This window comes from Spinacia oleracea, chromosome 4, assembly GCF_020520425.1.
Source record: "Spinacia oleracea cultivar Varoflay chromosome 4, BTI_SOV_V1, whole genome shotgun sequence".
Classification (NCBI taxonomy): domain Eukaryota; kingdom Viridiplantae; phylum Streptophyta; class Magnoliopsida; order Caryophyllales; family Amaranthaceae; genus Spinacia; species Spinacia oleracea.
Genome location: NC_079490.1, coordinates 5,694,881 through 5,978,903, shown reverse-complemented (window position 1 = coordinate 5,978,903; position 284,023 = coordinate 5,694,881). Strand labels below are relative to the sequence as shown.

General features: G+C 36.7%; 22 protein-coding genes, 2 long non-coding RNA genes and 2 pseudogenes across 30 annotated transcripts; 12 read left to right on the top strand and 14 right to left on the bottom strand.

The window, feature by feature from the left end:
- Positions 1-28,965: 28,965 nt before the first annotated feature.
- LOC110796747 (uncharacterized) lies at positions 28,966-29,436 on the bottom strand. Its single transcript, XM_022001833.2, has one exon. It carries the CDS (start codon positions 29,434-29,436, stop codon positions 28,966-28,968), a length of 471 nt encoding a protein of 156 aa, XP_021857525.2.
- A 20,281-nt stretch (positions 29,437-49,717) lies between these two features.
- LOC110796736 (transcription factor bHLH149-like) lies at positions 49,718-51,110 on the bottom strand. The gene is made up of 3 exons (XM_022001822.2): positions 50,921-51,110; positions 50,773-50,827; positions 49,718-50,670 (listed from the first exon to the last, which is right to left on the bottom strand). The coding sequence occupies exon 3, from the start codon at positions 50,538-50,540 to the stop codon at positions 49,881-49,883; it is 660 nt and encodes a 219-aa protein (XP_021857514.2). The 5' UTR covers positions 50,541-50,670; positions 50,773-50,827; positions 50,921-51,110; the 3' UTR covers positions 49,718-49,880.
- Positions 51,111-73,148: 22,038 nt separating this feature from the next.
- On the bottom strand, positions 73,149-92,724 carry LOC110796729 (protein SUPPRESSOR OF QUENCHING 1, chloroplastic). Its single transcript, XM_022001816.2, has 28 exons — positions 92,319-92,724; positions 90,606-90,706; positions 90,422-90,478; positions 90,249-90,343; positions 89,764-89,863; positions 89,237-89,295; positions 88,899-89,023; positions 88,541-88,601; positions 87,488-87,575; positions 87,235-87,313; positions 86,252-86,312; positions 86,042-86,117; positions 85,066-85,176; positions 84,468-84,563; positions 83,464-83,586; positions 80,992-81,189; positions 80,348-80,452; positions 80,122-80,186; positions 79,442-79,535; positions 79,165-79,322; positions 78,500-78,549; positions 78,280-78,401; positions 78,021-78,128; positions 77,119-77,211; positions 76,606-76,642; positions 75,922-76,169; positions 75,622-75,771; positions 73,149-73,569 (listed from the first exon to the last, which is right to left on the bottom strand). The coding sequence occupies exons 1-28, from the start codon at positions 92,677-92,679 to the stop codon at positions 73,411-73,413; spliced, it is 3,180 nt and encodes a 1,059-aa protein (XP_021857508.2). The 5' UTR covers positions 92,680-92,724; the 3' UTR covers positions 73,149-73,410.
- Positions 92,725-99,863: 7,139 nt separating this feature from the next.
- On the top strand, positions 99,864-104,770 carry LOC110796734 (probable pectinesterase 29). Its single transcript, XM_022001821.2, has 5 exons — positions 99,864-100,180; positions 101,508-101,673; positions 101,795-101,989; positions 102,992-103,245; positions 103,986-104,770. Exons 1-5 carry the CDS (start codon positions 99,960-99,962, stop codon positions 104,278-104,280), a joined length of 1,131 nt encoding a protein of 376 aa, XP_021857513.1. The 5' UTR covers positions 99,864-99,959; the 3' UTR covers positions 104,281-104,770.
- A 1,071-nt stretch (positions 104,771-105,841) lies between these two features.
- LOC130459724 (probable pectinesterase 55) lies at positions 105,842-108,920 on the top strand. Its single transcript, XM_056827236.1, has 5 exons — positions 105,842-106,103; positions 106,206-106,365; positions 107,522-107,734; positions 107,854-108,080; positions 108,687-108,920. The coding sequence occupies exons 1-5, from the start codon at positions 105,892-105,894 to the stop codon at positions 108,844-108,846; spliced, it is 972 nt and encodes a 323-aa protein (XP_056683214.1). The 5' UTR covers positions 105,842-105,891; the 3' UTR covers positions 108,847-108,920.
- A 1,332-nt stretch (positions 108,921-110,252) lies between these two features.
- On the top strand, positions 110,253-112,955 carry LOC110796746 (probable pectinesterase 66). The gene is made up of 6 exons (XM_022001832.2): positions 110,253-110,485; positions 111,230-111,386; positions 111,636-111,863; positions 111,982-112,208; positions 112,645-112,677; positions 112,796-112,955. Exons 1-6 carry the CDS (start codon positions 110,253-110,255, stop codon positions 112,953-112,955), a joined length of 1,038 nt encoding a protein of 345 aa, XP_021857524.2.
- A 7,266-nt stretch (positions 112,956-120,221) lies between these two features.
- On the top strand, positions 120,222-122,289 carry LOC130459448 (uncharacterized). Its single transcript, XR_008918845.1, has 3 exons — positions 120,222-120,616; positions 121,378-121,451; positions 122,003-122,289. It is a non-coding gene; the product is annotated as an uncharacterized lncRNA (long non-coding RNA).
- Positions 122,290-134,153: 11,864 nt separating this feature from the next.
- Positions 134,154-137,927, bottom strand: LOC110796728 (probable LRR receptor-like serine/threonine-protein kinase At4g36180). The gene has a single exon (XM_022001815.2). It carries the CDS (start codon positions 137,694-137,696, stop codon positions 134,397-134,399), a length of 3,300 nt encoding a protein of 1,099 aa, XP_021857507.2. The 5' UTR covers positions 137,697-137,927; the 3' UTR covers positions 134,154-134,396.
- Positions 137,928-142,093: 4,166 nt separating this feature from the next.
- On the top strand, positions 142,094-144,656 carry LOC110796733 (uncharacterized). The gene is made up of 2 exons (XM_022001820.2): positions 142,094-142,301; positions 144,068-144,656. Exon 2 carries the CDS (start codon positions 144,150-144,152, stop codon positions 144,516-144,518), a length of 369 nt encoding a protein of 122 aa, XP_021857512.1. The 5' UTR covers positions 142,094-142,301; positions 144,068-144,149; the 3' UTR covers positions 144,519-144,656.
- Positions 144,657-145,814: 1,158 nt separating this feature from the next.
- LOC110796732 (uncharacterized) lies at positions 145,815-146,554 on the bottom strand. The gene has a single exon (XM_022001819.2). The coding sequence runs from the start codon at positions 146,451-146,453 to the stop codon at positions 145,977-145,979; it is 477 nt and encodes a 158-aa protein (XP_021857511.2). The 5' UTR covers positions 146,454-146,554; the 3' UTR covers positions 145,815-145,976.
- A 2,032-nt stretch (positions 146,555-148,586) lies between these two features.
- LOC110796727 (solute carrier family 40 member 3, chloroplastic) lies at positions 148,587-156,477 on the top strand. Its single transcript, XM_022001813.2, has 14 exons — positions 148,587-149,297; positions 151,491-151,764; positions 151,858-151,921; positions 152,432-152,556; positions 152,642-152,731; positions 152,819-152,995; positions 153,089-153,163; positions 153,376-153,477; positions 153,576-153,693; positions 153,797-153,943; positions 154,450-154,556; positions 154,635-154,748; positions 155,202-155,502; positions 156,056-156,477. Exons 1-13 carry the CDS (start codon positions 149,104-149,106, stop codon positions 155,487-155,489), a joined length of 1,875 nt encoding a protein of 624 aa, XP_021857505.1. The 5' UTR covers positions 148,587-149,103; the 3' UTR covers positions 155,490-155,502; positions 156,056-156,477.
- Positions 156,478-164,897: 8,420 nt separating this feature from the next.
- Positions 164,898-170,255, top strand: LOC110796731 (uncharacterized). The gene is made up of 7 exons (XM_022001818.2): positions 164,898-165,292; positions 166,215-166,748; positions 166,871-166,936; positions 167,791-167,957; positions 168,524-169,112; positions 169,211-169,315; positions 169,884-170,255. The coding sequence occupies exons 1-7, from the start codon at positions 165,155-165,157 to the stop codon at positions 170,187-170,189; spliced, it is 1,905 nt and encodes a 634-aa protein (XP_021857510.1). The 5' UTR covers positions 164,898-165,154; the 3' UTR covers positions 170,190-170,255.
- A 1,278-nt stretch (positions 170,256-171,533) lies between these two features.
- On the bottom strand, positions 171,534-175,124 carry LOC130459962 (zinc finger BED domain-containing protein RICESLEEPER 2-like). The gene is made up of 5 exons (XM_056827602.1): positions 174,711-175,124; positions 173,953-174,043; positions 171,891-173,843; positions 171,691-171,793; positions 171,534-171,595 (listed from the first exon to the last, which is right to left on the bottom strand). The coding sequence occupies exons 3-5, from the start codon at positions 173,841-173,843 to the stop codon at positions 171,534-171,536; spliced, it is 2,118 nt and encodes a 705-aa protein (XP_056683580.1). The 5' UTR covers positions 173,953-174,043; positions 174,711-175,124.
- A 126-nt stretch (positions 175,125-175,250) lies between these two features.
- Positions 175,251-178,909, top strand: LOC130459959 (zinc finger BED domain-containing protein RICESLEEPER 2-like). The gene is made up of 5 exons (XM_056827599.1): positions 175,251-175,732; positions 176,400-176,490; positions 176,600-178,552; positions 178,650-178,752; positions 178,848-178,909. Exons 3-5 carry the CDS (start codon positions 176,600-176,602, stop codon positions 178,907-178,909), a joined length of 2,118 nt encoding a protein of 705 aa, XP_056683577.1. The 5' UTR covers positions 175,251-175,732; positions 176,400-176,490.
- Positions 178,910-179,393: 484 nt separating this feature from the next.
- LOC130471426 (sugar transport protein 1-like) lies at positions 179,394-180,187 on the bottom strand. The gene is made up of 2 exons (XM_056841545.1): positions 179,973-180,187; positions 179,394-179,791 (listed from the first exon to the last, which is right to left on the bottom strand). Exons 1-2 carry the CDS (start codon positions 180,106-180,108, stop codon positions 179,394-179,396), a joined length of 534 nt encoding a protein of 177 aa, XP_056697523.1. The 5' UTR covers positions 180,109-180,187.
- Positions 180,188-189,969: 9,782 nt separating this feature from the next.
- On the top strand, positions 189,970-193,327 carry LOC110796738 (pentatricopeptide repeat-containing protein At3g22470, mitochondrial-like; annotated as a pseudogene).
- Positions 193,328-197,027: 3,700 nt separating this feature from the next.
- LOC110796716 (uncharacterized) lies at positions 197,028-200,847 on the top strand. Its single transcript, XR_002535661.2, has 2 exons — positions 197,028-197,794; positions 200,515-200,847. It is a non-coding gene; the product is annotated as an uncharacterized lncRNA (long non-coding RNA).
- A 2,647-nt stretch (positions 200,848-203,494) lies between these two features.
- Positions 203,495-207,615, top strand: LOC110796712 (vesicle-associated membrane protein 721). The gene is made up of 5 exons (XM_022001801.2): positions 203,495-203,904; positions 206,231-206,372; positions 206,450-206,570; positions 206,914-206,976; positions 207,189-207,615. Exons 1-5 carry the CDS (start codon positions 203,715-203,717, stop codon positions 207,336-207,338), a joined length of 666 nt encoding a protein of 221 aa, XP_021857493.1. The 5' UTR covers positions 203,495-203,714; the 3' UTR covers positions 207,339-207,615.
- A 2,056-nt stretch (positions 207,616-209,671) lies between these two features.
- LOC110780660 (scopoletin glucosyltransferase-like) lies at positions 209,672-213,070 on the bottom strand (annotated as a pseudogene).
- A 5,596-nt stretch (positions 213,071-218,666) lies between these two features.
- On the bottom strand, positions 218,667-219,427 carry LOC110796714 (cell wall / vacuolar inhibitor of fructosidase 2). The gene has a single exon (XM_022001802.2). The coding sequence runs from the start codon at positions 219,402-219,404 to the stop codon at positions 218,790-218,792; it is 615 nt and encodes a 204-aa protein (XP_021857494.1). The 5' UTR covers positions 219,405-219,427; the 3' UTR covers positions 218,667-218,789.
- A 2,514-nt stretch (positions 219,428-221,941) lies between these two features.
- Positions 221,942-222,637, bottom strand: LOC110796715 (small ubiquitin-related modifier 1). The gene has a single exon (XM_022001803.2). It carries the CDS (start codon positions 222,526-222,528, stop codon positions 222,208-222,210), a length of 321 nt encoding a protein of 106 aa, XP_021857495.1. The 5' UTR covers positions 222,529-222,637; the 3' UTR covers positions 221,942-222,207.
- A 1,383-nt stretch (positions 222,638-224,020) lies between these two features.
- LOC110796711 (chloroplastic lipocalin) lies at positions 224,021-227,600 on the bottom strand. Its single transcript, XM_022001798.2, has 5 exons — positions 227,324-227,600; positions 226,405-226,528; positions 226,007-226,246; positions 225,252-225,542; positions 224,021-224,424 (listed from the first exon to the last, which is right to left on the bottom strand). Exons 1-5 carry the CDS (start codon positions 227,377-227,379, stop codon positions 224,143-224,145), a joined length of 993 nt encoding a protein of 330 aa, XP_021857490.1. The 5' UTR covers positions 227,380-227,600; the 3' UTR covers positions 224,021-224,142.
- A 1,151-nt stretch (positions 227,601-228,751) lies between these two features.
- LOC110796708 (putative pentatricopeptide repeat-containing protein At1g12700, mitochondrial) lies at positions 228,752-234,745 on the bottom strand. Of its 6 annotated transcripts, XM_056843860.1 has the most exons (7): positions 232,326-234,745; positions 232,071-232,204; positions 230,821-230,910; positions 230,538-230,723; positions 229,367-229,452; positions 228,954-229,131; positions 228,752-228,825 (listed from the first exon to the last, which is right to left on the bottom strand). In XM_056843860.1, the coding sequence occupies exon 1, from the start codon at positions 234,601-234,603 to the stop codon at positions 232,438-232,440; it is 2,166 nt and encodes a 721-aa protein (XP_056699838.1). In that variant the 5' UTR covers positions 234,604-234,745; the 3' UTR covers positions 228,752-228,825; positions 228,954-229,131; positions 229,367-229,452; positions 230,538-230,723; positions 230,821-230,910; positions 232,071-232,204; positions 232,326-232,437. The 6 variants fall into 6 exon arrangements, with proteins under 6 accessions (XP_056699838.1, XP_021857484.1, XP_056699837.1 ...); XM_022001792.2 differs by having other exon boundaries at positions 228,752-229,131; XM_056843859.1 differs by having other exon boundaries at positions 228,752-229,131; positions 232,071-232,164.
- Positions 234,746-235,252: 507 nt separating this feature from the next.
- On the top strand, positions 235,253-240,979 carry LOC110790584 (uncharacterized). The gene has a single exon (XM_021995369.2). It carries the CDS (start codon positions 235,253-235,255, stop codon positions 240,977-240,979), a length of 5,727 nt encoding a protein of 1,908 aa, XP_021851061.2.
- Positions 240,980-248,948: 7,969 nt separating this feature from the next.
- LOC110796710 (uncharacterized) lies at positions 248,949-254,029 on the bottom strand. The gene is made up of 9 exons (XM_022001797.2): positions 253,865-254,029; positions 253,548-253,699; positions 253,322-253,434; positions 252,614-252,692; positions 252,247-252,275; positions 251,998-252,091; positions 250,661-250,750; positions 250,355-250,544; positions 248,949-249,522 (listed from the first exon to the last, which is right to left on the bottom strand). Exons 2-9 carry the CDS (start codon positions 253,689-253,691, stop codon positions 249,116-249,118), a joined length of 1,146 nt encoding a protein of 381 aa, XP_021857489.2. The 5' UTR covers positions 253,692-253,699; positions 253,865-254,029; the 3' UTR covers positions 248,949-249,115.
- A 5,378-nt stretch (positions 254,030-259,407) lies between these two features.
- On the bottom strand, positions 259,408-277,707 carry LOC110796705 (lon protease homolog 1, mitochondrial). Of its 2 annotated transcripts, XM_022001789.2 has the most exons (21): positions 277,198-277,707; positions 274,170-274,235; positions 273,261-273,428; positions 273,094-273,159; positions 272,834-272,875; positions 272,593-272,715; positions 271,492-271,590; positions 271,316-271,381; positions 271,140-271,226; positions 270,861-270,900; positions 270,390-270,561; positions 267,255-267,379; positions 266,309-266,439; positions 266,107-266,211; positions 265,608-265,721; positions 263,324-263,491; positions 262,896-262,997; positions 262,565-262,804; positions 261,188-261,697; positions 259,902-260,093; positions 259,408-259,820 (listed from the first exon to the last, which is right to left on the bottom strand). In XM_022001789.2, exons 1-20 carry the CDS (start codon positions 277,516-277,518, stop codon positions 259,923-259,925), a joined length of 2,916 nt encoding a protein of 971 aa, XP_021857481.2. In that variant the 5' UTR covers positions 277,519-277,707; the 3' UTR covers positions 259,408-259,820; positions 259,902-259,922. The 2 variants fall into 2 exon arrangements, with proteins under 2 accessions (XP_021857481.2, XP_021857480.2); XM_022001788.2 differs by having other exon boundaries at positions 259,408-260,093.
- Positions 277,708-284,023: the final 6,316 nt, after the last annotated feature.

Here is a 284,023-nt window from a genome sequence, read left to right as displayed (position 1 = left end):
TTGACTTGGCTTTGTTTACAACGCCAAACCACACATAGCGTGCCAAAGCCTTTTTTAGTGAGTTCCTTGAAGACTGATTTGCTGGGGAGGTAAACTATTGGAGGCGACCTTAAGAACCTGTAAAACTTGACATACAAGGAAAGAAGTAGAAGAGTAGTAACGACACGAGCCGGTTGCAAAGAGCCTGAGATTTGCTCACAAGCTATAAGAATCACCAAAAGTGACTCGGAAAGCATGCTATGAACCCCCGTAGAACGGGGAGCAGCGTTGAAATAAAAGTTTTTGAAAGCGATAAACAAAGTCATCGCTAACCTAAATTGAGAATTAACATTAGTTAATCTCAACAACGAACAGACAACCATGACCCATGAATACCAAAACCCCCTCCCACACATACCTTCTTCCCTCAACTTACATCCCAACCCCTCTCCTCCACATATGACTTCCAATCTGTGAAGGAGGAAACAACATCTATTATCACTGCCTCCAACAACCTATTAACTAATCCCAACTTTTCTCCATCAATCTTCCAACAAAGGCTATCCCACATAGGACACCTTAATACAACCCACACAACCAAAAACATGTGTTTAACAACAAATGCAACAACCTCATATAGGAACACATCCAACGAAAATAAAGAGAACCAACACACTACAACCCACCAAAACCAACAAGAACTAAAGATAAACAAACTCAAAAACGAATCAACCCTGTCGAAAACCAAGCAACACATGGAGAAAGCCATGCACATCCCTAAACCAATTAGGAACAACTAGGATTTCAAGAAAAACGACTACAACTAATACCAATACAACCTAAATCTTTACCTTTACCGTCAAGATCGGGTTACTCCGACACCACAAGACGGCGGCGACAAGGTTAAATCCAGTAAAGTAGTCAATCCAAAATCAGATCAAATAAGCCTCTAAACTAGCAAAATCCTAACCCAAACAAGAAACCCTAACCCTAAAATTTTACCTTTACCGGCGAGATTATCGTCGGCGGCGCTTGGGTTAGCTTTGGAGATAGGACGCCGAGGTTGTGAACTTTGATCCGATCAATAATTCCTTATTTGAACACAGCAACTCCACACTTGAACACGACAGAGATGACTAATTCTGAACAAGAAATCCGGCGAGATCAACGAACTAAGAGGATGGGGAAACCGCGAGACGGTGGCGGCTTGGTTCCTCTTTCACTTCTCGGCCGGAAAACTACACGATCTACAAAGATTATTAGATCTTAAATTCTTAATAAATAAAACCATTCATAAATTCCAAACCATGCCATATAATGCTGTGAAACGCGCGATTGAAGAAAAGGAACGAGACTAGCAATGAAAAAACTGGAATAAAAGAAACTACTTAAGGGAAGACAAGAGCTTAGCAGCAATTGCTAAAAATAAGAACTAAAAATAAGGTGATATAGGAACTTTTTTGAATTTATATGAACTAAAAATAAGGTCATATAGTTGAAGAGAACAAGGCCTAAACGGGTAACTTTTTTTGGAACACCGATATGGCGATATGATTGTATCTAATTAATAGACAGTCGGAGGGAAGAAATTTAGGTCACATGACTCCACTTGTCAAAAAGTTACCTCATTTTAATTAATTTTTCATTAATATTTTTTTTAAAAATATTTAATTTCATTAAAATTTTCACTAATTAAGTAGTGACTCCACTACCTATAATTTTTGGATTCACCACTACTAATAGATTATACTAGTATTCTATGCACGCGATGCATGCCGATATTTTCAAAAATCTGATTTGATATATAGGCAAGAAATGTTCCAACGTTTTATAAAAAATTGAACAATTTTTGTAAGGGTATTAAAAAAAATTGTTTTTTACTTGTTTATTTTTTTTGCGCTTTTTGCCGCAATGTATAACCATATAAAATTAGGGTTTGATCAAGAGTAAGACTAAGTTTAATTTTGTAATTAAAAAAATGCGAGATTGAACAGAAGGATTCTATTTTTCTTTGTAACTGCCTTAAAACTTGTTTTCATGTTTGTTAGAGGAATTCATTCAAATTGTTGTTGACTTTTGGGTAGTCACATGCATTTGAATTTCCTTTTTGCAACATGACATTAAATAATCGGGTTTTAGAATTATTACATTTCAGTTTAAAGTTAAATTAAATTATAAACATATTAAAGATATCTATATATTATTAAATCTCCAAGGCAATCATGCCATCACTCCATGTGTCGCAATGACTTGGCAAGTGACATGGCATCGCTGCGCCATGTCATACACACACATAATTTTTTATTGCGTCCCCACAAAAAAATGTCATTATCCATTATTGAACTCATGACCTTTGATATTTGAATGCAAAACTTATCCATCACTCCAACGATACAACTTATGACTCTTAAATAATTAAAAAAGAGAAAAGTCGTTCTTATAAACACTCAAATTTATGTATTCGAGTTACAATTTATGGTAACAAACTTTTTCTTAATTTTTATTCATTTACTAATCAAATCATATACTTCAAACATAAAACTATAAATGTAAAACATAAAACATAAAACTATAAAATTTTATTTATAGAAGTATCTTTTCTAGAAATTTATTTACATCAAACATAAAACTATAAAAATAACAGAGAAACGAATAGGAATATAATGTTATGCTTTCTTTTAGCTAATTAAATGTGTAGTTTTTCCTCTAAAATGCATTTTGGCTTTGTAAATTAGTTTTTTTTGAAGTATATAAGTTATAAGTAAAGTATTACAAAAAATAAAGTTTTACACACTACAAGAACTTGTATCTTTAACGACAACCTAATTACGACGGGTCAAAAATCCCGTCGCAAAAGCCTTTTGCGACGGGGCTAACAACCAAACAATAACGGGAATAACTGTCACAAATGTCTTTTACGACGGGTTTACGATGGATTTACGACGGGATTTTCTATTAACGACGACCCCCTTTTATGACGGTTTCGCGACAGGAAATCCCGTCGTTAATCAACGATTATTGGCCTTTCGCGACGGGATTTCCCGTCGTTAATAGTACAATTTCTTGTAGTGACATAAAGAAAATTACTCAAAATCTTGGTACCAATTTTATTCTTAAACTGCATATAGAATGTAATTCATATTATTCTCAAATATAATAAATTTTACAAGCAAATTGAAATGAATAAAAAAAAATCAAACTATATTTAACACCACGGGGCTTCGTCCGGCCACTAACTAGTTATAGTCTGTTTTATAGAGGGACACCAAAAAGTCATTTGGTAAAATAATCTCAAAAGTTCCGTTATAAAATAAAGATAAATAATCTAGAGTATCACAAGTTACGTAACTAATGCACCATAAAATTGAAATGGTGATACACTATAATATGCTTCGCATACAATATACAAAGATATCAATATTACCTTTATATTGGATTCTCCAAATTATATTATTTAACATTATTAGACTATTTTTTCCATAAGATAACAAAGGCTATAGATAATTTTGATCCTTTACCTTATAAAAAGAGTAAAATAAATAAATTAAATTAACAAAATCTACTAAGAGACTAAGATTCTATAGGATTATAGAGGGGAGGAAATCATTTCTGGTTTTATCAAATATCATTGTACTTATGTTAGTATTATTTTATTGAAAGAAAAAGCATATGAAAACAGAAATAATTTTATTTGCGTATCAAAGATATTTAGGATCATCGTATTTATGTTATTGTTTTATAAATTCGAAATCATTTATTGACTTATAAATGATCATTGTAAAATATGAAATTATTTGTTGACTTATCAATGATCATTGCATTACATAATTTTTTTCGATATAAATACAATGCTAGCTAAACCCATTATGTACTTTCAAGTATAACCTATACATTACTTTTGTTCTCGTAAAAAATATCTACATTTTTGTTCATCAATTCCTAGCAATGGCAACAAACCGCACCATTTTGTTTGTTTTCATCGTTTGTTCTCTTCTTATCATGGCAAATTGTAAGTTACTTATTACGTACTCCGTAATTTTCTTTGTTTTGCATCTTTTACGATACTAACTTTTGTATAAGGGGCCGCTGATAAATTTATTACTTCTATTTATTTATACTAACTAGTTTTTAGGCCCGGGCGATGCCCCGGGTTACTACATTAATAACATTAACGTTTACTTATATATAACTTTTTGTAATGATAACATGAAACATGTAATAGCTTAGTGGTAAAAGCTTTATTGTTTAAACTCAAGGTCATAAGTTCAAACCTTACACAAACCATGTTTGCCATTTTTTTTAATGTAGATGAATATTACATGGAGAGAACGACCCATAAGCAGAGCGCCACGTGTCACGTATACTTTCTTGTAAACGCCTTTTAATATATAGTATAGATATATTAAAAGGCATTCAGAAAAATGTGTATGTGTCACGTAGTACTTTTCCCTTTGTGCCACATCATTGACTCAACAAATGAATGTCATATCATCAAAAACCAAAAATCAATACGTACAACGATGTTCGAACTCTAAACCTCAAGTTTGGATGATAATCCTCATTACCATCTGAACCAAGAACTAATTGTGGTTTATCTCTTCATATCAATATATAAATGAATGTTACCATGAAGTCTAAAACAACTAAATTTTTATGTATCATTTTTTTCTATTGACTATTTTAGAAAAATAATACGAAGTAATAATTAAAGAATTAGGACAACCATGAATAAACATGGTGTCATAAGTCTCATAAGTATCAACTACATAAATGTTTTGCATGGCTGCATATATTAAATTTGGTGTTTATTAATTTGAATCACTTCGTTCCACTAGAAAACAAATTATACAAATTATAAGATGATGTAATTGAAAATAAATAAATTCTCATGATAAACGATATAGTGTGTTTGTGTAGCTGGCGAACTAGATAAATGCTTTTCACTTTATAATATACATGTATTTTATCAAATATTGAGCTCAAAAAAAATCTAATTAACTATTCAGTGTAGCAATCGTGGCATCGCTCGTGCCACACACTAGTTTATAATTAAAAGACGATCTATTGATCGATTTTCTATTTATATGTCTTTATTGTTCTCTTTTGATAATGAAAAACTGTTTACGTTTGTTTTTCCCCAACTCTTAAAACTAGGTGTCTAGGTGTCGGGGATCATTTCGTATAAAATGACGATCTATTGGGTTCTTATGTGTTAAATCATGTATTATATTACTCGGTAGTTAAGGATTTGAACATGGTTATTTCTAACAAAATAGACACCAGAAATAATACATGTTTTTTTTGGTGAATATTTTGTTGGTCAAAATATTATTTCCTTTTTATTTATTTATTTCAATAATCTTTTATTAAAACAGATTTAGTATATTTGACTAAAATTTAATCATTTCCTATTTATTGGATATTCAATATAAACTTTCGGTTGTAATATTATTTTGTAAAATCATGAAATATATCCTAACTCTATTAATCTTTTGAAAACATGTCAAGATCTTTACCACTTTATATTTGAACAATTCTTTTGTTACTTAAATAATTAAAAAAAATTGCCATATAATTAATAATTTCATAATACTAATTAATCTAGTATACGGTATACCATAATATTTGAAACTCCTTTGCTCTATAATCAAATTTAATTTATATTTATAGTATGTAACTATAATAAGTGTAAGGCGGTCTGATGGATTCGTACTTGTTTGGCTAGCTATGAAATAGCTTACTCCATATAAATTGAGTAGACAAATTACTTATTTGCTTATATTTCCTTGCAAATGCATGTAGGTGACAACGTCGAAAGGCAGGGAAGAACAAAGATGATGGATCAAAGAAAACATCTGTCGAAGAAAATAACACTCCTAACTTGCCAGAAGGTTCAATGTGGAAATTTATTTTCTCCAAAGGCATGTTATTGTTGTTTAGATAACCAGTGTTTTGATACTAAAGATCGGTGTCTCAAAGTATGTCCTCATCCTCTCCATTGATTTAAATATCGATTTGGACAAAATATCGATTGAGGATGTACGTACGTACTACTACGTTTACGTTTAATTGCAGTAATATTAATTAAAATTCTAGCATCTATCATATTTACTTATATTGAGTTTATAAGTTTATTATATATTCCGGTGTTGTAAAGATGGAAACAATGGGCTTCGAATGAAGGCCCTTTCGTATGTGTTGAAGATCTTGCTTGCTTGAATGAGTCGAGTCCGAATTCACCTGCACAAGAGCAAAGTCACTAGCCTCGGGGGTGTTTCCGAGGAAAGCCCCTCCGATGTCTAAGTAAGAACGATGCTCGGATTCTAGAGAGAAGTTCTCTAGAAGAGTAGTCTTAAGGCGATAAAAATGGACGTACCTTGAAGTGTGAGCCTTGGTGGCCTATTTATAGTGTTTGCATAATAAATGCCCATAGGTCATTTATTGCTATTGGGCCTTGGGCCTTAATGGATGGCTGAATAGCCATAGTGGTAAGGTTTGATGCTGTTGTTTAGAGCCATTGGGCTTTGGACTTAGTGGCCCAATTGAATATCAATTGGGAGCCTAAACAACATGCCCCCCAGACCCGGTCCATTTAGAATTAAATGGGTGGGTTTCCAGTTTGTCCTCCTCTTTCTTCCCTCGTTTTACTGACTCGTTTTTGTGCTTTGTTTTTGCAGAGTACGGCTTTAGCTGCCTTGATCCTGCGATTTTGGGCATCTCTTTGGATCTGAAGACTATTCACGACTCGGCTCCTGATTACAAGTTCGGGAAAGAGAATCCTCGTAATCCTCGCTTGAAGGATTACGTGTTGTCTCCTTCGGGTGTTGCCCGGATATCCGAAGTTCGAGCTGATCCGTGGGATTCTGCCTCTTCTCCCGAAGCTGTTCCAGTGAAGGTCGTGCTTCCTGTTTTGAGGACAACTTCAGATCCGGTGAGTGTTTCTATAGGCTCGGTTTTTGTTTGTCTTTTCTTTCTCTTTGGTTGGCCGTCGGCTAACGTCTTGGTCCTGGACCATCTTTTTAGGGTCCTGGGACTGACGCTGTGCCGCGTGCTGTTCCTTCGGTTTCATCTCCGGCTCGGATAGATATCTCTTTATCTAGGAACCGGGTACTTCACCTTTTTTCTTTATTTCCTCTTTTGTCTTCCTCTAAATTTATTGACCCTTGGTCTCCCTTTTTAGGATCAAAGGAAAAGGAAGGGTAGCACTCTTCTGAGGTCTTCCGCGCATCCGAAGAAGGCGAAGGTTTCTCAGTCCTCGGAGAAGGTATTTGCTGTGACTTGGGGGTTTTCTTGTAGTCCGTCTTTCCCTTTTTCGAAGCTGATCTTTGAACGTTTGTTTTGTAGGAAACGGTTTCGGAAGACATGCCTCCTCCCAAGAATCTTCTTCACTTCATGCCCTTGCTAGGGCAGAAGTTAACGAGTGTGGTGGTTGCGGAACCGCCGCCCGTGGATCAACCGTTGGCCGAGGAAGATACCATCCCCTCTCCGCTGAAGCCGTCTACTGCTTTAGGGATCGAGATCCAGGATATCACCAAGGTGATGGAGGCGATTGAAGCCGACTTTGTTCCTGGCTCGGATGTCCCTATCGTGGCCGAGGAGAAGAAGGAATCTGCTGACGTTTCCCAATGTTGAGGTTCCCGAGGCTGAGAAGGATGTTCCCTCTGCTGAGGAGGAGCAGCCCGAACAGGGTCTGACGAGGAAGAGGCGTCACTCGACTTTGGGTTCTACTTCGACCTCGGCCCTGGATAGATTGATCCATGCTGACCCTTGCTCGGATGTTCCGCTGAAACGGATCCCCGAGGAAGTAAGGGAGGCGATGGCTCGATATGCTAGGGCTCCGGTTTTGGGAGAGAATCCCATGGCTCACGTGGGATCTTTGGTGGGTCCCGAAGCTGCTCGGGAGAATCTTCTTCGGGCCAACCCGCAGTGGAGGGTTCCTGGAGCTGAAGAGAGGAACCCGGCTATGATGGCCCAGTACTACCTGAATGAGGTAAGTGTTGGATTTTCTCTTTGAGTTGTGTTTTTGTTTTATGTTTTTCCTACTTTTGCTCATATTTCCTTCGCTCCCAGGCTGTTTTCTGGTCCTCGTTCGCTTCCGAGTGCAGCTCGGTTGAGGAGAGACAACTGAGGAGATATCAGGAGGCTTATGCTCGTGATATTCCTATCTTGGACCAGAAGGCTGGGCAGCTCTTCTCCGAGCTTGTGGAGGTCAAGCAGCTGTACCTTCAGTACAGTCGTGAGGCTAGAGCTTCTGCTGAGCAGATCGGGGCCGAAGTTGGAAAGCTCACCTTCCAAGTCGAAGAGGATGCTGAAAAAATAGCTTCCTTCGACAAGGAGAGGAAAGATATGGCCGCCAAGTTTGCGAGCGAACTTGAAGAAAAAGACAGACTTCTCAAGGAGATGACGTCTAAATTTGAGGCGGCCGATAAGCAGAGCCAGGATGCGGAGGCGAGGCTTCATCAGTTTGTCAAGCATCGGGAGATGATTCAGAACCAAGCTGACAAGGTGCCTGTTCTCCAGCTGAAGATCCGAGAGAAGGATGCGGCCATTCGGAAGTTGGAGCAAGAGCGAGTTGACCTCTACACTGCTGATCAGTGTAGAGAGCAGTATTGGAATGGCATCCTGGGTGCTCGGCGCATGTTTGCGAAGCATATGCCTCATTTCCCTTGGAATGAGAAAGTTCCTCTCTGGATGCGGGCCCAGGATCACTTGGTGGAGTGCCAGGATCACTTTGAAGTGTTCTTCCCCACAGACGGCGCCAAATTGTTCCGGTGTTGTAAAGATGGAAACAATGGGCTTCGAATGAAGGCCCTTTCGTATGTGTTGAAGATCTTGTTTGCTTGAATGAGTCGAGTCCGAATTCACCTGCACAAGAGCAAAGTCACTAGCTTCGGGGGTGTTTCCGAGGAAAGCCCCTCCGATGCCTAAGTAAGAACGATGCTCGGATTCTAGAGAGAAGTTCTCTAGAAGAGTAGTCTTAAGGCGATAAAAATGGACGTACCTTGAGGTGTGAGCCTTGGTGGCCTATTTATAGTGTTTGCATAATAAATGCCCATAGGTCATTTATTGCTATTGGGCCTTGGACCTTAATGGATGGCTGAATAGCCATAGTGGTAAGGTTTGATGCTGTTGTTTAGAGCCATTGGGATTTGGACTTAGTGGCCCAATTGAATATCAATTGGGAGCCCAAACATTATATATTTACTTATATTGAGTTCATTATATGCGCGCATGACAGGTTAGCAATGTACAAATTAGTGAAGTAATCCACCATATATTTAAACTATGGAGTAGTATAGTTGGTTAAAACTAAATGTTATTTGAGAGGACTTCACAACCACAAGGTTAAGACCCCTTCTAAATTAATTTGTCAAAGCTTGTTTATTAAACAAATTTCAAAAAAGGCAAGCTCGTATGTCGGCTTATTCAGGCCCAACTGCCCAAGGCATGTGAACTCGGCATGAAACTCAACTTATCATGGCTCATGACCATATTTTACCTCTCAAGAAAAGAAAATATCAACAAAATCAATTAGTTTGCGGTTTCTTACCAAGTTTTTTTTATAATATTTACCAATTATGAATTATAGATATTAATGGTCAAATTCATATGAACATTTTACTAAAATAGAGATCTTAAATTCTTAATAAACAAAACCATTCATAAATTCCAAACCATCATGAAACAATTGAAGAAAATGGAAAAACTGAAAGAAAAAGAAACTACTTAAGGGAAGACAAGAGCTTAGCAGCAATTCTATAACAAGTAAAAGCATCATAAACCACCATCTTCACTTCTTCTGTTGTTAAAACTTTGTCATACGCAGAATCCTCCACCACTATTGCTTCATTGTTAGGTGTTTTACCATAGTTTGGTTGTATAGCGACTCGATTTAATACGGCATAAACATCATTATACGAAATCCCAACTTCTCGAGCAATAACCCCTACACCAGATTCCTTAACACATGGGTTTTTAAGAACTCTGTATGCCAATTCACAACATCCCACTCCCCATTCTTTAGCAAAGGGAACGGGAAACTGCTCAGCTGGTTTTACAAGTACTCCCTCCGTCCCTTAATACTCGCACCGGTTTGATCGGTGCGGAGTTTAAGACATTTGAATTGACTTATTAATTTAATGGGTGTTAGTTGATAGTGGAGTATTTTTTTAATATAATTAGTGGGAATGTGTAAGAGGTGGGGAGTGGTGATTGGGGTGTGAATTTTTAAATGTTTTTTTTGTAGGGAATAGGGGTGTAGGTGGGGTTAGTAAGTAAGTGTGAGAAATAATATAAAATTGATAAAAATTTCAATTTATAGAAACGGTACAAGTATTAAGGGACGGTCCAAAAAAAAAAGCGATGCGAATATTAAGGGACGGAGGGAGTACAAAGCAGTTGTTAGGATCGCATAGGAATTTATACAGTCGATCAGGAATCGACTCGATGCCGTGACTGAGGTGAATAACCAAGCAACTAGATGCAGCGCATATGATTAGTATTTTTGTTAAGATTTTTTTGTAACTTGTCATTTCAGATCTTTTAGTAAATACTTTAAGGTCAAGTCCGAACACATCTTGACCGTTGAAATAATCAGGGATCAAATCGTTGACAACTTTTATGCAATCCATCACCTTGACCTTTAGAGGAACACCATCGATGATGATATCATAATCACCCATTTTGGTTAGATACTTTGTAGGGATGGATAACATATTTAGTGGAGTACTTAACAGGTTGGGGTTTTTTAATCGTTTTGAAAATGATTTGGGATTTAAATATATGTGGGTATATATAGCTAGCTAGCTAGCCATATAGAGCTCATTAGGAGATTGAAAGGCAGTCAAAGTTCCATGGGAACCCTAAAATTAACAGTCATGAATTGAACGTTAAAGTCCAAAGTAAATTGAAGTTTCGAGATCAATCTTCCGGTTCACATTCCAATGGCCGGTCAATGATCAATTAGTCATGCATGGGTGCATTTATTCGGTTAAATTAGCAAAAGATGTCATATCTATACTTAGTCTATACCTAAAACAAAACCAAATTTACACTTAGAAGTCCACGTGTCCCCTCTCACAACTCTCCTTCCACGTGTGCCCTCTCACAACTCTCCTTTTCATATATTACTAAAAAAACAAAAAAAAGACCACAAATTGCACTCCGGCACTGAGGAAGTACAAATACATATCAGATATGTATGGGGAAATACATATCAGAATATAAGACAAAATAGGAAAAAGGACAAAAAAATAATTAAATTGTACTTTTCTAAACACAAATGGTACTTTTTTTTACAGAATGATACTTTTTTTTACAGAATGGTACTTTTTTTTACATGAATGGTACTTCCTTTTTTGTCTTTTAGCTATTTATCTTTTAGTTGATATGTATGTTTCCACACATATCAGATATGCGAAAAAACGAACCCCTCCAGCACTTCAGTAGCACTGCCAAATGCAGAAATCCTTTACATCTTCCCATCACTTAATTACCCACAAATGCATGTTCACCGGTGAATCAATAATCAAAGGATTTGAAACGTTTTGATTTCATTGAGGGAGTTTCGTATTCAAGTTATGGTTGTTCATTAATGAATCAATGATAGGGATTTAAAACATTTTGATTTTATTGAGGGAGTTTCGTATTCAAGTATATAGAATTATGGAGCAATAATGAAAGGAATTGAAGTTTGAAAGTTGGAGTATGTGAGGAGTTTTAGATTCAAGTAGGTAGTTAAATATAAATAATTGCCACATCTGATTTGCTCACCGACTCACTATTGCTATGAAATCTTAATTTTCTTTAATTTAAGGTTATTTTCAGGTAATGGATTGAAAAATAAGCATGAATTTTATGTTTGCAAGTGTCAAATATGGCTCCAGGGCTGATCGGCCCGAATTGCCTCCATCTAATACAATCGATCAGTAAGTGAATATTTTCGATCATTATTGTTCTTAATGGGTAATGTTGTCATCTTCAACATCAACACTATACTGTTGGTTGCAACTTGCAAGTGGACAATTATGTGAAGAGCTCACTATGCATGTGATACTATCATATGATATCTAAGGAGTATGATGTAATTTTTATTTTGCATAGAATTAGAAAAGTTCAAAATGAATAGGATTTAGAATAATGCTTAAAGGTTTGGTTAAATGTAAAAGTGCTTAATTCTATTTGCAGATGGTGTAAAAAACCTATATATACGGGGCAACATTTGATAGTGTTTGTTACCTCTTCAATGAGTGTTTGAGTGAACCTAGCTATTATTTTAGCTGGATTGGGTGACCATTGAAGTGGTATGAGCTACATATATATAAAGGATTTCAATTATTTAATACGTTTAGTTTTGCCTAATACATTGTAGTATCTGAGGGATATGATGGAAGAAAATACATAAACAATTAATGACATCTTATCACTTTTTCTTTTTTTTGGCGTTTACCCTGTGCATAGCCCGTGCCTCGCACGGGCCAAAAGACTAGTGTTGTGGGAACTTTTACGGTGCTGATGTGGCACGCGCTCCTCGGAGGTATCAAGTATGACTTGGCACGAACTTCTGACAACCTGCAAAACAAGAATATTCCCGTAGGAATATTCCCTCCGATGCTTAAGTAAGTATAAGCTAGAGAGATAAGTAATTTGTAGAGAGAAGGCAGAGCAAAGATAAGTTTGTTGTGGTTGGGCAAGAATTGAATACCCTTTTACCTTGGGATCTGAGCTATTTATAGTGCTAGGGTTCCTTGGGGACTGCACCCTCAACCCTAACTATGGGACACGTGCCCCTTGGGGATTTAGGACATGTGGCCTTTGGCCTGCAATGATGGACCTCCCATATTTGGACCGGCTTTTAAAGAGAATGGGCTTTGCCAAATGGGGTTCTGTCTTTATTCTGGTGGAGTAGCAGGACTTTGGGCCTTCTTTCCAGGCCTGGGCCCATCTGATCGGTATGAGCCGTAGGCTGCCTCTTTGGGCTTTGTGGGAGATTTGTTCAAGCCCACATCATTTGCCCCTCATGAGGAGTGAAAACAGACGTTAGTTTTCACTGCTCTTGGAGTGTCCAACAAGGTGATGACGCGTGGCAGGGGTAATCATTTCTTACCCCTCTATAAATAAGTGGCCAATTTGAGTGATTTTCCCCCTCATTTCCAGTGATCACTTGAGAGCAAATAGGAGAAAGCGATTTCTGGCGTCTTATATCCACCGACATCCACCGTAGCACCGCCACGATCTTCAAAGTCGTGTTCTTGCAGTTCTTCATCCAAGTTCTTTCACAAACTCTCTTTTGATTTATCAGGTAAAGGTTTTCTTTGGAAAAATGTGTTTGTTGATTTTGATTCTTCCAAATTTTCTTCTTAGTCTTGCATGGGTCTCGTTAAACTGAAGGCGTCATCTTGTCCCTTTGACGTCTTCTGTTTTCAAGTTTGTCCCTGTTTTGAGGCAAGTCTTGGCTTGTTGCAGGATTTAATGGCGCAAATAGAAGACGAGGAGCAGTTCGAAGGAGAATCCTCTTCTCCTATAGAGGACATCCCAGAAAGCACCGATGCCGCGTCGGCTAGTACGTCAGGTGGGGAGGAAGGTCACCTTCATCCCAGCGCCATCTTCCTACTTCAGACGTGGCTGAATTTCCTCACTCTAGAGGGGAAGGCCTATGGGGCGTCTCTGAATCTAGGTTCGTAGTATAAATTCCGCATGCCGGCTGGCATGGACTGCACCAGCTTTGGACTGGTGAAAGGAGAGTTCGCCGTTTACGGCTCGTTTTTGAAGCTGGGTATGAGATTCCCCCCTCACACCTTGGTGGTGGAGTTGCTGGACAGCTTTAATATTGGCCTGTGCCAAATGTCCCCGAACTCCTGGACGGGTGTGTTTGGCTATATTGCTCGCTGCGAGCTTGCCGGCATCACCCCTTCTCTTCCGGCGTTCCTAAGAATTTCCTCTATGTCCCAAGTTTCGAGAGCCGCCGCGGGCTGGCTGATTCTTACATACAAAGGGGCCTATCGGATGGTGATGGGGAAGGCGTCTAAGTGGCATCACTGGAGGAAGAAGTGGGTGGTTATCAAAACCACCAATCTGGAGATGTGTGAGAGGATGAGACGCTGAAACACCAAGCCCAACTTCGTTGGGAAAGGTGCTTCTTTACCTCCCATCTCCGCCGAGCTCTGGGAGCGGATCTCGTCGCTGTTCCTGGTCAAGCCGCTCGTCATCAAGGACAAGACGGCCTACATACCCGAGGGGTGGTTGCCTCATCTGAATCAACTGAGCAATCCCATTTTCCTCTCGGCTGTAGGCCTGTGTCCGTATATGCCGAGAGGTAATGTATCTATACTTCCAATTCTTCTGTTTAATCAAAACCGCACTAATGTCTTTATTTCGTTTTTTCAGACGAAGCCATGGGTCAGCTGGACGATGCCTCCAAAGGCCAAGTGGACAGGTCGTCTTGGTTGGCGAAGGTACTCGACGCCAGTACCTTCAGAGCTTGGAAGCGTCAGCAGGCAGCCGAGCAAGCCATTTCTGAGCAAATGGCTCCCCCTCCTGCTGAGGAGGAAAAGGTATTGATTAAATCTTCAGACGTGATTTCCTTTGTTGTTTACAACTTGTTTTTATTCATCATTTTTTTTTTTAGAAGACGAGGAAGGCGACCATGGGCGCGGCTCCTACTTCCAAACGCAGGGCTGGCGGCACAGGAAAACCCGTCTTCAAGTCAGTGACGTCGAAGGCTTCTAAGGGGTTTGCCGTCCCCAAGGCTGCATCTGCTTCTCCTAACTTGGAGAAAACTGGAGGGACAGCTGATCCTCTTGCGGGGATTCCTGAAGTCGTCCGCCGCAACATCCCTCTGAGGGCGGCGGAGAGAGCTAGGAATTCTGGGGGTAAGTTTTACTCCAACATCGTAACCACCTGCCGTTCCTCGTCTAGCAGTTCTATAGTTTCCCCCAGGGATTCTAAGGCCGTTGTTTTTTCCATAGAAATTCCTGAGCCTCAGAAAGACATAGATGCTGAATTGGATCAGATCCCTTCTTCAGACGGGTTCAATTCTCATGACCGTAGGAAGATAATGACGCTGATGCGCAGTGCCATTCCTCCCCAATATGCTGATACTCTTCCTGAGGCGGCCGAGAATATGCTTGCCGCCATGCAGTCCTCGGCGCTGGACGTAAGTTTCGTTATACCTTTATTTTTCCACACTCGTTTCTTTTTGTTTGACTTACTATTTTTGCGCAGATGTTCATTCTGCTGGACTCGCTGAAAAAGTGGCGCACTGCTTTGGTGCATGAAGAAGCTCGTCACCGTCTTCTGGCCAGTCAGTGTGGTGACCAGCATTTTGCTGCACTGGAGAAGCTTCGCTTCGACAGGCGGGAACAGATTGACGCTGTGACTACCGCCCTGGCCTCTAAAAATGCTGAGAACACAACTCGTCTCCTGCATATTGATCAGAACTTTTTTGAAATGGAGGATCTTTCCAAGAAGATAAAGGAGAAAGAGGCTGAGTTTTCTCGTCTGGAGATTTAGTTTAAAGAGTTGGAGGTTCAACTGGAGGCGACTAGCAAGGAAGTCGCTTCGTCATAGAGCGTCCTCGACCAGTCGGCCATGCTGGGTGAGAAATCGATCCGAAGGGGTATGGAGCTTGCATGGAATGCTGAATTTGCAAGCGAACGTCCCTTCAGCTGGTTTGAGAAGTTTCTCACCTATCAGATTGAGGTGGAGAAGGCTCAAAGGGAAGGACGCACCCCTCCTGAGTTCGTGCCCAGCGAGGATGAGGAATGAGTTCCTATGCGTCTTTGTTTTTATTAATGTGTTTTTTTTTTTTTTTTGCACATGTTCTTTTGACACCATGCTTGGTGGCTTTTGTGCATAATTCTTGTAATTATGACTAACTTTTTGGGAATGACATGATGTCCTTTTGAACGTCTTATTGCTTTTTAGCTTTCATCATATTTTTTATGATTACGTCCAACGCCCCCAATTTGAGACGTCAGATGTCTGCCCTGGTCTTTTTGCCAAGGTCTTTTGCTACTTTATATAGCTGTGTTAGGAATGTGTAACCCCTGTGTTCTAGGTGATCAGCCTAGTGAGGGTGCTAGTCTGGGCCACTTCTTAGGCCTTTAAACGACTAGTCTTTTTGGGAGAGCATTAGTTTGCATTTCTCCGAGAGTTTTGATGACATTCTTTTCACAAGGATTTCCCAGCAAGACCGGCTTGCAGTGAATTTTTCATTTAATGTTAAAAACATGCTACACGGTGCGTCTAGGCTCTAGACGTCTTTACAATGCATATAATCTAGACAAGTGTCAATCTAGAAAAAATACTTCTTGAGGTTATCCGCATTCCAAGTACGCAAAATCGGACGTCCCTGCATGTCTTGGATCCGGTATGTTCCGTCTCAAACCTCCTCGTAAATCTCATACGGACCTTCCCAAGTAGGGGTGAGTTTCCCTTGTTCATTGGCGCGTCCGACGGCTTCCATTTTCCTAAGCACAAAATCTCCAACTTTAAGTATTCTTCTAGAAACCCTTTTGTTGTATTCCCTTGTCATGCGGAGTTTGTATAGCTGCTGTCGTAGAGCCGCATTCCCTCTGGTTTCTGGTAAGAAATCCAAAGGCGCCTTCATCATTTCCCAATTGGCATCTTCATTAAACAACATGACGCGCAAGGTGGGTTCGCACATTTCAATGGGTAGGACGGTTTCAGCCCCATAGGTTAACAAGAATGGTGTTTCTCCTGTGGAATTTTTTGCCTTGGTCCGTATAGACCATAAAATATTGGGTAACTCGTCGGCCCATAAACCCTTTGCCTCATCAAGCTTCTTCTTCATTCCTTCAGAGATAATCTTGTTGAATGCCTCTACTTGTCCGTTATCTTGGGGGCGTCCTACTGATGCAAAACATGCTGTGATACCATGGTCGGCCAACCAATCTTCTAATTTGGGCGTCTTGAATTGTGGCCCATTGTCGAAGACGATAGATTGAGGCACGCCAAATCTTGTGATTATGTTTTTCCAGATGAATGCTCTCACATCCTGTGCTTTAGTGTTCTTTAAAGCCTCAGCTTCTACCCATTTAGTGAAGTAATCGACGGCTACTATTACATAACGCAGTCCTCCTGGTGCCGTCGTATAGGGGCCTAATAAGTCCATCCCCCATTTGGCAAAAGGTATAGGGCTGTTGATTGGCGTCAGTTTCTGTGCCGGTCGTCGAATTAGGTGAGAAAATCGTTGGCATTCATCACAACGCTTGACCATATTGAGGGCGTCTTCTTTGAGAGTGGGCCAATAGTATCCAGTTCTTAAAGTTTTTTCGGCCAGGGCCCTCCCTCCTATGTGGGAGCTGCATAATCCCTGATGAAGATCTTCCAGTACCTCTTGCCCCTTCTCGGGGGTTACACAGCGGAGAAGTGGCCGTGAGAAGGCTTTTTTGTATAGTGTTCCATTCCATATCTCAAACCATGTACATTTCTTTTGTAATCTTTCTGCCTGATTGGGGTCATCAGGGAGTACTCCATTCATTTTGAAGTTGACAATGTCATCCATCCAGGTGGCTGTTCGATCCAAGATGTCTATTCTCGAGGCGTCAATGCTTTTGGACTGTTTTACCTCCCAGAATACATGACGTGGCGTGTCGCAGGATGCTGAGCTTGCCAGTTTAGATAAAGCGTCTGCCTTGTTTTGTTCAGACCGGGGGATGTGTTTTACTTCAAAGTTAGACAGCTGTTGGGCTTCTTGGCGGACTTTTTCCAAATATCTTATCATGGCCTCGTCCTTAGCCTCATACTCTCCTTTGACCTGACTGATAATTAATTGCGAGTCAGACAAAACTAGGACGTCTGCTGCCCCTGCGGCTCTGCTCATCTGAATTCCACATATCAGGGCTTCGTATTCGGCTTCGTTGTTTGACGCCTGAAAGGTTAATCGCATTGCATATTCATAGATATCTCCTTCTGGTGACTCACAGATAATGCCGGCTCCTGACCTGTTCTGAGTAGCAGAGCCGTCCACATGCACTATCCACTGAATTTTTTCATTCTTCAAATAGGGTGGCTTGGTCAGTTCCGCGATGAAGTCAGCAAATGCCTGTCCCTTTATTGCCTTCCTTGGTTCATACGAGATATCAAACGCGTGAAGCTCAATTGCCCAATTGAGCATTCTTCCTGACGCTTCAAGGTTGGTGAAAGGTCGCTTAAGCGGTTAATCCGTGTATACTACCAATCGATGGGCCAGGAAATATGGACGAAGCTTCTTACTAGCCAAGAACAGAGCAAAACCAAAATTTTCGACCGTTGGGTATTTGAGTTCAGCATTCTGCAACATGTGACTGACAAAGTACACAGGTAGTTGCGTTCCCTCCCTCTCTGTAAGCAAGACGGCGCTTAGCGCGTATTCTGAGATGGCAAGGTACAGATACAAAACTTCCCCCAAGAGAGGGCTGACCAGTCGTGGCAAGGTGTGCAGATGTTCTTTTAGGCGGAGGAAGGCATCCTCAGCTTGCGTCGTCCACTCAAACTGGGTGCCCTTTTTGATGGTACTGAAAAAGTAGTGACACTTGTCTCCAGCTCTAGATAAGAATCGTCCCAAGGCGGCGAGACACCCAGTGAGGCGTTGCACGTCTTTAACCGTCTTTGGCGACGTCATATCAATGACCGCTTGCACTTTGTCCGGATTTGCTTCAATGCCCCTTTCGTCAATCAGGAAACCAAGGAACTTGCCAGAAGATACCCCAAATATGCACTTCTTGGGATTGAGTCTCATCTGGTATGTCCTGATGGTTTCAAAGGTTTCTCTCAAGTCGTCAAGGTGATCCTTCTTCTGCTTGCTTTTTACAATCATGTCGTCAATATAGGCTTCTATATTCCTCCCCAGCTGCTTTACGAAAACTGTGTTTATCAACCGTTGAAAGGTAGCAGGGGCATTTTTTAAACCGAACGGCATTACTTTGTAGCAGTACAATCCTTGTTCCGTGACGAAAGACGTCTTCTCCTGATCTTCGGGCCATAATGGAATTCGATGGAATCCGGAGTAGGCGTCCATGAAGCTCATCATGGCATGTCCAGCGGTGGAGTCGACGAGTCGGTCTATCTTCGGCAGTGGGAAGCTGTCTTTAGGGCATGCTTTATTGAGATCAGTGTAATCAACACACATTCTCCACGTCTTATTGGGCTTGGGTACCAGGACTACGTTGGCTACCCAGTCTGGGTACTGGCATGGGCGTATGAAGCCTGCATCCATTAGTTTCTTAACCTCGGCAGCGGCGGCCAAATTTCTTGCTTCTCCATGATTCCTTTTCTTTTGTCGTACTGGCTTCACAGTACTGTCCACATTCAACTTATGCACGGCCACCGCCGGGTCTATACCGGGCATCTCCTCTACCGTGAAGGCAAATATCTCCTTATATTCTTGGAATAGTTGCACTAATGCTGCTGACATGGAGTCGTCAGGGTGGACCCCAATGGGGACTGTTCGAGACGGATCCGCTAAGTCCAGAATTATATCATAAAGTGCTCCCACTGGCTCAGGTCGTCTTTCTGCATTGTGCTCTGTCGGTATTTCCCGGGTTTTACGGCGACTCGCTGGAGGTTTAGTTTGTTCCTTTCCCTTTGGAGAAGCTCCCCAGGCCGTTGGCTCCAATGTCTACAAGTAACAATCCCTGGCCAACTGTTGATTTCCATAGAGAGATCTAACGCGTCCGTTGCTTCCAACAAATTTTACCAATAGTAAATGAGGGACGATCACAGCTTTTAAGTCATTGAGTGTTGGACGACCAAGTATGATGTTGAATGTGGTGAGATTCGCCACTATTATAAACCTGATGACAACTTCTTTGACTACTGGGGGAATTCCAAAAGAAACCGACAGCAAAATGGAACCAATTGGACGAACGATGCTCCCCCCGAATCCTACCAAGGGCCTGTAAACTTTTCTATGTCTCCTGGATTGTGCTTTAATTTCCGCAGGCATTGCAGACTGATTATGTCAGACGAGCTTCCCGTATCCACCAGTACTCTCTTTACCTTAAGATTAGCCACCTTAACCTCGATAACCAGAGGATCATCATCATATGGCGCGGCCGCCCTTCTATAGTCGTCTTCGGAAATTTCTACAGAGGGTAGGTTCTTCTGTGCTGGACGAAGATGAGGTGGACCTTTTTGTCGTCCCTCCTTGCATGGTTCTCCTGCCGCTATTCCTTCTGATATTACCATAACTCTTTCGTTTGCATACTTAGAGGTGGGGCTCGCTTCTTCATGTGCGTCCTTTAGATGGACGTACTGGCGAAGGTGCCCTTCAGCCACGCGATCAGTTAATATCTTCCTCAACATCCGGCAACTTTGGGTGTCATGCCCTTCGTCGTTGTGAAAAGCACAGAAAGGTACTTGTGGGCAGGAGGTGGACGATCGTCGGGGGGACGGTTCTATTCCCAGACTTGGTCCTTCCGCAAGGAGGATCTCGCCAAGAGCCGTATTAAACTTAAAGGGACCTCTAGAGGACGTCCTCCTTCGCCCCCTTTTTTCTTCGGAGCCACAGCCATTCTTCCTTCGGGCGACGCTCTCATGCTGTCTTACAGGAGCCTCTAGAGAGTAACAGTCCGCATTTTTCTTCTGCAAGATTCGTCTCGTCCTTCTTCCTGGACGAACCTCCTTGACATGCCGACTAGCTTCCTCCAGGTTGCGTCTCCTCATAGGCGAGTCAGAATCTTCTGACAGAAACTCTACCATCCTACCATTATCATGCTTAGGATTGACTCCGTGAGGACCATCCAGCAAGGGTCGAATAGGAATGACGGCAGCAGGCTGGCTAGCTGCCGTGTCACATTGAGTGTTGGACCCGTGCTTAAACACTCCTTTTCTGGCTGGGAGTTCTGATTTACCCTTGGTTTTTCCGCATTCAGTTTGAAGTTCAGCCATGACACTGTACCTCCCCACAGACGGCGCCAAATGTTGTGGGAACTTTTACGGTGCTGATGTGGCACGCGCTCCTCGGAGGTATCAAGTATGACTTGGCACGAACTTCTGACAACCTGCAAAACAAGAATATTCCCGTAGGAATATTCCCTCCGATGCTTAAGTAAGTATAAGCTAGAGAGATAAGTAATTTGTAGAGAGAAGGCAGAGCAAAGATAAGTTTGTTGTGGTTGGGCAAGAATTGAATACCCTTTTACCTTGGGATCTGAGCTATTTATAGTGCTAGGGTTCCTTGGGGACTGCACCCTCAACCCTAACTATGGGACACGTGCCCCTTGGGGATTTAGGACACGTGGCCTTTGGCCTGCAATGATGGACCTCCCATATTTGGACCGGCTTTTAAAGAGAATGGGCTTTACCAAATGGGGTTCTGTCTTTATTCTGGTGGAGTAGCAGGACTTTGGGCCTTCTTTCCAGGCCTGGGCCCATCTGATCGGTATGAGCCGTAGGCTGCCTCTTTGGGCTTTGTGGGAGATTTGTTCAAGCCCACATCAACTAGTTCGATTCAACTAATCAATACAATACCTAGTAGTATTTGAAAAAGAAAACCGACTTCAATTTAAGGACACGTAAGCAACGTTATTTTGAAGACACGTGGCGGACACATAATCATCATGCATTTTACTTTGCCATTTGTCATTACCTTATTTCAATCCTTTTTACTAAGCCATGTGCATGTACAATCACCACATTGTTCAATGCTTCCACATTTTCATCTTCCTTCAATATTGACTGCATCACTTCAATGTTACAGAAATATGAAAAGAAAAAAACTTCAATGTTACAGAAATATGAAAAGGAAAAAACTTCAATGTTACAACTTTAATGATTCCACCTTTTCATCTTTCTTCAATATGAATTGAAACGGCAACATATTTTAAAAAACAATCAATGAGCCATTTAATACATAATTGAAACGATATCAGATTTAATGGATTTTGCAGTTAAGTGCTCGGTATTTATCAGACCACATCCAATCTTTCATTTTCTTTTCAATTACGTTCTCTATTCTATGATCGTCATCCTCTTTTAATTTTGTACTTTGAGACGATTTACATCGTTATATATTCATTTTGGTTTGCTTATAATTATCCCATCTACATCACATGTAAGCATAACTCCGATCTTTAAATTTTTGGTTGTTTTGGCCTCAGGTATTATCCAATAATTCGTGTATACTCAAGATGGTTAAGAATTACTCTGTAATTTTTTTCGGTTCTTGAACTCATTATAACCAAGGTATTTCCCTAATTTGTTCACTGTAACTTTTTTTCATTTGGTCATTTAAATGGTTCAATCTTCAATTATTTGATTACTGCATCAATTTTGCTAAAAATCGGGCAAAATTGCCAAACATTCTTCAAAAATTTCTTCTTACTGCGTTACATCCTTTAAAATTTGGTTGTTCTATTTGTTGTGTAATTTTTACAGGGTAATACGTTCAAGCCATGGTACAGACTTATGAGTTTTTAGCTTCGACCATTGTATTGACTTATGCAATTTAAGCTTGTACTATGGAAAAAGCTTAAAATTCATAAGCCCGTACCATGGAAGGAGCTAAAAATTCATAAGTCTCTAGTTTTTTTCGATTGCATTAAATCAAATGCAACAACAAATCAAAATCTTAAATAATATGACTTGTGAAGACTCGGCCATTTTGTCGCCTATGACGTGATTGAAGGAAATAATGCCCTTGGTCCAAGTATGCATTCTATGTTAAGTCTAATAAATGCGGTTCAGTATTAATTAACAAGTTAATAATTCAGTGAGATCAAGTGAGCTGAATGCCTAGCTAGAGGCCGCTTCAGTTCAAGTGGAATTAATGATATTAATCCACAGCTTACTCTTGACTGAACCCGTAGGGTCACACAAATAGTACGTAAACGGATCAAGTATTTAATGGCATTAAATACTCTATCTATGGATATTCGGAACCGACGGATCTTGGTTTCAGTGGGAGCTGAGATCGTCACAGGCAAGAAATGAATACTCCGGAAACGATGATATTACCGGAAACGGAAATATGGATCGTATCGGAAATATAAATATTATCCAAGTCGTAGATGTTGCCGGAAACGGAAACATGGTACGTATCGGAAAATATTATCGGAAATGGAAATATTACCAGAATCGGAAATATTGCCGGAAACGGAAATATTGTCAGAATCAGAAATATTACCGGAATCGGAAAATAATTCCGGAAACGGAAATATTAAATATTTGTTCGAAACGGAAATTAATTCCGGAATCGGAAATGTTAAATATTGTTCGTATCGGAAATGAATTCCGGAATCGGAAATTTAATCGGAAGCGTATCGTACGAATAAGCATCGGACGAGGCCTGCAGGACGAGGCCCAGCACGAAGCCAGGCCATCGCCCAGCAAGCCAAGCGCGCCGCACAAACAGCCTCGCCAGGCCCAGCAGGTCGTGGCAGCGCGCACAGCGCGCGCAGCGCGCGCGGGAGCTGCGTGGGCTTGCAGCTCGCAGGCCTCGCTGCGTGGGCTGCTGCTCGTGCGCACGCATGGGCGGCCCATCGTGGCTGCCGTGTGTGCGTGTGTAAGTGTTTGTGTTCGTGCACGTTTCCTAAAACGTGCAGAGTTCGGTTAATGATTAAATTCCTAATTCTATTTGATAAATTAATTAAATTAGAGTTCTTGTAGAATTCTAGGTTTAATTAATTTGTATCTGAATAGGATTCCAATTCCCTTTCCATACCCCTAAAAATATGTGGCCTGGGTTCACAATTTAGAATGAGTTTTCAAAGTATTCAAAGTGAGTTTTTGAGAGAAAAATTCAGCCACACATCTTGCTCAAAAGTGCCGAAAATTCTAGTACCTTAAGGGCGATTCTAGTTGGTCCATCTTAAGGCGGATCCGGACGTGCTGTGGACTATCTACGGAGGGACGACACTTGGAGTCCTAAAAACTTGTTCTTGTTCGGTTCGGGCGCAGCTAGGGAGGGCACGCAACAAAGAGTATGCATCTAAATTATGCTATATGATTATGTGTAAATAATATGTAATCCTGGGTTAATGGTTGTTTCCGCATGATTTATGTAATATCATATGTATCATAACCTAACAGTGATGGTAGTGGCCGACGATGGTGGCCGACGGTGGTGGTTAGATTTGGGGCGGGTATATGGGTAAATGTTGAATGAGGGGGTAAATAAAGAAGGGTATATGGGTAAATGAATGAGGCGGTTTTGAGTAATATGGGGCGGTAAATAGTAAGCCCTATTAATTACTACCTACCTTGTTAAAAGTTACTCCCTCCGTCCCTTAATACTCGACCCGGTTTGACCGGCACAGAGTTTAAGGGACTTGAATTGACTTATTAATTTAATAGGTAGTAGTTAATAGTGGAGTATTATTTTAATGTAGTTAGTGGGAAATGTTAAAGGGGTGGAGGGGATGTTGAATTTTTTATTATTTTTTGTATGGAGCAGGGGGTAGGGGGGAGTGAGAAATAATATAATATTGGTTGAAGATTTTCATTTTTAGAAACAAGTCAAGTATTAAGGGACGGCCCGATAAGGAAAACAGGTCGAGTATTAAGGGACGGAGGGAGTATCAATTACTACCTAGGTTTTTAATTATGGTTGTCAATTACTACCTTAGTCCATATACCGGCCAACTAGTCACTAATTATATCATAATCTACCGTTAATTATACTTTATTTATTTTAAATAATTAAATTTATTATTAATATTTTTTTTAGGGCTTAAATTGCTTGCCTTCCCATTGGCCACTGAATTGGCTTGATTTATATTACGGAGTACATCTCTATTACTCCCTCCGTATTTTTTTAAGAGATACACTTGGTCGGGCACGGGTATTAAGAAAAAGAATTGAATGAGATAAAGTAATAAAATAAGTGGGGTTGGGTAGATATTTTAATAAGTAAAACAAGTGGGGACCATGTCATTTTAGGTGGTGGGAGGTGGGGGTAGGGTGTAGATAGATTATTTAATTAGATGGTGGGGTTGATAAGTTACTAAAAATGGCAAGTGTATCTCTTAAATAAATACGGCCGGAAAAGGCGAGTGTATCCCTTAAATAAATACGGAGGGAGTATATAAAGGAACAACTGATGGCATAATAATAAAACCACTTTTCGTGTCCCCCTATGAATTGACGAAATTACCCCCTAATTAAACCCCCCAACCTTTCACTCTCACACAATCACACATACCTCTCTTTCTCTCTCCTAGGTCTTCGGCGTCCCTAACCCTTCCTGCTCCCTCCCGTTTTCTCTCTCCTTCTTCTTCATCTTCTTTGTTCTTCTTCCTCTAATCCTCTTCCACCAAACCCCATCCTCTATTCCAAACCCTAAAAGTTTCGTATCTCTTTCACCGCACACGCAGACTCTCTCTCCTCCGCCTCTCGCCTTCGCCACCGCCATCACCATCACCATCAACGTCTGATCTTCTGGAGATCCGGGTGAGATAACTCGCCACTTTTCAGTTCTATCCTCTTCTCAAAGATTCGGTAAATTCGGATTAAAACTTATGTTCTTATTCTTTTGATATTTGTGTTATTGAGGTTTTTTAATCATCAATTGGTGGAGATGGAGATGGAGAATGAGGCGGCATCGGTCGGCCATTTTCACGTTGAATATCTTCAAAAATCAAAACCCTCATCGTCATCTAACAAGTTGAGTTTCCCAATTTTTTGTTTTCGATTAATTAGGGTTTCAATTTTGCTTTACTTATGTCAATTTCATGTAATTTTCGACTAACCAGAAGGAGGCGACATCGGTCAATGAATTAGGGTTTCAAAACCCTCACGTTGAATTTTTTTTTTGGGTGAAGTTTTTACAGAGAGGCAATGGCTTCTGCATCAGGTATGAAACTATGAATATCCTCTTACCATTTTTTTTAATTGCTAATTTGATTGAAAAATACAATCTTTTGTCAATCAATTGAAAAAAAAACATTCTTATTTCTAATTATTCATGTATTTGGTCAATTTGATTCATTTTCTCATCTAGGTATCTCTTTAAAAAAAAACCCAATTACTTTGAGTTTATTATTTTTTTAGCTGATCACTATGAAATTTGGTTATACAATTTGTAAAATTAATGGGATTTTGTGTATTGCGGACTTAAATTCCCAATTGTGTCGAAGTTAGAGGGTCAGACCCAGTACGATGAGAATTACTTTGATGATACTTACGAATACAGGTATGGATTTTGAATTTGAATAATAAAATATTTGGGGAATTTTTTTTCTGTTTTGATAATTATTATGATTTTTAATAGAAATGAATATCCTCTTACCATTTGTTTTAATTGCTAAATTGATTGAAAAATACAATATTTTGTCAATCAATTGAAAAATACAATCTTTTGATACAGAAAATTGATTGATTCAGCATCTGAGAGTTTTAAATAACTGAAAAATAAAATAACTGAAAAATACAATCAATTGATACAGAAAATAATTGAAAATAAGATTGTATTTTTTTCAATTGATTGTATTTTCTCAGTTATTATCCAAATTACAGTTCCACGACTTAGTATACATGTCGTGCTTTTTTCATACTGCGCTCGTTGAATTATGTCGTGCCTAAGCCCGACCAGCCTAGTGTAGCATGTAGGTGTGACACTCTATCCACTTGAATATACTGAGATGTTTTCATGTTGAATTGTGTGAGTTGTGTCGTGGCTCGGTCTTACCCAGTGTCATCTTTCTGTAGCATTTAGGGTTCACACTCTATATACACACACTTGAATATTCTCCATATCACATTATGCACATCATAAGCAATAGTCACATGTTTTATAATTAGAGCATACAAAACCTTCGGAATTGAAGTCATTGGCATCTTGTGTTCTTGATTAATTTGAATAGGCTCTTGCAGGGGCGGAGCCAAGGGGGGCTGGGGTAGCTCATGGCCCCCTCCTATGGCTAGAATAATTCTTAAATGCTGCAGTTATGAACACAAGCTAGCAATAACTGAGATGGTAATCCTTAACTGATAGGACAATAAGTCAGCGAATCACAGGTTCGAGACCTAGCAAATGCAATTTTAGTTTTCCTATTCTTTGCTTTTTTGTTTTTTAATTTGTCGTTTGTTATGTTTTTTTGGTTCCAATTATTTGCTTTGGCAACTTCATTTTAATGGTCAACTTTAACAAAGTATTTTTAAATGTCAAAAAAGGATTAAAGAGTATATTTCGAAACCGTGATATTTTTTTATTCTCGAAGGGATATAAATAAATTTTATATATCATACATCGCAGTATATTCCCCCCCCCCCCCCCAATTAAAATTTTATGGCTCCGCCCCTGGTTAATACAATTAACATTTTAACAAAAAAAAACAAATGAAGTACTCCCTCCTTTTCTTTTCTTCTTTGTTCTTTACGTTTTCCTTTTTGGATGTCTCAAAATTTTCTTTACATTTACTTTTTTCTTATCAAATAAATGTTTTAATATTCTATTAAAATTTGTGTCCAATGATTATTTTAACCAATTAAATTCATTGGGTCGTTTAATCTCTCACACTTTTCTATTGGGACATTAAATATTTTTCATTTCCCCAATGGGTGATGATAAAGGTCGCAAGTTGCGACAACATTTAGTTGTCACAATCTTACGTGTCGCAGTTTAATTGGTACATATAGGCGCCACGTAGGCTATGTGTCATCAGGATATTTTTACTATCAATTCAATATTTTTACTATGAAAATATTTAAACAGATTAATCGATATAAAAAAGGAAACAAATTAGAATATTAAAATTTTCTTACCTTTTTTAAAACATGTATAATATATTATATAAGTTAAATATTTTAGTTTCCTATTTAAATCATGACACATAAGCATGTCATGCATGTCATCATTGTGATACGGCTTAAAGGTCGCGTGTTGCGACCTTTATCATTTTCGTTTCCCAATATCAGAATTTTGATAAGAGTGAAAAATATTATAAATAAACGTAATTTTCCTTGTTTAAACAAAAAAATAGAGGAATTTCAATGCACATTAATTAGTCGTTAATAAAAAGCCAAACGTAAAGAACAAAAAGAAACGGAGGGAATACGTACCTAGACTAGTTAAGGCACTCAACATCAATTAAGATCTCTTCAATTCCTCTTTCCATTGCTTGCATAGTTTTATAGTTTTAGATTTTGTTTTCTTATCGTGCAACAACAAATGAATTTCTTTTCGTAATATAATTGTCACATCTTGTGATCCTTCATAATTTGCATGTTGAGAAGCCTAAAACAACTCTAAATTAAAACATCTTGATCGAATTGAAGCGATCGACAATGATCAATTTTGCGAGATGGCAATGGAGAATGGAGAATGGCGAATGTATAACTAGAAAGATTTAGGGGTGAAAGTTCGGTTTTGATTTGGATTAAGGCCCAAAACGAATTCAAACCGAACTAATTCGGTTTTCATTTTTTAAACCGAATCCAAACCAAACCAAATTAGATTTTTAAGCTAAACCAAATAACCTTTTCAGTCCAATCCAAACCATAAAATCGAATGTTCATGGGCCTTTCAATTGAGCCTGTTTTTGGGCTTATATTATACCTGTTTTTAGCCAATTTTCAGGCCCTTATATTACTTTTTAACCAAGTTCGATTTATTCGGTTTTAGACTTTTTAGTCCAAACCAAACCATAAAAACCAATTTTTTTAAAAATCTTCGTCCAAACCGAACCGAATTTCTTATTCGGTTCAATTCGATTCGATTCGGTTCGATTTTCGGTTTTTTTTACCAAACTTTCACCCCTAGAAAGATTATAATCAATTTTCTCGAGATGCGAATGGGGAATTAATGACGAATGTACAACTAAAAACACATCCACATTACTAGTCATTAAAAACTCGACTTCATGAAATAAAATAACTCGTCCACATTACTAGTCATTAAAAATTTAGAACGGAGTACATGTCTCAACTTGACAACACTTAATTAAGCCAAACATAGAACTAAAACTTTTAAGTAGATAAATAAACACCCTCAACATGACTAAATGACAACCCATCTCAAACTTATTCCTTACTTAAATTCCTCAATCACCCCATAAACAATTTGTACCCAATCTTGTAAGAAGCATAAGCATCAATACAAGCATACTCAACTTGCTCATTACTCAAAACCCTAGCTTGCCAATCACTCCTACAAACATGTATAGGCTTAACCATAGTAAGCCCCGCGATATCCTTAGCGAGAACCTTAAGGCCGGGCTTACGGTACCACCTATTGGGCCAAACACTCAAAGCATGGGCCTGAAAATCCTTACTATTTCCACAAACCAGCCCATACTCATCCCTCAACTTAGCCACGTCATCAGCCACTTCAACCCCAACAAAAGTAAAGTTGGGGCAGCCCATCCACTCTATGTCTAGCCCCACCACCGTTGATTGACCGGTGGTGGCGTAGCGTGGCATGATCTCTGCCACCCATTCATCTATCACTTGGGCTTTGTTAGTGAGGGTTGTTATAATGTTTGCTCCACCGAAACTAACAACGGTTTTGTTGCTCATCTTTTGGTAATCTCTATGAGAAAGGATTTTAGAAGTTGATAAGCATGATGTATGTTCTACGTATATTTATAGTAGTATTAGGAAGAATGTTGTTAGTGGATGATGTATTAATTAGCAGAAGATTAAGGTTTTATTGGGAATAAAAGGGACGTAGAGCCCAATTACATTGGGAATTTGGGATAGAGCTAATGTTACATTGACCGGAAGTTGGAATGAAAAGTAAGAGGGAAAAAGAGGTTAAAAATGAATTGAATTCAAAGTTTCAAGAACTACTTTATCCAAATCGAGTTAATTGTATAACTTTGTAACTCGTACTCTCATATCAGTATCAATGTACTACGTATGTGATAATCCGGAGCATCGCTCAGGTCCAATTATGTTACTCGACGGAATGTAGGGTTTTAGTTGATTAGTATAATTGGGAAATGAGGAATGTGGAACCAATGACATAGAGATAGAACATTTCCAATGTGAAGCTACATACAAAGAATTTTCAAGCCACGATGTTTTAAAGTCGTAACATGTTTCAATGGTTAATTAGCTAGCCATTGGAGCACAAATTAGCTAGATAATAAAATAGCTTGAAATTTTATGTGGCATGACAAGCTAATTGTCAAATTAGTTTACCATTGGAGATGCTCTAACTGTATAGAACAACATAATATCTTCTACAACTACTCCTTATTTCCTAGATCGAATGATCAAATCAGACTCAACTTCATGTTTTGTTTGCCTAGTTAGAAATCGCTATAAAATAAAGGATTTTTTGCCAAAAAGGACCTTTTATAAACGGTTTTTTGCGAGAAAGGACCTTTTATGACGAAATTGGTGAAATGGGACCTAAAACATAAATTTTTTTGTTGATTGGGATCTTTTACCGGTTTTTTGGAGTTGACCCAAGATTCAGGCAACGACTTTGACACGTGGCAACCGGAGAGTGCCACGTGTCCATTTAATGATTAAAAAAAAATTGGCCAAAAAAAAAAAATGCCTAAAAAAAAAAAATCTTTTTTTTTTTTTTTTGGCCCCAAATCGAATTTCTTTTTTTATGCCCCAATTTTGCGAAGAACCCTAATTTTTTCGACGCAAAATTAGAACAATTGAGGGGGAAAACTAGCAAACCTCATTCGTGTGGCTATGAATAACAATTCGTGGTAGACAATTTCAGTGACGAACTTTAAGGCAATTGGGATTTTGGAGGGAGAATTGGAGCAAAAAAAATCGATTTGGGGCAAAAAAAAAAATCGATTTGGGGCAAAAAAATCAATTTCGATTTTGGGGCAAAAAAAAAATCGATTTGGGGCAAAAAAATAAAAATCGATAATTTTTTTTTTTGGGGGGGATTTTTTTTTTTAATCATTAAATGGACACGTGGCCTTCTCCGGTTGCCACGTGTCAAAGTCGTTGCCGGAATCTTGGGTCAACTCCAAGAAACCGGTAAAAGGTCCCAATCAACAAAAAAAATTATGTATTAGGTCCCATTTCACCAATTTCGTCATAAAAGGTCCTTTCTCGCAAAAAAACGTTTATAAAAGGTCCTTTTTGGCAAAAAAACCTAAAATAAAATAAAATAAAACGTTATACTTCAAATACTGCACTACTACAAAAAAAAACCCTTTTAATAGCGCTTGTTTTTTGCTCACAAGTAATTTTCTTACTCCAATTGTAAGTTGCCCACTTAACTGTTTTACCGTTTAGATTTTTAAATAATTTGCAAACAAGTCCTTTATTTACGCCATTAGAGATGCTCTAAATTAGCGACTAACGTTATGGATAACTCCCTCCGTCTCTTTTTGTTTTTTACGTTTAGTATTTTTTTTTTATTATTATTAATTTGGTCATCATTTTATTGCATTGCAAGAGCCTTGAGACCCAATTCAATTACAATTTTCCAACAGGTTCAAATCATCAAACATACAGAGCTAGCCTCAAAGAAATTATTAGACCCAGGCAATGAAATCATCCGCCCTACTTAGTCCTTGCTTCGCTAAGCAGTCAGCAACTGAGTTTGAATCGCGACCTTTGTGTATGATGGATATCTTATGACCAACGGAGGTTTTGCATCGAATGAAGTTTAGCATGAAGTGAATGTTCCATGGACCCCCTTCTTTATCTTTGCACCACTTTACAGCATTTGCGGAATAGGATTCGATAATCAATTCCTGCCCATTGATATTATCGTAGCTGGATGAAATTGTAATGGCACGGTGTATTGCAAATACTTCAGCTATGTTTATCTCCATGCAGGGGATGGGAGATGAGAAAAGGCACACGAACTTTCCGGACGAGTCACGCAAGACGCCCCCAATGGCTGACTTATGGAGGGAGGGGTGGTAAGATGTGTCAACATTCCATTTTAGGGATTACCTCTAGGCGGAGACCATTCCTTTTCTAGTGAAGGGGTCAGAGAAGGGACGCCACCCAATTTTGGCAGGCACCATCTTAGACAATCTGGGTTCCTTAGAACCTCCTCGTGGCTATATGGGAAAGGGTCGCCCCACCCCCTTATCCACCAACTTAAACGAAGAAGTACAAGGTCTTGAAGCTGTGGAAGTGACATGGACTTTTGCTGAAAAATTCCCTCATTTCTCTCCTTCCATATAGTCCATGTTATAATGGAGAAGCTAGCAAGCCATACCTTTTTAAAGAAAGTCCCCTTAAATGGATGCGACCACTGGATGAAATTCTCACGTAATGATGATGAAAAGGACCATTGAAGCTTCCAAGTATTTAACCACCATTGCCATATGCTGTTTGAAAAGGGGCAGTGGATGAATAAGTGGTTTGGAGATTCTATGTCAGCATTGCATAGCACGCAGTTCGAGTTACACGGCTGAATTATTCCCAGCTGAGCAAGCTTTTCTCTTGTGTTGAGTTTTCCAAGCAAGGCAAACCACGTGAATAACTCAATACGGTGCGGCACGAGGCCCTTCCATAGGCCTTTGAAACAGGTTGTGTGATGACTAACGGATGCTTTTGCAAGTTCGTGAGTGAATGATTTCACAGAGAAAGCGCCAGCCTTGTGTGGAGTCCAGACAAAAGAATTCGAAACCGCCGGATTAAAATAAACACGATCAAGTAATGATAGAAGATTATGCCACTCACTTGTGTCCGTTGGCCTGAATCTTCTATTCCAGGGAAATGACCATTCCCATTTGCTTCCTTCCCAGAAGCCAAACGAGGAAACAACTCCATTAGGGAGTGAGCTGAGCCTGAAGAGTTTTGGAAATAGAACTTTTAATGGGCTGTCTCCTAGCCATAGATCATGCCAAAATAGGGTCTCATGACCTCTGCCAATTTTTTTCCTCGTCTTGTTTAAAACAAGATCCTTTGATGCTGTGTTACGGAGAATGGCCGTGCAAAGCCCCTTCCACGGCCCGCCAGCCTTTGGCGGTACTAGGTCCATCGTTATGAGGGAGGGCCCGTACTTGTATTTCTTTTGAATAACTTGTCTCCATAGGGCATTGGGCTCGTTCAGGTAACGCCATATCCATTTGAAAAGCAGTGCAAGGTTACGGTGATGCAAATTGCCCACGTTCAGTCCACCCAAGATCTTTGGCATTTGGATAGTTTCCCATGCTACAAGAGGAAATCCTTTTCGGTCAGCAGACCCACCCCAGAGAAATTTGCGTTGAACCTTGATTATTTCCTCAATGACTCCCATCGGTATGGGAAAAATGGACATATAATACAATGGGAGACTTAAAAGAGAGGATTTAATGAGAGTAAGCCTCCCACCTATCGACAATAAATTTCCTTTCCATGATGCCATTTTTCTCTTCATCTTTTCAATGATTGGATTCCATAAACTAAGTTGGGAGGCTTTGCCCCCAATAGGAAGTCCAAGATACGTGAATGGAAATTTGCCTTTTTTACACATGAGTGCTGCGGCGGCCTCTGAGAGCCAACCCTCCTCCACGTTTATGCCCAAAATTGAAGACTTGTGAAAGTTTACTTGAAGTCCTGAGGCTAGGTTAAAAAGAATTAAGGTCTTCTTGATGTTTAGGAGAAAGTCCAAATTTTGAGGGCAAAAAATGATAGTATCATCGGCATATTGTAGATGAGAGATATTCATGCCACCGTTTCCAACATTAATCCCGTGCCATAAATCCAATGAGATAGCTTTGTGTATGACAAGGTTGAGGGACTCCACAATAAGATCAAACAAGAAAGGAGAGAGGGGATCCCCTTGGCGGAGACCGCGTTGCAGATTGAAAGGGAGAGTGGGAGTTCCATTTATAAGGATGGATGTCGAGGCGGACATCACGCATGCCCTAATCCAACTCCTCCATTTTAACGACTAATTAATGTGCATTGAGAATCTTCTAAGTTTTTCATGTAAACGAGGAAAATTACGTTTATTTATAATGTTTTCACTCTTATCAAAATTCTGATATGGGGAAAATGAGAAAAAGTTAATGTCTTTATGGAAAAGTGTGAGAGATTAAATGACTCAATTGATTTAATTGGTTAATATAATAATTGGGTACAAATTTTGATAAAATATTAAATCATTTATGTAATAATATAAAAGGAAATGTAAAGAACATTTTGAAACACCAAAAAAGAAAAAACGTAAAAAACAAAAAGAGACGGAGGGAGTATAATTTACAAACAAGTCCGATATGGTCAATGGTCATAGTAACTCATAACTATTCATATGACCGGTAACAACCTTGGTAATCAAACAAAACATTACATGGGAAGTAGATGTACATACATTAGCACATTCTCAATAAAATCGGTCGTGCATGCATGTATAACTGTATAGAACAACATAATGTCTAGAACTATTTCCTAGATCAAATTATCTTATCATATTCAAATCCATGTTTTATTTACCTAGCTAGAAATCACTATAAAATAAAACGTTACGTTATATATATTTCAAACACTACACTACTACAGAAAACCCTTTTAATAGCGCTTTGTTTTTGCTCTTGATACTACGAGTGAATACTTAGTTGAAAGTGTAATTTAGTCTACAAAATGTATATGAAGAAGCCAGGAAATTCATTAATTCCAGTGGAATTTCTGTTACAAATGGGCACTTGTGATGTTACCATCAATGGTGCTAAAATCACAACCCATGTAGCCAACTGTGTAGCTGCTGTCGACAAACACATCGCCGAATTTCGATCATATCTCGAATGTAATACTAAGGTTGTCGGCCTAGATATCAAGAAGATCAAGCATAGTCATGGCCATGCAATAGTTCTATGTGTTATGCAGGTAATATCGAAGGTAAGCCAAATTTGCGAGTTTTGTGAAAAAAATATCTTTTAAAACTTTTTTTGTTAATTGTTTTTATTACACACACCTAACCTAACTATGGGATTTTGGCCAAAAACTCAAAATACTCGGGCATTAAATTTCACTTTTTTTTCCTCCAAATATATACGTATTTTACACTGTTGACAATTATTATAGGAAACAACGCACATAGTTGGAAGAAAAAATTGAAAATCAATACCCGAAATTTTGACTTTTTGGTCGGAATCATACCTTAAGGTGTGCTTATATAACAATATTACGGAGTAACTTATAAGGTGGATTTCACAAAAAAATATTTTAAAATTAGTTTTTTCGCAAAAACATGTACTCCCTTCGTTTCTTTTTGTTCTTTACGTTTGACCTTTTGCACGTTATTAACGACTAATTAATGTGCATTGAGATTCCTCTATTTTTTATTTAAACAAGAAAAATTACAATTATTTATAATGTTTTCACTCTTATCAAAATTCTGATATTTGGAAAATGAGAAGAAAAAAAATTAATGTCCAAATAAAAAATTGCGAGAGATTGACCCAGTGGATTTCATTAGTTAAAATAATCATTTTAACACAAATTTTAATAGAATATTAAAGTATTTAATTATGTGATAATATAAAAGAAAATGTAAACAATATTTTGAAACACCAAAAAAAACGTAAAGAAAAAAAAGAAACGGGGGGAGTAATATAAAATGTATTTTCTCACAAATTTTCCTTTATATAATCTGAAATTTTGTACTTTTTCTAAAAAAAAAATGTGACCAGTATGTAAACTTTTTACCCACTCAAAATATCAAAATGCACCTACTAACATATTGTTCTGGATCCGCCACTAGATAAAGCACCTGAATCCCTGGAGAATTTTTTTAGAGATACCAAGATTTGTTTTGTTGGAGTTACAGAATTGCCTAACGTTGTGAAATTCAGTTATTCAAGTGTTGGTGTAAAACTTGGTATTTTGGCTGCAAGAGTTCTTAACAAACCGGCATTGATCGACTCGAGTTTGGCTGATATAGCCCACCAAGCCGGAGTTACGTACGATGGTCCAGCTTCTGCAACCGCTGAAATCGAGATCGATTCGAGGAATCCGATGGTGTTTACCGATGAACATGTTGTGGCTGCTGTTAGTGATGCGTATGCATACTACCAAATTGGTTTCAAGCTCTTGACTTCTTTCTAAATTATTCCTAGACGGAATTGCAAATTTGCAATAAGCTAATGGTTTTTTTTCCGTTTATTATTTTTTGTTTTAATGAGAGGAAAATAGCGCGGACATTTTATTATTTTAAGTCAATTTCCGCCAAATTAAAACCGTTAATTTTTTTATGCTTTGGGCCTTTGGCTATGTTTTTACTTAAATCATGTGGTCTTTAATTCGAAACATTCCCTTTTTCTAGTCTGGCAAATATGATTCAGCACAATGCTTGCTTAGATGCTTATTAACACCATGACAGCCAAAAGGCCCAATAGCATTTTGGTGTTATCTTATGAAACATATATATGCCCAAGCCACTAAAAGTCATCTGTTAATCAAGGCCTATGTTGGCCATGTATTGATTTAATTTCGTCCCTTAACGGTTCATCTGATAGCCGGTTATAAATAGTGTCGATGCGAATGAATTTGTATGCAAATTTGTAAAGAAAATAAATATTCATTTTTATGGTAATGCTAGTTCACTCAAAATTATTTCTTTTTCTTTATACGATTTCATTGTCATCCATTACTATTTGGGGAATGGTATTAGGTGGGAATGCAAATTTATGAAGAAAAATACCAAGTTTGAGACAAAATTTCATTATCATCGACATCATGATATTTGCTTCCCAAATAATACTTAAATTTATTCTCATTCCCACCATTTATTATCGGTTACCAAACGGGCTGTAAAATTTTATTGAAAGAAAATCGAAGTAATAACAACTAGCATCCTGAAGTTACTGATGTAATCCCAAACACGACATGAACGATCCGTATTTAATCCGATTTGACTCATTAATCATATTTGTTGTTGTTTGGGCCCATGAACATGGTCAGCCCAACTCGGTATAAAAAGACGAAAAGGCCCTTATACCTTGGGAACCAAGGAGGACAGCTATTCTTTAGAAGTAGACGTAATTACATAATTACCCCCGTGTAGTCATATAAATACTCTGCTGTAATCATTAAAAAGATCTATCTAATCATTACCTAAAAAAGCAAATCAGTCTCTCTCTCTCTAGTTCTTCTCACTTAACAACAACTTATCTAATTTTAATACGAAGGTTCCTCGGATACATTCAGAGACTATCTAAAAACGGTAACACAGGTGGTCGGATATAAGAAAATCACGCTCAGATACGTCATCGGTTAAGTTAATTCCCGAGTTATTACATTCGTAGTTTCTCCGGCAGAAACAGTTGTAATATCAAGTTTCACACTATTTCTAACTTTTAAGCACAGTCTGATTGAACTTAAACCAACCCTGAACCCAATCTATTGACTCGAATTACCACCCTAATTAACTCCATGCATTTTTAGAGTTGATCAAGGAGATTTATATCTCCTTGATTATAGACTTAGAATATTTTAACTGATTAATTTCAATCAATTAGAATTACTTAATTTAGTATAGATTTTATTCTAATGTATTTACTATCATATTATTCATATATAGTTGGTTATAATCTTCTTATTTATGTACATCATTGTCTTTGTAATACTCATAAGCATTAATATAATTAAGCTTTCTCATAATTCTATCATGGTATCAGAACTATGACCCGTCTACATTTTTTTCCAGATACGGTAAATATATAATTAATTGAGATATCAAGAGAAGTGATTTTGACACACCCGTTATAAGAACATAGTTTTTTACTCTACTTAAAATATTCCGAGTAGTGACAAAAGGTCAAGAGACCAGGGGTAAAATAGAAGGTGACATGTCCAAGTATCCACAACCAGCCCCAAGCAACAATCATCTTCAAAGAAGCCACGTGTATTATAAAGATGACATCATCACATAATACAAATAAATTTTCTTTTTCCTGTAAAAAAATTCTGCTGTCAACATTAGTAAATCGTCCATGTCATCTTGTTAGTCAGCTTATATAGATAAATGTCATATGTGGCTCCACGTGTAAAAATTGGGCATGCCACAAACTGTAGAAGACGAATTTTGGACGGTAGAAAATAATATTCCCAGCAACTATTTGGGCCACCGGCCCATTTCATCAAAGTGGGTTAAAGCTGAAGTTTTGAGAAGGACCGTCAAAACTGATCTGATCCAATCGATATCCGATAAAATTGAAATATCTCGAAAAAAATTCATACATTCAATCTGCATAAGCACAGACCTCGCATAATACATTATCTGATTATATTCGAACCGATTATATACGAATCTTAAACAACCGATTACCTGATTTGACAGCTCTAATATTATTTTTAACAACTCAATAAAATCCCATTTTAGTGCAATTTTGCTTTCACTCTTATTTTGTCGTAATTTTAACTTTTGTGCATTCAATTTGCGCCTATGTACTTTCTTTTTCATTTCAATTTACTCGTCCCTACTTTCTTTAATTCGTTTATTATTACAAGTGCATTGTATTAATTGTTTTTTTTTCCCTTTATACTTTATAGATACTTAAAAATGCGGAAATTTTCATTTTAAATGTTCGGCCCCTAAATAATTAAACTCGACGCAGTAGAACAAGGTAAGGAATTCAAATATTAAATAATAACAGAGTAAGTATTCTCGGTGTTTAATACTCTGTTCTATATAGTCGGTAATATATATGCCGCCTATGGTTATTGGGAAATCAAATTATCCATTTGAAATACTCTAACTTTAAAATCCCATCGTAAACTATGGCATAAGTAGTTCTTAGTTGATGTAAACCTAATAGGATCCATGACCTAATGGGAAATTGATGGTGCATTTTTTTGTTGTTGTTGTTGTAACTTGAAAAAAATCTTTCAACCATATATTTTCGGCAAAAAGAAAATCTTCAACCACTGCACGTGGAAAAATCTGCTTGACCACTAAATTGTGTGATTGTACAAGAAAGTTATTAGCCCAAAACAAGTTAAGTTGTTTGGTTCCTGGAAAGGAAGGAAACAATATACTCCACAATTGGTGTATTAGTTGACATGTGAAATTATTTGACTTATTTGTTGATCTTGTTGCTCATCTTCCAAAAAAAAAAAAAAAATTGAAGTTAAAAGATGGTGTAGCTGAAAATGTCGATATGGCAAGTTATTTAACCAGTCGGTTTTTTGTTATAACGACTTATATAACGATCTTGTAAAATTATTCGACCTAACCTACATATTGATCTTGTATTCTTGTTATTGTTGACATGTGAAGTTATTTGGCCTATTTGTCTATCTTGTTGCTCACCTTAGAAAAAAGAAGGATTAATGTTAAAAAATTAGTGTAATTGAAGATGTTAATGTGGCAAGTTATTTTACCAGTGTTTTTTTTTTGGTGGTCGAGTCTTTAATCCATCGACTTATATGTCTTGTGAAATTATTCAACCTATATGTCGATCTTGATAGTATATTAATTGACATGTGAAATTATTCGACCTATATGTCAATCTTGTTGCTCACTTTATGTAAAAGATAGATGATGTAACTAAATATGTATGTTGATGTGACAAGTTATTTACCACTACCACTAATTTTGCTGATCGGCCCTTTGTTATGTCGACTTATTTTGTTTAAAAATAAATTAATATGATGTTAATTTGTTTAAATTTCTTTAATTTAATAAAAAAAATGTAACTCTCTTGAAAAAGTTACTCCAAGTCTTGGACCAAAGACAAAGGCTAGGAGTGGGGGTTACCACGAACTTTACGGCCAACCTTTGAAGACTAGATTTATATGTGGAGACAATTCACCATTTGCTTATAAATCTTGCCTCCTTTTTGTCTTGCATGTTTGGAACTTCTGAATTTGATACATTGAGTCGATCCAAGATATTCCACATCATCATATAAAATGCTTAACTAGTCATTAAGTCAACATTAATACTGTAAACTATCTAATCTACTATGTTTATTGATTGTTTAATTCATGTACTTAACCTTCTTACCGACCTATAAAACTGATTTTTGCTCTATGTTGATCAAATAACCCCTGGCCGGACTTTAAATATTGTTTTTATTATTAATGACATTACTCTCCGTCTTTATGTACTAATTGTCTGTTGGTTCGGTGGTGATTGAAAATTAACTTGATATGGAGGATCCGTGTTCGATCTTCCGATCAAAAATTGGTAGGAAACTGGAACCTATCCATTCAGAACTCGCCCCGAATCCGGATTAACTCTAAGAGTGAACCGGGTGCTAACACCAAAAAAAACTCTCTGTCTTTCATGTGTCAAAATGCTACGGAGTTTTGTAATTTTAAATATTGAGTGACTTTTCGGATTATAATTTATAAAATTGAAAGTGCATTGTTGTACGTAATCCAACAAAGTGGAAATTTTTGAAGGTTAATTTTCGCAAATTCTTATTATATCGAGATAACTTTTAAATATTTTTGCTACAAAATGCAAAAGAGGCAATTTTATGGCAAAAGTCGGAAGAAAAGATAATAAAAAATTAAAAAAAAACATAGGGAAAAGAAAATCAAATTACAAATTTAAGGGTAAGGTCTTGAAAACATTATTATGTATAAAAAAGGCCTTACATTTGTCTTTTTTCTTAATTAATGAAAGCAATTACCATGGGTTAACAAATATAAAAATAAAAATAAAAATAAAAAAGGAGAGAGGGAAATAGAAAAGAATGCACATGGTTGCATGTGGCCATATGGGTCTATCTGCACATGCTTTAAACAGCAATGAGGAGAAACAAAAGAAAAGCTCGATCATTTTTTTCTCACTCCAAATTCCAAATGCTCTATACTCTATCCAACTCCTCAATTACATCCTACGTAGTACCAACTATTTTATTAATATTAATCTTTATAATGACTAATATAATTTTGTCTATAGTCTGATAAGGAGCAGAGTAACACACATGTGAGTCATGCAAATTGTCTTATGTGAAAAAAAATAAAAATAAAAAATATATGACTGACATATACTTCGTATATAAGATTATTAGGCTACTCTACCTATCACCAATTAATTATAGTTGGAGCTCTATCAGGTTTATATGTGGTCGTGCCATCGTTCGACACTAATACGGAGTAGAGTAACACGTACACATGTGAGTCAAATTGTCTTACTTTAAAACAATAAAAAATAAAAATAAAAAGGTATGAAGAACATACATGACATATACTCCCTATCTCCCTTAATACTCGATCTGTTTTGACCGGACACACTTGCCGATGCACAACTTTGACCACCAATTTCTTTAACTACATATTATAAAAACTTATAAAAATATTAATATTTTGAAAATATACATTAAGATGAAGTCAACAATATATTATATACTAACATTTATTTTCATATACTAGAAATAAAATTGGGTCAAAGTGAATTATGTGAATAGTGCAAAAAGTCAAAACAGGTTAAGTATTAAGGGACAGAGAGAGTACTTTGTATATAAGATTATTAGGCTACTCCAGCTATCACCAATTAATTATAGTTGGAACTCTATCGGGTTTATATGTGGTCGTGCCATCGTTCGACACGGGCTCGACTTTCAATGTATATGTACACAATTGCATGGGGTTGATTAAGTAGCAGATATTATGGGATTACTGAATGTTTACTTAATTGGAGTATTATTTGGTAGGTAATTAAGACAGTTGGCGGTTAGGCCTTAGGGATCGGATGTATCCTTAGCTTGTCCAAAAACGTCAACTGACAACATGGGCTATATCTGTAACACTAACACTCACACGTGTTTCCCCCTAATATAATTGGCTGAAGCCTGGAGGGAGTGCTCCTTCGTGATCTGAGATATGTTCAATCTTAAACAGTTTGTTAAATAATCCTGGAAATGGGATTGTATAGGATAGGTTACATTGTTACAATGAAGAAGGTCGTGTGTCGGGCCGGGTCAATGGGCTAGTCCATATCGAGCCGCTTCTGATGGGTCATATTGGGCCGAAAATTTTATGAATGGGCCCTGGTCCACGTGCCATCGTGACGGGGCAGGATGTCATGCTTATGCCTAATTTTACTCAATTTAGCATGCTTTGTTGGACCGGGGTGAGCCTTTGTCGTGTTTCCGTGTCAGGCAGTGCTTTTCGTGTCCTTACCCGGCTGGGCTTTTTTCGTGTCGGGCATCGTGTTGGACCGATCCTATCTATCTTTGGGTCACATGTTCGAATCTTTTATCGGTCTTTCCTCGTTTATATTGCATTTGTGATTCATCCGCACCAAAACAGTAATCCTGGGAATAGTGTTATCAATGTGTTTGTACTTAAAAATAATTAGTAATCACTGTTGTTTAAGATTATGTTTATGGTATGTCATAATCAAATTTGGTGGTACTAAGCTAGTACAAGTTTAATTAAGTTTTGTTTGTTTTTATTTTAGGCTGGGACAACAATCACAACATGCATCAAGGTTTGGTGAGATAACTACATCGCATTTACACCCCAACTCGTGTGGGTTGAATATATCATCAGATTATTATTTATTATTATTGTCAAGTTACATTCTATTTATTTCTTAGTTCCCTATGTTGTATGGTTTTCATACCAATAATACAACTACGTAAACTACTTTGTCCCCCCCGCTAGTAGGGTATGCATCATAACCTAATGTAATTATTCCGACTCCGTTATATTTAGGGAGTACGAAACAATGTATACCGTCAATCTAGGTTGCACCAAAACGGATACGGATACGGACACGGACACAGATACAATATGGGTACGGGGATACGCCTTCTTAAAAATGACGGACACGGGGACACGGAAAATAATAATATTAAAATAATATAATATTTCAAAGAAAATTAAAATTATTAATAAATTAATATGCAAAAAGTAATTAAATTTATTAACGACATTCAAATAAGAAAATAGAACTATACTACATAAAATGACATGATAATCATCTCCTCTCACATCCCTCATTTTTGTTCTTCCCTTGTAATAACTTTCACTCCTCCTAAAAATTAGACGGAAATTGTTGTGAATGAACACCAAGCCTTCATAAACATAAGATCAGATTCACATGATAGCTGGATAGAGTAACCCACAAAGGAGACCGTGATTAATGTCACGGTGGCTTGTGAATCTGGTCTATGTTTATGAAGGTTGTTGATTGCTCAGGAGATCTTCGAAAGAATTGTAAAAAAGAGATAGCAATCTGAAATATTAATTAATATTGAAATATGTGTTCAAGACGAGTCCAAGACGTGTCCATCGTGTATCCGATCGTGTGTCTCGTATCCTAATTTTTCAAAAAAAATCAGACACGTGATTTCGCGTGTCGGACACATATTTTCGAGTGTCCAAGGCGTGTCGGTGTCCAATACGTGTCGGACACGGGACACGGCAGCCCAATGGCGTGTCCGTGCTTCCCAGCCGTCAATCCGTCATGTTGTGTCACTTGGCCTATCAAATAACATGCTTAAAGAAGGCACTGGGTCAGATTGACCCGAAACATGGCATGACTCGGCTAAGAAAAAGCTTTGATCCAGACACGAAAATAATACGTTTCGACGCGAGCACGAAGTCGTGGATCATATACTGGATTAGGGCAGCATATATTTGAAAAAGGCACGACACTATCCGACATGACAAAACATGTTAAATGGAGCAAAATTAGGCATAGGCATAGGCACGAAGGCATGACCCAGACTCGACACGAGGGCACGTGGGTTTGAGTCGAGTCTGGAACTTTTTTTTGATTTTTTTTACCCAACCCGACACGAAGCAAATGGCCTTCAGTGGGTCGACCCTGCTTAAACCCAAGGCACGTGAGCTCTACACAAAACACGACCCGACCCAGTCACAACCAGCTTTAATGTCCATGTTGCCACCATAGTCCACGGGGATAAAAGAATAAAAGATTCATTGATTTAACGAGTTTGTAAATCTAAAATGACCTGATTCACTCTTATGGCTAATCCAGATTTGGGGCGAGTTCTGGGTGGATAAGTTGCAGTCTCCCCACAACAACAGTTGTGGGGGCCACAACAACAGTTGTGGGGGGATCGTACACGGATCCTCCCTACCAAGTTCAGCCCCAATCACCATTCACCAATGAACCAACAGACAATTGGTCTCTTGTTAGTTAATTACGGTGGTGATCATTATTAACGAGGTAGTTGTATTAAGTAGTTATAATCCCTTTCCAAAATAGAAACAAGATCTTTATAGGGCGAAGGGAAAAGGACTAAAAATAAGTGGGTATCCAAAGTTGCCACCTTAAGTAGAAGCAAAATAAGGACCAAATAGAAAGGTGGGAGGAAGCAAAACCTACAAAACCATGTGAGGAACACCTCAAATGCGGCCACTTCCTTTGAAAAAAAATCACATGCAAAGGCCAAAGAGAGGCATTGTGCGTGGCTTAGAGCTGCCCTAATTGAGGGTAAGTGCCCTTAAATTGTAGGGTCATTTGAGCACATGATATTGGGGCTAAAATTAAGATCATGCAGTTTCATTACCTTTACTAGGACCCAAACTATTTTGGCTTCTTATAATTATAGAAAAAACCCCCCTTTTCTTTCAAAGATCGATATCATATATGGAGGCTTCGTTTTCTTTATCATCTGGTCTTGTTTGATTTTTCTAGTTTCTGATTTGGTCTTGTTTAATTGTTCTAGTTTTTTATCTGGTGTGGTCTGATTTTTCTAGTTTTTTATCTGGTGTGGTTTGATTTTTCCTGGTCTGGTATAATTTGATATAAATGTATTTTATGAGTGCTTTGATCTTGTCTGATCTGATTTTTCTGGTCTAATCTAATAAGAATAAGGGAAGAAAATGTCATTTCTTAAGAATTACCCCCATTTTCTTTTTTATACCGTTTCTAAAAAATTGCTCCATTTTGTATTTCACATGCTAATTATACGATAAATCTATCAAATTTCTCAATGCAACTCATAAGTCATAACAATAACAACAACGTAAAAATTTAGATGTGATCGATAATCTTTAAAGGACGAAAAAAGTATATACGTATTGTTTATCCCTTATATAGTTGACCCCACTAGTTCCATTCTTTTCGCGATTTGTAGCTTTAATATATCCCGCTACCTTTGCTCCATCTTATGCTCTGTTTTTATTTGCATGTTTTGGGTCCAACTCTTATTTAAAGCCGAAAATAGCGATGTGGATGAATAATGACCAGCTACACATTGTGATTTTTTCTATTTTTACTTTACCATGCTTCTCTTTGTAAGTTTGTTTCCCCTAGGACTCTAGGAGTAGTAAAATTAGTTAATTACCAACTTTTGATAATCGTTTTTTCCTAATGAGTGTCTATTTAATTATCTACGTGTTTAAAGGGACTTACTTACATTTATTCAATAATATTATTTTATCTGTGTAATTGTAGCCAGTATGCTGACTATCTTTATAGAAGAGAGAGTAGATATAAGTTCCCATGAACAATAGTTTGAAAAATAGTTCAAATAATTTACTGTGAGACATTGAAAATTATTTTATAAAAAAAAGTAACAAGTCACTTGTTGAACACACGGAAATTAATCTCAATCTCACTACTCCGTATAATTAATGTTGCCAGTCTCCCTCGTATATATACGTACCAAATCTCCTCTTAAAAGTTAGGGAAAATGACCTATGTATTATGTATACCTAAAGGTCACATAAATTAGAAGTGAAAACATTCAACTTCTAAAATTACACTTAACCGAGTACGGATTAAGGCTCTATTTATTTTACCTGGTTTGGTCTGATTTTTTCAATTTCTAGTTTTGTCTACCCTGAATGTTTTTTATAAGTGTTTTTTTTCCTTTCTTATCTAATCTGTTAATTCCAATGTAGTCTGCTCTAAATTTTCTTATTTGATCTGATCATATTTTAACAAAAATAAATACTCATAAGAAACACGTAATCTCATAAAAAGTTAGAAAAAATATCCAATGCACATAGTGTAATATACTAAAATACCATTAAATTTTATTATACTCCATAGATCTCCACATAAATTATGTTGATGTTAATATTTACCACTCCGTACAACACATCCTTACACTTTAGTGGAATGTCTATGTTCAATGCCTTTGTTTTTGTTTCTTTCCCTACAATATAAATGAAATTTTCAAATTTGGAGTCTTCTCAAATACACTACTTTATAAATCCTAATGTAACTTTAAAAGATTTTTTTAAAAAAAACAATGATAGTAAACAAGTCAAATCAAAATCCACTTTGGGGTTTTGAGTATATGGATAGAAATGAAATAGACCCCAATCCCAACCCAAATATATATGAGATCAAGAGCAAATATCGTAGAGAAATTATTAGAATTGCAAGCCTTAAATGATCAAGTTATACTCCTACACAACATGACTACATGTATACATGTGGGTGTTATCCCTTTGATGCACATGGGTTGCTATCATAACTTCCATGTGACTAGTTGTGTCACTAGTGACTACACTAGTGGAGCCATGGAGTGGCTACTACTATCACATTTGCTAATTTTATCTATCTCAAAGATGCTAAAGTGGAGGTTGTTTTTTCGGATATCAGATATGTGTGGCAACACACATATCAGCTAAAAGACAAATAGCTAAAAAACAAAAAAGGAAGTACCATTTATGTTAAAAAAGTACCATTCAGTAAAAAAAAAGTACCATTCAGTTAAAAATGGTACCATTTTTGTTTAAAAAAGTACCATTTAATTTATTTTTTGTCATTTTTCTTATTTTGTCTTTTGCTATGATATGCATTTGCCCACACATATCTGATATCCGAAAATACTTCCTCGCTAAAGTGTGTAGTTTTAACAAAAGCCTAGCTAAGCAAAGTATGGTAGTCGGAGTATGGAGTAAAAAGTACTATGTAATGAATGTTGATCGATCAAGTGTTATAGGTTAGCGGCATACTGATTGAGCTAAGACTGCTTTTAAAACTGATTAAGACATCTCTTATATCTCTGATTACTCGAACAATCAACCAGCTCGGAATTTTCATGAATTGAGAGCGCAGAGTTAAGGTTGATTAGAAAGACTCTAGCATAAATTGGATTTTGAATCATTGTAATGGTACATTATGTCTAACATAACAATATAAGGAATTTTTGAATATTAGCACACAAAAAAAAGTATAAACGTGAATTCTACTTGAAAGCGTAGCTGCATTGCCTTTTTGCGTTATAACTTCCAACTCTAGTAAAGTTTTAAAATGAAAATTGTATTTGAAATCGTTAAGCTTGATTAGCGTTATAACTTTTAACTCATACTAGTCGAGACGAACTATAGTCAACAACTATCAAACTCAAATCAAGTTCTAATCTAGAAATTTATTTTAATTTTCAAGCTGGATTGTGACATTCTGAGCGTTATGATACTAACTAGTCGGAACTCGTGTCCGGCTAACCAGTGGCGGTGCCAGTAATTTTTTGTTAAGGGTTCGAAATTAAAACATAAGTCATATTTTTTGTACAGAGCGTACATTAGCAGATTTTTTTGAATACAAATAACAGGTTGCATACGTACTATAGTACATAAGATAAATAATTAAAGAATTTATTTTTAAGAAAATGAATAAAAACAAAATCCAATTTTTTCTAGGGCGTTGGATAATTTTCAGAATTTCAAATACATTTAGTAATAAAAAAATTATTTATTAAAAGTTTAAAACTATAGCTACTAAGAAAGAAAAGATAGAAAAAAAAAGAAAGAAAAGAAAGAAAAATCAAAAAGAAAGAAAAGAAAGAAAAATAAAAAATCTTAGAATTTCCCTTGTGAAGAGTCGAACTCGCGACCATAAGACACGCCAAACGAACTAGGAAAACAGTTCCCGCTCCAACCAGTGTTCCAGCCTCTATCCTGTGTATATTTTGAGCGCTAAATTCTATATATACGTAAATTTGGTAGGTTCAGAAACTCGCGAACATCTTCTATGTTTTTGCCAGTACGGGTTCAGTTGAACCCACTGAACCCGTACTGGCACCGCCACTGCGGCTAACTATCGACCTATCGTCCTACGCAAATGATGCAAATGCCTTACGTACAACTTGAAACACATGTAGTATACGATATTTAGGGAGATCACATTGCTGTAAAACCATAGTACAAAGGAAAATTTGGTAATATTAATCCAACCTTTGGCCAATTTTCTTTTATTAAGCCCACCTACGACATATTTTTTAATAATCCCACCTTTACTACCCAACGACTTTTATTGGGCCCAATACGTCATAAACCTATTGTAGGCGGTAATATGTCCCTACGTGGCAGTACTCTCTCTCGTTATATTCAGTCATCATCATCAATTCATCACCATCTCGATGACTTTTTCACCGATTACTGGTCACTTAAGCCTAATAAAAGTCGTTTGGTAGTAAAGGTGGGATTATTAAAAAATATGTCGTAGGTGGGATTAATAAAAAAAAAACCGGCCAAAAGTTAGATTAATATTACCAAATTATCCTAGTACAAAAAACAAAACCTTTTTTTTGCAGTAAATATTTGAGGCATATGAGATGTTGGTAAAAGGGCAAAAAAAATGGGGCCCGGAAAAAATAACCATGTGAGAAAGAAGACGGTCATCGGCGTGGAGGAGGGCCCGGCCCTAAAAAAAAAGTAAGGTTGAAAGGCTTCAAAGTGAGTAAAGAACTTTTATAGTAAATTGACAGTAACTTAAATCGGGTCAGATTTCTGGAAAAGGACAAACCATTTGCCTCCCCCGGCCCACATGCTTCCTACTAATACATATTGTTCATTTGCATGGGTCGGGTCAAGTCAGGTCCGTCGACAAAACAAAACAAAACCCATGCGCCACCATACACCACCCAATTCCCTCCCCCAATTATATCAGGTTATGAGATGTGCTATATTACAATTTTGCTTGCTAATAACCTTTCAGTTTTTTTTGTTTGTTCACTTTCCTCATGTCCAAAATACATTAAAACTTGTTTGTGTGTGTGTTTGTGTAGTGACCCGTCGAATTTGTTCTATGAGTCTAGACAAACAAGAATCGAACATATCGAATTGACCAAGCATATCCAAATGGTGACGACTTTTTGGTTAAATCGGACAAGTAAATTGAGAGAGTAATAATATACATCTCGCAAATAGTTATCCCCTCGAGCTCAAATCTACCAACAAGGAGAATAAAGGAAAGACGAAATCACGAGCGTGATAGATCACCTTAGAGTTGCAATTGAAGTCAAGTGACCTAACTTGACCATACACATGTCGGTCAATCTAAAGTCAATCTACCCCATCGAAACAACCCACGGGCACTTCATGCCGTTATAATCCGGTTAACGAATAACGAATTCACCAACGAGTAGAATTCGAATCAATGTAATTAATCAACAGTTCTATGCTAAAACTTTCATTCCTAAAGCATAAGGTACATTTAAGGAATTACAGTTTGATTTAACGTATTGTAGATAAACTTTACCAAATAAACTAGCAGGTCCAGCCCTCACACACTTGTATCATGGTAACAACTTCAATATGTGCCAAATTGAAAAGGGAAAGAAACACACTAAAACATCATGATGGTGTTTAGCAAAAACATTAATAAATTGTGGTAGAAGAACATAATCCAATAATGGAGCAATCATACAAAAACAACTAGATTAAGATGTTAAAACACCCAATGAGACACTTTTATATTTTACTTTGTGCTATTTGACCTTTTCCAAATAGGAATGATAATTTTGTGACATAAAAACCAAGAACATGGTTGTAAGGGAGTCCCCAAATAATGAATTATGCCCCTATAAAAAGGGAACCCAACCGCCCCTCCAGCACTTCAGTACAAAGATCCATTATTAGGTGCCATGTTCCCATTTAATGACTACTACTCACACTAATTTCATTTTCTTGTCAATGAATCAATTTCTCTCAATTTTGTTAAGCCCCTTAAATAAAGGCAATAATAATTTAATTTTCACATGGGTTCAAGCTAAAAGAAGAAATTTTAAAAAAAAAGCCAGTTGTATACAATAAAATACATTCAATTAAATATCCAAAAAAGAAAGTAAAAAAAGAACAATAATAAAAGCCAAAAATTATTAAAAATTAATTAATTAAAAGAAAAGGTTGCTAAACCGTGATTCGGGTCAACTACTACTAGGTGATGATGAATCAATATCCATTGAACCGGAACTTGGACCGGGATGCGAACCGGCGAGAAGTTCCGCTAGAGCAGCCATAGTTTTGACTTGCATTTGTAGAGCAGCGATATAATCGGTAGCTTCTTCTAGAAGATTTGGAAACGATAATTTCCGGCAACCGGGAACTAACCGGCCAAGAACCTTTACACGCTTATCAAGAGCCGGTAATTTCTGTTGTTGTTCGTCCTCCCCAAACAACCGGCTACTTCCGGTGCCTGGTGGTGGCGGCGGCGGCGGCAATTTTGAACGGACTTTAGCCTTTTTATGGCTTTTAAGCCGTAGCTTACGCCGATTCGTCAAGATTGCTCGGCTCCAACGAGTGCGGCCTTTTGCGGCTATAGCCAAGGCTTTATCTGCGGCTTCACGAATGGCGCGGCTGCCGGAAACTGGCGCCGGTGTAGGATTACGGCGGCGAACATGTCGGAGAGCTTCGACAAGTTTTGATGAGTAGGTTTGTTGCTCCGTTTCTGATCTCCATCTAATTTGATTTTGATTGTTGTTTGATTGATTCTGATTAACTGTATCTATTCTTCGACGCTTTTTCCTCTTCGATTCTCGCGATGTATCTTCTGTGTGCTCTTCGTAATTCGAGATTATCGACGCCATCGATTTCGCAACTTGTTCAATTTTCCTGAACTCCGTAAGCTGATATTGACGAAATCCACGAATATTATCAACGTTCTTCTGGAATTGATTGAAAAGAAAACAGAAGAGAGAGAAATTGACGATGAAATTCCTGCGAAAAGAGAATCAATACATAACATAAGATTCAATCGAACTCAACACCGAATAATCTTATCTTCGTATTTCCGAAGAAAAAAATATAACGAATAACTACCTAATGAAAATGTTAAAGAGGATTGACAATTTGATCAACAAAATGTATCAAATTCCTGCAAAAAATAAGCAGAATGTCAGAAATTGATTCAGAAACTCAATCGATAATCTGTAAAAATGAGGAGATTCTAGATGATGAATGATGATACCTTAGTGAGAGGATGAGACAGTGAGAGTGAAGATGGAGAAGATGAAGTTTATTTGTGTATTTAAAATTGAGGGAGGGAGGAAGGAGGAAGTAATGAGGAAATGAAGGGAGTGAAAAGAAAGAGGAGGAGTTTTAAATACTCCGTTGAGAAGAAGAGAGAGAAAGAGAGGAGAGAGAGAGACACCCACGCGGCGTTCCTAAGTTCACATTTATTGTCTCCTTTGTTTTTTTGTTTGCCCCGTTTTTGTGCGCCGAGGTTATTTCTTTTGTTTTTGGATTAACAAAGATTATTAAGGTAATCTTATATTCGTATTACGGGGTGAGTAACTATAACGGACCGTTTAGTAGTCGGTAATTATATCACGTTAAACGCATTGTGAAGGGGTGAAATCCACATTGTCCTACATTCCTCCTACTAGGGAGTAATAAAAAAACAAAAAAATTGCTTAAAGCTATTGCCCTTTATAATGCCATCTTATTCAATACAAAGTAGTTATTGCTTCCGTTTCTTAAATATCACATTGTTTGGATAACAATATGACATTTAATCATGTTTATTTATATACTTAAGAAAATAAATGTAATTATGTGTGGATATTGTTAAATTCGTGCAGTGTTTAGAAAACATGGGGAAGTACTAAGGTTATGATACTTTTATTGATGGGAGGAAAGTCAGTATTCATTTCGATTAGTGGGACTATGTGTTGTGATTAGGTGAAATAAATCATTAATGGAGGCTTAATATATTTGGGTTTACTAACTATGCAAAGAGGAATTGAAGGAAGCAAAAAAATGAAGCAGTTTGCTTCTTCTGTACTGTGTTGGAGGATGAGATCTACATGAGACAACCGGAAGGTTTTGAGGAAGTAGCAAAGGAAGATCATGTATGGGTTGAAGCAAGCACCAAGACAATGGTACAAGAGGTTTGATGCATTCATGTTGGAGGAGCATACATCATGGTGAATCACTATAAATCTTGGTGTTTTTATTTTGTTCTTTATTGTTCTTCATTTTTTTCCCAAGAAAATCACAAATCAAAATCTTTCGATCTTTATTGAATTAATCCGATCTTAATTCATAACACTATGCATTTTAATTTCTACCCTCTTCGAGTCTTTGATGAATGGAAATTTTGGTCATAAAATCGAAAAACTGTTTTTTTTTTTTAGATAAAGTCATAACGAGAAAATGACGTTGATGGGATTCGATCCCAAATCTTGAGTATCACCTTCTCGAGACTTTACCAACTATGCCAGTTGATATCCACATTCAAAATTATACAGCAATGTAGCCTCGAAGTAGAGTTGTATCATATTCTATAAGACAATAACACACACAAGGTTTTTAGACATAAACTTAACTACTCCATGAAATAAAACACGAAACTCATGAGGTTTATCTTGTATTGTTAGATTATGCGAAACTCTTTAAATTGAGGTTGTTTCACTACAAAAAATTGTACCATTAACGACGAGAAATCTCGTCGCTAAATATCAATAATTGTTGATTAACGACGGAATTTCCTGTCGTGAACCCGTCATAAAAGGGGGCCGTCGTTAATAGAAAATCTCGTCTTTGAACCGTCGTAAAAGACATTTACGACAATTGTGGAGTCTTTGTTTGGTTGTTAACCCCGTCGCAAAAGACTTTTACGACGGGATTTTTGACCCGTCGTTAATTATTAGATTGTCATTAAAGATACAAATTCTTGTAATATTTGTTACGTAACTTATTCGTAAAACAGAGACGTAAATGCAAAAGCGATATCGACAGTCGAATCTAAAGTCAGATTAGCAGACAATTAAGAAAAATTAACAATTAGGCAACCATAAACGCACTTATTACACTCAAATCAATCTGTAATTGATTATAACATTGATGTGAAGCATATGTTTAGACGACACATATATAAACAAGATAGACAAAATGTATAAAACAAATCAAATCTTAATTAAACACCCATTAAGTTTTAGATTAGCCAATTGGATAGGAAGCCTACCAACCCCGACCCGTATTATGTCATTGATGATGAGATGCTTAATCCAATCACATTTGGAGTTTACTTTAAAAAAACGAGTGGGAAGTGCAATTAGGTCAACATAAGCCATCTCTTGGTGTAAGGTTACTATCTCTAATTATTAATTATTACTATTTCATATAATGTTGTTAGGAGTAATGCATAGGATTATCGTTTTAATTATGTGTTTAATATTGTGCGCAAGAAAAGTCCATGCATAATATCTTAGTCTTGACATCATTCATTCAAGTAGTTGGTTTTTTCAACATCCTTAATTAACCTAGGATTAATTTTCTTAATGCGACTAAATTATAGCCCGGCCGGTCAATATTAGAAGTTTAGATCATTTTCTACTCTTATTTAAATTGAACTAGCTTTTGACCCGGGAGATGCTCCGGGTCATTACATGAAAAATCATATTTATGCTATTACATACAAAGAACGTGATTAAATGCTTATATTATTTTTCTTCTTCACTATTTTGTCATTTGTTATATTTTGTTTGGAAAGAAGAAATCAAATATGACATATAGCTTGGTGGATAAGTCTTTATTGTTTGAAACATGAGGTCAAGGGTTCGAATCTTACATAAACAGTATTTCTCATTTTTTTATTGTATGTAAATGCATGTAGTACCACCCTTTAAGAAGGAAGAGGGAGAGCGCCACGTGAAAGATAAACTTGATTGTAAACGCCTTTTAATATATAACTAGTGTGTGGCCCGGGCGATGCCCCGGTTGCTACATTTAATAACTAAAGTTTTAGATTTTTATTGAGCTCAATATTTGATCAAAATACTTGTATTCTCTAGAATGAAAAATATCCGTTAAGTTTGTCAACTACACAGGCACGCTAAGTCATTTATCACGGCAAGTAAGTTTTCAATCATATCATCTTACAATTTGTATAATTTGTTTTCTCGTGGAACTAAGTGCGTCAAATTAATAAACACCCAATTAGATATATATGCAGCTATGTAAGACAATCCTATAGTTGATTCTTATGAGATTTATGACATCAGGTTTATTCATGATTGTCATAATGCTTTAATTTTTTTCCTTTTCAAAATAGTCCATAGAAATTAAAAAGTCACATAAAAATTTATTTGTTTTAGATTTCACGTGAACATTTATTTATAAATTAATGTGAAGAGATAAATCACAATTGGTGGTTGGTTAAGATGGTAATGAGAATTATCATCCAAACTGGAGGTCTGGTGTTCGAACCTCATTGTATTGATTTTTGATTGTCCATTACATAATACATGGTGAATGGATGATGTGGCGTGAGGAGAGTACTACGTGACACATATACATTTTCCACAACGCCTTTTAATATATTAGTATAGATATAGATTTATTGTGCACCAACATAATTTTTACCCAGTTTTCTTTAACACTTTCACTCAGTTTTCTCTAACTTTTATATTATTAAAAAAAATTAATAGATAAACATTTTAAAGTGTTAAATTATTAATTTTATACATATTAGTGATTTTGAAGAAATATTTTTTTATTAAAATGAAAAAATTTATTACTAAAAAGTAGATAACTTTTACATATATAAGGGTAACTTTTAAACATTTTATGTCAACTTTAACTCGGTGTACAATATTTATCGTACTGATAGATTAAAAAGTGATACCGCAAGTGCACGGTGTCTGTTGTTAGCAGATACTTAGCAAATACGGGTCGATCCCACAGGGAGACGAGTTCTATTAGTTTTTGCCCAATTATACGAACTATTTCAATAACGAAAGTTGATTTTGGATATTATTAACTAATGAAGCTAAAGCAATAATGTAAATGTGAACTTATCAATGAATTAAAAGGTCTAGGGCGTCTGTTCGGTTCACCATGCTTATACCAATCCAAGAACACAAATCAATCTATAAATGAATAAACTAAGCCGAGTAATTAAAGTACATGTTAATCCTACGGTCTGGTCTTAACACTTTCAATTCAACATATGCAGTACGGTCGCTAACATAATCAGAATTGCCGATTGCACTAAGCCTCTAAAAATACGATCTTTCGATTCTAATTCCTATTAGCTAGATAATCAATTCATGAAAGTGGCCGATAACATGAATCAACAATTAAAACAAATCAATCGGAATACTCAAGCAATAATCTATAAATTAACGAACTTTATGCATAATAATCATGGTATAAACATGGCTTCCCTTACTTAGCCCTAGAGTACGACTACTCGCTCATAATTGAATTAATAAACATGATAGAAATAATAAACATGAATTTCATAATCAAAGGAAAAATTAAACTAAGGAACGAAAACAATAAGAAAGAATAAATTAAAGCAAAAGAAATTATGAAAAATACCTCTATATTGATTAATTGAATGGAATGAACTAGGGTTCAATAATGTGTAGAGAGAGAAATAAAACTGAGCGTTTAAAAGAATTCTAGGAAAAAATAACATGAGGCAAATTAATTAGTTCCCTTGAGTATTTATATGCTCCTATTTTCTAAAATAAAAAAATTAAATAAATATGAAAATAAAAAATAAAAGTCGTCGATGATTGGTCGATGGAGCGATGATGTGGCAGCCAAACCCGAGCACGAGCCGCGCACACGGGAAGATAGATGGCGAGGCATGGGCAGCGAGGGATCTCGCGCACCATCCCTCGCTGGCATCATGATGAGCGACTAGCAAGAAGGTAGAGCAGCGAGGGAGCTAGCGAGCCATCCCTCGCTGCCCTGCGCGTGTGTGTAGCAAGCCAAGCGACGAAGCTATAGGCAGCGAGGGAGCTAGCGAGCCATCCCTCGCTGGCCTAGTGAAGTGCAGCAAGACAAGACGACGAAGCTATAGGCAGCGAGGGAGCTAGCGAGCCATCCCTCGCTGGCCTAGTGAAGTGCAGCAAGACAAGACGACGAGCAACGAGGCAGCGAGGGAGCTAGCGAGCCATCCCTCGCTGGCCTAGTGAGATGCATAGCAGGCCAAGGCGACGAGCAACGAGGCAGCGAGGGAGCTAGCGAGCCATCCCTCGCTGGCCTAGTGAAGCAAGCAACCATGAAGCGATGAGGCACGACGATGGATGTAGCGAGCCAACGATAAATGTAGCGAGCCTACGATAAATGTCTTGCGAGCCAACGAGGGATCTTGCGAGCCAACGAGGGATCTTGCGAGCCAACGATAAATGTAGCGAGCCTACGATAGATGTCTTGCGAGCCAACGAGGGGTCTTGCGAGCTATGCACAAGCGATATATCGAGTTAATCATCCCCGGAAAACTCAATTCTCCGATCAAACACTTCGTCTCCGACTCAAACCATCCGGTGATCATTCGTTCCACCTCCAAACACTCCGAAAGCACCCAAATGATTGTAAAATCACCTGAAATATCAAAGAAAACACAAACGGAGCGTAATAGAGTACAATAACGACGACTTATGCAATTATGACTCTAAATGCAACTAAAATGAGACGAATGCCTAGAAATGCAACCTAAATGAGCCTAGAATACCCTATATAAATATGATTCATCACGTACACCACATGTAAATAAGAATTTGTAGTTTAGTTGATAAAGTTTTGAGGGGTGTGTGGCATCTAACAACTGGTTCGAATCTCTTTTACCCCATTTACAACTTTCTCTACCCCAAAAGATTGAATTTTATATATTTGTATATATATATTTTGCTTTAAATGTAACAAAAAGAAAAAAAGAAGAAAAAGTCATATATTTGTATATTTGTCTTAAAATATAACAAAAAAGATCGATTGAATTTCATATATTTGTATATTGCTCTTAAAATATTTTTGCTAAACTTACACAAAATAGAAAAAATACTCTTATAGTAAAAGGAAAATTTGTAATTATTAATCCAATCTTTGCCCGATTTTCTTTAATTAAGCCTACCTATGCGATATTTCTAAATAATCCAACCTTTATGACCCAACTACTCTTATTAAGCCTAACAAGTTACTAACCTGCTATAGGCGGTATTCACCCTTACGTGACATATAACAATTATAATCCCCCCCCCCTTATTTTCTTTAATTGCTACTCCGTATTTTAATTTTTGTTCTTCTCTATCTCTTCTGCGATTTTCTGCTTCATCTCTGAACTCCTCTCCATTATTTCTCTTCTACCTCTTCTCCACCATTGTCGATCCCTCATACCTCTCCATTTGAAGTTCATCAAAAATAATCAGCAATTGCTATGGTTGGGGTAAAGCAATTGCCTGTTGGATCTGGATCTTCTTCAAATTCAAGATATTTTTTCTTTCTAAATTTTCAACAAGACTACAATAACCAACATCCCACAACATAAAAAAATTATATTATTGCAACAGCTCGGGTTTTTACGAACTGACCATCAAGGAAGGCCAAAATTCAAAATTTACCAAAACAGGAACAAAAACACTAAGGTTCGTAAGTTCACCTTCAATTGTACGATCTTGGAGACGAAATTTGAATGCGCGTGGATGAAGTCACCTATTTCCACAAGAAAATCGCTGATGATATCATGAACCAGTACAATTATGGTTGAAGCAGCAGTAATGGAGGAGAGAGGAATTGAAACAAGGTACAGAGAAGAGAAGGGTTAAGGATTTTTTGAAAAAAAAATGAAATCCTTGTTTAGGTGGCAAGTGATGATGACCTGTCCAATATTTTAGCAGGGAAACCAACTTTAGGTTGTCGACGTTTTTAACGTTAACTTTGTAGCAGGTAACCGGTCATCCAGGCTTAATAATAGTAGTTGGGTCATAAAGGTTGGGTTATTTAGAAATATCGCATATGTAGACTTAATTAAAGAAAATCGGGCAAAGGTTGGATTAATAATTACAAATTTTCCTTGACTTTGTAGCAGGTAACCGGTCATCCAGGCTTAATAATAGTAGTTGGGTCATAAAGGTTGGATTATTTAGAAATATCGCATAGGTAGGCTTAATTAAAGAAAATCGGGCAAAGGTTGGATTAATAATTACAAATTTTCCATAGTAAAATGAATTACTAGCTAGGTGCATAGTACTTCTAAAAGATGTCATTTGTATACTTTGTACGAAGGATTTGTTATAGTGTACGTTATTCAACGCCCGTGTAGGTTAAAATCGCCCGCGTTTTTAACATGAAAAGACACATTTACTCTTATAAAAATGTTACCCCTCTCTTCAAAAAATTTCACCACATCTCTCACCCCTCCCCCTCCCGCCCCTCCGGAAAATGCTTTATCTTCCCGCCGGAAGCCATAAGTTCCGGTGAATATTCTTTTTACAAATTCGTTGGAAAACTCCTACAATTCACTCAAACCAATTCTCGTCGAAAAACGTAAGCAAACTAACATTTCTCGCCGGAACGTAATCCTACAACTTGACCAACACGTCAACACCCCTTCGTCGATGGAGGTTGATAATTTCTCGACGAAATATCACTGTTTCTCGACGGAAAGTTATGGGTTCATTGCGAATTCCAACAAAAAACATAATAAAAACAAAAAATTAAAAAATAAAATCAAAATAAAATAAAATTGAAACCTGCTCTTTAAGTTCCAGCGCACATCCTTTGCGCGGAAAGTCATGGTCGTCGTGCACAGTCTGTGCGCCTGCGACACGACGTGTACAGATATGGTGCACGAGCTCCGTGTCGCTGACGCATAGCTTGTGCACGGCAGCCAAGACTCTCACGCAAAAGCCGTTCGCGACCTCCCCAATTTTGTTTTTTTAAAAAATAAATTCAAATTCATACCTTATGCGGCTCGCGCGTTCGCTGCTATTTGCTTACCCTAGCTTGTCGGCGAGTTTGGGTGAGGGGAGGGCACACGACGGGGAATTTGGATGAAGGGAGGGAACACAACGAGGAGGAAGAAACGGAGGGGGGAGGAGAAAGGGGAGACAGAAAATAGAGAGGGGAAGAGCAACGAGGGAGGCCGCGAGGGTTTTCTTTGGTCCCCCGAGTTTTTTAGGGTGATCGGAGTTCTTAACAGAGAGGGGATTGGTGGCGGAGTTCTTAACGGAGAGGGGAACAGAGGTGAGGTAGCGTGAAAAGGGAAGGAGGTAAATTCGTGTTTTAACGTAATAAATGAGGGCGTTTTTAGCTAACGAGGGCGTCGTTTAAAAACCTCCTTGTTATATGGAGTACTTCTTATTATAACTAGCTTTTGAGCCCGTTCATAGAACGGGCGGTTGTATAATGGTTGTCCAGCTGTCTTTTAAAGTTTTAATTAGTGATGACTTGTGATTTTTGGTAATATATGAATTAAATAGAGGTGTAACTTGAAGTGGCAATGGATCGGAGGTCGATCGGGTGGAGATTCATCCGCCTCCATCCGTCAACTTTTCATCTATGTCCAACCCATCCTTCACTCCGTTTACCCTCCATCCACATCCGACTCATCCATCATGCATTCGCGGATGAATAGTGGACAATGAATTATAATTTTGACATCTACATTATAAAATAACCGAAAACTAATAATAAAAAATTATTAGGTAATACATACATGATTCTATTAATAATTAAGTAATTGTAGTAAACAAAATTATTAATTTTAACGGATGGATGGATGGATCAAATGATGGATCGGGTGACGGGTTGGATGAAGCTCCACCCGAATCTGACCCGACCCATCAACCATATATTCGGTTCGGGTTGTTCGAATATCCATCGGAGTTTGATGAAATTGTTACCCCTAATTTGAATGTTGAAAAAATATAAAAAATATATGTTGAGTTAATGTTGAATGTTAAAGGGGTAAAGTGGAAGAGATTAATGTGTATTTTGGACTATTGATAATTTATGTTGAATAAGGAAGATGAAGTGGAAGAGGAGTTAAAGTTGTAAAACATAGAAACAATAAAAAAAACTAATAATGAATTAATGAATGAAATGAGGGATGACACATGGCTTCCAATAATCTATGGTGACACATGGCTTCCAATAATCTATGATTATCCTTTTTAAATACTAGGTATAGATACTTCGTAGTATACACAAAGGTGTTTGAAAGAAATAAATGACTATATACAAATTCTTAATATCGATTTCAACTATGAAGATAGTAAAAAAAAAAACGGAGTAAATAATAAATATATTTATATTTCCTTCGATATTTAATATTATCACCTATTATTAATGTATTTAATTGTTTTATGAAAAAATTGAAAAAGAAAGTGAGTGTAAGAAAAATATAGATACATAAAATCAAAGAGATGTAAAAGTGAGTGAAAATTAATATGATAATATTTAAATGGAAATATGAACGTATTTGCTTATCGTGTCTTATTAGCTGGGTCATTTGTTGTACATTGTGATGTTTAGTAAGCAAACACAAGAAGAAAAATGGGAAAAAATAAATTCAAAAACAAAAAGATAACATTGTTTAAATTTATATAGCAAATGCACAAATGGTAGCTAATAAAAATTAATACTTCAGAATAAAACTAATAATCCATACATGGTGCTAAAGATGGTTGTGGCCCGACCCGACCCGACATAAAAAGGCCGGTCCGACACGGGCACAAAAAAGCATGGCCCGACACGATGTCGTGGGTCGTGAGTTGGGCATGAGCCAAGCATGACAAGGCACGACACGACTCGACCCGACATGACAAAGCATGCTGAACTTAGTAAAATTAGGGTTAAGCATGACGGCTCGACCCGACCTGACACGACGGCCGGTGGGTCTTGGCCCTATTTCAAACTTTTCAGCCTGACCCGACACGAGTGTCGTGCATAATGGGTTTGGCGTGGGCCTGGTCTGTTTAGGCCCATGACTCATCCGCTCGGCCCGAAGCTTAGCTCGATCCCGCCCACGACCATCTTTACATGGTACTCCGTACTTCTTAATAGAGGGATGATAAATTATTGGTGACCAGCGATTTATGGTGCGCATACCTACCCCCTAAAAAGAGTAAAATTAAGAAAAGAAATTGGAAAAAGATGTGTCACACTTAAATGAATGGGTAAAAGTGTTGCTAAATTTTTATATACTATCAACGTCGGTATAAGTACTATCATTGTTGTAAAACTATTGTTGTAAAAAGCGTTGTGAAAAACGTATATGTGTCGTGTAGTACTCTCCCCTTTACGCCACATCATCCACTCACCAAGTGTTATGTCATGTCATGGACAACCAAAAATCAATACAGTGAGGTTCGTACACATGATCTCAAGTGTAAATGATAACTCTCATTACCATCTTAACCAACCAGCAATAGTGGTTTACCTTTTCACATAAATTTATAAATTAATGTGGACTTTAAGACTAAAATAACTAAAGTTTTATGTGACTTTATATGGGCCATTTTGAAAAAATAATAATAATAATTAAATAATTAGGACAATTATGAAGAAACATGATGTCATAAGTCTTATAGCATAAACTATAGAAATACTATGCATAGCTGCATATGTATCTAATTTTGTGTTTATTAATATCAAGCACTAATTAGTTCTATTAGAAAACAAATTATACAAATAAGATAATCTAATTGAAAAAATACCGTGTAATTGACGAACTTAATGGATGTTTCTCACTTGATGGGATACATATATTTTGGTCAAATATTTAGTTCAAGAAAAATACTATAAAATTTTAACTATTCAATGTAGCAATCGGGGCATCGCCCGGGCTACACACTAGTTGTTTTATTAAAATATGTCATAACCACCCAAAAAATTGAAATGAAATGAAATAAAAAAGGGAAGCACTTAAGTTAATGGGTAAAAGTGTTTCTATCGGTATATATAAATGTTGTTATTGTTGTATAAATACTGTCATTGTTGCCGATACTTTAGTATATTGTTTGATTTTTTAACACTTTATTCAAAAATACTATTTTACCCCAAAATCCGTTGGTGACCAACCATGTATCATCTCTTCTTCGTAGTACTCCGGATATGTTTTATAGAACGGTTTTTTCATGAAATGCTCCTGAGGTTTCACGAAATTCACCAAATACCCCTGCGTGTTTCAAAATACATAATATACCCCTATTTTTTTCGTACTGTTCACCAAATACCCCTATTTTGACTTTCCGTTAGTCCTCCGTTAAGTCATGTTTATAATTCACCAAATGCACCTATTTATAAACTTTTTGCACAATATACACCTATTTGTAAATTTGTTTGCACCAAATACCCAATTAGCCAGCTACGCCATAACTGCATATAATGATCTAATCAGGAACTTCAGTTACACCAAATGCTCGAGGAGATAAAGGGAGCAATTCCATATCATAATCAGTGTATCCTATGCCGACCTTTGAACTTATCCATTGGCCTTTGTCAGAATCATTTTGGTCAGGTATCCACACTTGAGGATTGTGAGCTTCATCAGGAATTATTATATCCCTGGAATACTCGTGTAAAAATTTGTAATATCTCTTTACAAATGATGGCACCACGAGTGAATGCAGAGATTCCAAACTAAGTGGGAAAACCTCTACTTAAGAAACTTTTACTTCAATACTTTGCAGCTCATCCTCATATTCAGATATGCGGTTGCCATAGTAAATTTCATCGGGAAATGGCAAATCTGTAAACTGAAGAATATCTTTCCATTGAGACTCTAGCTCCCGAAGAAATGGCAAATCTGTAAACTGAAGAACAAAATGGGCTCCTTCTTCAAACCCAATTACAACCCCCAGAACCTCTAGCTCATCTTGGTAGCCGTAGATGTCAATACCGTGGTAGGAATCATCAATTGTTGGAAGATCTATAAACAGTGAAATATATGCCCAAGATTGACTAGAAAGAATGGATTCACTAGGCCTCTAATTCGAACTTCTAATTTCTCTAATTTTATGCTAATTGTTGATGCTCATCCTCTACCTACGATGTTGCTGCTGCTATTCCTTCTCCTAATCGCAACTCAAGAACGAAAAATAAAAACAAAACACAAAAGAAATTAAAATCTGAAAACAAAATTCAAAATCTGCAGATACTAATTCAGCTTTCTATTCATCTCCTCTATCCTAATCTATACTCTACCCTAGTTCTAGTCGCTGCAGCTACTCTCCTATATCACGCAACAAAAATCAGACCCCTTATGAAATTGCTGCTGCTTCTTTTATATGATAAGAAAAATGAGTATATACATGTGTTTAACATCAATTATACATGCCCAATTACATTAAACAAATAACAAATTAAAACCCCCAAATTCGAAATCAAGGGTTAGGCTTGCAAAATCGACTCAAAATTCAACAATTTTGAACGAAATCGAGCCAAATTTGAACGAAATTATGTAACGGCTTGAATTTAAATGGTAAGAAATTACTCTCCCAAAAAATTTTTAGGTTTAAAGAGAAAATAGAGTTTATGGGATTGATGATGATGATGATGATGATATGATATGAGGAAGATAGTGCACTGGGTTTTGGGAGAAATAGAGTTATGATGATATGAGGAAGATAGTGCAAAGAATTGTGCAAGTTTTTTTTCTGTTGAAATCATCAAGAAGAAGAAGAAAAAACAGAGAGATAATGGAGAGATGATGGCAGACGGGTCAAACAACAGAGAGGGGAGGAGAGAGAAGAAGAAGAGGAGAGAAATGAATTTTTTATTTTTTAAAAAAAAAGTTTAATGTAGAATATTGGGTGAGTAAGGGTATAAAGGTAAAGTAATCCTAACGGAGCACTAACGGCCGTTAAGTCTAGGGGTATTTGGTGCACTTTAAGTTTAAATAGGGGTATATTATGTATTTTGAAACGCGCAGGAGTATTTGGTGAATTTCGTGAAACCTCAGGGGCATTTCATGAAATAACCGTTTATAGAATATACAGAGATAACATTAACATATTCTCTACATTATATCTAAATGTAACCAATTGTTTTAGAATAAAAACTTACACTCCATACACGGAATTTGTATCATTTTAATTTTAGAATAAAAAGTGAACTGAAAAAGTGAATTAAAAGTATATAAGAGAATGGACAAATAATAAGAAATGGTCCAAATTAATTTATATATATAAGGAGTATGTGACATGTCGTTGGATACAAACAATTGAACAAATGATGCAATTGATCAAAATCTAAATGTCTTCCACTAATTGGGTTAAGGTAGGGCTTAATCAACCTTTTGGTTTTATTCTCGGCAATCATTAGTGGTTTGATGCTCTTTTAATTACCCATCAACTTTTGGTTTAATTCCTACGTGGTGATTTTTTTAGCACATTCTCTCTACATTTTGTTATAATGATCCGATCCTAACAACAATAGCGCGAGTAAGGTATCGTTCTATTCACCTGAGTCCTGACGATTGATTTTCTATTTTTTTGTTTGATTTATTCTTATCTGATTGGTCTATTCTGATTTGGTTTGATCTACTTTGATATTTCTTGTCATATCTAATAAGAATAAGGTGAATAGAACAAATGTTATGTTCTCTTCATTTTATTCTTATTGCCTATTAGATCAAATGATTCAAATGAAAAAATCAGATCAGACTAGAGTATCAGAAAATGCAAAAAACACTCACACAAAATATTTAAACGAGAATAAATCATATCAGAAATTAGAAAAATCATATCAAACTTTTCCATTTCGGTTTGTTTTGGATTGGATTTAGACCTAATTTGGTTTAGATTCTCTTTGAAAAAACCAAAACCGAATTATTTCGGTTTGGATTCGATTTGCAACTTGAATCCAAACCGAAAACCGGACTTTCTCCCCTAATCAACCAGATGAAGAGAACAAAACATAATGCTCGTTCAATCTTCCTCTGATTTATAGTCATGTACGGAGTACTCCGTAATACGAAGTATAATACATTGATGAATCTGAATGGATATACATTATTCATTTTAAAAAGTTATTATTTTTTTTCTTTTGAAAAAAAAGTGGGAAATGGAAATGGAAATGGAAATGAATCTGAAGCAGAGAAGGGGGAAAAAGGCACTAAAAAAACATGGAAGCACATGGATTGCAGGAAGGGGCAGTAGGCTAGCACTATGCATTGTGGTTGGTGGTGCTAAAGAAAACTCGATTAAAGAAAACTCCAAATTTATTTTTAAAATTAAAAAAAAAAGGGAAAAAAAAAAAGGAAAAAGCAGCAGGCTTTCAATTTAGACCCAGACCCCACAAAGTGCTCATCTAAAAGTTTTTGGGTCAGCTACGGTTTACCAATTTATAACCCACTTACCTCAAAATTAATTTAAGCTACTCCATGTAATTAAAACTTGATATTAGTATTTTCTTCAAAAGGTCTTGTGCGCATAAGGTGTATAATAAATTTATTGTACACTAATATAACTTTTATACAGTTTTTTGTAATTTTTACCTATTTTTTTTATAATTTTTATATTATATATAAAAAAAAGTTAATAGATAAACTTTTAAAGGGTTAAATGATTTATTTTAACCTAATTTTATACATCATTAGTGATTTTGAAGATTTTTTTATTAAAATAAAAAAATTTATCACTAAAAAATACGGAGTAGATAACCTTTACATATATAAAGGTAACTTTTAATCATTTTGAGTCAACTCTTGTGTACAATATTTATTGTACACCACTTATAAATACTCCGTAAAAAGAATTTGTGTATTTTTCTCAGTTCATTACAGATTACCTCATTTTACATTTTTACTGTTTTTGTAGGAAGTACCTAAGAGGATATCCATTGGTAGACAATTGGTTAGGGCAAGAGGAGATAGATTGGATGTGTTTGATTAAAAAAATTGGAGAGAAAAGAAAATTGCAAAAATGGTGTAAAAATCGACTTATGTAGCCGATCAAAAGAAAAAGTTGGGATTACGGAGTACTCCCTCCGTTCCACAATATTCCTCATGTTTACTATTCATATGGTCAAAGTTTAAAAACTTTGACCGTAATTAATAGTATGATTAAAAGTATAAATGTTAACTTGTGGGATATCATTGGATTCGTTTCAATATAAATTTTCTAAATATCATTTTTTTATAACTTTTACTAATACGAAATTAAAATTATTAACGGTCAAAGTAGTGCATTGGAGACCGCGCATAATGAAAAAGTGAGGAACATTATGGAACGGAGGGAGTACATGATAAGTTGATTTTTAATACGGAGTACAAAATACTCCGTACTAAATACTCCTTATATATTTTTTAATTTCTTTGTAATGCACAAGTTTACAGATTTATGAAAATTATGATCAAAATAACTTGGGCAACTATAGGGTGGTTTGTGGGAGTTGTTGGTCACTTGGTCATGGCCCATGGGTGAATTAGAAGAAAGGGAAATAATTGTTTATTTGATGACCAAAGTGTTTTAGGCAATGGATGAGTTTGCTCTAAGAGTCTCACATGTTAAAAAATAAATTTATATATCTATTTATTGCATGTACGGTGAAATGTCTATTAACTTTTTACGGAGTAGAATTGAAAAACAAACTTCTCACACAGGTTTAAAAGATGGGTTTATCCCATTTGTTTTTCCCATTTAAACAAAACAAAACTTCCTAAATCTAACCATATAACCATTATGCAAAACATGTTCAACACTTTTTGTCAAAAAGAATTAATTTGCTGATATAACTATTTGTTAGGAATATAATACCTTTGATTTACTGATATACTCCGTAGTGGTTAAAACTAAGGGAAAGTGTATGATACATTGCAAATTAGTATGTCATCTATCCTCTACATAATTTGTGTTGCTTTAATGACTCATCCAGAAAAATGAAATTATGAATATGTTTAATTTACACATAAATAACTCCATATATATTGAAAGCATATTGAAAGTTAGAATAGTCAAAAAAATGATGTAGAACAGAAAATGTTTATTTTTTTCAAACTTAATTATTAATAAGAATTTCTAGTTGGTGTTTGTGATTTCTATTTACAAGGTCATAATTGCAACAAATGTCTCGTTAGAGTACTGTGAGTAATTTTGTAGTTATTGGAAGTGCACAAAGAAGCTGCTTAACTTTCCTTGATTGAATTTTAGTATAAGAGACATTATGGGAAATATGCTCGACAATCACTATTTGTCTTTTTCATTATTTCTGTAATCACTCTTTCTTTTCCTATACATTTGCTTTAATCACTTTTATGTATGTCCACAAGTTAGTTTTCTTTTTACGGGAAAAAACATGATAAGATATACGACATCTATATTGATAAATTAGATTTTTATATCGCAGATTTAGAGAAAATAATAATCGTTAAAATTAAAAAAATTACTATTCTGCCTTCTAAAGCACAACTCGTACTCACTACTTCTAGTTTGACACGATTAGTGATTTTCGATGTCTGTCCACAATTGTCGTATCGAGATTGTTTGTTGAATTTTGCAAAAATCAGCCTTAGGTTTAAAGATTTACACCTAAACGTAATGAATAATTAACTACTCCCTCTGTTCTTAAATATTAGTCCTGTTTTGAATTTTCAACTCGTTTCAACTCAATATTTAAACGTAAATATCTTCAAATACGTATGTTAAAAAATATAAAAAATTTATATTGTTAAACTGGGAGTACTGGCTCAATCACGATTTTCTCTAATTCGTTTTCTATTTCATAGGAGCTTTTTTATAAGGCATTTTACAGGACACTTCGATAACTGAACACTTAAAAAAAGATATTAGAAACTAAAAACCTTTAAATAAACGACAATACCATGTTCACGCTATAATTTTCATAATAAGAAAACACGTATAGTTAAAATACTCAAGGTTGTAAGTTTGAAACCCTTCTCTTCTTTTACTAATATTGGTAGAAAATATGGTATTCAGTTTTCTTTCGGACGGGTCTTCAAATTAATTAGGATAATACGAAGGCCTTGTTCTTTCGGACTTTAGTTCAACTCAGTTTAGTTCAATTCATCTCAGTTCCATTCAGCTCATTTTAGTACTTAAGTTTATAGTTTAATTCAGCTCACCTGTATTCAGTCTAATTATATTCAGTTCAGTTTAGCTCTATTCACATACTTCAATATAGCTCTACTTAATTTAATTCAGTTCGATTTAGTTCGGCCAAATAAAGTTTACAAAAAACAGAGACGAAGAACGTACGAAGGAGCATGCACGAGATAGGAGTTTGGAGATGGCGATGTGCATATGCGCATATGCAAGAATCCAACCCCCAAAATAAAAACCACATGCGAAGGCCTCAGCAAAGAAGGAGGTGCCCACATTCCAGCTAACATCTTAGCCCTCAATTTTATTTTATTCTATTTATTTTTATTTTATTATTACTCTCTCCGGTTTTTTTTTTGTTTTTTACGTTTTTTTTTGGGTGTTTTAAAATGTTTTTTACATTTTCTGTTATATTATCACATAAATGACTTAACATTCTATCAAAATTTGTGTCCAATTATTATTTTAACCAATTAATTCATTTGGTAATTTAAATTTTTCTCATTTCCCCAATATCATAATTTTGGTAAAAGTGAAATCATTATAAATAATCGTAAATTTACCTTGTTTAAATAAAAGAAATAAAAGAATCTCAATGCACATTAATCAGTTGTTAAAACACGTGCAACATACCAAACGTAAAGAACAAAAAAAGACGGAAGAAGTATTTATGATTATAATTATTTTTTTATTTTTTCTTTTTCTTTTTTAAAAGGAAATGGATTGGAAAGAGTGGGTTTGGGAGGGGATGATGTGAATGTGGTCTTTGGGATTTGAGAAACGACGACATGCCACTGAGGAATGCTCCCTTTCCTCAGACCATTCCCAACCTTTTTCCATCACACCAAAATCCCACACTTCACTCTCTCACTTACTCACTCCCTCCTTATTCTTTTTAAAATTCAACTTTGGAATCACCAAAAAAATTTAACACTAATTACCACAATAAGTAAATTTAATCAATGTCAACTCAAGTTCATATTTATTGGATTCTACTCTTTTTTTTTTACCCCCACCCTTTATTCCTAAGTTTGTTAAAATATTCATTTTTTAATGTGCTAAAAAGATTTGGGAACATATAGTCAATATTAGAATCATGTGTCTTTCTTCATGTTATTATAGTGTTATACTCCTATTTACATGATTGTGATTATTATCACAATAATTCAATAAAAGACATCACTAAAGATTATGATTAGTATAAAGAAACGGAACTTGAATGGATGACGTAATATGAGAATTACTATAGTAAATGGACTCACATAAAGTAATTTTATTTTATCTATCTTAGTTAATAAAATGTGAAACATAAGCGTAAAAAGTAAAATGTGAAACATATTTGGGTTCTTTGGGAGCTTGAAGTTAAATAAAGAAAAAAAAGTTGGTCTATTTATTTGCGAAAGCTAGTCAATTCTCCAGAATCAATACAAGTTGGTGGGGAACTCATATTGTGACTTGAAAGTCGTCACAGGGTCGAGCCCTATCGATCAACTGCAAAATGTTTGGGAATGGTTCAAGCGAATACCTGCATAACTAAGCTGGTTAATGTGTGATAACTGATGGTTCAGTAAAGTCTCTTCCTCTTACCTAGTAAACCAAACAAAAAAAGGCAATTTTTCCATACCCAAACCCCCTACCGTACTGAATTTGCAAGTATGTGCAACGGAAAATGAAACTCCAATGTAAGTATGATGACTACTTGAGATATTGCATGCTCAAATTGTGCTAGTTCAGTGGAGTCACAACTCTTATACTATGCACCATTTAATACAAAATTACTACTTTCGTCGAACATACCCTGTATGATATCTTTTGATACCTGACATAGTCGCATATACTCCGTACTTCGTATATCAACATAAAATTAGAAGTATATAATTGTACCTTGATGTACAACATATATAAACCTTAGAAAACTATACTAGAAATGGTTAATAGAAGTAAATGTAATGTTGCCTTAGCAAGCAACAAGTTGTGTGTCAGGGAAACAAATTTTACTTCTTACCCATCCCTATCTGCCTCAGATACAGGGACCAGATCTTAGATTTCCCTGCAGGTATGAATGGATCAGATACATACTAGATCACATAATACTTATCCATTAATTATATGATTAACATTATATAATTTGATTAATTAGAGTGTCTGACAACTTGGTTAATATAAAATTAAGGATCTGAATCTACTGTTTGTTACTGTAGTACATAAATAATCACTCTCTCAATCAGCTTCTTATCCTGTTAACAACTGGCTAAACATCTGTTTTTGTGTCAAATTTACAGCTTGATATACTGTATTAAGGAAAAGTTGTTGACATTTTGTTTACTTTAGAGTATATAATTAGCAATTTAGCACAGGATAGATAAACTTATTAAAAAACTTCTAGATTTGTGATTGTGCAACTTGCAAGAAATAGGGATAACACAATCCAGAGAATCATACAATAATATCTCAATTCTAAGACTTTGTTTAATTGTTTGGTTCAACTGAATTTGATCGAAAAAAATGAACTCATCTGAACTTATTTTTAATGAAATAAGTTGAAATAAACATACCCTATGGGATGCATGCACCCTCTTGCAACAATTCTATTGTGGTACTCGTGTTGAAATAATTAAGTGGCCTAGTACAACGACGATCCTTCATAGTTTCCATTTAATTCATGAAAATTACAAAAATATAGAAATTACATTTTTCAAATTGAAAGCCTTTACATATATTATGATCGACTAATTAAGATAGTTAACACATAAATACACGACATGTTCACTACAAGAAATTGCACCATTAAAGACGGGAAATCCCGTCGTTAAAGGCTAATAATTGTTGATTAATGACGAGATTTCCTGTCGTTAACCCGTCATAAAAGGGGGTCATCGTTAATGGAAAATCTCGTCGTTAACCCGTCGTAAAAGGCGTTTGCGACGGTTGTTCACGTCTTTGTTTGGTTGTTAGCCCCGTCGCAAAAGCCTTTTGCGAGGGGATTTTTGACCCGTCGTTATTAGATTGTCATTAAAGATACAAATTCTTGCAGTGGTTTTTGAAATTCTTGCAAATCACAATCTAAAGTTAATATCAAACAATCCACCCCTCCCCCGCAATTTGTAATTCGAAATTTATAATGCTGTTGTGACTCATTCGGACAAAAAAAGTAACTTAAAAAAAACCTAACTAGGAAGCGAGATGTTTACAACACTTAGATTGCGGACAAATAATGCAAGGAGTTGGATAAATATATGGATAATGGATTTGGTGAAGCAGCTGAGCCAAGGCTTTAAGCTGTCATTCCTGCATGATTCCGTATTTAATACAAAATACAATGTATTTACACAAATTACAAATGATTCCAATCATTTGATTAAAAGTTTTGCTAATATAATTTGATTTTATGTTAATATTGTATTATGTTGCTTGGTATGAAGGGGACTAACCTGGACCTCAGTGTATATTTATAAAAAAGAAAAAGGGAATTCTAGTTTATTATTGTTGGTGACACTTTCATGATTAATGATTTAGTGTTAGGCATGTGCATACAAGAGTTTGGCTTTGTTAGAAATCAATCTTTTGCCTACCACATTAACATCAAAAATAGCATTCCTAGGACTTAAAAACATTTGTCTATTGTGGTGGTGTGAATGTGATCTGAAATTAAATTAAGGGGTGACTGATTGTGGGAGGTTTGGAGAGAAAATAGTTTTTGAGGTGAATTAGAGGTTTTAAAAAGTTAATGAGAGTTTTTGGTAAAGAGGGGTTTGGAAGAGAGTTTTGGGAGGAAAAAACTAATTTTGAAAAAGCTCAATATAAGACTTTTTGTTGCATTAGAGGCTTGGAGGAGTGTATGTAAACTTACAACGTTTATCGACATATATAACTTTATGTCATGCCCCTAATGATCATTTTACTCATTAAATAGCAAAAAATTAACAGCTAATTTAATACACGTTACACAAACAACTAATTCAATAACCTAGTCAAACCAGTTAATACAAATAGATAACCACAAACAGCTAGTCAAACCAACTAATTGCGATAACCACTAAAAATGTTTTGAGGTGAATTAGAAGTTTAAAAAGCTAATAGAAGTGTTTGGTAATTAAGGAGAGGTCTGGAAAAGAGTTTTGCGATGAAAAAACTAATTTTGAAAAAGCTCAATATAGGAGTTTTTGTTGCATTAGAGGCTTGAAGGAGTGTGTAAAATGACAATATGTTCCAAAATTACAACATTTACCGACCTATGTAACTTTATGTCAATGCCCTTAAATGATCATTTTACTCATTGAATAGGAAAAAAAACTAACAGCTAATTACTAAACACTACACAAACAACTAATTCAACAACCTAGTCAAACCATCTAACACAAAATAACCATTAACAACAAATCAATCCAACTTATTGCTAACAACTAGTGCCAAACATGGTTTAAAGATTCGTGATTTGTACGAAGACTCAAGACCCTAAATCAAATTCCGCTTACACCCTTTGTCCACAATGACTCTCTAGTCCCTATACACCAAATTCCATCAAAGATCTTCGAATTATGTGGAAACTTAGACACTTAGTCAAACCAATTAATTGCTAAAAACTAATGCCAAACAAGGTTTAAAGCTTTGTGGTTGGTACTAGTACTCAAAACACTGGATCAAATTCCTTCTACACCATTTACTCACAGTTACTCTCTCTAGTCCCTATACACCAAATTCCATCCAAGATCTTTAAATTATGTGGACACTTAGACACTTAGTCAAACCAGCTAATTGCTAACAACTAATGCCAAACAAGGTTTAAAGCTTTGTATTGACACGAGTACTCAAAACCCTGGATCAAATTCTATCTACACCATTTACTCACGGTAACTCTCTCTAGTCCCTATACACCAAATTCCATCCAAGATATTCGAATTCTGTCGGTTTACTTTAGTTTTAACAATCACATGCATAAAATGTTAAATAGTGGAGATTCTATTAGGAAACAAAAAACAATAGAAGTAAGTAAGGGGGTCTTAAACTGAACAATACCTGAAAATAAGGGCAGAGCATATGGGGAGAGGCACATTGTTTATGCAGGCATGGCGCAGGGGCTCGAGAACAAGATAAAGACAAACATCACACGCTTACCACAATATTATCATATTATCTCTTCTTTCTAATAATTGTACGGCTAAAGACCCCTCATTTCATTTATGTATATCCAATAATTCAATTACTATTTCTCAACAAACAAAAACTTAAGGGTCGACAAAAGCCAAATAACGGATCATAATCGCGATTTTCCTGCCTTGTATACAAGAGACAAAGTCCCTTTGATGATTCCTGTAACTCTGTAAGAAAACAATGAGGCGATTTTTTTACCTTCGATCTTACCCGGGGGGGGGTAAATTTTTATGTCTCGCAGTAAATTAATTTGACGAAAATCAAGGAAGATCCTCCCCCTTTGGATTAGTATTATGAGTTTATGACATTACAGGAGTTCTGAGAAAAACTCAAGAAACAGAAGCTGCTGGTAAATATTTCCATTGCAGCAATGAAACTGAAATTTACATGAGTGATCAATTCCGGTAGATAGCTTTACCAGTTTAATGAATAATGATCTATGTATACTCAAGTTTTAATGAAAAGTTATGGAATATACAAGTATACTACTAATGGAGAGGTGTATCAAGATCTAGCTGGTAATTTGTAGGCTGTCTCTGTTGGCTTTTGGTTTCACAAGATATTGTAGAGTTATTTCTGCCGGAGATGATTCGGTAATTTCCTCTTCGAACTTTACTTCAAATGCTAATGATTGGTACAAACACACTTCATCTTCTTTACAATAATAGACCTGAGTAGAGAAGACAATTTCATCAAACGATAAGAAAAGGAAAAGTTCATTCGGCTAGTCCACAAAATTCTACAGTTATATTCATATAAATGCTGAACATCAGCTAATTACTCATGAAAAACGAGAGTGGATAGAAGGCACCTGCAAAGCTGCTTAGAAATGCTAGCAAGGTAAAATACGTTATCATGCAAACGCCCAAGGGGAGGATGTTACCCCTTTCTCCCATCAGCTAGCATAGCCATAAAGGAAAAGAAAATACTGACTTTAGGTACCATCCATCGTTGATCTTATTGATCAATCAAGAGATTTGTTTTATTGGTCGATAGAGTAAATTTCCAAGTCTTCAAGGATCATAAACACATCAATTATGATCATGACGGAAGTTGAATCATGCAAAGGTTCATGGGCAAAATTGCCATCAATTTATTTGAGTAAAAATCTTAAGCAAGAGTTTGTTTTGATGTTGCTTAAACTTTTATAGTTTAAGAAAACTCTAACCCTTCCCCTTCAAACATCATCCAGATCACCTTTACCATTTCTGGCCACTGATAGATGACATTTCATTTATTAACTATCTCAAGCTAAGTCTTCTTTCTGCTCTATCTCACCCGTTTTCACCCACCCCCTTCACATTGACATGTATGAGAACTATTCACCTTCCCAATCCAAACCAATTTCATGCTCACCGGCATAGCACTTGTTCAGGCCATGGTTCAAATGTTCCATAGTCAGCTATCAGCTAGTTATGTTAATTTTCCAGACTTCACCTGAAAGGACCAGGTGCAGCCCTCTTCAATAGAGGAACTTTTTTTAAAAAACTTGAGTCCAATTAATTCTAACAAGTATGTACTGATTGAAAAGGGTGGCCTTCTAAGGTCTCATTCTCAACATTATCATCTGATAAATGTTCCAGCAGTTTATGGCCGTCTTAAGTCTTAACAATGAACTTCACTTGGAATCGCTGGATCCCACTACCTTAGGTGGGCCATCTAACTGGGCTTACAGAATGCCCATGATTTTGACAATTTAAATTTCATCTTGGATACAAGGGTCTACGGATTGACCTTCAAGTTCAATTTGACACGGCCTATAAGACATATACAGCTATTATAGACTTATCGGGTATTTCCTTAAGTTCGAATTTTGCATTTACGGAAGCCCTCACCAACATATTCTCAAACTTTTGGGGGTGTTCTCACCATAATTTGGAATTTGGCTTAACAACGGCAAGTGACTTTCTTTTTTCTTTGGTATGGTGGTCACTGGTCAATGTGAAGTAGTCCCTCCGTGCATGAGTTAGTAGACAAGAGTGTGGATATTCAGTGGTGTGGTTTTGTTGTCTTTTTGAAGATACTAGCATTTCCCCTCTATTTTCTACCTCTTTCTAATTTCTAGTTTCATTATGCCTTACGTGTTTATTAGGTTTAGACTGTTGGCATTGTTGGGATTTGACTTTTCGTGATATTCGCCTTTTGGCCTTTGCTTTGTTAGGATTTGATCCAAAGCGATGTTCTAGATTTAACTCTTAGTGTTTTATGGGCTTCAGCAGGTACTTGTGGGTCTGAATCCTGTAAGGAGTTTTGTGCTTCAACCTAGTATGTTGTTGGCCGTAGGTTCTTGTGTGTTTTATAGGGCTTCAGCATTGCAGGTGCTGTAGGATTTTTGTCTCATAGAAGATGGTCGTATGGTTGTCGTCCCGTTATCGCTTTTGGGTCAATTGGAAACAACCTCTTTGCAATTGCAGGGGTAAGGCTGCGTACACCCGACCCCCCCTCACCCCGCTTCTTGCGGGAGCCTCTTTGAGGCAATGGGGTAATGATAATAATGATAATGATGAGAGTCACAGGTCTTTTGTAGGAATTTTGTCCCATAGGTTTTTTTTGGGATTTGTCTACTCAGTGGTAGACTTGTACATTGTTTGAGCATCGGCTTTATCAATTGATTAATGGATACTAATACCGAGTCAGGATAACATCATAACACTAACTTAGGATTTCTATATTCAACAATAAAGATACTGCGAGAAAGAAAGTAAAGTCTAAAGAAGCATACCTTGCAGTTTATTCTTCCCAAGGAAGCTGAAGGGGTGGATCTCTTAAAATGAAGCACAGCAGATCCTTCCGGGCTGAGATTCCCATCTAAGGGTTCAACGGCAACTGAATTTTCTGGCTGTATCTCCACATTGAATTTACTACGAGCTTCCTGCATATAATAAGTCAAACACAGCATCTCAGACATGAAAAATTATAAATCAGAATATGTGCAGGCCTGCAAGGTAGTGGCAATTTTGTGTGCCCACACGCGTGTTTGTGTGTGTTTGAGATAGTGAGTGAGAAAGAGAGAGAGAGAGACCTTTGAGAAATGGTACCCTTCAGGAACTGATATGCTAAGGTATAAATCGCCCTCAGTTGATGTGCCACCATTGACCATGACAATCTGAGTATCGGGTGATAAACGCTTCCTCAGACGTTTCATGGTTTTGGCTTTTGGAGCTGGAGGCTGCACACCCTTCAACTCTAATGTAGAAAGTTGTGGTTCACCTTGGTTTAAGTCCAAGTATCGGATTACGCTATTGTTGGTATCAGCTATCAAGAATTTTCCTGCAAATCCAGCAACATTGCTAAATGAAATGACAAATGTACCAACTTAGAAGCAGACAGCAGAAAATTTGCCTTTATCTGAGGTTTAAATTTGACAGATACATACTCCATAATTAACTAGGTTCAGAGATTTTGAATCTAACACACTGTATGGTTGGGAGATCAGCATTGTAATTTGTAAGCTTCCTCATCATTGAGTAGGACACAATGAATAAACCTCTATACAGCCAATGTAAATTGCCCTCTAAAGGTTTAAAACTTCAAATATCTCACAGGTACACTTCGAAAGGACCTTTTTTTTCAAGGAAAAACCCAACTATTTTGATATGTATGGAATGTGATATAATATCTTTCGAGGTAGATAGTTTCATAGAAGGCACATTTGACATAGTAATATATCTACTTGAATACAAGGTGTGATAAGCAAGAGCCTCACCATTGCCAACTTCAACAAGACCTGCTGGTTCTGAAAGCTGCAAAACAGTGGAAAATAAATGCAACCTAATATTAGGAATTTCATATAGCTTTAACATTCTTCCAAATATCACTTTCATCCAACAAACTAAACACACACATAATGAACATAAGCCGCTCAACAGCCAACCAAGTACATATCTAAGCAATACACATTGTTATGATTAGGTGATTCTAGTCATAAAAAGTGAATTTCAGGGGTACATGTCAGTTTCAGAACAAATTTTATATCATTTTAATTCCTACTGAAAGGTCCTCTCTAAGATCAGGAATGAGCATCATTGACTTTTTGTTTGGAGAACCATGAACAGTAAATGATCAGACGAAAGTTGAGTATATTGGAGGAAACAAATAAACAAACTAGAGGAATCTTTCATTGCCACCTCCAGACACCAGTAGGTTAAAAAACAAAGATTGGTTTTCAATAAGCAAAACAAATTTAGAACTTTAAATTAGCACCACAGAGATATTTTACCTGAGCTGATAGAGATTTACCATCCTTGAAACCAGCTTTTCCAGTCCCAACTATGGTAGTGACTCGTTTCTTCGATGGATTTAGGCTCTTGATCTAAACATGAGAAGTAATACTATCAGCTGTATTGACTAAACTATAACAACCTAAACTGAAATCTCCTTTGGTATGAGGGACTTGCTTGGAGATAAAAATGTTTGAATACATCACTTAAATTTAAAAGGCATGCATAGAATTCAGAAGCACGACTGCCGGATAAAGAACAATATTTCAGATATTGAAATAAATGCAACATAACAGAGGTCTTTTATGGCATTAAGGTGCATGCATCCATGCACTTGGAACTATAAGATGACCACATTTACTTGTCCATAACAGGTCTACATGAGGTGTATATGGCGGATATTAAGCTATGAGCAGAGTTCCTACTTTTTTCTCTTAGAAATCACAAGATAATCAAATGTATGTCAGCTACGAAGTATCATTGAGCTAATAACAAATCTGACATGGGGCATCACTTACCTATTGGCAAGCAGGTCCTTTTCCAGGTAGCCTGACCCCCCCCCCCCCCCCCCCCACCCCTTCCTAACCCAAAGACCGGTTTGACATGGCTATCATTTGGCTTGCAAGCTAAATTGATACTATCAATATGACAAAAGTGTGAATGCACAAAGATACCTACATGCTATGTTCAGCAAAGCAATTCTTACTAATCTGAATTAGTGTTATGACTGTTTCCTGATTCCCTAATCACCCGGCCAATAACGAATCGAAAAAGTGAATTTTATCATGAAATTGGTAAACTTTTGGCCTAATTTAATAAGTTAGGTAGCGAATTACGTACCCGTAAACTATCTCATACTATTGAATTAGAGAACTATTTTAATCCATCTAGTCTCAGTTACCTTGTGGTTATAAGAATCCGCAATATAAACTTGGCCATCTTGTCCAAAACAGACACCTAATGGATGTTGTAGGAGTACCTCAGCACCTATCCCATCATGGTCACCGTACTGAAATAGGAGCAGCAAAGGTATAATTTAGAAGTCTAGCATTGATAAATCTGATTACATATCATATAGGTTTTTATATTTTCATGCAGGATGCTCACGACATACCAGACATCAAAGATGAGAACAGATTATAGAGAGGAAAGCTACTTGCCTTAAACAAATTGTCAGAGAAAATAGGATCACCACCAACCAGCAATCTCGATCCTCCTGTCTTGAGATCAAGAGCTCGAATAGAACTACTCTCACTATCCGCAATATACGCCTCTTTCATATCTTAGATACATCATATAGAGGTAGTGAGCCTCTAATATTTATTTTAACCAATGAAATACTTCAACCACAAGAGTAGCATGTACATTTTAACACAGTACCTGGAGATAGAGAAATTCCAGAAGGCTGTGCAAATGATGTGGTCATCGGGCTACATGGAAAGAAAATATACAAGAAACAGCTCTCAGAAGCATCATAACAGAACTAAAATGAATGTCTAGATCTTAATACAAAGGTGCATAAGAAAGAAAAATGCTCATGCCCTTGCACTCTTAAAATAAAGAGAAACACTGAGAATTGGGAGACTAATACAAATATCATGCAACTATGAAGGATGAAAGAGATAACCACTTCATTGCTAAAAAAATAAGATTGAAATCAAGAAACAAGATAAAGAAAGGAGATTAAAAAATCCATGTGTATTATGTTGCCCTCAATCGACTGGCAGTCCAACAGGCAAAGCAGAATATTGATGTCAAAGAGGCACACAGCTTAGTTCTACTTACACAACAAGGAGACGTACTACAGAAAAGAAAGCTTCATGAAGAACCGGGGGGTGGGGGTGGGGAGGGGGAAGCAGCTCGCGTAGTCTCATTCTCATGAGATTTATGTACGTCAGTAAGATATGACTATATGAGTATAGGAGAACTTAGGGTACAGAGAAATTACATTATCAACAGACATATGAGGCGTTATCAGCTCAATTACAACTAATCTAGGACATAAAAGGTCTGACACAACAGGTCTACAGACTCCATACTCGTACCTTGAACCATTCAAGTTTCTTTCATAACCATCACCACTGAAAGCTATGGTGGTTTCGTCTGATAGATTGTGTTCCCAAATCTGATGCTGGCCAGCAATTGTTATGTAAACCTTTTCTCTGACAGGGTCAAAGCAGACATCCCACGGAGAATTGAGGAGCTGAAATCACATCACAACTTGTAAACAGCAAGAATCTTAAAAGAGTGATTTTAGCAGCATAAAGTAAAGTATATTATCTATGAGCATAGAGGAAAATATATGTCCTTCTCTAATCATACCTGAGACGTTCCCCTTCTTCCTCCTTTGTAATCAGATCCCTTTGTACCATTGCCAGCAAGTGTGCGGACCATCTCATTGACAAAATTGATCTCTCTGAAAATTAAATTAACATGAGAGACAAAATCTTGTCTTGAGAATCCTTACACCACTAACTATATTCAAAAGAGAGAATCAATACAACAAAATGATTAAAGAACATCTAACTTCCACACAATTTCCGATCAGTGCATTGCCAGATTTGTACATCGTAGTAGTCATTAATTTCTTTTGTTATCTAATTGCAGAAGTTTGATTATCTTAACATTTCAGTTTATAAGCTTGGATGGTTAAAGGACCAGAATATTCATACAAAACCCATGGGAGTATACAACCTAAAATCATGTTTACAGGACTTCCTACATGTTAGAGAGGAAAGTAGACCCTAATTAATCTTTGTTGAATGTCAAAAGGAAAATGATCTTTCCCATTTTAGAGTATGTGAAAAAGCAATGATATAAACCCCGTGGAAGGTCAATTTCACAAGAATTATTTCAATTTCACAAACAACAAGCAGTTTTGTACTCAAATAATTTAATCTAATGTCAAAACATGGCAAAAACGGTTATGATCGGGCCACTTGGCTACAGCACTGGCAGAGGAAAGCAATCAAGAATAGTTTTTAAAGGGTGTTCCAACAAACCTCAAAGCATGATTTTCAGTATCTGCAACATAAAGTACATTTCTTTTCTCGTTGTAAGCAAGGCCCTACAAACACACAAACATACATATTATAGATTAGAGAAAGAACAGATGTCTATAATTACAGTTCACAAGCATAGCAAATAATGCAAAAAGAAGCATTTCAACTGTCTAATAACACAGCGTAGATATGCCTATTTTGTGCATACATGCACTTCAAATTTTACCTGAGGCCTGTTGAAAGTTGCGTCATCAAAATTACCATCACGTAAACCCTCCTCTCCTGAGCTCCCTATTTGTGTAATGTAATTGCCATCCAAATCAGTGACAACCTGCAGTTTGATAGAAACATAAACAGTTTATTAAAAGAGCACTTCCTTGGCCAAATCACGGTCTGCATATCAAACTGAGACAATAATAAAATACACAAGCCATAAGGTTAAAAGTTTTTGCATGTTGATCAAATTGTATACTTTCAAGAAAGTCTAAGATCTGCATATCACTTTCATATATAGACACAAAAGAGAGAAGAACGGAGTAGAAGTGGACAACACAAACACTAAAGTTTCATCTCAAATAGCTCCCAAATCCCAACTTACATCCTCATGTTGTACAGATAATCATATTTGATGCACATAATTTCCCACTCATTTATAACTCTTTATTTTTTTATTTTTACCGGGGGGGAGGAGTGGATAACAATGTGCACACAACCACCCACCCCATACTTAAAAGTAAAAACACCTGCTCTCTCTCTCTCTCTCTCTCTCCTCATTTTTTTTATATGTGGTACTTGAACCTGTGCATGAAAGAAACAAGAGGAGTGGGTTGGAGAGGGAAGTGAGGAGGGAAGGAAGGAAGGAGAACTAACAATACGGTTGTGGTTACTGTCTGAAATAAACAGCCTATTGTTCAGCACATCCACTGCCAGCTTTCCTGGAAACTTCAACGGAGAGGTCAGTAACCGGGGATCATTATCTCTTTCCAGACGCAGAGGAAGGGATGTGTTATCTAACATCTTTCTTTCACCATAGAAGAGAAGTGCTGCCTCCACGATATTATCAAGGTCCTGAGACAAAGAAACTAAGGATTATGCTAAAATCATTCCAGTAACATGTTAATGCGTGTACGGAATATCTTTACCATTAAGATAAAATAATCATGAATTGCACTTCTAAATGGCATCTGATCTGATGCAATTAAGTCGGTAAAAGAAAATATTTAACAAATTGTGCATGAAAAAGACCACATACTTTATGAAATAAAAAAAAATTGACTAAAACAATCTAATTACATGCATCATACAAAAGTGTCAAGCCAGACAGAGAAGCAATTTGACTAAAACAATCAAATTACATGCATCATACAGAAGTGTCATGTTTAGAACTTCAAAGCCAATACGAATCAGGAGATGTCACTATTATCAAAGCAGAGTAGCAGACAACTGGTAACTTCTGAGTTCTGACTACACTGAACTGCTGAAGGCAAATCATTCCTGACTACACTGAAGGCAAATCACTCCTGACTACACTGAAGCCAAATCAATATTGTGACAAAGTATCTTCCTGGTTATGTTACATTGAAAAGCAAAATTGACATCGCGTTGAAATGCTGAAAACCCCAACATTTCCAGCAGCAATAACTATCCCAAAGAGAGTTATGTTGTATTCCAATTGACATAACACAACAAGATTAGTAGACAAGCAAGTTATTCAGCCTCCGTATCACAGAAAATAAAACCTACTAACTAACCGAAATGACATCATTTATACCAAATTAGGATTGCCAACTATGATGATGTGGAAGGAGGAAAAAAAGAAGGCTGCAGCAAAAAAAAGTACGAGTATATGTTTATGAACCATGTTATAGGATCCAACAACAAAGTCTGATGTACACAAGTAACACAACTATGGGTTGCAGAAAGTACTAGATAAAAAGTACGTACAGTTAGATAGTTTTGCAAATAAAAGTTTGCCTGGAGTATTAAACTGTAAGAATTCACAGTTAAGGGAGTTTCAGTTAGCTGTCACGACAAAGTGCGATCGTTCTAAGTCACAACAACCTGAGTAAAGGATGAACCATGAAAGATTCTGCCACTCCAAGTCTACAGATTCTGCCTCTATTCTTATAAAACTAATCAACTTATCAACACAAAAGAAAACTTCTTCTGAATACATTCACTGCAAATCCACATTATTAGGGCTTTATAAAGGACCTTTCTCGTTTCCTCCATCTGTTTACAAGCAAACAAGCACTTTTGCCTTTCTTTGGCCTCCAGTGGCAGACCCGGGATTTTGGGTTAAGGGTGGAACCTAGCACCAAAGTAGTAGTTGTTGAAATATAAAAACAGTGCCATGATTTTGGGTAACGAAAGTGGGTAACTAGTAGGAAACTTTTCATGATGTTAAATTTGTGTTAATAGATTGTAGGCGGCGCAAACCTCAAATTGATTGAGATTTTTTAAATTTATAAATATAACACTAGAAGTGTCCAAAAAATGTATAAAATTGAAATGACTATTACTAGGATAGATTGGTGGTATTTATTTGGTTCTCATCAAAGTGATTTATTTTTATTTTTTATAGTGTAGACCAATTAATCGGGTGGAAAAAAAGAGCAGAAACTACTTCTATTAGTGTAGAATAAATTATAAAATATGGCTAAAGAGACAAACAGTGGATATATTAGAAGCTGGAAAAATGAATTAAAAGGAAAAGAAAATAAACAAATAAACTAAAAATGAACCAAAATTGATAGATATGGTCTTCGAACCTCTAACCTCTTGCGATATTACTCTGTATATAAAACACTCCTAATAATAGACCACTGCAACATGCTCCTTTTTGTGTATGTTTTGTCCAGGTTTTAAATATAACCTTATCTTCAATTTGCTTTTGGTATATGTTCAGTTTCTTCTTTCTTTCTGGGTTTGGCACAACCCCCTGGTCCCAACGTGGGTCCACCAATGTTGGCCTCTATCAATCACATTTTCATCCATCATAATAAATCACTAAGACATTTTCTTTTGGAATTAAACCACCAAGACCTAGTAAAACCAGGGTTCAAACCACAACATTTCCCGATCAAAGTTATCTTCTTCTGACAAAACCATGAAAATAGCATTGCATTTGGACAACTTCTACTAGCTTCATCCTTTATAGAGCACTCATGATATCAGCTTCAAGGTTGGTCTGGTTTAGCAAATAGCAATTATGTGAAGTTGAAAGAAAGATGTGACGCTTTCAATCCCATAGTATTATAGTAAAGTAACCTTGTGCTTTGGACAATAGAATAACAAATCAACACAAAGAGAGAGGTAGCAAAAACAAATAAGTTATGGTACCTTTCGACGACCCTCTCCTGATATTTGCCCTATAAGCTTGCCATTGGGTCCCAGAATAACAAAAGTCGGCCATGAGCTAACTCCTAACTCACGCCATAGATACATGTCTCCATCATTTACTACCTGCACACGCATAAAAAGAACAATACACCAAATTTACAGTTAGGACGGAATGGCAGAGATTCAGGACAACAACATAAGAAATAATTTTGAATGCTCAGCAGCAACAACTTCCAAAAATAGAGTGAAGCAACAAAACCCACGCATTTCAAATGAGGTATGAAATTTCACATGTCAGTAGTGTGATTCTTCATTTTTTTTTTCTGTCCTTTCTTCTTACCACTTGGTGAAAAGAAATAAAACATGCCAGAGTTAATATAGGCAAGCATGCCAACAAACCATGGTTTAAACTTAAAGTCCGGACATAATCAGCAGGCTGGATTGGTCTATCCCAACTCCCAATGCCAAACCAATCCTGGACAAGACGAACCACCAGGTGTGCCAGTTCAAGTGATGTGTGGGCCTAATGTAGGCTGTTCAACTTAAGCCTGGATTGGCTTAGATCAGGCCAGGTCAAGCCTGCCATAATGGACAATCCAGGGCTCAGCAGGAATTTTCAATACTGGCCCAACCGGACCTAGAGATCAATCTTGGTTCTCGGATCAGTAGACCAACCGAAGATTAATTGGCTGGCACACCTGAACTAGCCAAACGATCATGTCTAGTTCGAAGAAGAAGAGTAGATGAGCCTGTCATGCCAAGAGCCTATGGTAATCTATATCTCAAGATCTGCCGCTGATTAGAATATTAAACTATCCATCTGAGTGAGAGCCAGTCCAGCCAATGAGCTTACAGTCGGTTTTGCACCCCGATGAGTGGCTTAGTAGGAAACTCCACCCCAAGAGTTTTTTTTTTCCCGAAAATCAATCACATAATATCAAAGCGAGAAGTACAAATTAGAACTACTTGAAGCATTTTGAGATGAAAAGAAATATTCAACATACGGGATGAGTAATTCCATATCTCAGAACTGCATTGCGAATTGCTTCCAAGTCCTTCTCATTGTCAAATTTAGCGGAATGTACTCCAACAACAGCAAACTGCAGGAAGGGAAAAGGGAATTCAATACATAAAAAATAAAAATATTAAAAATTAATAATTTGGGTCTGGCCAACAGCTTAACACAAATATATGAACAGCTTGACCGGAAAAAAAAATATCAATGGGCAATATAATCCATTGCCAGGGGTCTGGTAATTAATGACCAGCATAACCAATGCCTCAAGGGACTGAAATGGGAGATGTCTAGGAAGTTCTTTCTTTCTTTGAGGACATCTTGTGCTCTCAGCACTTCATGTCTTCCTTTCCTAAGAATTTGTTTTCTTATCTCAAAAGAAACTAGCAAAGGGTCACCAAAATTAACATAAACTATAGACCAATACAACTGCAACTAATGAGAGGCTCAAGCCGGTCAACTAGCAACCATGAAAGAAGGCAATTATTGATGAATAGGCTCTGAGGGAATGGAAATTCAGGGACAAAAACTTATACATGCATGCAATCGACAGTACTTATAATATAATACTCCGTAATAATTATTACCGGCATCTCTTTGTACTTCTTCTCCAAAAACTCAAGATCGGGCAGCACATGCATACAATTTATGCAGCAGTAGGTCCAGAAATCTAAGACTACCACTTTTCCTTTAAGATCCTGCAGAAAGTAAAATTGGTTCAAAGGGCCACAGAGATCATCGTAAGCTTTCCAGTTTTTAGCATTAAAATTGTACGAGTAAATTAACGTATAAACACTAATCAGTGAACAACTAGTTATAGGCCCTTGCCCAGGGGTCATGGCATGTAACATAAGATTAAGTATTGTTTCATTTAACACAATTAATGAATGTAGTTGTTTGGGACATAATGGTTCGATGGGTAATAAAAGCATAATTGATTGGCATCGGTTGACAACAGGTACAAATGTGATGAAAAAAGAACTTTTAGTGTGTATACGTTGCCCATTGAGTTCTCTTCTCCTGTACATAGTACATGATATTATAGGTTTTCTTTGATACAATTAACAATAAATTGCATAGACAAGTTGGTAACCCTTTTTCTTTTCAAATGGCAGGTTGTGGTATCGGGTCTTGATTGACCCATTTTATATCTTAGGAACATTTGAGAGATGTCAAGAGTGATGTGGCACCATGTCACCTTGGGTTTTAGGAATAGTATAGATTTTCTTAAAAGACCGGATATAAGAAAATCGGTTCATATATGTGTGCCACTATAATCAGATACACTGTAGCTTGTAGCCCTGTAGGTATGTCATCCATGTTTTCATGTTTAATCACTTCATACAAAGTTTCTGCATTATTCTCTTTTTTTCTTTCTTTTTTTCTTTCTTATACACATTCCTAACTCTAAACCTTCTCTTTTGGAAACAAGGAGACATGGAGTAATTCTAAACCCAGGAACAAAGGTTCAAGGAATTGTATGCAGCGTCATGCCTGTTTTACTGCATGTTTACGTAGAATCAGCCACAATAATTAAATTGGGGAACAAGAAAAACAGCTCACTCTGCGGAACTGAAGGGGTGCAGTATTTAGCCAATCAAGTCCAGAAGGAAATTCAGGCACAACAAGAGCATTTCCCCTGAAAGAAATCAACCCCATAAGCATTTCAGCACAAAAACAAAACCTTCTCAAGAAAGATCGCGGACAGGCAGTTAGGAATCCAACAATGTAGTAATCTGACTTCTAGAATGTCAAAACAGATGACAGTCTCACCTTTTTTCAAGGTCAGATATGTAATTCACAAGCTGTTTTACCCTGGAAGATGGTGACTCACCTATAAGCAATAGAGTAGGTTAGACCACATCATTATCGGCTAAAGATAAACCCACGGAAGTAGAAAAAACACAAATAGCTTATCTCTCTGGAACAAGTCATAAGGACTGGTTCACCTTGCATAGCACATTACACCTTGAGTAACCCAAAATCTTCTTTTTCTATTTTCAATATACTGATAATACATGCTTGGAAGGATAACAGATCGGACTTATACAGGACTCAGTAACAACTTAACTGCTTTCCAATATTAAAACAGAGCCAGAAGCTCAAAATATCTGGATGTCGTGTCCAAATAGTTTAGAATATAATAACCCTTAAATACAGTTCCTCATTCCCCAAACATACATTGAAATTTTCAATGAGACATTTATACAGTAAACAAACACATTGAGTGAAAAAACAGCAGAAAAAAAATTCTAACTGTAATACTTCCGTCCCCCTCCCCTGTGGATTTCAAGTGACTGTCCGGGTAAAAAACAAAACACATGGATATTTATATGAGTTAAATGATCAACAGTAATGGGGAATTATATGTTGAAAAGTGTGCTTCAAAAATTAATGGGATTAGTTTACGATAGTGGGAATTATTTTATGTCTCTATGATGTTAATGGGATTTGTTTATTCTGTTAGTGGGATTAGTTTAGGTTTTTAGTGACTAATTTATTTATAGGAGCAGAAAACTAGCAACTACTCTAGTTACTTGTCAATCACATTTCAGTTAGAGTAGTGGGATTAGTGGGCCCTGTTCCCAACTTTCTCATTGTTTAGTTACTTAGTTTGAGCTTCAATTTACCATTTGTGAGCCTAGTATTCCTTTTTAATTAGGCAAAAGACACCTTGTTTTAAGAGACAAAAACACAGCAAATGCCTGAAGGGGGTCACTATTAATAAGAAAGCAAATTTAACTGAGAAGTATCACCTTCATTGGATCCAAGACTGGGGTTGTTCAATCCAAATGCTAGATTCCAAAGAGCTTTTGGTGATGTATATTGCATTGCCTGCAAGATCACAACAGCTTCCATAGACATACAAATTAGAATAAAGTAACGATGACAACGGATAAAAGTTTACCCAACATGTACAAAATTTGGACAATCAATTCACAGCAAGATTCAACCAACACATCAACCTCAAGATATCAGTTTTTTAGCTCTTTCACGTCAAGACTGTACCTTCCAGTTTGAGATGGCAAATATGAGGCAAGATACAGAAATCCCTAAACTCCCATATCTGAGAATATTTCTCCTTGAAGCCTGCAACCTGTCCATAAATTAGTTTCACAATCTACAAAGATTTAGTTCAATTACATTTGCGGTATTTTACCATAAACAATTTTGTCACGTTAAATTTCCCCCCTCCAACACTAAATATGACATCATAATGAAGAGCTTTCTTCCCCTTTTTTTTAATTTTTTATCCATGAACCCTGAGAAAAATTTTAAGACATCAATTCAATACATTAAAAAAAAAAATTAAAAAAAATTAGTCAGTCATTAACAAATTTGTAATGAAACAAAGACCCCCTCCCATTGATTCTCTTTCCAATATCCTTTAGGGAAGAACAAAATAAGAGGACCTAAACGATGAGGGGAATAAGCAGATGTGGTGCCATAAAACAAATATTTCGATTTATCTGAAGCTTCTCATGAAACAGTAGGGTATGCACAAGAATAGGTTGGAGAAAGCAGTATAAGATGTCCAAGTTCCAAAATCCGGATTGCAATGTAAAACTACTAAAGGAAAATAATACTGGCTCCATCCGAAAAACACTTCGATACCTTTTGGATAAAACAAACTTTTAAAGAGAGACATAAATAAATCAATTCACATGGAATTAGCTTCCAAATGTCTGCCTTACTATAGATGAGTTCCAATTAAATGTAGCTGACCAGGATTTTATTTATCAAAAGAGAACTCATTTATTACCAAAGTACAACTTAAGGAGTGTGTACAGTTTATCAGTAACTTCAGTCGACAAATTTCGAGCCACCCCGTAATAGGAAGAAAATTTAATTTTAGGATAGAGGGAGTTATAAATATTAAGCCCTAAGTGGAGGCACAACCCTTGTTTCATAAGAAAAACGCCAACTACTCAAGAGCCCCAACCCCGCCCTACTCAAGGCCTCAACCACTGGATCCACTTCCCTATCGTGAGATATTGTATATGAATAACACGAAAAAGGAATAATTTTATTTGAAGTATCTGAGACCAAGACCTCTCTTACCCTCCAGATGAGAAGGAATTCCCCACTTCTCCCTCAGATTGAGATGCCTGCAACCTCTCATCTGCAATGTGATGTGTTCATCAGATATTTTCGAGAAAAATTATCCAATCAATATTGGAAAAAGCTTACATGGAATATATAGTCACTTCTTAACAATAGACTTCTCTACTAAACTCCATTTAATGTTGAAAGTTGAAACATGAAGGTTTCCATGTAAAATCTATAAAACTACTAAATTATTTCAAGCGGTCATGGCTTAACCCATTGACAGATGAGACCACCAAATGGATGACAAATGAAATTCAGCTTCAAATGTCTACACTTAACAGCACACTAAATCACTCCTGGACCTACATACTGCGGAGGCTAGATCCACCACTGATAATATCATCAAGAGTAATGTTCCCAATATCCTTCCTGATAAGTGATGGAGCTTCAGTTGCAAGTGCTTCTTCAGACAATGTAGTGGTCACAACTATACATCTGCAATTGTCAAGGTATCCCATCAAAACAGAGGAATATTGAGACAAAAGAAATTACAAGAGTAAATTGAAATTGAAGTGAGAGATGGAGTTAAGTTCATAATGAAGAATATCATTGCTCAACTTATAATACCCAAGATTCTAATCACAAACCAACCTGAATACAAGACATTTCCAGAATAAGAAAGTATAAAACCAAAACATATATACTAACCTCATTTTGGCAGCGTTCGCAGCTTGTAATCCCGCAAGTGCATCTTCAATTACAATGCACTACAAACAGACATGGAAACCATAAACAGATTAGGCCACGCATGACATGATTGAACAACCAGAAATTTGGGACAAGGCTAAAAACTCCGAAACTTCAAAAAATCCCCTTTGCTAAATATTCACTCGACCGTCCAGAAAAAAATAAGGTGGACCAAAATATCAAATGACAAATTCAAGAGACCACCTAATTACAGAGACAAAGGGAACAGGGAAACAATAGCAAAGCCGCAAAGGACAATCAATAATAACTTCCTTTCATTTTCTTTTGGTATGATCAATGGAAATCAAATTATTGAATACATCTTTCATAGTTTCATACGGATGAAATGTAATTAAGCATAGATCAGAAACACTTATCAGTAGAGAACATAGAATATATATTTTTTTCCCTGATACCAGTCCCTTCCTAGAATAGCAAAGGTAAATTTTTCGGAATCAAAGCAGAAACAAATTAGAAGAATTGAATACCTCGCTTGGTATCACATTAAGTATGTTTGATGCAGATAAAAAAATATCAGGAGCAGGCTTCAGATTCTCAAACGCATCTGCTGACACAATAGCATCAAACCTGATATAGAACATATAATACACATGACTACATGAGTACCCTGTGAAGAAGGACCAAGTTCATTTAAAAAGTTTGATCAAATTCTAGTCAAATGTAGAATTGCTTTAACATCACTATCAAATATTTCAAACCTTCCTAGAGAAAATTCACTTCCCCGACTCCAAAAAATTCACCTTCTTAGCAAAGCCTTACAACCTATTTTGCGGTATATCCAAAAAAAAAAAAAATTGAATGGAATTCTTTGAGATACCTAGTGAGCTAAGTACATAAAAAAATAAAATATTATTCATAAGAACCGAATACGAAAATTCATTTCGATCTTTTCAGCATCAGCAACAAATGAAAAACAAAGCATAAAAGTACTTCAGAAATTCATTCATCTTACAGTTCAAGTGGCAACCCTGCAGCAGCTAGATTTGCATCCACTTTGATGCGATCAGCACTGGATGCAACAGCAACTTTGAGGCCCTTAGCTTTGCACTGTTTCATAGAATTTTTTAGCAATCTGCAGTAAATCTATGAAGATTTTTTGTTTCATGTATTATAAGAGAACCGGACCTGAGTAATGAGTTCGAGAGCCCCTGGGAATCCAATTCCAGAATTTGGCTTTGCGTACTAAAAAAGATAGGATGTGTTAAGATCTAGTGACAAGTCTTGACAGCTTTGAGAAGACTAAAAATAGCAGCAAACTGCCCAACTTCTAAGATGCAGATATTAACGAGTAAACCAGAAGTTTGATCACCTTTTCAAGATAAATTTCAAAGAACCTTTTTTTGGCAGCATTGGTATCAAATCCCTTAACACCTTTAACTGATGCAACACCTCCCAAGAAGTTTGCTTCCCCTGATTTACACATCCAGGTCAAATACAGAATAGAAATGAAATATACAGCACGCACTTTACAGAAGAAGCAATATGTTGCAACTAGGATAAATTTCACGACATTATTTCTGAAAACAAGACTAAAGATATCAGAACATATTAATCTAACTTGACCTGCAAAAAAGAATATGAAGGAAAGTTCTGCAAACCAAAACCAGAAGTTGGAGACTTAAGACATACATAGTATATCTCAGGATTAGAAAAACCAAATCTTTAGACAGACCAAACACTGATGTTACCACAAGTTTTCTTCAACTAAATGCAACATTATGCTAATGCAATACTCTGTCCGGAATTAGTTGTTATATTGTCTCAACTTGCAAGCTCTCATCATTAAGGATATGAATTGTATGATGATGACGATAATCACAAATAGTGGTGTTATTCTATCATTTCCCTATCACTTAATTTAAGTAAGAGTATAATATAGGGAATTGATATATACAATCCTAAGGGGATATAAATAAGGAGTTGAAAATGAAATATTAAGCTAAATCAAACATCAATTATATCGATCAACGAGTGATTTTGTCGTAAATTCCTAAATTAATTCCAAATTAGGAAATGTATTAAATGTTCATCAACTCCGTATATATCAGTACCAGTGCATAAAAAGGCTCAAGGTGCACCTAGGCGATATGTGATTCCTTGCGCCTCGGTGCGCCTCATTGAAGTGAGGCACTGAGGCACACCTAATAAACAAGCAAAAATAATTGTGAAAACTGGTTTGCGTGACTTGCGTCTCAGGGGGTACATCTTAGTGCGCCTTAAGGTGCGCCTCCTTGAAATCGCCTCGCCGAAAGCAAAAAAGGCGTCAGCTCCAATCGCCTCAGGCACGCCTTTACATTCAGTACCCTAAAATATAATATCCCATCATAAACCATTACTACTTTACTAGTATAGAAAATATAAAATACTTTCCGGTCATCTTGAGATAGTATACATGACTACTCCTCCCGTTCCTAAATAACTGTCACTTTAGCATCTGCACAACATTTTAGGTAGGAGGGTGATGAGGTGTTTTCTTACTCTTATAACTAAAATCATTAACTAAGAACTTAAGTGCATCGATTCCAATACTTCGTAATTGTTCAAATTCTCTTGGAAATACTCTTCCTCCTAAATTTCTCTTGGCAAGACACTCCTTAAAACCGACATATTTTCAGAACGGGGGTGTATTTGTCGGCTAAGCTAACAAAAGTGTGTTGATAAATCAGTACTGTATGTCTGCACCACACATCATTTGAAAAACTAATTGTCAAAGTTAGCAAGTTTTGACTCTTTCTCATCTCATTAACAAAGAACTACCCTAGCCACATTATCAAATTCAGCATATTTGAGAAAGGAATCATGAATATTAATTTTTAATTCATCAAACTCGATCACTAAAACTTGAAAAGAATCATTGATCATCAAATCTGCTAGCAACTCCAAAAACAACAAAACTACAGAAAATTACATTAAAACAACCCAATAAAATTTCATCCATTCTAGCCACATTATCAAATTCAATTAAAAATCAGTCAAAATGAATCATTAAAACAATCAATTGAATAAGGAGTAATAAAATTACCAGTTCCCATAAAAGGGACAAAATCATCGACTGTAACATCAACGCCCATTTCAGCAAAAACATCGACGCCAGCTCTTCTAGAAGGTTCTTCACTATTGCAAAGTACACCATCCATATCAAACAACACCGCTGAAACTTTCCCCCATTCTTTCCCTGTTTCCTCTTCTAGAACCTTCGTTTCCCCTCCTTCCGCCTTCATGGCAAACGGTGTCGTTTTGGTCATCTTCCGGGAGAACAATCCGACGCTTCTCGACTGCAATCGGACGGCGGAGACTGATCGGAGAAGAGAGAATTTGGGTGTTGAAGAAAGGGATGAGGAGGAAGGGAGGGAGAAGGAAGGTGAAGTGAGTTGCAGCGCCATTCTCTTTCCTCTAGTGATAGTGGGTTGAGTGGCGGGGAGGTGGGTTTTTATTTTATTATTAAAAGATAAAATTGAGAATTTATCGATTTTTTGTGGTCGAAATTGCCCTTTATTTTTTTTTTTATATTTATTTTGCCTTTGCCTTTTTTTTTTTTTTTTTTGACATAAGTTTATAGGAACAAACTAAGGAAAATTACTAAAAGACAAAAGTAAAGTAGATGCCGCCTTTGCCAGCTCGTGCGCGCGTTGAATACGCTCTTGGTCCACCTTGTTGATGCAACACCAGTTAAAGGTCTTGCCAATCCTCCTAATTTCGTCCAGCGTCCAAATGAGTTGAATGTCAGTCACATTAGCCGATCTCAGCAATTCGACCAGTTGCTGGGAGTCTGAAAGAATTGTGATTCTTCCAAACCCTGCCTGTGACGCCCATCGCAAGCTAAGAAGACAGGCCCTAACCTCTGTGTGAAGGGCTGAATCCGCAGAGCATGCCATTGCTCCGCCTAAAATTGTTTGACTCGGAAAAAGTTGGTTATCCAAAAACCAACTCATACATGTATTCCTAGTACTCTTGTGCCAAGATCCATCAATCACAATTATGGTAGTCGGTCCTTGGTTTTCGTCCCCTGCTAAGATTACCCTGAAAAACCCTGGAGGAAAGACAGGATCCATTTCAGGAGGATGGAGAACCCTTAAGAAAGGCATACGTTGTTGTTGCAAAATTCCATGTTGGTCTAGTCCTTGCTTAATGAAAGAATTTTTTTATTTTATTTTGCAAAATTCCATGTCTCCGCCTAAATTTTTTTTATTTTTTTATTTTGCCTTTGATGAGTTGGGAATTTGGGACATGAAAGAAGAAATTTTGCCAATCAAGACCTCTTATTACAATCTTAATCAATCATTAATTATTAGTTATCTATGCATATTAATTTATAGATACATGATAATATGAATTCTAAATAACTAAATTTTATGTTACCTTTTACTATTTTTATGGATTATATTGGAATAAAAATAACAATTAAAGCATTAGCAAAACCATGAATTAAATATGATATTATAAGTCTCATAAGCATAAATTACAGAAATGTCCTACATATATCTAATTTGGTGTTTACTAATTTGAAGCACTTAGTTCTATTAGAAAATAAATTAAACAAATTGTAAAATAATCTAATTGAAAAAAAAAAATTGGCATGATAAATGCGTAGTGTACGTGTGTAGTTTATGAACTTAATTAGTGAATATTTTTACTTTTATGGAATAAATGTATTTTGGTCAAATATTAAGCTGGAGAAGAATTTTGAATTTTAATTATTCAAAGTAGCAACCAGGACATCGCCCGGGCCACACACTAGTTCTCTGATCCGAAATCAAACTTGCTCCGTGAATTATCGACGTTTTTTCCCTTCTTTCTTTTGTCTATTCTTGCCAAAGTTCACCAAAAAAAATACTCCCTCCGTCCCAGATTAGTTGTTACACTTACCTTTGCACAAAGTTTTAGGTGATAAGTGGTTGTTTGGTTATCAATTGTTATTTTATTGAAAAAGTAGATGTGATAGGAGTTAGTGGGGTATTTTTTTTAATTGAATGAGAGAGGGTGTGGGGACAAAACAAAATTTAGTGGGAAGAGAGAAACAATATAATAATTGTGGGGTCATTCCTAATTTAGAAGTGTAACAACTAATCTAGGACGGATGAAAAAAGAAAGTGTAACAACTAATATGGGACAGAGGGAGTACAAAATATTAGTTACAAGTGATTTAATATAAATATTGTATACCGGAGTAAAACTTAACTCAAAATAATTAAAAGGTACACCAACAATATGCAAAGTTATCTATTTTTCAGAGATAATTTTTTTTCATTTTAATAGAAGAAAATTCAAAATCACTAAAAATGTATAAAGGTAACTATATTAACCTTTTAAAATATTTATCCATCAACTTTTTTTCATAATAAAAGTTAATAAAAATATATTAAAAGTTACAAAAAACTGGATAAAAGTGACAAAATACAAAAAAATGGTTAAAAGTTATTCCGGTGTACAATAACTTTATTGTACACCGTGGACGTGCAAAACCTTTTTAAAAAAATAGCTAAAATATTGTTTTTCAAATATCACATGTCACTAATTCAAGTTTTTAAGTGTTATCCCAGTTTCATCACCTTTACTGCTAAAAAGTTGAAGTTGTCTGGCATTGTTCTTAGTAGGGCTGGCAATGGGTCGGGTTGGGTCGAAATCAGGTCGACCTGTTTATAAACGGGTTGAAATTTCTCCAACCTGAACCCAACATTTTTAGGTAAACAGGTTGAAAATTTCAACCCAACCCAACCTGGAAATAAACTGGTCAACCTGATTTCAACATGTTGACCCATTTACTATTTTTTTAAGACAACCTGCTAATATTTTAAGACAATATGCTTAATAAATCTCAAACTGGCAAAGTGGAAATATTTGCCATTAATTAGTGCCCTGTCATAAGTCACAAGGCTTAATATTATACATCACCAAATCTGAAATTAAAGTTTAAATTAACACATAACCAAACCAAATCCGACATAAAACTAAATTCAAATACGTCACAACACAATAATAATTGTTCAGCTAGTTGAATATGCTATCTAAGCATCAAATTTGGTTGGAATCTTGAGTTATGGGTGAGGGTGGAGTATCATCCATATTCACAACCGCATTAACTTGTTCTTCCACCTTCAACTCCATGACAATCGACAAAGTTCTAGAACTTCATCGTCAGAACAATCAACAAAGTTCTGAAAGTCTTCCATTACTGTAAAATTAAACCAAACATAAGTAAGAAACTCTTATTTACAACATTTTAGTTTAAATTGGCGATAGATCACGAGAAACACAAAACAATATTTTAAATCCTATCAATTTCAAATATCTCTCCATTTGAAACTCCATTAGACTAAAGAGAATTGGAAAAACTCCAAAAAAAAATTAAAAAAAATAGGCCAACTACCCCGTAAAAATCTAGCTTTAACTTTATAAAAAACCGTCCTCTTTGTTCTCTAAAGTTTTTAAAAAAAATCGCACAATATTGTAATATCTAGCCTTAACTTTAAACAAAACGCACAATATTGTAAAAACAAAAACAATCTAGTACGACCTAAAAGAAGCACAGATTAATATAAACTCACTCTCACTTTCAAATTCTTTACCAAATTGAAAGGCATCATTTTCATGATAATTTGTGTAAAAAAAAATCAGAATAACAAATGAATTACCCCTTTTTCTAAATCACATGAGTTTTGTATAACATAAGTTGAAAACAAATTCAAATTTCACTAATATAACTAAGCAAAAATCCCTGTAAGTTATTACTCTACAAATCAAGTAGAAGTTTTAAAAAGATATACTTGAATGGAGACCGACGAGCAGAGCGGTGGCCGGTGACTGAGTGAGAGAGTAAGATACTAAGAGGAGAATTATGAGAGACTGAGAGTGAATTTTTAGGTTTTTCTTTATATATGAAACTACCTAAAGTCTAAAGCCTAAACAAATAAATCCCAAAAACAATTTAAGATGTTCAGTAATTTTTTAAAAAAACTTTTAAATGGGTTGTGGGTTGGGTTAAGCGGGGTAGCGAGTTGGCGGGTACGTTGACATATGACCCAATAATTAAACGGGTTAGGCCGGTTGTTTTCGGGTTGAGGTTTTCAACCTGCCCAACCCATTTAATAAACGGGTTGGGTTGGGTCGACCTGTTTAACTAAACAGGTTGAAAAATCTTGACACAATCCTTTAATAACGGGTTGGGTTCGGGTCGGGTTGGTGGTTTGGGTCAGCTTTTGCCAGCTCTAGCTGTTAGTCTGTTACTATTGTTTTGTTCTAACTGGGAAGCATGAACATCTACACACGCTTGTGTTGCATTGATGATGATTCTACACCTTTGGCTTATTTTATCTAAATAAAAAAAAGTTGTATGAAATAAAATTATTTGTGTGTGAAAATTTATGGGAAAAAAAATAAATTTTCTGAACTTATCTAAACTTAAATGAACTTATTTTGTTCGAATTAAATCAAAGTAAGTCGAACAGAACATAGCCTTAGGATGCGTTTATTCACCTGATTTTCACTTATTTTTCATGAACTTATCTTATTTGAATTTATCTAAACTTATTTGAACTTATTAAAACTTATTTTTAGTTATAAATTGTAATTGGTCAACCCTTATTTTTTTTGAACTTATTTTTCCTGAAATAAGTCAAAATAAGCCGAACATAACACAACTTTAATATAGAGAAAGGGGATACAAACGGAAATCATTGTTTTCCATAATTGAATGCAACTCTAGCAAAATTGAAGATAAAATCAACAATGATTTGATTTCATATGATACTCTCCCAATAAAATATAACTTCCCCGCATATAAAAATAATAATAATTAATATAAATATTTAAAATTTCCCATATATATATAACCCACCAACAAAAGCCATGACTCAATTCACAACCCCCACTCACACCATGATGTCTCAATTCTTAAGCATGTGGTTATTCGTTTTTGCATGGCTTACTTTGGGTGCCCTAGCAACAACAATAGATGTTCAAAATGATGCAACCTTCTTCAATTCTCATCAATCTCTCTACGGCGTTCCTTTACAAGATACTACTTCACATTTCTCAAGAAGATCAAGAACAGGATTTCCAAGTAAGTACTCCCTCCGTCCCAAAATATTTTTTATGTTTGATATTTTGTACGTGATTTAACGACTAATTAATGTGTATTGAGATTTTTTTATTTTTATTCAAATAAAGACAAATTGCGTTTATTTATTATGTTTTCATTTTTATAAAAAGTATGACATTGAAAATTTTGAATTTTTTTAATGTCTTAATGGAAAACATTTATGCGATAATATAAAAGGAAATATAAAGAATATTTCAGGACACCTTAAATGAAATTCGTAAAGTAAACTGTAATTCTTTGTGGGTTTTTAATGACATTTTAGAAAATTGAATATTAATCGAATGCAAGTGCTATACAAATTGGATATACATTTTATCTAATTTTCATCTAGTGCATTACAATAAACAAATCAAAAGTAATAATTTTCACACTTCACTTTATGGGTTGAGAGATAGCCGGTTTACTGTGCTCTCACAAAGAGTGTCAAAATTAGTTTATGTCGAGAATGATCTTTCTTATTTGGCTAACACTATAAAAAAACGACGAATTTTCGATCGTCAAAAGTAGTCAGTAAAATAGCGTTTTTGGTCGCAAAAAAATTTATCGACTAAAACTCTAAAAGTAGTTGGAAAAGGGTTTTCGCTGATATGAATATTTAAAGAAATTGTCAATTCATTTTTGGCTAATTTGGTGATTTACTTCATGGAAGCAGATCGATTGTTGGTGATTCATGTCACTTCAAGAAAATATTTGGATATTTGAAGAAAACACAATTTGGTGATTCATTTCTTGAAATAATAAATCAAATGTTTCCTATTGTAGTACTTTTTATTTTTAACAGGAGCTAATGTAGTACTTCGTATAGCCCAAAAGATATCTTTGCTAATATTGACCAAAAGATATGTTTTGCTAATTTAACAAGAAAATCAATAATATCTTAGTCTAATATTAAAGATCGAGGGCCTGTATAAAATAGTTAATTTGTAACGCCATTATGAGTACAATGTATGATACCATTGTCGATCGTTACCATTAAGTTAATGAAGATCGTAACTAAGATGGAGTCATAATCACTTAATTCTGGTATGGAGAAGTTGTACCAACCCAATTTGGAGACAACGCCCAATTAATAAATCAAATTTATGTCACATAGTATATGTTTAGGATAAACTTACTTCAGTACACTTCACATAAACGGAAATGATAAATAACTAACACGGTACGGAAGTACGTATAATTTAAGAAGACTTAATAAGTTAAAAGTATTGCTTGTGACACTATTGAGGTGATGAGGTCTGTGTTTGATAGGACACATATTCGAATGCCCATTCCCCATTTGTAATTTGTATAGAAGTTTTGTTGTGTAAAATTTCAAATTATCACTTAGTAAAAACTAAAACGCCTTTGGCAAGTTATTATGGGTGTTGAACGTGTTTGACAATAACTTTTTGGAATAATTTTTAGTAATTTGACTAAATCAGAACCCTCTAACTTTTAATTTTGTATTTTTAATGGAAACGGTCTTGGTCTCTAACTTTTATTAGTGTTTAAACAAAAATTTGAAACAATTACATCATCGACTATTATATGCCTTGTAGAGATGGCCAGTGGGTCGGGTTTGACCCAACCCACCCTGACACAATCCATAGTGGGTTATATGGGTCGGACATACTTATGACCCATGACACAATCCAACCCAACCCGAATATTTTGTTGATGTGTTATGGTCAGATTTTTTCATCAACACACCCCATTTCGACCCATCCAATCGGACCCGACACAACCCGCCACGGCACACCTGATCCACCCAACCCAACACACGAACTCAACCCGCGTAACTCATCCTAATTTAAACAATTTTGTAGGTTTAAAATGCTAATAAATTCTAATTTTATTGTGTAAATATACATTAACCACATTTATGTGAGTAAATAAATAACATAAAATTAATTAATTTAAGTTCATACAAATTTTATAACTTTTTATCGCTTGATTAATCTTCCAAACCCACCTGATCCAAATCAGTTCCTAAAACTCATGTAAACCCACCAAACCCATCAGACCCACCCTACCTGCACAACCCACCTCGACCCACGACCCACATAACCCACGACCCATCATGTACTATGTCCATTTTTTCTGACACAACCCACGACTCGACCCACCCTAATTTAACTGAGGCGGCCAGGCGGGTCGTGTGTCAATTATCCCGACCCACGACCCACCAAACCCATCCACGACCCACCCAACCCGCTACGTTGGCCATCTCTAATGCCTTGACAACTCCCTACCCACGTTCTCGTAAAGTACTCAGTGGGCTAAGTGTATACTAGTAATCTAGTACTCCATAGAATTTTGCAAAATCTACCAAAACTAGCTTTTATGTTTTTTTATTCGGCAAAAATTAATTCAATAGCCGAACATTTTAAATAAACTACTCCGTACCCGTAGTTAATACGTAGTATGAAATATAGAAAGGTATCACTATATAATATATTCACCAAACATAAATGTTACATATTTGCAATTATTTTATAAGAAATTACCTTATATTTACATTTTGTAGGTTATTCACATGTTTTGTGTACATCATGAAAATTTTGCTAAAATCTCAAAAAAAAAATAATGCAAATTCCTTGGTCCATCTTCCTTTACCTTACCATATTTCATTTGATTTACATTCCACCACGACTCACAGTGTTCGCCGGAGACGTAAAACCGCGCACCGTCATCGTCGTCGATCAATCGGGCCATGGACACTTTAGTAAATTACAACATGCGATCGATTCAGTTCCAGAACACAATTACAAGTGGATTGAAATTCAAGTTAGAGCGGGTGTTTACCGGTAAATAACTACTACTAGTACTATGTAGTAATATATACCTTTTTTTTATGGTTTTTCTTCATTGATTTATTCATTGTTAGAAGTTTGTGTTCAATAATCCCAACTTATGTTAATTAATCAGATAGTTGAGAAGATGGACACGATATGTGATGGGTTGTGGGTTACGTTGGTCGTGAGTCGTGGTGGATTTTGCAGGTTGAGTAGGTTTGCTGGATTTAGATGAGTTTTAGGGGCTGATGGGGGCTGGATTGGGTTGGTTGGATGGGTTTGAACTTTGAAGGTATCATATTGGGGGATGATGTGGGTTGTGCATAGAGTCGTAGACCTGCCAAACGGGTCGATCATTTCCGGGTTCGGGTTTACAAATGCTTATTTAAGATCCAGAACTTTCGGGTTTGGGTTGACCCAACGGGTTGAGATATTTTAAAACGCCTATTATATTTTCATTAATATAAGTAATAAATATACAATATATAGGCACAAATTAACAAACTTTCTTACACAAGTTTATATTCAGTAAAATTCAACCATAAAATGACGTATAATTCAAATTGAAATCATATTACACCCAGCAATAGTAACAACAATGTGTTTACTATGCTTAAAATTTCTCATAATTCCATTTATTATTATAAATACAATGCTTATTAATCGGTAGGGTCAAAAACGGGTTCGGTCGTGTTTTGACCCATTACTTTTCGGGTTGCTTTGGTTCAGATAAAATCGGGTTACTGTACAAAATCTTGTTCAATACCCAGTAATGTCGAGTCAGGTCGATTTTTGACAGGTCTAGTTGTGCGCATCAGGTGCGTTTGCACTGTGTCATATGGATTTGGACGATTACTTAAGCGCAAAAAAAAAAATTACAAAATTAGTATGGAGTACGAATTTAAATTAATTACGGAGTACATTTCTTTTATCACAAAATTGACATACTCATATAAATGTAGTTAATGTAAATTTAAACATTAGCATTTTAAATCTATAAATAGTTTAAAATAATAGGATAGTTGGTTGGGTGGGTCACAAGGTCAAGTGGGTTGAGATGTCGGATGGGTTGTTTTCGTGAGTCAGCTAGGTGCGCCGTGATGGGTGGGTGGGTCAAAATGTGTTCTGTTGACAAACTTAATTAACACATCAAAAAATATCCAAGTTTGACGGGTTGTGTCATGAGTTATAAGTGGATCAAAAAACACGTAACTCACCACGGGTTGTGCCAGACCCGACCGAGTGGTCATTTCTAATTATTACTCCATGTAATTAAGTTTGTGCATTGTTTTTTGTGTGTCGTCTAAAACAAAGACGTGACAATTTCATGTATGTGTAGTGAAAAGGTAGAAATCCCGTCTAACAAGCCTTACATAAGCCTAGTCGGGGACGACAGAGACACCACCGTGATACAATGGTGGGACGGAGGAGGCAGTGCTACACCGGAGTACGCAACATTTTCAGTGTATGCAGACAACTTCGTTGCAAGACACATTACTTTCAAGGTATTATAATTCTTGTTCAACTAACGTCTCGTTTACACCTTAAAATTACACGTTATCGAGTTGTCCAATTTTTGAGGAAAAAAAGATATCCTTAACAAACAATCACCATTTTTTTTTTTAGAACTCGTTTCATCCGGTTACCATTTCCCAAGCTCCGGCAGCTTCAATATTTGGAGATAAAGTTGCATTTTACGATTGTGGGTTTATTGGTGTACAAGACACATTGACCGATTTCTTGGGACGTCACTTGTTCGATGGGTGTTACATCGAAGGTTATATTGATTTCATTTGGGGATATGGTCAGTCTATATATCATGTAAGTTCACTTCATTTATCCTCTTCCCTTCTTGTTCAAATATGTGTGTTAGACCGGATCATTTTGAATTTTGTCCTCTAATCTGACCCGACTATGCAAAAAAATAAAAATGGTTTTGGGTAAACTTTTAACCTGTTTTTCGGGCCGGTCCTCATTTAGAAAAAAAAAGGGGCAGATTTTAGATAATTTAAAACCTCAGTACTAGTTAATAGATTGACCTGAAAATCTTGTTATTTTTTGTCTGAAGTAGCAGATTTTGGCACAAAAAATCGGCTCGAACTTTGATCTGCTCTGACATGACGGGTTGATTTTCTGGTCGCGACCCAGCCCAAACCTGACACACGTGTTTTTTTATCATGTCCAATTAAACCAGATCAAAAGGTGGGTCGGTTCGGATTTGGGCCGGGCCACGATTGAAAAAAAATCTTCCCATTAGGTTGGGCCAAACTTCGGGCATATTTTTTCCTCCCTAAAATAGCGGGTTTTTTGGATTTGGCCAATTTTATAACTAAAAATACTATTTGAATTGCCCAAAACGCATCCCAAACTTATAAAATCTGGTTGGGCCTGGAAACTAGCCAAAAAACTATGCCCCAACCCGCTAATTTTCGGGCCGAGATAGCTCATGTTGATCAGGTCTATGTTCAGTGTGTCTATTGCTTTAAACTAACAACCCATATCACACTACAAGAATTTGTATTTTTAATGGCAACCTAATTACGACGGGTCAAAAATCCCAGCGTAAACGCCTTTTGCGACGGTGCTAGCAACCAAACAAATACGGGAACAATCGTCGCAAATGTCTTTTACGACAGGTTAACGACGGGGTTTTTCATTAACGACGGTCCCCTTTTATGACGGATTCCCGACAGAAAATCCCGTCATTAATCAACGATTATTGTCCTTTAGCGATGGAATGTCCTGTCATTAATGGTACAATTTGTTGTAGTATCAGACGTAAATGGTTAAGTAATATCGATCTCTAAATTTTAATTTGTGTAGGGTTGCACGATAAATGTGACGAGTGGACCGTACAATGATAGAATATACGGGGCTGGTTACATAACAGCACAAGGAAGGGAAAGTATAGAAGACACAAATGGGTTCGTGTTCAAATATTGTAAGGTGGTAGGAAATTCCTATGCATATCTAGGGAGACCATATCAAACGTATTCTAGAGTCGTTTTTTACAAAAACTACCTCTCTGATATCGTTGTTCCTCAAGGTTGGAATCCCGCCTTCATTTTCGGCCATAGGTACGATTATTTCCTCTACGCCTTTCATCTTCAATAAATTTCATACGTAACACACAAATTTTTATACAACGCAACACACAAATTTTTATACAACGGGGCGGGTTTATTAGTACACAACATGTCAACATGTAGTTTTAGGGTCTGTCTGTCTCAACTTATTTTGACTTATTTTAGCAAAAATAAGTTCAGATAAACTAATACTTTATCCGTTTCAAAATAGTTTTATAATTTTGACTTTTACATTTGTAAAAGCATAACTTTGATCATTAATAATTATAATTATGGATTAAGTAAAAATTATAGAAAATTATATATTTAAGATATGCATTGAGACAACTCCTATAACATTTTACATAATAATATTTGTTTTTATTTAATAGTAGAAAAATCGGTCAGAGTAAGATAAGTGAATAGTGTCAAAAGTCAAAATGGTGCAACTATTTAGAAGCCGATGTAGTATATAAAAGTTCAGATAAGTTTAACAAAAATAAGTTTTTTTCAACCAATTTACAAATATGAATAAGTTTTTTGCAACAAAAAATAAGTTATGATAAGTTCAATTAACTTTAGATAATTCAAATAAGTTGACTAATTGAGATAAATTCACATAAATTAAGGTCAGTCAATTTTTTTCCAAAAGAATAAAATAAAATTCAGTCAATTTTAGTTGAACCAAACAAAATCTTAATTAGTCGCAAATTCTCACATCTTAAATTTGGTGATTTTGTTTGGGGGTGCAGAGGTTCAGCAGCACATGAGGAAGTGGATTGTGTGGGACCTGGTTCAGACAAATCTCAACGAGTAAAATGGGGGAGAAACCTAAATACTGACGAATTAAACAGTCTTTTAAACCCTAACACATTTATCAACCAAGATCATTGGATTGAGAATCAGCCTCCCCCAACTAAAAGAAGGGCTCTACATAAGTTTTTGACATCAAAAACAACCACCAGATCCACCACCATGCCGGAATTCCGACAACGACGAACTCCATTGTCGCGCTCATTCCCTTTCGTCCATCCTCGAAGGGGCTAATCAATTAAGCAGCTACTTAAGTTCCCTAAATAGACGCCCAATTGTGCAGAAGTAGTTAATTTATTGTTACGGATTATGGATTGATTAAATACTTGTAATTTTTTTTTTCTTTTGAGGGAATCGTTAGGCCGATATATTATAGTAATAAATCAATATTCGCCAAGGTCGTTAGACTTTGGGGAAGTTCTCAACACAAACAAACTCACGATCATCAGTTTTCCATCTCGCAACAAGATGAGCCACCGTATTACCAACCCTACGTACATGATTACAGTAAAAAGACTCAAAAGACATTGTCCACTTAGCTATATCCTCATTAAATACTTGTAATTCGGAGTAATTAATTGTTTAAACTTTCTTTTTATTTATTGCAATGAAAAAAAATTAGAGTTTTGATCGTGATACTTATTTTGTTAGATATAGTTCGTGTCCGTAAAATGTAACCTTTATATAATGAAAATATATTCATATAAACAACTAATTTATGATCCGTCTAGTTTATGGACTTATTAATTTATGTTATTAGATTAACATAGGTTACGTTTCTTTTTTTTGCCTTTTTCGGTTATTAGTCTTAACCTAAAAGATGACTTTAATTATTATAAGTCTTTAATAATTAAATAGAATTTTTATTAGGAAACTACCTTTTAAAGTTGGGGGGTTTTGTGAAAAAAACTAATTTAATTATATCTATTATATCAAATAACTCTTAAAGACTTTGATGTTCACGTAACAAGTCTAGATCCCCAGAGTTTTAATAAAACACTACAAGGTAGAGTTGTAGGTAAACTATACATTTTAAAATCAATGGCTCATGTTAGTGGGAAGGGAAAATCAGTGGGTGGATATAGATGGAAAAATACATGGGGGGTTTTGGAAAGATAATATATGAGCCGTTGATTTTCTATTCAATGGTTGATATTGTTCAAACCCTACCTTGTAGAGTTATTTTAGAACTCTAGAGGATCCAAAACCCCACGAGTAATATATTTAATACCATTAAGTAAGATATACGAAATATAATGTAAATTGTTAAAATATTTTTGTAATTGAGGGAACATAATTATTGCAGATGAATTAATAAGCTATAGTTTGGAAATGTTTCCACATATCGTGTACACCATGATTTATACAAAATATTGTAAGATTTAGTTTCAATTTTAGCTTTATGCATTAAAAGGAAACATATCTTGCAAACCTGATATATTAGGTAAAATTTCATAAGTAATTAAGTATTGTTAGTTTTTTCCTTTTTAAAAAGAATCTTTAATGAACTTTCGTTTTATACGGCTAGTAGATTTTTAAACATAAATAAATAGAAGTATATTAAGTAAATAATAACTAATAAAACAAGATTAATAAATTTCCCACAAAAAAAAAAAACAAGATAAAAATATATCATGACTTATTTCTTCGAAACGTAGGTAGTATATGCAAACATTAGTTTTCATTAAAAACAAGGGGAATTGTTACAGGATTATAATTAATACGGAGTGTTTGAGTGTATATAAAATACTTTGTACGTAGTATATACATATGCTATGATATTGTAAATCTTAGTATAATTTGATTAGCTAACACCTTAATATAATTATCACCTCCCCTTCAACAATGAAACTCGAATTGCTAGTACTTGTTTTATGTTTCAGTTTCCAAACTTTGGTGTCTAGAGCTTTAGAATGTAGTTCATCCAAGGTGGCTTATACTATCACTGTTTCGCAATCTGGCAATGCAAATTTCACCACCATTGCAGATGCTCTCAAGTTCATTCCGTCGGGGAATAATCAATGGGTCAAAATATTGCTTAAACCCGGGACTTACAAGTAAGTAAAAAGTTTCTCATGAAATTGGTCGTTCGATCGATGGATAATTTTCATTTACATGTACAAATTAAGATCATTTAACCCGATGTTTTATTTGTGTAGGGAGAAAATTGAAATTCAGCAAGATAAAGGATGTATAGTTCTTGAAGGAGAAGATCGTAATACAACAAAAATAACCTATGATGCTCATTCTAACACATTTGAAAGCGTTACTTTTTCTGTGTTAATGGACAACTTTGTAGCTAAAAGAGTCACCTTTGAGGTAATTTTTATTTTTTTATATAAGAAATTTAAATATTGATTGATGATAATATAACTGAATGGTTTGATCATAACTACCATAATATATTTCAGACATCTTAAATGATAATGCACTTAGATTATATAATAGCGTGTTTGAGAGGCATCTTAAATAGAATATAATCATATATATAAGATCTCTTACATTGATATGCTACTTTGAACACTTATGTACTTTACCTTTAATTTATCGTTTGAACAATTACTTAAAAAAATTCAGCTAATTTCACTCTTTATTCTACCAAACAATTCATCTAATCAAGTAAATCAAGTATCAATAGAACAAAGTTGCACTTTTATCCTTGATTACATTAATAATTACATTAATAAGTGGACAACAGTATTTGCTCACTTGTTACTACTAGGTCATCTTATTTCTCTAGAAATTTCTACCGACATTGTTTTGGCTAAATTCTAGTGATTGTTTTGACTACTAGATTTGTATATCACAAATTCTTATTTACATGTGTTGTACGATAAATATTGTACACCAAAGTTAAAGTTAACGTAAAATGCTTAAAAGTTACCCTTACATATGTAAAAGTTATCTATTTTTAAGTTATCTATTTTTTAGTGATAAAAATTTTCATTTTAATAAAGAGGATTTCTTCAAAATTACTAATAATAATCATTTAACCTTTTAAAATGTTTATATATCAACTTTTTTTTTAATAATATAAAAGTTATAGAAAATTTGGTAAAAGTTAGAAAAAATTGGGTAAAGATTATGTTGGTGTTTATTGTACATCTTGTGCATGCAAGATCTTTTGTTTGTATATAGTACATTCTAGAATTAGATTTTTCTAGATTAACATTTTAACACTTTCAACACCTTATTAGTTTCAGACTTTCAACACCTTATCAGTTTCAGACTTTCAACACCTTATCAGTTTCAGACTTTCAACACCTTATCAGTTTCATCTAGCTACCACTTTAATTTTTCCAACTAACTTATCAATTTCACTTCTATATATTTCAGTTAGTGTTGCCAAACCGATCCTTAATACTCATATAGAATTATGCAATTGATCATTACGGATTAATTTTTTTGTACTAGTAAAAAATTATTTTTTGTAGTAATTCTAACAGAATTGTACTTTTTTTTTTTCTTGGGATAGAACTCTTACAATATAATAAAAAAAGACACCCTTCCGGGTGTAATTCCAGCCGTCGCCTATAAATCTTATGGCGACAAGCATGCATTTTATTCTTGTGGTTTCGTGGGATTTCAAGATACAATATGGGATGATATAGGTCGTCATTATTTCAAGTCTTGCTATATTGAAGGGGCTGTTGATTTCATATGGGGAAACGGTCAATCTGTATACGAGGTAAATTATCAACATATATTACGTATATTATCGTGAAAGTAAAAAAATGTGTTAATATATTTTCCTTTTTTATTACCTTTTGGCTTATTCTCACAAAAAAAATCATTCCTCTAATGCAGGATTGTGAAATAAATGTGACGGGAGAAGGATACATCACTGCACACGGTCGAGAATCAGCCAACGATACAAGTGGTTATGTATTTAGAGGATGTAACGTTTCAGGAACAGGAAAGGTCGTGTTAGGACGAGCTTATCGTTCTTTTGCAAGGGTTATTTTCATAGAATCGAAATTCGATAATGTTATAAACCCTGAAGGCTGGTTCATTTGGCATCAAGCAGGGCATGAGTAAGGTTTTTTTTTTTTTACACAACGTTATTTAGCTACAACATACACTCATATATAAAGGTCGGATAAACTTACAATAAACAAAAGAGTTTATAAATTACAACACAAATTCACCAAATAGGTTTTGTGGGCCATGCATTGAAGAACCATGCACATCCAAAACTACTTATATGAGCTCTACTAGCTAGCTATTACACACCACATGCAAATAACAAAATACACTACGGAAATAGTAGCTGCCTTGTTTGTTGGGCTTTGATTGTTGTCGCCATGCTTCTTGTACAGAAGGACAGTAAAATTACGATATGATTTGGGTTGTTGTGGCTTGGACAATAAGAATTAAGAATAACCCTTTTCACCTAGTGATCGAATCTATGGAACTTAAAAGACGAAAAAAAAGACAGAAGGACAGTATAATCACGATGTGGTTTAAATGAACTTTTGAGCATAAACTCACAAACAAACTGAGCCACCAAATTAAGATGACTCGGTTGTATCCTCTTATTGTCGTGTGGTTTTAGGACAGACTCTCACTTTAGGTAGAATTTTCGCATGTCAATTTTATGAAAGCAAATGTAAATATGTAATGTTGTATTTGAAATGCAGAAAGGATATCACATACGCAGAAGTTAATTGCAAAGGTCCAGGGGCTAATACATCAAATCGTGTTCCATGGGAAAAGAAGTTGGATGCCTCTCAAGTTGAACAATATACTACACAAGCTTTTGTTGACCATGATGGGTGGATTGCTAAACAACCCCTATGATCATTGACTAATTAATTAAAAAATTAGGAGTATTTTTTACACAATTAAATGTTAGGAAAAAAGAAATTCAAAGAATTGACTAATTTCATGTTAATTTAAGAGCTATCGATTGGATTAATTCTTTCAACTTTCTTAATTAATTAATTAAGAAAGTTGAAATAATCTCTATGATCATTGATTAAATTTTTTTATTCTTAAACAAATGTTAGGAAATAATATAGTCAAAGAATTGAATTAAGAGCCATGAATTGAACTTCAATTCTTTCTACTTTCTTGATTAATTATTGTTAAATTGAGTTAATGATTCGTTAATTAAAACGTCCAATGGTTAATTTCGTGTTTACTTCTTCTCAATATTGTTAATGTTGGAAATTATGATTTTATTACTTTGTGTTGCATGTAGTAATTGATAGATTTGTTTTTATTATATATATTTTTTTTGGGTGCGAATGGATGTATAGTCAATGAATCAGCATATAACTATTTACAACATTTTCATTAACTATACATCTATCAATTAGGCTTCATTTTATTCACCTTATTTACACTTAACAGGAAAAAATGGCTTTTAATAAATTCAGTTAAGTTCAGATCAGGTGAATAAAATGCAATTTTTAAAGAGCTCATTATCATTGTGTAATATGAATCATATCTCATTTTATTGGAATTGTGTTTCATTATTTGATCGAAAAGAACAATGACATGAGCTATGGGACTAGTTTCCCTTTTTTCACTACAAAAATTTGTATCTTTTATGACAACCTAATAACGACGGGTAGAAATCCCATCGCAAAAGGGCTTTTACGACGTGAATAACAACCTAACAAAGACGGGAACAACCGTCGCAAATATCTTTTACGACGGGTTAACGACGAGATTTTTCATTAACGACGGCCCCCTTTTATGACGGGTTCGCGACGGAAAATCCCGTCGTTAATCAACAATTATTGACCTTTAGCGACGGGATTTCCCATCGTTAATAGTACAATTTCTTGTAGTGTTTATTTATTTATTTTAAAAAAAGTTAAAATTTATAGAACAAAATAATCTTGATCTCATTCTACTATCATCTACATTTCTCGATTCAGAAATGTATCAACATTTGTTTTATGATCGAGGTTGATCATATTCTCTAAAATAAGTCAAATTACACTAAAATGGAAGTGTATAAACAAAATTCTACTACTACTTCTTATTAGGCTTGAAGTTTTAAAAATATTCCGCACTACATAGCATCACACATGATTTATATCTTCACGAGTTCACATACAGTCAAAATAATACTTCGTATTGTATAAATATACATGAAAATTAGCTTCTAATTAATGTAAACAAATACACCTTTTAAAGTCAATTAAGTTTCACCCTTTTGTCTTTCATTTACCCTCAAATTTTATCTAAAAAATATGCAAATTCTATTGCATTTTTTAGTGTTATGCTTCATTTTGCAAACTACTTGTTTCTTGGTGTCGAATGCTGTAGAATGTAAAACTAGCTCGGATCCATCAAAGGTGGCTTATACTATCACGGTTTCTCAATCTGGCGATGCAAATTTTACCACCGTAACAGATGCTCTAAATTACATTCCTTCAGGGAATGACCGGTGGATCAAAATACTACTGAAGCCAGGAACTTACAAGTACTCCCTCTGTGCCTTAATACTCGCACCGTTTTGACTTTTTGCACTATTCACATAATATAATTTGACCCTATTATATTTCTGGTATATGAAAACAAATGTTAGTACATAATATATTGTTGGCTTTACCTTAATATATATTTTTAAAATATTAATATTTTTATAAGTTTTATAATATGTAGTAAAAGATATCGGTGGTCAAAATTGTGCATTGACAAGCGCGTCCAGTCAAAATGGTGCGAGTATTAAGGGACGGAGCCACGGAGGGAGTAATTAACTACTCCCTAAGTCAAATATGCTTAATTTATCATTATATGTTCACATATATCTTGTGTTTTGTTTGGATTTGGGCCTAATTCAATATGGTTTTGAAATAAATTTTGGTCTTGAAAATCTACAAAATTTAATGCACTTTTGAATTTAGTAAACTTGGATCCAATCCAGATTATAAGAAACCGCAATTTTTTGGGCCTAGAACTCACCATCTCAAAATATGTCTTAGATCATTCATTAAGTAGTCGATGTATTATTATTTTTTAAATGATATTAAAAAAAAAATACACTTTGTATTAATTAAAACAATCTAACAGAATCCCATATGAGTATGTTTTTTCTTCCGTAAAGATATTAAAAATAAATAAAGTAGAATATGCGAATAGTATAAAAAGCAAAGTGTTACAACTGTAAAGAAACGGAGAAATTATAGTCCATAAATTTTGACATTTTTTTGTATGAATAATGCAGAGAGAAAATTCTTATAAACGAGAAAGAATGCATATTTCTTGAAGGAAGCGATAGATCCACAACAACAATAACCTTTGATGCTCATAATTCAACAATGGGCAGCATTACATTTTTTGTGACTGTCGACAACTTTTTAGCTAAGGGTATAACCTTCAAGGTAAATATCATTTAATTAATTATTATCAGATATCTCGTGTGTTCTTTTCACCTAAATTGGACACATGTTAACTTAATATGTTCGGTAAAAAATGACCAAACTTTTTTTTTTTTGTTACCATTTTGAACCATAGATGATAGATACCATCTTTTTTCTTTTGTCACTACTAGGGTTACGTACTTTGTATTATGAAGTACTTCGTATTAATTAAGATCTCATTAACAAAATTATATCTATGTATGGTTACAGAATTCTTATAATCGAGCACTAGTAGCGAATCAAGAACCAGTAGCGAATCCAGATCCAATCCCATGTGTTGCTTTTGGATCTTTTGGTGACAAGCATGCATTTTATTCATGTGGCTTCGAAGGATATCAAGATACATTGTGGGACCAAAAAGGTCGTCATTACTTCAAATCTTGCTATATTGAAGGAGCAGTGGATTTTATATTTGGCAATGGCCAATCAGTATACGAGGTAAAATCATCAACACATCACATATTGTATACCAAATATTGAACATAACATATGTCGTATGACTTTATATTAATTAATGACTTTTCTATGTATAATGTTGTTTATGTCATTGGTGCAGCAATGTGCCCTTAATGTAACGGGAGGAGGATTCATCACTGCACAAAATCGAGAATTGGCGAATGATCCGAGTGGTTATGTGTTCAGAGGATGTGAGGTTTCAGGAACAGGGCATGGAGATTTAGGACGAGCTTATGGTTCATTTTCAAGGGTTATATTCATCGACTCCAAGTTAAGCAATGTTGTAGACCCGGGAGGATGGAACATATGGAGACAACACGGACACGAGTTAGTTTCATTTCGATCTTTATTAATTATAACTAGTTAGGGGTGAGCAAAAAGTCAAGTTATCCTGAATTAGAACCGTAATCTGTTAGAATCTGTGGTTCCGGAATGGGAACCTGTTGTTCAGGTTTCAGTTTCAAGTAACAAAATTGGGAATATGTTCTGGTTCTCAAATTTTTGCAATGGGTACCCAGTTGGTGATCCTATACACACCCATTCTAATATGGAGTATCCAAAATCAGTAACCGGGACCAAATAAAAATGATTCATATGCCCAAAATATAAAACAATTCAAATCTCACTTTGGAAAAATGTTGCAACATATCCCAGTTCTCATTTTTAGGAACATGTTGCAATAGGTTCCAGTTTCAATTCCGATTTTTAGGAACCTGTTGCAACAGTCTCCGGACTCTGATTCTAGTTCTTGAAATTTTGACAGGATACCTGTTATGCTCACCCCTAATGATACTCCGTAATATCTATGTACCACGTACGTATACCGTACGTGGGAAATATAATGTTGTAAAACTAATTGTTGTCAAATATAATGTTGTAAAACTAATTGTTGTCATGTGTTAAATGTGTTGCAGAAATGATGTTACATACGCAGAAGTTAATTGCACGGGTCCAGGGGCAGATACATCTAAACGAGTTCCATGGATGAAGAAGTTGCAAGGCTCTGACCTTCAACATTACACTACACAAGCATTTATCGACCAAGATGGGTGGATTGCTAAACAACCAATTTGATTACTTAATTTAATTTGTCTATTTATCTTATTTAATTCCTTCTTTAAAATGCGTGTCAAGGAAAAATATCGCATTTAAAATTTAGTATTATTTGGAGAATATATCTTCGAATTTAGGGTTTTCAATCTTCTATGGTAATGAAATAAAGTTCTAAGGTATAATTTTATGGAAAATTTGTCAAAACAGATCTTTTTTGTAATGGAATAAAGTTCTAAGGTATAAATTTTCTAGGAAATTGAGACCTTAAAAAAAAATGGGAGAAACAACTGTTGGACAGACTGAATATAGAGGAGCAGCATACACAACAACATCATTACAAGGCTGGACTAATTATCCATAAAATAAAACGTATCTTAAAATTGTCGGTCCACTATTCTTCTTCTATTCATTGAGATCCGAGGATTCTCCATCTCTCCAACGAGATTATCATCTACAGTTTCAGGTCTTGGGATAATCGATTTGTATTTCTATGGGTAAGAGAAATTGATGATGACTTGCTTGGTATTTGGATAACTTTTGCTCAATTATTTTTTTTGTTAAATTATTTTCATGGTAATTGTTGAAAGATAGGAAGTCTTTGTTTGATAGTCTTGTATACATAAGATCATAGTGTTGACTATAATTATTTCTTATTCTCCACCGTCTCCAAATATAAAAGAGAACATAAATTGTAAAATTGCATAACTATAAATATTATCATATTGTTGAGCGTATGTTTGAGTTTATATTTAATAAATTACGTTGACATCTTTATGTCATTGCGATAAAAAACGTCAAACAAAGCATTAGTCGCAAAACACTTTGAGAAGACAAGTTATACTCCAACAAATTACACAACAAACTCTAATTCAGCCAAAAAGAACATTCTAAAATTATTTTCATCTTATCTTTTCACTTTATGCTTAACAATGAGTACATACATGTTTGTTTTATGAGTGCAAAAATATTATGTAATACTCCTATAAGCTACCCTTAAAATCGATGGTTGTCGAAAACAAAAATAAGTTACGGATTTATGGATCGATTTTTCATTTCAACAAATTTGATAGCATATAATGGAGTACAATATATCGTACAAAAAAATTGATTGTTGTTGTAGACAAAAATAAGTTACGGATTTATGGACAGATTTTTCTTTTCAGCAAATTTGATAGGATGTTATGGAACATAATATATGAGTATTGACACACACAAAAAATAGTTGTATAAAATACTTTGTCATTCACCCGTGCATCGCACGAATTTAACGCTAGTTTTATTTATTACTGTTGGAGATTGCCCTCTTGCATATGGAGATGCAAGTCAAATAATTGACTAGTTTGTTCTATAGTTTCCTGAATACAAGTCAAGTTTGTTATACTTGTTAGTAGCTTGTATATATACATTACTCTCTTTCCATTCATTAGTTAGTTGAAAATAATAAAACAAAAACATTTTATTTAGCTCTCTTTCTTCTTCTTCACGTAGTGAAGCTTCCTTCAATGGCTTCCCTACTTTTTCTTCATGATTTTCTTCCACCTTAAATCACGAAATCTAACATGGTATCAGAGCGGGAATGATCCCGGCTCTTCGATTCCGCATGATATTTTCGTTCAAATCAACTCATCAATTTCTTTTTCCCAAAAATTTCCTGCTCCGAAATTTTGCTCGAATTGGGTCTAAATTCGACGAATTAGGGATTTAATTCACCCTAATATCTTCTAAATTCGTCACAAATCTTCTCCATCATTGAATCAAACGATTTTTGATTCTTGAGTTTTCCCCAATTTCTAGGGTTCATACCAAATCGCAGAATTGAGCGATTTTCCCCAATTTAATTTTGCTGGGTTTTCGATTGCTTTGGATTTAATGACAGTTTTTTTTTGTCGTCGTCTTCTTCGACGTCTGCTTCTCCTACTTCAAGAATCTGGGTACTCCTGAAATTAACCGAAAACGTGTCATCACATATTCCTCGCTGACGATAACCGGAGGAAGATGGATCATCACCGCCGCCTCCACTGCTACCCGCAACAGCGTTTTCACAAACAGCAGCGCATAATCATCATCAAGATCGTCGCCGCCATTGAAGAAACTCTTGGAGGATTGCGATTCTTGAATTCGCACGTTGTCTGGAGAGTTCTTGGTTTGATTTCTTGATCTTGTTGATTAATTCATTTGATTACAATTTGTTTCTTGATGAATGTTGGTGAATTTGAGGGTGATTTTCTCAATTTTAGCGTCGTTCTTGACGAAATTCCAGGGTTTAATTCCCAATTTCGTTTGCTCAAATTGCATTTTGTTGTTGTTGGTTCTTTTGTGAGAACTGGAGTGAGTTCTGCTTAAAATTGTTTCGATCTTTGGATGGATTCGTGAGATTGAGTTCACTTTCTTTTCTGGAATGTAATTAGGAGTTGAAATCTTTTGGAGATGCTTTACCATAAAACCCATCCTCAGAGTTTGTTATCCAGTTAGGACTTCGTGTAAACATGCCTCCAATGCTATATCCCAGGCAGCATTTGCGTTATCAGATTTGATTCTTCTGGTGTTTGTGCGTAATTCTTGGATGTTTTTCTAAGATCTTGTTGTAGTTTGAGATTCTGGCTAATCTTGGATCTGGGTAATTCTGTTTTTTGGCTGGGGACTGCTTGCAATTGATAAGTGTTTTTTATTGGTTTTCAATGTTGAGTTCATCTGTTTGAAATTGTTCGACATTTCCAATTGGAGTAATGGTTTTAAGTGTTGGAGATTGCTTGGATGTTTTCTGGAGATTGGATAATGGGTGTTGTTTTGATTGGATGATGATGAAGGTTGGTTTCTCATATGTTGATGTCACTGAATTGGTTGGTAGTCAGTTTGATGTTACTGGATGATGGCTTGTTGAATTGGTGATTGAGGTCAGGATTTGTCCTAGAAATAGATGTGGAGATTGTGTATAGAACCTGTGAAATCAGGTCTGGTCTGTTTTGGCCCAACAGAGGTTGAGGTCCTTTTGTTCTGAACTATTTCTCTGAACCTTGTTTTTGTTCTGAGTTGTTTCTCTAAACCCCTATTTCTTGTTCTAAACCTAAATCAGTTAGATTGATTCTCTTTCTGATCGTTTCTCTGAACCAAGTTTTTCTGAATTGTTTCTCTGAATTGTTTCTCTGAAGTTGATTTGACCATTTCTCAATCAACTATATTGTTCTGAACTATTTCTCTGAACTTCTTTTTGCTCTGAACTATTTCACTAAACTGGTTCTCTGAACCTTTTCTAATATCCTCTTATGATCCCTTAAAATTTTAAACACATTCCAAAATTCTTTTCATACCATCCCTAGTCATTCTAAACAAAACATCTAGCCATCAGGGAACTTTGCTTTGTTAACTGTACCAAGTGATCCCTCTCCAAGGAAGTTTTCTTCACTGAAGTTCAAGATCAGTATTGTCGCATCAGGAATCATATTCAAGAGGTTCATGCCAAGATGGAAGTTGATGCTGATGATTGTGTTGCTGTTCTTGTTGAAGTCAGATTGTGTCCAAAGGTTAATAGCTGGAGCAGTGCAGATTCAACTCCAGTCCATGGATGCTCACAAGGATAGGTGCACTGCAGTTTGCAAAGGTGCCATTTCACAACTTTTGTTGGAGATTGCCCTCTTGCATATGGAGATGCAAGTCGCAAAGGTGCCATTTCACAGCTTTAGTCCAACCTGGAAATGTTTTTCAACCATTTCCAGTTTGAGGGGGGGTGTTGGAGATTGCCCTCTTGCATATGGAGATGCAAGTCAAATAATTGACTAGTTTGTTCTATAGTTTCCTGAATACAAGTCAAGTTTGTTATACTTGTTAGTATCTTGTATATATACATTACTCTCTTTCCATTCATTAGTTAGTTGAAAATAATAAAACAAAAACATTTTATTTAGCTCTCTTTCTTCTTCTTCACGTAGTAAAGCTTCCTTCAATGGCTTCCCTACTTTTTCTTCATGATTTTCTTCCACCTTAAATCACGAAATCTAACCATTACTATAAATACAATGGCTATTAATCGGTCGGGTAAAAAACGATGACCCATTACTTTTTAGATTGCTCAAGTTCTGATAAAATCGGATTATGAATCACAAACATCTTATTCAAAACTCAATATTTTCAGATTAGGTCGATTTTTGACGGATCAACCCATATAAATATACAGATTGATATAAAGAGAATGAGGAAAAAAAAACTTGGACCCGTTCTTTGTCATATTTTGAAGCATTTTATATGAATATATGTCAGGACGTTCTCACGAGTACCCACCAATTTTGTCTCTTTCCCTATAAAACTGATCAGAAGCATAAAAGTACTCCGTAGTGCATTAACGGCTATTTTTCTTTCGCGATCCACGTGTCATTTCCAGTTTTGGCGGGAATTAATATTGTTTACTCCCAACAAACTTTCCGGATTTGATCTTTTGCTGAATTCCCTGGTTTAATTTTTTGACTGATATTAATGAAACTAGCTTTTGAGCCCGTTTAAAGAACGAGCGGTTGTATATTGGTTGTTCAAATGTCTTTTGAAGTTTTAATTAGTGAATACTTGTGATTTTTGGTAATATATGAATTAAATAGAGATGTAATTTAAAGATTGGAAAAATATAAAAATTATAATGACGATTAAATATTAGATGTTAAAGAGGTGGAGTGGAAGAGAATAATAGTAATAAGTATAGTAGACTATTAATAACTTCATGTTGAATAAGGAAAATAGACTGGAAGAGGCATTAGAAGTTGTAAAACATAGAAACAATAAATAAAAATTGAAAAAAAAAATTGATGGATGAAAAGAGAGAGGCCACATGACTTCTAATAACCTATGGTTTTCCTTTTTAAATACTAGGTATAGATTCTCACATTTCAGGAACCATGATGGAACATAAAACAACAATACCGTTATCTTTTACTCCTTTCGTATTTATTTGATAGATATACTTGGTTGGACACAAGTATTAAGAAATAGAATTGAGTGTAATAAACTACAGAGTAATAAAACAAGTGGGGTTAGATATATATTTTAATAAGTAAAACAAGTTGGGACCAGGTCATTATAGGGGATGGGGTGGAGCATAGTTATGAAATTATTTGTTTAATAGGGTGGTGGGACATAGAATATATTAAATAGATTATTTAATTAGATGGTGGAATTGATAAATTATTAAAAATAGCAAGTGTATCTTATAAATAAATACGGACGAAAAAGACAAGTGTATCATTTAAATAAATACAAGGGATCGGAGTAACATACAATACAATGTAAGTTTGACACAATGAAGTTCAAAATCTTTGTATCAACTTAAAGCACGCTTTAGAAATAAGATAAACTAACTAAATAAAAAACAATAATTAAAAGGTAATGTGTAAAAGGTAAAGATGGTTATGGCCTTATGGGTCAGACCGGGTCGGGCTTCGGGCTGAGCCCACATGTCGTGGCATAACCGAGCCGGGCCACGCCAGACTCACATTGTATCGTGCCGGGCTGAAAAGTTCAAAACATGGCCCAGACCCGGCCCATGCCCACATGCTTTCGTGTCGGGTCGGACCATCGTGCCTAAGGCTAATTTTACTAAATTTAACGTGTTTTGTCGTACCGTGCCTTGTCGTGCTTTTTCAAAAAATTAAAGCCCAAGACTTCGTGCCCGTGCCAACCATGCTTTTTCGTGCCCGGGTCGGGCCAGACTTCAGGCCGACTCGACCCACATCCATCTTTAATAAAAGGTAAACAAATTTGATGCTTGAGATTATCAATCAGTCTGCAAGTAATGAAACTATCCACCAGCTATCAAAAAAAAGTGGCACTTACTACTTCAAAGAATGTTATAGGTAAAATCCATCTCTAAAGGACATAATACTGCTGTTTACACAAATTTTCTAGTCTAGGAAAATAAGATAGAAAATAATGTAACAAAATATTTTTATTGATATTTGAATGTTTGGGTACAATCTCTGTAATTGACAGTTTACAAGAAAATAAACTAAGTCCTCTGATTTTGTTCCGCAGCTGATGGTGACACGTGTATGACACCTGAATTTGGTTTTAGGGTGACAGTCGTCTGATGACGTCAACCTGAGTTTGAGTTTAGGGTGACAGTCGTCTGATGACGTCAACCTGAGTTTGAGTTTAGGGTGACAGTCGTCTGATGACGTCAACCTGAGTTTGAGTTTAGGGTGACAGTCGTCTGATGACGTCAACCTGAGTTTGAGTTTAGGGTGACAATCGTCTGATGATGTCAACCTAAGTTTGAGTTTGGTTAAGCAGTCGACACAAATTTGATGTGTTTATTGACTACTTTCAGAGAGAATTCCCAGAGAATTTATGGACTCTTGAGAATAATGAATTTCCGATCCCCCGCCACTGAAGTAGACGAGAAGTATTTATAGGAGATGAAAACTTCTTTACTGGACTTGATAGGTTTAGGCTCGGGCCCATTTTGTGACTTGAGAGTCTTTAACCTGGTCCACTTGGTTTGTTTATTTCGGGTTAACAATATGACCTAGCCCAAAAATATATGATCCAAATCGTATTTGAGTAATTCAGATATTTAATTTGGGTGGGCTAAATTAATTAAGATGGATTAATATTATGATATCGGTCCAAAATAATTAATTTATTTAAATTGTAATACATTATAAATTTTTAGTGTCTACAAATTGCCCCCTCGAGACTATGTCACACATACAACTTGAAGTGTTTGAGCGTGACGTGGTCTCGAACCATCATGACTTGACAGTCTCTCAGCTTAAGCTTGACTTGACAGTCTGACAATCTCCTGTTTATATCTCACTTGATTTCTATCCGGCAGTATACAAGAGCCTGGACATCCAAGAATCCTAATCGTAATAGGATTTTTTTTTTTTTAATTATTTTTTTTAGCTTGCACCCATCTTGCATCCAAAACCATGTTTCCTGTTTATGTTCAACTTATAGAATACGGAGTATATAACACGTCAAACAAAATCCTTGTCATCTGTAAATTAGAGTTGTACTAGGTTTTGTACTTTGCACTTAGAGATCCCCCACAACTTATAAAAACAAGAGGACTCATCCCTTTCCCACAACTACAATACAGGGAGTGTAGTAGCACACACGAAAGCCCAATAATCTATAAATCTTCGCTCTCGGTCGACAGTAGTGCTTCATCAGAGGTAATTAATATCACTTCATCCCCTCTTGTATTTTTTTTGATGATGTATAAGACATGATATGTTTTGACACATTAAACAATATGCTTTGTGTTTCCCGGTGAGAGTCACCCTCCACCCTTAAAACATTGATTATCAATATATCAATTTCTTTCATTCTCAAAGAATTATCGTCTTTATAGTTAGGGCTTATTTTGGTAATGCCATTGCCGTGTACTCCGTACTTGGTATTTCTATGGCCACTGCAATTGCTATGGTTTGTGATTCCCTTTTTTTTTTTAACCTCGAATTTGCACACTGAACGCATGATATATTTTTCATAATATGCAAAGTAAACCCCAAGCAAGCATCTAACTTTGTGAATAGCGATTCTCTCTTCATTTTTAATTGAAAGATCAACAACTAAGCCACTAAGTGATTATAATCTTCCTTTTCTTCTGTTTTGTAGCAGGTGTTTGTACACCCTTTCCTGATATCAACCGGAAGTAGAGTTTCTACACGAAATATCAATCGTTCGACTCGGAACCGGTAAGCATTTTACTTCTTTGATACGACCTGTAATGCCCAGTAATATATCTCAACTTAAATATTTGATACATGCTGCCCTCTTATGACAATTTAGGCGTTTATCTGATTTTATGAATTTTCTTTTTTAAACCGCCAAACTGAAATCTCATGACAGTGGACTTAATTAGATATGTGTATTGTATCCGTTTGCATTGCATTGCATTTGATAAATGTGTCGGCATCGTAGTCATCATCATCATAAGTAATTAATTAAATCAAAAGAGTAATTATCCTTTATCCTTTGATTGACGTAGTTGTTGAACTTGGACATTTGACATGCATCCATACCATCTGCAACATCCTTGATTAGTAATAATGAGGCCCCTTTTATTTATCTCATCCGCAGGATCTAAAGTCAAATAATCAGGGTCATTATTTTTTTTAGCGTACTAAGTCGAACTTTCTATATCTTTATTTACAATAGCATTTTATCGACTTTTCTGCATACCCAATATCATCATCCTGTAAATTTTCAAGAAAAATATCGACATCGACTCTTGTTCGGCAATGTTGTCTCATTTGTATGTTGTTGTTCGCGTTTATTTGCCAATGTGTAATTAGAGATACTCGCGTGCCGTTTGTCGAAAGAACCTCAAATAACTATACCAATAGTTTGATACGAAGTATATATTAATTCAAATTTTGGCATTATTACTCCGTATATATTCTTATTGAGGTGGGAAGGGGTGTATCCTTAATACGTTTGAATTTTGTGTGTGTAGGTCTTCAATTCTGACAGACTTATTGTTTCACCGCCTCGTACTTGAGACACAGTCAGGGATATAGACTAAGTAAGGTGATTGTTGTACACCCTTTTAGACTCTTTTTTTTTTTTGCACTTTTTTTTTTTGTATATGCGTATTTTTCTTTTTGCAACTTAGTGGAGGCTCAAATGGAAAGAAGGAGGATTTATCGTGATGGGTCATCGTGTTTGCTCAGTGAACCCATCAGGGATGTCGGGTCATCGTGTTTGCACAATGAACCTGTCATCCTCAGATGATCCGTTTGAAGACCTGGATGCTTTTGAAGGAGGATTTATCGTGATGGGTCATCGTGTTTGCTCAGTGAACCCATCAGGGGTGTCAGGTCATCGTGTTTGCACAGTGAACCTGTCATCCTCAGATGATCCGTTTGAAGACCTGGATGCTTTTGAAGGAGGATTTATCGTGATGGGTCATCGTGTTTGCTCAGTGAACCCATCAGGGGTGTCAGGTCATCGTGTTTGCACAGTGAACCTGTCATCCTCAGATGATCCGTTTGAAGACCGCCTAATGTCATTAGCAACCAAGTTTTTTTGTTTGTCAATCCCGTTTGATTCTTTCTCATCCTTTCTTGTTGTCATTGCAGGAATGGTATATCTTTCAGAGTTCAAGAAAGGTGATGACATTCATCTTTCGATTAGAGACGCTGAGGAAGATGATCCAAAAACTGGAACCCATTTTATCATTCAAAGGTCACTTCGGCGCCCTACTGGCAGCATGAGAGCATCTCTTGATCAGTCAATCTTTCGCAGTGAGATGGCGATCCAAGTGACTCCAGGAACTTCTAGTGATCCCCCTTTTTATGTTCTCAAAAGCACTCTCCCTGATAGGTATCAACTAGATGCCTTGTCTCCAATGCTTGGTCGTCGTATTCTTTCGGGTTCAGTGGGCTGGAAGTCCAAAAATTTAAGGGTCTCTGGCGAGGCATCTTTTCTTCCTGGCTGGTGGGAGTGGACAGAAGATGTATTATCCCGCTTTGGAGACATTCTTCGTGTTTGCTCAGTGTACAAGGCAGTTCAGGCTTCTCTTTGTTTATACGATAAAGACCCCAACATTATCCGTGCTTTTTGTGAGAGCTGGAGCCCCACTACAAACACACTCCATATCATGACTGGGGAATGGTCCGTTTCTCTATGGGATGTTTATAAGCTTGGGGGGTTGCCCATTCTTGGAGGAATATATGATGAGACGATCCCTGATTATCATATGCTTGGAGCGCGAGATGAGAATGGTAATCGACAAATATCTCAAGCTTGCGTAATTCTCTTTACAGTCTATCATCGACTTGCAAAGGATCCTAAGTCAAAGAAAGGGGTTACCGCTCAGTTATGGATTGACTTTTGGTGCAAAAGGGAAAGGATTCACAAAGTCCCTCTTAAAAGACGAAGGTATACCGAGAGTCGCCCGAAGGTTACTAACAACCCTGATGTGAACATTGAAGCTCAACCAATATCTTGGTCACAAGAAGAAAATGACTTGTTTGAATCTCTTGGAGTTGTTGGCGCTAACAGGAGAGCAATCACTTATGTTGGAGCCTTTTTATCGTGCTGGTTGTGTACATTTGTGCTTCCTCAGTCTGAGGACAGGCTGATTAGACCGGGAACCTTTGAGACTGCTACTCTGATGGCGCGAGGTGAGACGTTTAGTCTTGCGGTGCCTGTGCTTACCAGCATTTACCGTGGTTTAAATAGCATTTCAAGCAATTCGAAGCCCTCCTATTCCAAGACTTTCTTCCCAGCTCATTATCTCTATGCTTGGCTTGCATATTATTTCAACACTCATCACGATGCTGATCCTGTTCCATTCGGGCCTTTAATGGTCATATATTCAGGGGCGCAGGGGTCAAAATATTTCAATGACGGTGATGCACGCACTCTTATACATGGTGGGGCGAAAATGAATGTGGGTTGCATGATGTTGAACAAAAATAGGAATGAGCGTTTGTTTGACGATGGTAACTTAGATAAAGTGAAGTTTAGTTACATGATGGCTCTTCGCTCAAGTTATCTTGTTTTGCGCCGTGAATCTCATGATGGTCATTTTTATGTTGAACCATATTCCCCTCATCGATTTGGTAGACAATTCGGTTTTTGTCAAGAGATCACAGGTGTACTTCGTCGTGGTGTGGACGAGCGAAGTGTAACTTACTATGAGGCATTGAGGTATTGGTCAATCATACTCTTCAAAGACAGTCGATCTCGAGTATTCACCCCAAGTCAGTCTCTCAATTGGAAGGAATTGGTGACACCTGAGTTCAAAAAGGTGTGGCCTACAATAAGTATAGGCGATTTGAGAAAAGGTGTTGATGTTCTTTGTTCGGGTGCAGTGTCTGACACGTCCAAGCCTAAACAATGTCAAGGTAACGAGAAAGGGGTACTTCGTCAAAGAAGTGATGTCATGCATCCGGAGGGGACTGACGACAGTCGTAAACGACGTTCTTCCAGAATAGACAGTGCTCAACGCCCGTTGATTGGACTTGACAACAATGATAAGACTGCTAGCGATGCCGAGTCTGATGTCGACTTCAAACACAGACGAAGGGTAAGACAAAACTCTGATGACTTAAGTATGGACGTCGACTACTTGGGCGCTGATAGGTTTTTCTTGGACGTTCCCGAATCATCCGTTGTACCATCCAACCTTGAAATAGTGAGTACTTCTTATTTACTTACTGTCAGATTTTTCCTTAACATTTCTGTCTAGCATATCTTGTAAAGAAAGTAACACCCTATCAACCAAACAAAATAATCGTCCCTCAATTTATTTATTTTTAACTTGCAGGACGGTGATCTCGACTTGGAAGTTGATATAGGGAATACTGCGACTGACTATCTGTTTGCACAGGGTGACGACCCGTTTCTCCCTAGATCAACTCCTGGAAAAGGGAAAGGGTTGACTGTCATAAAGGACTTGGCTCCCCTAGGCTCGGCGCAGATGAATTCGAATGTCAACTTATCATCTTCCCCCAAAAGTCAACAATCAGTCGACGGCCCTAACTCTCTTGAAGTTGCTTCTAAGGCTTTGGGCGTTCGACCTTCTCCCGTGAATGTCTCTAATCATGTATCGAAGACTGTTCATACCCATGCCATGTCTGTTAGTTCTTTTCGTCCGGGTCCAAATTCTTCTACTATCTTCAATAATGCAGTAAAACTGATAGGTGCAGAATATTTACGCCTATTGCAGAGCACACCCTTTCTCGAGGTTACCCAAAGATACGAAGAAGCTTCCATGGTGTATAAGGGAATCCAACAACTTAGAGGTGATCCAAGTTTGTTGAAACGCAAGGTAGACTCCTATGTTTGGTCTGTCAAGTCTTATCTTGCGTTGGAAGAGGCTGCAGCGAAGCGACAGAGATCTGACCAGGTGGAGCGTGAGATACACGCCCAAGCTGAGGTGATTAGACAAGTCGAGTCTGACTTTGCCGAGGCACGGGAAAGGCAGAAACAGCTGGAGGAACAGGATGTCGCGATCACGAAGAAGATAAACAGTCTTGAAGTTGAATTGAAGGAAGCTCGTGAGATCAAGAGTTACTTGGTAGGTGACTTGGCGACTAGTGGTACATCTTTGGCATCTCTTGAGGATCAAGTAAAGGTTGCGAAGCAAAGTCTTGACGAATTGGAATCAACGCCTTTTGTGAGTGCCGAAGAGATCTCTCAACTCGAAGAACAGAAGACGCACCTACAAGAGCTTCAATCCATGATTAAGCCCTATGAGTGGATGGAGTGAAGGCGTATCTTTTTTTTTATTTGCTTTCCTTTCTTTTTTGTCTGATGTATTGTCTAAATACTTGTCATTACTCATACTTATCACATGAACATATTTTGTTTATTATTTTGCCGTTCACAGTTTAGACTCTTGCGGGCCAGGAGTGTAGTAATGAATAATTATTTTGCCGTTCACAGTTTAGACTCTTGCGGGCCAGGAGTGTAGTAATGTTTGTGATTTTTTTTTTTTGGTGTGGCTGCACTTGAATAGTTTTTTTTTTTTGTTACTCAAGCTGCCTACGTACTTGCAAAATAATTGATGATTTACTTTACAAGATCAAGCCAACGTAGTTCAACACCCATCTCTTTTTTTTTCTTTTTTTTTTTGTTTCTTTTGGGCGAGCAGTTTATCCTCTTACTTAGGAGTTTACAAAGATTCCACTTTTCATGAGTAGTACCGCTTTATAAACTTGCCGTTGATAGGCCCCACGCGTAGTCCTTCTGCGTCAACGATTTTGTAAGCCCCATTAGTGTATACCTCTTGCACAACATACGGACCATCCCATTTTGAAGTGAATTTACTTCCAGTCTTACGTGAAGTAATGATAGGTCGTCTCACTGCTAGAACTATGTCCCCCACTTGAAAAGAGCGAGGTCGAACTTTCTTGTTGAATGCGCGTGACAGACGAGCCTGATAGCATTCCGATTTCTGTTGTGCCTGCAGTCTTTTCTCGTCAAGTGCCTCTAACTCTGCTAGACGAAGTTTGTCATTATCATCCTTAGTCAACCCTTCTTGAATAGCTACTCGCAATGATGGAATTTGAAGTTCCAAAGGCAAAATAGATTCGACACCATACACCAAAGCGTATGGGGTTGATTGTGTTGCTGTTTTGTATGACGTCCTGTAAGCCCAAAGAGCTTCCCCTATACTTTCATGCCAGTCGCGTTTTGATTTTGAAACAACTTTGCTCAACAATTTACAAAGTGTTTTATTGAAGGCTTCCGCTAGGCCATTTGCAGGAGCGTTGTACATGGACGATTTATGCTGCGTGAATTTAAACTTCTCACAAAGACTTGTCATCAATGTGTTGAAGAATGGCTTCCCATTGTCAGTGATGATCCGTCGAGGTATACCGTACCTGTAAATGATGTGGGTACGAATGAATTCGACGACATTTTCTTTCTTGACCTCGCGAAGAGGAATGGCCTCCGCCCACTTAGAGAAATAATCAGTTGCTGCTAAGATATATGCTTGACCCGCAGACGACTTTGGTGTAATTGGACCAACCACGTCAAGTCCCCATGCTTCAAAAGGCCAAGATGAGACCGTAGGGTGCAATGGTTCTGGAGGCTGGTGGATGAAATTAGCATGAAACTGACAAGCTTCACATTTCTTCGCGTAGTCCATGCTATCTTGCACCATTGTTGGCCAATAATAGCCCATTGTTTTAAGGCAATCATACAATTTAGGACCTGATTGATGTGCACCACAAATTCCAGCGTGAGCCTCTTCCATGGCTTTCATTGTTTCCTCGTCTCCGATGCATCTCGACCATGAGTGGTTGAAAGATCGTCGAAACAAAGTTCCATTAAAAAGTATAAATCGAGGGGCTCGACGACGAATCTCCATTCTATGCCTTGGGTCACTAGGCAATTTTTGATGACTTAGATAGTCAACAATTGGTTGACGCCAATCTTCTTGGTCAATTTGATGAACAGTGATCATGTCGACTTCCTCATATTCCTCATCTTCAATTTCGTCTATGTCTGACGCAACGACCCAACGGTTACAAACCGGTACTGACATGGTTTCTTCTGCCCCCAGTGCCAAAGTGGCTGCAAGCCCTGCAAGTGCGTCAGCCATTTTGTTGGCACTCCTTGGGACATGATTTAACTTAACAGTGTCAAGCTTCTCAAGCAATTTTGTTGCATGTCTGTGATGAGGAATTAAATCCTCTTTCTTGACTTCATATTCTCCTAAGAGTTGGCTAATCACTAGCTGTGAGTCTCCGTAAATATCCAAGTCCTTTAATCCTAGTCCCACAGCCATTTGGAGGCCTAGAATGAGGGCTTGGTATTCGGCCATATTATTTGAGCATAACTGAGTTAACACAAACGAGTAAGTCAGAACATGCTTTTCTGGAGACAAAAAGACAACCCCAGCTCCCGCGCCATCTTGACGAGCAGCCCCGTCAAAATACATTTCCCAAGGTGGGAGTACGTCAATATAGAACACATCCTCCCCAGGCAAATCAACAGAAAGCTCCCATTCAGGTGGCACTGGATGATCTGCAAAGAAATCTGCTATTGCTTGACCTTTGACCGATTTTTGCGGCACGTACACAATGTCATATTGTTTTATGAGTACAACCCATTTAGCAAGTCGTCCTGAGAGAACTGGTCTTGAAAGGATATACTTGATTGGGTCAGCTTTTGAGATGACATGGACTGTATGAGCCTGCATGTAATGCTTTAACTTTTGGATGGCAAAAACCAAAGCAAGACAAATTTTTTCAATGGGTGAGTAGTTCAATTCAGCACCCACCAAAGTCCGACTCAGGTAGTAAAGAGCCGTCTCTTTGCGATCCTCTATTTCTTGAGCGCACATTGCCCCCAACGACCGCTCTTGTGCAGCAATGTAAAGGATAAGAGGTTTTCCTTTGACTGGTGCCCCCAACACTGGTGGAGAAGACAAATACTTTTTTATGCTTTCGAATGCCTTTCGACACGAGTCATCCCAGTCAAACGAAGTATCTTTTTTCATGAGATGGTTGAATGGGTGACATCTCCCAGCAAGGTTGGAGATGAACCTTCGAATGTATGCCAAACGCCCCTGAAGACCACGAAGTTCTTTAAGGTTTCGAGGTTCGGGCATCTCTTGGATTGCCTTAATCTTTGTCTGATCAATTTCGATACCCCTATGCCTGACAATGAAACCTAGAAATTTTCCAGATGTGACACCGAATGCGCATTTAAGGGGATTCATTTTTAGTTGACATTTTCGTAATCTTTCAAAGACTTTGCGGAGATCAGATAAATGACTCTCCCTCTTTTTGGACTTGACTACTAAGTCATCAACGTAGCATTCCACTATCTTGTGCATCATGTCTTCAAAAATTTTCTGCATCGCACGTTGATACGTGGCTCCTGCGTTCTTCAATCCAAAGGGCATGACTTTATAGCAAAATATCCCTTTCGGTGTGCGGAACGCTGTCGCTTCTTGATCTTCGGGAGCCATGCGGATTTGATTGTATCCGGCTGTACAGTCCATGAAAGACAATGCTTCATGACCAGTCGTAGCATCTATCATTATTTCCGTGACTGGTAGCGGGAAATCGTCTTTCGGGCATGCTTCGTTCAAGTCACGAAAGTCCACACAAACCCGTAATTGTCCATTTTTCTTTCTCACGGGGACTACATTTGCTATCCATGTGGGGTATTTGACTTCACGAATAAAGTCTGCACCAATAAGTTTGTTTACCTCGGATTCAATTTCAGGGATCAACTCCGGTCTAAAACGTCTTTGAGATTGTTTCTTTGGACTAACACCCTTTTTTATCGCCAAGCGATGGACAGCAATTCTCGGGTCGAGACCAGGCATTTCTTTATAGCTCCAAGCAAAGACGTCTTTAAACTCTGAGAGTAATTCAGCATACTCATGTTCTTCCTCTTGAGTGAGAAGAGAGCTAACATACACAGGACGTGGTTCTTCAAGAGTTCCAAGGTTTAACTCTTTTAGTTCGTCCACAGTCGTCTGCCCCCCATCTTCAAGTATTTTGGGAGCCACCTCGGTCTCTATTTCTTCATCAGAATTTGAGACTTCTTGCGCTGTCACATGATTAGAGGAAACAAACTCTCGGTCGTCCTCCGCAAAATTATCAGATGACTTCTCCTGATTGGTAAACACCACAGTACGAACCCTTGCTTTAAGAGGTTGTTGTTCGGTGATGTCTATGTCTTGAGTACGTTTCATGCGGGAGGGAACCACACTTCTTGCGTCATCACTTTCCTTTGCGTCGTCATTTTTTCTTGCATCATCATTTCTCTTCCTGATGCGACTAAGTGCCGAACGTCTTGGTTGGTCGTCAGGCATGGATGACACGCCGACACGACTAAAGACGGATCCTTTCCTCTTTGTCTGAGGACTTGATGATATCTTCCTCATACTATCATGTTCACCAAGCCTGTCAAACACAGATGCCTGGTTCTTAGTTGCAGGTGGACACAGTCGATCAAAAACAGAAGTCTTTTCTGGCCGACCATCACTTTCAACTTTATTTTCTTCAACCTCTTCTGCAGTTATATACTGTGAAGATGAGGTATTCACTTTTCGCCATATCGAGATTTTGACTGGTGTAGGGCGTTTAAATCCTATCCCCGTCTTGGATTCTTGAAACCCGTCACCGTACTCCAGAAGTTTCTTTTGTGTGTCATTGAGACCATGAGGTTTAGCATCAATGACTTTACCCATAGGTGTTGGGTTTTCAAAATCATATCCCGACTTCGCCAGGAGCTTATATGCATTCGGGTCAAACTTTTCTTTGTTTAGCTCCTTGACTCCTGAAGGTTCTTCAACTGTAGGCGACTTGATGATTCGATTCTTTTTACCCTTAGCTAGGGGAAAGATTGTTTTACTCTTCAAGTCTTGGAGAGCGACTTCATCAACTTTCTTCTCCACCTTTCCCTCAATTTTAGGGTCCTGGCATTCCTCAAATGGTGATTCTCCTTCTTTGCGTTGCGACTTTGGGATGTACCGCAGGATAGGGGCGGTCGACGACGCTTTTGCCTTTTGGGTGGGTTGAGTGACAACCTCTTTAGTCACCTTTTCCTTCTGAATTTCTTTCCTCTGAATCGGCGGCTCCTTAGGGATTAAGGATGAATCAACTTTCTTCTTATCATCCTTCTTGCCTGTAGAGAGGATTTGAGATGGCAGTATCTCACTTGACGCCCCTTCATCTTCAAAAAATTTTGCGTCAGCGAAGTAGGAATCGGCCTTGGCGAAAGGTTTGACATCCCCATTGATTTTCTTTTCACCTCCACGATAGTATTTGAGACATTGGTGGAGGGTCGAAGCGACGACACCATTTTCATGAAGCCAAGGGCGTCCAAGTAACATCTTGTAAGACGTTTTTGTGTCAATCACGTGGAAAAGGGTAGATGATGTCAACTCCCCCATGGTGAGTTCGAGGCGTATTATGCCTATTGCCCTCTGGCTGTCAAGGTTAAATCCTTGAATGACGATCCGACTGGTTGACAATTCATTTGTTTTTATCCCCAAATCAATCATTGTGGATTTTGGCATGATGTTGACAGCGGATCCACCGTCGACCAAGATACGACCAACTTTTTGTTCACGAATATAGCCAGACACAAACAAAGGTCGATTGTGGGGCTTTGACCCCATGAGCAAATCATCATCTGTAAAGGCTAAAGCTGTATTACAGGACAAACATTTGGCCGAATTTTCCGCAGGATCCCCAGCATCCTTTACCTTGTCAACATATAATTCCGGGTGTTGGAGGGCAAGGGCCACCTGTTGACACATTTCCTTAGGCAAATGGAAAATTTGCTTCCAGCCCATACGTGATGGCAACGCTTCTAAGATAGCGGCAACTTTTGAATCTACCACTGGTTCAGAATGTGGTGAGGTCAATTTTATGGACGTCGCTTCTTCACCGACTAGTTCCTCCTCACCCTCAATGAATGAGACTGTATTGACAGTCACTGCAGTAAAGTAATCTTCTGGAAAAAATTCTTCCAAAGTTACAGGATCCAAAGGCTCCTGTTCAAGAATATCGATAGGGAGCACAGTCTGTTTGTTAGCACCCCTAAACTTCTTTTTTTCTTTCGAGCGCTTGTCGCTCTTTTTCTTTTGTGGTTTCTTCTTGTGACGAGGGGGTTGCGGTTGTGGCCTGTGTACTTGTTTTCTCGGCCTTTTACTTGTGACAACCGTCCACCCTCCGTCATCCTCCTCGTGTTCAACTGGCAACACATCATCATGTTGAACTGCTGGTCTGATCACGTAGACAATTACTGGCTCTAAACTTCCAAATTGTAGGGTTTGAGCCTGCAGAAGTGATTCACAAACTACTGAAGCGTGATTAGTTGTAACCGCCTCATCAAGATCAAGTACAATCTTCCCATCTTTAGCAAGTTGCATAATCTTCTCCTTAAGAGTTATGCATTTTTCGATAGGATGACTCACCAGCCTATGATATGGGCAGTATTTAGGATCGGAAGTTCTTCCCATTTGTTCAGGTCGCTTGGACTCGGGAAGTTCTATGACTTTATTTTTAAGCAAGTCATCCAACATGCCAGGCAAGTCGGAGTCTGGGAAGGGGTACTTCTTAGCCTGCAACTCTTTCAAGGTAGGCTTGTCACTCTTGACAAATCTGGAAGATGAGGCTTTGTATTCCTCCTTTGCCTTTCCTGAAATCTTGATAGGCGCTGAACTAGTAGTTACTGACATGGTCTCCTTAGTCAGACTCTTGAAAGGTTTCTCAACCTTAGTGTATTCCTTCTTCTCTTTCTTTGCTTCCGAAGAAGTCCCCTTTTTCTTGTTTTTCAGGGAGATCTCCATATCATGAGCCCTCGTTGCCAGCTCTTGAAATGATCTCGGCCTTATACCCTGTAAGATATAAAGAAGATCCCAGTCCATTCCATTGATGCACATTTCTACAGCAGAAGTTTCAGTCAGACGATCTTTGCATTCCAAACTCAACGCGCGCCAACGGTTGATGTACTCAAGGACCGGCTCATCCTTCCATTGTTCAGTTTGCGTTAGCTCTGTCATGCTAACTACGCGTTGAGTGCTAAAGAACCTTTTGTAAAACTCCGTCTCCATTTGATCCCAACTATCAATGGATTGCGCGGGCAGACCAGTGTACCAATCAAAGGCAGTCCCTTTGAGAGAACGGACAAATTGCTTAATGAGCAAATCGTCTGTTGTACCGCCATTGTTACATGTCTCTATGAAGTGTGCGACATGCTGCTTGGGATTACCCTTCCCATCAAATTGGTTGAATTTTGGTGGATGGTAACCTGTTGGCATCCGCAGCTTGTCAATTCTCTTCGTATAAGGTTTGACGTAACGCTGATTGCCGTGAGAGCCTCCTCCCAGTTCACTTTTGATAGCTTTGGCTACCATGTCTTGTATTTTTTTGGCATTGACTTTGACAGAGCCACCTGAATGACTACTAGAGTCAGAGCTATCACCATCACTCTCAGAACTCCCGTGACTTGAAGGGGTGTTTGTAGGACGTTTGTTAAGCTTCTTAGTTAGATGCTTGATTTTAGCATCTTTTTCTTCTCCATCCGCCTTTAGCCGTTCGAGAAGAACCCTCATCTCAGCAAGTTGCTCCTCCACAGTTTTCGCATTAATCACCATTACAGACGCAGTATCTGCATGTGAGAACTCAAAGGGGTCTTCGGAACCAGGTACCTCTTCGAATGTCGCAGTTGGAGAAACACTACCAGTTTCAGAGTTGTTCTCTCCGTCATAAAATTCGAAGAGTGGGCTATTGTGGATGACCATCTTGTCATAAGCTCCAAGAAAGTTTTGCTTCAGTTTAAGAGAAGCAACAGGATGTTGTTCCAGTTCAGCTGGAAATGAACCGAATACACGGACTTCATGTGAACTTTGAGAGGAAGGTGTGACAAACACCTTAGGAACTGAGGGAAAAGCATGGTGTTTGCGCGCCTTGGTAGGAACGCATGCAGTTTGCAGATCTGCTACAGCAGAGGCAGTATTCTTCTTCCGCATTCCTCTCGTAATGATACCAGTGTTCTGGAACATTGCAGCCAATGCTGCAGCTCGCTCCTGAACCGTGACAGATGTCGCGCCAGCGGGTTGAGAGCCAATTTTCTTTGGATCCATGGAAACAGAGATGAGAGGCAGAGAATGTCCCACCGAGCGTGCCAAAATTTGTTTACACAAATTTTCTAGTCTAGGAAAATAAGATAGAAAATAATGTAACAAAATATTTTTATTGATATTTGAATGTTTGGGTACAATCTCTGTAATTGACAGTTTACAAGAAAATAAACTAAGTCCTCTGATTTTGTTCCGCAGCTGATGGTGACACGTGTATGACACCTGAATTTGGTTTTAGGGTGACAGTCGTCTGATGACGTCAACCTGAGTTTGAGTTTAGGGTGACAGTCGTCTGATGACGTCAACCTGAGTTTGAGTTTAGGGTGACAGTCGTCTGATGACGTCAACCTGAGTTTGAGTTTAGGGTGACAGTCGTCTGATGACGTCAACCTGAGTTTGAGTTTAGGGTGACAATCGTCTGATGATGTCAACCTAAGTTTGAGTTTGGTTAAGCAGTCGACACAAATTTGATGTGTTTATTGACTACTTTCAGAGAGAATTCCCAGAGAATTTATGGACTCTTGAGAATAATGAATTTCCGATCCCCCGCCACTGAAGTAGACGAGAAGTATTTATAGGAGATGAAAACTTCTTTACTGGACTTGATAGGTTTAGGCTCGGGCCCATTTTGTGACTTGAGAGTCTTTAACCTGGTCCACTTGGTTTGTTTATTTCGGGTTAACAATATGACCTAGCCCAAAAATATATGATCCAAATCGTATTTGAGTAATTCAGATATTTAATTTGGGTGGGCTAAATTAATTAAGATGGATTAATATTATGATATCGGTCCAAAATAATTAATTTATTTAAATTGTAATACATTATAAATTTTTAGTGTCTACAACTGCAAAAACCAAATTTCAGCAAATGTTGCAACTCTTAAACACAAATGACTAAATAAGGTAATCAACTCAATCAAGCATAAACTTCTCCTGAAATCAAAAATTATACATGGCTTAATCCACATTACCTTCCTTTCTTCACTTAACCAACCAACCTTTTTTCCAATCATCCACAACGTCACTCCAACATATTCAGGAAATTTCATATGTCTCTTAAATTTAGCATAATTTTTATTCAGAATTCAGTCAGTATTAAGTATTCAACTCACCCAGAAATTATGGAAATAGCTATGAATTCAATTAATAGCAATAAAATCCCACCAAAATCAAACAATTATTATTAGAAAAACAACCCAACAAACAAAATCCAATAGAATGTAATGCATTTGATAGAACAACTAAAACAGCTAAATTTAAGTTCAAGCTTACCTAACAGGTTACAGGAAGGTAGGAATTTTACACACATCAGAAATCACTAATGCAATTTGTTAAAATTGAAACAAAATCAGAAAATCTGAATCACAAAGTTGGTTGGGTAGTCAACTTTTTCTTCATGGGTCACCCAGCTGGGGAAGGGAGGTCGGAAGGTATATCGGGTCCTACCCGACAACCTTCAAGCATAAAGACGATATCGCCCATGGACGGTCTGTCACTCGGGTCTAGTGCTGTGCAAAGAAGGCCAACTTTGATCCCAAGTAAAAACTCTTCCCACTCAGATGATTCCGGGTCAAGCTCGAGCAAACCTGGGTCAAGTAACTCGGATATTTGACCTGTTTGCAGTTGTTTCTTGACCCATTTAACAATATCTTCATCATCTTGCTCAAACATAATGGGTCTTTTCCCTGTCAATATCTCCAACAAAACGATCCCAAAACTATAGATATCCCCTTCTCTCGACACATGACCCGTTAACCCCATTTCCGGGGCTACATACCCAAGTGTTCCGATTTGTGGTGTTGATGTTGAAGCTTCTATTGTCAACCTGTCTAGACCAAATTCTGATAAATGTGGTTCAAAATCAGCATCAAACAACACATTTTGAGGTTTGATATCACCATGAACCATATCTAAGGAGTGCAAATACGTGATTCCTCGAGCGATACCGAGTGCAATTAAGTGCCTCATTGGCCAGTTTAGAACATGCCCGTCATGGTGAGACGCTTCTTGAAGAAGAGTACCCAAGTTTCCATTCGGCATGTAGTCATATACTAGCAGTCTTGTTATATCGGGTGGACCGGCATAATACCCCCTTAAAACTGTTAGATTCCTGTGTTTCACTTTCCCGAGCATCTCCGCCTCCTTCTTGAAGCCACGATCATCGAGAAATCCGTCTTGTAATCTTCTGATTGCTAAGACCATTCCATCAGCAAATAATGCCTTGAATACCATCCCATATTTCCCTCTGCTAAGGACATTTTCTTCGTCAAATTGCCTTGTTGCTTCTATGGCTTCTGCTAAGGTTATCTTGTTATTGAACATGACAAGCTTTGGAGTACCATTTTCACTGCTTCTTCTACTTCTTTCTGTTGTTCCAGAGCTTTTTCTCGGTGTGCTGGGTTTCTTCTTTCCTGTCATCAGCTTTTTACGCCAACGCAGGAGGCTTATGATGTAGCCACAACAACATAGTATTAGGAAAACAAGCCCTGCAACTGCAACACTAATTAACAACATCAACTTCCTCCTTTTCTTCTTCACATACGAGCACTCTTTCTTCAATGGATACCCACATAGGTTTCTGTTGTTTGTAAACAACGAAGGATCGCTGAAGCGAGACCCTATTGTTTTCGGGATTTCTCCTTCCAAATGATTCGATGACAAATTAAGATTTTGCAAGGTTGATAATTGTGACAATGAGCCTGGTATTGACCCTGATAAATTGTTGGAATCCAAAACCAAATACTGCAAATTTAAGCATTTGGAAATGTTGTCTGGAATATCACCATCCAAATTATTGTGACCTAAATCAAGCTCTTTCAAATGAGACAGCCTTGATAAAGAATTCGGAATATTGCCTTCCAAACGGTTCCTCGCAACTTCAACTACTTGTAACTCTGAACAATTGCCAAGCTCTGGTGGAATTTTACCGGAGATTCGATTATCAGATAGAGAGAGGACGTTCAAGGACCGGAGGAAGCCAAAAGTTACCGGAATATTACCAGATAGCGAATTGGAGCTAAGATTTAAGTATTTCAACCCAAGTAAGCTACTAAACCCTTCAACAACAGAGGTATCCCCTTGTAAATTGTTCTCCTGTAATGCAACAACCTCCAAATTGGGTAACCCAAATAACTCAACAGGAAGATTCCCAGATAAATTCTGTTTGCTCAAATCTACAACTCTTAGCCTCATCATACTCCCAATGCTAGTCGGAATCGAACCCGAAAAGCCACAGTTACTCAAATTCAACACACTCAAACTCTTCAAACCACCAATTTCTACAGGAACCTGCCCAGAAAAATTGTTGAAGCTGAGGTTCAAAGTGGTTAAATTAGTGAGTTGAAGCACCTCGTTTGGGACCACTCCAGTCAACTCATTTTCACTCAAATTCAATACTTCCAAACTCTGAATGCTACTCACATCAATGTCAATGGAACCCACAAATCTGTTCCTTGCTAATGACAAAACTCTCATTTTTTTCAAATTTTCAAAAATCCCTGGGATTTCCCCAGAAAATTGATTCCCTTCAAGATCAAGAACACTCAATAATTTACATTGTGCTATTTCAACAGGAATTTGTCCATTTAAAGAATTATTAGCCACCCTAAACTCCTCTAATCTCGTCAAATTTCCGAAATTCGAGAGGGACCCTGTGAAGAGGTTGCCAGAAAGATCTAGAACCCTCAACGTAGGAATATCCGCCACCCAATTCGGAAACTCACTAACAATGCTATTCCGATGAACATCTAAAACCTCCAAACCACTTCTAAATGTACAATCGATTGGCAGCTTTGCCATTCCTGTTAATGCATTATTACCCAAGAAAACGCTTCGAAGTGACCTAGGGTTTGATACATTACAAAATACAGAGGCAGGGACCATACCAGAGAGGTTGTTGGAGGAGAGAGAAAGTACCTCCAGCAACGGCAATGCTCCAATCGTCGCCGGAACGTTGCCGGAGATGAAGTTATTGTCGGCCGAGAAATGAACGAGTGAAGTACAACTCAGGATCGCAGAAGGAATAGTTCCAACGAGGAGATTCGAGTCGAGCGATAAGTACTGCAGCGACTGAAGCGCACCAATGCTCGCCGGAATCTCGCCGGAGAATTTATTGGAAGAGAGATTAATTAGTCTCAGCTGTAAACTTCTGGAAAAATTCGTCGGTAATCCACCGGAAAAATTATTGTGAGAAATGTCAAACACTCGAATGTTAGGAGAAATTCCGGCCGAAATTCTTCCCGTTAGGTAGTTACCGGAGAGATTAACAACCTGTAAGCTGTTAAGAGTGAGAATCTCCGACGGAATATCTCCAGAAAAGGAATTATTATGGAGGTAAAGAGCACGGAGGAGAGTAAGGGAGGAGAGAGACTGAGGAAGAGAGCCATGGAAGTTGTTAGAGTGAAGGCTTAACCCTTCCAACTGGCGTAAATTAGCAAGTTCCGGCGAAAGAACACCGCGAAGCTGGAGGCGTGGGAGGCGGAGTTCATGGACTTTTCTAAAGTAACAGCTAACCCCACGCCAGTCACAGGGGGCTAACGGAGTGGAAGCATCCCAGCCATCTAAGGCACCAAGTGGATCATTGAGGTTGAGCTTGAATGCAAGCAGTGAGTCAATCTCCGTCACGGTGGTGGCGGAGAAAATGGAGGTAAAAGTGGCGGCGGTGGCTATGGTGAAAAAGACAAGAAAAGGAGCCGTTGCCATAAAAAAATAAATGGTGGGAAGAAGGTAGGACACCAATGTTGGGGGTGGTAACTGGTAACTGGTCAGGTGGATAACTGGATTTAAGAAGGGAAAGGAGGAGGAAGAACAATGAAGGAGTTCATTATAGTTACTAACTCCGTTTCAGAAAGTTCATTACGCTTTGGAAAATGTGTCCAAAGTATAAAAACTTTGACCATAAATTCTCACCATTATATACATCAAAATGTTACATGTAAGATCTTGTTAGATTGGTCTCGGGATATATTTTCAGAATATCAAATTTTTATAATTTTTTCACATATGAAATTGAATATATTAGTAGTTAAATATTACATTGGAGTCCGTGCAAATAGAGTAACTGTAAAGATCTTTTTGAAATAGAGGTAGTAATTGTTTAGGGCAAGAGTGAAAAGTGTTTGAGTGTAGTAGTAGAGTGGACTGTGACTGTGACTGTTTGTTTGGCTTTATTTTTTGGTAATCAATGAAGTGCAGTACCGTGGACGGACTGTCACATTCTGAATTTCTGATAGTGTTGATTACACGGACGGGCTACTATTTCCGTTCCGTCTCTAATTAATACTCCTACAACACTACACCGTTACAAGAATTCTACTATATGTACACCTAGTTAGGGGCGTAATTAGGAGGAGCTGGCGGGGGCCATGACCCGCATAATGTGTTTTAGTATCAAATATGCACTATAAAAGCACATGTCTAGTATAGCTCGAGTGGTTATTTTTCTTACAAATTGGAGGTGCAAGAGGTACAAGGTTCAATTCTTAGCTCCCTTAATTTTATACTTAGTTTTATTTTTGATTTTCAATGTTATAAAAATCTATACTTAGTATTTAAAAAGGAACATCATAGATTATTAGAAGTTATGTGGCATCTCATTATTAGAAGTCATGTGGCATCTCTCCTTTCATCCATCATTTTATTTTGTTTTTTTTTCAATTTTTCTTTATTGTTTCTATGATTTACAGCTTTTAATGCCTCTTCCACTCCATTTTTCTTATTCAACATCAAGTTATTAATTGTCTAATATACCCATTAGTCTCTTCCACTCCACCCCTTTAACATCCAATATTTATCCAACATATAATTTTTATATTTTTCCAACCTTGAAATTACACCTCTATTTAATTCATATATTACCAAAAATCACAAGTACTCACAAATTAAAACTTCAAAATACATCTGAACAACCACTATACAACTGCTCGTTCTATGAACGGGTTCAAAAACTAGTTATATGTTAAAATCTGGCCCCCCCCTATATTCCGCCACTGACCTAGTGTACAAGATATCTTATACACCGTGTTTTTTTATTGGTTGAAATGATATATTTATTGTCTTTCTTTTTCATTTTTTAGTGGGTTTGATGATTTGTCAACAAATTAATGGTGGTGTACATGAGAATTTTGTACACTAGGTGTACATGTAGTCTTTCCCGTTACGACCTACTAACCTTATTTAAAACAACAATAAGGCGAGAGAATGAATAAAGGGAGACTCTTAGAGCATCTGCAATGATTGTAGCTTAGGATTAGCTTGTAAATTTCAGAAATTCCAACAAATAAGAGCTAGTGTCATGTCAACATTTTTTGCTTGAAAATAAAATTAAAAAAGAGAGTAAGAGAGAATAAGAGCTACTAGTAAAAGTTAGTGCAATTCCGCAAATTTTAAGAGGGGGTTCTTATTTGTAATTCAAGCTTACGTGGCATAGGAGAGAGAGACTAAGATCATCAAAATAAGGAGGAAGTATATTTTCATGTCAGATATCAGCCAACAAAACGACAAATAAGCTAAAGACAAAAACTAAAGGACAAAATCAATTTTTTTGAAAAATGGCATCTGTTTTTTTAAAATGGCATCTATTTTTGAAAAATAGTATCTGTTTTAATGCTTATCTTATCCCTATTTCGTCGTTTTGTGCGGTACAATGTATTTGCTAAATATATCTCTGAGATGGGCCTCTCAGGCGTCTCCGCCCTCTCAAAATAAGAGTTCCCCTTATTGATGCTAAGAGCTAGTCTTAAAAGAGGAAGTATATTTGCATATCGGATATATGCTTGCAAATACATACACAATAAAAGAGAAAATAGGAAAAAAAGAAAAAAGAAATTGAATGTTTTTATTGTTTATTGAGAAGTGTAATCACTAGGTTTGGCTTGATTTTTGTCAATTCAACCCCCAAGGAGAGCCAAAATTTAGGTTCACACTAATGACGTTAATCGAATTTGAACATTGAAACATCAAAATTCAATCATGCAAAATACGTAAAATGCCCCTACAGCTTAGAATGTTGAATTTCGATTGAGTCGCCACTAAACAAATTTAAGGGTCCGGTTTGGAAAGACCATGACTCGGGATAAGGCATAGGACTTGAAACCGTATATATATTTCGGGGTCGAGAACGAGGCACTTATTAGAAAGATTGTCAAGTTTGGTTGATTCCAAACAAGGATCGTTTTCGTGCAAGAAAATCCTGATCATGACACTATGTTTAGGTGAGTTTGAGTGTTTGACATGCATTTTAGAACACCAAATTCGCTAATTTTTACGTTATTAACCTAGTCCGGTCCAAGAATTTGCTAATTTGTACGTGATTAACCTAGTCCAATTATATTGTCCACGAATTATCCTTGTTAAGCGTGATTGGAACTTTGTATGTTATTGATTTAGCATGTCGGGTATGAAAGCAATAAACAAGTAAAGCAAAGCATGTACTCCCTCCGTTCCTAAATATGTGTCCAATTTGGACATTTACACGGTAATTAATAAAATTGAATGGTGTGTAAGAGGTAATGATTGGGAATGTTTTTTTTGGGGAAAGGAAAAAGTAGATAATGTTTATTAATAAAGTATATATATAAAAGTGGATGTGGTGATTGAAAAGTGGTAAAAGTGTAGAATGTGTAAGAAAAAGTAATAATGATTTTTAGAGAAGTGGGAAAAGTGTGTGGAAAAGTGGGAAAAGTGAATGGAAAAGTGGGAAAGGTGTATGTCCAAAAATGGAAACTGGACACTTATAAGGGAACGCTATTTATGAGAACTGGACATGTATTTAGGAACGGAGGGAGTATTATACAAAAGTTGCCCTAATTTTTTTTTTCTACTTTTAGCCTTGTCAATGACTTAAAATCGTTAATGTTCTCCTTGTTACATATATTTAGCATAAAGTACCAACTGGGATTGACGTGAATGGTTAAGATTCACTTGCTCCTTAACCAAGGTATCGGGTTCGAGACTTGGGTACGGATAAAACCTCAGTTGGGAGGTATGCTGCTCACCGAGGTACCCATATAAACTCATACGGCAGGTTATTCTACTCACGAAATATGGTGGAAACTTCTCGTAATAGAACATAAAAAAATATTTAGCAGTTTTGTTATTTTATACACAAAAACTCATTTATATTTAGACTTTTTTATCCATTAATTTTACTTCAATCAGTATTTTGTAATTTTAATCAATTAATTTACCATCCGTATTTTGTCTTTTCGGTAATACCAAAAAGGTTGTGGCCCAGTTTGACTATTTGGACAATTTGGTGGGCAGGTGGGTAGTTGTTAGAATTAGTTGACTGTGGGCCTTGATGGTTTTAGAAATTATCCAAAGCCCAAAAGTTTGACTTATACTACAAACTAAGATTTGTCCTTTGGAAATGGGAATTTTGGATCACATTGAGTTTTGATAATCTTATAGTCTCATGGTTGGATCCGGTTATTGTGCGGGTCGAATCAAGATCGGCAATGGATAATAGTGGGTCGGTCATAAAAGGATAACCTTGTAACTGTTTCAAATGAGTTAGTCCAAATAGGATTGTGGATTTGTGGGTTAAGATCAGGTCGATATTAAGTGGACCAATAAACAAGTAAGGGAAAATGAGAAATGAGAGTGACAATGATGAGCACAAAATAAAGACTTTGTCTGGTAAAACTCAATTCAATGAATTTTTTTTTAATAATTTGACCCTAACCGATAATCAGAGCTAATACTCATTATGTTACAGTTACTCCATACATTACAATGTCTACTCATGGATGATCAGATAGATTTTGGCTAGAGCGGACCTGTATTGGAGTCAAATAAGCACTTGGACAAATCGGACGCAAGCCACTGTTGATATAACGGAACTTCTAATCAAGCCGCTAAATTGTCAAACATTAAATTTTTATTAGTCAAAATACTAAGCCGGGTGTAAGGTGCACCCTTTCCCATTTTCCCCTTATATGTGAAGAAAATGTAAAAGACACTACCATAAACATAAAAATACACTTGACTGTACGGTGCATCCGGATACACGGCGTACATCTAATAATTTAGAACCGATCAGGGCAAAAGTAAGTTGGATGGTACTCCGTAGGAAGCAAAATGAGCAGATGTGTTTTTCCTATTTTGCCCCAAAGTATGTGTAACTCAGATGGAGTATACATTAGCCATTCCGTAATCGGCACTCCTCCCCTAAACACTCTCACTCTCATCGGAGAATTAATCTTTTCAGACTACGCCGACGAAACCACCGTCATTAGTCTTTTATTTCCTCCGTCGCTATTGTTCTTCATCGGCCAATCCTGATCAATTTGGCGGGCCCTTCTGTTGGTAATTCTTTTCTTTGTGATTCAATGCTTTTTTTTTCCCCTTTCTTTTAGTTAATTCATCAATTTTGTCTGATGAGTAATTCATCATCACCGTACTTCAATTGCTTCTTTTACATCTGTTTAAAATTTTGATTCATCGCTTAGAATTGATGTGTTCTGTGTATGAGCTGATTCTCAATTATTAGGTTATCGTTATAAATGCGAATCTTTGTTTGGGAATTTGACTGGGTATCTTAAAACAACGAAATTATCGCCATTAGTTTGAAGAGTGCTATTTATCTTGACGTGATTTGAGCCGGTTGCTGTCAATTTGTGGAAATTTCAATTTTTCTTATGTGGGTAGGTCTCGAATTGATGGGGTTTTAAGGGGTTTCTTTCTCTTGATTACATTGGCATTTGTGATTATGACGTTAGTAAACTGGGTTTGCTGTCAATTTTTGGAATTTCCAAGTTTTTCTTATGTGGGTAGGTTTCCAATTGAACATGGGGTTTCTCTCTTGATTACATGGGAATTTGTGATTATGAAGTGAACTGAGTTGCTGCCAATTTCTCTCTTCAAACTTGATTGTTTCTGACTTTCTGTTGGCTAGAATTTCAGTACTGAGACAAATCTCCTGTAATGATTCTATCTTCTTGTTTTCAAAAGTTGATGAAATGTTAGCTTTAGGCCCTATTCTATTCACCTGCTTTTAACTGAATTGCTTGTTGTTGATAAAAACTTTCTTTTCCTGAATTGATTAGAACTGATATTACTGATCCATTATGTATTTTGTGCAGTCACTTTTTTTTAGCTGATTGAAACTGATTGAATCTTAACCAGAAGGCTGTGCAATAGTCTTATGCCATTTAGCTCATTAACTTCTAAGAATGAATACAATTAGCAACTAGCAAGGGTATAGAGCATGAAGAAAAAATCAAATCTTATATGGATTTGATGATCGCTATTTGCTCATGCGAGTGACAAAAGAATTCCTTCTAATTTTAGAGTCAGCTAATTGCATTAGCTTAGAGAGCTAATTTTCTAAGGTTGGTAGGTCTAGTTATCAGTATAGTTGACAATTGGCTGGAGTTTGTTGATCAATACAACGATACGGGTTTCTGCTCCCCGCTTCAAAGAGGAATATCTTTGATGTTTCCTTTTTTTTTTTGGTCCTGTCCTCCAGTAGTCTCAGTCCACTCCATTCAAAGGAATGGTTTGATGTTATTTAAGTAATAGTTGTGCTTAGTGATGATTGATACAGGCATGTTGATGAGAGTTGTGGATGAGAGGTTAGTGCTTGGTTGATCATAGAGTAAATTTGTAACTATTAAAAAAAAGTTGTGTACTGTCTTGGACACCTCGATGTCTCGATTGTATTAATTAATAAGGGTTTTGAGGTGTTAACTCTCAGGTTGTGTAATATTTAGAAACACAGTGGCAATAATGATAACAAAAAGTAAAAAAAAAAAATCAAGGCTGTCTTTGTAGGATTGAAGAAATCTTCAATTGTTTAGTCACTAGTGGTGCCCTGTCTTAGTTTCCAATTCTAATTGTAGTCTAGTAAACAAGGACTGGGCATGAAGGATTATGCTCGCCAAGTCGCCATACATGCTATGAGGAAAATAGTCGTGCTTCTGAATTTCTGATAACAAAGCAATTATACGATACTAATGGCTTGAAACCTGACCTTGTTATCCTATGTATGAAGTAGTATGCTTTCTGTGTGTTTTCTGACTGTACATCTTCTAGAATCATGCCTTTTCTAATGCAATCCTGTTTTTTTGCAGTGAAGGGAGTTAAGTTAAGCTGCGCAAATACTTGCAGACTGCAGTCCGCCATTTCCATTGAAGTGATTGATCTTGCTTTGATATGGAACTTGAACGAGAATCAGGAACATCCTTTTCTCAAGAGGGTGTATCAGAAATCTCAGAAGAATGTCATTCAAATTCCAGCAACCTATATGCCATTGACACGGTGAAGAAGCTACTGTTTCGTCGAATGCTGGTTGGTGTAAATGATGGAAGGTTTTTCATGGGAAACTTTCATTGCATGGATAAACAAGGCAACATAATTTTGCAAGATGCTGTTGAGTTTCGAAGTGTAAGACGGTCATCTCCTTCGCCAATGGAACAACGTGGTCTTGGTCTTATTCTCATCCCTTCATCGTGCCGGATCTCCTGTCGGGTTGACTCCCCAGTTGAAGAAGAATTGTCAATGCTCTCATTGAAGGATATTTAGGTGTAGAAGATGCGACTCTCATCTTGTAGTTTTAATGTTTTTTTTGACAATGCAGAGTATTAGGGAACTTAAATGCGAATATTTGAAAACTTCATATTTTTTGGGTTGAATGATATTGCTAATGTGTGGCCTTCTTCATCTTGGAAAACCTTGATATATACTAGACCTGCAAACCGTCTCTTGTGCAGATATCATAGCCTTTGCAGCACAAGACATCGCCTTTAAGGTAGGAAGGATCAACTACGTTGTACAGTTAGGTTGGCGTGATGGGAGAGTCTCGTGTAAGGATGAGCCAACACAAAACCTATCGGCACCCCTTTTCAACTTACAAAGACTTTAAGAGAACTTTGAAAGAAAAGGCCTTTCCTTAGAGGAAATGGTCACCCTTTCCGGGGCACACTCTAAAGATGGCTGTGGCCGGACCGGTATGAAGTCCGGCCCGCCACGAGCACGAAAAAAGCACGGCAAGGAACGATACTACTCAATCCGACATAACCAATCATGCTAAATTTAGTAAAATTAGCCTTAGGCAAGACGGGCCGACACGAAAACTCGTGGCTTGGACTAGGCCTGAGCCCTTTTTGAACTTTTCGGCCCAGTCCGGCCCGTCACGATACAATATGGGCATGGTGTGGGCCTGGCCCGGTTAGGCCCACGGTTCGTGGGCTTAGCCCAAAGCCCGGCCTGGCCCACGACCATCTTTAGCACACTCTACCCGAGTCTCACATTGTTCACCTTTCACCCAAAGACTTTACACCTTCAATGCCACCAACCCACAAGACTAGAGCTGGCAAAGGGGTCGTTTTGATCGGCTCAGATCGGATCAATTCGGTTCAGGTCATTTCGGGGTATATCGTTTTGTCAGGTTAGATTATGTCACGATGTAGTAAACTAGCTAATATGTGGGGCAGGAAGATTCGGGTTATTTTAGTTTGGGTCGATTCAGTTCGGTTACTTGGTCTTGGTCGATTCGAGTATTTGGTTATATCGGGTCAAGTCAATTTCAGGTCTGTTTCGATTTGGGTTCGGATTATTTTTTGGATATAGGGTTAACTTCATTTGGTTGTTTCGAGTCAAAATAGGTTATCGGATCGGGCCAATTGGATCGAGTAGTCGAATATTTCGAATCCGTGTTAGTTTTGCCATGTCTACACAATACCTCCAAGTGCCCTAAAAATCCTCCTAACAACGTTGATCATACTTCTTATTTTTTTACTTCTTCCGAGGTCAAAAATATTAATCAGCAACAAATTAAACTCTACCAAGTACAAAACTTTGATGTCACATGCCTCAAAATTGGACTTAATTTACCTCTATCACAGTAAACTAGAAACAAATTTCCCAATTCAGTACCAAAAAAATGATCAAACCCTTAATTTACCTCTATCACAGTAAATTGGAAACAAATTTTCCCAATTCAGTACCCAAAAAATGATCAAACCCCCTAAAAGTCTAAAACTAAACCTCCATTTCCAGTGTAACTTCAACTTCAGCTGTGTTTGAACTCGAATCTTGCTCGCGCTCCATTTCTTGCTTAACCTCCTCTACAGCAGCTTTCTCCGCATTCAAAAGGGGTTCATAATAATCCGAATGAGCAATCATACACTTCTTCAAATTTCCAGTAACATCAAAGCATTTCTCAACAATATCTTCATGATTCTTCTCTGAATCTTCCACACACTTTTCCCAAGCTATAAACTCATCCTTGCAACCTCCCTCTTTCATGAACAAGCAGAACCCACATTCCCCTTCTTCCTCTTCTTCTCCTTCTCCGCCTTTTTCTCTCTCATCGCCGCTGATCCGACCCTTTTCATCTGGGTTAACGGTTTGATTGGAGATTTCTGGGTATTGTGATTCGGGGATTTTGGGATTAGGGTTTTGATTTTCAGAAGATTTGGGATCTGGGTTTTGCGGGTTTGGGGGAGATGTGGACATGTTTAAAGTGATAGTTGTTGTGGCGCTAGGGTTTTCAGATGATGATGCTAAACCCGTCTTTGAAGACTTTATCACGCCTAAATGCCTAATAAGTTGGACAAGAATGGGGAGGAACTTCGGTTGGCAATGCAATATTTGGGCTAATGATGTCAAATCGGGTCATCAGTCGGTTATGGACTTACGGGTCGGATATAAATCGGTTCGGGATATAATCGGATAATGTGGTTGTACGGGGACAGGGGTCGTTGTGCTTATGCAGATTGAATGTGTGAATTTTGTTTTTGGGGTCACTTTGATTTTTGTCAGAAATCGGTCGAGTAAGTCAATTTTTAACAGTCCTAAAAGCTACGGTTGTATGTAGACCTGTCAAACGGGTCGGTCGGGTCGGGTTGTAAAAAATTATTTTCGGGTTCGGGTTGAATCGGGTCGGTCATTTTCGGGTTTACAAATGCTTGTTCAAGACCCAGAACTTTCGGGTTCGGGTCGACCCAACGGGTTGAGAGATTTTAAAACGCGCATTATATTTTCATTAATTTAGGTGATAAATATACAAAGTATTAGCAGAAATTAACAAATTTTCCTACACAAGTTTATATTTAGTCAAATTCAACTATAAAATGACGTATAAGTATAAATAAAATCATATTACACACAACAATAGTAAAAACAACGTGCTTATTATGCTTAAATTTTCTCATAATCTCATTTTTTAGTATAAATACAATGATTTTCAATCGGTCGGGTCCAAAACGGGTTCGGTCGGGTTTTAACCCATTACTTTTCGGGTTGCTCGGGTTCGGAAAAAATCGGGTTACGGGTCACAAAATCTTGTTCAGGACCCAGTATTTTCGGGTCGGGTTCGGGTCGGTTTTCGGGTCGGGTCGATTTTTGACAGGTCTAGTTGTATGGGTTATATTGAAGTTCTTACTGGCCTTGAGGGTGATTATTAATTGACACTCAGTGTTTAATAGAGGAGTGGTCTTGATTTTTTGGATTTGGAGTGAAATAGTTGGAGATTTTTTTTTTTATTCTCTTGATTTGCAAGTGTAATAGGCTTGTTGATTCATTTGTAAAGGGCCTTTTATACGTGATTTTGGGTTTATGAAGACCACCATGGTTATGGCTTGTGAATTTTGGTCTAACAAGTCAATGGGCCCTTAATTTTTTACAATCTATGAGACTATGACCAAAAGATTGCCTTTGGGTGGCAATTTCCTTACAACCGGTTGCAACTAAGATTATATTTTTGGACATTTTTTTTTAAAAAAAACACCTTTATAAGGTACAACCGGTTGTATGGTGAAAATGCTCGTCTTTAGTACCTATACTTTGGTAGATTTGGTCAAGCGAAATCTTCTACTACTTGTCATGAGTCGTGATTTACCAACGGTAAATGTGTCTAGGCATCGGGTACTGCTAGTTTTGCTAAACAATGTCATAGTACAATGCCTTGTTACATACGTAGTACTACATATGTCTCGTGCCCGTGTGGTTGTGTCGTGTTTTCTTGAGTGTAGGTTGTGTTGTATAGTGAATGTTTCGACTTTTATTTCTTACTAGTTTTATGGACTATTACTCCATATTATGCTCAACCTTAGGGTTGCAGTATGTCACTTGTGAAGATACGTATCCCGACGAAGGTGTGGGTTAGAAACATTATTGTTGAATGAGACAATCTTGTGATTATACTCTCTTAAAAAATCATGGGAGATCCCTTGGGAAATTACCTCTATTATTTGCAATACGAAATTGATTTTGAAGATGCTCTACTTGTATTCAACGATGTTACACGGAGGCAAATCAGGTGGCGGACTTCGTGACAAATAAAAACCATTCACCCTCTAATCCCCCGACGTTTTTTTCTTCTTTTTTTCCCTTCTTTAATAGTGTCCTTTCACCTATCATCCAAAATGATGTTTTAGCTTAGCCCGCCAATCTGTATAACCCTAAAAAGAAAATGAAGGCATATACGGACCTCACTAGTCATTGTTAATTTGTTATCAAGGGGTTGCCATTTTGTCTTGAACTCTTCTTCAAGCAGTTGCAAGTTTTGCAACTTAAACAAGTTGGCACTTAAGTGGGCCCCCAAAATCATCCATCTGTCACACCTAATCTACCACCACCCACACTCCAAACTCCAAGCTCCACAAAGAAAGAACTTGCTTCATCAACTATCCTACATTTCCAGATAAGGAAATTCCCAATTGATTCTTCCCACTATCCCCCCTTTTCAAATTCCCTCTCCAAAAACCACAAATTTTTTCCAAGAACAAAAACAGGCGCAATTAAGAACACATAACCACAATATTATCCACACATTTAGAACAAAGTTTCCAACTTTCTCACTCAAACTCCCAAATAAACCCAATGACCCAATTCCCAAATTTACAAATTCACTGGAATTATCCACTAAAGATTCCTACTTTCTTATTCTAAACCTCACAAAATCAATAACCCAAATTTCCATTTTTACAAATTCAGTTTAATTTTTGTTAATTTTTGTGAAGGGGGAATTGCTTGAAGTTGGATAATCTGGGGGCTGCATGGTTAGGCAACTAAGGGGAGAGGATTTCTTGTTAGGGTACTTGAAGAAGAAAGAAAGGGGAAATCTTCTAGAACAACAAGGTTTTTCAGTTGTTGTTCAACAACAATGGCGGGTGGTGGGGTTATTGTTGCTCACTTATTGCCATTCTCTTCAAAGCCTCACCATCACTGCCATTTTCTCTATTCTCCACGCTGTAATTCTTCTTCACTTTCTCTCTCGCCGCCGTCTTCTGGTATACGCCACCGTATTTCTTCTCGTCAATGGTTGAATGTGCCCTACCCTCTTCTCCCTCCTGTTAGGTAAGCTGGAACTTAAAATGCATTACATTCTATTGGATTTTTGTTTGTTGGTTTGTTTTTCTAATAATAATTGTTTGATTTTGGTGGGATTTGATTGCTGTTAATTGAATTCATGGCTATTTCCATCATTTCTAGGTGAGTTGAATGCTTAATACTGACTGAATTCTGAATAAAAATCATGTTAAATTTAGGGAGATATATGAAAGTTCCTGAATATGTTGGAGTTGTGGATGATTGGAATAAGGTTTGGTTGAGTAAGTGAAGAAGGAAGGTAATGTGGACTAAGCAGTGTATAATTTTTATTTCAGGAGAAGTGAAAATAATTGTTTTTGGAATGCTAAGAATGTATGCTTGATTAAGTTGATTTGTCTATGAGAAGTGAGAGTTTGCGCGATTTCAAAAGAAGAAACAAACAATAAAGAACATATTTTTTTCCTTTATTAAGTTGAGCATCTCATAAGAGGCCCATAGAAGTTGATGAGAACAATAGTAAGAAGCTATGTACAAGATAACTTGGGTATATGTGACATGGACGAGAAAGTATAGGTCCTGGTTCTTGAGTTCGATTTCGGAGCAAATTTTGAGTGGTCGTGGCGTTTTATCTCTCTTGGAAGTTGGAAGTCTATTATCAGTTTCTCATTTCCCTTTCTCGAATATAATTTATTTTTACTATTTTAGCAAGAGCTGCTAATTGAAAGTTGAAATAATGCACATGAGGGACATCTGAGAATCCTTACATGTGTTCATTCGAAAGATTAGAGAATGAAGGAGCTTTGGATGAGTAATGATTTATAATTTTGTACAAGGAATGATGATTTGTTTGGCCAAAATGCTTCAAGATTGTAAGCCATGTTTCATGTACGTGCTCATTGCTTGTGTTAAAGAACCGTTTTAGACCAAATACTTCGTACAATGGAAGACACGAGGTTGATAGAAACATTGAAGGAGAAGTTTAGCAGTACAGGTTCTTTTTGCTAGGAGCCAAGAACAGATTGAGTTCTTTAATAGTACAATGTATATTTTAGAGATGTATTTTACCTATAACATTTCAAAGAAGTAGTAAGTGTCACTTTTTTTTTGTAACTGCTGGATAGTTTCATTACTTTCAGTGACAATCTTAAGCATCAAAATGTGTACTTTTTCCACATTACCTTTGAACTTTTTTATTTCTCATTTAATTATCTTTTTTCTAAGGTGTGCTTTAAGTTGATACAATGATTTCGAACTTCATTGTGTCAAACTTACATCGTAGTGTAAGAAGCTTGCTATACATACATGACAACTTATGTCTATGGTTTTCCCAAAAGGAAAATGTTGATGCTAACGTTGTAAACAAGCTGTTAGAACTGTTTTTTTTTGCAAATTTATCTTTTTCTTTGTGTAAACAAGTAAACAATATGATGTCAAAGTCAGGGTTACCTGATTTCTTATACCATGAGTCCATGATGTACCATTTTCAGGTTCTCCATACTTATTTGTGGTTCCATAGCATTCCAAAAAGTTACAAGACGTGACCTGGTGCTTCATAAATCATAAGTAACAAACCCCCTTCACCATAGCACTAGACATGACAGATTGAAAAGAAGAATGGAAAAACTTTCTGCTTATAGATGCTTCATTTTCAAATAAATACATGTGCAAAGAGATTGACAGTTGTTTACAAGTTGGGGTGTGAACGATGAAATCCTGGATAGCTTTTTGAAATTGCATGTAGTTTGAATGATCCTAGCTAGTTGCCTATTTCAAGGAAGGTTGTTGACCTTGTGGTCCTTTAAGTAGGAATGTATAAGCTCATTAATAGTATGTGCACAGTGTTAAATTCTACTGGGATGTGAGTGCTCTAGGAAGAGCCACCATGCATGCAGAATGATTGGTGAGAGACAGAGTTTTCATCAATTTGACTGTCTGAAAGTTCTCGAGAAATAGGAGTCACGGAGAGTTTCTCGTGCATCATAACAGAGCTTTTACTTGTGTTATAATATTCAAGTTGGAGTTGAAGAATTTTTCCAGTATAATTTCACCTGTGTTCATTTCTCTGACGTAACTTCATTAATTGATCAGCCTTCCCTCCTTTTATATGATACCTAATCCCCAAAAAGAAGAATCTGCAGATTCAAAATCCACTAAATCACCAGATTTATCCCAAAAAAAAAAATTGAGAAAAATGTTCTAATTAAACTTTTGTGGTTGCAGGGTTGATAGTTTTTATGCAAGCTGTTCAACAACAGATACTGATTTACTTCTCGATGATATTTTTACTAATGAAGATGTTGAGGAAGATTTGTCATCTTCTGCTTCTAATTATTGTGGTCAAGTTGTTCAACTCCATCCTGACATTCTCGAGGCTGAGTCTGTGAGTGTTCTGAGTGAAAATAGTTATCAACTCCATCCTGACATTCTCGACGCTGAGTCTGTGAATATTCTGAGTGAAAATAGTTACGTCGATAATGTTTTGACTGCGTTGCCAGTAAGTTTTCTGCAAGGAAATATTTTCTTACTTGGTTAGTGTCTACTTTCTTTATGCTTTTATTAATGACGTGTATCTGATGTCTGTGCTCAGGTTTTATCCGAGGAGGAACAAAATGCCCTTGCTGCTACTCCTGCTCATCCTGCTGGCTTGTATGGTAAAGATACTTTCCTGCCAATAATAGCTACACACTATAGTGCTATTTTTCTTTAAAGAACTCTGATGAAGATATACGGTGCTTATTAAATGTGTTAATGGATTGAAACGTTCGACCTTTTAAGTTCTGCTCAACCTTAACCTGCTAAGGTTGAAAGTTATCATTAACATGGCCTTTAACGTGCTTTCACAAAACAATTTTCATCGCATGAAGAAATCTGGATTATATACTCTGAAGATAGTCCAGCTATTATTGTAGACTTAATAAATACTCCATTGTTCTTTTGTATGGAGCCACCTTAATCTTGGGACTTCTATGCTGTTATCTTCCCCATTTCTTGAGACAAGGAGAATGAGATGGGTTTTGGGGTAAGAAAATGAAAGGATATTAAAGAAATTTTTATGTGGCTCTCTTAAAATATGCTTAAATTTTGCAGAATGGTCTCCAGATATGAACATAACTGGGTTCTTGGTTTCATGGTTGCTAACTTCTGTTATATGCTTATTTCAGCTTTATATGCTAGTTGTTTAGTGGGGAACTTTGTGGAACAACTATGGAATTTTGCTTGGCCTGCTGCTATTGCAATGATCCATCCAAGCCTGCTTCCTGTTGCAGTGATGAGCTTTTTTACTAAGGTGGCTTTGTTACTTAGAATTAGTTGAGCATGCAACTTTGTGATAAATATAATTCTAACTCCTAAGTTATTTAAATTGTGGACAGCTTGCAGTTATTCTTGGAGGGCCATTGGTTGGAAAACTTATGGATCATTACCCCAGAGTACATGCATTTAATTTTCTAAGCTTTATCCAGGTAATCCTCTTATAATCATATTTCATTTTCAATATGCTATTTTTGTATCTCTTTCTCATATTTCTAAGATTCACTTGCATATTTTAGGCAATTTCCCAGCTGATGTCTGTGGCAATGATCATTCATGCTCATCAAGTTCGGTCTGCTGCTGTGTCATCTGTTCTTCTTCGCCCGTGGTTTATTATTCTTGTTTTTGCGAGTGCAATTGAGCGACTTTGTGGGTTAGCTTTGGGCGTAGCCATGGAGCGTGACTGGCTTGTACTGGTAATGGTTTTTTACGTTCCATCCCGGATTCTCTTGCTTTCTTTTTTCTACTAGGAATTCAATTCTCTAATATAGGCATCATGTCATGCACAGCTAGCTGGGACCAATCGACCTATTGCACTTGCTCAGGCTAATGCTGCTATCAACCGAATTGATCTTCTATGCGAGGTAATAATTGTTTTCTTGTGTACTTAGCTTTTCTCTTTGTGGTGTTCACCCAACCATGTTGTTTAAGCAACTGAGTTGCCAGCCTGAATTTTTATTTGGTTGTATACCTATCTACATTTTGCAATTAGCTTCTGCTATCATTCGCCCACATGCACATATCACAAACACAGAACATCTTTGCGGATTTTACAGCCTTATGTATATATTTGTAGATTGCGGGAGCATCACTGTTCGGCATTCTTTTGTCTAAATATGACCCTGTGACCTGTTTGAAATTCGCGGCTGGTTTTATGATATGGGGTTTACCGCTTGCAGTAAGTTATCCATTCCTCTGCAATCTGTATAATGCTTGGCTTTTTAACCACATCTGTTGACCTCTACTCTCTCTATTTGCACGCTTGTTTGTGTTTAGGTTGCTCTCACTTGGTTAACCAACAGGGTTTCCACTGGTGTTCTTGACCGTGCTAAGTGTCAACAGACCTGTTCTGAAAGTCCTGCTCGATTAACCCAGGAGGATAATAAGAATATAGGTGAACTTTCTTGATCTCTCAAAGAATTCATAGTTCTATTTTGACATTTTTAGGATTCGTTTTTCAATATAACATTAGCTGAACGTTTGTCTGTTGTTTACAGTTGATTTAGGTATTGATGCAATTAAACATGGGTGGTCCGAGTATCTGCAGCAGCCTGTTCTTCCTGCAAGTGTAGCCTATGTGTTCCTGTATTTCAACATTGTTCTCACCCCTGGTGGCTTGATGACTGCGTTTTTGACACAGCGTGGTATGGTTAAGTTCCTCAAATAAAGCTTCTACGCGTTTATTTGTGTTTTTCCATGCAAACATGATAGTACTCCCTATACATGGCATTGATGTGAAGTCTTATGTATGTCTTGTGTGACATGCTAACAACGGTGTCTTTCAGAATCATTTACATTTTAACATTTCTGCGTTTATAGTCGTAAGACTCTTTTGTATTTGGATACTGCACACGTTAGAACCTCTTTATGCCGGAAAAATATCTTACCATTGGTTTCATAGTTGAAAACAAAAAACTTCCTAGATCAATTTAGTCTGATGAAGCTAATAAATCCAAAATGGGATTTGATTTTGGAAAATAAACGGTACCATCTTCCACAAATTGTATAGATATATCTTTATAAATACGTGACCTGGCGAATGGGCCTGTTTCTTCTGCATCATTCCCCATGCTTCCTTTAAGTACTCATATAGTCATATCTTCATCTCAGAATTTTTTTGTCTAATGTATAATTTTGGACTCCGTGACAGGTCTTAATTCCTCCATAATTGGTGCTTTTAGTGGATTATGTGCTTTTGTGGGTGTTGCGGCAACATTTGTATCTGCTAAACTCATCAGAAAGCTTGGTATCTTAAAGGTTGTTGTTGTCGGAGATTTTTTTTTTATTTACTCAGTATCGTTTTCAGATTTAGTTCTCATATTAAATTTGTTGCAGGCTGGAGCTGCTGGATTGATTTTCCAAGCATCACTTCTTGCGCTAGCCGTTGCTGTTTACTGGAGTGGTTCTCTTTCTAAGCAGACACCCATCTTATTCTTCCTTTGCCTAATCGTAAGGATATTTTACACCTCAATCTACCTAATTTGAATTGCTAAAACTCTCGTCTTGTCTTAGCTTGCTAAATAATTTGACACGATTGTCAATTAAAAGGCTAGTTTAAGGCTTTGTTTTGTTTGACTTATTTTGACTTATTTCAGACAAATTAAGTTCAGATAATATAAGTTCAGAAAAAATAAGTTTTTTTCAAACATTTTCACACAAATAAGTTTATTTCAAGCAAAATAAGTTTTCAGATAAAATAAAATAAGTTCATACTTAAGTTCTGATAAGTTCAGATAATATAAGTTCAGACAAAATAAGTCTAATAGAATGTAGCCTAAATGTGTTAATCTTCTGTGTATAGTGTTCCCTTTTCTTATGGAGGTTTCATGTAGTGTTGTAGATCGTTGTGAAGCGTGTTTCCATTTACCTCCCGTTGATATCTAAATCTGCATCCGTATGCAGGTATTGTCAAGGTTAGGTCACATGTCATACGATGTAATTGGCCAGCAGATTCTCCAAACTGGTATCCCTTCATCCAAAGCAAATCTTATTGGGACAACAGAAGTCTCCGTTGCCAGTTTGGCAGAGTGTGTGATGTTAGGCATAGCCATTATCGCGAACGACGTCTCTCATTTTGGATATCTAGCTGTGCTTTCACTCCTGTCTGTTATCGCGGCAGCATATATCTTTTGCCTGTGGTTGATGAATCCTACAGAAGAGCAGAGGCGGCTTTTTTCTTTTGAACGTTAATATTGATTTAATGGTGAGTACTATACACCCGTCCCTCATCTCATAAGCTTTCCCTTTCGGTCTCATCTGTAATAAGTTTTGCACTTAGAGCCGATTTTTGTCCAAAGGAAAACTCAAGTTTGAGAGTTGGTTAAGATATGCTCTTCAATCTACTTTGTACATGCTAATGGCCATGCTTGAGAGTTGGCTACGGGCTGGTAATCTCTGACCCTACCCGATAACATGAGTCGAACCCGACCTACAGTTATTGTGAGAGAAACCCGAACCCAACCTGAACCAAACCCGAATGACCTGAAATCGACCCGATTTGACCCATTTATCATATTTTATAGTAATATTAAGTTTTACAATATTTCTGATATTTTTTGACACACCCCGAAATCAACCCAAACCTGAACCTGAACCTGAACCTGAACCTGACCCATTGACCCGATTTGCCACCCCTGAGTTTCTCCATTGAATTTTACTACGGAGTACCTCGAAACTCCACTCACTGTCTCCTGATAACATAGCATGGCGTAACTTTTGTTTTGATTCTCATTTCTCTTGCATAATTTCTGGTGCAGGTTTAGCTGGTTTTCAAGTCATGCCCGATTAAATCCTTTCTACAATATTTACACAAATTGAAGAGTAAACAGTCACATTCTCCATTCAATTTCTTTGGGGACAGTTACCATCCCTACACGAGTTACCACCTATCCGGAGCATTCCTCTTGTACATCAATGCAAAGGTGACGAGTTTGACCCACTTCTATTTCATTTTCTCATCTTAGTGAAAAGCTTATGACACTTTTCACTAATGATGAGCCTAACACTGTATAGACTAGACTAGAAATCTCATTAAGCATAAGTTCTTGTAAGCACTTGCTGTAAATTTAGTTTAGGTTTTTCTATATGATTGCAAAAATGTTTATTACCATGAAAATAAACAAGGTAATTAACCGGGATTTTTTGTGAATAAGAGATTGATTCCAGTTTGTTGTCAGAACTTTCTGATACTGTTTGTATTTTTCACTCTCAAACCCTAGATTAAGCAGGTACTTAAATCACACACTATTAATACTACGTACGACTGTACGAGTAGTCGAGTACTGTATATTTGAATGATATGTTAATACTACGTACGTAAGGTAGACTCAAGGTCAGATGTTATAATTGCAAAGAAACAGAAGATTTGTAATCTCTGTTCTTGGAGCTTTGTTATGATAACTGTGAAAGTGGGGCTCTCTGATTTTGCCTTGATAATCATATCAGGTGGTATTCAAGTATAGATGTGATGTTTCAGAAGGAGCACTTGAAGTTTACTGTAATTAACGGAAACTGATTTTAGCACACCACTCTGTCGATATTGGCACACCTCCATGTCAGTATCGCACAACGCACAATACAGTTTCCTGTGTTTTCATAGTGGTGTGCCAAAATCACTTTTTTGTATGACAATAGGGTTAATTCCGTAATTAACCCTACTGGTATATGATTTGAATGCATCTGTTGGAGGAATCTTAATGGTTTTCTGCATGGTACAGGTACTATATTTTTCTCTGAGTTCTATTACATGCAGCAAAACTGGCACCTGTGTTTGTTTTCTAGTTTGTGGTTGTGTTGAATCTGAACTATGAGTTTTCTTCAGTTTTTTTTTTTTTTTTGGATTCGCTGTGACGGGACAGGACTGTCCGTCCTCGTGTCAATTTTCAAGTGGTTTTAGCTGTTATGAACAGAAAGTTTCTCTTTTTCATTACTGATTATAAATAGGATCTGTTTGTTCCTGAATTCTACCCTTTTCTTTGATGATTCAGGAAAAGTCTTTACTAGCACGTTTAGCAGTAATAGGAGATTAACATCATATACTAGAATTTTGGGAGTGAATAAAGTCATGAATCAGCATTACGATATACGGTCAAACATTACATGGGATTAGAGAACACAGTATCGTTAAGGCACTGCCATATACTCCTTCCGTTTCTAAACAATGGTCGTGTTAGCGCTTGCATTTTAGTTGACGAACTATCACGAACGCGTCATGTTACAATAGACTTATACGGGAAGTACCTTGTAATGGTTATGGTTTGTTTTAAATTGTTGCCCATAATGGTTATGGTTTGTTTTAGAATGTTGCTGTTATAAATAGTACTTTCTCCAGTCGTTTTTATTCAGAGCGTTGATCACTTACATGTGAAAATCGTCGATGTTTAACTTTGATCACTTTCACGCATGTGAAAATCGTCGATGTTTAACTTTGATCAGTAATATCTTTAATTCTCAATTTAAACAAAAATTATTGAAATGTTGGTGATTTGAAAATACGCATTGAGACGGCTTTAAAAGATCGCATATGACTATGTTTTATCTTATATATAAAATTATAAATCACCAACAATAGTGAAAGTAGATTTTTTTTTTCTTTTTTGTGCGAATGAGCGATGAGGGCAATATAAAGTTCCAAACGTTGCACGCGAATATTCAAAAACGAAGAAAGTAGTTAAAAAAGATACTCAACAATATTTATTTGGAAAATTAAATTCTAATTATCCAACATTTGCCCGGTAATCCATTAACAGTCTCACCTATGCGATAGTTCTAGATGATCCAACCTTTGGTACCTATTATCTTTAAACGGACCTCGTTAAATTACAACCTGCAAAATCAGGTGAATTAGGTCACTGCCATGTAGGACAATTGACCTGATTTTTGAATTATTAGAATTTAATTTTCTTTAAACGTTGCCCTTTTGACAATCGACACTGAAAATTTTATTTTATGATCTACATTTAAATTTTTTGTAAACAAGGTGTCAAAATTAAATGTGTGTAACTGTTCTGAGACGGATTACGTAGTGATCAATATGCATAGTCTTCCTGCAAAATCTTTAGAGGAAAGAAGTCAAAGTAGAATTAATGGAAAATGAAGCGCCAATAATTAAAGAAGGAGAAATCTGTGATTGATTCTGATTGATTGATTGATTTATTTGCATGCATTGCTGAAGCCACAAATGACAGTAGCTTACCATCAATTCTATTTTCTCATAAGAAATTCAAACTGAAATTTCTAAACAAACGAAACAATATTGTCTTGGGGGTAGGGATGACATTAAACACTTTAAACCTCGTCTAATGGTGGGTCCGGCACGGGTCGAGTCGGGCCGTGACAAAATTCACTCATTATGCCGGACTAGGTAAAAACAGGGTCATTTTTTATGTCCAAACCCATTATTTAGGATTAAAAGTGGCGGATTTTTACGGCTATTTTCGGTGGAATCAATTTTGCATTTTTACACCAAAACTTCGAAGTCTTTAGTTGCCCGAAACCGGTCAAATGAATAAAATGGTTAGGCGTGGAAAACTAGCCTAAAAATCTGCTCAATACCCGTCATTCGGACCGAGTCGGACTGGGCTAGTGGGCCTAGCTCTGTAGCTCGAGATACTCTGGTATATATGTTTGATAATGGATTAGATTCGGACCGGTGAAACTTTCCTTGCATAATCCATTTTTCAATTCGCTCTACTTGCATCCGGTTGTCACCTGCGTAACCCATCACGTGCAATCGTCCATCGCTCATTCACATATGAAAGGGGATGATCGTATAAATCAGTTTCGGTTCATTACATCGAAAATGTTTTGATTGTTTAACTAATTGGTTTCAGCGCTTAACTAATTATTTTCATTGTTTAACTAATTGATTCCAGTGCTTAAATAATTAGTTTCAGATATTAACTAATTGATTCAATTGCTTAACTTATATAAGACCTCCTTATATAAAAGTTTTTGGATTCGATAAAATATATGATCATGCATTGCACCGAGCTAAACTAATGACACTTATAAACGACCAGATTTGCCACCCGCTTCATCAGACATTATCTCATCCATTTAACTTAAATATCTAATTATTAAATAACTAGTATTTTGGCCTGGGCGATGCCCGGATTATTACGTGAATAACAAATAATTATTACAATTCTTTAATGAAATTATGCTTGAATTTTATTCACAAGATAATTATTCTATATTATATTAATATCAAATTTTGCAAAGATAACATATAAAGTGTTATAGCTTAATTGGTTAACAACACTCTAGTGTTGGAATTGAAGGTCGTGGGTTCGAATCTTATGCAAACCATGTTTCTCATTTGTAAATGAAAGTGGCTTAATAGCATGGACTTATGAATCGAGGGAGAGCGTCACGTGACAGGTAGACGTTTGTAAAAACGCCTATTAATATATATACTCCCATTAATAATTTCACCCCTAATTGGGGCAAAAGAAATTAGGTACGGAGGTAGTATTGGAGTTTGGTTTGTGTTGTTTCTCAAGAAAATTGAAGTATTAGAAAAGATATATTGATGTCAGTCATTCTTTCATCTCAATACTCAAATTTCTTTCTTAAAGGGAGTGTAATTTTTGTCTAGAAAACGGTGCTTGTTTTTGCGATTCCAAGTTTCAATGGAAGAAAACTGAAAAAGTAGGGAGTCTCACTGTAACTAAGACTATAGCTGACTACTTGTTGTCCAACTATTAAGTTTCACGTTTATCGATACTGTTGCCGCCATTTCACCCTCTACCCAAAACACTCCCGTGTTTATCGCGTGAGTATTCAGTACTGTCAACTCATTTTTGTTCGTAAAACTACCCAGCTACGCAGGTCAACGCTTGGTCAACACTTGAACGTAAAGGGAAAATATTCGAGAGAATTCTCATTAGAGTGTAAATAGATCACGATGTTCAAACTTACCTAGTTACGCGAGTTAATATTCAAAAGTAGGGTATGAGACTCGAGAGAATTCTCATTTAAAAAGTGTGAACATATCATGATGCTCAAACTTGTTACTTATTAATGAGTTCCCTACCATCTTCACTAAACAAGTTTGGTTGTCGGAGTATTAAGAGTTGTACTCTGTTTGGATAAGAAGAAAGAATTTTTTTTTCGGATAGTTAAAATCGCGTGAAAGACATCGGAGTTTATATCGCAGAGTAATAAAAGAAAAAAAGGGGCGATCTTTTAACGGGAGAAAGGATAAATTTGATACGCTCTTCCTCAACAGTCACACTGTGACCTTTATCAATTTGCAAATTTCACTAATACGAAATAATATTTGTTTGTTTTTTAAAGAAAAACGTGGCAAAATTTATACTTTGTATAAGGAAACTTGAGTAAGATATATATATATAAAAAAATTAATTGGCGATTTAGTGACGGACCAGGGAAAAAAGTTCTTTATACCAATGTTGACATGGACAGTAGATTAATTGGGAATTAATTGAAAATGAGGCGTATTTTGAGAATTTTGACATCTTTAAATATGAGTATTATTTTATTTTTGAAACTCATTTTGGTACCCGATATTCATGGTGAGACTATTAAAAAAACACTTCTTATGAATTTATTTTTTAATCACAAATTTTTCTTTATTTTTTCAGAAAAAAAACCTTTCTAGTAAAGTTATCAAATTTCATAACTTTTTTAAAAAAATCTTAAATTTAATACTTCATCTGTTCTTATTTACATGACATAATGGTGTTTTAGACACTATTCACACAAACACCTTTGATTTCCTTTTGTGGTTTATACATAAGAAAAAACATAGTCGTGTGGGGTCTTATTAGGTTCATATCAGTAAATATTATTTAAATATCAATTTTTTATAATTTTTTCAGATACACAATTAGAGATATTAATGTATGAAACTGTGCATTGACAAACGTGCCTAAATAATTGTGTCATTTAAAAAAGAACGGAGGAAGTAACTCATATATAATGGGGATTTAACAACATTTTTTCCACTTTAACCCTTGTTTGAGCTCTAATTAGAGGTGATCTAATATCCTTATATCTTTGAGAATAATACATCTCCGATAATTACGCTCACACATTTATGTTATTTGAGTTAGGTCACTTATGTGCAATCAAATCCAATGAAATTACAAAATGACAATACTACAACCCCAATAATTATTTATTTCACTTGAGTTATATCACTTGTGTGCAATCAAATCTTACAATTCTAAAGTACCCCTCAAAGAAAACACGAAAACACACTTAGTTTTCTTATTGTAACTTTTTTATATAAATAAATAAATAATTTTTTCGTTAAGACTTGTTGTTATACAAAAATCATATTTTATGTTTTTTATTTTTTAGTTAGGACATATTCTCTTCATCTAGATTGTACAGAGTAGTATGAAAGCTTTGGTCTAATATATATTGTTTGTAGCGAATGTTTTATTCTCTTTACCTTTTAGAAAAATGTCGATTTTAGACTTATCAAACATTCAAATTTTATATGATCGAAACTTAAAATTTTAAATTGTACATCCATATTCTGATCGAGTAATCTTAAAGAGACGAAAGAAGTATCAATCACATAACCATAAGACCAATTATGTGAGAGACAAACATATTCAAAGTAGTACTCCATCCATTTCTTTTTGTTGTATCCGTTTTCATTTTAAGCGTTTCTTTTTGTTGTATCCGTTTCTATTTTTGGACATACATTTTATCCTAAAATACCCTTATATTTCTATCTAATTACCAAAATACCTAAAGATTCTACCCATATTCCCACCTAAATTTTCCCACCCCTATTATTTAATTCTTTTCCCTTCCCCATATACCCACTCTCTCACCTCCTTTATCACCCATCATTATCACTCCTCTTCTCTTACCTTATTTCTTTATTATTTTCTCTCTTCTTTTTTTATTATAATCTTTTACATACAATCATTTTTCTTACACCCAATCATTACACTTATACCAATACAAACCAAGATTCCAATTTTCTTAAAAACTTCCCACTTTCTAAAATGTATACATCAAAAAGAAATAGATGGAGTAATATTTTTGTAAGAAAGCATACAAACTTTACTATATTCAATTTGTTTGGAGACAAACAAAGAGATAGTGAGAGTGACAATAGGAGTGTGAGATACCATAAATTTTTCATCATCTCCAAAAACTTAAAGAAAGATCGAGAAGATGAGATGAGATTCTTTCCCTCTTTAACAAATCCCACAAACACATTCCCCTATGAACCTTGAGAAGGGACATTATTTCTAGATCCACTCCCCCCATTTATGTAACACTTTTTTACCTTGAAAATTGGGGGCCATTTTTGTTAGGCAAACACTAAATCTCCCCTTTCCATCAATCCCTATACCCTTCCCACTATTGGAAAATATATTTTAAAAAAATATCTAAAATATTATATTTAACTAAGTAGAAAACTCAAAGAATGAGAAGGGAAAAGTTTATTATAAATTATAAGGGTTACGGACGTCGAGAAAGTTAAAAGAAATACGAAGTATAATAAAATACATTTTTAATACAAGGTGCGATATTAATTCAGAAATGCATAATAAAAGTATACGTTATTGAATAAGTTGTGATTTCTGCTTTATATTTTCATTTGAACTTCTTATTTACGAGCTTTATCATTTATGGATTAATATTTTTTTTTAAATAAATTTAAAATTGAGTATCATTCATTTCAAACAACATTGCACTTGCGGACTACAATGCTTTGTATTAAGCAACACTTAGTATATTTTCTACTCCCTCCATCTTTTTTTGTTCTTTACATTTAGTACTTTGCACGCGTTTTAACAACTAATTAATGTGTATTAAGATTCCTCTATTTTTTTTATTTAAACAAGGAAAATTACGTTTATTTATAATGTTTTCATTTTTATCAAAGTTCTAATATTGAGAAAACGAGAATATTTTAATGTCCCAATGAAAAAAGTGTGAGAGATTAAATGACCCAATAAATTTAATTGGTAAAAATAATCATTAGACACAAAATTTAATAGTGTATTAAAGCATTTATGTGATAATATAAAAAGAAATAGAAAAAACATTTTCACATTTTAGGACACCAAAAGAAAAACGTAAAAAATAACAAGAGACTGACGAAGTAATACGAAATACGATATAAATTAGTTAAATAATGTATAACAAAACTACACGTTACTTGAATGGTTTGTGATTTATGCTTAATATTTTCATTTGAACTTCTTATTTAAGGGGTTTATCGGATTAATAAATTTTAGATATAAATAAATTAAGTTAAAAATGGAGTATCAAACCAACATCGCACTTGCGGATTAACAAAAGAACAAGGAACCAAAAAACAATGCTTGACCTTTTAACCTCAAAACTCACACAACTTCTCTTTTCTCGAAATCATTTCCCCACAAACCAATGCATCATCAACCCCCCATACACACCATCATTTTCAGCTAGACAACTAAATTGATAAATAAAAATAAATATATAAATAAATTCCTTCAAAATAAATAAATGTGAAACAAAACAAAAGTGTCAATCTCTCTCCATCTGTCAAATTGTCAAAGTGTCATGTCTTTCCTTAGCTTGATTTTACATCACTTCAAATAAATTCCTTCAAAGCTTTAGTATCCAACCCCATGCATTTTTATTATCACTAAAATACCCCTCTGTGACTTCTGCTCCCTCTGTCCCTTTATCGACTTATTTTGACCGAATACGCTTGTCAATACACAACTTTGACCCCCAATTTCTTTAACTACATATTATAAAAATTTATAAAATATTAATATTTTGAAAATATATATTAAGATGAAACCAACAATATATTATATATACTAACATTTGTTTTCATATACTAGAAATGAAATAGGGTCAAAGTGAATTATGTAAATAGTGCAAAAAGTCAAAACATGTCGAGTATTAAGGAACGAAGGGAGTATACCTATTTCTATACTTTAATATCGTTTCTGAACAAAAACACAAGGACATCACAAATTATAAACAAGAAGGTACGTGAATGAGTATATAACCTACTCGTGTTATTTGGAGTACACAATCACATTAACTCCTAATTTATATAACTAAATCAATGCTTATGATATTTCATAATCCAATACAAAGTAGTCCGTACATAATAAATTTCAAAACTTTTATCACTAAAATACCCGCCTGGTAACTACTCCTACTCCGCATATATCTATTTCTATAGTTCAATATCTTTTCCACATAAAACAACGACATTCCAAATAATAAACAAGGAGGTTATTGAACAATTCTTATTAATATTTCATCATCAAATACATAATTTCGGCCCTTTACTTTGTAGTGAATAGGTAAAAAAATTATTACCACTGAAATACTAACCTTGAAATTACTCATACTCCGTTATATACCTATTTTATAGCTTAATTTATTTTCCGAATAAAATACAAGGACATCTCAAATTATAAACAGAAATCAAGGTCATTGAACAATACTTATTGATTTTTCATACAAAGTTCTCCGTACATGTCCATAGTAAATATCAAAATACTTTTATTTTATTTTTCTAAAAAAGTTCACTTTTTTTTTAGAAAAAAAGGTGATGATTTTTATACAATCTTTTCACCTCCACTGTCAATAGTCCCACTATTAGGTTGAAAGAGTTGGGTGTTGGTTGTCACAGTGATAATATATTGGAGTTGAAAGCACCCATCTTTTCATGTCTTAATAAATATATTGTTTCATCAAACTTACACTCTACTACTACTACTTTTACTAGTACTAAATTCACTCATCATCTCATTTTTTTTTCCTTTCATATTTCTTTCTTGCTTTTCTCATTTCTACCATTTTCTAGAGAGAGAAAGAAAAAACAAACTAGAGAGGTAAAAAAAAAAAAGATGGGTTCTTTAGGAAGTTATGAAGGAGTTGAAGGTAAGAAAGCAATGTGGTTATATCCAAAGATAATTGGTACAAATCCTTCTGAAAGATGGGGGCACACTTCTTGCTTCTTTAAGGGTCATGTTTATGTATTTGGGGTAAGTTCTTCCCTCTTTTGTTGTTTTTCGTAACATTACTAGTTCAAATTACACTATCAACGTGATTATAATCTCAATATTATGTCTATTGTATTATATTTAAAGGAGTGTTAATACTATTTTTTCTTGTTTATTTCATGTTTTTTTGCAAGTTTTGACATGATAATACATGCTTTTGTTGCATGATATAGGAAATTTTCTCAATTTGTGTTATTTATATTTATTTCGGTCTTTAGGGTTCTTGTAGTGTTATTCATTTTGGGTTGATTATTATCAATAATATTATTTTTTATATTTCCTGTAAAATGCTGTGAAGTTATATTTTTGAAAAAAAAATAGAATATTTCTCAGTTTGTGTGATTGTCTTTTGAAGTTGATTATCATCAATACTTCTTTTTTTAATATAATATATCTCCTGTAAATTTGTTGTGAAATTACGTATTTGATAATTTTTTTGTATTTTTTAATATAATACATTTCCTGTAAATTGCTATGAAATTATATTTTTGATAAATTCTTGGTAATTTTTATTTTTAGTTTCCAACCTTTTTGTGTGTGTTCTTCAGACTGTAGTAAGTAATGCACTTGTTTTTCTAGTGTTTTCTTACTATTTATAGGAAGTTGATTTTGGTTGGAATGTTGGATAACCTTAATTATTACCTCCAGTTGACGGTGGACCAACTCATGGCTAAAATGGTGTTCTTAATTTATCTTTAATAAATTATTTAAACTACATTATCATAGTAAAAAGATGCTTAATTAATTAGGTTCAATAGATTCTATTCTGCTTCCCGAAACATCTGATAAAATTGGAACGATACAGATGTTCAATAAATTTTATTCTGTTTCGAAAACATCTGATAAAATTGGAACGATACAGATGTTCAATAAATTTTTTAAAATTTTCCCTGTTAATTTTCAGGGATGTTGTGGAGGTATGCATTACAGTGATGTCCTAGTCCTAAACCTAGACACAGTCTCTTGGACCACCCTAGTAACCACCGGGCCGGGTCCGGGTCCAAGAGATAGCCACACCGCGACCCTATGGGGGAACAAGATCATAGTCTTTGGTGGCACAAATGGTTCAAAAAAAGTCAATGATCTCCACATTTTAGACCTTGACTCTAAAGAATGGACTCAACCCACGTGTTCCGGGTCCTACCCTTCGGCCCGGGAAAGCCACACCGCCACCCTAGTGGGGGACGGTGGTCAATTGGCCGTGTTTGGTGGGAGTGGTGAAGGTGTAGGGAATTACTTGAATGATGTGCACTTTTTGGATTTAAAGACTATGAGTTGGTCTTCCCCTATGGTGAAGGGTGATTATTCCCCTCCTCCTAGGGATAGTCATGTTAGTGTGGCGGTTGGGAGGAAGGTGTTCGTCTATGGCGGGGATTGTGGGGACCGTTACCATGGTGACGTGGACGTGTTTGATGTCGATTCCTTGACGTGGTCTAGGGTAAGTTTACTTTAACAAAACCGAGGTTTAATTAGTATGAAATGCGGTTCCATTTTTGCATGATCGAATTATAGTTGCTGAATTATGGTTGTTGTTGTTGTACTTGTGACTTCTATTGGCAGTTGGAAGTTCTTGGACCGTCGCCTGGTAGGAGGGCAGGACATGCTGCTATTGGAATTGGGACTAAGGTTTGTGATGCCAGGACTTCAACGGTCTATTTTCCTCGTTGTTCACTTTTTGTAGACCTGATCAAAAGACCGTCCGGGCCGGGTCGATGCCTTAAAAATCTGCCTATTATCTCAGGCCAGGCCGGGCCAAGCTTCGGGCCAATTTTGTGTGCCCAAAACCCGCTATTTTGGGCCAAAATAGCGGGCTTTCGGGCTATTTTCGGGACGGCCCATATTTATGTTTTACGTTATCCAAATCCCGTTAAAATAGTGGGTTTTTCGGGCTAAAAGTGTAGTTTTACTTTGCTCAAATCCTGTCAATTTTTTAAAAAAAACTTTCAGTTTTACAGCTTTTCGGGCAGGACATGATGCTAGCAGAATTGGGACTAAGGTTTGTGATGCCATGACTTGAACGGTCTATTTTCCTCGTTGTTCACTTGTTCTACACCTGATCAAAATGCGGGCCGGGCTGAGGCCTTGAAAATCTGCCCATTATGTCAGCCGGGTCAAGCTTTGGGTTCATTTTGTGTGCCCAAAACCCGTTATTCTGGGCCAAAAATAGCGGGTTTGTGGGTCATTTCGGACCGGGACAAATTTAGGAGTAACTAAAAGCGTAGTTTTACATTGCTCAAAACCCGTCATTTTAAAAAAAAAAATTGGGCCGGGACCAGAAACCGTGCCTAAATGTTCTGCCCAAAACTCGCTATTTTGGGCCGGGCTCATGTTGATCAGCTCTTGTCTTGTTCTAACGCGATTTTATGATTCTTCTAATGCAATTTTTGTCATTGCTGATAAAACTAGAAGTTACTGGTTTCTGTTTTCAGTCAGTGTATGAGTTTTTATGTACTGATACTGATGATGATTATACGAAACAGGTTTATGTTGTAGGTGGAGTCGGAGACAAGAAATACTACAACGATACTTGGGTCCTCGACACAACGATAAGTTCATGGTCTAAACTCGAGATTTGTGGTCAGCCACCTCAAGGGAGATTTTCTCATACAGCAATTGTTACAGACTCTGACATTGCCATTTACGGAGGGTTAGTCCCTTCATCTTTGACTCTAATCTGTTCTCACCGTTTTTTTTTGCTCGTTTTTACACCAAATCAATCTTCCTGGAGTTGTCTGTCTGTTAGTTTAGGGTCGATTTTTTAGTTGTTTTAGCAGGTTGTTTCAATCTTCAGGTTAAAGCATCCGTGTTCCAAAACCTGAATTTTCTGACAGTTTATCGAGTCTGGTAGATATTTTGCTAGGCAGCCCCGAACTAAGCCTGATCTACGGGCCGGTTTTGGACGGGGCTGCGTCTTAAAATTTATGCCCATTAAGTCGGATCGGGCCAAACTTCTGGCCGGAAATTTCAGTCCCAAACCCGCTATTTCGGGCCAAAATAGCGGGCTTTTGGGCCATTTTGGGTTGTGCTAAATTAGTTTTGAGTTGCCCAAAACCCACCAAAATTTTATAAAATTCGGACCGGACCCAAAAACGGGCCTAAAATTCTGTCCAAAACCCGCTAGTTTTCGGGCCGGAATCATGATTATCGGGTCTAGCGCGAACCATATTATCTTGTACATACTTCCTCGAGTGTAACATGTGTGCTTACTAACAGGTGTGGCGAAGACGAGCGGCCTTTAGGGGAACTCCTAATACTACAACTCGGGGAAGACCATCCAAACGGCCGCTACAACATCTCAATGTGTAAAAGCTTCGGAAATCACAGGAATCAACGAAGGAGAAGAAGTCCTCAGTCGCATAAGACAATTCTTTTAGGCAGTTGCATAGAAACAGAAACGAACAACACAAATGACCCAAAAACAACACACTCAAAGAGAACACGAACCATGAACACAAACACATTTGAGAAGGAAACAGAACAAGAAGAACATTCACTTTCATTGTCACAGAATTCCTCCCCTTCTCAATCTGATCAAGAACAAACCACAACAACTGTCCAAAACCCGACATCTTCCTCCATTACAGTACCTCAAAGTTTCTCATTCCCCTCCATTATGAACCAACTAAACAAACCACCAAGACAACAACAAACTCAACAAAGTCTTCCTGATGTTTACATCTTAGGGGAGCATCGGCCTAACCAAAGACACGCACATTTTTTACCGCCTCATACAGTAAAAACTGAAGTGGAACTTTTGACAGCAGAGGGGAGACACCTTAACCATAGTGTTACACAAAGCTTGGTAATTAATCAACTTTTTTCGGTTGAGATTGTTTGGAATGAAGTTTTGTTACGTGTAATTTTCGTTGATTTTGACGTTTGTTGCATTTGTTTTGGTAGATTGGAGCTGAAGTGCATGGGAAAGTGGATGGTTCTTTCGATTCTGGTTACCTTATGACAGCAAATGTTAATGGCAGAATGTTCAGAGGGGTTCTTTTTCCTCCTGTAAGCAGTTTTTCACCTTAATCATACAGTGTATTTTATCGCTATTGCAGCTTAATCTATTACATTATATTACATTATACTAAAACAGGCGCCAGAAGTGACACGGGTCACTCCTTGGTCCAAAATTTTCCTAAAAATTCTCGGACTTTAATTCATATCCCTTTTTATTATTTATGTATTAAAAAGAAATTTGTTTATAGATTATGAAAATGATATATACCTCATAATAATTTGCTAAAAATGTTTATTTGCAATATTTTAGTAACAGAAAATATATTTACTCAATACTTTGGTCAAATTAGCATACTAGTATATCGAATATTTTGATCAAATTAGCAAACCTACTACGTATAAAATATGCAAATATGCAATACATAGGGCTGTAGTAGGATGAAAATTTCATACTTTGTATTAGGTGCTTAAATGAGTAGGTTAAAGATTTAATAAATATGCAGTAACTTTAGAGACAAATATTTAAGTGAATTATATTATAGTGAAAATTTAGTTAAATAATTTTAAAATATTCGTGCATGTACGGTACCTAATCTAGTTATTTGTCATCTACTAGTGCAATGTTCAGCAGGGACCAAACATCTTGTATAAAGGACCGAATCGGACCCAAAACAACTTCGGTCAAATTCCATTTGCTCAGCAATGTACAAACTCAAGCAGAGGAACCAGTTTTGTAAAGAGTTCACTCTTTAAGCCCGTAAAGAGCCCCGATATAGGACTCAACCGTGATTTTGTTCATGGGAGCTCGGACACCTCCTCGTCCATTTTCCGAACACTACCGAGGAAGGATCAAGAGTTACGAGACAGAAGTGATCTCCAAGGTGTGGTTCTAACACTAGGAGGACCTGGAAGTAGTCAATGATAAGTGATAACAACTTTGTATAAATGATGGAGTAGTTGTTATATTATTACCCTTTTGTGTTTTGTCTATGGTTTGTTGGTGTTTTTGGTGTTGCCTATCATAGTGTTGTGACAAGTTTTGGATGCAATGAAATCATAAGTTACCCTTGAGAAACCGACCATCGCGTCGTGGATACTCCGAACTTGGATAATTGGCCCACCCGAGTTTGGGTAACCGGCTTTCGGCCTTGACCACCAACGTTTGCTATCGTTTAAACTTTCAAATGGGCGTCCACGTAAAGATCGCGACTAAGATATCTTATCGCCTTTGAGAAATTGACCATCGCGGCATGGATACTCCGAAATTGGATAATTGACCCAAATTCCAAATTATATCCGAATTTGGGTAATCGGCTTTCGGCCTCGATTTTGCTTAGGGCCTAGCTCCTGCGTCCACGGATCGCGACCAAGATATTTTATCACTAGAATAGTAGATTAGAAGAAGAAAAGGCTCAATGGTTCATGTAATCATGGCAGTGTCAAAGCTACGTTGAGTCATGGGTGATCCACCGACATCCTAAATAAAAACAAAATTTATAGAAACTTGTTATTCTCGCCAGCTAGTTTTCATTTGCTTTACATTACTAAATACAGTATAATGTTGCTAATTGAAAACACCCCAACTTTAAAATTCTGGTTCCATCAGAAGAAAAGACGCAATGGTTCATGGAATTATGGCAGTGGCAAAACTACATTGGATCATGGGTGGTCTACCGATATCCTAAATAAAAACAAAATCTATAGAAACTTGTATTCTCCCTATTTAGTTTTCATTTGTTTTACACTACTAAATACAGTATAATGTTGCTAATTGAAAACACCCAAACTTTAAAAACCCGGTTCCGTCAGAAGAAAAGGCTCATGGTTCATGTAATCATAGCTAGGGCTGTGCACCGGACCAAATCCGGCCCGGTCCGGACCGGATCCGGAATGGACCGGATCCGGAATTGAGTTTTTCCCTTGTCCGGTGACCGGTCCTAAATGTAATCGGACATGACCGGTCCTGTCCTGAAAATACCGGACCGGACCGGATTTGGACCTGTTTGTCCGGTTTAAGATATGCATTCCAAAACTGCTGTTTTGTAAGCATAAACCTGCATTTTTTTTGCCTAAAATCACTACTGACCCTGCGGTAGTACGGAGTATTATGATTTATGAGTACTAATTATACTATTACATCAATCAAGAACACAATGGTTCCAAAAACAATATTACATCTTAAAATCCCAAATAAAATGACAAGTGCAAACAAAAGTAATAGGTTACATATTTCTCAACTTGACATTCTTTCTTGCTCCGCTTTGCATTAAAGCACACCAACTGAGTCCACAAACACGACCTCATGATCCTCATCATCAACTTCTATTTCTATTCATCGAGAAATATGTAGATAAACAATGATAAGAATGAAGAATTAGGAGTAATTGTAAAAATAAATAAATAAAAAGAGTTAAAAGCATTACCTTTCTCCATTTCTTCCAAGTCTTTCAAAGTTTCTTCCACATCAACACATGGTAATCCCCTTGCTTTAAGCCAATCATTTGCGCAAATTAGAGCTTGAACCATCTTTTACACATGCAAAAACATTACACAAGGTTATATAAAGTTATAAGTAAGAGAAATAAAATTAAATTTTCAAATTAAAAAGATGAAGAGGCATTACCAAAGGAGACAACGAACTTCGAAATGGATCTAGATGACGACCTCCCGTGCTAAAAGCAGATTCCGATGCAACGGTGGACAATGGGATAGCTAGTATATCACGTGCCATGCGTTGAAGAGTAGGATAACGATATCCATTATTACCCCACCAAGTTAATGCATCCATTTCTTCTTCTAGCGGGCCTAATTGGTCATTTATATATCTATCCAACTCACTATTCACATATCCAGTTGTCTCCTTCAATCTTTTAGCTCTATCAAAAAGATTTTTCTTATAGTCTCCATCATTTATTTCATCAAGTGACATAGGATCTCCATTGTTTCCACTTTCAGGCATATAAGAGGAATACATCATTCTATATTCATCAAATAACTTATAAGTGTAATCCTTCACATAACTACCAAGTTTCTTGCCCTTTTCAATTCCATACATATCACATAATGTCAATTCAACAACTAAGAACTTGGAGTGAGGATCAAGAATAGCGGCAACATAAACAAGCATATTCATTTTTTCCACATCACCCCAATACTTATCAAACTTTTTTTTCATTGCAACGGCCATAGCTTGAAAATCCAAATCTAGACTTTTTTCCCACTTATTAAGCATATCATACATAGAGGCAATCTCAGTTAAGCCTGTATTACTAGTCACATAAAGTGAACCAGAAATACGACGAGTCAAAAGATAAAACCCCTTCAAAAACGTAATCAACCTCTCTACTTTCTTCCAATCATCATATTCAGGAGGCTTCTCATTTTCCTTCTCTCCATGAGGAAGAGATAATCCACTAAAAACACGCTGAAATTTTACAGCCGTGTCTAACATGGTGTAAGTGGAGTTCCAACGAGTGGGGACATCAAAGGATAAGGAACATTTACTATCAATGTTAGCCTTTTGCACAAGTTCTTTGAACCTATCTATTCTTGCAGGAGAGTTCTTAATATATTTCACAGCATTTCTAACTCTATCAATGCACACACCATGCTCTCTAATACCATCCCACACAATAAGATTGACAATATGAGCAATGCATCTAACGTGAATATATTTTCCTTGACTAAAACAACCTGTTCTTTGAACCATTCTTCTTAAGTATGCACAAGCAACATCATTAGAGCTAGCATTGTCAACTGTGACAGTAAATAGCTTATCTTCAATACCCCAATACTCTAGACATGCCTCAACTGCTTTACCAATGGCCTCACCTTTATGACTAGATATTGGACAAAAATTTATAATCTTTTTATTCAATTTCCAATCATTATCAATGAAATGAGCCGTGAGACACATGTAGTTAATCCTTTGAATTGATGTCCAAGTATCAGTGGTCACACTAACTCTTTGACAACTCTTAAACACTTCTTTTAACTTTTCCCTTTCACTATAATAAAGTTTCAAACAATCACGAGCAATGGTAGTACGAGATGGAATAATAAACCTAGGTATTCCTACTTGCACAAAAGCCTTAAATCCAGGTTTTTCCACATGCTTGAATGGAAGCTCATCAATAATGATCATACGAACTAATGCTTCCCTTACATCTTTTAGATTAACAGTCCCACTCCCATAGTTTAATTTCCCACTATCATTTTCTTTCTCAAAAAACAATTCAGTTTGTTGCCCTTTACCCTTATCTTTGTTTTCAGGATTACCAATGCACCTTTCAGCATGATACTTCACATTTTTTGAACCATTTTTATTCCCATCACAAGCTAAAGTTGTATCACAATACTTACATTCAGCTTTTAGTGTACCACCCTCAACAAACTCAATGTAGTGCTGCCAAAAAGTTCCTCTCTTCTTACTTTTTCTTTTGTAGAGATATTGGCGTCCCTCTTTTAGCTTCTTATCCGGAGGCAAGGACTTGCACAATTCCTCCAATTCCACTTCCGTCAGTGGTTGTACACTTTCTACTGAAAAGGCCGGCATTTTGGATTGAGAGCTCTCCATCTACAAAACATATACAAATAATGCAATTTAAGGGATTAAGTGAGGACTCAAAGTGAAAAATAAATAATGTACAAAACAAACATGTTATAAAAATAATCAAGCATCTTACATTACAAGAATAAGAATCCGTGGTTGATTCTTGTTAGTGTTCTATAAAAACACAGCCCACCAAACAATGGATATGCTAAGTTGCAGGAATACTACAAAAGAAGGAAAAAAGAAACATGACAAAAAGGGTTAGTATTATGAACAACACATTTGAATACTCCAATTAAATTTTCAAACTCTTTATACCACTCATTAACATTGTTTTATTTAAATTTCATTTAACACTCAAATTAAATGCTTCTGTTTGTCTTGCCTCTCTTAGAATCTGTTTATTGAGGCCTTCCAATTACATCATCATCAAAGACCAAATTTCAATATTAATTTGATAATTGAGAAGGCAGTTGGTTGAGGTTGTCTTGAGCCTACTACTAACCAAAACAACACATGGCTGCCTCCATCTCTACCTATCAACATTTTTATTCCTTCTTATATTTAGTCCTCTCCTATCAACATTTTCATTCCTTCTTATATTTAGTTCTCTCCTATGCACTAATTCTTCTTCTTCCCATGTACAGATGCACAAAATTGATGACTTAAAAGAGTGATGGATGACTTTTTGTGTTTCAACAACAAAAATCCTAATCATATACAAGTTTTTTACATCCTAATTAATCAGTATAGCACAAAAATCCTAACATATTGACTTTACATTTACCAAACAATTACACGGTTTTAAAATTCACATCACTAACAAAACAACATGTAGATTTGTAGCTTAATTAAACAGATAATTGAAATAATAAAAAGGATAAATATTACCAAGAACTCGTCCAACTCTGTTCGCCGGAGACACGTCGGCTCGTCGCAGTCGAAGCTTCGTAGCCCTCGGAGGTGCGTCGTGGCTGCGGCCTGCGTGAGTACTCGTGGACTCGTGGTGCGTCGCCGTCGCAGCTCTGCGTGTGTAAATGTGGATAGTCAGATCTAGAATTGAGGGAGGGAGGGAGGAGGGAGGAGGGAGGAGAGAGAATGAGGGAGGAGGAGAGTCTGAAACAGAAAAACCCTAATTCCTAACTCCTTAGTTTGCCACTTTTTCGCGATTTCGGGATTTTTTTTTTTTTTTCAAATTCAAACGGGCAAACCGGATCTAACCGGATTTATCCGGTTTTGGTCCGGACCTGTCCTGAATCCGGAATGATCAATTTACAACGTCCGGTGCCCGGTCCTGAATCCAACGGACCGGACCGGTCCGGACAATTCAGGTCCGGTTCCGGAACCGGATTCAGGACCCGGGTTGTGCAGAAATAACCCGGGTCCTGAATCCGGTCCGGAACCGGACCTGAATCCAACGGACCCGGGGTGTGCAGAAATAACCCGGGTCCTGAATCCGGTCCGGAACCGGACCTGAATTGTCCGGACCGGTCCGGTCCGTTGGATTCAGGACCGGGCACCGGACGTTGTAAATTGATCATTCCGGATTCAGGACAGGTCCGGACCAAAACCGGATAAATCCGGTTAGATCCGGTTTGCCCGTTTGAATTTGAAAAAAAAAAAAAAATCCCGAAATCGCGAAAAAGTGGCAAACTAAGGAGTTAGGAATTAGGGTTTTTCTGTTTCAGACTCTCCTCCTCCCTCATTCTCTCTCCTCCCTCCTCCCTCCTCCCTCCCTCCCTCAATTCTAGATCTGACTATCCACATTTACACACGCAGAGCTGCGACGGCGACGCACCACGAGTCCACGAGTACTCACGCAGGCCGCAGCCACGACGCACCTCCGAGGGCTACGAAGCTTCGACTGCGACGAGCCGACGTGTCTCCGGCGAACAGAGTTGGACGAGTTCTTGGTAATATTTATCCTTTTTATTATTTCAATTATCTGTTTAATTAAGCTACAAATCTACATGTTGTTTTGTTAGTGATGTGAATTTTAAAACCGTGTAATTGTTTGGTAAATGTAAAGTCAATATGTTAGGATTTTTGTGCTATACTGATTAATTAGGATGTAAAAAACTTGTATATGATTAGGATTTTTGTTGTTGAAACACAAAAAGTCATCCATCACTCTTTTAAGTCATCAATTTTGTGCATCTGTACATGGGAAGAAGAAGAATTAGTGCATAGGAGAGAACTAAATATAAGAAGGAATGAAAATGTTGATAGGAGAGGACTAAATATAAGAAGGAATAAAAATGTTGATAGGTAGAGATGGAGGCAGCCATGTGTTGTTTTGGTTAGTAGTAGGCTCAAGACAACCTCAACCAACTGCCTTCTCAATTATCAAATTAATATTGAAATTTGGTCTTTGATGATGATGTAATTGGAAGGCCTCAATAAACAGATTCTAAGAGAGGCAAGACAAACAGAAGCATTTAATTTGAGTGTTAAATGAAATTTAAATAAAACAATGTTAATGAGTGGTATAAAGAGTTTGAAAATTTAATTGGAGTATTCAAATGTGTTGTTCATAATACTAACCCTTTTTGTCATGTTTCTTTTTTCCTTCTTTTGTAGTATTCCTGCAACTTAGCATATCCATTGTTTGGTGGGCTGTGTTTTTATAGAACACTAACAAGAATCAACCACGGATTCTTATTCTTGTAATGTAAGATGCTTGATTATTTTTATAACATGTTTGTTTTGTACATTATTTATTTTTCACTTTGAGTCCTCACTTAATCCCTTAAATTGCATTATTTGTATATGTTTTGTAGATGGAGAGCTCTCAATCCAAAATGCCGGCCTTTTCAGTAGAAAGTGTACAACCACTGACGGAAGTGGAATTGGAGGAATTGTGCAAGTCCTTGCCTCCGGATAAGAAGCTAAAAGAGGGACGCCAATATCTCTACAAAAGAAAAAGTAAGAAGAGAGGAACTTTTTGGCAGCACTACATTGAGTTTGTTGAGGGTGGTACACTAAAAGCTGAATGTAAGTATTGTGATACAACTTTAGCTTGTGATGGGAATAAAAATGGTTCAAAAAATGTGAAGTATCATGCTGAAAGGTGCATTGGTAATCCTGAAAACAAAGATAAGGGTAAAGGGCAACAAACTGAATTGTTTTTTGAGAAAGAAAATGATAGTGGGAAATTAAACTATGGGAGTGGGACTGTTAATCTAAAAGATGTAAGGGAAGCATTAGTTCGTATGATCATTATTGATGAGCTTCCATTCAAGCATGTGGAAAAACCTGGATTTAAGGCTTTTGTGCAAGTAGGAATACCTAGGTTTATTATTCCATCTCGTACTACCATTGCTCGTGATTGTTTGAAACTTTATTATAGTGAAAGGGAAAAGTTAAAAGAAGTGTTTAAGAGTTGTCAAAGAGTTAGTGTGACCACTGATACTTGGACATCAATTCAAAGGATTAACTACATGTGTCTCACGGCTCATTTCATTGATAATGATTGGAAATTGAATAAAAAGATTATAAATTTTTGTCCAATATCTAGTCATAAAGGTGAGGCCATTGGTAAAGCAGTTGAGGCATGTCTAGAGTATTGGGGTATTGAAGATAAGCTATTTACTGTCACAGTTGACAATGCTAGCTCTAATGATGTTGCTTGTGCATACTTAAGAAGAATGGTTCAAAGAACAGGTTGTTTTAGTCAAGGAAAATATATTCACGTTAGATGCATTGCTCATATTGTCAATCTTATTGTGTGGGATGGTATTAGAGAGCATGGTGTGTGCATTGATAGAGTTAGAAATGCTGTGAAATATATTAAGAACTCTCCTGCAAGAATAGATAGGTTCAAAGAACTTGTGCAAAAGGCTAACATTGATAGTAAATGTTCCTTATCCTTTGATGTCCCCACTCGTTGGAACTCCACTTACACCATGTTAGACACGGCTGTAAAATTTCAGCGTGTTTTTAGTGGATTATCTCTTCCTCATGGAGAGAAGGAAAATGAGAAGCCTCCTGAATATGATGATTGGAAGAAAGTAGAGAGGTTGATTACGTTTTTGAAGGGGTTTTATCTTTTGACTCGTCGTATTTCTGGTTCACTTTATGTGACTAGTAATACAGGCTTAACTGAGATTGCCTCTATGTATGATATGCTTAATAAGTGGGAAAAAAGTCTAGATTTGGATTTTCAAGCTATGGCCGTTGCAATGAAAAAAAAGTTTGATAAGTATTGGGGTGATGTGGAAAAAATGAATATGCTTGTTTATGTTGCCGCTATTCTTGATCCTCACTCCAAGTTCTTAGTTGTTGAATTGACATTATGTGATATGTATGGAATTGAAAAGGGCAAGAAACTTGGTAGTTATGTGAAGGATTACACTTATAAGTTATTTGATGAATATAGAATGATGTATTCCTCTTATATGCCTGAAAGTGGAAACAATGGAGATCCTATGTCACTTGATGAAATAAATGATGGAGACTATAAGAAAAATCTTTTTGATAGAGCTAAAAGATTGAAGGAGACAACTGGATATGTGAATAGTGAGTTGGATAGATATATAAATGACCAATTAGGCCCGCTAGAAGAAGAAATGGATGCATTAACTTGGTGGGGTAATAATGGATATCGTTATCCTACTCTTCAACGCATGGCACGTGATATACTAGCTATCCCATTGTCCACCGTTGCATCGGAATCTGCTTTTAGCACGGGAGGTCGTCATCTAGATCCATTTCGAAGTTCGTTGTCTCCTTTGGTAATGCCTCTTCATCTTTTTAATTTGAAAATTTAATTTTATTTCTCTTACTTATAACTTTATATAACCTTGTGTAATGTTTTTGCATGTGTAAAAGATGGTTCAAGCTCTAATTTGCGCAAATGATTGGCTTAAAGCAAGGGGATTACCATGTGTTGATGTGGAAGAAACTTTGAAAGACTTGGAAGAAATGGAGAAAGGTAATGCTTTTAACTCTTTTTATTTATTTATTTTTACAATTACTCCTAATTCTTCATTCTTATCATTGTTTATCTACATATTTCTCGATGAATAGAAATAGAAGTTGATGATGAGGATCATGAGGTCGTGTTTGTGGACTCAGTTGGTGTGCTTTAATGCAAAGCGGAGCAAGAAAGAATGTCAAGTTGAGAAATATGTAACCTATTACTTTTGTTTGCACTTGTCATTTTATTTGGGATTTTAAGATGTAATATTGTTTTTGGAACCATTGTGTTCTTGATTGATGTAATAGTATAATTAGTACTCATAAATCATAATACTCCGTACTACCGCAGGGTCAGTAGTGATTTTAGGCAAAAAAAATGCAGGTTTATGCTTACAAAACAGCAGTTTTGGAATGCATATCTTAAACCGGACAAACAGGTCCAAATCCGGTCCGGTCCGGTATTTTCAGGACAGGACCGGTCATGTCCGATTACATTTAGGACCGGTCACCGGACAAGGGAAAAACTCAATTCCGGATCCGGTCCATTCCGGATCCGGTCCGGACCGGGCCGGATTTGGTCCGGTGCACAGCCCTAAATGCAATTGTGCTTAAAACAAGAGTTACTCCGTATGTTCTGCCACTAAAAGTAATCTCTCAGGTAAAACATATTGCAATTCCAATTACTGAACAGTAAAAATATTGGTTACGGAGTCGTTCGAGAGTACGTACCTGATTAGCGAAGCCAATGCCAAAACCAAGAAGTATACGACCGATTATAAGCATGGCAACGTTTTGAGCAGCGGCATTAACAACGGCACCGGCGAGGAAGAGGAGACCTCCAGCAAACATGGATCGCTTACGGCCCCACTTTCTAGTGACTGTGGATGCCACAATAGAAGCTACTAATGCAGCCAAGTATAAAGAGGATGTGAACATAGTTAATTTGACGCTATTGAATTTACAATACTGATTCGTTCCAGAATCTGCCATCTGTTGTCTATAAACTGAAGGAAAAAATTTCTCCAAAAACATAGGCATTGATGTGACTCCACCTGCATATATGACAATTATGTTATGTTCATTGACGTATCTAATAACACACTTGCGATTAATACTTTTACTTGGCATCCGAAATTTACTAATTAATCGAATAATTAACATTATATCAATTCAAGCCATGCAAATTACATTAAACCTTCATAATCTAATAATTCAATAAATCAAATTATATACCTGAAATCCCGATGTCATAACCGAAGATCAAACCTCCGGCAGCTGCAAGAAGGCAACTCAAAAAGACATAACCAGTTAATTTTCCTGGATAGTCTTTACCTACTTTTCCACTATCAACTATTATTCCACCCGCCATTGTTTATTTTATCTCTAAGTTTTGACAGATAGAGAAAATATGGATGAGTAAATTAAAGCACAAGTGTCAATGTATTTATAGTACTATACTTTCCTAATCCTAATCGGCATATAATAGGAAACTAATTAATTAATACTCCGTAACTCGAACCTAATAATAAAAAGAAACATAACATAAATATAACTCTTACGCTCCTAATTCTATCCAAACAAGGAGCACATCCCCAAGAGAACCAATTGTACATTTGTATGTATATTTTAGTCACTAATTATATCTTTTTGGGTTTTTTTTGTTTTTGTTTTTGCGTAAAGTAGGTTGTTGGAAATTAATTTTAATTAAAACTCTAATGTTTTTTTAGGGAAAGTTATTTTTTTAGTTATTAATTTATTGGTTACTAATTTTTAGTACAAGCAGGATAATATTATATTTATTATAGTATTTTTGAGAGGATAAATTTTACTCCCTCCGTATCTAAAAGTTTTTCCCATTTCCTTTTAAAGTGTCTCAAAATGATCTTACCATTTATTTTCTTTTATTTTTAATTAACCTTGTAATTCTATTGGTTTATCAATAAAAGACGTTGCAATCTTATTGGTTGGTTTAAGTTTGGATAGATTAATGAGTTGACATTTTTATTCCATAAATTCTATTGGCTCAAATTCTTACAACTATTTTGTTTCACAAACTTTTCAGAACGGCTGATCTACGTTAATATATTGTGTGGCGGCCCAAAAGAGGAAGGTTATCCACGACAATTTTATTATTTTAGTTACCCTTACTGATGTTATTAGTTTTCTCTATTGTAGTTAGAAGTTACCTTATTTTCAAGGCTATTAGCTCAAATGTAGATCAATGTACAATATTGTACATGGTGAGGGTTCAAGCCCCACATGACCTATACACTACCTATATTACACTTGTGTATTGGTGTTTATTGGCGTTGTATTAGTCATAGTTATAACTTATAACAAGCATATCACTCTTGATCACAATTACTTTATTGTTTATTGTTAGGGCCACATTTTTCATTGGTTAATGTCACATTTATCCTTGAGTAATGTAACTTTAGTCCTCGAATAAGGTTACTTAAATCTTTGGTCGGGTTCACTTTTATCTTTGGTCGGGTTCACTTTTATCTTTGGTTTGGGTCACTTTTTACCTTGAGTGAGTTTATTTTTCACTTTTTACGCGCTAATTTGGATGTACAGTAAAAAACCGTAGATCGGGGGCACACAAAAGTTTTAGATCTTGTAATGTTCATTTTTCCTTATTAACCGCGTAAAATGGCAAATGGGGAAAACATTTAGGGGCGGAGGAAGTATAAAATGTACGAAGAGCTAGAAGTATCTTCTTGTATAGCACGCTACACCATCAATTGGGGCTGTGACGCGTTTACACGAAAAATACAATATTGTCGCCTAGCGAGTAACTGAATATAGAATACATGAGTCACTAATTTATCAAAGATTCTCCTGACTCCTTGGATTAGTGTTAAGGTCACCTTGACTATATTATAGGGTCGCGATGATCAAACTCTACTACGAAACAGAAACATAAATAATTAGAAATACATAGTATTATTTACTATTCTTACGATCTTTGCTACGAAACATAAACATAAATTAATAATTAGACTTTTTTTTTGACATACAAAATAATTAGAACTATCTAGTATTATTTACTGTTCTTATTGTTTAGAGAATTATAGTTACTGCTGTGAATTTGAGGTTATTACGTAATTATTTCACATGATTTAAGTTAGAACGTATTACCACCTCGGTTTTATTTTAAAGCAATGAGAAAGGGAAAATGATCATACATTGTATTGAAACCTCCATATAAGGTTATTTATAGGACATTTGTGACTTGGCATATGAGTTTGATAAATTGTGGGCCTGAATGTGGGCTCTTGTCAATATTGGGCCCAGCTCCCAAGTGAAGTATTTTGTAGAAAGGTCATTTAAGATAAGTATTGAAAAATCAAGTACATTATTGAAAGGTCATTTTTAAGTCAATTAGTTGTTGGCCCGTGCGCTAGTTAATTACCAATACGCTAAGCTAATGACGAGCCTAATTAGTGTATGGACAAAGGGGAGCTGAAGTTTTTTTTCCTATGCTAACTACCAATGGATGTTAGACCATCTAATGTTAGAAGGAACTGAACTTGATAACCTCGTATTTGATATATGCAATATTTTGGCAGATTAGCAAAGGTAGTTAAAAAATAATGGGTATTTGGTACATAACTAACTCTGCATAACCTAATTGTAATCATGTAGACCAAAAAAAAAAAAAAATTATCAACAGAGAAGGCAACAGAAGCCACTCTTCTGAAGGCTAACATAGAAAACATGTTTTTGTGAAAGTGTGATGTTATCTTGCATAATCCTCAAAAGTATGAATATGGAGATAATATGAGTGTTTGACCACATCCATAAATTTCTCTCCCTAATTGACTTAAAGGCTAATCTAATATCTAGGTACACACTACTTATGTTTAATAAGTATTATATTTTTACACAAAGAAGCAAAGTGATTATGTTGAAGGCCTACAAGTAAATAACCACTACTAAACCTATCCTTAAAATAGAAGGATAGTGAGAAAAACTATTAATTTCTTTCTCCTCCTCCTCTTCCTTATCTTTAGTGTATACCCTTCGCGTCTTACTTACGAGAATTATTATGTTCTCTATCTTTCGGTGGGAACACAGGTGTGTCAGTATGTGTATTGTTCTCTTTAGAATTGTCTTTCTAGTTGTACGAAGTAGTAGCCAGAGGACGCCAACGACCAATATGCTTCATCTCCTTATAGTTATCCTCACTACCAACTAAGCTCGTTTTTTCAAAACCCTACAAAAAAACTAATTATCAAAAGTAAATGCTCATTATTATCATATTGGTTTAGAAAGAAAATATATCGAACATTTAGTGCATCTTCTCTTCCTTCATGTGGATAAATATATGGTAGATTATAACACAATGTAAGTAGCTAAAACTGAGATGCACATTGCAATAGGCACAAATTCTGTCGCGGGTATTTGCTAGGACACAAGCATTTTGATTGCAACAAATGCATCTAATTCATATTCTTCAAAAAGCTCTTAACTCAATGGTTAGTAACATGAGTTTTGAATTAACTAAAACTGTTGGCATAAGCTAAGCATGTAGATGCTCGTTCCTGTAAATATGTTATTTTCCCTAATTAGATTTTTAGTATACATCTTAATAAATAGTATTTAAAACTGCAAGATTTGGCAGAAAATTTACCTTGTTTTCTCAGCCAATTCATTCCTAATGTCCAACCCTAAACATATCCATAGAAGTTGTTTCATCATCAATCATGTACTCTAAAGCATAGCCTGCATGTCCTTAGTCCACTCCGGATAGTAAATAAGCACTCTAATTAAACCAGATATGTTTTTTCCTACATACATATAGACCGTAAATATTGTCGTATATCAATGGAAAACATTGCCTAATTTCAAAACGGAAAAGAAAATCGACCCAGATTCTAATCTGAAGGTTGGGGGAACTCACAATCTAGCTTAATGAAAAATGAAAATATTTATGCTGGCATAAAATCAACAAGAGAACAAATGAGCATCACAAGTAGCTGATCAACTATGAGGAACTATGAGCAACTATGACAGCATAACCTGAAAGCTAATGTACAAGAGTACCCAAAACCTAAGAAGGAAGCTTAGAGATATTTTACTAATTGATTCTTTGATTAAAAAAAAGGTGTAAGGACTATAGGCTACTTTACGATAAGAATGGATCGGAAATAGTTGAAAAATATATTTGAGATGATTATTGCTCAAAGACAAAGCAACTTAAACTAGTCATAAGTAATCCCAACATTGTACCAATTCAGTATCCAACCAAATTACCTTTCGAAAATCATGGTCTCTGTTAGAATATTAGTTGATGATGTATGCTGATTGTTTGATGTACTTCAGTAACTAACTGCTGAGTCAGTCTTGCCAACATGGCATTATTGTAACAAACTCTTTGTTGTTTGTTAGCTGATGCAACAACCTATAGAAGGATCTAGACTCCTTCCTTTTATGCTTATATATAGCTTGTACATTGCTGATTATAATTAATACAATAACAACTTAAATTTTCTTGATCTTAATCCCTAATTCTGTCATGGTATCAGAGCAGGTTCAAGAAACCTGACTCATCTTCTCTGAAATTCCGCAAAATTCTCGTACAAAATTCTCTCTAAAAAGTTCAAATTGAACCTTGCATTTTACTGTTTCTGATCGAAATCTGCTAATTGTTCTGAAGAAATTAACTACAGTTTGTGTGATTAAACTTCAGTTTGTTTGATTTCTACTGATTGAAGATTGATAATGGCGTTTAATGATGAACACCTCGAAGATTCTAGGAGAAATGCAAATTTGCCTCCTAATCAGGATCCTACTAGCTTGTATTACATCCATCCTTCTGATGCAAATTCTGTGCAACTTGTTTCTTTCAAGTTTGATGGTGAAGGTTTCACATGTTGGAAGAGATCAATGCTGCTGGCATTGTCAGCTAAAAACAAAATAGGTTTTGTTGATGGAAGTATTAGCAAACCTGCTGTTGGAACTGTTGAGTATAGAGCATGGGAGAGATGCAATGATTTGGTGTGTTCTCTGATCCTAGGGAATCTGAGTGAGATAATTGCTAAGAGTGTAATGTTTTTGAAGTCTGCCAGAGAAGTTTGGTGTGATCTTGAAGAGAGATTTGGCTTTGCTTCTATGGCACAGGTCTACTCTTTAGAACAGAAACTAGCTGAGGTAAATCAAGGAGAAAAATCAGTTTCTGAGTTTTTTACTGAAATCAAGTCAATCTGGGATGCAATTGAAGAGGCTCATCCTATGCCTTATTGTACTTGTAACAATTGTACCTGCAATGTTACTAAAAAGTTCTTTCAAAGACAACAAGAAAAAATGGTGATGTAGTTTATGATGAAGTTAACAGACCAGTTTGCCACAATTAGGGGAAATGTGCTAATGGTTCCAGTTCTACCTAAGGTGTCTGAAGCATACAAACTCTTTGCTCAAGAAGAAAGGCATCAAGAGATCTCTAAAACTGTCTATCCTACAGAGCCTGTTGCATTTGCAGCTGAGAAAAGAAGATTTGGTGGTGATCATTGGAACAACAGGAACTTCAAATCTCAAGCAACTGGTTCTCAACAATTTCAGAAAGCTAATAATCCTAATAGGAGCAACTCACAGTATTTCTGTACACATTGTCAAATTCCTGGACACAGTATTGAGAGGTGCTTCAAGATCAATGGTTATCCACCAGGTTTTAAGCATTTCAAAAACAAGACAGCAACAATGTCAACTGCTGGAGATGGTGATGCTGACACATCCAACAATCCAAAAACTGAAGCAAATACTAATATCTCAGTGGAGCAGTATAATCAGCTGATGAATCTTTTGAGCAAGCAACAACAAAGTTCTGGCTCTAGTCATCAACCTAACTTGGCCTTAATGGCAGGTAATATCTGTTTAATATCTCATACTAATTCTAAATGGTTGCTTGACAGTGGTGCTTCAGATCATTTCTGTCATGATTTGAGTCAGTTTTCTGCATATAAAAGGGTTGATAATCAATCTACATATATAACCATACCTGATGGCAGTAAAATACCTGTGAAACATGTTGGTTCAGTAGTCTTAAATGAAGGAATTACACTTCACAATATGCTGCATGTGCCTGATTTCAAATATAATCTAATCTCTGTCCACAAGATATGCAAAGATTTGAATTGTGAGCTGCATTTTACTCATGACAAGTGCTTTATTTGCTGTCAGAAAGGGAAATTGATTCCTCTTGGTGATGTGAGTTCTGGTCTGTACAATGTTGGAGAACACAATATAGCAGCTACATCTACAAAACAGCCACATGAGTGCAACACAGCCTGTTCTACTGCTGTCAATAATGCCAAACTATGGCACCTAAGACTAGGTCATATCCCTTTTAGTCAACTTAAGTTGATTAACCCTAGTTGTGAAGTCAATTCTTGTATTCAAGACACAATTTGTCAAGTGTGTCCCATTGCAAAACAAACCAGGCTTAGCTTTCCACATAGTAGCATTAAGACAACTTGTCCATTTGAGCTAATACACATTGATGTTTGGGGCCCACATTCTGTGAAAACTCCTACTGGTTGTAATCAGTTTTTGACTATTGTAGATGATTACAGTAGATTCACTTGGATTCACATGTTGAGAAATAAGAAAGACTGTGTTTCTGTGTTAACTGATTTCTTGAATATGGTGAAAACTCAGTTTGGTGTGACTGTTAAATGTGTAAGATCAGACAATGCAAAGGAATTATGTGAAGGAGATTTCAAAAAGCTGTGTGTGACACTAGGTATATTGAATCAAACTAGTTGTAGTCACACTCCCCAGCAGAATGGGGTGGTGGAAAGGAAACATAAACATCTTTTAGAGACAGCAAGGGCATTGTATTTTCAATCAAAGGTTCCTGCTAGGTTCTGGGGTGAGTGTGTGATGTGTGCAGCATATTTGATTAACAGGATGCCACTGAAATCCATTGGATTGGATTCACCTTTTTACAGATTGTATGAAAAACAACCTGATCTTACTCATCTTAGAACATTTGGTTGTCTCTGTTATGTTTCTACTACAAAAGTTGGGAGAACTAAATTGGATAGCAGAGCTACTCCTTGTGTTCTTATGGGATATTCTGCATCCCAGAAAGGCTATAAGGTCTTAGAAATTGACACTAACAGATTCTTTGTTTCAAGAGACATAACATTTCATGAAAAACACTTCCCATTCCACCTTTATCACAAAACCAATACACCAGTTTCTAACTACACTAATGCTATCTTCTTACCAGCCTTTGCTTCTCCAAACACATTTGATGAACCAGATTACTCAACACCAGAATCAATTTTTCCCTCACATACATCCTCACCAAACTCCTCACCAACATCTACTACCACTCAAACACCTTCTCAACACACAAACTCACCAAATTCTTCTCATAACACCACCTCAGTTGATCAAACACATCCATTAAGTTCTTCTGAAAACACTACTGATCATAGCTATTCAACTACATCTAGTTCTTCAGATACTGCAAGTCTTCCTTATCCAATCATCAGACAGTCTTCTAGAACTCACAAACCACCCAATTATTTAGAAGATTATGTATGTCATTCTGCTTCCAAATGTGTTACAAGTCACTGGTGCAACATGGTAGCTTATGTTACCTTTCCTGAAGACTTTCAAGCTTTTCTGTCTCAAGTGTGTGACATTTCAGAACCACACTCCTATCAGGAAGCAGCAAAACATCAAATTTGGGTTGAAGCAATGCAGAAAGAATTGGAAGCTCTAGACCAGAATTTAACCTGAGAATTGGTGGAATTACCTAAAGGAAAAAGGGCAATTGGGTGCAATTGGGTTTTTAAAGTAAAGCTTAAATCCAGTGGGGCTCTAGAAAGATGCAAAGCAAGATTAGTAGCCAAGGGTTTCAATCAAAAATATGGGATTGATTATGAGGAAACTTTCAGTCCTGTAGTTAAAATGAGTACAATCAGGTGTTTAATTGCAGTAGCAGCAAGCAAACATTGGTCTCTTTTTCAACTAGATGTGAACAATGCATTTCTGCATGGTGATCTCAAAGAAGAAGTTTATATGCAGATGCCAGAAGGGGTACCTAACCCCAACAACAAAGTGTGCAGGCTAATCAAGTCTATTTATGGGCTGAAACAAGCATCTAGACAGTGGCATGAGAAGCTCCTAACTGCACTGGAATCTCAAGGTTTTGTGCAATCAAAATATGATTACAGTTTGTTCATTCACAGGACAGATACAGATATCAACATAGCTGCTGTATATGTGGATGACATCATCTTGACTGGGACCAACATTGCTAAACTTGATGAGCTCAAAGCATACCTTCACAAAGAGTTTAGCATAAAGGATTTGGGATATCTAAATTATTTTCTGGGAATTGAAGTGGGATATACTGCAGATGGGATAATTCTCACTCAAAAGAAGTTTACTAAGGAGCTCCTTACTGGATGTGGTTTTGATGTCTCCAAAAGAACTATCACTCCCCTACCTCTGAATCTTAAATTATCTAAATCTGATGGTGACTCTTATGCAGATACAGAACAATACAGATCAATTGTTGGAAAACTTAACTTTCTCACACATACCAGACCTGATCTGTCTTATGCAGTTCAGTATCTTAGCCAATTCTTACAAGACCCAAGACAACCTCATGTTACAGCTTTGCATCACACTTTGAGGTATCTTGCTCACACTGAGGGTCAAGGCATACTGCTAAAGGCTACAGATAACATTTCTCTACAAGCTTTTTCAGATTCTGACTGGGCAACTTGCCCTGATTCTAGAAGATCTGTAACAGGATATATATTGCTGTTAGGAGGGTCACCTATATCCTGGAAGTCAAAGAAACAAAACACAATCTCCAAAAGTTCAACAGAAGCTGAGTATAGAGCCATGGCTGCTGCAGCTTCAGAAGTAACTTGGATAGTCAATTTGCTCACAGACTTGGGACTTTCTAATCTCAAGCCAATTACTCTCAATTGTGATAACCAATCAACTTTACATATAGCCAAGAACCCAGTGTTTCATGAAAGAACGAAACACATTGAGATTGATTGTCACTTTACTCGTGACAAAGTATTAGAAGGGCTGCTACAACTCTCCTATTTGCCTACACAAGAACAGTTAGCTGATGTGTTTACTAAGTCATTGGCATCTAGTCAATTTCAGTTTCTTCTGTCCAAGATGGGTGTGCATGATTCTCATCCCCTTCCATCTTGAGGGGGGCTGTTAGAATATTAGTTGATGATGTATGCTGATTGTTTGCTGTACTTCAGTAACTAACTGCTGAGTCAGTCTTGCCAACATGGCATTATTGTAACAAATTCTTTGTTGTTTGTTAGATGATGCAACAACCTATAGAAGGATCTAGACTCCTTCCTTTTATGCTTATATATAGCTTGTACATTGCTGATTATAATTAATACAATAACAACTTAAATTTTCTTGATCTTAATCCCTAATTTTGTCAGTCTCAGAAGCTTATTAGCCAAGCAATGCGTTGGTCTAGTGACGTTTTAAGGGTTCCCCTTATCACCCCCCACCACCACTCTCAAAGAGTCTAACCTACTAACTCAGGTGGTTGACCTTTAAAAAAGAAATTGAGAGGCTTATTGGAGTTGGGATGGGCTAGGCCAGACCGACACCGTCTGAATCCAATACGTATGAGCCTGTTGTAAATCCTACAACACACAAGGTTACGTAGATGAGCCGTGGGTGCGAATATATGATCGCTCCCATGTACGATCGCTCCCATGTCCGACACAATCGTACACAAAATAAGATTCGGACATGGGAGCGATCGTACACAAAATCTCGGTGTAAACTATTAAACCAATATCTCATTGGTACACTCAAATAAATTATAGTTGTGCATGAACAATTGACCATCGTTTTAGAAATTTGGCACGTACACGATCGGTTGGCCCTAGACCTGATCAAAAGGCGGGTCGGACCGGGCCAAGGGCATAAAATCTGGCCATTATGTCGGGTCGGGTCGGGCCAAACTTCGGGTCGATTTTTTGTGTCCAAAACCCGCTATTTCGGGCCAAAATAGCGGGCTTTTTGGATCATTTCGGGCTGGGCCAAATTTATAACTAAAAGTGTTATTTTACGTTGCCAAAGCTCGCGATTTGTGTAAAAAGTTCGGGCCGGGCTCGAAAACCGGGCCAAAAAAGGCTGCCCAAAAGCCGGTAATTTTCGGGCCGGTCCAACGTTGATCAGCTCTAGTTGGTCCACAGGTAAGCCCCTTCTCTTATTTTGAAAATACAGAGCAACACAAACACCTTCCAATAGACGAATTTACGGATCTAGAAGCAGCAATTTAGCACAACAAAAGTGGAGAAGAAGTGATTAGCGTGGGAAATGAAGAACATTACTCCTCCATCCATGTTTCATTCTGGTAATTCTTCTTTTTTGTCTTTATTCCTTTTACGCCATTTTTCCTCCAACCGTAGACTCGCTGCCATTGATGACCCTCAATTGTTTCTTCAATCTGTTAGAGAACATTGCAAATTAGGGTTTTCGGATTTGAAACTCCCCATTTCCCTCTTCCATCAATTGACCTCTTTGCGTCCTCTCCCTTCTATTATCGTTTTCAATCAGCTCTTTACTGCCATGAATAAATTGAAGCGTCTTCATCCTCATTCCACCATTGTTACTCTTTCCAAAAAGCTTGAGTTTTTGGATATTCGACCCAACAGGCATTCTATTGGTATTCTTGCCAATGCTTACTGTCATCTAGGCCATGTCGATTTCGGGTTCTCTCTCATGGGTAAAAGCCTTAAGCTTGGTTATCCCCCAAATGATTTTACCTTTAACACCTTAATCAATGGCTATATCCACTGTGATATGCTTCCTCAAGCTGCTCAATTATTGGATCAAAGGTTTCCAACCTGACATTGTTACCTTTGGTGCTGTGTTCAAAGGCCTTTGTAAGATTGGTGATAATTCTGCTGCTCTCAGATTGCTTGATAAAATGCAATCAGATGGTCATTGTAAGCGTAACCTTGTCATATGTAGCACTATTATTGACAGTCTTTGTAAGGACAGACTCTTAAAAGAGGGCTTAGACCTGTTCTCTTCTATGAAAACTCAGGGCATTCAACCTAATGTGGTCACTTATAACTCATTGGTTCGAGGCCTCTACAATTCCGGCTCTCGGGAGAGGCTAAGGCTGTATTGGATGAGATGATACAAAAAAATATACAACCAAATGTTAAGACCTACAACATGTTGGTTGACATGTTCTGTAAAGACGGGAGTGTTGATGAAGCACAGGCAATTCTACGGCTTATGGTTGAAAGAGGTGTAACTCCCGACATCATTACTTACAATTCTTTACTCGATGGTTATTGTCTGCGTGGCCAGATGGAAGATGCCCAAAAGTTACTTGGTCTCATGGAACAAAGTGGTTATGAGCCTGATCTTTTCAGTTTTAATACTATGATTAATGGATATTGCAAGGCTAAGAACATAGACAAGGCCCTGAACATTTTCCAAGAACTGTGTCAGAAAAGGATAACACCTGATGTTGTAACCTATAACACTCTTATTGATGGCTTGTGTAAATGCAGTAGACTTACACGTGCGCGCCAGATATTTACAGAAATGCGAGCTCAGGGAGTTGCTCCAGATGTTTTCACGTATAGTTCGTTGGTTGATGGCCTATGCAAAAGTGCACGGCTTGATGAGGCAGTAGCAATACTCGAAGATATGGAAGACAAGGGCATTAAACCTACTACTGTCCAGATGTTAAGACCTACAGCATGTTAGTAGACATGTTCTGTAAAGACGGGAATGTTGATGAAGCACAAGCAATTCTACGGCTTATGATTGAAAGAGGTGTAACTCCCGACATCATCACTTACAATTCTTTACTCGATGGTTATTGTTTGCGTGGCCAGATGGAAGATGCAGAAAAGCTAATTGATGTCATGGTACAAAACGGTTGGGAGCCTGATCTTTTCAGTTTCAGTACTATGATTAATGGATATTGCAAGTCTAAGAACATAGACAAGATTTTACATGCTTGCAGAGAAACAAATTATGTTTTTCGGATTCGGTTACATGTTCGGGTATTGTATTGTAGGGAACCTAGGAATTCAGTGTGCTCGTTGTACTAAAATTACTGATGTCAGAACAATAGATGTGGAGGATGATGGGGTGGAGATTGGAGAACCTGATGATGATTTGTGTAAGTGTGTAAGAATGAGCTCTTTTACAATCTTTACATATGGTGTTTTGATGATTTGGTGTAAGATGGATTGATTTCGACGAAATTTATGTGGGGATTAGCTTGAGGGAGATAAGAACTGATTAGTTTTGTACTTAATTTTTGTGGGAGACAGTTAGATTTTAGCCACTGCTTGTTTAGGTTCTATGCTAGTTCGTGCCTTGTAGAAGTATATTTGGCTTTGGAATGGACAAAGAATGACTATGGTGACAGGTAGACCTGGTTATTGGACAGGGTAGTCCAATGGATATAGGGTTAGGGTTAAGTTAATAGGGCTTTTATTGGTCACGGCTCTTATTGGACATGACCTTTATTGGACAGGGTCATTATAGGGTCAAACTTATACTACAATTATTTTGAAAATTAAAATAGTAATGATACAAAAATTTACGTGTATAGCTTCGTATTCACTTGTACTTGCACATGGCTCTTTTGTTTTTCATTTTTCATTGCTCGTTTATTGACCCGCCCACTAATGACCCGCTATTGACCCGCGACCCGCTTTTGACCCGCCCATTATCGACCTGCTAAAAATTACCCTTTTAATACCCGACCCTCTTTTGACCTGACCCGACCCTGACCCGACCCGCCCGATAACCAGGTGTAGTGACAGGTGACTCTTGTATCTTGTCTTGAATATTGATTAAATATTCCTCATTACACATGAAAAATATTTGTATATGCAATAATCATCTGGATTATGTAGTTCAGTAGTGATAATATGAAATATGGATGGATACTTGTAGGCTGGTAGCCTATTGTTTTTTTTTTTTGGTTCGAATGAGCCACAAGGGCGGGGATGAGAATCGATCCCAGGATCACCTGGAACCGGGATGGAAGCTCTAACCAACTGAGCTATCCATCACTCTCGTAGCCTATTGTGATTGTTGGCTGTTGGTTGCTATTATGTTTTCAGTGGCAATGATCTGGAAGGTTGTGATATATTTGTAAGGTGGATATTGTGTCGCATCCGTTTTGCTTAGTTAGGATATCAATTTCTGAAAAGCTCATTTTTTTTTTTAATCAGTCGCTTTTTTGGAATTAGCACCATGATTAAGGAGAAGGTTGGGATTTTTTGTTCTTGGGTCAAACCTCTCTCCACTTAGAGTAAGCCGGTGTTGCCCCTAATGTAGCTTCTCTGTAGGATTGTTATTTCAAGTTACAGGTTTCTCAATATTTATGAGTTCCTCTTTTATTTTAAGACACTACTTTCGTGTTATGTACTGTGCCTTTGATTTTCCCAAGTTATCCATTTAGAGTATTGACTCGATCAGTATATGCTGTGCATGAGTTTGATGCTAGTTGAGGTTACAAGATGACATGACTGTTATGGTATGAGGGTTAAAGTTACTGTTTTGACCTTGCTAGTTACTTCCATAGCCTTGTTTAACAGGTGATTTTGTAATCGACTGCAATGTGGTTCCAGAAACTGATGTTCAAGAGAAGGCTTCAGATATTAAACAATTGTTTACCTCATTGGCTTAAAGATACGAACAACGCTTCTTCCAGGTAGACTTGGTTATTGGACAGGGTAGTTCAATGGATATAGGGTTAGGGTCAAGTTAATAGGGCTTTTATTGGGCAGGGCTCTTATTGGATAGGGCCTTTATTGGACAGGTCATTATAGGGTCAAACTTATACTACAATTATTTTGAAAATTAAAATAGTAATGATACAAAAAATTACGTGTATAGTTTCGTATTTACTTGTACTTGCACATGACTCTTTTGTTTTTCATTTTTCATTGCTCGTTTGCGCCCACTAATGGCCCGCTATCGACCCGCGCCCCGCTTTTGACCCGCCCATTATCGACCCGCTAAAAATGACCCTTTCAATACCCGACCCTCTTTTGACCCGCACCGACCTTGACCCGCCCCGCCCGATAACCAGGTCTACTTCCAGGTCACCGGTTCCATATCAAATGGGAGGAGGAGTTCAGGTTGTTCATGCATTTCCAGAAACTTCTGGAACATCTTGTAAGGGGAAGAAGAATCTAGTCAATGCTACTAAACCTGCTGAGCTACCCAGATCGAGTCTTTTACAGTGTGGCGTTAACCCTGTAACAAGAAAACCAGGTTTGACTGAAAACCCTATCGTAATTGACAGTGATGCCTCGTCAGAGGAAACAATATCAGACGATAATAATAATAATAATAAAAATTAGGAGTTAATTAGCGAGGAGATTGTGTTTAAGGTCTTACTGTTGATTTTGTACAAATGTGTTTTTAATGTATAGCTGTGTACTTATATAGAAACTGTTGTAGGGAACTGCTTAAATTTTCCAGGTCCTCAATTTTGCTCCCTGTGATTCTTTGTTGTGGGGGTTTGCTCTGTTTCGGGCTTAGGCCCGCTCTGTTATCGGGCCTAGGCCCCTTGCAGCTCAGACATGCAAAGTGCTGAATCTGCTGATTGATATTCATGTCATTGATGTAGGTTTTTATAATGGAAGTCATATGTTCCATTTTTATGTAAAGAGCAGTTGTAGAAGGGTATATAAGCATTTAAGTACAAAAGGAATTGTGCAGGTAAAATGTAAACATGATAGTATGGAGACAGAAAAAGTATCCAAGTTTCCCTTCAAAATAAGAAAGTATCAACTTGGAGTTTGATGCATATATTCTAACCTAGAAAGTTAGAACACAGATTGTAAACACAAATTCTTATTTACAAATGGTGTACGATAAATATTGTACACCGGAGTAAAAGTTGATTCAAAATGCTTAAAAGTTAGGAAAAATTACTTTAAATAATCCAACCTTTCGACGATTTTCCGTTAATAATCCAACTTTTGGATTATTATCTAATAATCCAACCTTTATACCCCATTAACTTTTATTGAACCCAGGTGACTTGAAACCGGCTAAGAAGATAAACTTTTATTTACTTTTTAATTTTTTTCAAGCATCTTATTTCCTCCTTCTTCTTCGATTATATACCTGAAGTTCTACCATATTAGCAAAATCACCAATCAATTTCAAATCAACCAATCTTAATCTCCATCATCAACAACATTCAACAATGGCGTAATTTATAGAACTAGAAACACAAGGAGTTTGAATATCATTCCACGTCGTAGCCATAATAATCTTAGCTTGAAGCTTCAACGATGGCGGTACCCTCGGATGAATTCACCCAACATCAAACGACAACATTAGAGCCGACAATCCGCAGGAAAATGGCAACATTGAACTACTAACGACGTCGTTGTAGCCATAATAATCCAACAGAATATGGGCGTTTAACACCATCTAATTTTACCCACATCAATTGCCATAATCAAAAAATAACATCAACAATATAAGAATAATAATCTTATCTCACTAATTAAATTAAGCTCAATCCCGTAATTCTCATCAATTTGGTACTGTCGCCAATTTACATTCCGAAAGAAAATAACTTTATTCCTTAAAAATTGAGTTTACCTCTGCAACTACCTCGAATTTGATTAATTTGTCGATCCTTTGATCCACCGCCGTTGTAGAAAATGAAATCGTAAGTTTTGTTATCAAAATTGTACTTGGGGGAGAGTTAGTTTGCAGGGCAGCAATACTAGGCGTTGTGTTGTTCGACGTTTAGAAGCAAGTTGGAGGACGATGGTGGTCATCCGTAGAGACTGCTGCCATTGAGGGATTGGGGTGTGGCGTTGTGGAGGAGAGAGAACAGAAGTCATGGTTGAACAGAAGAAATGGAGAACAAGAGAAAATAAGGAGAAGGGGAAAATGGGATAAGTTAAAAGAAAATTAAAAAAAAAAGCTAACGAATGGTTGCTTAACACGTGGGATAGGTTACCTGCTGATCCGACTTCTTTACCGGTTGGGTACAATAAAAGTTAATGGGGTATAAAGGTTGGATTATTAGATAATAATCCAAAGATTGGATTATTAACGGAAAATCGTTGAAAGGTTGGATTATTTAAAGTAATTTTTCCTAAAAGTTACATTTATATATGTAAAAGTTGTCTATTTTTTAGTGATACAATTTTTCATTTTAATAAAAAAAATCTTCAAAATCACTAATAATGTATAAAATTAATCATTTAACACTTTAAAATGTTTATCCGTCAACTTTTTTTTTAATAATATAAAAGTTATAAAAAACTAGATTAAAGTTACAAAAAACTGCCTTAAAGTTATCTTGGTGTACAATAAATTTATTGTACACCTTATACGCGCAAGACGTTTTGGATTATGAAAAGTGTAGATACTTCACTATATCTTAGCTCATACACTTTTCATTTACTATTTGTGCTTCTGGAGTTCTTGATTATGGAGTACTAATTAACCAACTTCAATGTTCACCACCATGCTGACTATGGCATGGAAGAAAGGGGTGTTGAAGAATTTGAGTTAGTAGATAAATTGATTTTGTGATTTTGGTTATGTACCATGGTTGAGAAAGGAATTTTGTGATTAAGATGGAAAATATACAAACTTTGGTGAACAATTAGGGGTATTTATCGTCGTTTTTACTTTAATAATACAACGTCATAGTTGTTTTTACACCGATATGACAAATTTCTTATCTAGTAATTCGACCCACGTTACTTACCAACTCACCAAGTATACATGTATAATGATCAACTAAGTATACATGTATAATGATCAACTATAACTTGGTGCTAGTCAAGGCAAGTCCATGGGCATGGCCAAAATATACAAAATATTACAAGGCAGAGATTCGATACGCCCAAAGTCGGAGAATCGTGCCGGACGGACCTACGATAAAAGATAAGCTAAAAACATACTTAGGAAATGATCATCGGACCAATTTTGTGCTACTTGGCTCTGGCTCCAGAATCTATTCCTAATAAGGTGATAGATAGTCAGACAGACGCATAGAGTTGGACATTGGTCGGCTAACGCACTGGTTGCCTGAGTCCGGTACAAAATTGGTCCGACACGACACAAGCCTGTTGAATACCAAATACGACACAATGCATAGAGCTGGGCCATGGGTTGTGCTTGATTGCATGGACATCATTTTAGAAATTTGGCACGAGCACAATAGGCTGGTCCGTATGCCGACACGTTTATTTTTCAAGCAATTAACGAAAAATCTTAAGATTAGTAAGGAAATCCTCTAGCACGATACGAACCGACAATAAACAAAATGTTGGACGGGACGTCCATGAGCCTTATGTATAGAACTATGGAAAGAGAGGCCCGAGATCGACCCAATCCGATTTTTCCTTGGCCCGTTCTATAATTTACTCCTGATAGGGTCAGACGCACGATATTCTTTCACAAGTCACGTCTAGGCTTTCTAGCCAATATACTCACACAACCCAATTCCATAATTTTGTGGAAAGATTATACTTCGTGTTTTGTAATTGAATTCCTATTTGATTGTTATCCAATTTCACTGTAGCCATCAAAACTAATCCATAGCAAGAGAATCTGCCCTAATTTCTTCCATCTTCTTCGATTGTTTTCGTTGATTCTCTGACTTGTTTCAGGAACCCATCAACAAAATCAACACTAAATCATCAATTTTTTTGTGTGATGGCTTCAAGAGGAGTAATGAACATGGGTGCATTAGCATCAAGAGCAAATAGAATGAGGACGAAGCTGCAATCAACATTGGAAGCAAGTGTTCTTGAAATTGAAGATGTTTCACATCAACATGCTGGTCATGCTGCCATGAGAGAGAGTGAGTATAGCGGTGGAGAAACCCATTTCAATTTGAAGATTGTTTCCCCTAAATTCGAGGGTCAAACCCTAGTTAAACGACATCGAATGGTGTATGATCTCTTATCTGATGAGCTTCAGTCTGGTCTTCATGCTCTCTCTATTACTGCTAAAACCCCACAAGAAGTTGCTCCTAAATAATCGATTTTGATTGCAATGTTAGTATGTTCATCTCTATCTCTTGTTCTTTTCATTGTTTTTTTCATTGAATTTGGGTTTGCATTTTGTTATTGTAGGTTGTAGAGATTGATAATATACGAGGGTGTGTATCTGTTCGCTATACAACTGGTTTAGTCACGCCAAATTGCTTATTGTATACCGTAAAACCCAGTGTACAAGACCTAACTACAGTACTGTTTTATGATGTTTGAATTGTGCATGTTTGAGAAGAAGGATAGGACTAAACTGTTGATTTATTTGGACTATTTTATTGAAGTGAGGATTGGCGGATTCATTCCAGTTGTTTTGGAAAAGCATTGATCAATGATTAGTTTGCATTATGCCTTTTATTATGTTGGTGGCTTAGGAATGAATTTGGAATATGTATTCTTTCCCTAATTGATCCATTTGCTTCAGGAATTTTATGTCTAAAAGTTTTGTTCTGTTTTTTCTTTAATACATAATCTGGTGACTTCGGGTGCTTATTTTATCATCTCTGAAATGGATAATTTGTTCACCTAATCAGTCTGGATCTCTTGTTCGAGAGTGGGAATTTTTAGTTGGTCTATTGCCAAGGTTAGTTGAAGTGGGTTGAATCTGTATGTCATATGGCAACTCTCAATAATCTGCTTCACCTAACCTTTTGAAGTGCTTTGTTTTTAAGTGCTAGTCTTTTTTAGTTATGGAGTAAAGTGTCAATTTAATTGTCCTTCGGTCCGTTTGCTTCTCTTTAGTTATCATTTGTTTTTTCAATGACAGTAACACTTGATGAGGATGGCAATCGAAACACCTGCAAATTTCAAAAGGATGATGTTACTATATTGATTACTTTGATGATACTCACGACCGATCGATTATTTCCTTTAGACCCCTGAGACAACACTTCTGTGTTCCCAGTGAATGGAATGTACCTATGTAACAATTATCTCTTTCCTACATTTCAAATTGTTCATCTTATGTTGAGACATGCAATAATTTGTGTGATCTGCAATTACCTAGCTTTATAGTTATAGTTTATGTTCTCTGATTCTGATGTTATGGCGGGCATTGTTTTATTAAATTGATGCCTACTGTTCTTGCTTTTGTGCATTGAGGAATGAGGGTGAAGATATTTACCACGTATCCTCATAATAGAGACTGCCTATTTTATTCACTAGCAGCATTTGTTGAATGAGCAAGAGATAGATAGTTTCAACCACCTCTGCCTGTATTTTTGCTTCTACTCTAGGGGTCATTTGTCTTTAGTCCATTAGTTACGTTCATATAATGTTTATTAAGCTACAACATTCAGGTTACATGTCTTTTATATCATCAGATTTAGGTCTTTATTGGCTCATTTAGCCATGTTACTGCCACAAAATTGTTGCACATTAGTAGCTGAAGGTAGAATAACCAGGTCCCAGTTTGGGATTCTAGTGTTTTTGTACTACAATGAATATGGATGTAGTTAACTTCATTAAAAGTCTGATCATGGAGCTTACTCTTGGAAAAATATGCCTTAAGACTACCGTCAATCGTGTCTCTCCCATGGGTGGTGGGATTTTGGACTTTTACTCAAGTGATGGCCTGATGGGTTTCTAAAATACAAAGCTTGCCCACACTGGCATGAATTTAGGTTATTTCACTTTCTCATTCTGTCTGAATCAGGCTTTCCAAAATCCTAGTATGATGTTATGAGCTGCAATTATGTGTAAATCTTTCTGCTATTTATATCAGTACGTTTCAGTGAATTGGCTCTAGCTGTTTTTGCTTCCCAATCATATGCTGATTCTTATCTTCAATAGCCCAGTTTATATTCTGACCTCTGATAATGCCTGCAGACTGGAGTGTCTGATTTCTGACAAATTGATTGATTAGTTGACTTCAAATCTCGACCAAGTTTGAGTTCTTCCATAGTCAATTGAATATAAATCTTATTCCTCTCCATGTCCAAGTCGAGAGTTTTGAAATTTTTGGTGTGTAAAACAAGCCCTTCCTTTGCAAAACCCATCTTAACCGAACTCTGTCTCCTCACCCCATTCTTCATATAGCAGAACTAGAAAATTTTATTTCAGGGATGTATTATTAATAGAACTATAAATAAGCATGTAGCATATTACTCCGTATTATTACTATAAATTATAAAAGATTTACAAGTGTAGATTATAACAATGTCTTCTAAGTTCTAACTCATTTAGCTTTAAGCCATGAATTTCTGGGGTTTTTGATAGATGGTTGGCGATCATGCTGTTTTCTTCCAATGGAATGGGTTTGTATGACAACTTGTTTGGGCCATGTGGTGGGGGTGGGGGGTGGGGGTGGTTGGGGCTGATTCCCACCCCTGCTCAGAAGTGGAAGAGAAATATTTAGCGGTAAACAAAGATATTACCATAAGAGAGTGAGTACGATTACGAGGAATCTGATACTGAGGAGAAGCTTGGTTTCATTAGTCGTAACAACAGGAAGTATGTATGATACTCATCCTTTTTACTGACAGACATTTATGGATTAAGTTAATCAAACCATTTAGCACAAGCTTTTCATAGTTTGGGCACTGTATTTACTGACATTGTATGTTATTTACAGATAACTCCAATACCTTATACTCCACTTATTCATGTAGTTGTCTATTTGATCAATCACTTCTGTTTTGGAATGTTCTGTAAAGATATTTTATGCATAGTTGGAAACTTGAAATCACTTCTATAATTGTTTCTTTTTTTGTTTTTGTTTTTGACAGTTGGCAGCAAGGTTAATTCCGATTCTGGTCCGACAGTAGGGGGCAATGCTAGAGTTTCATCGCCTTCATCGGTTTTTGTAGGTTACTGTTCGAGTGACCTATTGAAATTTTTAAAAGCATGATTTCTGTTTATTTGCCAATTAATATGTGGTACAATCATGAATTGATACTCATCTTAATCACTCTGAGAAGATTGTTGTTCAATTTGACTACACACTGATCTCATGTAGCCCCTTTGTGTAATTTGCCTGACATTCTTGTCATGGTATCTTTTAAATGTACACACAGAAACCAGAATATGCATTAGTTTAGAGATCACAGTTACTCTTTGAATTTTGTAAGAGTTAATTTCTGTTCAGAATTTGGCTTGGATTTCACAAGGTTGATGGGTTTTAAAATTTTGTGTAGAATGATATGTGGAATCTTTCTGTGTTTACAAAATCTGGGCATGATTCATTCTTGTCCCACAAACAATGATGTGAACTTCAGAGCTTATCAACAACCAATAAAAAATCTTTTGTCAAAAAAAAAAAAAAAAAACAACCAATAAAAAATGTGGTTTGTTTTTTGACTATTTTCAAATTGACATTCCACTACTTGAAGTTCTAGATGGATTTTATTCCTATCTGGAGAAGCTCCTGGACAGATTTTTCAAAAGGTCTTGCGCGTACAAGGTGTACAATAAATTTATTGTATACCAAGATAACTTTTATCCATTTTTTTAAACTTTAACCTAGTTTTGATTAACTTTTATATTAGTACAAAAAAAGTTGATAGAAATGGTTAAATGATTAATTTTATATATTATTAGTGGTTTTGAAGAAATAAGTTTTACTGAAATGAAAAAAATTATCACTAAAATATTGATAACTTTTACATATAAAAGCTTAACTTTTAAAGATTTTTATATGGTTTTTGGGGGGAGTGGTAGAACAATATCAGGTAATGGACACCTTGGCCACTACCCGATTTGGTGATTGTTAAAAGGGGACTGTATAATTTTGGTATTTGACTGTATATTCAGTACGGAGTGAAATTTTGACAAATACAATATACAATAAAATTACACATTTGTTGACTACACATTCAATAATGTTGTGTACTTCATATAAGTTTGAGATTTGACTGTATATTAAGTAGGGCAGTGGGCAGACATGCCCAATATCGAATAACGGTCTATGATTCCCCTTTATATATAGACTAAACCACGATTTTTGACTTGCAGGTTGATCATCAGGTGTGCATGATGAGGGAAAATAAAAGGGTTTTGGGATTATAATATTTTTCGTACTTCTCTTAGATGTCGTTGTCTTTCGTATTATAATAAGAAATGGAAGAACTTAAGATAGTCAATATCGTTTATATGATGATGGTTTGACTACGTACAAAACATACCAGAAGCCTCGATATTACATGTTCATGTACTTTTGATTACGAACAAAAACGAAATTATATTTGAATGTCATTTATATAACTCCTACGTTGCTTAAAATCCATCTTGCATTAATTTGGTAGATCTAACATAAATGGTGTTATTTTTAAAATTCTTACGCGTTATATTGACCTCTTACCCAAAATGTTTAAACTTAACAACGAAGCAAAGGTTCTTTTCCAAATAAAGAAAGGTAGAAGGTGGAATTAAATTACAATAAATGGAGTATATGTTAGGTTGATATAACTTTTTCTTTTGAAAATAAAAATAAAAATAAAATAATCAACTCTTGATAGTTTTTACACCATGACACCAAGTTCTCCAATTATAGTAATATTATTTGTAAGTGCATGTGACCCTAGATTTAATAAATGAAAAACTCATTAATAGATGTGAAATCACATAAAATCCAACATTTGGACAAAATTTTATTTTGTATGGAAATAGAAGATAATCAAACACATGTGGAATAACCTTTTAGGAGGGCTCCACACTTCAAACCATTGATAGTTAGAAGACTAAACACCAACAAAAGCCCATCTAATATTGACATTGTCCCCTCTTCTCTTCTTATTTTAAATTACACTTCACGTACTATGATCGAATTTCAAAGATCTAATAATAATTTTTATATTCATGGATATAATAATATAAATACATGTATTGTGTAGATTGTAAATTCTTATATTATCAAATAATATTTCTTATTTTGTTTAGAGTATTCAATTAAGGATCGTGGTATTGACGTCGGTGTTGGCTGAAGTAAAGAGAAAATTGTGTTGATGAGAGTCCAGATGGCGGTTGAGTTGAAGTTTTGAAAAGTAATTGATGAGATGTCTTATTTCTTACCTTCTTGTATTGTCCCATTTTAATTTTGGATTTGATTAATAAATGAAAAGTAAATTCTTGTTAAGACATTTCCATAAAAAACTAGAGATAATGGTACAATCAAAATGTGTTATCACGCTAAATTTTGAGGATGAAAAAGGTAAGTGATTCTAACCTTTGACGTGTTTTCACCAAATAATTATTATGTAATTTATTATCAGTTCGATACTAGGCCGAGTTTAGCTTAGTTAAAATATACTTATCCAACCATACAAGATCAATATAATTTTTTTTATAAAAGAAAAGTAAACAACAATTAAGATAGTCTTCTCTCAAGAATATATCCTAATTTATCTAAGCAAATAAAATAAGAAAACTTGGTATCTATTACAGGGTCTATATCTTGGTACTTGGTAGGTCTGAATATAATGGTCAGTGCTTATAACATATTCCGCTGCACAGTTAGCTTCCCGATATACATAACGTAATGTGTAATTATCAAAATGTGTAAGCAGATATTTAATGTAGTTCATAAATACAAGATCAATATAATGGGGAAGATCAAATTTGTTGGTTTGAAACAAACATGACTCGTCACCAACCCTATACCATACGGCTACACTCCCCCACCAAAACGGCGCCGTCTCACCCAAATTCCAGAAAATAAGTCATTTCCTTAATTTAAGAAAAAAAGTAAAATAAATAAAAAGAGAAAGATGCCTTCAAAACTCAAAAAAGTCCCACATCAACAAAAGAGGGGTTTAAATTTTCCATTCTCTCTCTCTTACCCTTTCCCTTCTCTCTCTAGAAGTCTCAACCATCTCCAAATCTCTGCAAATTTCCCCATTTTTTCATCTAAACCGCGGTGGGTTTGAGTTCTTCACTTTTTCTCTCTTAAAATCCCCAAAGATCTGTAAAAAAGAAAGAAAGAGAGAGAAAAATGGGACAGCAAAACCTGATCTACAGTTTTGTAGCAAGAGGGACGGTGATTTTAGCAGAGTACACGGAGTTCACCGGTAATTTCACCAGTATCGCATCTCAATGTCTTCAGAAACTTCCAGCTACCAACAACAAGTTCACGTACAACTGCGATGGTCACACCTTCAACTTCCTCGTCTCCGATGGATTCAGTATGTTCTATTGATTTCTTCCCCCTTTTCTGTCTCCCTCTTTTTTTTGGACGTTTCTGTTCATCTTTTTTCCATTTGTATAATTATTGTTTGTTTGAAATGGGGTTTGATCTGTTGGGTTTTTAGTGTTTGATTTGAGCTGGATTCTTCTCTTGGGTTTTAAAGGGGGAAATCTGGGTTAATTGTGGACTTTTTTAAGGGGTTTGGATTTTGAGTGGAGGGTTTGTGTTGGATTCTTTGATTTGGGGTTTTGTTGTAATTTGTAAATCTAGGGTTTCTCCATTTCTGGGTGATTTTTCTGTTTTTGTAGCTTGAAGTTGCGATTGATCTGTTGAATTTCCAGATTAGTTGTTGATTTTTAGCTCACACGTTGAATTCAGATGATTTTGATCTATATATGGACTACAATGTTCCATTTATATTCTGGGTTCGAGCTGCGGTAAATGTTTGGATTTGATTTTTGTTCAATTTCATGTGGGTCTTCTTTTCGAGCTGGGGTTTTCTGTATTAGAGTAATCTGGGTGTTGTGAGCTTGAGAAATTGGCAATCTAGATTTAATGCTGGTTTTGGTTAAAATGGGAGTTTAAGGTGTTTTGATGTGAAATGACATGCTACCCACTCAGGATCTGTTGTTTTGGAGTTTAGGATTTCCGCGGTGCTGTAGGCCTGTAGCTATATGTTCTTCTTCCTCTTTTACTATAGGTGCTAACTCTTGACTGCTGTATAATAACAGCAGAAATTATTTATCTGGGCTTTATAACTGAGTTTTGGGATGTGATTCTTGTGGAGTTAATTTAAGGTACGGAAGTTATTAGGGGGAAAATGGGTTATCTTGGGATTGTATCGTATGTGAATTTGACATATTATCTTTTTCATACTCTTGCTAGATAAGTGCTTTGATTGATAGTTTTGATAACGGGGAACTTTCTTCAATGAAATCAGCTATTTATGCATTTGGTCTGGATAAGCTTGATATTTCTTTCAATGATTGACGTGAAGCTAAGTAAAAAAGGGATGGGATGTTAATCTTTTTGTCCTCAGTTATTGGTGTGACAGCTGCTGAAAATCATTAGTGCATGCGTGTATTTTGGGAACTAAGGTGAAGTGCAAGAACTTAACCCTATAATGTGTTAAAGATTTTCCAGGCTGAGTGGGTAATAGGTGACACTATCCTGTAAAAAAAGGATGATATAGGTCCCCTCTTGATGTGTCTGATGACTATAAATTAGTTATTCTTTTAGAAAGAAATCGATGCTTATGTTGAGTTGAAGCAAGTGTTGTACGGCTGTATCTGCTGCTGTTGCCTGTTATTACTGCTCAGTTCGTGCAGTCGAATTAAATTGCTGATAGTGCAAGGCTTATAGCTTGGTGTGTATTGGAACTCATTTTGTGCTGCTATTATGGCTGGATGTTGTGGTGTTTTCCTGTGTGAGACTCGGAGCTTGTTAAAGTTATTTTTGTCACAATGTAGGATAGACTTCAGGGAATAATTTAGGCACCTTAAAGCATTGCAAAATTTCATGCGCTTATATCGTAGGAGCATAAGCTCTTAAGGTGGATCGATCAATTGGAGATTTATTGGTAAATTATCTTTGAAGTAGGTGTACAATAACTTCCCATCATTGCAAGTGCTGGTCAAGAAGGGGAATGGCTTTTAGGAAATGGCTTGCGTGGAGACTGGCCCTCGGGCTTTTGAATGCACTCATTCTGAAAGTAGATATATTGGTTGAGGATATGATGTTGCTGGGTTTGCATGCTTGGTGATTGACAGGTCATGAATAGAATAACTAAGCCTATTAAGCCAAAATTCATTCTATTTTGCATTTGTTTCATGAGCAATGTGCTTCTGAAATTGTGAGTAGCACTGCAAGCTGAGCCGACCTCTGTCTTTTCAGGCTCCATTAACTTTTCACCCATAACTTTTTTCTTGTGATATTGAACCCATATCTAGTTTTAGAGCTTCATCAATGATGTGCTTAACTTTTCATCCATATCTAGTTTCAGAGCTTCATCAATGATGTGCTTATGAAACTGTGAGTAGTGCTGCAAGCTGAGCCCACCTCTGTCTTTTCTGGAAGGACTAACCCCTCTCTGTTTCTTGTGATATGGAACCCTCTGTCATTTGTATCTAGCTTCATGGTTTCTTTTCTATTTTCTTTCTTTTTTGTTCTTGGTGGGCTTGGGAGAGGGTATTTGGTTCTAGCCTTCTCTTGGACATTGCATTTGACGGGGTTTAAATGAAATGTCATAATTATTGCTTATCAAGTCTACCTATCTCATTGTACTTGTGAAGGCCTGAAATTCACCCATATTTTGGATGTTGCAGCTTTTTGTGTAGTTGCAGTTGAGTCCGTTGGAAGGCAGATTCCTATGGCATTCTTAGAGCGAGTGAAGGATGATTTTAACAAGAGATACGGGGGTGGAAAAGCTGCCACTGCTCAGGCAAAAAGCTTGAACAAAGATTTTGGGTAGTTCTCTTGTTCATTAACGTTTCTGAAATTATTCTGAATTTATGTACACATGCTGACATCTTTGTATTCTTTAGGCCTAAGCTTAAGGAGCACATGCAATACTGTGTGGATCATCCAGAGGAGATGAACAAGCTTGCGAAGGTACAGGCTCAGATTTCAGAAGTCAAGGGAGTCATGATGGAAAATATTGAGAAGGTAAGCTTTCTGATATATCAAAGGCTGGTGGTAGTGATGGTTTGAGACATGAACTGCTATATTACAATACTGATTTTCTTCATAATTATATGGTTGCCTCTTTACCCCTTTTACAAATTAACCGTTTAAAGACGGTGAAGTCAAACTGTTAGTAAGATGTAAATTTTTTCTTAATGTCACATGGTTCACTTTTGATCCTTGAAATTGGTACAGAAATGTATGATTCTTTTAACATCATTCAATCAATTTGATGCTGTGGAACTTTTATGTTTTCTGTCTTTGAACTAGTGTTGGCCTGAAACTTTCAAGTTAGTTATAACTGATGTATTCCCTTTCTGAACAGGTTCTAGATCGTGGTGAGAAGATTGAGCTTCTTGTTGACAAAACCGAAAATCTCCGGTCACAGGTTGGTGATAGTTTCTGTTGAAAATGATAAATCTAATAATCTTCACCCTCTTGGTCTAATGTTATAATTCGTAGAAAAACATGTTAGCTGCTAGTCTGCTACCATGATGCTACCCGTGAATTGTACCGGAAAATGTTGATTTGATATCTACCCTTGATGAATCAATTTTGTGTATATTGATGATTATATATTCCATTGCGAAATTTCCACAGGCACAAGATTTCAGGCAACAAGGAACACAGATGAGGAGGAAGATGTGGCTTCAGAACATGAAGATCAAGCTTATTGTGTTGGGTATCATCATTGCATTGATCCTTATCATAGTGTTATCAGTTTGTCATGGGTTTAATTGCGGGAAGTAGTTCCCTTTGTTACCGGGGAAAAGGGGTTTTTGGAGGCGGTTTGGTTGTGGGTGAAATATATTTGGTACTATAGTTGGTAACGAACGAATACATCTATTCCCTAATGTTGATTATCTTCTTTATTATAGTCCAGACTTTTGACTGTTCTTGGTAGAATCCTGCATTTATCTGCTGGTGGTTGATTTGGGAGGTGAATGCTTGTATTCAGTTCTCCAAACTGTGGTGTGTATAGGTTGTTGTCTTGAGTATAAAACGGGAATTTTCGTATCGTGGTAAATGTATCGGTTTTTTTTTTTTTTTTTTTTTTTGTATTCAAAGCTGCGGGTGAAGCGCTGGTCTTGTTCATCTGTTGATTACGATTTTGGTTGAAAATTCATTTGGTGGACTTCATTCTTTCTCTACATTGTCACGGAACCTCTTTTTTGCTTACAGATTCAACTTCTTAACTGTCAATTTAAGACTTAGGGCTACCTTTTTCGATTTTATGTTTTATTATCATGTTTTGGTCCTTGAATAGTTGAATTGTTGCTTAATTCATCTGTTGAATGATTGACTAATTGGTGATGGTTGTTTCCGTCAGTTGGCTTATTTTTTATTTGGCATGAAATAGTCTCATATTCCGTACTTCTGTCTAGAGGTGAAAGTTTGGTAGAAAAAAACCGAAAACGGAACCGAACTGAATAAGAAATTCGGTTCGGTTTGGACTGAGATTTTTTAAAAAAAGTTGGTTTTATGGTTGGATTGGACTGAAAAATCTGAAACCGAAAAAACGGAACTTGACTAAAAAGTATAATAAGAGCCCGTAAATTGGCTAAAAACATGTATAATAAGGCCCAAATGAAAGGCCCATGAAAATTCGGTTTTATGGTTTGGATTGGACTGAAAATTAAAAATCATGGTTTGGATTCGGTTTCAAAAAATGAAAACCGAATTAGTTCGGTTTGGAAATCGAAAACCGAACTTTCACCTCTACTTCTGTCTAAGATTCATCCTATAATTGAGTTGCGTAGTACGAAGAATGCATTATGCATCATTATAAACTACGAGTGAACTTGGTTAAAATCTCAAATACAATATTTGTACGAAATGGTACTACGCGTTAAATTTACATTTTGTTAATCTTTACCTAAAGAAGGTACTTAAATAATGATAAACATATGATGGTGAATGTAGTTGGATTGAACGAGTTTGGAAACAAAGAAACTAGATATCATTCAAGATTCTTTTTCTTCTCCTTTCCAAAAACAATGTTTAAATCATAGTTTCTTGTTTTAGTGGTAAAATGTTCATTCCAAATAAATAAATAAATATTTATTTTCGAAATAGTAAATGTTCATTTTTTTCCTCAAAAAAATAGTAAAAAAATAATAAATGTTCATTTTTGTACCAGTATATTAATGTTCATTTTAAACAAGACAAAACGACATTGTTTTGGATGGGGGTACAGCCAGCTTTGGCTGTACCCGGGTATAGCCACAAATTTGCGGTACCCCCATAGCCAAAAATTTGCGGTAAATATACTCATATGGAGAACAAAGGTAAAATGGCTATGGGCCGTTCCTCGTGTTGAGCCCATGTGCCTTGGGATTGAATGGCTTAGCCCACGCCAAACTCATGTGTTTCATGCTGGCCCGTACCAAATTTTCATGCCTAAGTCTAATTTCAATCAATTTAACCAGCGTTATTGTGCTTTTCAAAAATATGCGACCCGAGCCCAACCATGACCACAACTTCGTGCCTGGGCTTGGCAATTATGTACCCATGTTGTGCTGGGCCGGCTAGATCCAATGCCATATTTAGTACAATGTGTTTGAGTAGATTATCAATATGCGCAATTGGGTAAGCAAAATTTGAAAGTCCTATTAGGGTTATTTGGGATTATAAACTTGGAGTTTCTCAAAAGCTAGAGAGAAATTTAGAAAAATAGATTTTATTTATCCATTACCAATTAGCATTCAAAAGGTGTTGCGTGCACAAATTGTACAATAAATTTATTGTACACCAAGATAACTTTTATGCAGTATTTTGTAACTTTTATATTATAAAAATAAAAAGTTGATAGATAAACATTTTAAATGGTTTAATAATTAATTTATACACTATTAATGATTTGGAAGAAATAGTTTTTATTCAAATGAAAAATTTTATCACTAAAAAGTAGATAAGTTTTACATATATAAATATAATTTTAAAGCATTTTGAGTCAACTTTTACTCTGCCACCGCTTTTAAATAAGAATCTGTGATTAACATTAACCAAAAACATAACATGATCAAACCATTACTACTCCCTTTGTCCCTTAATACTCGACCTGTTTTGACCGGACACGCTTGCCAATGCACAACTTTGACCACCGATTTCTTTAACTATATATTATAAAAACTTATAAAAATACTAATATTTTGAAAATACATATTAAGATGAAGCCAACAATATATTATATACTAACATTTGTTTTCATATACTATAAATAAAATAGGGTCAAAGTAAATTATGTAAATAGTGCAAAAAGTCAAAACAGGTCGAGTATTAAGGGACGGAGGGAGTACAACAAAAAACATAACAAAACCAGAAAATTAACTAAACAGAGTCTGTTCTTCATTCCCGTAAACTCGAAAATTAAAACTAGTAATTATTCATTAATTAATTAATCAACCCCCAATCTTGTCAACCCAAGCACTAATGGTATCACTACTCTTCATCTTCATCCCAAAGACAAAACGAACAACTCCATAATCAACACCAAGGCGATTCCAGAAATCGATTGAATCTTCAATAGTTCAATGTCACATCAGATTTTTATAATTCATCCTGGTTTAAAGTTGGTGATTTTTTACAATTCCTTAACTCATTTATCAATGCAGTTAAGTCTAAGTACGATGAACCACCTTCTTCAACAGATTTCTCTGCCATTTCCTTGAACTTCTTTGCTCTGTTTCTCCTACCTTCTGCCTCTTTTCCCACCATAATTTCTGCCAATGCTTTCTGTATATCATCCTTCTTGATGATATACTCTATCGAAGGAATCCTACCCCACTTTTTAGCCCCAACAGGGACACCAATCTTCAAAATTTGAGTCACCAATTTTTCGTTGTAGAATTGTTCCGCGAAAATAGGCCATGTAACCATTGGTAAACCAGCCGTGATCCCTTCTAGTATCGAGTTCCACCCACAGTGCGTCACGAATGCTCCTATGGCTTTATGCTCCAAGATCAACACTTGTGGGGCCCATCCCCTTATTATCAGGCCTTTCCCTTTCATCCTCTCTTCGAATCCTTGTGGCAACCACTCTTCTTCATTGTCTGCATTATTATTATTATAAAATCATTTCGTATTAATTTATGACAATTATTATTATTATTGTTATTATTATTATTATAAAAAACGTTACAAGCTTAACAAGCTACAAAAATCAAATGAACTACAAGAAGTTGGAGGGGAGCCGAGATACAATCTGGGCCCCCACTCCTCTAGCTATGGCGAACCCGATCCTGCTGAAAATGTGGGCAGCTGCCCGTGCCCCAATGTCCTGAGCCCTGGAGTACGTCTGAACCCGCTTCAGCAAAGAAACAGCCCCTTTATTGTTATTATTATTATTATTATTATTATTATTATTATTATTATTATTATTATTATTATTATTATTATTATTATTATCACAAATTCTTACTCCCTCTGTATTTGTCTAAGGGATACACTTGTCTTTTCCGGCCGTATTTATTTAAGAGATACACTTGTCATTTTTAATAACTTATCAACCCTACCATCTAATTAAATACTCTATCTAATATATCATATGTCCCACCACCCTATTAAACAAATAATTTCATAACTACACCCAACCCCCCCGTATGACATGATCCTTACTTGTTTTACTTATTGAAATATCTACTCAACCCCACTTATTTTATTATTTTATTTCATTCAATTCTTCTTCTTAATACCCGTGTCCGTCCAAGTGTATCCCTTAAATAAATACGGAGGGAGTACTTACATAGGATGTACGATAAATATTGTACACCGATGTTAAAGTTAACGTAAAATACATAAAAGTTACCCTTGTATATGTAAAAGTTATCTAGTTTTTAGTGATAAAATTTTTCAATTTAATAAAAAAATATTTCTTCAACATCACTAATAATATATAAAATTAATCATTCAACCCTTTAAAATTTTTATCTATCAATTTTTATTTTTAATAATATAAAAATTAGAGAAATCTGGGTAAAAATTTGAGAAAATTGGGTAAAAGTGTACAATAAATTTATTGTACACCTTATGTATGCAGCAAGACCTTTTGTATTATTATTATTCCTCACCACCCAGATGAAGTGTTTTCCCGATGCCTCTAGAGCCATTGCAATCTCATGCAGTTGAGGAGCTATGGAACTTGATGTGCTACCAAAACAGATGTAAATAACCGAACCAGGCTTCTTTGAACTAAGCCATTTCAATCACTCGTGTTTTTCCATTGCTTTAACCTCGAAGGTTTTTTATGCCGGGTCGGATCGGGTTTCGGGCTGGCCCGATCCATAACCATCTTTAGGGCCCACCCCCTTATTGGTAAGTGAAACATGACCTATATTCCACGCCCTCCTTCCCAATTCATTAGTGTAAAAATCTGCATAATCTGATTCCAACTCGTAAAAGCTGTTAACAATAACTCCATAACTCCCGACCTCTGATTCCATGATCCTGTCAAACAGAAACTTTTGTATAAGACCGCCTAACGGTTATACCATTTTTTTTGGGTACTAACTAAACTAGTGTAAAACATAACTAAAAGTAATAAAATCATAACTAATTGAGTAACAAAAAACTAAGGTATGAAGACAAATAGTAAAATTTATGAGCCGAATAGTTATTATTTTTGAACAAACTTATTATTAACTAAAACTCATAAAATCTTAACTAATTGATCTTGTTGCTTAACTAATCAGTTTCATTATTTAACTAATTGGTTAAGTGCTTAACTAACTGGTTCGGTTGCATAACTATTTGGTTTCGTTGCTTAACTTATTGAATTTCAGACTTAACTAATTGATTTTATTGACCAACTAATTAGTTAAAGTGCATAACTTATACTTCGCAGGTTCTAGTGATTCTGGACTAGTCTTGGGATGTTGAATTTGGATGCACACTGGGTTGCCCATGGGTAGAACATATCCGCAACTAGGCAATCGGGTCGGGTCTTCTCCAAGTAGTCCTCAAGCTGCTGCTCGTCATCGGGTAACCCGGATGATGGAAATTGGACTACTTGGATGTTGGTAATCGGGGGTCCGATTTCATTAGCCTTGGTGAAAGTGGGCATGGTGAGAGAGGTGGTGATAATGGTTGCTTTGACGTTGTCACGAGCGGCAAAGAGGCGTGCAATGTGGAGGGTTGGAATCATATGGCCATGGTCCATGAAAGGGAAGAAAACTATATGAAGGTCTTTTGTTTCAACAACCATATTTAGAGCTTTTGTTTATCGATTATCCGTTGGTTCAGTGGTGATTGAAGCTGAACTTGGTAGGAAAAAACCCGTGTTCGATTCCCCGCAATAATAATAGGGAGGGGACTGAAATTTATCCACTCAGAACTCGCCCCGAATCTGGTAAACTGGGTGGTACAACAACAAAAAATAAAAATTCAGCTTTTGTTTGGAGTTTAATTTGGAATATACGATTTTTTGAGAGATAAAAAAACTACAGGATGTTAAAAACATTTTCAGCCAACCAGAACATGAGGACAATGATGGATTGCATTCCCACACTCATGGATGTGATTAGGGTGATCCTTTTATTGAGGATCACCATAATCACTGGTCACAGTTTGGTGATAGTTTCTGTTACGTTGAAAATCATTAATCAAATAATCTTCTTCACCCTCTTGTTCTAATGTTATACTTCATATAAAAACATGTTATATATTCATTTTGTTAGAATAATGTCTTGAATCGGTCAAACCCCTTACTGTAACGCCCCAACACGGGGATCAGTCAACTCCGGCCCCGAACTTTAAGGGATCTGTTATTCTGGACTAAGGTTAGCTTGAGCTTAAATTTGTGGTTCGATAACTACACGAACCAAACTCAAACTCAATGGTGTTCGGCTCGAAAGCTCGTTAGCTCGTTAATTTAAGAATTATAATGCATATTTATGCAATTTTATATATCGTTTAATACCATTATCCAAACTATCAATTAAACGATAAATAAGGATAATATTTTACATAAGTTGTCCAAGAAAAATACTATTATAATGTTACATTAAGAAAAGTACTAGTAATATTATTGTACCTGTTGGTATAATATGGTGTATCAGTTTATCGAGTCAAGGCTCGAACAAGCTCGAATCTCGGCTCGAACTCGAAAAATTCTTATTAAGTCTGGCTCGATAAGGATTTTTAAGCTCGAGGTAAGTTCGAGCTCGAGTTCGAACTCGAGAAAAAAAAAAACCAAACCAAGCCGAGCCTATTAGAGTTCAGCTCGGTTCGGCTCGTGTCCACCCCTAGTAGTATATAAACTCTGTACGTCATAAAAAACTTTCCTCTCCTCTTACTGTGGACGTAGCTAACACATTGTTAGTGAACCACGTTAAATCTTGGTTGTTCTTTATTACGTTATTTAATTTTTCTTTGCCAATTTTCCATAGGCACAAGTGCTACCCGTGAATTATACTGAAAAATGTTGATTTGATATCTAGGCACACGCATATTTTAGCCTTGGTGAAATATATTTGGTACTATAGTTGGTAACGAACGAATACATCAATTCCCTAATGTTGATTATCTTATTTATTATAGTCCAGAATTTTGACTGTGTACAGATTCAACAACTTAATAACTGTCAATTAAGACCTAGGGGATACTCTTTTTATTTATTTATAATTGTTTAGAGGTCCTTTGAATTGTAGCTTAATTCATTTGTTGTGTAATTTACTAATTAACTAGTCACAACTCACAAGATAAGAGTCTAGATGTAGGGTTTTTTTTTGAGATGTATTACTTACTTTTTATGAGTGTGTTTTTAATAAAATACATTACTTATATACTCGCTCCGTCCCATAATATAATGTCCATTTGACATTTTTTACGGGAATTGAGGACATTGGAAAATGATATGATTAACTATTAATGATGTTGTACTTTACTAGAAAATTACGTATTTTATTTTATTTTTTAAACAAAAGGACAAAAGACGATAAATTATGGGATTACATTTTCATTGTACAAACATTAATTATTGGACCATATTATTTTTCATGAGTTAAGCCTAACTTTGGGGTCTCACCTTTCCCTTTTTTCACCGTTTGGGACCCGAACTTTTTATTTTCCCCTTTAGGATCTCTAAAGCATTTTACGGCCAAAATTAACCCATGAATATGTTGCTTTAATTATTACGGGGACATGGGAATTGGTCCAAAACCTATTGGGGTGATATTGTTAATTGCATGTGGATTTTTTCTCATAAAGAAAATGATAAAGGTAACCTTCTACGGCACAAAGCTAGACTTGTTTGTGATGGTAGGTCACAGGAAAAGGGAGTTAATTGTGATGAAACCTTTAGCCCGGTGGTTAAACCGACAACTATTCGCACCATTCTGGGCCTTGCTATGGCACGACGTTGGTCTGTTCACCAACTTGATGTTAAAAATGCTTTTTTACATGGTGATCTCCAAGAGACAGTTTATATGCATCAACCACCAGGTTGTGTTGACAGACGAGCTCCCAACTACGTCTGCTTACTTCGTAAGGCACTTTATGGCCTAAAACAGGCACCCCGTGCATGGTACCAACGATTGGCACAATTTCTATTATAGATGGATTTTGTCATTGCAAAAAGTGGCACTACTTTGTTTACTTTTAAGCATGGTGATGATATGGCTTACCTCAGGGGCGAAGCCAGATATTTTGTACAAGGGGGGCCAAATTTTTTTACTGGAGTATTTATCTAATTCCCTAAAATTAAGTATTAAAACATAACTTACTCTCTATTTTCATTGAATAATACTTTACGAGAAATCTAAAGCACTAAAACATTAAAATGTAATGAAAACAATAAAAGAAGTTTGAGAAACGAATATAAGTTCATAATGGATTTCGTAAACAAAGAATGATAGATTTATCAAGTATTACAAATAAAAAATAAAAAATAAAAAATAGAAAATAGAAAATAAAAATAAAAAATAAAAAACCAAGAAATGCAAGTCACTAGAATCGAACATGCAACCTGCATTTTGGCAGCTAGCAATTCATACCAACTCAGCTAAGGGAGAAGAAGTAATTCATAAGTGCAAATTTTATAATATATTATGTAATCTTAGGGGGGGGCCATGGCCTACCTAGGCCCACACGTAGCTTCGCCCATGGCTTACCTACTACTTTATCTTGATGACATTATTTATGCACATCATCTGATGCTTTGCGTGACAGATTAATCTCTCATTTGAAAAAAAAAAATTCCTATGTCTGAATTGGGGCCCCTGAATTACTTTTTGGGCATTTCTGTCTCCCGCACACCTTCTTATATGTTTCTCTCACAGCAAAAGTATGCGAAAATTTTGGAACGTGCAGGCATGGGGATTGGGGACTTATAAGCCTGCTCCCACTCCTGTTGACACTAATGCAAAGCTTAGTGCAGATTCAGGTCCTCCTGTGGCGGACCCAACTGGCAGGTGCTCTACAGTACCTTACATTTACTCGCCCTGACATTGCCTATGCGGTGCAACAGGTGTGTCTTTTTATGCATGATCCTAGAGAGCCTCATTTGTATGCATTAAAGCGCATCCTACGTTATATTCAGGGCACCATTGATCACGGATTACACTTATATCCTACATCTACTTTGCGCTTGATTACATATACTGATGCAGATTAGGGTGGGTGTCATGACACTCGCCGTTCGACTTCAGGATATTGTTGTTTCTTAGGTGACAATCTTATTTCTTGGTCTTCTAAGCGTCAACCTACTCTTTCTAGATCAAGCGCAGAGGAAAAATATAGAGGCGTCGCAAACGTCGTTGCAGAGGTTTGTTGGCTACGTAATCTTCTTCTTGAGTTACATTTCCCTCTACGTCAGGCCACCATTGTTTATTGTGATAATGTCAGTGCTATTTATTTATCCAACAACCCTATCCAACATCAACGCACCAAACATGTGGAAATGGACATCCTTTTTGTTCGCGAGAAAGTGGTGTTGGGTCATGTACGAGTGTTGCACGTTCCTACACGGTATCAGTTTGCAGACATTTTTACTAAGGGTCTTCCTCGACAATTGTTTTTGGATTTCAGATCCAGTCTTAGCGTACGACTTTCTCCCGCTACGACTGTGGGGGTGTGATAGAGATAGAAATATATACTATGATCTAATCTCTTAGGATATTTGATGTATATTAGACTTCTAGTCATATGACTCATATTAGTATTTCCTAAGTATATTAGGACTCATATTGTAATCCCTATATGTTAAATCAATGAAATACACTCCAATTCAAGTAATTTCACATAATCTAGCATTAAATTAAAATTGAGAATGTTGATCTTTTGAAAAATAGTGTGAAGGACAAACATTGATTACTCGTCTAACAATAATGTTCTCCATCTTAATTGTAGTAGTTCAAAACTAGACCATTTAATATTTTAATAATATGTTTCCAATCAAGTGAAGTGCTCTCCATTTCCAAAAGTAACCAAAGTATGTCCCTAGAATGTTGCAATAGCAAGAAAAGAAAAAGCTTGATTAGCAAAGTTTCTCCACTTTGATAACACTGGGTGACTGGCCCTATAATAATGGGTGTCAATCAACATCATTGACCCAAATCTTTATATTTTCCAATTTTACAGGTAAAAATCTCACTTTTTTGAATAATATTGCTAAAGTCACCACATTATTAGAAAGTGATAGAGAAAAGATTTTCCAAAAAAAAAAAAAGAGAAAAGATTTTCTTATGATATTAATGTATATACTTCCTCTATTCTTTTTCATATAACATAATTTAACTTTTAACACTATTCATATAATCTAGTTAATTTGATTATCAATTATGATTTATACTTGAGAAAAAATATAATCATGTGGGTCTTGTTATAGGGTGATGATAAAGGTCGCAAGTTACGACAACATTTAGTTGTCGCAATCTTACGTGTTGGGGTTTAATTAGTACATATAGGCGCCACGTAGGTTATGCATAATCCGAATATTTTTATCATCAATGCAATATTTTTACTATAAATATATGTAAATAAGATATTCGATATAAAGAAGGAAACAAATTAGAATATTAAGATTTTCATTCCTACCTTTTTATGATACATGTATAATATGTTATATAAGTTAAATATTTTAGTTTCCAATTTAAATCATAACACATAAGCATGTCATGTCATCATATCATTGTGACACGGCTTATTGCGACCTTTAATCATTTTCGCTTGTTATAATCATCTTATTGCATTGATTTATAATATGACACAATTCGATGAAATACACCTATAATATGATCAATGAAATACACTTATTTTCACTTATTTCACGCAATTTGGATTATACACCCGGGTGCACAGTGCTCATTGTGCACCCTGTTGAACATTTATTGAAAATCTAATGAACATTGAGAACGATTTCAATGTACATGTACTAGTGAAATATTTAAAATATATGTTCTATGGATTTGAACTATATGTTCATTGGTTATATGTTCTTTGGGTACGAACAATATGTTCTTTGTATTTGAACTATATGTTCTTTGTATTTGAACTATATGTTCTTTGTAAAACAGGGTGCACAGTGAGCATTGTGCACCCGGGTGTATAAACCATATTTTGCTTATTTCAGGAAAAATAATGATCAATTAACCTTATTTCCACTTATTTGAGGAAAAATAAGTTCAGATAAGTTCAGATAAAATAAGTTCAGGAAAAAATAAGGGTTGGCCAAGTACAATTTATAACTAAAATAAGTTTTGATAAGTTCAGATAAATTCAGTTAAGTTCAAATAAGTTCAGATAAATTCAGTTAAGTTCAAATAAATTCAGATAAATTTAGTTAAGTTCAAATAAGTTGTACAATACACTACAAGAAATTGTACTATTAACGACGGGAAATCCCGTCGCGAAAGGCCAATAATCGTTGATTAACGACGGGATTTCCTGTCGCGAACCCGTCATAAAAGGGGGCCGTCGTTAATAGAAATCCCGTCGTAAATCCATCGTAAACCCGTCGTAAAAGACATTTGCGACGGTTATTCCCGTCATTGTTTGGTTGTTTGCCCCGTCGTAAAAGGCTTTTGCGACGAGATTTTTGACCCGTCGTAATTAAGTTGTCGTTAAAGATAAAAATTCTTGTAGTGATAAAACCGATCTTAATATATTGAACAGCTGAAAATGAACAAATAACAACAATATCATTTTGCCTTTTAAACATAATATAAAACAACTAAACATGAAAACTATTACAAAATTACACACTAATTAAGAATGGTTATCAATTGAATATAGTTGATCAACTATTCCTAAAATCACAGCACAAATATGCTTAAACCCATCTTCTCTAACCTTAAGCACCATAGGATAATCCATACCATGGTACCTATTAAATGCATTGTGGCAAGAGTTGGAATAATCAGAGGCACCCATTACTTCAATAGTAGCATAATCATAATCTTCCAAAGACAAATCTTGTAATGTAGAATTAAGAGATTCATTAGCATAAGAATACAAAGAAGCACATAATTGATATACCTTTTTCATATTAGTATCCCTATTATTACTACTAATATTACTACTAATCACTTGTAATTGTGATGATAAATAAGCATAAGTTTCTGATGCATTCACCATTGCTACATTCACCATGATAATTGCTAGCCCTTTTAGATCTGAATTTGAGCTCAAAGGATATGATTTCAAGGAGGAGATGCATAGATCACTATATTGAGTGTTGTTACATGTTTTTTTGATGAATTCATCATCTCCTTGAATTACTTGTATTTTGCTATTGATGAAGATAAGCAAAACAAGTAGAAATAAAGGGTTAGATAATTTATCCATTTGAGATTTGTTTAGTTGTTTTGGAGTGAAAATCATGGCCCTAGATTTATGGTTGTTTTTTTTGCTCATATAAAAATAATGTTCATGAATATGTAAATGTAGTAGTAGGTTATATATAGGTGAACTGTTTTTGTTTGGTATCACTTTATTGTAAGGCTAAATTTTGGTGGTGGCCCAAATGAGAAAAATATATGTTCACGGGTCGACATGAAGCCACACATTCTACTATTTTGAAATTTAGTCCTTCTGTTACTTAATACTCGACCTGTTTTGACCGGATATGTTTATCAATGCACAACTTTGACCACCAATTTTTTTAACTATATATTATAAAAAATTTAATATTTTGAAAATATATATTAAAATGAAGGCAACAATATATTATATACTAACATTTGTTTTCATATACTAGAAACAAAATAGGGTCAAATGAATTATGTGAATAGTGCAAAAAGTCAAAACAGGTCGAGTATTAAGGGAAGGTGTCACTTAATAAAATCTCGATATTAACGAGCTGCTTGCTAATTATAACTAGTTGTTGATCCTGTTTAAAGAACGGACAATTATATAGTGGTTGTTTATTTCGTCTTTTAAAGTGCTGATTTTATTAAGCGTTTATGATTTTAGTGAGAATTGGTGAATTAATATTGAGTGCTAAAAAGTGAGATGGAGTGGAAGGAAGGAAGAGTAGTTGAAATTGAAAAATACATCGTATAACAAACAACAACAATTGAAAAAAAAAAGACAAAATAAATGTATGGATGAATGGAGGTGACACGTGTCATCCAATCAATTATGATTTTCTTTTTTATAGATTAGGTATAGACCAGGTATAGATGATGGTTGTTTTTATAATCCGTTTGCATCATTATAAACTACAAGTAATCCTGTTTAAAGTCTCAAATACAATTAGCATGGAGTGATAATACGAATACGTGTTAAATTTACTTTTGTTAATCTTTACCTAAAGAAGGTATCAAATAAGGTTAAAGATGAACGTATGATGGTGATTATAGTTGGGTTAAAAGAGTTTGAACGCAAAGAGCGTGTAGATATCATTCAACTATTCAAGCTTGTTCATTTTCTTTTTCTTTCCAAAACATGTTGGAACTTCTAGTTTCTTATTTCAAAAGGTCTTGCGTACACAAGTTGTACAATAAATTTATTGTGCACCAACATAACTTTAATTCAGTTTTCTCTAACTTTTACTCAGTTTTCTCTAACTTTTATACTATTAAAAAAAAGTTAGTAGATAAACATTTTAACGTGTTAAATGATTAATTTTATACATTATTAGTGATTTTAAATAAATATTTTTGATTAAAATAAAAAAATTTATTACTAAAAAGTAGATAACTTTTACATATATAATGGTGACTTTTAAGCATTTTACGTCAACTTTAACTTCGGTGTACAATATTTATCGTACACCTCATGTAAATAAGAATTTGTGTTCTTATTTAGTGTTGATATCTTGATTATAAGATTTATAACCTCACACATAGTACTAAGGTAAAGATGGTTGTGGATGTGCTTCGTGTTGAGCCCATGCGCCATTGGATGAATAAATTCGGTCTATGCCAAGTCTACTTGTTTCGTGTCAGGTCATGCTGTGTCCAAAATTCCAAAAGGATAGCTTAGGTACGGGCCAAGCTTTCTTGCCAAGCCGTGCCAAAATTTTCAAAAGGAGGGCTCAGCCACGGGCCAAACCGTGTTTGACCTTCGTGTCTAAGTCTAATTTCACTCAATTTAACCTGATTTGTCGTGTCAGACCGTGTCATGTTATGTCATGCTTTTCCCAACAATAAGCGACCCGAGCCTAACCCACAACCAGGTCGGGCCGAACTATTTTGACGCCAAGTCGGGCCAGACTATTTTCATACACGTGTTATGTTGTGTTTTTTTCGTGTCGGGTGACAAACTAGTATAAGGTGTTTGAGCAGCGATAATCAATATGCGGGATTGGGTAACCAATTTTTTTTTTATTATTTATTTTTTGACATAGGGTAACCAAACTTTGAAGTCTTTTGGGATGCATAGGGTTATTATGAATTCCAAACTTGGAAGTTTGTCAAAAGCTAGAGAGAGATTTAGAAAAATAGATTTTTATTAATCCCCCATTACTCCGTCCTAGATCTTTTAATATATATCTCTATTATATAAGTCAAGAGCTGAGAGTAAATGTGTAAATACACTTTTCGTGTCCACCTAGAAATATACAATAATACCCTCATCCCTAATCTAACCCCCGAGCTTTCATTCAAAACCCTAAAAATCCTATTTGAGCGCACACACTCTCTTTCAACTCTATCGCTTCTCGATGCCTGAAACCTCAGCAGCAACCTTGGTAATTCTTCATTTTTAAATATTCGATTTAAAATATTTGACTAATTTATTTACGCTTGGCTCTTTTTCAAGTTATTTAATTATTTTCAAAAATAGTGCTCGGGCTACTATTTTATGATAAAAATAGTTATCGGGTCCCTCTTTTAATAGTAATAAAAAAAATGACATGATCAAACCATTACAAAAAGAAAAGGACACAATCAAATAAACATAAAAAAACCAGAAAATTACTAAAACAGAGTCTGTTCTTCATTCCCATAAACTCGAAATCAAACTCAAAGATTAAAACTGGTAATTAATTATTCATTAATTAATCAACCCCCAATGTTGTCAAACCAAGCACTAATGACATGAGACATGATCAAACCATTAATACAAGAAAAAAGACACAATCAAATAAACATAACTAAAACAGAGTCTGTTCTTCATTCCATAAACTCGAAATCAAACTCGAAGATTAATCAAACTCTATTTAATTACATTCATTAATTAATCAACCCCCAATCTTGTCAACCCAAGAAATAATACTATCACCATTCTTCATCTTCAAATCATCAGGAGTTTTAGCCCCTCGAACCTCTGTTTTTCCAAAAACAAAACGAACAACTCCATAATCAACACCAAGACGATTGCAGAAATCGAGTTTCATGTGATGTAATGGGAAATCACGCTTCACTCTGTAGTAAACATCATGATCATCTGCTCCTTGAATCTTCAATGTTACATGAGATTTTGATGATGATGATGATGATTCGAGTTTGATTTCTGTGGTTGAGTCTTGAACATTGATTTGTTCAACCGGTGGAATTGCCATTGTTATTTTCTTAGCTTTTTGTGATGATGAGTATTTGGAGTTGCTCTATTGTATATATAGATGGTAAGGTATGATTAAATGGAATTACCAAAGTCTACATAAAACTCAGCTTTAATTTTGGGGAAATGCAATTTTAATTATTTTGCTTTGTGACTTGTGAGGTTGTGACTGTTCCCCTTCATGTTATACGTTACATGAGGAGGTAAAAATCCATAACGGTTACGTATATGTATTACCAAATACTCCGTATATAAATAACATGTATAAAAAATGGTACTGTAAAATAAGAACAATGGTATAGAGAAAAAAAAAAAAAAATATAAAAAATAAGAACGATGGTATTTTTAATGTGATGTGAAATTACCAATGTACCAATAAAGGATTACGGGAGGAAGTAAAAATCCAAAAGGGTTATGTATTACCAGATACTTTCTACATAACATGTATTAAAAATGGTATTAAACAAGAACAATGGTATTTAAAAAAAACAATGGTATAAAAAATAAGAAAAATAGTACTCCCTCCGTCCTGGAATACTCGCAACGGTTTGACTGGACACGTTTGCCAATGCACAACTTTGACCATTAATATCTTCAATTATATATTATAAAAACTTATAAAATATTAATATTTTAAAAATATATATTAAGATGGAGTCAACAATATATTATATGCTAACACTTATTTTCATATACTATAAATAAAAGAAGGTCAAAGTTAATTATGTGAATAGTGAAAAAAGTCAAACCGTTGCGAGTATTCCGGGACGGAGGGAGTATATAGAACAATGATTTTTTAATACAAAAATGACGTAGAACAATGATGTTTTTATGTGAAAATGACGTTTTTATGTGACTGTTCCTTTTCATGCTAAGTATTAGTTTTTGTATGGAATTAATAAAAGAATATATTATTATACGTTTAATGTTTCCTGTGCATGCATGAGGATTAATGAGTATAAATTCAAATCTGTTTGAATAATTAGTTTGCTTTGTGACTTGTGAGTGGCTTGCATGGTGACTCTTCCGCTTCGTGTTACACTAACTTATTAGTGTTCAGTGAATGTTTAGGAATTAATGGTAGTATTTCTAAACGTTGGATGTTTTTATGAGGTGGGCACGTGCCGGACCGTGTAGGCCCATCTGTTGTTCCTCTCATGCTTAAACTGGCTAAAGAAAAGCCATGTAGGGTCGGATCATGTCGTGTTAGCGGGCTCTATTACTAAATTTTGAACTCTATAAGGCTATAACTATACCAAAGGCTCACCTTTACAGATACGGAAACGGCGAGGCCAATATCAAAGATGTGCGAGCAAAAAACATATCAAAGAAATGAAAACGCCATTTTTCACATAAAAACGCCATTTGATTGTTATGTTTTGTCCTTTAGTGCTTGTCTTTTCCCTATTTTTCCGTTTTGTTGACTATCTGTATTTTGTAATACATATCTGACATTGGAATTACTTCCTCTTACAGATACTACCAGTTTGCAATTTTGCATGACAACAATAAAACACTTCCATGTATATGAATGTCAGATATGACAAAGTTTTAGTGTGATTTTTACAAATTTCACATACATATGCAAGAAGCCTACTATCACATGAGAGATTCACTACTTCTTGAAGTAGAGTTCAACAAGCTTCTTAAATGTGTCAAAAACACTTGTGAAGGGATCAAATGCTACAGAAGACTTCAACCCGAGATCAGGAAACTCGTTGTTTAGAGCCTTTTGCATTCCAGATTGAGACATCATCGAAGAAAGTTCACTCATCGACATTACTTGGCAATCTTGGGGTGTATCTCTGATTTTGTTTGTGTCATATCCGAAGTCTGCTAGGTAAGTTTTGTACTTCTCGATGAATTCTGGTCCAGGATTCGGTGTTCTTGAGTATATCTGTGAAATTCAGAGCATATTCATCAAAAATCCAACTCATAGTAATGCAACGGATTGGATCTTGAGTTTAAATGACAGGAAAAACCCCGCATCTTCACATGAAAGTGAAGGAACTCAGGAAGTGGCGACTGCTCAAAAGGAAGAGTAGAAGTGTAGGCTTTAAATTACATAATTCATACAATCCCTATATCAAGGAGAAGTTTTCTGAAGTTTCGAGTTTCACAAAATAAAAGTGCTCGTCAACAAATATGGTTTTTGGAATAATCAACCAACTATATATGATGCTAACAACAGAGAAAGCAAACCAAATCAACTAGACAGTAACAAAGCAAACCAGTGTGATGTCGATCACAAATCTCAATGCTAATCAAGCCTAGACCATATTCCGTTTTATTCCGGTACTCCCTCCGTCCTAGAATACTTGCAACAACATATTGACTTTTGCGCTTTTCATACATTAACTTTGACCATATTTTTCTCACTAATATATAAAAATCAGATGTTATTGTATAGTTACGTATGTGCGACCCCTCCTTACCCCGCTTTTTGCAGGAGCCTCTTTGAGGCAATGGGGTAATGATAATGATAATGATTGTATAATTGCATATATTTACGGTCAAACTAAGCAAGTGTGTAGGTCAAACTGTTGCAAGTATTCTGACACCAAGGGAGAAGCAGACTTGGTTGGTTATACTCGTACTAGACAGCTAAAGAAAGAAAATTTCCACGTTCTGCCTTCGCACATTACTGGATAAATGAAAATACAGCAATCATAGAAGCTCAAATAAGAAACTTTTTATGTGAAATAAGAAACTATTATGATTTACCTGGACAAAACTTTTGTCTTTGGCCCCTGAGACAAGAGCAAAATTGTCATAATCAGTATCAATCACATCATAAGGCTCCTTGGGAATAAACGGCAAAGTTGGAAAACGCAGGTAGCACTTCTCTTTGATCATCTCTTGCCTCTCTAAATCAGTTTCTTTCAGGTCTTTATCCTTTTCCGAGAGACACTGAACCCTTCCTCTAATACCAGTAATGTACCCATCAGGACCACCATGTACACAGAAAGTATCAACTTGAATGGCGGGCGTCTTCATATCAAACGTATATATACCCTAGAATCAGGAAACATCTTAGCACAACAGATATTAAGGAGTTGTTTGGTTGACACGGGAATATAATTCCTAAAGGAAGTTGTAATTCAAGGGAAATTACTTTCCTAAGCCCATGGGAATTTCCTTAAGTTGTTTGGTTGACAACAGGGGAATTAGAAATTCCCATGAATTTTGATTGACCAAAGGGGAGGCTAGGTAATTTACTTCCCAGGTTTTGTAGGAATTCCAACTTCCTCCATTTTTCCTTTTATTTTATGTCAACCAAACAACTACCAATCTATGAATTCCCATGAATTTTCACTTCCCCTATTTTTACATGTCAACCAAACAACCCCTAAATACAGAGGAAATGTTTCTAATTGCTTTGTACCAACATTTGGGAACAACAAAGATAGAGAACAACTTCAAATATTAGTGGCACCTATGAAAAGCAGATTGAGGTCCTCAATCATTATAATGGTCACCTGGGTGCAATGACAGTCTTCTTGACCAATCCCAGCAAATCCGCCTTTAAGAGAGGCCACCTCGAACCATCTACCAGAGTATCTTTCTGGATCGAAGTTTTTAGCCGTCATACCTCTCATCATCATCATTGCCACCTTTTCATCACTAGAACTTTCATCAAGAGGAAATGGAACCGTATTGCCGGAGACATCGGCAAGCTGGCCTATGCTACTTTGATGAGGAAGATCTGCCCCGTAAACCTGTTAGCCCCAAAATAAAAATAATTTTACCAAGAGAAAAACCCAAAAACAAATCAATCTTAATGTAGATCATTTTACTTAATCCATGATCCTAAGCTACAGTTTATGCATTTAATTCAATTTTTGCAAATAAAACCAAACGGAAATGAGATACATACCAAATTGGCTTGGGAGAAAACTAGGCAAGAAGCTACCAACCCAGAGAATATATGTTTAGCAATACCATTTGCTGAAGACGGGCGCTCAATGGGGCATCTTACAACTAAATTCTCAGACTTCACCCTAAAAAGCAAAGGAAAATAATAGTACTTGATTTCACTATGTTAAGCAATGAAGAATTATCCCTTCAAATTCAAATTCACTACGGTATCCTCAATAATTTCATCAATGAACAATTTCAACATAATCGAATTCACCACACAATCATTAACAACAAATCTTCTATGAAACACTACTAGTATTATCACATTAAAGGGTTAAGGGGCAAACAAATCCCTCCAAATACACTCTTAGTGTTTCTCAAAAAAATTCATCAGTGATCAACTTCAAAAAATCGAATTCCCCACACAATCATAAACAAAAAAAATTCTATGTAACACTACTAGTATGATCACATTTAAGGGGTAAACAAATCCCTCCAAATATACTACAGTATTTCTCAAAAATTTCATCAGTGATCAACTTTAAAAATCGAATTTGCCACACAATCATAAACAACAAATCTTCTATGAAACACTGCTAGTATTATTATTACATTAAAGGGGCAAACAAAAAGAAAGATCACCAATCACTCATTTTCTAAGAATGAGCTTCAAACAACTAGTACATAACATAACTATGGTAGTACAATTCAAAAACCCTAATATTTAAGACAATTATGAAATTCCCAGAAAAGGGCAGCAATTTAGAGATGGGTATGATTTTAAATGAGCTAAAACTGTACTCATTACATAGTTATAATAAGCCCAGAAAAAAATCAAGTAAAAGGAATAATTAAGAACTTAAAAATGCAGAAATGGAACAAAATTTAAACTAAAATTCACATAAATAAACATTTTTGGGAGATTTGTAAATTACCTTGAGGAGCAATGAAGAACTGGAGAAAAAGGTAACGACATTTGAATCAATTGCATTATTGTATTCTGTATTTTAGTTTGAGCATACCCAGAAATTGCAAAAAATAAATTTTAAAGTATACTCAAATTTGTGTAAATTTCTAGAAAAATATCAGAATAATTTAACAGTACTTGTGTTTCTCTCTCCTTAAAATTATGATCTGGGCAAAGTGCCAAGTATACTCTTTAAAAGCTCCAGCTCCATCACTCTCAGACTTTCAATGAGACAAAAATGGGAAGAAAATCTAGCAACTTCAGCACATTGATACGGCATCGTCTTGTCCTCCAGTATTTACTTTTCAGTAGACCTGATCAAAAGACGGGTCAGGCCGAGTTCAGGTCGGGCTGAAGCTTTAAAATCAGCACGTATGTCGGGCTGGGCTAGGCTGGGCAAAAATGCGGGCTGGATTTTATATGCCCAAACCCACTATTTCCGGCCTAAAATATCGGGCATTTCTAGCCATTTTCGGGCTGGATCAAATAACAAAAAATGCAGCTTTTATGTTTCCCAAATCCGTCAAAAATTTTAAATTTTCGAGCCGGGCCTAAACATCTGCCCAGTCCCGACAAAAAATCGGGTCGGGTCGGTCCGGACTCATGTTGATCAGGTCTACTTTTCAGCCTCTGTTCTTTCACCTAAAATATAAAGGTTATGCAATTTAGATTATACACCCGGGTGACAATATCTCAATGAATATTCATTATGTCCCTAATGAACATGGAGAAAGATTCCAATGTTTACATATAAGTGGAATATTATCTTATATGTTCTTTTGGATTATAACTATATGTTCTTTCGGTATAATTGTATGAACAATATGTTACTGAAATTTGAGCTATATGTTCATTTAGAAATAGAGTATACAACGAGCGTGAACATTATGCACCCAAGTACATAAACTACATTTCGACGGAATATAACTTACAAGTGATATTTTCATAGATAAGGGCGGTACTAATTGTTGTGGCGGGTGAGAGTAATCATCATCATCATCATCATTACCCCCATTGCCTCAAAGAGGTTCCCGCAAGAAGCGGGGTAAAGGGGGGTCGGACGTACGCAACCTTACCCCTGCAATTGCAGAGAGGTTTAGGGCGGGTGAGAGTAATGGTGCATTAAATTTATGTGTAATTTGCCAATATTAACAAGGCTGAAAAAAAACTAGCAATAGAACAAAATTTCATTCATGTGTTGTTAACAAGTCGATATTCATATACATATAATGTTCATGAATAAAACTAGCTTCCTCTAATGGACAAATGACATATATTGTGTCTGACACGATCTTAAGCTTTCAAAACTTCCACACATATAAGGTACGCTCGGATGAACCGTGCACCCTCTTACATGTTCCCCTTAAATGATGAGCCATTCCAATACAACACCCTCTTAAATAATCAAGGATCCAATATATTTATCGGAAACAAGCAGAGCATAATACAGAGAGTTGAACCTCCAAGCACCTAATTCCAAACAAAAATGATGTTCATTACAAATATGAATCCGGCACAAAACCCCATCATACAATTGAGTTGAATTTCAAGTCACCTAAAAGGATCATTAGATTCAACAAATAGCTTACTATAGTTACCAATTGTAGTTCAAGTTGTATGCTTCAGACTTATTTGATGAAGATAACTTGAAAATATTGTATGCGTCAGACTTATTCGCTATTTCACTGATAGGAGTTTTTGGTGAGGAGGTTTCCTCTTGAAATTGCTTCCTTGTGTCTGCATTAGTCTTCTTGGTTCTAAGTTCTTCATCAACGCCTAGAAAGAGGCATAATAAGGAAGAATTAGAAAGGCAGTCAAACACAGTATCCTATAGCAAGAAAGATTCAGAAAAACCAACACTAAATAAAAGCATTCATATCTCTGAAGCTGACAGAAAAATTCCCAGGTGGCTGAACACAGTATAGGAATGTAGCAGCTATTTGGCTCTTTGCTTTTCATAAATAATGGATACTCTACAAACATAATTAAGATTTAAGATAGAATAGAATACCTTATCAGAATCATAATTGAGTAAGATAAAATAGAGAGTCTCTACATCCTCATTTACATCAGCCTTCTCAGAATCATATTCAAAATCTGTAGAGACGAGCAAGTAAAAACTAAGGGAGAATGAAAGAGGATCAAATGTCGATGCTGACAAATCTCCGGTTGAAACAGAAACATTTTGCTTGAATATTTTTATGCCAATGAGGAACACAGTCCCAAAAAAAAAAAGCAAGTACACTAATTAACAACTGCTGTCAAAAAAAAAAACAATAAATCATGGTTGAGCCCCCCCCAACAATATGAGAAAAAGATTGGCATGTACAACAAGAAACCAACAAAAGGGACATTTCCAGGAAAAGTAGGTTTCCCATTATCCTCTGTTCCTTTGTTTTATACTCCGTAGGAGGTAGAATTATTTTTTGGGGGGATTAAAATAGTCGGAAGATTTTCCTGATTTAGAGAGTGATTGCTAGGGAGGAAAACATGTTTCAGGTAATCTAATGTTCCGATTTTCCCGTTGTTTGGTTCGCAAAGGCTAGAAAACGGTTTTCTTAATGATGGAATTAGTTCTCCTAGTTTTGGCTCTGTATAGCTTGTTTACCCTCCATGTGTCTTGTAATGGTTGCTTATTGAGCTATGGTTAATAAAATCCTTCAAGAACTAAAAACAATCATTTCCATTGAAAATGTGTTCGAAACGGATCCTCAAGGAATGCCACATTTTCCATTCCATCCTCTACCTTCCTCATTTTCTCTTCATCTTGCTTCTACATTTCTTTTCTAAATTTTCAACCAAGGAACTATACAAAGGAAAATGAAATTTGAAAGCGGATTTCCTAGCGATATATTAGCATTCAACCAAACCATATTTTTGTATCCATCAATCAGTCAAGGTTTTCCACAGCTGAGGAAGGGAATAAGGTTTACCAGATCATAATTTTCCCGAGCAGTCAGGTATGGTTTCCTCGAGAAAGGAAATAAAGATAGATCAAATTACTCTTTTCCTGAGGGGAAAAGAGAGATACGAGCACAAAAGCAAAAGAAAAGACAACTGGGGGGGGGGGGGGGGGGGGGTAACTTCGAGCTTAACGGTGGCAAACTGGAAATTGCACAAGTATATTTAAGGATGAGAAAATGGAAAAATGCAAAGAGGTTGATGGTGAGGTGGGGTATTACCTTCCAGAAACTCACCAATACTTTGGTACTTTATAGATGTTCCCACAGTTTGTACTACTTCTGAACTCCCACCTTGATGAGAAATCTTGCCTTCACTAGATGTTCTACCAATACAAATTTATCCGTTTTCCAGGCACACTCTAAAACGACAATTTCCTCCATTGTAGGATAATACTCTCGAAGAACCTGAATAATTTGTCATTGAGTAAAATAGAGGGGGAAAGGTCCTTAAAGAAGTTGTAGAGGACGAGAAAAAAGAACTTGTGATAAAGCAATATAGCACCTCAATTCCGTCCTGAGTTATTTTTATGGACCCTTTCTTCTGAGCAAGAGAAGAGACTTCGTTGTAAACAAAAACAACATCCAGTAGTATCTGCATTGTCAAGAAACTTCAACAGCTATGCTATAAATTTAAATTTTGCAGGAGTAAATAAAAAATGGTAGGTACAACTAAAATCAATAGTCATGCATTAGCTGCCGAGGTAAAAGATCTTTCAACGACTTTCTGCACAAATTTCCATCCAGATCATCTACTTAGCATAGTTTATTACTTTTTAGACTATTTGGATTAACCATACAGTAGCCAAGAGGCCCAAGACACTAAGATACCCCCAGCAAGACACCGTAGTGCAGCATTTGCAAAAGCCTGAACGTACCGTTTCTAAATTTGATACAGACATATATTGGGCCATAGCAACGTATTGGAAGCAAGACCAACTTTTGGTTTCTATAAAATTTTCATATCGCGGTTTTGATAAAATTCTGGCGCTTCCCCACCAAAAATTAAAGGAAAAATAAATTAAAAGAACACTTTGACACTACTCACTATCATATTCACTACCCTTGTTCTAACGCAACTCTGTGTGAAGCTCACAGCTGGTGTAAATAGAGCCCAGAGCCTAGAGGGGGTCAATATATACTCAACCTTACCCCTAAGAAGGTGCAGCTTTCTGAAGTAGATTCTTAGACTGTATCATATTTATTTCCCCAACAACAAATCCCATAAGCTAAGGGAAAGATTTCGGGGTGGAGTAGGCCTACTAACGAATTCGTTTCTAAGGTGATGTTCATGCAAGTATCCGAGTTTTCCAAGGTGAGGTGGCCAAAATATCAGCAAATTCCACATATAATCAAGAACAGAGTATATATAATGACGTATAAGTCATGAAATCCTGTCACTAGCAAAAATGTAGGGCCATAAATACTAACTGAAAACGTTGCAGTATTCCAGTTTTTAGAATGTCTTGCATGGTCGGTCATCTATTAACTTGTTAAGTAATTCTGGACTTTCTTCTGACAAACTTTAGCAGACATATAAATTTTCTTTTTTAACTGCAAAGCAGATAAACAGTCTTACCTGCTGAACCAAAACTCTCAGGCGAGCAAGCAGAATAAATCATGACAGAGAACCCCATTAAAAATGAACGAGCAAGCAAAGTAGATAATGTGCATGGATGTCATGGATGTGAGAACATAAACAAGACCCTATTGTAGTAGAGAACACGAGGAAGTGCATTTCCGTATAAAATATACCTGACTTCCAAGTTCCAACAGCAGAGCACCAGAGATTTAAGTGCTTTATGAATCTCCTAACTGAGAGAGAGGAGAAAAAGTCCCTGAAATCCAACTGCAGAAGATCAGAAATCAAAATGCTAATATCTCATCTCCTACACAACAGAAACAAGATCTATGCAGTCAATACAACGAAAATGTTACATAAAAAAAAAGAGTATAATTTTCTAAAGTGACACAGAACTGCAGGTGGACTTTAACAACTACAAAAAATACCTGCCACAGAACTCTTCAGTTATGGGCTATACTAGCACCAAACTCCAAACTCCCAATGGTTGCAAGTATTGGTACCTGCCAGTTGACGGACTTTTGCAGCAACTCCATGTTATCACTTATAATTAGACAAAAGTCCAGTAAACAACGATGTTGTCTTTGCCTCAGCTTCAAAACCATTGATGACCATAACATCCTGATAGTATAACGCACTTGATAAGGCATTGAGTTGAATAAATCCCCTAATAACCGTATTATAAGTTACACTATTTGGAAAACAGTTTCTTTCCTCCATTTCAATGAGCAGTTGAATAGCTTCTTTCATAAGACCTTTCGTGCAGTAGCCTTTTGTCATTATATTGAAGCTCACAAGATCAGGCTCACAACCGTTTTGTACCATGAGATCAAATAGCTTTTTGGCATCTTTCATCTGACCACGCAAACAATAACCGTCAAGTAAAGAACCGTAAGTAATGACGTTTGGAGTCACACCTCTTTCAATCATGAGCTGTAAAATGGCTTGTGCTTGATCAACACTCCCGTGTTTACAGAACATGTCAACTAGCATGCTGTAGGTGTTAACATTTGGTTGTATATTGCTTTGTGTCATCTCATCCAATACAAACTTAGCCTGTTCCGGACAACCGGAATTGTACAAACCTCTAACCAAGGAGTTAAATGTGACAACATTAGGTTCAATTCCTTCAGTTTTCATAGCAGAAAGCAGGCCTAGGGCCGAATTTGAGAGACCATCTTTTTCGTATGTTTCAATACTAGGTACCAGACCCTTCAATACAAGATTAGAAAAGAAATCTACTGCAACTTTTGAATGCCCAGCCTCACACAAGATGTTCATCAGGATGTTATAAGTGACAGTAGTACGCTTAATACCTTTATCTTCCATATCTTCAAGAATTGCAACTGCCTCCTCAAACTGTCCACTTTTGCATAGGCCATCAACTAATGAATTATATGTGACAACATTTGGAATAATTCCGTGAGCTTGCATTTCCTTGAATAGATTGTGTGCAAGTGTAAGTCTACTAGCTTTACATAAGCCATCAATTAGAGTGTTATATGTAATAACATCAGGTGTTATCCCTTGGTGCAACAGTCCTTGGAATACGTTAAGGGCCTCGTCAATGTTTTCAAGTTTCACGTACGCATTGATCAGAGTATTGAAACAGACAAGATCAGGCTCGCAACCATTTTGGGCCATCATATTAAGTAGCTTTTCAGCATCTTCGATCTGACCACACATACAGAAACAGTTAAGTAAAGAACTGTAAGTAACAATGTCTGGAGCCACACCTCTGTCAACCATGAGCTGTAGAATCGCCTGTGCTTCATCAATACTCCCATGCTTACAAAACATGTCAATCAGCACACTATAGGTCTTACCATCTGGTTGTATATTGCTCTTTATCATCTCATCCAATACGGCCTTAGCCTGTTCCGGATAGCCGGAATTGTTCAGACCTCTAATCAAGGAGGTATAAGTGACAACATTAGGTAGAATGCCCTGAGTTTTCATAGCTGAGAACAGGTTCAGGGCCTCTTTTAAGAGCATGTCCTTGCAAAAACTATCAATAATAGTGCTGTATATTACAATGTTAGGCTCACAAAGACCTTCTGATTGCATTTTGTTAAGTAAATTCAGAGCGCCGCCATTGTCGCCTATCCTACAAAAACCTTTGACCATAGTAGCATAGGTAAAAATGTCAGGTTGGAAACCAAGCTTGACAATTTGATCCAATAATTGAGCAGCTTGAGGAAGCTTATCACAGTGGATTAAGCCATTGATTAAAGTGGTAAAGGTAATACAATTAGGAGGATACCCAAGTTTGAGGCTTTTACCAATAAGAGAGAACCCGAAATCGACACGGCCTAAATGACAGTAAGAATTAGCAAGAATACCCATTGAATGACCATTAGGTGAAATACCCAGTAACTCAAGCTGCTTGGAAAGAGATATAATGGTGGAATGAGGTTTAAGGCGTTTCAATTTGTTAATTGCAGTAAAGAGCTGATTGAAAACGATAATGGAAGGAAGGGGGCGCAAAGAAGTTAATTGATGGAAGAGGGAAAGGGGGAAATTGATATTGGAAAACCCTAATTTGCAATGTTTTCTCACAAATTGAATACACAATTGACGGTCGTTAATGGGAGCAGCAGTTGATTGTTTGGTGGAGAAATGCCGGAAATGGAAAAGAAAGAAAGATAGGAAAGAAGAATTACCACAATGGAAGAAGGGTTGAAGATGAGGAGTGAAGTTGTTCATCTCCCATATTATCGTTGTTGTTGCAGAGTTGCAGTGGTCTCAACTGGGTTGGAGTTCTTCCCCAGTTTTCGTTGCTTCTTCTTCAATGGAGTTCAGGGTCAGGTGACTTGGGTAGTTGGCTAGTTGCTAGTTAGTGTACGGGGTGTCCTACCGGCACCACCTGGTACCGGCAGAACTCCCCGTATGTAAACTTAACCTGCAGGTAACCTGGTCATCTTAGGTAAATATCCTCTACCGGCATTTCTGCGAGACAGCCTACCGGCATTATCATGGAGACAACCAGCCAAGGGTCACTATCAACAAGTCGCTATCTAACCACAAGGGACCTACCAGATCGTACCCTTGGATTGGTCTATATAAGGAGCACCTCATTTATTGCTATGGGGTACACAAACACTTAAACACACTTCTTTCTTACTCTCTAATCATTTCTTAATCATCTCTTAATCTTTCAGTAATCTTACTTAAGCATCGGAGGGGGATCCTCGAACCACCCCCGAGGCTAGTTAATCCATTCTGTTGTGCAGATATCAACCGGCAATCTCGACAGGAATCCAGTATCCCACAGTCAGCTGTTCTCATTCCACACCCGGAACAATTGGCGCTAGAAGGAGGGGACCTTATCCCTTGAAACGGTAGAACAGTCAGCATGGATTTCTCACAGAAAGACGGTAAAAAATCAAAGAAAAGTCAAGAAAAAGCAACAACCCCACAACCGGCGACAACCTCCAAGTTCCAACCCTCACTTCTAAACCCCGTCCATCCGTCACAAGCACAATCAGTTATCAGCCCAATAACAAAAAACACCTCGATACCGGCACAAAGGGAATTTACAGTGGAGGACGATGAGGAGTTAGAAATAGAAAGCCCTGCCACAGAGCAACCGAAAACTCCGCTGGAACAGACGCTGCAGGAACGCCTGTCTCCCCTGTCGGAAGTATTCACGGGAGAGCAATTGAAAACACTGTCAGCGGTGATGGCCGCTTTGTCAGAACTACCAGCCTCGCAGCAGCCAGGGTCAGTCAGCAGTCTAAGAAAGACCAGGCCGACGGTTCCCCAGTTACCTGTTAGTGATCTCCTAACCGCCCTGAATCAAGAAAACACCCCAGGAAAAAGAAAGCGCTCGGATCCGGCGGAAACAGAATGGCCGGAAACAGAGCAAGTCCCCATCGCGGAATACGAACGAAGAGCGCCGGTTCTACAGATAGCTAGACGGCAGACAATCCAGCCAAAGGATTCTCCCCTGTGCCGAGAAATCCTAGAAGAAAGGATGGAAATGATAAAAATCCCGACAGGGAGATACGATGGGACGACAGATCCGGAGGATCACTGCACCACATTCGAACAGCACATGATGCTGTACACTGATTCTGATGCCATGTGGTGCAAAGTGTTCCCATCCACACTCCTAGGAGTTGCAGCGAGCTGGTATAAGGGCATAGAGGCACACTCCATATACAGCTTCCGACAGCTGCAGGCGTCGTTTTTGTCACGATTTGTGAGCAAACAGAAGAGAAAGAAATCATCGGGAGAGCTGATGTCGTTCGCTCAAAGAGATAGAGAGCCGTTAAGGGATTATCTCACCCGCTTTAACAACGAGTCAATCACTATCCCCAATTTGCAGCAGGAGGTTGCCGTTCTGGCTCTTATGAGGGGAATGCAAGAGTGCGAATTCAAGAAATATCTCAGCCGAAAGTCATACACCAATCTGGGTGACGTCCTGCACAAAGCCAACGAGTACATCAGGGGGGATGAAATGATGAAGATCTCCAATGTGGTAGTGGCAACCGGCGGAAATGTCGGGTACAATCCAGGCTATAACCCACAGACGGGAAAAGGAGGAAACAATTTTCATCAGAGCAATAATCAGCAAGGGGCAGGGCAGAGAAACCAGAATAACAGAAATGCCAATCCACAAGGGCAGAGAAGCCGGCAAGACAGAAGGGAGTCCAGAGGACTCTTTGATAACTACACTCCGCTGAACACACCGCGGACGGCAATTTATAACATAAACAACAAGATGGATGGCTGGAGAAGGCCGCCACCAATGCAGAGTAGGGAAAGGAATGTCAAGAAATTCTGTGACTTCCATAATGAGCACGGCCACCTAACAGAGGACTGCAGAGACCTCAAAGACAACATTGAGGATATGGTCAGAAAGGGGTATTTCTCACAGTATAGGGCAAGGCAGGGAAATGGTAACAACAACTCGGTGGGAGGAAACCCTACCAATTCATACCGGCCACAACAGCAAAATCAACAACAATACCCTAGAATCGAGCAACCATATCAGCCGCCTAGAATCGAGCAAAAACAGCCGGAAACCAGTGCCAGAGCAGAACAGAGGGATGGCGGGAAAAAACCACCCGTGTATGTAATTTCTGGCGGCCCAGTCCACGGAGGGACAATAAGCGGCGCCAGTAGAAGCTTGGAGGAACACAGGCACATGGTAAACTTTCATAACACAAGAGTGTGGCCTAACCCACCCAGCATACCAGTGATGACATTCTCGGAATCGGATTGCAGAGGCATCATTTTCCCGCATGATGACCCACTAGTTCTTACAATTGATATAGCAAATGCCGATGTGAACAGAGTACTGGTAGACGGCGGCAGCTCAGCAAACATCATCTTCTGGGAAGCTTTCAAACAATTGCACATACCAGAGGACGAACTTCAAAGGGTAAACTACCCAGTAATCGGTTTCTCAGGATCTACAGTGTACCCAGAGGGTAGTATAAGGCTGCCGGTGAAAATCGGAGAAGGATCCGAAATGCGAGATCTCATGGTGGATTTCCTAATCATTAAAGTGCCAGCGGCCTACAATGTGATCATCGGTCGCCCATTCATACATGACGTGCAGGCGGTAGTCTCCACCTATCACTTGACAATGATATATATGTCGAACCTGGAAAGGCCGGCAAAGATAAGGGGAAGTCAGTTGGCGGCAAGGTCCTGTTACTTGACTGCTTTGAGAACACCGGGAAGAATGGTCCCAGAAGTGAACTTGACTACTGAGCCGGCAAGGCAAGAGATACACTTGACTACTAAGCCGGCAAGGCAAGAACAACTGTCAAAAAGAAAGAACTGCACAAAAAGGGGTCGAACCGACCTAAACATGGAACACTTTGATGAAAGGCCGGTATCAGCACCAAGACCAATGCCAGATGGTCTGACAGAAAATATCGAGCTGGAGGCTGGAAACATGGATAGAACAGTCGTGATCGGTACGGAAATGGGGAGTGACATGAAGGTCAACCTCATAAGCTTGCTGAGAGAGCACGCTGACATCTTCGCATTCTCGGCGGATGAGATGCCTGGTATCGATCCAGAGATAATGGTTCACCGATTAAACGCCGACAGAAATGTTAGGCCTGTACGGCAGAAAAAACGTAATTTCTCCACGGAAAAAATGACAGCAATACAAGAAGAGGTGGATAAACTTCTGGCGGCAGGTTTCATTGAGCCATGTGACTACCCCGAATGGTTGGCAAACGTGGTAATGGTAAGAAAGTCAAGTGGGTCATGGAGAATGTGCGTAGATTTCACCAACCTTAACAGAGCATGTCCGAAAGATTTCTACCCCCTGCCACGGATTGATAGGCTGGTAGACTCCACTAGCGGTCACGCAATGCTCAGTTTCCTAGATGCTTTCTCAGGGTATCATCAGGTCAGCCTGCATAAATCAGATAGGAAGAAGGCGGCCTTTATCACAGATGCAGGAGTTTTCTGTTATAAGGCGATGCCGTTCGGGTTGAAAAATGCAGGGGCAACATATCAAAGGCTGGTTGACAAGGTGTTTGCCGACCAAAAAGGCAGAAACGTGGAGGTCTATGTAGATGACTCTATCGTAAAAAGCCGGAAGGAGGAGGATCATGTTAGCGACCTCCGAGAAACTTTTGAAACTTTGAGAAAATACAGGATGAAATTAAACCCAAAAAAATGCGTCTTCGGAGTAAGGTCGGGAAAATTCCTGGGTTTCTTGGTCAGCGAGCGTGGCATAGACGCCAACCCTGAAAAAGTAGAAGCAATCATCAGTCTGCCGCAACCCAAGAGCGTAAAAGACATACAGCGGCTGACAGGAAAAATGGCCGCCTTAAACAGATTTGTGAGCAAGTCGGCAGATAAGCAAATGCCCTTCTTCACAACCCTGAGGCAAAACAAGAAGTTCAAATGGGGGCCGGCAGAGCAAGAGGCCTTTGAAGCTCTAAAAAGTCACTTAAAAAACCTGCCAACAATAGCAAGGGCAAAAGAGGGCGGCAAATTACAACTGTACATATCGGCGTCGCCAAAGACAGTTGCAGCAGTACTGGTAGCCGAAACAGAAAACAAAGGGCAGCAGCCGGTATATTTTGTGAGCCATGTGCTAAACGGCCCAGAAACAAGGTACACGTTGGTGGAAAAAATGGCATATGCAGTCCTCATCGCGGCTAGAAAGTTAAGACCATACTTTGATGCGCATACAATCGAAGTGCTAACAAACTTTCCTCTCGAAAAAGCCATCAGCAAGCTAGATACATCAGGCCGGTTGCTAAAATGGGCAATAGAGTTGTCCGAGTTTGACTTGGAATTCCGGCCAAGAACTGCAATCAAAGCCCAGGCATTGGCGGACTTCATAGTTGAAGCGTCATACCAAGAGGATGAAGTACAAGCTGAAGTATGGGATGTGTCAGTGGATGGTTCAGCTGCACAGACAGGCAGTGGGGCTGGAATAATCATGAAATCGCCAGCAGGAGACATTTTTGAATATGCTATAAAGTTTACGTTTAACGCGTCAAATAACGAGGCAGAATACGAGGCAGCAATTGCCGGCATCCAAATGTGCCTCGCAGCAGATGCCAAAAGAGTAATACTGACAACAGACTCCCAGCTGGTAGCAAGTCAATTCAGCGGAGAATATGAGGCCAAAGAACCTTCGATGGTCAAATACCTGGAGAAGTTGAGGTCGGTGTCGGCTCAGCTAGAGAAATTCAGCATTAATCTGGTACCCCGAGCAGAGAACACACTGGCAGACGCCCTATCAAAGTTAGCAAGTTCAAATGTCGCTGACTTGAAAAGAACAGTCATGATGGAAGTCATGAATAAGCGAAGTACGGAGTCGGAGATAATACGGGTCATGGCCATCACAACCACCTCAGAATGGTACGATAATATCCAAACATACATACAGACTGGAGCCCTACCAGCAGATTTTGCAGAGGCCAAAAAGACAAGAAGGGACTCGGTTTGGTACATCATCCTGTGGGGACGGTTGTACAAAAAGTCATTTAGCCTGCCATTCTTAAGGTGCCTGACAGCATTCGAGTCAGCAAGGCTGATCGAAGAGATGCACGAAGGAACATGTGGAAACCATGCCGGTGGAAAACCCCTTGCCATCATCTGTCAAAGGCAAGGCTATTACTGGCCAACAATGTTAGAAGATTGTCGAGCTTATGTAAAAAAGTGCGAGAAATGTCAAAAGTTTTCAGCTGTAATAAACTTGCCGGCCAATGATTTGATGCCCATTCTGAACCCAATCCCATTCGCACAATGGGGAATGGATATTGTTGGACCATTCCCAATGGCGGCTGGAGGGCGCAAGTTCTTGATAGTAGCAGTGGACTACTTCACCAAGTGGATAGAAGCAGAGCCGGTAGCAAAAATAACGGCAAACCAGGTGAAAAAATTCATATGGAAAAATATAATAACGAGATTCGGGCTGCCGCAGGCAATAGTTTTTGATCATGGATCACAGTTTGATTGTGCACCCATACAATGCTTCCTGGGATTGTACAGAGTAAAGTTAGCTCACTCATCAGTATGTCACCCACAGAGCAATGGGCAAGCAGAGGCGGCGAATAAGCAAATCCTGGCTGCTCTGAAAAAGAAACTAGAAGACTGTAAAGGCAAATGGGCAGATCTTATGCCAGAAATTCTGTGGTGCAACAGAACTGCTATCAAGGAGGCTACCGGCGAGAGTCCGTTCAAATTGAGCTTCGGGTCTGAGGCTGTCATACCGGCAGAAATGGCTCTGCCAACCATGCGAATCCAGCACTACGATGAGGAGAGAAACGATCAGCTGCTGCGACACCAGTTGGATTTCATGCCAGAAATCCGCATGAAAGCAGAAGTAAGTTCGGCAGCATACAAAAGCAGAATGAGCAGAGCATACAACAAGAAAGTGAAGCATCGGCCTCTAGGAGTGGGAGACCTGGTACTGCGGAGAACGGCGGCAACAGGAAAAGGAAATGCTCAAGGAAAGCTGACAGCCAATTGGGAAGGACCATACCAGATATGGGAGGAAATAGTCCCTGGATCATACCGGTTAATGCAAATGGATGGTACCGCGCTCAAAAACTCCTGGAACGCCAGTACTCTGAGAAAGTACTATGTTTGAAAAACTATAATGATCATGTATGAGCAGACTGATTGCAATAGCAGTCCGCATTTTGCTGTTATGTATAATTAGGGCGGTCCTCAAATACGGCCAGTCCATAAATGAAGGAAGAAAAAAGCAAAAAACAAACGCGGCACAAATCAACACACAAAGGTAATGTATGGATGTGATCAGTAGCAGTAAAGAAAATAAATGCCGTCTGGGCACTTTACTGTGAAGCGTAGCAGTCCATAATAAAGTTGTTGTGATTAGTAGCTTTGGAGAAAATAAATGCCGTTAAGGGGCACTCCATTGTGAAGCGTAGCATTCAACGAAGTGTATGGATGTGATCAGTAACAGTAAAGAAAATAAATGCCGTCTGGGCACTTTACTGTGAAGCGTAGCAGTCCATAATAAAGTTGTTGTGATTAGTAGCTTTGGAGAAAATAAATGCCGTTAAGGGGCACTCCATTGTGAAGCGTAGCATTCAACGAAGTGTATGGATGTGATCAGTAACAGTAAAGAAAATAAATGCCGTCTGGGCACTTTACTGTGAAGCGTAGCAGTCCATAATAAAGTTGTTGTGATTAGTAGCTTTGGAGAAAATAAATGCCGTTAAGGGGCACTCCATTGTGAAGCGTAGCATTCAACGAAGTGTATGGATGTGATCAGTAACAGTAAAGAAAATAAATGCCGTCTGGGCACTTTACTGTGAAGCGTAGCAGTCCATAATAAAGTTGTTGTGATTAGTAGCTTTGGAGAAAATAAATGCCGTTAAGGGGCACTCCATTGTGAAGCGTAGCATTCAACGAAGTGTATGGATGTGATCAGTAACAGTAAAGAAAATAAATGCCGTCTGGGCACTTTACTGTGAAGCGTAGCAGTCCATAATAAAGTTGTTGTGATTAGTAGCTTTGGAGAAAATAAATGCCGTTAAGGGGCACTCCATTGTGAAGCGTAGCATTCAACGAAGTGTATGGATGTGATCAGTAACAGTAAAGAAAATAAATGCCGTCTGGGCACTTTACTGTGAAGCGTAGCAGTCCATAATAAAGTTGTTGTGATTAGTAGCTTTGGAGAAAATAAATGTCGTTAAGGGGCACTCCATTGTGAAGCGTAGCATTCAACGAAGTGTATGGTGTGACTAGTAGCCGTACAGAAAATAAATGCCGTTTGAGCACTTGTACTGCGAAGCGTAGCAACCCATAATAATTTGTTGTAATTAAAAGTGTTAGAAAAAATAAACGATGTCAAGATGCACTCCATTTCGAAACATAACAATTATTTCGGAGTGTATCATTTCAACAAGATAGAAATATAGAAAGGCCGTCAACAAATAAGAGTTCATGCTAATAAAATGGAAGTATCATACACAAAACGAAGTAAACATACAATCAAAAAACTACTTGTTATAAATGCATGATTACAGCAGAAAAAACACTAAAAACCGACAGCCATCACCAAAAAATCTTGCGAAGTGATTAGCTGATCACAAGGCACAAAAGATGTCGATTAAAACCGACACCCCTACAATAAAACGATGTTCTAAGATATGTTACATCAACAATAAGTGCCCTAACAGCATCTGGCAAAAAGTCAAAAGCCAACCGCCTAAGCTAAAAAACCCTAACATGTACGAGGCCGGCTGGGAAAAGCAGAGGATCCGCAAGAAGAGGAGGGTGATGACTGCCAAGACCGTCAAACGACATGCTCATCACCAGACCAGTAGGCATCTTCTGGAACTTGCAAGGGGGGCAAGGTTTTTTGATTGGCATTGCAAATCACAGCCTCGGGTAGCTCCTGAGGCTCAAAGCCGGTAGCAACCTTGTACAGCTCCTTCTCCTCATACCCAGCCTCAAATTCTTGCCACCCATCCTCATCCAGCTTCTTCACATGGCAAACGACCCGATGAGCAGCGCACCAACCACCGTTATGGCGCAGAGTAAGAATATCATTAAACCAGTCAGACTGGAGAAGCTTATCAACAGCCCTCTTGGCGGCAGTCTTCTTCACCACAGGCAAACTCTGGTTAAGATCAGTCAGCTCCTCAGTCAGACCGTCTGCCCTCTCAGTTTCAGCCTTCAGCTTCGGCTCAACCTCTTCCAGCCTTCGGTTCGCCGCCTCCAAATTCGAAGAAGCACTCTCCAACTTCTTCTCGTTAATCTTCAAAGCAGATTCAGCCGCCTCAGCCCGCTTCTTCAGCTCGGCAATATCAATGTTATTCTGCGTCAGCTGCATCTGGTTCCAACGATAGACATAGTACAAATCCATGCTGGATTGAACATCCTAAGAAACAAAACAAACAAAAAAAAAAACATGTAGCAAGTGAGTAATCAAAAAATGGCCGGATAAAAAGTTGTAGCAAACTAAGCAAGAAATACCTTGTACAAATCGTTGAAATGCTGAGCAGCAGGGGCGTCAATCTGACCCTGTGGCCTGTCAGCAGGAGTAATCAGATCCCGAAAAGCACGATAGCCCAAATCCCCACCGTCCTTAGCAGAATCCGTCGCCACCGACTCCCCACACAGCAGATCAATGTTTGGGTAGAACTGATCGGTGGGTTCGCCGCCAAAAGACCCGAACCATGATTTCATTGCTTCCGGGATCTTAAAGGGGGTATCCTCAATCCAACCACCGGTACGAAGCGGCAGATGATAATTCAGTCGAGAATCACCAGACTTGTTCTCGCTGCGACTGACGGGAGGCATACTAGAGTTACCACCGGTAACAGCAGCAGAAGTAGCTTGCCGGTGGAAGTCCTCAATAAAACCGCCGACAATACCCTCGTCCAAAATCTCAATAGAAGCTGGTGGAGACGGCTGCGCCTGAAGGGCGGTATCAGTAGTTTTCTTGGCGGCAGACTCCAAGACCGGCTCATTTGCCTCGTGATCGGCGTAAGCATCATCCTCACCAGTGGCCCTTGCCCTCTTAGTCGGATTAGACCGACTGGAATTAAGAGACGACCTTTTTCGGCGGGTTCCACCTCGGCCTGTTGGATTGGATTGCATTGTGGATGAAGGCGGAGCTTGAGAAACAACGACAGAGGAGGATTTGGATTTGCAGGCAGCACTCACACGATTCTTTGCAACAGTGGCAGTAGAGCGACGAGATGAAGCTCGGGTCGAATACGTTGATATGGTGTCGTACTTTCCCTTAGGCGGCGGAGGCTGCGTACACACAGGTCGCCAATTCTCGTCAAAACCGAGAATTTCTCTATCCAATGTTTTAGTACCTGCAAAGACAAGGACTCAATTAAAACCGGCAAGAAACTTATGCAATACACAAAGCTGTAAATAGCAATAATAAGTACATCCCATTCGGCTGAAAATATGTTTACCAAAGCAGTGGGTGTTGCAAAGGCCGACAGCGGACAAGGGATGATTACCCAAAATATAATAGGCATTAGGGAGCCAATTTCGATTAACAGCCTGTTTTTTGCTGAGGCCGACATCTAAAATGTCACACGCCAAATAATCAAAAGCCTTTCTCTCCCGCCGGCCCAAACCACGCTGGTCATACTGCTCCATTCGAGGCCGGGGTTTAGAAAATGTCCGTCGGAGCAAAAAGCCGTCAGGAACTTGAACGAAGTAAAAGCGATCCTGCCAATCTTTACAGCTCGACAAAGGAGGATGCACAGTCTTTCTCTTCGTTGCGCTATACGCCGACATCCACCCCGTCTCTCCATCCTTCTTCAACCATAACAGCCGCTTGAACAAATTCAACGTCAGCGGCCATTGTTTAAACAAACACAACCAGACATATGAGATAACAGTTCTGATGGTAGTAGGGGTAACTTGGGCCAAGCAGACGTTCCAGGCCCGGAATATTTTCTCAACAAAGGGGTGCAGAGGAAAGCGAAGCCCAAAATCGAAATGCTTCGCATACACAGCAATATGGCCGGGAGGACAGTCGAATATAGTTGCACCTTCATCCGGCACTACCAGCTTATACTCAGCCGGCAATCCAAGAAAAGTCCCTCCATGAACCACATGATTCTTCTTTATGATCAGATCGCGCCAAGACGTCAAAATCGCGGTTGTACGAGGAAGACTTTTTAAAGGAGGGAGTTCTTCTTTCCTATGAACATCCGTGGAGTCGTCGGTAAAATAAGGCTGTTCTTTAGCCTCATCCGCAAGAACTTCAGCGACTATCACGTCGGCCGGATCGTCATCATCTGAACCAATACCGTCGTCTCCAATGTCTGCGTCATCCCTACCAGAAACGCCAGCATCTTCACCATCATCACCCCCATGAGCATCAACACCCTTGCCGGCGGAATCCTCAAAGATGGAATCACCATCGGAGTATTCGCCGGTAGCCATATCAATATCATCATTAACAGGCTCTTTACCAGGGCGGCGGCCACTAGTGCTAGCCGGTTGTTCGGAAGCCATCCTATCAGCCTGACCAAAAGAAACACCGAAGTTGCCAGTATTAGTTCCATACTGCCCGTGGCCACTGCCGGTGGAATTCAAGAATTCCCGGTAATCACGAATATAATACCGCACCGAAAGGGGAGAAACATCTAAAGCAGGCTCAGAAGCTGGAATAGGATGCTCGCGAGACCTCACTTCCCGTATCATTCGAGCCCGCAGATGATGTAGGGCATAACAACGCTCTCTCTCAGCCTGATTCAAACCCTCAGCATAAACCTCACGAATGGCAGCCCGTCTTAAATTAGATTGAGAACACGGCTCCTCCCGGGCCCAACTACAATTACTCTCTTGAGGAACACTCCAACCGGTAAACCCAGAAGGCTGAGAAGAAGGGTTGTCCCCACCCACATTTTTGGTCATTTTGTTTTTAAGGCGGCGGGTAATTAAAAACAAGAAAAAATTTGACACCACAGAAATGCAAAAACAAAAATATATGTATAGCAAAGAGTAGCAAAATAGAGGGGTGGGTACCTACTGTTTTTTCTGGAGTTTGAAAGACAAATGAAGCACGCGAAAGAGAAAAACAGGGAGAACCTACAAAAAACACAGAAACGAAAGAAAATCAAGCACAAAAATAAGAGAGGGAGAAAAACCCGAAATTCGGTAACAACGAAAAAGGAGGCTAATAAACCTTGGAAAATTCAAACCACAACAACAGCAAAAGCTTGAGAATCAAACAGCAACAAATTTCAGCGAAAAACCCAGGGGAAGAGAGAGAGAAAGGTCGGAAGTTCAAGAATAAAGTGGGTGAAATGAAAAATCTCGAAGAGGTTAAGGCCTTTTATTGGTCAAAGGGGGGTATGCAAAACGTCACGACCCGTAAGTTAAGCAGTTAAAAGGTCAGTTACATTCAGAATCAACGACCCAGATTAAGCGCAAAAAATAAGGCACAGGATGAAGGCCACGTGGAGGAACGTGGCTAGCAATCTCCCGCCACTTGTAAGGGAAAAATTCGAAAAGCGGTAGTCATCTGAAGTATTCCCAAGGGGGCTAGTCGTCAGAACCTTTTACAAGGGGGCTAGTCGCCCAAACGGCAATTTCAAGGGGGCTAGTCGTCCAAATCTTTTTCAAGGGGGCTAGTCGTCCAAACGGCAATTTCAAGGGGGCTAGTCGTCCAAATCTTTTTCAAGGGGGCTAGTCGTCCAAACGGCAATTTCAAGGGGGCTAGTCGTCCAAATCTTTTTCAAGGGGGCTAGTCGTCCATACGGCAATTTCAAGGGAGCTAGTCGTCCAAATCTTTTTCAAGGGGGCTAGTCGTCCAAACCTTTTACAAGGGGGCTAGTCGTCCAAACGGCAATTTCAAGGGGGCTAGTCGTCAAAATCTTTTTCCAAGGGGGCCAGTCGTCCAAATATTTTTTCCAAAAGGACCTAGCAACAAAGTTATTCATTCAGAGCGAAGGCAGTCGTCAAACTGTTCGCGGTCTTTTCTCATAAACACTCGCAACGCAGTCAGCACCTGCGCTTCACTCTGAGGGGGCTAGTTGTACCACCAGGTATCAAAATAATACTTATTTTTTCCCATTAAGCTCAGAGCAAGCGCAACAATGATCATATATGCGCTTACTCTGAGGGGGCTAGTTGTACGGGGTGTCCTACCGGCACCACCTGGTACCGGAAGAACTCCCCGTATGTAAACTTAACCTGCAGGTAACCTGGTCATCTTAGGTAAATATCCTCTACCGGCATTTCTGCGAGACAGCCTACCGGCATTATCATGGAGACAACCAGCCAAGGGTCACTATCAACAAGTCGCTATCTAACCACAAGGGACCTACCAGATCGTACCCTTGGATTGGTCTATATAAGGAGCACCTCATTTATTGCTATGGGGTACACAAACACTTAAACACACTTCTTTCTTACTCTCTAATCATTTCTTAATCATCTCTTAATCTTTCAGTAATCTTACTTAAGCATCGGAGGGGGGATCCTCGAACCACCCCCGAGGCTAGTTAATCCATTCTGTTGTGCAGATATCAACCGGCAATCTCGACAGGAATCCAGTATCCCACAGTCAGCTGTTCTCATTCCACACCCGGAACAGTTAGGTCTCAGTCTCAGATGATGCGAAGGGGACACCAGTTGCGCCTTTCCATGTTTTTGACCTTGACTTCAAGCCCAGCCTGGTAGCCCCTGTTCCAAGAAACATGGGTGAGTAAGGACCCTGTTTCTCTGTAATGCTCTTGAAATGAACTAAATGATCCAAAATTGAATAGTAAAATAAGTTCTGAAACTGTAGTTAAGTGAAAAAGACAGAGCCTAAGCTACAAAGGAGGACAATTAGCCGAGAGTCCGAGAGTAGAGATGGTTGATAGGTCGGGTTACACACAACACGTCTCGGGTCTCGACCAGCTCGGTTTATGAGGTTCGATCGTGTCCACCTGAGGGAACCTGACACGAACCAGCCCAACCCATCAACAAAATTGGGTTCGTGGGCTCAAAATTTGGCCCACAAACCAGCAACCCAATCAAACCCGATCAACTACCATTTTTCGAAGGATTTTCTGACGGAACTAAGTACTCCGTCCGTCCCTAAAAAACTGTCCTATTTGATTTTACACAGTCTCTAAGACGCGACTTGAACTATGTAATCCCGTCTCTAAAAAATAATTTCCCAATGCAATATTTTGGGTCAAACTTTAAAAAAAATTGACCATAAATTCTCATTAACGTATAAACAATAATATAGTAATATGAGGTCTTATTAGATTCGTTTCAAATATATACTTTTGGAATATTAACTTTTTATAATTTTGAAGCGTGTAGAATTAGAGATATTTACATTTTAAGTCGTGTCTTAGAGACCGTATAAAGTCAAATGACGCGATCTTTTAGGGACGAAGAGAGTATTTTATGACAAAAACCCAAAAAAAAAAAACTCATCCAAACCCATTTCTAAGGAGGTTCAACCTAAAGATGACCCTGCCCGAAGCACGACCCAACCCGACACGAGCACAAAAAAAAGCACGGCCCAGCACGGGCACGAAGTCATGGGCCGTGGGCCGGGGTAGGGCCTTAATTTTTTAGAAAAAGCACAACAAGGCACGACACGACTCGACCCGGCACGACAAAGCACGCTAAATTTAGTAAAATTAGCCTTAGGCATGACGGATCGACACGACCCTGCACGAAAGCCCGTGGGTCTGGGCCCTGTTTTAAAGTTTCCGGCTCGACCAGACACAGCACGATACAATGTGGGCATGGCGTGGCCCCGACACAGTTAGGCTCACGGCCCGAAGCCCGACCTGACACAACCCACAACCATCTTTAGGTCAACCCCATCCAACCCGTAAACCAACATGGACCGGTCCTAGGTTAGGATACCATAACCCAGCCCAGTGGCCACCTCTAGCTGAGAGTTGCATAATAAAACCATCTAAGGCTCTAATCTCCAAGATTAAAGCACAACCCGAAGCCAAAAATTATGACAAAATCGATCTCATTTCTACGGTTCTACTCCATAGTATTGCCATATTTTGCCAATGGTGGCACAGAAAGGTCAAATTTTTTTTTCTTTTTTCCTGGAGAAGCATAAAAATGTAGTGAATTCTTAAAAATGAGCACATCATTTGATCATAAGATGATAAGACTCGTATGAATTGCGCTAACATAATCATTTTGAGGTACAAAGGTCAATACGATCCTACTCCTTACGTTCCTTTCTAAAGCAGGAAGATTTACTTTGATTCAAAGTAACCTGGCTACCTTAAGGAACATTTTTTCAAAAAATACATTTTACTTCTTCCTGACCAAAAAGACTGAAAAGGGTGTTGTCTTGATCATCATGCCCTTTGTCTATACTGTCATCTATCTGAGTTACAGATGCTGTATTTGATGCTGAAGAAGCAGTTTTCTTTACAGATATGAACGCCACACTCTTTTTCGACATAGAATTAGGGTTAGATAAGCTTGAAGTCGAGCTAGAAAGAGCATTGTCTCTGACCACGGTGTCTTCTGTTGGTTGTAACACGTTTTCTGAGCCGTGTTCTGGCACTGAAAGCATTTGAACTTGCTCAGGATGATGAAAATTTTCGTTGGATATGGGTGGTTGTGATTCAAGTCTTTTCCTCTTTGAGAGACTCTCTTCACCCTCGTTTACATCAGCCTTCTCAGAATCATATTCATCATCTATAGAAATGAACAAGTAAAAACAAAGGGATATATCTCAGTGTGAAACAGAATCATTGTACTTGAATAATTTGAGGCCAAAGAGGGACACAGCCCCAAACAACAAACACAAATTCTTATTTACAAAGGGTGTACAATAAATAGTGTACACCGGAGTAAAAGTTAACTCAAAACGTTTTAAAGTTAGGCTTATATATGTAAAAGTTATCTATTTTTTAGTGATAAATTTTTTCATTTCAGTAAAACATATTTCTTTAAAACCACTAATAATGTATAATATTAATCATTTAACCACTTCTATCAACTTTTTTTTTTTACTAATATAAAAGTTAATCAAAACTAGGTTAAAGTTACAAAAAAATGGGTAAAAGTTATCTGGGTGTACAATAAAATTATTGTACACCTTGTGCGCGCAACGGCAACTAGCATATACGACCTTAACGGCCCGTTTGGTAGCCGGTAATAAATGGTGGGAACGGGAATAAATCTAAGTGTTATTTGGCAAGAAAATAACATCATAATGTCCATGATAATGGAATTTTGTCTCAAACTTTATGCTTTTCTTCATAAATTTGCATTTCACCTAATGCCACTCCCTAAATGGTAATGGATGGTAATGAAATTTTATAAAGAAAAAGAAATAATTTAGTGAACTAGCATTAGCATGGGAATGAATATTGATTTCCCTTACACATTTACATACAAATTCATTCCCATTGACACCATTTATGGCCGGCTACCAAACGGGCCGTAAAGGTAATTGTAAAAGAGTGTAAGTGTACGGATGAGTGAACGGATAATGCAGAGGTAGAAAGTGGGGGTGGGGTATTACCTTCCATAAAAGCACCAATACTTTGGTACTTTATAGTTGTTCCCGGAGTTTGTACTGTTTCTGAACTCCCACCTTGCTGTGATATCTTGCCTTTACTAGATGTTTCTACCAATACAAATTTATCCGTTTTCCAGACGCACTCTAGAACGACAATTTCCTCCTCCATTGTAGGATAATACTCTCGGAAAGCCTGCATAATTTGTCATTATAATTTGAAATTGAGTTAAGTAGAGGCAAAAGGTCCTTATAACAGTTGTAGAGGACAGAAAAAAGAACTTGTGATGAACTGATGAAGCAATATACTACCTCGATTCCGTTCTGAGTTATTTTTATGGACTGTTTTTTCTGAGCAAGAGAAGAGACTTCGTTGAATACAGAAACAACATCCAGTAGTATCTGCATTGTAAAGAAACTTCAACAGCTACGCTATGAATTTAATTTTGCAGGAGTAAATCTAAAGTTGTAGGTATAACTGAAACCAATATCCATGAATTAGCTGCCGAATAAAAAGACCTTTTGAACCGCTCTGCACATATTTTCATCTTCCACAACCTCACTGCAGCTCATCTACTTAGCATAGTAAACTATTTCTTAGATTGTTTTAACTTTTAACTAACTAGATAGTAGCCAAGACACAGGTATGTGGTGAAGCCTGAACTAATTACAAAAGCCCCATAGTGCAGTATTTGCTTAGAAACAGAGTCACATCTGTTCCCATCTAGAGACTCCGCACACTTAATGCTCACACAACAATACCAAGTGTATCCCCACCCTAGGAACTTGTATTTTGAAAAGGAAAAAAAAGGAAAACAATAGGCCATCCAAATTAATCAGTGAGCATAGCCTATATAATATCTACAGCCCTTTTTGTGAGTGAATTAATTGCACAAGACCTTGTAGGCTTATATCATTCCATTTATGAGATTATGACAACAATGATGATACACAACTCTGTGTGAAGCTCACAGATGATGTAATTAGAGCCTAGAGGAAGCAAAAATATACTGAACCTTACCCCTAACAAGGTGCGGCTTTATGAAGTAGATTCATATTTATTTGTCCATGAAAAAGTCCCATAAGTGTAGGGGTAGGACCACTAATGCACAAACTCTTCTCTAAGGTCATGTTCATGCTAGTATATGAGTGTTACTAGGTGAAAATGGCCAAAATATCAGTGAATTTCACGTACAATCAAGAAAGGAGTATATATAAATATATAATGACATATAAATCATGAAAGCCTGTGGCTAAATATAAATGTAGAGCCACAGATATTAATTGGAAAAAATATGCAGGGAGCTTGATAGCATTCCAGTTTTTAGAATGGCTTGCATGGTCTATCTACTATTTTTTAGTAAATTCGGACTTTCTTCTGCCATAACAGGTCTGCTGGTCCTCAATAACCATGTTTTTTATCATTGAAACAGTATAGAGAAATACAAATGAAATTTAATGTCTAGCATAAGGAAGCAAAAAGTAAAAAGGCAACTGATCAAAAGTCACACAGCCTTCTGCTGTGTAAGATATTTTACAAAAACATGATGGCCAGTAATTCATTGTAACATATATATGGCCAATTGTACTAACAGTAGATAGTTTAAGCAAAACACTGGTTCCAACATAGCACATGAACAGAGACTTACCTGCTGAACCAAAACTCTCAGGCGAGCAAGCAGAGCAAGAATCATCACAGAAAACCCCATGAAAAATGAACGAGCGAGCAAGGTAGATATTTCACTGTAAGAAAGTCAAGGAAGTCTCCAAAAATAAAAGAAAAAAGACAGTAATAATGTGTGGATGTCATGGATGTGAGAACTTGAACAAGTGAATTTCTGTATGTAAGCCGATAAGATAGCATGGTTCATTTCATTTAAGAAAAATACAAAGGATACATAGCTGCCTTCAGTATAGGCTCAACCATCTGCAGCACAAAAAATTGCCACAGTATAAGAATAGATCATCAACAAGTTATCTTGCATAGCTATATGCAACAAGGGCATTTGCTTCTTTAGAAAACAGCAACAAGATATAACCATACAAGATTCAGTAAATTTCAAGAGAAAGGCCTCATCCTTTTCCAGGAAGAGTAAGCATGAAAATTTGGAAGTGGATATGAAATGAAAAATATAGCAAACTATTGTTATATACTTATATGCACTACACCAACTCAAAAATACAAAAAAAGCTTCATACCCATATGAATTGCTAAGATATCAGCAGAGTAATCATAGGTTTTAAGCAGGAGAAAACATTTTGCACCTGAGATAGAAGCCGTGCTGCCCCTTGAAGACGTTCAATAAAATTGAATTTTACACCGTCACATTTCTTCCTCTTCAAACTGTCGAAAAAAACATTGAAAATATGGATGTCATACATTAAGAACAAAAACCATGCTTCATATGAACCTACTCTCTCTTCTCTACCGAACTCATATCAATTTTTAGTGACCACGCATGTTAAAGCAGTTTTCCCTTACAAAAGATCGAAGCATAATTGCAGGAATGACAGAGCTTTTAGGGCACGAGGAAAGACACCCAAGAAATCGAAAACATTTCATATTCAATGTGGTTCAAAGAAACCATGGAAAGCCCCATATTATTTGGGATGTAATACACAAAAACCTCCTAACAAAGGAAGAAAACGAGAAAATTGCACTTGTCTTATCCTAACAGGTTTCTTCTCTCAGACTTACTTTCTATTGCCCCGACTAAGGACTACTTTCTATACAGACATGACCTTCTCCATGAAGCATCTCTGTCTACTTCCCCGCCCCCTAACTCGAACCAAGACAATTCATCTATATAGGACACCCCCCATAAGTAAGCAAGAGAACACCCATCAAATCTGCTGATATTATCTTTCATAGGCTAAATTGCTACCTTGTAAAATTTGTTCAACCAAAAAGAATTCGACCCGACTACAAAAACACAAAAACAAATCATAGAGGCAAAATTCACAATTCCTAACCTTTCCAGAACACTTGCCTTCTGTTTAGGCTTTTCTCCAGTAATAACATTAAAACATGAATCTAAAAGCTCCTCCATGTGAATTGAATTAAAAAGCTTTACATCCCTCCTAACCTAATAACACAATGACAATATTAATAATGATAACAAAAGGTAACAAAATCAGTTGAACACAAATTTGAAATGGTCCAAATTACAATATACAACAACACAATTAGCAGAACAACCTTCAAGAGGTACTGAAAATAGGAACACCTCCGATGCTGATTTTTGTTTTTGTATATGATTCTGTCAAGAATTCCGGATTCTGCTTGCAACTGACACAGGAAAGATTTGAGCCTTTCCTCTGGGAGTTCAACCTGTGCACCCATTTTGAGCTCTACACGAACAATTTTATCAAATACATGAAACCCTAACAATTGAATGACATCCAAAACATGTAATTTCAATGGACGAATAACATTAAGAACAGTGATTATAGACAAATTTGGTTTGCGATTGATAAGTTGAAATTTGAAGAAGAAGAAGAAGTTGAAGCACCTACGTGTTGGGTGAGCCGTGGGCGGTGAAGCAGCGACAACAGTAGCAAGGAGGCGGAGCTGCAGAGCAACGAGATGGAGCGCCGGCGACTGGTGGCGGATGCGGTGGGGGAAATAAGAAGAGGAGAGAGAAAAGTTGAGGGTTTGGGGTTTCTGTTTTTGTGTAGCGATTTAGCGGTGGAGGATTGGCTGTTTGCCGGCAACAGGGAAGTGAGTTAGGGCAGTAGTGGTGGTGCACTGGTGCTAGTGGCCGTAGCGGTTTAGACATACGAGTAAACATGGTCGTGGACCGGTCCGGGTCGGGCTTCGGGCCGAGCCCATGATAGGCCCACGTTGTTTCGGGTCAAGCCGGCTCGAAAAATTCAAAACGAGGCTCATGTCCCACAGGCTTTCGTGTCGGGCCGGCCCGTCATGCGTAAGGCTAAATTTAGGTGTTTTGTCGTGCAGGGTCGAGTCATGCCTTGCCTTGTCGTGCTTTTTTTAAAAAAATAAGGCTCAGGCCCGGCCAATGTCCACGACTTCGTGCACGTGTTGGGCGGGGCTTTTTCGTGTCGGGTCGGGCTTCGGGCCGGACCGACCTACATCCATCTTTACCTACAAGTACAAAGAAGAAACTGGGAAATTTTTGTCGAACTCGTGTCTGATCGGGAGAATTTGTGAAGTTTTGGTGAGTTACACTCGTGCCTGATCGGGTGGGCTGGCCCGGTCTGATCGGATGAAAGCCAAAAGTCACGATGTTGCGGTTTTGCTTTCCTTCCTTTGTATTCCCTTTGTAACAACATTTTAAATGTGTTTTAAGAACTTTTAGCTCTTCTCATTCGATTAGTTGAAGTGGTTTAAGTTCCCTTGATTAAAGGGGTTATTAACTCTTCATGATCAAGGGTTAACTGTGATGGTTGTGGTCATGAGATTCCTTTGAGTCTCTGACTTTTTTGGGTTGTTTTATCTCCTCCATTAATTCTATGTACATCCTTCATTTCTGATTTGTTTGGTTAATGGATGGTTATTATCCTTGGTTAAGGATATAACCTAAACTGTTCATCTTCCATGAATTGATTCTCTTGATTAAATTGGTCATTGATCTCTTTAGATCCGTGGACTTCCTTTGGTGGTTGGTTTTCCCTAAACATTTATAGCTTTCTTCACTTCTTGGTTGGAACATTATACTTTCTCCATTCCTTAAATATCGCACCATGATATTGACTTTTTCTCCTCTAACACATTACTTTGACTCTTAATATTTCAAATTATGTGTAAGTAAAATTATAAAAAATTGATATTTAGAAAATATATATCGATAGAAATCTAACATGCCCCCACATGACTACAAATTTTCTTACGCATAATCACAAAAATTAGTCAAAGTTCAGATTTGTAGATACCCTAGTCCAGAATAACAGATACCGTAAAGTTCGATCCCCGTGCTGGGGCGTTGCAGTAAGGGGCTTGACCGATTCAAGGCATTATTCTAACAAAATCGAATATACCTTGAAAATCAAAATGGATAGATTCAAAAAATCAAGGGAGGAAAATAACTACTCCGTAAAACAATGAACGAAATTTAAATACCATTGTTTATTTGTATTTAATAATTTAATACAAACAACGTGTGAAAGATTATCTCCTCCACTAATTCTATGTATGTCCTTCATTTCTGATTTGATGGGTTAGTGGATGGTTATTATCATTGGTTAATGATAAAACATAAACCCTTGATCTTTCATGAGTTGATTCTCTTGATTAAATTGGTCATTAATCTCTTCAAATCTTTGGGCATCCTTTGGTCGTTGGTTTTTCCAAAACCTTTATAACTCCTTCACTTCTTGGTTGGAATATAACATAGTACTAATTAGTATACGTATGAACATTCTTAATTTATACGTAGTACGGAGTACTAGTTAGTATACGTATGAACATTCTTAATTTATACGTAGTACTAGTTTACGCTCATGTTTAATGGTTTACACTTTTTTGTCGCGATTCTTTTCTTTTATTTAGGAACGTATGGAATAATAAATCCAATATACCATGAAAATCAAAATGGCCATTCAAAAAAAGGAGGAAAAATAACTAATACAAAAAAAGAAATTGAAATACGATTGTTTATTTATATTTAATAATTTAAAACAAACAACACATGAAATGAGAATTTAGAACAATAACTTCAATAGTATTATTCTCAAAATATAAGATGTAAAATTTAAGGGTTATTGTTGTTGTTGATAGGTGGAATAGGAGAAGGCAAAGGAGTATCATCATAACAAATATAGAAGCATTGACAAACATGTACATCATCATCTTTGCATTTTCCCCATGCCCTTTTACTATCAGGGTGCTTCTTTACACAATTTTCGTCACACCACTCTTTTAGACATTTGAATGGCAATGCTGCTGACTTTTCATCTTTACATATCTTCTCCCATTTATAACATTCACCTGTTTCACGTTCATATTTTACAAACTTTTAGAAAATATGGCATAACGGTTAGACTATTTTTATACACTGGAATCAATTAGTTATGCATTTTAACTAATTAGTTAATCACTTAAATCAATTAATTAAGTCTGAAATTCAACTAATTAAGCAACGAAATTAATTAGTTATATATGCAACTGAACCAATTAGTTAAACAATGAAACTGATTAGTTAAGCAATAAAATCAATTAGTTAAGATTTTATGAGTTAGTTAATAATAAGTTTGTTCAAATTAAAATAATAACTATTCGACTCATAAATTTAACTATTTGTCTTTAGACCTTAACTATTTTGTTATTCAATTAGTAATGATTTTATTACTTTTAATTATGTTTTACAATAATTTAGGCCCCATTCGGTATCGTTTTTTGTTTTCAGTTTTCTGTTTTTTACAAAACTAAAAACCAAAATATGAAAACCACAAAAACTAGTTTCCAGTTTTCACAATCAACATGTTTACTATAAGTATGACTATTTTTTAGTTCACGTTTCAATCAAAAGCATATAACTTTTAAAACCAAAAAACCAAAAATATGAAACAGATAGTGTTACCGAATGAGCCCTTAATTAGTACCAAAAAAGTAGTCTAACCGTTATACGGTCTTACACAAAAGTTTATGTTCGTATATTCAACTATAAAATTTAACACCTCAATGTGACATGATACACCACGTTTATTACGATAAACTAGATAGATGGTAATAATCTCCCAACAAGGAATATGATTTTTGTGACTTTATTAATTACTCCATACATGGTATCATATATCGCAATAAAAGATTGTATGCTTTATTTGAACTTGAATGTTAACTCAATGCAATGATAATTGTGCATTTAATACGAGAAAGAGTGTAATCTCTCAAAAAGGAATATGATTTGCACATATTTTTTTCATATGGTAACATATCATAAGAAAGTTTGTACACCTCTTAGAAGCGTGAAGGTTGACTAAATAGATAAAGCCTTATACTAGTACATTTATTATGATTTATGATGTACCAGTATTTACCATCTTAATTTTATAAAACGTTTTGTATTCACCATTTTTTCGCGGCTTTTATCCAATAGGATGGTAAATATAAAAACCTGAAACTTGAAAAGTTGTAAATATCAAAATATCCTTAGATTTAAGTGGTACTCCCTAAAATTTGAAAAAATTGTCCTGATAATTCAAACAATACGCGTACATTTTCTATTTTCGAATGTAAGAGCATACAAAATACTCCCTCCGTCCCTTGATACTCGCACCGTTTCGACTGGACACGCTTGCCAATGTACATCTTTGACCACCGATATCTTTAACTACATATTATAAAAATTTATAAAAATATTAATATTTTGAAAATATATATTAAGATGAAGCCAACAATATATTATATACTAATATTTGTTTTCATATACTAGAAATAAAATAAGGTCAAAGTGAATTATGTGAATAGTGCAAAAAGTCAAAATGGTGCGAGTATTAAGGGACAGAGGGAGTATAATTTTACGAAGTATTTCTAGCATATGAAGCAATGAGCATATTATATATAAGACCATTTTATAACCATAATGAAAAAATAAAAAGATAGCATTCAAACAAATGAGTAACTTATTCACAATCTTTATTGATTTACCTGATTGAGAAAAAATCAGAAATGCCACGAAAATTGAAAGTGCAATGTATGACTTCATCTTCGGATAAAGATAATCTGTTTATAGTTTCATGTATACATAAAATGATTAGTTCACATAATGCATACAACATAAAAATAATATTTCGTATGATTTTTTTTATTTATTTAAAAAATAAATCAATAGACAAGTTAAAGGGAAAAAAAAGTGTAATTACATGGAAAATGTAAAGCTATATAAACTCTTCAAGAATTATATGGAGGATGTTTTGGAAATATGTTTGTGAAATACAAGTAGGTGAGTGAATTGTATTGTTGAGTAATGCGTGTTATATATAGGAAAAATAATTTTAATTCTTAGGGGGTGTTTGGTTTGAATGATAAGAGACTTAAGTAAATTAATTAAGATAGAGAATTGATGACTAGGATATTATGTAACCCTTATTTGATGTGTAATGATTGCCTAAACTACCCCTTTCCTCTTTTCGTTTATGGAATAAAATTACTCTGTAATTAATTTTCGACAACTTTTGTGTAAGACTGCCTTACCGAAAATACTACTTTGATTGCTTAACTAATCGGTTCTATTGTTTAACTAATTAGTTTCAATGCTTAACTAATTAGTTTCAATGCTTAACTAACTAATTCAAATGCTTAGCTAATTGATTTTATTGCTTAACTTATGTAACACGAAGGTGTCTTTTGTGCAAGACTGCCTTATATAAAGTTTGTAATATTCTTTCGTCCTCCCTAACTTTTTCCGTTATTCATTTCTCGTACTTTCTTTTCTCATCCCTGTCCATTTTTTTATATATTTCTCGTACTAATTTCGCAAGAGAAGAGATACCTTACACTACCTCTGTTTCATAAAGTTCTTTACGCTTTGAAAAATGTGTTCAAATATCGAAATTTTGACCATGAATTCTACTATTATATCTATCAAAAATTATCACGAAATATCTTATTAAATTTGTCTCAAAATGTATTTTATAAATATCAATTTTTTATAATTTTTTGCCATACAGAATTGGATATATTAACGGTCAAACATTACACCAGAGTCCGTACAAGATTATAAGACCGAACTTATAACACAATAATTTTGAAAACTAAAATAGTTATGCTATACTCCGTACAAAATTATATGGATAGTTTCATATTCACTTGTATTTACGGTGTACGACTTTTTTTCATTTTCCTTGTTCATTTACTGACTCGCCCACTATGGCAAGTTATTGATCCGTGACCCACTTTAACCCACCCATTATTAACCCGCAAAAATTGACCATTTCATTACCCAATCCGCTTTTGACCTGCACAGACCATAACCCAACCCGCCCAATAACCAGGTCAACACAGGAATAGTGAAGTAAGTATTGTACACTCAGGTTTGCGTTTCTAAGAAATGGTGCTTGCATGATACTTCGTATGATTGATACTGCTACGAGTATTGGTGTGAAACAAGCTTGGGAAATATTTTCATTCGAATATAGAAATATACTTACAGAGTTACAGGGTTATTATCAACCCTCTCAAATCAAAAAGAGACAACAAAATCCATTTCCCCTGTCAATTCAAGCATTGTACAGAGTTGAAAAATCTAACCATCATGAAGTAATGGGAAATATGTTCCTTTGAAATTTCGAACTCTTCCCTTTTATATTTCTGACAAAAATTCATGTTATTTCGGATGCTATTGGTACATCGATGTAAAAGAATGATTACTATCCCCTGAGCTGTAGTACCACAATGTTACAGAAAAAATGTACAAGTACTAGAAATCAAAAGTTGAATATCCATGATTGACACGAAAATTATGTCATACGCTTTCCACCTTCCTTTTTTCGCACACCCACAAACGAAAACAACCTGAAAGTGGATTCAGCCTTCAAACATCAGATGTGAGAGTTCTTTGTTTCTTGAAAATGAGAAAATGTTCTTTTTTTTTACCAATGTTGTGCAATGTTATCCTCAGTCCTCGCTAAATGCTAGATCGTATATTTCTCTGTATTCCTCTACAAAGTGGACGTCTAGCCCTTCTTTCACGTTTGAGGAAAGCTCGTCAAAGTCCCTTCGGTTAGCAGCAGGAAAAACTATGGTCTTTACTCCACTCCTCTTAGCTGCTATTGTCTTCTCCTTTACCTGGTTTTACATAATCAACAAATTCAGGCACTAATTTTGAATTAAGAGAAAAGGAAAGACGAGACAACCGCAACAAAAAAGCAAAAGAAAAAACCAAGTGGGCTGCAAAAGAGTAGGAATACCACTCTATGTATGTTTGGTTCAATTATGGAATGGTTTCTTTAACACATTTGAATCTAGGAGGAATGAAGTGAGGATCTTAGAAGAGGTGGGTAATAATATGAGTTCTGAAACAAAGGGGCAAAATCACAAGTACTAGGTCACGCACATTTACAAATATCTAAAAGCATGCCAGATACCTCATTGTATCTGCTGTTTGCTAATGCACCGGGGATTACTACCAACTAAGAAAGAACCAGTAACAAAACATGCAATCATCTTTTTTTCATTTTCCAACACCAAATTCACTAATTAGAGTAATTGCCTATAATTACCACATTTATTTTTCTAACCAACTGGGAAAATCAATTGAAAACCAAAGACGACAGCACACCTACAATAACACAGCAACAGAGAGGGGATGCGTACAAGGACATATTACGAGCATTTTTACTTGTTCTTCTAAATAAATTTAAGGCAGTCATCACTCATAATCGCCACTAGTTCCTTACAATTTTAGCTTTTTCCCCCACATAACAAATTTGCAAGTGTTCAAGGCTATGTTTCTTTTTATCTGAAAACCCCTGAACTTATTTGAATTGATATATCTAAACTACGCAGTATTTAATTGTGTGAGCTCATCTGAATTATTACTTGATTTATAACTTATCTGAACATATTTTAGTTGTGAATATTATATTTTATTTTATACTAATTAGGCCTTACCTAGTTACCTGAACGTAATGAACTTACTACACTAACCTTCAAACTTATTTTTTTTGGAAGGAAAAGAACACAGCACTCATTTTCTGGTTAGAACATTGATTTGTGGTGTTCAGCACAAAGCTGTTCCTGTTAAACTTGTCTTGTATTTTAGATCATCAAGTTTCTAGGGGTTAATATAAACAAAAAGGCCAATGTACCCCCAAACCCTTGTGCAGGAAAAAACCCAGACAACATTACCCAAAGAATGGAATCCTGTCTTTGTTACTTACCCCGCCAATTGGAAGTATCTTCCCAGTGAGTGTTACCTCCCCAGTCATTGCCAAGTCCTTCTTAACAGGTCTCTTCATTGCGAGAGAGAGCAGTGAAGTAATCATAGTGCACCCAGCACTAGGCCCATCTTTGGGAGTGGCTCCAGCAGGAACATGGAGATGAACCTTGGAATCGGCAAAGAAGTTGCTTTGTGGCTCCTTCTCAAGTAGAATACCTCGGGCAACTGTGAGGGCAATTTGTGCACTTTCCTTCATAACATCTCCAAGTTGTCCAGTCAGATTAAGAGCCCCTTTTCCTTCTCCTTGCTCAACGCTGGTTGTCTCTATGTAGAGAGTTGAACCTCCCATTGCAGTCCATGCTAGACCCATCACAACTCCAGTAGGGGTCTTATCATAGATACGCTCTGCATGAAAAATAGGCTTCCCAACAAAATCAGTCAGGTTTGATTGAGAGACCATCACTTTCTCAATCACCTTCGGTTCCTCGGCTTTATCAACTTCAGTTGTATCCTACCAGAGAAAAGAACCCAAATTAGCAACAAGAGACACAGATTTAAAAAAAAAAATATAGTTCTCCTAGGCTTCTTCTGATTGACCACTATTTTCTATATTAAATTTTAAGGGAAAGCATTTTGGTAAGCAGGTACTTAAAATAACCTATCCAGATCAAGGGTCTACACACTGTACTAATAGTAAACATGAAAGAGAAGCCACATAACTACACAAGTCTAAGGAATTAGAGACTTTAGGCAAAACAAATATCGATAACACCACCAACAGACAACCATTCAGAAAATCAGGCCACGCATAAAGTCAGTTGTAGTCTCGTAGATACAAAACCGGTCAAGCACTTGTTACATCAAATTAAAAGACATCTACTCAACTGCGTCCTCGATGAAAACATGCATAAGAAGAAATGAGTGAAGAGGATGACACGCCCCAAATAAAAATTAATACATTGATAACCTGCCAACCCCCAGAACTAATAAGAAAGTGAAACAATTTTGGGGAGTAGGAGTTGACTTCATTGCCAGTGTTGGCATAAGTAAACAGAAGAAATTATCAGAAGCCTTTTTTGAATAGAGGATTAAGTTTCTCTTATTGGAGCCTGTACTTTAAATGGCACTTGCTTTTTAGCTAAGCTTTGTGGATGAATTCCTTCTTTTTAACAATTGATGTCTGCTTTCCAAAATTGAAGAATGAGAGCAAAATAAGATACTTCTTTCACGGTGATTTAGAAAGAAGGGGTGCCAGGAAAGATGAGGTTCCACAAGAGAATTGGTATTGTATTTGTTTGTGGAGGAGGGATTTATAGAGATTTCACATTTCATTCCATTTGCAATAGGATCCACATAGAGCTCAAAGACCACAGATTACCTTTGAGTCATCAAGTACATCGTTAGATGTTTGGGGGTGCTCCTGTTCAAAATCTATATTATCCGAGGTGTTCTTATCAGACTTATCTTCATGGCTTCTCTCTTCTGTTTCAGCTTTACTTTGGTTTTCTTCCTGAACCATGTTTCCACTTGAGTCAACAAAGCAATCAGCTTTAGACTCGTCAGAAGCAAGCGACAAGGACTCGTTTGCAGCACTTAGTCTCACAAGTTGAAGAGCAATCTGAAATGAATTTAGAGTGATGATCAGCAAGAGAAAAATATATAATGATGTTTGTATCTGATGAAAACAAGAAGTTTAACAGACATGTTACCTTTCGGTAAATTTTTTCAATTTGTTTCTGAAGGTTCCGGACCCCAGCTTCCCTACAGTAATTCTCAATCAGAGAAAGAAGGGCTCCATCGGTGAACTCAACCTGAAATAAAGATGCCAGTTCGATAAATATCAGAGTTTGATTTGATAGCATTAGAACACATGAGGAAGAAATAAGGAAATACTCATTTCAGTAATTCTTCACAATAGTCGAGTAATTTCCAAATTCTCTCCATTTAGTAAATTCATGGATAGTCCATTCATAAACCATCACGAGTACTATTTTTTAAAAAGGGTCAGCTTTTTTCTCAAATCTGAAGACAGTATGAGTGATAACTATTTCCTGACAGGAGTAGTTTCAATATACATACAACTAAAAACAGATTCAGTAGAATACTAGACGAACTATGATATTCATTACTTTGCTACCTGTTCAGGCTTGATACCACATGCTTCACGGGTGGTCTTTTCCAAATAGTCACGAGCAATGCGCAATTTCTCATCGGTAATATATCCTGCGATTGAAATCACTTCCATTCGATCCAAAAGAGGGGCAGGAATATTTTCTATCACATTAGCTGTGCAGAAAAACAAAACCTGCAAAATTTTGATATAAGTAGATGTAACAGGGGAAGGTGGGGGGGGGGGGGGCATCCGTACTATTCACTGTTTTAGTTTTATGTAAAAATGCAAATAAAAAGCTTGATGACATTGCAGAAAATATATCAGACTCAAGAAGACGGCTCAGTAAATAATTATCCGAAATGGAGATACAAACCATCCCCACCAAATTAATTGATGCGGAAAGCCAGTGACATGGTGAACGGTGAATTTTCAGATCTTATTCAGTTTAAGGACAGGCAACGAAGAAAAAGCTTCGCATTTTTGTTGCTTTTAAATTTTATGAAGGGACTACGTTTTCGGGGGGGCTAAAGAACTACAATCGTTGGTATTTCACATATACTTAACCTTACGGATTCAGAAAAATGTTGTCCCAGGAAGAAAAAACCTCAGGTTTATCTTTTTAACATAGGCCATGTTGAGTAAAGAGGGGATTGGAGCCATATCAGCAGTTATATCTGTTAAATCTGCTCATTCTACTGTTTGGTAAAGAGAGGGCAGAAGAGCTGATTGGGGCAAACCTGGCGATTCTGAAAACACTCTTTACCCAACATTTTGGGAAAAATGATTTGGTATCCCATTTCAAAATGACAACCACGCCAATAATTACTGTTCCACTTTATCAATTAAGTTTCTCTGATGAGTGACGAACAATAGAGAAGAGATTGCCAAAGTTTTTTCTCTGAAAACAAAACACTACCAAATAACAAAGAAACCACTAATTTGATTGGATGGGAAATTAGAAAAATACTTGACCGAAATTACATCCATTACTAAGCATTAGCATTACTATTACTGATCTGGTCAGCACTCAGCAAGACACCATCTACACTAATGAAGTACCCTGAGAAAGGAGATATCAGCCCATGCTATGTGCCTACCACCTAGCATGTCAAATTGGCAGAATCTAGCACTAAATCTGATTACATACTCCACCTTCATCCAAAAACATAGAAAAAGAGGGTGGGTAATTGGAGATGTTGAGCAAAGAAGCCTTCAAAAGTAAGGAGTGCACGTGGAATTTTGAAAACTGGTTGACGAAGGAGAACGGGAGAAGTGTAATTACAGCGAAGGGGCTGGTGGTAGTACGGAACTTATCAGGAAAGGAGATGAAACATTGAAACTGATAAATCTATCACGATAAGAGATGAAGCTGATGGATGAATGAGCAGTGAGAAAATTCTGGAAATGTAATAAATAGAGAACTCGATTGGGCCTTTGGTAGAATGTTAAGCTTAGAAGAAAACACGTTATTTGTGTAATGGGTTGTGTTAGTTTTCTAAAACAGTTAGATAAATAGTTTATTAATAAACTAAAAAAATTAACATATAATGTTATTTTCCTTGCATTTTCATATTCTCAAGAGGTATACGGAGTAGGAGTAATACAGTTTTAGCATCATTCTTGGATCAAGCCAAGTGTCCACTGTAAACAAACATTTTGTTGCTATCACAGGGCCAACAGGTAAGTCTGCGTGCATCTGACCCCCTTGCTTTACCCTGGGCATGAACCTTTTTCAGAAAGATTTGGCAATGTTGCCACCGTTTATGTTGAGGATCGTTAGGAAGATAGTAAAAAATTGCAACAGCTAGAAGGAAACAATACTAGTCGCTAAAATTCTAAAGATGCTAATAAAAGTATGAGAACGTATGGGGTCAAAATGAAGCAAGAAAAATCCCTAACCACGTACAAAGAACTAACTCGAGTCTTTCTGCAGATAGTTGAACAATTTAACCTAAACGTCGACTACATCGTAATAATAAGTCTTTTAAAAAGAACACTTCCAAAGGATCTGCTCCTTGAAATGACGGGAGGTAGTACTATAAAACACCCCCCACAAAGTACAATCTGTCACTAGTAAGTCATCCAAAAACGAAAGTCACCGAAAACCGTATCAGCAAAGGATGTTGCTATAAATCACCCCAGTAATTCAAAAGGCAAGAAGCCAAAAACATGGTAAAGAGTCACCCAAAATTACACAACTCACCCCTATTAAAATATATTGCTCGATATTGCATATTAGCGCGGGGAAGGGGGGTTAAAATATGTTCATTAGTGCCCTTTCCAAATTTTGGAAGCATAAGGAACTAACCTTTGACAGATCAATTGGGACATCAAGATAGTGATCCAGAAAATTTGCATTTTGTTCAGGGTCAAGAAGCTCCAGCATAGCACTTGCTGGATCACCAGCATGTCCTCTACCCAACTGCATTGGAAAAGATAAGCCTTTGAATATCTCATGAAAAATACGTATTCAGCAAATCCATGTTCCACATGGATATATGAAGATCTCATTAAGCAACAGAACATCAGCAATCCATCCTTTACTGAAAAACCCTACACTAGTCAAACCTATTAGCTATAGGTGGAGAAAGAACTAACACGTAGACATAAAACGTATGAGTAATAATCACTAGGAACATTACAAAAAAATGACTAAACAAGAACACATACAAATACAATCCTTTTCCAGAAAAGGAATACAACAGAGAAAATCACATGAAACTGAGACTAGATAAGAAGCCTGGTCCTTGAAGCAGAACGTTGAACATATGGAGTGTAGAGTCAGGACAGTGAAACAGAGAATATACCTTATCAATTTCATCTATTAACACAAAAGGGTTAGCTGTTCCCACACTTTTTAAACACTGCACCAACTTTCCAGGCATAGCTCCAATATAAGTCCGACGATGACCCTGCACACAATCACATAGTAATGCAGTGTTTTCTCAATATCCTTTCTTTGGGGTCTTAAATATTAAGAAGTTCATAACAGCACGACTTTGGCTGTACCTTAATCTCAGCAACGTCAGATAGTCCTCCAACTGAAAATCGATAGAACTTGCGATTCAAAGCACGCGCTATGGAACGCCCAATGCTAGTTTTCCCCACTCCAGGTGGGCCAGATAGACAAACAATTTTTCCTGACACGAACATGTCATTATTTCAATTGATTTACTCATCAAGGCCAAACTTGTCCACTACTTTTTATCATTAATCCCCACATAATTAAATAAAATACTGAAACAATGTAAACCAATCTCTAAAAAAATAACTTCTTATATATATAATCTCTAAACAAATCTTACAGTAGGAAATCTACACTACACTTAGAATTTTAACAAGAAAACAGGACAACCAAATTGGAAAAGAGGGGTCCGTTCAATATGCTATTTTTTGCGGATTAGCTATAGCGATATGAAAACGTGGAAATAACTTAAGGTCAATGGTTTAAGGAAATGAACCACAAGTATCATACAAAACTTTTCTAATCTCTCATAAAACAACTTTGTTATAGGAAGAGATCAATATTCTTCAACCAATGTTAGTTAATAATATGATTCTCTTCTGCAAACATCAATTGACTGTCATTAGTTGAGACAGAGAGGACGATCGTTAATGGCCAAGAACTGTTTAGATTAAGGACATATAGCTGGTCTTACGCCTTCGACAAGTAAAAGAAAAATACACCCTAGACCTATAAAAATGCCATATAGCTGGTCTTACGCCTTCGTCAAGTATAACAAAATATCAAGATCCTAGTATTAACCTCATTCAGGAAGCTTATTAGGGAGCTGTTTCCAAATGATCTCAGCAAGTAGCAAAAAACTGTCCGCTTCATCACAAAGGGGTCTATTAAAATCTAAAGGTGAACAATGACTTTCTAAAAAATGGGGTCTATGCTGGAATTTTGAGACAAGAAACAAGTAAATGAAATAAATCTTTGGTAAGTGGTAACCTTGAGCTGTTCCCCGCAGCTTTCCAACGGCAATAAATTCCAGTATCCTCTCCTTAACGTCAGACAAGCCATAGTGGTCTTCGTCTAGTATCGTTTGTGCGCGACTAACATCAAAATTTTCATCACTGCATCAACAATAAAGGTAAAAGAACATAGTGTTATTATACATATATTGCATATACTCCCTCCATATTAATATCATAGTAGTATTGTTACATCCCCTCAAATTTAAGGATTCGATCACACCAAGACACTCTTTTTGACAGTAGTGTCCTTCCTACCCACTCTCCATCAGACCATCACTCACATCAAATGAAACCTGTGAGGGTATCTTGAACCGTACAATTGTAAGTCACTGATCCCTCAATCATAGGTGTTTGTTTTCATTGACTTTTCTTAACAATCGAGGAAAGTGAAAAGGAACATGAATGGGTTTTAGAGTGGCACTGCAATTAAGAAGCAGGGTGTTTAAAGCATATAGTCAATATCAATAATCAGGACAGTTTGTTTGAAACATGCCAAAATGGAAAGGTGAACAATCACTTAAAATTAAGCACTATTTTCATGGAAACGACTGCTTTTTCATGGGATCTAAAAATAGTAAACGAGCAGTATTTACATACAAGGAAAGTAATTTACTCCTAGGAATTTGTTCATATAAGTATCCTCGCTAGATCATACTCCCTCCGTCCCTAAAAAATTGCCCCATATACTATAAATGGATGTCCCTATTTTTTTGCCCCATACCTTATTTGGTTTATGGTCTCCATACGTTTCTCCTCACATACAATTATTTAATCTAACTAAAAGACATATCTACCTACTCATTTGCTTTTGTGTATACCCAATTCTTAATAAAGTGAACAAAAGCACTTGGGGAAAGCTTTTAGGGACGGCGGGAGTAATCTACAATCTACATACAATGTTAAGCTGAAATAGTGCATTGCAGCAACAGACTGGTTGACAGATTATAAGTATGTGATAAAAAAAATCACGCCGAGAACATATCACCTCGTGCCAGCTGTAGGCCGATGAGCCCTCTAATTACAAAAAACTAGCATAAAACTAATAATTGATCTTATGAGGTATTACAACAAAAGCAGGCGAGCTGATTATTGACTAATTACACCAGCTTCGAACAGTAATAAGATTCTAGAAGCTTTTTTGCACAACAGATCAAGCTGCCTCATAAGCAGCTTCATGCAACTGCAAGGTCTGCAGCTCTGATCAAGTAGACTTATAAGAGAATATACAACATTGCCCAACCCACTATCAAAACAAACAAACAAAACTTTGACCAACCCGAAAAAAAATCTTAGGTTCTTAAGTTTCTTAATTCCCATTCAGACTCAAATGGTAATTGTAAAATTGCACAACAAGCAAAAGGGTAGTACTCCCTCCGTTCCTAAATACGTATCCTGTTTCTAAAAATAGCGTTCCCTTATAAGTGTCATGTTTCTATTTATACACTTTTCCCACTTTTCCATACACTTATCCATAAATCATGATTACTTTTTCGTACACATTCTACACTTTTCCCACTTTTCAATCTCCACATCCACTTTTATTTGTTTTATCAATAAATAAGTATCTACTTTATCATTTCCCCCAAAAAAACACTCCATTGTTTTTCTTACACACTTCTCATTTTTATTAAACACCGCGCATTCATCCAAATAGGACACATATTTAGGAACGGAGGGAGTAATATTTACTAGCTGAAGAAACAAGATGTTTTAAAACAACTGCCAACAACAACAATGTCAAAGTCTTAATCCGATGAATCAAATATTTATCTCCAGTGGTCATCCACAGAGATGCTCTTCCCCATTCACTTCTAGCAAGTGCCATATGATCCCGCTTTCCTTACAGGTGAATCTATATACATCATCTCACATGCCCAAACCAACATAATTTATTCTAACTTTTCTTATCCTCAGTAATATCCGCAACTTCAACCTTCTTTGGAATGGCTTCACTCCTAATTCAATATCTTAAGTTGTTCCAACACATCCACCTCAACACACGCATCTCTGCTAAACTTATCTTCTTCATATAACCCTTCCTAAATTCCCAACATTCGTCCCATATAACAACTCTGGTGTCGCAAAATTTTCATTACGGCTGCACAATATCTTAATTGTTGCTTTGCATTTGAGCCGTTCAATAACTTAAATCTTGGTTAATACCTCCATTTGGTTGTGAAACCAACCCAAGGTACTCAAAAATTCACTTACATACAAGTAATTCCATCTAATGTCAATACTTGAGTACTAATTGGCACTCAACTTAACCTAAACCTTCGAGCTTCTGACTTTCTTCTCCATCGCTTCAACTGAGCAACTTGGTGCCTCTATCGCTTTAATCTTGTCCATTGCTAACGATATAAACCCGCTAATCATCTGTTACTTCCGGGCATAGGAAAACATCGTATAGTTCAATCATAATAGCAAAATCCTACAAAACTCCTTCAAATATCCATACTTTTTTTTCACATCTAGATATATATCCTTAGCATAGTCAATATATTTACACGGCATACCTTCATTTGTCACTTCCCATCAAAGAATTTCTCTCGGACCCAAACAAGATGGCTTTTAACCACACAACTAAATCACTTAACAAAATGTAGCTAAGGGACATAACTTATCAATTCAATTCTCACAATATAGGATCACAATAGCACTATATGTGTTGTTAATGGATCGTTTTGTGGCCAGGATGCAAATTTACATGCTAAATAACTGATCTTAATCTTAAAGCGAATTTTCTCCGGCTTTGACTCAACCAGAAGAAAACAGTTACCTACTCTTTGAAGTCTTAAAAACATACTCAATCAAAATCTGCAAGCTTGTGATATTCCGTCCCTACACCATGGAAATCAACACACAAAACCAAAATATACATCTTTTTCTGGAGCAAATTCTAATATAACAGCTTTATGGTTCTCTTTTCTCTGGCTCTAAGATAAATTGGTCATGAATTAAATTTCATGAACAAAAACAATGTGCGTCTTCGTATATTAAAAGTGAAACCAAGAAAAAATCAAATAGAAATTTCAAATGAACAGGATGTTTATTCAGAGTTTTAAGCAGAGAGATAATTTTAAAAGGAACTCTAATTACTCTGACCAACCTGTAATTTCCCCAAGGCAATGCTGTCAACCAATCAAGATAGTTGCGGGTGACGTTGAATTCACTTGAGCTGGCCTCCAACAGTTGGAGCTTTGTAAGTTCTTCTTCTATGACTTGCATAACGTGCTCCGGGATTTTATCTTTGTTTAAGTCAATCCTTTCCCTAAACTTTGCTGTAGGAAAGAAACTTAAACTTAGGAAACATGATATAAAACTATAGAGTTCATGCACAGAAAAAGACTTTTGCGCAATGAAGATGCATATTCTTATTAAATGGCAGCTTCGGCAACCTTGGTAAATATATGCACCACCACATGAGGGCGATGAGGCCAGCTTAGACAAAACATCAGGCATTGTGTATTTTCTTACAGATCAAGTGCAATTCTAGACTCAAACATACATCACAATAAATAACAAGAACACGAGATGCGATGAGATTAAAAACAAAAAAAAATTCACTGGCAGCACTCACCAGTAAGTGCTGTTTTATCATCTGTTTCAAGTCCCAACTCCTGTACAGAGAGAGGGGAAAAGGTTGAGCACTTTTATTGGAAAAGTCTAGTTAATAGTACAGCATCAAGCAACAAGATATTAACTTACAAGAAAAAAGAACAAATGAACAGTACTTCATATGTACAAAGGCGCACAAGAATCATGATGACTTTAAAAAGATGTAGCAAAAAAACCACACCATGATCAAGTTGTCAACATTGAAAATTACTTCTATGAAGTGGGAAAAGAGATAAGAAACCTTTTTTATGGCCTTTAGCTGCTCATTCAGAAGATAACGGCGTTGCTCACCACTAATTTTCTCCTCAATAGCTTTTGCGATGGTTTCCTTCATAAATGAAAAAGAGATAACTAAACCTCACAAAAGAAAAGAAGTACCAAAAGAAAGATACTGCCAAAGGCATGTAAGGAAAATACCTGAATCTTACTGATTTCTACTTCTTTCTTCATCAATTCCAAGGTTAGTTGTAAGCGCTTGAGCACCTGGTGTATCAGGAAATGAACATTTAGTTCAAGTGAAACAAAATATGCAATATATCCTTTATAAGATAGATCCGTGATGCACCTATGATTTTACATCCTATAACACTTACGTCTAGATCTTCAAGCACTTGCTGTAATTGAACCTTGTTTGCCCCAGATATAGCTGCTCCAAAATCTGCTAGCCTAGGATAATTGAAATCACCAATATGCTGAAAAGAAGAAAACAGGCACCGTAAGCATCACCATGACATGACAGAAAAGCTGAACTTATGGCTTACATTTTACTAAAAGATTAGCTCTTCAGGGAGAAAAACTAGAAGACAGGAGCCACTGCAAATACATGTTCAAACGATAATGCACTACAATTTAATTATAGAACAGTCACGGTGAGTAGAAATGGACGTAAATCTAGGTAAATATAAACAGCTGATGGGGCCAAGAATGCATCATATTGTTTTGATATAGAGTTCAATAAAGCATTGCACATGAGAATCAAAAATAATCTGAAACACCCACTTACTAGAGGAGGCAGCTATCCAAATATATGAATGTGTTTTAAAAAGCATATAGAAGTTCGGTTTTTACCCAATTTCAAGACATGTCTCTGAACATTCATGACAGTAACATGTTTGGTTAACCGCGGCTTTAGAAAATGTGCCAGCGAGGCAAAGGACTAAGAAAATCAGAACACCCAGGGTTCTTAGCGCACAAGGACGGCCCCAAAGAGGTAAGGAACAGCCCACCGCAATGTCTCCTTGTCATGCACGGTCAAGGGCAGTGATCAGCAAATATGCAAGGCCAGTCAGGTCAAGTTTGGACCAGGATATCTTTAGATTTAGGTTATTTACAAGTTAGGTCTTTACATTTAGGTTGCAAAATGCATGTTCGTGACCCAGAAATTTTTATCTAGTTGAATGATTTTGATGTATCCACCAAACCAATCCAAATCATGAATTAAATGGGACAAATTGACCAGCTAACCAAACAAATTGTTGCAAATAGCATCTTGATGCATCAATACATTATATATAATTGTTAATAAACTTAGCTCTACCATTGAAATTGGTGTTTCGGGTCCGTACAGTATTTTACTCCATGGAAAAAAGCAACAGAAAACTGTACTCCGTTATCAAACCTCTACCAAGTACCAACTCCCAATAAAGAAAATTCAAGTATATGAATTGGTTCATGTGCTCGATGTTCAACCTTACCTTTGTATATGTTTGGACATGATCCCTCCAGAGCGAACTTCTTTGCAAGACATCCCTTATAGTAGATATGACCTCAAACGACGTTGCTTTAATGACATCATCATCTTTGTCATATGGCAAATCCTGCATCAGATAAATGGCCTCAGTCACCTAGACATCAATCTAAACAAGCACTTATACACTTAAAAGTAAGGAAAGTACATGTACATGTTCGTAAAAAACAAAACATAGAATGCCTTGCCTTGAGATGATCGACTTTGACAGTTAGAGGATCCTCATTCACCTAGCAAAAACACAATGGCATCAATCATAAGCACTCCCCTAACTAATAACAACATTGATATGAAAAACAGACAACTAGAAGAATGCAATCATTACATACTAATAAACAAACAACATGCAATCAGCCTCATAGGGTTATAGCAGGTAAACATTGGACCAAGCAGTAGACAATTCAGTAGCACGTGAAATTTTTACCACTTCAACTTTCATCAGGCTTACCATCTCTGTTATACGAAGTCTGCGATGACCAACAAGAATAACCTGGTCTCCCTGGATGCTTGTAATCTTTGCGAAAAAACCAAAAAGACGAATAAAAAACAACCAAAGATCAGTATTCAGTTAACTTTGCTCATCCAAAAAAAACAATGGTTCAATAAAAAGGGTACCTGGGCCAATGTCCCAACTTCATGCAATCGATTTAGAAGTTCTTGTCCTTTAAGATCATAAATATTCTTCTCTGTGTCAGAATCCGGCTCGTCTTTGACAAGGAAGGCACCAGCATAAGGGGCTTGCCTTCTTTGACTTTCTGCTAGAGCTGCTAACAGCTTGGGATCCTGAAATAAAACATAGGCCATAGAAACTTCCAATTAGACTACAATGCAACTAAAGGCTAAGATCCACAATATCGTACATTGAGTGATATAACAACAATCAATTAAAAAAAAAAAACTATTATTCATATAGGAAGCCATCATACCCTTGGGTGGTGGGGGATTAGAAGGGAGAGAAAGCATAACAAATAGAAAGAGAGAGATATTATACTGGTAAGAAACACATTATTGAAACTTCTGAAATGTTGCAGAAGTCTAGCAGTCATTATTTCTGTGTGATGCTTAGATGATTAATGGTCATGACTCATGATAGCAAAACTTGACTTCACAGAAATCATCAGCGCATACCGAAAACTACACGCCAAAAATCTACTCATTTCTACCAATTAAACTTTAGCATTTTTAGATATATTCAAAATGCCACCCCACAATCGATGCTTTGCTTTATAAAATAATTGACACTAACGCTGATTACGAGATTTCCTGTTGAATGCCCAATTGGCACCTTTTGGAGGCAATATCCAAGCTCAATGAAGGAAATGAAGGAAAATGTACAATATTCTGCTCAAGACCGAAACGGTAAAAACATGTGGGATCACGACTCCAATAGTTAATGTGATGCTATCAAATATTTTATAGGAAAATAAAGTTGGTGGACCCCGTGATAATAGTTCTGGAAGAAGCAAATTTATGAAAAAGAACATGATAATTACCACATTCAAAGTACTCTACAAGTCTACATACCTTTACATTGACTGGCATGTAAAATCCAGGAAATAGCGGACGGTGAGGAAGCGGTAATGCCACAACCTGCCAGAAATAAGCTACCATTCAGTTCACAAACAGGAGGCAAAAAAAGAGTTGATAGTAAATGCTCTAGATAACAGAATAGACAAATCATCTAACAATATTTTAGTAAGGAAATGCAGTAGCGACACGCCAACACCCCAAGGGTTTCACCCATGTACAAAAGAAGATCTAGGCACAAAAACACAAATCATCAACTTTAAGGGGGCTCTAAACATAAAGGGAAGCCAGGGAGGGAATCCAGCTGAAGCAATCACAGACTGGCAGACAAATTAAAACACGAGATTGAAAAATAACAGTGAACTTTCCGACGGCATTCAATAAGAAAATTGGAACTTAGCCAGGTTAGGATGGCACCAGCAGCACCATTAGACATAATTGTTTAGACTACAACTTCAATTGTAGTTGCAATCATAATTGTAGTGAAGGTCGTAATGGAGGAAGGATACTTTATTGCAGTGTGACCAAAAGATAATGGTTGATGCAACATGACTTTTGCCTCATTCATAAAAGCATTAAAGACCTATTTATCAGATTGGCCCTGTATCAATCGTATGTACTTTGTATCATCCATATCGACCAATATGTAATATGAAACGATAAAATTTTGGTTCGGCAAGTTGAAACCATATAAATACCGGCCAAAACATCATGATTGGGCCAATAATTAAAACCGAGGTTGAGACAAACAAAAATTTGCTAACAGATTGGCCTTGCAAATAGGTTAGCATGGTTCTTAATCTTTCTACTAGGCTACTACTACTCTTAGGCCAATGTTGATATTCAAATAAACCAAGTTATGTTCAAAGTATGGCATCTTCTCTACGATTACAGAATCAGAGACAATGATAGCCCACATCTACCACAGTTCTTCATGCAGTCAAGAACTCGAGAAACCTGCTGGCTTACTCATAGAGGCATACCATCAAAGGGAGGATAACTAGAAAGCTATTTAAATAAAACACTCATAAACCACTCCAACCAAATAAGATATTGAAGAAGCATAAATATTGTTCACTAATGAAATCTATGGTTGAACCTAAAAACAAACAATTTCAAGTTTGCCTATGTACTAAAGTCTAGGCCTTTCGATTCGCAAAATCCAACCGTTTGTCTGCGATAATCGACAAAGAAGTATGTGATATATTGTGAATGTAATCAAGGATACAAGATGATTTTCTGAAGAACCCCCCACCCTTCTCTCTTGCCCCGCTAATATTTTTATTCAAAATATAATACTGCTTTTATAATGAAGAATGAAGAGACAATTTAAATCAGCGTTCTAAAGCAAATTAGTTAGAAACTTGGCACACTACTTGTGCAAATCCCATTTCAATTATAATACATCCTACATGATGTGAGTCAAGTCCTAGTTCCCTACAACATAGTGGTTGGAGTTATCTTATCTATATTTTTAATGCTGTATAGGGAATTTCCAGTGAACAAATTTTGTTTCCTCCCACGGTGAAAATAAACTCCTACGTATTTCCACCCTCAAATAATTGTCCCATTTACTATTTTGGTCATTCCACAAATAATTATCTATTACCTTAAATTCAAAATTACCTCATTCAACACATGTGGTTCGGTACCTCCACTAACTTTCTCTCTCTCTCTCACTCTTGACTTCCTATGTGTTATGGGTCCCCCGATGACCCTTTCTTCCTCAATATATTTTCCCTTAAATTTACACTATTTACCAAAAAACCTAAACCCCCTATTATTTGCTCTCCTTTCTTATATCTACATTTGGTATAGTTTGGTAAGGGGAAGTAAGGGAAGGGGAGAGAAGGGGAGAGAAGGGGAGAAAAAGGAGTAGGGAAAAGAAATAAATTAAAATTCCACAACACTTTGTCTCCTTTTCTATCATTTATGGAACCCAGCATGGTTAACTAATTACGAAAATGATTATGAGTGCCCAAGCCTAGGAGTACAATTATTCGAGGGCGGAGGATTGTTGATTTTTTAACAAATTAATTCATGTTTTAAAAGCCATAAATTTGTATTTTAACAGATACGCATTACAATCATCAAAATTTCTCAAAACACTACCAGTACAAGAACTAGAGTGTTAAGTTCACATACGATACTCCGTATTCATCATGCCTGAACGTCTTAGTATCAAGTATCAACAATCACCCTATCCGAAATAATTTTCACATTGACTCACTCTCTCATTATCAAGGATATGATACAACTCTAACTGTCACTTTGAACCACTCCCTCATTATCAAGGAGATGATGTAATTGTACTAAAAGGCCTTATATAATTGTTGGACAAGTCCCTCCTGAATCCTGACTCCCCCATCCAAATATGATCTTGATAAAACTATTTCAGGAACACAAACTATAACTCCGTGATTTTTAAGAATATGACAACTTGTTCTAGACATTGTAAAGTAGTGTAAGTGACTATTACATTCAAACCAAGAGAGCAATAATCTTTATTCAAGTATTACAAACCAAACTAAAACAGTTTGCAGAAACTCACAGACATTACTATTATCAAATCACCATTGTATTAAGGGTGTGTTATCTTCAACTTAAAAAGAATAAGTTAAGATAAGTTGCAATCAGGTTCTATCAGGTGTGAGTTTCAATGAGCTCTTACAAGTAGACTCTCTCAAGTTTACTTTCTTGCAACCAAGTATGATCAAGTCCAATAAGTTCCAATTAGGTTTGATTAGGTCCAGGTCAATCAGTTTAATCTGTTCTAATAAGTTTAGATAAGTTTCATCCGGCAAAGAGAACGCCCCTATGATACTATGATATCAAATAAAATTATCAAATTTTCATAAACCAAACAAGCTTTACATCATTCTTCGCCTTACAAACACAAACATACATGACCAGTAATTGTTCAATGATCGACTAAACTCACTCGCTACTTCCTAAAATCATTTGCATCAATTCAATTGGCATAATTCAAAAATTGGAAATGAGGAGAAACAGAAAGAGAAAGAACCGTAAAACACTCATCGGGGCGAAACACGGTGGGGAGAATCGCATTGGGAGAAATGGCATCAGCATCCTCGACTTCCCCAACGGCGGCCTTCACAGCAGCTCCACCGTCACTAGACGACGAGTCAGACCCGTCGGAAGAGGAAGAATCGGAGCAGAATGCACGGAATATGTAAGGTTTAGGGTAATTGGAACTGCGAAATGAGTTCAGAGCTCGGAGCAACGGCGAAGTTGACTCGGTGCAGCTCCGAGTTACGGCGGCCGGCAGGGAATGAGGGGCGAGAACATTCTGGAATCGACATGAATATGATAAAACCTTCAACATTTGGGGATGAGAAATTCAATTGTGAATTGACTTTGAATTAGGGTTTTTCTGGAAGAAGATGATAAATTAGAGCTATACAAATGATCAGTGTGAGGAACTAAGGAGAACGAAATGGAGTCTCAAAAGCCCTCCATAAACCCTTGTTTGCTAGAGGTTCTTTTTGGGGAGTTTTTATGTTTGGTTTCCTAAAATGCCCATTGTGTGAAATTGATTTGATTATAAAATGGACTTGACTTGAACAACAATCTATCTACTTCAAATATGTGTAGTGATTGGATCGTGTGAGGAAATATGACAAACATTTTAAGCGTGTTTAAGGAAGATACGAATGATAAAGACGTGTTTTGAGTTTCTGTTCAAGTGTTTGAGATAACATCAGACAATAAATGTGAGATTTGTAACCAGATAGGGGAGTGTCTTATGTGAAATGACGGTGACGAGAATATGAGATAAGAATGTCTCATTTTTAAGTGCTTAAATTTTAAGTGTAGATTTTGTCTTGTGTTATATGTACAATGGCAGGGTTGTTGGTGTGTTTTTCTGAGCGTGATAATGATATCAAATCATAAATACGAAATTTGCAATTAGTTGCGTGTATTTGTGCAGAAGCACGGATGATAGGGAATTGTTGTCATGTCTCTTTTATGTGCAAGAAATACACATTACACAAAAAGGTGTGAAAATTACAATTGTCACAAATGTGTCTTTCGTGAAAAGTTGGTGGCATTGCATGAGTCTCTCGTTCATCCATGATTTCAAGTATACAACTCCGTGAAACTGACAGGCTAAATCGCACTCCTATCAAAGATAAACCTAACGTTCACCAACTAAAAATATAGTAAGGGAAGAAGGGATCGTATCCACAGGGAAACAATGTTCTTTCTACTATTAATTAACTAATCTAGACTACTGGTAACAAAGAGTTGGATTGGTTTGTATATTAAACTAAAGCAAATAATCAAATCGGAAAATAACAATATTAAAGGAATCTAGGGCAACGGTTCACCATAAATGCAGAGCGGGATTGGACAACGGACAATAACAATCAATGAACAATCATAATTAGGAAAACATGCATCTCTCGAATCTTATGAATTCCTTAGGATAGAACAACTAGCGGGCTCTCGCTACGTACTAGAAATAATTCCTATCTAATAGCCACAGACCAAAAAACATCATATTTATACCTCTCGGCGCATATTCTAAGGTTAATCAAACTCAAATCAAAATAGTCCGGCCGAACAGAATTGACGAGCAATAATAATAAGCTATAGAAATTATAATCAATCAATCAATTAATCAAGTCCACATATAATCCCAATCATGCATTCATGGATCCCCTAAACCCTAGAAATTAAACTACTCACTCATGATAATAAATAACAAAGCAATTAACATAATAGAAAACATGATCAAGCAATAAGATAAATTAAAGCAAGAAACAATACCGACTTGAAGAACAATGGAATAATAAAGCTTGAATCTTTGATTAAAATTAAAACTAAGTGTTTGGAGAAAATAGAGAGAACTAAAATAGACTAAGTAATTAGAAAACTAGAATAAAAGGTGTCACTAAAAATATAAGGGGCTAGTATTTATAGTTTGCCCAAAATAGAGCCCAAAACCGGAAATAAAATCTCGCGAAATACGCTGGAGGTTGGCGTGGCCCGATCGGGCGAAATTCCGTCCGATCGGGCGGTTGCAAAATGCCCAGAACAGCGCCCAGAATGACCGCCCGATCGGGCGCGTGTTGAAACTGCACGATCCTCTATCTTCAAAACGTCATATCTCCTTCGTTATTCGTCGGAATTAGGCGAGTGACCACTTGTTGGAAAGATATTGAAGTCTATAATCCAACCCAATTGGAATTACATCATTTGGAGTTGTAGAACTTGAGTTATGCTTAAAATAGTGGACTATAGTCATTTTTGTACTTCCTTCGTTATTCGCTTTGCTTCAAAACTCTTCAAACTTAATGTTTGTGCTCTCGAAAGTACATAATCTCTTTTATTGATTCAAATGAGTAGGAAATGCACAAAAATATACTAATTCCTACAATGATGAACCTGAAACTACAAACACACTACAAGGAGCACATTTGTACTAAAAATCGCTCCGAAGAGCTCATTTGGGATCAAAAAGTACTAAGGGACGGGGGTAAAAACTCTACATAAAACACACATATCAAACTCCCCCAAGCTAGATCCTTGCTTGTCCCTAAGCAAGAAAATCATCGATGAATACAAGACCAACTTCACCCCCACCATATTTCAAAATGAAAAACATAATTCAAGGCAAAATCTAACGAGCATGCATCAATGTCAACCAATCAAATCCACCCAACCACAAATCCTCCCTAACAATCGTCACGCAAAGCGAACCACAAGTGCACAATGGAATTCAAGACTAGTGCTCACACACTCATCACTCATTTATGTGGCGGGTAAAAGATGTACCCGTTCGCTCTCCTCCCAACATATAAGTGAACAATGCCCTCCCAAACTCACAACACTCGTGTGTCTAGAAAAACATACACTCAACCTAGTAGTCGACTTGAAATGTGTCATGTCATAACTTGCATTGTAACGCCCCGACCTCTAATTACATTATTACAGCATAATTAGCAGCGGAATTAACCTAATTGGTCAGGGCATTACCTGCCGTAACTCCCTCTTGGGAATTACAAGGCAACCATCAATCATAAGATATTAAATCCCAAAAATTAATATAATAATCTTTAATATTACCAAAATAAAGGTGCATAAATTACTAAAAGTCTTTAATTAAACTATTAAAACTAGGTGAATAATATTAAAGTGAAATTCCTCGCCACTACTCGTTTCCATCGTTCCCCGCAGTACCTAAAACAGAAAACAAAAACGGTGAGCCGAAGACTCAGTAACGAACTATTCTAGCAACGTAAATTCATTTCAATTCATTTTATTTAATAACACAGGGAGAATAGAATAATGTAAAACATTGTGGAAAGTCCTTTATTTAATTCATTCATAGCTTTTGGGTGCACATGCTAGCCGTGGCAAGTATGACATGGTGGAACGTCTTCCACGATGGACCGCTGTCCATAAAACATGGGGCCTTGGCCCGAAAACATGAGAGCCTTGGCTCAATGGGCAGATGCCCCATGGGTACATGCATGACCGAGAATCGTAACCTGTGAACATATACTGCCAAACGGACTAGGAATTTCACTTTCATTTATCATGTTTCGTTTAATTTTACATTTTAGTCTTTTTACTTCAGTTGAAGTAACATAATTCCTTTGGATCATAAGATCAAACATCCTTTCTTTCCTGGTTTCTTATAAAGAACATTTTATAAGAAATTCAATCAATCATCATAGCATTTTATAATCAATCATAAAATAAGGAATGATTCCATCAAATCATATTATAATAAATTATTCAATAAAATCATATTTCATTTCCCGCAATTCATAAAACATGTCAAAACATTCATTTAATAAATCAATCATACGTTGTAATTTCATAATCACATTTATAAGGGAATTGCGGGTACTAGCAATAGCCGTTACCTACACTCCGCGGTTGCTAAAGCTTTTCCTTGGTTCGTTCGTCCTGAGCTCCGAGTCCAATTTCTTTCAAGATATTAAATAATTGAATTAGTACTAGATCGATAAATAATTTAAAATCAATATTTTGTAAATCACAAATTTTATAAATAACAAATTTGTAAATAACAAATTTTAATAAAACATAATTTCGAAATTTAACAAAATATTATTATTATTAATCGAATTTTCGATCAAAATACATATATATTTTATAAATCGATTTTCATGAAAATATTATTTATATTCCATTTTTATTAATTCAAGCTAGTGACTTTATTTAGTTAAAACCAGAAATTAAATATGTATATACATTTTTTTCTATTTGAAAAAAATAATAATTTGATTGGAAATAACTAAATCATCAAAATTTATTAAGGCAAGCAAATTAGTAATTAGAAATTCTGAACATGCAATTCAGTTTTTAACTCACCAAGGCCCAAACCAAAATGGCCCAACCTTAGATTGGGTTTGAGGGAAATAAAATCAAGGTTTCATTTGAAACCTGATTTTGGGTTTTCTGGGAACAAGAACACAAAGCAGGGGAGGGCCGAAACAAGGGAAAGGGAAGCACGAAGAGGAGAGAAGAGAGGAGGGAGAAAGGGAGGCTGGGCTCGGTGGCGCCGGATACGCCGGTTATTACGGCGGTGGTGGTGGTTGGTTCTCGGCGACGGAGCAGCAAGAGAGAAGGTGGTGAGTGGCGCGAAGGAGAGGAGAAACAGGGGAGATTTGTGTGATGTTTTGCGGTGGTTCTGGGCGGCGGATCGCCGGATATTGAGGATGGAGTTGGGTTTAAGAGGTGGTAATGTGTTTGTGGTGTGGTGGTTTGGTGTCGTCGCTGGTGGTGCAGCGAAGAGAAAAGGGAGAGGCAGGGGAGATGGGGGGGGTGTTTCTGGGCGGCGTCAGGGCGGTGCGGCGATGGCAGCAGGTGGTTGCCTAGGTGGTGAGGGTGGCTGGAGGTGGCAGTAGTGGTGGCTGGTGGTTGCAGTGGTGTTTGCGGTGGTGGTTCGTGGACCGAATCAAAGGGAACAAGGGAGTGAGTTTGAGATTGAATTTGATTGCTGTTGAAATTCCACCTAAAGTTTCTGAATTTGTATATGGGAAGTGTGATGAACAAGGGAGTGTACTTGGGGTCCAAGCATCTGCACTTGGACTGAATTGTGGGAAGGAAGGGAGTTTTTGTCTTCCTGGTTGTGCGTGGGGAGCAAGGAAAAAAAAAAAAGCAGACATTTCTCTCCCTTTTTTTTTCTTTTTTTTTTTTTTATAAAAATTTCACAATATTTGGCAAAATTCAGAAATTGTAATTAATTTTCAGAAAGTGCTAAAAATTAAAAATGTTTAATTAAAATAATTCCTTAAAAATAAATAAATTAACGTTAACGAAAAATAGTAAATTTTAGTTTATAAATTTATCGTTTAAAATAAATCGTAAAAACGATTAAAATAACGAAATTCGATTATTCATAATTATTTAAAACGAAATCAAGTTAATAAATATTTTTAATTTTAATAAATCGAATTTAAAATTTCGGGGTATTACATTCTTACCCCCTTAGAAAAAGTTTCGTCCTCGAAACTGGAGCTCAGTCGAACACTCGAACTTGCCATTCTTAAAATCATACGAGTCATATTGAACCGTTTTATTCGACATTCACTAATTGAAAACATATCATAACCAATCATTTGATTTCACGCATAAGCATCGTTGATACATTTCATATTCACGGAAAACATAGTGATTCGTACATAATTTCGTTCTTAAGAGATTATTTGAAGATGTTTCGCTTTCATTTGTTATTGGGCTCCTTTGCTGCATGAGTCTTGTCGTTGACTTTCATTACTTGATTCGTTTTGATTTCGATCTTCTATCTTTTCTTCTACATTAAATAATCTTATTAACTACGTTCGTTGCAGGGGTTCGAGTCCAATCATGTGACTAGGAATACATCGTTAGGCATATGACTTTGTTAGTTATCTTTTATATTCTAAGTCGACAAACCTCGGATTTTGTGGATAATGCTAAGCCATCGAGCGTGCCTTTACTAGAAACAATCTAACTCGCAGAAAACTTAGTTCAGACTACCTGGTTTTACTGACAAATCATTTTGTCGATATTCCATTCTCAATTCCATTGCATTCCTCAATCATTCATAATTCTTTTCGAACTTCATAACATTCATCGATATCGTCAACCTTATTGACAACTTAATTCTGGATAACTTATTTGTTGTACAATCCTCAAAGCTTCATGTGTAAACTCAATTTCATATTTTTCACCATAAATCATGTTGGGTCCCGCATACTATTCTTGCATAACTTTAAAATTTCTAGCTTAGCTTCCCTAACATATCTGATCCACAAAACAATCATTATGAAGGGTGCGGAAAGGTAACTCGAAAATCAACCATAACTTGAACGCTTTGAAACCTTGAATAACCTTGATTTAATTTGTGATTCGCCACTTATACAATACGAACTCGTGCTCTTTCGGTACTTTATCATTCAACCTTATTGATAGACCAATTATTGATAACTTCTTAGCTTTCTTAATAGAGGCATATCAATCATCCTTTAGTCCTTCAACATGCATTTCTTTGATTTCACTTTAACACAAGGATGTTCAACATTCTCTCGCCTAAGTCAAATTCTTTCAACAATGGAGGCTCAACCCAAATCACATGACTCGGTCCTTGAACATGTCCTGGTTGAGGTCTCTACATATACTCGAAATATGCGGTAAATACTTTAGCATAGATTTGTCTAGGTTGTTCACCCTAGATTACCATTTCATAGCCTTCGAAACTACTTTCTTGCCAACTTGACATATTTAAAACTTCGCGAACTCCTGTATTTCCCTCAAATTTGTTCCTTAGGGTTCTCCATAATTCTTAAACTATCCGTAGGTAGGTTTACTAA

What these genes read in the sequence shown, in the direction of transcription:
- LOC110796711 (XM_022001798.2), bottom strand. Translation starts at nt 227,379, where the DNA reads ATGCAATTGATTCAAATGTCGTTACCTTTTTCTCCAGTTCTTCATTGC. An exon ending in GTTCTTCATTGCTCCTCAAG is followed by an intron (nt 226,529 to 227,323) that starts GTAATTTACAAA and finishes TTTGCTTTTTAG; the next exon opens with GGTGAAGTCTGAGAATTTAG. An exon ending in TTTTCTCCCAAGCCAATTTG is followed by an intron (nt 226,247 to 226,404) that starts GTATGTATCTCA and finishes TGGGGCTAACAG; the next exon opens with GTTTACGGGGCAGATCTTCC.
- LOC110796705 (XM_022001788.2), bottom strand. Translation starts at nt 277,518, where the DNA reads ATGTTGAAGGTTTTATCATATTCATGTCGATTCCAGAATGTTCTCGCC. An exon ending in GTGGTATCAAGCCTGAACAG is followed by an intron (nt 262,998 to 263,323) that starts GTAGCAAAGTAA and finishes TCTTTATTTCAG; the next exon opens with GTTGAGTTCACCGATGGAGC. An exon ending in AGATACTTCCAATTGGCGGG is followed by an intron (nt 260,094 to 261,187) that starts GTAAGTAACAAA and finishes ATGTAAAACCAG; the next exon opens with GTAAAGGAGAAGACAATAGC.
- LOC110796727 (XM_022001813.2), top strand. Translation starts at nt 149,104, where the DNA reads ATGGCGGGTGGTGGGGTTATTGTTGCTCACTTATTGCCATTCTCTTCA. An exon ending in GAATTGATCTTCTATGCGAG is followed by an intron (nt 153,164 to 153,375) that starts GTAATAATTGTT and finishes ATATATTTGTAG; the next exon opens with ATTGCGGGAGCATCACTGTT. An exon ending in TATTCTTCCTTTGCCTAATC is followed by an intron (nt 154,749 to 155,201) that starts GTAAGGATATTT and finishes ATCCGTATGCAG; the next exon opens with GTATTGTCAAGGTTAGGTCA.
- LOC110796714 (XM_022001802.2), bottom strand. Translation starts at nt 219,404, where the DNA reads ATGATTTTCACTCCAAAACAACTAAACAAATCTCAAATGGATAAATTA.
- LOC130459962 (XM_056827602.1), bottom strand. Translation starts at nt 173,843, where the DNA reads ATGGAGAGCTCTCAATCCAAAATGCCGGCCTTTTCAGTAGAAAGTGTA. An exon ending in GAAGTTCGTTGTCTCCTTTG is followed by an intron (nt 171,794 to 171,890) that starts GTAATGCCTCTT and finishes CATGTGTAAAAG; the next exon opens with ATGGTTCAAGCTCTAATTTG. An exon ending in CTTGGAAGAAATGGAGAAAG is followed by an intron (nt 171,596 to 171,690) that starts GTAATGCTTTTA and finishes CTCGATGAATAG; the next exon opens with AAATAGAAGTTGATGATGAG.
- LOC110796710 (XM_022001797.2), bottom strand. Translation starts at nt 253,691, where the DNA reads ATGGGTGCACAGGTTGAACTCCCAGAGGAAAGGCTCAAATCTTTCCTG. An exon ending in ATTTTCAGTACCTCTTGAAG is followed by an intron (nt 253,435 to 253,547) that starts GTTGTTCTGCTA and finishes TTGTGTTATTAG; the next exon opens with GTTAGGAGGGATGTAAAGCT. An exon ending in CCTATACTGAAGGCAGCTAT is followed by an intron (nt 252,092 to 252,246) that starts GTATCCTTTGTA and finishes ACTTTCTTACAG; the next exon opens with TGAAATATCTACCTTGCTCG.
- LOC110796736 (XM_022001822.2), bottom strand. Translation starts at nt 50,540, where the DNA reads ATGGCGTCGATAATCTCGAATTACGAAGAGCACACAGAAGATACATCG.
- LOC110796712 (XM_022001801.2), top strand. Translation starts at nt 203,715, where the DNA reads ATGGGACAGCAAAACCTGATCTACAGTTTTGTAGCAAGAGGGACGGTG. An exon ending in CCTCGTCTCCGATGGATTCA is followed by an intron (nt 203,905 to 206,230) that starts GTATGTTCTATT and finishes TGGATGTTGCAG; the next exon opens with CTTTTTGTGTAGTTGCAGTT. An exon ending in AGCTTGAACAAAGATTTTGG is followed by an intron (nt 206,373 to 206,449) that starts GTAGTTCTCTTG and finishes TGTATTCTTTAG; the next exon opens with GCCTAAGCTTAAGGAGCACA.
- LOC110796733 (XM_022001820.2), top strand. Translation starts at nt 144,150, where the DNA reads ATGGAACTTGAACGAGAATCAGGAACATCCTTTTCTCAAGAGGGTGTA.
- LOC110796747 (XM_022001833.2), bottom strand. Translation starts at nt 29,436, where the DNA reads ATGAGCAACAAAACCGTTGTTAGTTTCGGTGGAGCAAACATTATAACA.
- LOC130459959 (XM_056827599.1), top strand. Translation starts at nt 176,600, where the DNA reads ATGGAGAGCTCTCAATCCAAAATGCCGGCCTTTTCAGTAGAAAGTGTA. An exon ending in GAAGTTCGTTGTCTCCTTTG is followed by an intron (nt 178,553 to 178,649) that starts GTAATGCCTCTT and finishes CATGTGTAAAAG; the next exon opens with ATGGTTCAAGCTCTAATTTG. An exon ending in CTTGGAAGAAATGGAGAAAG is followed by an intron (nt 178,753 to 178,847) that starts GTAATGCTTTTA and finishes CTCGATGAATAG; the next exon opens with AAATAGAAGTTGATGATGAG.
- LOC110796732 (XM_022001819.2), bottom strand. Translation starts at nt 146,453, where the DNA reads ATGTCCACATCTCCCCCAAACCCGCAAAACCCAGATCCCAAATCTTCT.
- LOC110796731 (XM_022001818.2), top strand. Translation starts at nt 165,155, where the DNA reads ATGGGTTCTTTAGGAAGTTATGAAGGAGTTGAAGGTAAGAAAGCAATG. An exon ending in ATTCCTTGACGTGGTCTAGG is followed by an intron (nt 166,749 to 166,870) that starts GTAAGTTTACTT and finishes TTCTATTGGCAG; the next exon opens with TTGGAAGTTCTTGGACCGTC. An exon ending in GACATTGCCATTTACGGAGG is followed by an intron (nt 167,958 to 168,523) that starts GTTAGTCCCTTC and finishes GCTTACTAACAG; the next exon opens with GTGTGGCGAAGACGAGCGGC.
- LOC130459724 (XM_056827236.1), top strand. Translation starts at nt 105,892, where the DNA reads ATGAAACTCGAATTGCTAGTACTTGTTTTATGTTTCAGTTTCCAAACT. An exon ending in CTTAAACCCGGGACTTACAA is followed by an intron (nt 106,104 to 106,205) that starts GTAAGTAAAAAG and finishes TTATTTGTGTAG; the next exon opens with GGAGAAAATTGAAATTCAGC. An exon ending in ACGGTCAATCTGTATACGAG is followed by an intron (nt 107,735 to 107,853) that starts GTAAATTATCAA and finishes CCTCTAATGCAG; the next exon opens with GATTGTGAAATAAATGTGAC.
- LOC110796729 (XM_022001816.2), bottom strand. Translation starts at nt 92,679, where the DNA reads ATGGCGCTGCAACTCACTTCACCTTCCTTCTCCCTCCCTTCCTCCTCA. An exon ending in GCAGGGTTGCCACTTGAACT is followed by an intron (nt 89,864 to 90,248) that starts GTAAGATGAATG and finishes GTTCTATATCAG; the next exon opens with GTTTGATGCTATTGTGTCAG. An exon ending in TGGTGGATCTAGCCTCCGCA is followed by an intron (nt 88,602 to 88,898) that starts GTATGTAGGTCC and finishes ATCACATTGCAG; the next exon opens with ATGAGAGGTTGCAGGCATCT.
- LOC110796734 (XM_022001821.2), top strand. Translation starts at nt 99,960, where the DNA reads ATGCAAATTCCTTGGTCCATCTTCCTTTACCTTACCATATTTCATTTG. An exon ending in GTTAGAGCGGGTGTTTACCG is followed by an intron (nt 100,181 to 101,507) that starts GTAAATAACTAC and finishes ATGTATGTGTAG; the next exon opens with TGAAAAGGTAGAAATCCCGT. An exon ending in CAAGACACATTACTTTCAAG is followed by an intron (nt 101,674 to 101,794) that starts GTATTATAATTC and finishes TTTTTTTTTTAG; the next exon opens with AACTCGTTTCATCCGGTTAC.
- LOC110796746 (XM_022001832.2), top strand. Translation starts at nt 110,253, where the DNA reads ATGCAAATTCTATTGCATTTTTTAGTGTTATGCTTCATTTTGCAAACT. An exon ending in CTAAGGGTATAACCTTCAAG is followed by an intron (nt 111,387 to 111,635) that starts GTAAATATCATT and finishes GTATGGTTACAG; the next exon opens with AATTCTTATAATCGAGCACT. An exon ending in CTCACCCCTAATGATACTCC is followed by an intron (nt 112,678 to 112,795) that starts GTAATATCTATG and finishes AATGTGTTGCAG; the next exon opens with AAATGATGTTACATACGCAG.
- LOC110796728 (XM_022001815.2), bottom strand. Translation starts at nt 137,696, where the DNA reads ATGGCAACGGCTCCTTTTCTTGTCTTTTTCACCATAGCCACCGCCGCC.
- LOC110796715 (XM_022001803.2), bottom strand. Translation starts at nt 222,528, where the DNA reads ATGGCAATTCCACCGGTTGAACAAATCAATGTTCAAGACTCAACCACA.
- LOC130471426 (XM_056841545.1), bottom strand. Translation starts at nt 180,108, where the DNA reads ATGGCGGGTGGAATAATAGTTGATAGTGGAAAAGTAGGTAAAGACTAT. An exon ending in TTATGACATCGGGATTTCAG is followed by an intron (nt 179,792 to 179,972) that starts GTATATAATTTG and finishes TCATATATGCAG; the next exon opens with GTGGAGTCACATCAATGCCT.
- LOC110790584 (XM_021995369.2), top strand. Translation starts at nt 235,253, where the DNA reads ATGGATTTCTCACAGAAAGACGGTAAAAAATCAAAGAAAAGTCAAGAA.
- LOC110796708 (XM_022001792.2), bottom strand. Translation starts at nt 234,603, where the DNA reads ATGAACAACTTCACTCCTCATCTTCAACCCTTCTTCCATTGTGGTAAT.